The sequence below is a fragment of the Eleginops maclovinus genome, chromosome 17 (assembly GCF_036324505.1).
Source record: "Eleginops maclovinus isolate JMC-PN-2008 ecotype Puerto Natales chromosome 17, JC_Emac_rtc_rv5, whole genome shotgun sequence".
NCBI classification, from domain to species: Eukaryota; Metazoa; Chordata; class Actinopteri; order Perciformes; family Eleginopidae; genus Eleginops; species Eleginops maclovinus.
Window position 1 is genome coordinate 3,319,132 of NC_086365.1, and position 225,038 is coordinate 3,544,169.

Sequence of the window (225,038 nt, forward strand, 5' to 3'; positions counted from 1 at the left end):
GCTGATAAGGACCGGTTTTTGCATTGTAGTGAAGTTATTAAGAATAATGTTGCCCTAGTTTGTCTATCAGAGAGCACAGAACTATCTTGGTCAAAATTCTCAACCAAATTAAAAAGTTTGTTGGTATGTAATGTCATAATATATCATTTTAAGCTCATAACACATTTAGTCAACAGTCCACAAAGACACACAACTGTCAATAAGGCCAACAAACCCTTCCAAGCAGGAATCCATACATTCAAATAGGTGTGGTATGACCTTTGAATTTTTAACCTTGATGCATTCAAGCTCGCAGAGTTGTGTTAAGACTTGATTTCCAGCAGAGGTGACATCCTTAAAGCTTTTCTCACATTACCTTTTCACCCTCCTCCCTGCCTCCCTCTCTCAGCAATGCATGTCATTGGCAGTGCCGCTGAAGGAGGTAATAAATCAGGAATTATAACACTTCACTTTGCACACAGCACACTTTATACCTACAACCATAATACACAGATTATGTAAGGCTGTGGAGTGGAGGCTGTATGAATGGGGGGAGGGAGCTTGTGAACCCTCTTGACTAAGAAAAGAAGACACCAGCAAGAAAGGGAGGAGAAAGGAAGTTGTATGATAAATGTCCAAACAAAAAAGGATTCGATGTATTCCCTTAGGTTTAAATTCACCCTCCAAACACAGAGCTACGAGAGGTTGCAATTATTAATGCCATTAATCACAAGTGTGCTTTGCATGCTTTGACATGCCAACATGTCCTTTAGCAGGACTTGCAGACATACTGGCAGACATGAAACCCTTGCATACACAAACACAGGTTCACACACAGAAGCTCAGAGCCTAAAGGAAGGGTGCAGGAGAGTTGAATAGCTTGGGTCTGGGTTGAGACAAGCCCACAGACTTCTGGTACCTTGAGGGAAAGCACATGTAAATAGTCACCGTTTGAATACTTTCAAATCTAAATTCTTGGCATCATGGACATAGAAGATGAATAACAAATGTGCACGCCATGTATTTGAATGTGGCTAAAGAGAAAGAACAAAGGAGTCCACAGAACCGTCAAATGTCCCACAATAAAATTAGTGTTGCAGTCTTGCACATCAGAAATTTCTTTTCTTTAACTGAAAACACAAAATGTTTCAAGACATCTATAGTCACCACTCCACCTCTTCAAAGTTTTCAGAGAACTGAACTGATTTCCACCCATGTCATTTACCATATGTAAATCAATCATCATATTACCGTGTGTGATTGACACTCAGTTTTGTCAAGTAACCCTTGCTGACATTAACATTCAGTTTTGCTTGAATCACTCTGGACAGCACAACCTTTATAACACTTACTGCAGGATATATATTTCCAACCTGTTACAGCTTGTTTGTTGCTAGGACAAAAAAACATGCCAAAACAACTGCTTCTAAATGCACTGGACGACTACTTCAGGTTTTCTGACTCGCTGTGAACAGGATCCGACCTGCCCCAGTTCAGCTCATGACAAGCTATTGATCAGCGACCACCATGCAGTTTTCTGGTTTATTTTGTATTCATTTTTCATCCCTTTCTCAGTGACCTGTCTGTAACCGCTGCTTTTCTTCCCTTACTGTTGCTGAATAGAGATAAAGCAGACTTGACCTCAGAGATTAACTTCTAAGACAGGAAAGCTTGATAATTTAGAAGGCTTTGTGTGATTAGAATAAAACAATACTGCTGCTTTAATTTTTCTCTGATCCCCCACTCTGTTTTTACACTTTTTCTGCAATTGTGTTTTCAGGTGTCTGTGAAGATGTGCACAGTATTTAATGTGCCAAATGTGCATGGCTATGTGTGTGCGTGTGTGTTCAGAGGATAAGGGACAGACTGTTGGACAAAAACTGTTATATTAAACCATCTAATCTTATCCCATTCCATCACACACACACAGTGTCACACGCACACACATACACACAACATAGAGGAGCACAATGCACATCTGTGAGCTCATCTGTGCAGAGGTTGACTTTGTCTGCTCAATGCGAATGGATTACAGCTTTCCCTTATAATCCGCAGTGGTGATGAAGAAGAGTCTTAAAGATCTCCGCTCCTGGTTTACTACACACAGCTGAAATGAGGTCAGTTGACTAGCATGTAGTGCCCCCCGGAGCTTGTTGTTACCTCTGCCAAGGAGGTTATGTTTTTGGTCTGGTTTGTTTTTGTTTGTCAGCAGGATTATGAAAAAACAATTGGTCCAATCTTCCAGAAAATTGGAGAAAGAGGGTTGCATTAACCAAGGAAGAATCCACTAATTTTAAGAGTGGATCTGAATCACCGGATGCATAATTTAGGCTTTTCAATTACTATATCTTGATGAGTTAGAAGAGTGGACAAAATAAAAGATAAAACCATATAATACCATGCCATCCAAAACAACATTAACACACACTGAGGCCTGCCTGGCGTAGCTTAAGAACCATGTGACCCCATTTCCATCTCTCCTTTAAGAAAATAAATAAATCATACGTCTTATGGTCTCATAACCCTCTGTTGTAAATTACCTAGGTATAGGCCATATGGGATGGATGGAGGATGTGGGACATGCCAGTGAAGGCAGAATGTCTGCACCTGCAAAGACTAGCAGCCCTGCAGTCCTGGTGTCAGAGAACTCATCATTTATCAGTTTGAAAGGATGTGTCAAGAGTGCCCTTCCAGCGGCTGAAATATCCCACTTTTAAAACACATTCAGCAAATGGTGCTACATTATAACTAGGCGTACTGTCTGAACAAGAGCAAAGGCGGAGAGGCAGAAGACGAAACAGCTGGCACGATTGAGCGGAAACGGAGAAGTGGATGTGTCATTTCCCTAAAAGGTCAGAGTGAAAAACCAATTCAAGATTTGATGCGTGCACAAAGCGCATAGAAAGCAAAATAACACTAATATCATAATCATAAGAAATGATCATGATTATTAATAGGAAATTTAGGCTCTTTACACATTCCAATCATCTTTCAACACGTAACTCATTTGCACACTTTCACAAAAACATTCCACCCGTTTTATGTCATTCTGATATTGTCTAATGATGAAATGATGTATCTATTGAAGCTACTGAAACTCATTTTGGCATGATGCCGGAAAAGGTAGTCATTGCCAGTAATTGCCAATAATTGTTAATGATTACAGTGAAGAGATTCCTTTGGGCTTGTTATGAAAGTTTTGACAATGTTAATATTTCCTTAAATAAGGAATGGTGCAACATAGGAGTCAGTCCGGGTGAATTTAAACTAAATGCATGCCAAATAATGCCATACATAATCACTGGAGATGAGTATGATGTTACTGAAGGTAATCCACACACTAGAAAACAGGCCATGATTAACTAAGTAGTTCCTCTGTACCCAATCTAAATTACAGTGTCAATTCAATGGAGGTGATGCCCATGAAGTGATTGAAGCCACTAAGAAGTAAAGGGACATGACCCTAAAAACATAGTTTAGCATTAAACAAATAGTGTTCATTTAAAGATGTTTCTGTTGCATGTGCAAGAGCATTTACCACAACTCAACCATTAAAACAATATGTGCTGTGGGTGTCAATTACATGTGTTCCTGTTAATGCTGTGAAAAGTAATTACATTCCAGAAACAATGTTAACCCGAGTCTGTGTGTGTGTGTGTGTGTGTGTGTGTGTGTGTGTGTGTGTGTGTGTGTGTGTGTGTGTGTGTGTGTGTGTGTGTGTGTGTGTGTGTGTGTGTGTGTGTGTGTGTGTGTGTCATACTCGGTCTTTGCAGTCCTAGGGCACAAAGACGCATCTGAGAGAAGGAAGGAAGAGAGGTCTAGTGGGACGAGGGCCATGATTAAATGCTTCTCAGACTCATAAATCCACATGGTCATCATTCTGGATGAAGCTGCAGACACAGTCACACTTTCTATCACTTACACACAAGCAAACGCAGATTACAAACCATAGGCAGTGAAACGTATCGCAGACCAAAAAATCCCCACTGCTACAGGATCCATTTGGCCTTGAATACAAACATCATGCTGCCCACAAAAGAAACTCACCATAACTTGTTTTCAGCCTCTGTGTCACAAGGAGCTAATTTACGGATTTCACTGTTGTGCAACAATTGAATAGTGATGCAAAACCGCTTTGGTCTACAGCTGCTGTGCGTTATGGGAGTGGACTAAGCCAGGTTTGAGAGAGAGCCACTTCATGGAAAGTTAAAACAGATGTGTCATCTACTGTGGGATTTGTACCCATGGGAAGCGTTTTGCTACAGAATAGGTTGCCAACCCTCCTTTTTTATAATGTAGTAAACAGCCAAGGCAAAATTAAGGTCAACATATAAGTATTGATGAAGTATATACACAGTATACTTAACAGTAACACATGCCGCAATCTGGTTGTAAGAGTAGCTGAATATTCAGAACACATATAGATTTTTAAAAAGGTTTAGAAAATACTGGGTACTTCAGTGAAGTCCTTTCATTCAAACAGCAGAGAGACGGCACTGCATTGTAAGTTTAAGGCACCTAATGAGGGTGCATACATGGATGGTTCAATGAATGTAATCATTCAAACAAAATCAAAAACATTTGATGCAACTGACAGTTTGATATCAATACTACAATTCACACTACTGAACTTACAAGAAGAACATCCTTGAACATCAGAATATGTGCGAGTCATTTCACAAACTGAGTTCAGGCAGGTTTACTCTCCATTACAGGCTTTTCCACCGCTCCTCCCTCACTCCCCACAGTTTGATTACCCTCAAACTTTCCTCCTCTCCCTTTAACTCCATTCCTGTAAGCCTATGGCATAAACACATCAGACAAGCTTTCTACCCTGCCGACAATCACAGTGGCAAGTGAGAGGATGCAAATTGTTATCCAGCGTTTCACCCCTCCTCTCCCTCCTCTCCCTTTCCTCCCTCTCCTCCTCCTCCTCTGCTTTCGTCTCTCCACAGTTGGTCATGGCTGTTTTTATATTCAGATTTTCTGCAAGCCTTACTTCATCACACTGCTTTATCCAGAGACATGGAGAAAAACCTCTTACATACACTGACTTACACGTTGACACACACACACACACACACACACACACACACACACACACACACACACACACACACACACACACACACACACACACACACACACACACACACACACACACACACACACACACACACACACACACACACACACACACACACACACACACACACACACACACACACACACACACACACACACACACACACACACACACACACACACACACACACACACACACAGGTATACAAATCTCTTTCAGGACTTATCTGCACAGCTACATTTCTGAAAGGGATGGCTATGTTGTGAGTCAAAGTCAGGGCAAGGATGTCTGATAGTGAGAAGGTGTACAGCAACAATTGTTTAGAACTAAAATTCTACCCATATCTGACACATTGCCTTCTAATGCTGACATAAAGGGAAGAGTAACCAACACAAAATCAGTCAATGACCATTTTGATATTTTTTCAAGCAAAAATTAATTGACCTGTTCCATCTTTTGAAATGTGCCCTTATGTTGTTACATATATAACAGAATATTATGTAAATAATGTTGCTGTTGCTCAGAATCTAGTATGACCACCAAACTCTGGATCATTCATACACGAAGAGCAGAACACCAGGAAATCTAAAAGTCATTGCAATCAGTGCGGAGTATGTCAACAAGTATTGGCAACTTTCTCTCACTGGAGATAGGAATGGGGTAAGTGAAAGGTCAAATGTCCATCACAGTATCAATACATCAGCTTCCTTTAGTGCCTCATGCTATTTTTCAAGGCAAGCACAGCAGTGAAGACAATTTCTGTCGAGGGGGCTCTCAGTTGACAAATCATGTTGCCATAGGAACACTGTTAGTTGTGTGGGTGGCAGGTAAGGATGCTGTGTGTCACTATAGCGGAAAGATTTAATAGGCCTTCCCTACACTGAGCAGCAATGCAAGCTTGGCAGTGAGTTTTCAGCATTCAGTTGATACGGTTCTCAGTCCAAACTATTTCCACAACAAGGGAGGTATTATGATATAAGTCAAAACATGTGTCAGAGTTGAGGGATCATATCATGTGTGAATAGTGCATCCTGGAGATTAATGAAGTTGAGCATTCATCAGTTTGGGGAGCGACGGAGACTTTTGCAGGGATGTCAAAACTTTCATATTGCGTTTTTCCTGGTAAGTTTCATCCCAGCAAAAAAAAACGTATTTCAATCAGTGATGAAAGTCATACGCTTAACCGGAATAACAAATGACTCACGGTGTTATCCAGGAGAGCAACCAACTTCTCCGCAGCAATTAGCGAGATTTGGGTCTGGCTAAGAGTCAATCACTGTGTTCAAAAGCCATTCCAAATCCCATCCAGAGAAAAAGAAAAATACTCAAGAAACACAAAATCCCAAACTCAAAAGGGAGTAGCACACAGAGAGAAGAATTACACGAAAACCCAGTGTAAGCCTTGTTAAATCTCTCTGTAACATCCCAACATTATGCTGCTAGACTATGATACTGTATATCCAGAGGGGAAAGGAGGGGGGAGACAGGAGAAGGTGGATTGATGTAGGGAGGGTATTACAGTAAAGCAAATCCTTCCCCCACTGCCTTCTGGCTAAAGCACGGCAGGGGTCCTCCCTGAGCCCGCTGTTTCACAATTACTGTGGCAACACTGCATACTGATGCCCCCTGACACCACTGACAGGAAGTGTGAGAGAGGGGACAAGAGACAGAGTGTGTGTCTGCGTGGCTGACAAGAGCGGTGGGACATATCATTAACTTTAATGTGTCTGGTTGGATCCCTCCTGCAGGGAAACAATATTATACTGTAAAAGTATAGTAATCTAACATAGAAAACAAACTCTCTGTATATTTACCAGTTAACACTACTCTGAGTCAATCCTACAGGGTGTTCAAAACACGTGTCAGTCATAGCAGCACTACCAAAAGGACGACAAACTATTTTACAGATAGAATACATAGTTGTGTATGGCTTTTCAGAATGTGTCGCGGATTTTTTTTTTCACAGCAAACCATACATGACAAAAAAAATCTGCTCCCAAAACCTTTTAACACTCGGACAGTTTTCCCGTTATAACTAAGGAGAGGTTGTGCTTTGAGTGTTCGAAAACACTGACCACTTTTAGCACTTAGCGCCATCAGCACTTATCCCCTTTTCAAGTTGAAGCAAGTTCAACTTTTCTCAAACACAGCGCTATCCAATGACACTCCAGAGTTCCTCAAAGGTTAAAGTAGCGAGTGTAGGGTCAAGAGCGCTCATATACCTGACAGCCATTAACATTAACCTGTACTTCTTCTCCTTTGTTGACATTGTGGAAGTCTTCATGCTGAAGATGTTGACTGGTGGATTTAGTGAAAGTAATAGTACAACAGATTAAAAAGGGTTTGTTTCTCAAATATACATTTGCTACTAAAAGAATGGAGATGTGAGAAGGACAAAAAAGGTTAGAGGAAGTATCTGTCCTGAACAGAGATACTGGGGCATGGTTTACAAGCCAAAAAGAGAGATCATATGTTGGTTGTAGGTTGCATGATTAGTATTGAAGGCTTTGAGGTATTGTCTGATATGGATGAATCAAATGTGTGTGAATGCATACTTAAGCATGCGTGCCCATGCTTCTCTGCGATGGACAGGATGAAAACGGAATTAGGGGCTTAATCCTCGCGTGGATTTAAGGCGTTGTTGCGGGAGCAAATGAGAAATAGAGGGGGGGAAATGCCCCAAGACTGTCTGCAATTTTTCTCATCATTTCATGCATCTGAAACAAAACTAATTTACTGCTTTTCATGCTTGGCTGCACACACAAACATAAAAGCCAATATGCCACAATGTGTCACCTGCCGCTACATCAAAGAGAGCTGTTTATACATCACAGCTCCATATGAATCATAGAAACCTGGGAGAAACGCTTTATATGGTCTTATCAAAAGGAGCACCATGGCTAACCCACTGATATGTTGCGGCCTTTCCGGTTCTTCCTGATTTCCATCTAAAAACATAATCATCCAATGTCTCCTTCTCACTGTCTATCCTGCCTCATAGGTCACTCCAATGTCACAACAGTCGGGATTGTTTTGCCAAACCCCACACAGACACAAACAGATAAAGTTATGTGCTTGGCAGCTTAGAGTGAGGCAGAAAGATATGGAACGAGAGAGCTGGAGGCAGAAATAGTCAGCGGGAGAGGAGGATTGAGAAAAAAGATGAAAAGGAGCATCAGAGAAGGCTTGAGGGAGAAAATAAAAGTGGTGCGACTGTGATATAGTTGCGTACATGTATTGGGCCCCATTATAAAGGCACGTGACAGCTTAATAGGACTCTAGCTGCCAAGATGAAAAAAGAAGTAAGGAGTTCTGAACAGCAGGATGTGTGTGTGCGCACACACACAAACATACACGCATATATTCTCTGTAGGCGTCACACATATGCTGAGTAAACTATTCAGAGGAGAACAAAGGTTCTCATTAAATTGGATACTGTGACGCGTATTGATTTCTCCCCATAGAATTCACAACGCCTATTGTTCGGAGATCCTCACTTCAGATCTCTGCTGTCCTTGCTGTAGCAAACATCAATATGTAGCTCTGTGGTGCATTACCAAAGGGTTAATTACATACTTGTAAGCAATTACTCTTTTAATGTGCATAGAATCGCTCCTCCCTAAAAAATGAAATTTTTATCAAAACCTTCAAGCCACTGTCCGTGATACCATCTTTCTACTGAAATGTCATCTGAAGTATAATAGACTTTGAATCTTACATTGCCTATCAAGGTCAAGTCCATACAGACAAGATAAACACAGTGGTTCTGTGCGGTAAGTTAAGGGCTAAGATACAACTGTAACTTAATTACTACAATTTAAAAATGTTATTCCAATTACACAATCAAATGTTAAATCTCATTTCTGACCCTCAACCAAAAACATGTTGACTTTCTGAGAAATAACCACCCACCCCTCAAAAATAACATTTTCAATTTTGTGTTAGCCCTGCAGCCATTGTTAAAAAAATCAGTCTGTAACGGTCCTAAAATATGGGAGACGATTATGGTGTGAAGAACAGTTGGTGACACGGAAATACAATTTGCAATCTTCTCTGTGGTGTTTGGTGGCATGGAAGAGGAGGGGGTCTAATTGGACACTAGCCTGCGTCTGATAGTGCTGTCACAGCCCGGAGGGGTTTTTAAGAGTGTGTGTGTGTGTGTGTGTGTGTGTGTGTGTGTGTGTGTGTGTGTGTGTGTGTGTGTGTGTGTGTGTGTGTGTGTGTGTGTGTGTGTGTGTGTGTGTGTGTGTGTGAAAAAGAGAGGAAGCGAGCAGCAGAAAGAGTGAGAAAGCAAGCAATAGAAAGAGAATGAGAACAAACAGAGAGCTCCATTCAGGTCCGATCCACAGACGCATCATTCAGTCTGACATGACGATACATCTCTGTGACCAGAGTATTCATATAGGGCCTCAGACACAGATGCATCATTCACACCCACACACAGACACATAAACACACTTTTGCTGAGTCCTGCCCAGCCATTTATATCACTATGGAGAACCACTCTGAGAATTCATTCACAGTTTAACTCCCTTGACTTGAAAACATTGCAAAGAATTGCTATGGAGCTGGTTGTTTTAAGTCCAACAGCTCCAAAATGTAATGAATGTGTTAACTGCCAAGGTTAGAGTGAGAGTTTATCCATTAGCAAGCCGTAATATTGACAGGGCCGTGCTCTCCCAGTCCAAACTTCAGCCTTGTAGCCGTAACATTGGCCAACAGACAGGGGGTAGTATGTCAATGTGAGGTGCTTACAGGCCGATAAAGGCTGCTGTTCCAATTCCTATAGGCATGCCTTGATTGACAGCACACGGGTAGAGAAGGCAGGGGATAATCGTAAGTGAGAGAGGGAGATTGAATAGTGCCAAGTGCCCTTACAGCTTTTAAGAGTTTTGAACTCAGATGGAATTTGGTGAAAGGACAAGGAGGCAAGATGAGATAGGATTATCAAACTGCTCAGGGACTAAATGTCTTTCCCTTGAGACCCTGAGCAGCAGAACACTCCTATGCACATCTTTCAAAAGGACTGACACGTAGACTGCAACATTAGGGAATGTGTTAAGAGATACACACTAACATTGAAAACAGACTCACGCACATCAGTCTAGCTGCCCTGCCAGCCAGAGTCACATCGACCCAGACAAGCAAGGACACTTCACACTGCAGGGAAAACAATTTGGCCTGCGAGTGACCTACTGTAGTTCACCTCACAATTGCAAGCCACACACAGTTAAACAGCAGCATATAACGTACACATCAAACAACAGTATCTAATGTTTTGCTGTCAAGTTTGTTTTCAGCTGTCTGTCAATTAACAGTGACTTGGGTGCCGATGTAGATTATCTGGACAAGAAAAGAAAGAAATCCAATAATATCAATGTTTTTCCCTACCACCCAGAACACATAAACATACGTATGATAATTCAATACATCTGCATTAAGATGATTTTATAATTCCCCAAGAAAAAACATGCATCTTTTGATTCACCTTCCAATAAACACAAAATCTAAATTGATGTCAAAGAACACCTTGTTTATGAAATCAATATCCACTATACTGGCCTGTGAAGCCACACTGCCCCTTATGGTTTTTCCAGGACATAGCCTCATCCCTTCAGGCATGCTCTGTTGAGTGTGCACTAAACGCAAATATGAAATTGGCATAATAATAAAACAAAAACAACACAAAAACTCTAAATATATTATCCCAGTATTGGCAGTATATCTGGGAAACAACAATAAAAAAAAGGTGTACATTAAGCATAGATTTAAACCAAAGAGTGTTATGAGGGGCAACACTGAATTGATGCATTGAGTGTGGAGTGCAGGTGGGTAGGGGGAGGAATAAACCGGCAGAGGGGCTCCGAGTACACAGTGTGACTGCTTTACTGGGAATCTGCATTTTGCATAGGCTCGAGCAGCTGTTTTCTGTGCATGAGATGCAAGAGAGGGTGGGAGGAAGGGGGGAAGAGAGAGACAAAGTAGACAAAGTAGGTTCCCGACTCCAAAAACGGCATTTGATGTCGCCTACATCCCACTCTACTGGTTGGAACTACAGTGTGTGCTGAAGAGCCTGCACCGCGACTTCCCTTGCTTAAATGTGTGGAAATCATCTCAAACTTCAACAAACCTTCCCATTCAAGTATGAATGACCCTGATTCCAGTAAATGACAGATACGCTGTGCCAAAGGGGATGATCAATCTTCAATGCAAAAATACAATGTAGGCAAAAATCTAATTGCTGAAAATAAATAAGAAACTGATTCCAGAACAAATGCATTGTATTAAGACAGTGTAGACTGTCGCACTCTTAAACATTCAACACTAAAGAAGAATGACTCATCATTGCTCATCACCAGTCCATTGGCTTACTCTATGTGGTATGACTAAACAACAGGGAATAGAGCAGAAAATTCAAATCAAGAAAAAGGTGATACATGTGACTGCCGTCAATCCAAATACATCTAAATTGCTTAAGAAATGCAATGTCACAAAGTTTTGTTAGCAATAATTTGACTTAGACTTGAAATGGCAGTGATGAAAAGTAGACCGTCTCACACACAAAGTTTCACATCCACATCCATTCAGATAGTTGATCAACAATCTGTAAAAACTAGTTAACATTAAATGACAAACATTATTTGCCAGCAACGGATGCTACAGTAAAATCATAGGTAATAGGCCTACAATCCATTGATTTAAGAAAAAATTGCATTGAACTCAGTAGCTTGCCTCACTACATACAAAAGAGAGCAAGTCCCTGTAGATATAACTATAAAATGTTTTCTGATAACTTGAGGGTTCCTCAAGTCAAGATTTCCCCGAAGCACTCCGTCTGAGCCACATTGGTCAAGTTCAGCAGCTTTGACAATAGATGGAAGCCACACGGGGTGAATGTGCCTGCTTAGGTTAATTTTGCGTCACACAAAGATGCGTTTTCAATTAACAAAATACAGAACACAAAGGGTACTATATAATTAAAATGATGTATGAGCAGCCATTGAGAGTTCTAAACATAGCTATTCACTGGCTGCAATGAGATGTCCAACAATCGGATATACGTGAAAAAAATGACTGTCCAGTTTGGAAACCACACTATCAACAACCCATTTAGAAAACGCTACTGGTAACAGGCTTCCATGCTTGAATAGTTTAAGGCTACCAACAAAAAAAAACATCCCAGCGTGGATCCCTAAAGATTCAGGATATCATCCAATACGGCATGGAACTTTTCAAAATGCTCTGTATTCAGTCGAATTCAAAAATGCTTTACCTGTTATTTTACCATGGCACGCAATTCGCTAATCTTATAGACTATAGTGTAATGTTCATCATGTCCATGATTGAGAACCGAGGTGTCACTAAAATCGCAGTCCACGAGTCCACACGCCACTATTCAAGTCCTACGCACTGGGTTCTTCCCCTAAGCCACTGCGTAAATCTGACACGGAATCCCCGACAAATATTTCAGTTTTAACCTTCAGAGTTAACGCTGCAAGAAGAACGAGCAAAATTTGGGCATGCTGCTCTCTCTGGCTTACAGTGGATGAAGGGCATGAAGAAACGCAAAAACGGAGGGAATCCAGTCGATAAAGGATCACAAGTTACGAGACATAGTAGGTCGTTAAAATGTTCAGCAATTTTCCCCGGGGCTAGTAGTACGATCCGAATAGACAGGTTCCGTATGAAACCCACCCGATCCGCGGAGTGCGCAGAGCGGGCATGGCGCAGCCAGAACAGGTGCAGCACGCCTCCCGTCACCTGGCTGGTGCAGTGGCAACCTCACACCCAAAACCTGGCAATAATGGAAATAAAGCAGCAAAAACAGTCCTGGCAGTAAAAACTAAAGCCGTGACAAGCCTCTCTTTCCTTACCTGTAATCAATGCAGATATCACTTCACAGCCGCAGCGACACTGCGGATAAGAGGCACGTCCAGAGCAATCCCCAACTCCTCTTACTCCCCCAAAAAATAAGAAATGCTTAAAATAACGTTATATCCTGATCAAACGTCTTGTCCACTTTAAAATCCCCGGTAGAGGTGTAGTTAGAGGGCGATTCACGCACAGGAAAAAATAAATTGCAGCAGACTTCCAGGAGCATCTCCGATCAGCAGGACCTTACTACGCCGCTCTGAGCGCTCTGAGACCCGGGAGCTCCACCTCCCATTCCCCGGCGAGGATAGACTTTGTATGCCGTTGGAAAAGCCGCTGCGCCGTATGGGATACTGCAGGAGGCTGTTCTTGTGTGTGTGTTTGTGCGTGCATGTGTGTGCGTGTAGAGAACGCGTGTGTATCGATGTGACTCAGTGCCGTGCTCCTGCTCAACTGATGTGCTGAGGGTGCTGCAGCAGAGTGCGAATGGGAAGGACCGAGTGCGGGAGGGACGGAGAGAGAGAGAGGTGCTGCCTCGGAGTTTGCAGCCTCGCAGCGGATCTTCAGGCTCGGGAGGGACCGAGTACTAGATGGCGCTTTGCCCGTTGCAAAAGGCGACTGTTTTCAACATGGTTCCTGCAATGTCGGCAGTGACAGGGGGGCTGTGTTTGGGTTACATTTTTAAGTCCTTGGCAACTACACTAAAGAGGCTTAGTGCGCATTAATGAGCACGATACAAAACAGCAAACCATTTATTACCATCATGTTTATGATCTAATTTCCTAGGCAATGACAGCTAAACTGAGACAATTCCACTGTGCAGTTTCATGTATATTTTTGGTGTTATCACCTTTAAACAACTGCAAAGGCCACTTTTAAGAAGTTGATTTTCAGGTTTACCAGCTCCACACTTTGGTGGATATATTATTCACCCGAATAAACACGAATATGACAGATATGAGCTTAAATAAAGCTTATGCTTTGTTAAAAGAGAGGTTTATGTAATGCATTCATCCCGTTGAAAATGGGATTTGGCAATGCCAAAGGGGAATTTACACAAATACGCTACAATGCCGGGGTGAAATGATCAGATCATCGGATTTGAATATCTAATCGCAGGATCATTTAAAGATGGAGATTAGGCAACACTGAACATAACTACGACACTTGCATAGTTGTAGGGGATTAGAAACTGCATTTTTGTTCTTTGATGATCTTTTAACATGCTCCAGGAGTGCATCCTCCACCCCATACATGTGAAGCAATTAACATTCTAAGAGTCCTAATTATGTAATCGTGTCTTCAATGATATAAGCAGCGTGGGGGTACGGGAATAATACCTTTTTTCATAAAATAGTCTACCAGGCCTACTTCTACTCTTCACATAAAGACAATTTAAAATAAATCCATCACCATTTACTTGACCTTATCCATCTCAAAACATAGGCTAACTTTCCAACTTTCTTATAATAAGCAATTGAATCAGTCACTGACAGGATGAAGGGTTTGGGGTTTTTGCAACTTGCTCAATAAAAACAAGTGACGAGAGGAAATAAATGCCTGCGATTGCGACCCCTGAGGGGGGGGGGGGGGGGGGGGGGGTGTATCCGTGCCTGCTGCAGCATCCTCTCTCCCTCCCTTCGTTCCCCTTCCCGTCTCTTTATCCCTCCTTGGTCTCGTTTCCAGAGGGGTTCTTTGCTTTGAAACACTGCATCAGAGCCCCACCTACAGGCCACTGGAACTTTAGCCTACAGCCAAACACTGACACATACAAAACCATAAAAAGTGCTATATTGGCCGTTCATGGCCACAACTCATTGTTATTTTTTTTTAAAGAATTTAAACAAAGGGTTTAATACGCACAACGACAACTGTAAAACCCCTGAAATTATACACGTGATACACAAAAAAATATCCGAGAAACGTCAAGCCACAAGTGTTTCAATTAGCTGCTTCACCATAAAGCATGCATGCTAGTAAAGATAGGCGTAAAAGAAAGCATTACAAACCTTATGGAGACTTTTAACGTCAACATTAAACAGTAAATAGTCCAGCAAAACAGAGGGGAAGAAGCACCACAAGTCAAAAGTGTAACGTTATGCTAGCATTTTAAATTCGAGAAAAGAACAGCAAAATAGCTAACACTGGAATTAATATTAGTGTATGCCAACTATCCGTGAGCAAAAACTGCCTAAACTAAGTGAATGAGAAACCAAAAACTTAGTAACATTTAAAAAAAACCTTACTTACCCCGGATGTTTTCCCAAACTGTCTTTCAAAAAAGTAAACTCCGGCGTTTAAATGCATTTTAAGTGCAGTATGTAAACTCGAATAAGGCGTTAAACTTTAACCTTTGAAGTAAAAAACGTTGAAGTTCAAGCAACTCTATGACTAAACAAAAAGAAATGCAGCACTAATTACCGCCAGCAGCTGGAGTCACATGAAGCTGATCTTGCGCACCGGTGTTTTCTTGCTTCAGTTAGAAGCCCACCACGTGAGCTAGGCTACTGCAAAATAAACGTTATAGCATTATTGCAACGGTACATATGGTCACACAAAAAACAGCATTCCATACAAACAGGCATACTAAAATGTAAAAACGAGCATGCAGACCTATTGCTAGTGTTAACGTGCTTTGCCTTTTATGTTTCTTAACTTATCTAACCTTTTTTTTCCACAACTTGGGCAATGCAGTATCACAAGCGGTTGATGTGATTGTCCTGAAGCTTCATTACAGTTGTGAAGGCCTGGCTTAAGCATTACACCAAAGGAAGATATTAAGTCTTGAATATATTTACACAGATTTTCATTTCATTTCATTGAAGTTTAGGGAGCTGGACTGGAATTTAAAATCAAGTTATGTGAGTTTTTTTTAGAATCGAATAATGGACCAATATGTGTTTTGGAAAACAAAGAAACACAAACAAAGTTAAATGTCAAAAGTCAGTAAGACTGACCCCTTGTAAATCAATTCACAATAAATTAACAATAGTGTGTTTGTCTTTGGTTGCCATTTGCCCAAATCACGATCTGACAGGCCATTGATTTCAGTATGTGTCAGATCTCTGTTCATTTATTATACTTTAGTCCTTGTGACAGACACAGGGGAGGTCTCTTGGAGTCGTTTGAAGGGTGAAAATGCATAGATATCAACAGACCCATTGGCTTCATTTAATTATCCAACCCAAGCGCAGCATTAAATCAACAGTCTGTAGATCTCAATATCAGATAGCTTTCAAAGCACAGCAAATCAATAGTGCTGCAATCTACAGTGACAATAGTAATTCTATGGAGGGTCACGATCACATGACCTTATGAAATTAATGTTAAGGTGACAGGTCCATGTATAGGTCGAACATGCTTGGACCAAATGATTATAGGTCTGAATAAATATGTTTTATCATAGCAGGTCCATCGTATCTATGTGCAGCATGGGCATTAATTAATTCAAGGACGAACCGGTTTGTCTTGAGAGCTTGAACACACAAGAATTGTTTTTAATTTAATACACTTGGTTAAAATATATCGACTAGATAAGCAGAACATTTACATGCATGTCAGGCTAGCCATTAAAGATAACTATTTTAATGTCCATTGTTCTCTCTGACATTTTATGCAGCAGATGTAATTCCTAAGTTGTATTGGAATTATAAATGTTAACATGACCATTTTTAGATCATTTTCAAGACTTCTACTAGACGTTATCTTAGAAGATGAGATAAGATGTTGATTCATTATCGAGTAAACCTCAACAGGCAAAACAATGTGACCACAATATCCATTAGTAGCTGTTTTGGTGCTTTTATTGGTATCTCAAGCTCTTCGCCAGCGGATGAGGTTACCATTTGTGGAATTGTACATGTTTTTTTTAAACATTGTAAACATTGTCTCCAAGTTATCCTAAAAGTTTAAATAAAAAGTGAATTCATGTAGTTATTCCTGATGTTTGGGAAATATTTTGTGGTCAAAATTAAAGCCTTGTTTAAGACTTATTGTTCATTAAGCATAGACACTACATATTTTTGGTTACTCATTTCAGATAGAGTCAGCACACTATTTTTGAACATGTTTCACTATAACAACTTAGTTGTCTATTTTAATTGTAATTCTCCATTATCAGTCATTTTTGGACACCTGCAGCCAATCAGAAGTGAGGATTTATCCAGACCATGTTTCAAGGTTTCAAGGTTTCAAGGTTTTATTTGTCATATGCACAGCAGATACAGCGTATATGTTGGCAATGAAAATCTTATGTCGCGTGCTCCTCCAACAACTCAACATACATGGTGCAAATAAGATAAATAAAATAGTGCAAAAGAGAGAAGAATATTTACAATAACAACAATAAAGATTTGAGGATGTGAAATATATACATATGTGGAATACATTGAGAGTATTTAAATACTCTGTTGAATGAGGAGGTATGGACAGATGCATATATTATGTATAGCAGATGTATATGGCAGATATGTATAATATATAGATATGTGTACTATAAACAGATATGTATGGCAGATATGTATAATATATATATATATATATATATATATAATATATATATATGTATGTGTGTAAAAAGATGTGAGTAGACATTCACAGAGGTCAGGAGTTCAGTAGTCTTATAGCCTGTGGTATAAAACTGTCTCTGAGTCTGGTGGTCTTGGTCCGGATGCTGCGGTACCGTCTGCCAGACGGCAGCAGACAGAACAGATTGTTGCTGGGGTGATGGGGGTCCTTTAATATCCTACCGGCCTTCTTCCTACACCGCTGGGTGTAGAGGTCCTCCATGGATGGCAGCTCCGTCCTGGTGATGTGCTGAGCAGTTTTCACCACCCTCTGTAGAGTCTTACGGTTGAGGGCGGTGCAACTGCCATACCAGGCGGTGATGCAGCCAGTCAGGATACTCTCGATGGTGCACCTGTAGAAGTTGCAGAGTATCCTGGAGTCCTGTTATAATTGGTTTAAGCCCATTACAGTTTTTTGGCTTCCTATTCATTTTCCTGAATTATAAGTATTGTGTCAAATTGAATCAGAACCTGCCCTATTGTTTAGTTGTTAAAGTTAACATTTTCAAATTGTTACATTGAGAGTTGATATAATATGGTTCTGCTTTGTGAAAGCTTGCATCTGCAAGGGCAGAGGAGGAGCAGAGGATGTTCTTTATTAAAATTCACTGACCAATCTGACTTTCCCATTTGTCTTGCAAATGAGGTGATGACTTATGGAGGCACCATGAATAGCTTTGATGAAGCCTCTTTCTTAATGCAGTCAAGTGGGTTGGAGGGAGGTGCGCGTGTTTGTGTCTGTGTGAATCCTGTTGCCAGCTGGCACAGTGTTATTTCAGCAGCTCTCCTCATCTTGCAGGCAACTGTGTGTGTGTGTGTGTGTGTGTGTGTGTGTGTGTGTGTGTGTGTGTGTGTGTGTGTGTGTGTGTGTGTGTGTGTGTGTGTGTGTGTGTGTGTGTGTGTGTGTGTGTCCATGCGTGCATGTGTGTGGCGTCACATAAGCCTGCATTGCGTCCCTGTGTCCTTTTGAATTAACTCAGTGAACCCCTTTAAACACAGCTGTATATGGTTTAGCCTAAGCCTGTGGGGATGCAGAGATCACCCCGCAGTGGTAGACAGTTCCCGGGGGTCTTCCCCTTTCCCCTGCGAGCCCCAACAAACACACTGTATTAGCCACATAATGACATTCATCACGCATCTGTCACTGTATATCCCTCAATGCGAAAGGCTGGTAAATCACAAAGCGTGTATATATCCGCTTTATGTTCAATTTACAGGTCATTTCTATCCTAGGGATGATAATATTTATGAGGTGCCATTGGTGATGCTGAATATAGTGTGTCCATCTTCATAAAAGTATATGCCCCTTCCCTTCACTCTCTCAATGGCTTAATTCCTCCTGGTTTAAATCACGCTGAAACACTGGATATGTCAGCCTCATCCATGATATCTCATTTTCGCAGAGAATCTATTAGCGTGTCGCTCAACTAATGAAGTTTTATGTGCTGTATGGACGCAATGAATGACACTCTGATAACCCATTGATTTGGATTGTAAATAGGTTTTCAATTTTCTGTCTGTTTTGTGAGCTACTGGAAAGTAAATTATATTGAAGCTGACATTTCTGTATATCTTGTGTGTGTGTGCAGGGGCGGGTGCGTGGGGGTGGATGGACGGGTGGGTTGAATATGTCACTCAGTCATATAATTAGGTAGTTTGCATATTGATGACTTACTGCTTTTTGTGTAAATGTGTGTTTCAGATTTTATTCCATCATCTCGTATGTGTTTATTCATCCATGTATCATCTCCATCAGCCTCCCCGTCAGGCTAGCAGCTGTCTGTCTGTCTGTCTGTCTACATAGCTGTGTGCATATGTGTGTGTGTGTGTGTGTGTGTGTGTGTGTGTGTGTGTGTGTGTGTGTGTGTGTGTGTGTGTGTGTGTGTATACCAACACACTGCAGGGCCAGGTGAGTCAATGTTTTGCCAGCCATTTCTCCAGAGATCCAGGCTCATGTCCATGGAGACCAGACCAAGCCACCCCCACCGTGCCTCTTTCTGTCCCCCCTAGAATTGAACTCTTGGGATGGGCACTGCAGATGGTCAGGGGGTTGGTAACTGGGGACACATATTATACATGCAAAGAGCCAAGGCAAGGCAACCAAACACAAAGTGATACAATGGAGTCAAGCTTAAAGAAAGCACACAGTTCCTCTTTCAACATCCGCTATCCCTTTACATTGAATGCCAAAGTTAAGTGCCAATACAGGTGAAGTGAAAATTAAGTATGTGGAGGTCAGGCTGCGGGATGGCTCTGAAGTTGTTCTTGCTTTTAAGCAGTACAAATGATTAAGAATATGCGGGGCAATAGTACAGCAATAAAATTGTCGCTTTGAGCTTGTAATCTCATTTGGTGGTCTTGTAATTGAAAATAAGAGGACAACAGAACAGTGAAAAATGGTGTTCAATATGTGAAGTCATTACTATAGTGGGCTGAACTACCAGTAGGAGAGCTTCCTCTCACTAGTTGCCTCCACTGTAAAACCAACAGGCCCAACATGTCCAAACAGCTGCTAATGAGGGTATCTTACAATGGTAATGGAAAAACTGAAAAACGACAGGTTATATTCAGCCACAGCGGCGCCTAGCAGCCTTCTGTTTGCCAGGTGTGTTATGGCTCCAAGTCCTTATGCCGTCAACAAAATGATAATAGTGTCTTCATCTCTTCCACATGGCAAGGTAGACTGATTACGAGCAATCCAGACTGTCTAGTGTGAGGATGCACTTTTATTTCACTCATCAGCCCTCCTCCTTTTTGTCAAACCCACGCAAAACGCTGAGGTTCTGAGAATCTATTCTTGTAGTCTCCTAATATAATGTATGGACAGTAGCTTTCACCAACCTGACCAGAAGCTGTCAGCACAATATCGACTGGCACCGCTCCTCACACTGTTCCTCTTTTTACTTCCCCTTTTGAGCAGCATCCACTGGCCAAATGTATGCGTGTATTTATATCTGTAGTAGTTTTGTTTTGTAGGTCCATATCTGCATTCCTCCTGTCTTGGGATATTTACCCATCCTGATGTTTTTGGCTTACCTGAATGAATATTTCTAAGGATGTTTTGCGCCTGTAATGCGTTTATTTTGGGTTTGACCGACAGTAAACCGGTCTTCAAAAAGATACGGTCGGCATAAACACTTGAAATCAGTCTGACATGTGTCTGAATACATCATATTAAATATTCAAACACAGGAAACTTTCTAAAGGGCAGGACAACACAAGTGTATACCAGACACGTGCATGCAAAATTGAATGACTAATCATCAATTGCTGTATCCTCCATTCCATTTTTCTCCGCTTATCATGTTGTTTGTGACAGATATCAAGCATAACTCCACTGATTATAGTTAAAAAATGCTTGCATTCTCCTATGTTCATGGTGTCCGTGATGATAAATCAGCATCACCAGTAAAAAGATGAGGGAGGAGGAATAGGAAACGAAAATACTTCATTACCCATAAATGTTATTTTCCCTGTTAATTGATTGAACACAGAGGTAACGCATTTACATTTTAAATTGATCATTGTCTTCCAAGTCTGACGGAAGAGCTGTAAATTGCGTAATTATGTATGCATGAGTAAATGTCATAAACAGGCAGTGTCACCGCAGAGAAGCCGCTGTATGTGTTGGAGTGACAGACTATATCATATTCAATTTGCATGGGGTTTTCAACAGAGGGACTGATACACTTTGTTAACAAACAACAACTGTGGACACTGAGGCGTGATGACAACACACTACTGCTTTGCAATGTTCTGCACCAAAGCTATGAATAAATGAATGAAGGAAAAACAAAACATCATGCTGCTATAATCTGTCGGCACTGAGTAGGAATAACACAAACAAACTATGCAGACAAAACGCATCTCTAATTTCCAAAAGCTAGGTGAGATTACAAACACAATGCACCAGAACAACACAGCTCGGCCTGTTTGTCAAACAATATGCAGGAGAGCATCTTTATTAAAACATGTCAATGGATACCCAAGATGCAGCATTTGTTGTTTGCATCAGCGGTCCCAGTCACTGAAGGGATCCCTGTCATTGCATTCCTTATGAATCTACCCTGCCTTTAAAATCCTTCATTGCATCTTTTGTACTGTTGTTGTAATACTTTATAATCCCACTCTGCATTGCTTGTGTCATTTCCACAATAAAATAAATAAATAAATAACTGCCCAAATTAGAATTATGTATGTGTAAAAGCTTCCGTGTCTATATTAAGGTCAAGAGAAAAAATCATTTTGATCATTCCACGATGACATGCAGCATGTTTGTAAGCCTTTGGTGAATAGAGTAGAAGCAAATGAGTGTGTTATGACATGGAGGCTGAGCTTTCTAAAGCTATTTCACTTCCAGGTAGAGATTATGTGCCGCAGTGAAAGGTGAAACTGATATTTCAGTCTACAGTTGTGTCACAAATAAAGGGTTAGAAAATAGTTTAATCACAGCTCTCACTGCAGAATGATTTCTAAACGGTTATGCCAAACACATTCAAAGCACAGTCATGGCTATCTGATGATACGGGTACCACTTTGAGTGAAAACACATATTTAATACACCTACACTGACAGGAGACATGCTTGGAAACTCAAGGACAGGCATAGCAATTCTTGCTATCCATATGAAATGTAGAAATGAAATAAGTCACACATACATAATATCCATCACAAAGCAGGGTTTTGGTCAGGGGAAAATGCAAAATATAAATTGTTAAAAAAAAGTGGGTTACCTCTTGCAGTTTCTTCTCAAATGTCTATCCTCCACTGTATCCTGTGATGAAAGAGCAACCACCGACCCACCCCCAACAAGTGCAAAACGAGAACAAAAACAAGTGACCGCACCGAAAACACTCACACAAGCATTAGCTGGAGCTGATTCCTAATGGCAGACAAATAAAAGTCATGCATGTTAATAACTATCCGCCATTATGTGAGGGGTAATTGATGGATAAGTGTTGTTTTAAGGTTAAAAGGCACTCACTGAAAGCGGGTAAGCATATCTTCTAGCTAGATGAATAAGTGCCATGGCAGATGTTTTTAAAGGCACAATTTTAACACAAATTGAAGCCAGCTAAATTTAAAACATGGATTGAAATCTGCGGGAGCTTCCAAAGTGATTGACAGATCTTATAATTCAGGGACTTATACTACACAAGAGCTATATTCAATTATTAATCGTTGCTGATGCTGTTAGAAAGTTGTTTACATCAGGAAGTTTTGTGAACACAGCAGTAGATTTTGGAAGTCATTTCAAATCATTTAGGAAAGCAAATGCACTGTGTGACAACTGTGTTTTCTATCAATTCCGTTTATTAATTTGCAATAGCAGACTTTCGAGAGGGAATGAAATGTCATCTCAGTTCATATTGTCAAGCAACAGGAGATATTTGGCAAGTAAAAACATGTTGAAACTGAACCTGAATAGGAACATATTCACTGACAAACTCTAAAATATGAGGTTGTGCAAATAGCAAGACGGTATCTGTGATCATTCACTTAAAAACCCTAGCCTGTGAACATAATACAGGCAGTGATTGCATTTCTTAACAGAAAATAATTAAGAAAACAAATTAGCAGTATATAAATGCAATTTCTAAGCAGGGATGATGTGATTACTCTTTACTATATTTGGGCTTTAGGGAAGAACACAATTCCACATTTAGTTTTTTTGAAATATTGAAGGGTAACAATAACGCTGATCTATGATAAACACCTTGTGAATTGCATTTGTTTTGAGAGATACAAATTGATCTATAAGTCTATTAATCACAGGCCTAACATGTACCTGAGATAAGGTAGGGTGCGATTGAAATACTGGAACTTTTCCAGTAGCTCAACACTCCACAGTAAACACCAGTCTCCCATCTTTTTTTAAAGAACGTGCACACTCTCTTCCACTTAAACAACCGCATGCACACAAACACACAAAAGAAGAAGTGGATGAAGGAGAAGACTTCAGCAAGCTGACAAGCAGAAGATTAATCCATCTTTCCCAGCCAGTCACTCCCACTCCCTCCCTCCTCCCGTTTCTCTTTCCAGCCTCATTGTTTTCAATAAAGTGTCAAGACTGGCCATTGTATAATCACATTTGTGACTTGGGATCTGGGATTCAGATGCAATCAATGTCTATTAGAATCACAGGGTTATTGATTGAAAGCGGATAGATGGTGTGAGCGATCTCTCTCCTTTCCATCCTCACTCTATTCCTCACACATCGTGTACACATATTTATATAGTGCCAAGGCTCGGACCCTGTCCATTCCTGTCTACAGGCTGCTGGCATTTCACTGTTAGAACACATGATAAGGGAATACATGTTGAAAGGAAATAATATACATAAAGAAAGCCCTTAAGTTTCAAAAACAGTTAACCCCCAAATCCCTTTTTGAGTTACTGCTACTTCTTAAAGTCAGATCAGTGTCTATGCATGCATCTAATATAATTTTGTTGATTTATGTATTAGGTATATCAATTCACCCTAAATTCAATAAACTGCTGTGAGGGATTATTCTAACATGATCTGAGTATCTGACCATTTTAACATGTTACGTCTAACAACATGCAAAATGAGCATTTCATAAACTGTGTAGTTGTGTGTTAGCATGAAATTAAAACCCTAAATGGGATTTGAATTAAAACAAAAAGTGTATTAAGTATGGAGCAGGTGCTTTGTTTGTTCTTACATCATATCTTACATCAGGTATAATTAATGTGTGTTTGTGTGTGTGTGTGTGTGTGTGTGTGTGTGTGTGTGTGTGTGTGTGTGTGTGTGTGTGTGTGTGTGTGTGTGTGTGTTGACATACAGCAGTGTTTATCAGCCTTGGTCTGTGCAGCATTTCCACAAGGTGACATATAGGAGACAGTTCCCACACTGAGGGTAACTGCTGTTCATCACTGCTTCTCGAAACGTCACCCAGGCTCACAAGGGCTATATATCAGGATGTATGTGTGTATATGTGTATGTATACAAGAAGGGCAAATAGAGTAGTAATATTCAGAAGTGCAGATGATGTCTACAGGATGGTACTTTGATGTCACACCTTGTCAAGACTGTCAGGACAAATGTAGTTGAAAGAGCAATTATAATGTCAATATCACTTCTTTTTGAGAGAGAGAAACTGTCAGGTTTTGTCAATAAAAGTCCAAACTGTTTGTGTGTGTAGCAACTCACACACTGTGATTCTTCATCTTATTGTGGGGAATATGTTTTTCCCCTTGTTCCCATCTACAAAGGTCAGCGAGCAGGTTAACCTCCAACGCAGCAGGGAAAGATTGAGTGTATTTGCTCAAAGATGCTTCAGCATCACACATTGGCCCGAAGTAGAGCTCTTTCTCGTGTGAGCTGTATTGACACTCGTTTGATCAGATGGGGACGCTGTTCAAAAAGATGCCAATTGGACTCAAACGTTGTCAGTGAGGTGCATTGGATGGGATTCAGTTTATTGTCAGATATCTGTGATAACTGGAAAATACCTGACAAATGAATAGAACAAAAATCACCTGCATTGTACTCAATGTCACCCAAGGACTATATTGAGCTTTAGACAAGTAAGAAAAGTAGGGGTAATTTGTCTGGCTCTTGAAAGGGGCTCTTCTGGGGTGAAGAATTTGGTTTAAAGGTTAGAATTAAGTTAGGAAAAGGGTTGGAGTTGTGGTATATAGTTAGGATGGATAAGGTTCACATTTGAGGCTATAGGGACTGTATTATGTCACTGAGTATAGAAGTATCTCACAAGTATAGAAGTGCAATAGAAGTGTGTGTGCCTGTGAGGGTGTGTGTGAACTTGTGAGTGCGTGTTAAAAAGCCTTAAGTCCCAGGACAACTCATTAAGTGTGTAGCCCTTTCATAGAAGCATAAGGAGAGCAGGACACTGTGCTGCAGTCTGCAATCAGCATGCCAGTCACACACAGGGAGCCATATGTGTGTGTGAGGGGGGGGACATACACATCACAATCACAGTTCCAGGAACCATGGAGGGTTTTTTTGCCTCTCACGCATTTTCTAAGCCGCCCAAAAGTACACGCAAATATGTACACACACATGCACGCACGCACGCAGCGCGCAACTAAATGCACAAATGTTACAAAGGCTGACATGGATTTATGTTTCCCACTGCTGAAGAAAACAAGCCTCTGGAAAAGGGGAAAATTCAACCAAAGATTGGGAACACCCATTGTTCACAATGAGGCACACACAAACATGGACAAAAACACACACACTCCCCTTTAACTGGAAATAGTTTATTGACTGTGCAGTGTTTAAAGCAGACTTGTGTGTAAGAGGTTGTTGATTTAGGCACTCCATGCTACTGTGTCTCCTGAATGGAATAATCGAGTATGGGACTTTTATTGACATATGCACACATGTAAAGAAAAAGCACACACGCTCACATTGATTCATGTTGATGGACGAGGAAATCTGTGCAGTAGGTTTGCTGTGATCATGGATAAGAATCCGTCGGATTTAAGTTATTTGAATGGAAATGAAGCACAGGATTATGTTTGGTTACTGTCTTGGGGTGAAATGTGTGTGTGTGTGTGTGTGTGTGTGTGTGTGTGTGTGTGTGTGTGTGTGTGTGTGTGTGTGTGTGTGTGTGTGTGTGTGTGAATTTGTTGAAGTGATTTGTGACATGACTAGGGACAACGACATTTTAATGAGCGTTTGTTTGATTTGGGAATTGGAAACTGGAAGGCCTTTTCTTTATGCTGATTTGCTCTGCTTAGTAATAAAGTAAATACTGTGTGTTTGTGTGTGTGTGTGTGTGTGTGTGTGTGTGTGTGTGTGTGTGTGTGTGTGTGTGTGTGTGTGTGTGTGTGTGTGTGTGTGTGTGTGGTTTCCTTTCTGTTATACATTTGTTTTTCTCTGGTTTCATCCTCCTGTTATTTTCCATTGTCTAACCTTTGTTCGAAATTCAATATTTCTAAACACAGAGGAGAAAAGGAGATCTTAACAAAGCTGGAGAGAGGGTAAATGAAGGAGAAATGACATGAATCTTTTCTGCGACTCTCTTTCTCTGCCAATCTCCTGCTCGATGAATGCGAGTGGGGGAAAAAAACGCAAACAAAAGGAAAATAGTCTATGCACCTCCATCTTTCCTCAGCCTCTTGACAACTCCACAGCAATCGATAATCAATCCCTAATCTCTCTCATCTCTCTTACCTCCTCTTTTCTTTCAAACCTTTCCATGTCACTAGCTAAGGTATTGAATCTGCTGCGTGGGCACGCACAGAACCATGCAGACCGACACAAATTAGGTTTTTACGCATGGTCACATGCACACAGGTGAAAAGAAAAACAGCTCCCGCACAATGAAATACTGAAAACTCATTTGCAAAAAAACATTTTCATCTAACAAACATTTTATTCCTCCAGATGATGACTAACTACACAGAATGTGATACTTCTCTCATGCACACTGGGTGCAGGTTTGGTTTCAGAAGGGGCTACTTCTTGGCTGCAGCCACTTCCTGAAGTCTTACTGGTACCATGAGGTTACCAGGCAACAACAGGAGGCTACATGAAGTTACTGCACCTGGCAGAGAGATACCGGACCCACAAAAGCACAAAAGTATACTTCTGTTTTATATGGGTTAAACACAGGAAATATAACCTGTTGAAGGCAGGGTTTTTAACCTTTAGACAGAGACAGGCTAGCTGTTTCCCCTTGCTTACAGTCTTTGTGGTAAGCTAACTGCTACTTTCTGCAGCTTCACATTTACTGTGCAGACATTAGGAGTCATCTAAAATGACCCAACTTTTTTAACTGATCATTAACAATCAGGTAAGTCTGTCTTACGTCTTTAACCACTTATTATCAAGTACAATTAAAATGTGACATAAGACTACAAGTTCATTTCCCCCGGAATGCTGTTCTTTGCATCCGAAGATTTGATCTTAGTGTGTTTTAAGGAAGATAACAAAGTGAGACACTGTCACCACTCAATCTAAAGAAAGAACCTCCCAGTAATTACGTCTGTATTGGACAATTCAAAACATGTTACATTTGGCATCAAATTATGTGTTGTAGTAGAAAGTAAGGGTATGCAGGTTTGCCACTTTAAACACGTTAGAGTTTTGAAAAACAGGGTAAACATCCAAATTCCTTGAGGAAATGTTAGGATATGCTCACCCAATCTATCTTTGGCTTGTGTCTGCAGCCACAGAGGTCTGGTCAGGTAGAATCATACTCCTCAGTGACTCTCCCTATGAGAAACTGCAGCCAATAAAAGAACTTCAGGGTCTGCTACTCGAAGGTATAAAATATGCCTCCTTTACCTTTATGTACTTCCATAGTTGGATATTGCTTTAGGAAATGTTAATCTTCCCGACATGAACAAGATAAAAGAGAGAACACATATCTGACAGATTAGTGGTTAAAGGTAGAGTGAAATGAAAGAACGAAATTGGAGACAAGAGACCAGGGATTGAGGTTGCTAGAGAGGGAGCAACATTTAATCCACCTGCTTTTTGAACCATATGGAGCCCTGCTGGCCTGAGATCAAACATACCCTCTCTTTTGTACCTGCTGCCCTAAAATATTCAATAAATACAAAGATACATGAGAAAGAGAAAAAGATTAAAAAATGCCTCTCACGTCAGTCTACATACAAAGTGTTGACAGAACATTGAACAAGACCAGTGACTCTGGCAGTGGAAGCCACCTGCTGTTTGGCATGGCATGTGTGTGTGTGTGTGTGTGTGTGTGTGTGTGTGTGTGTGTGTGTGTGTGTGTGTGTGTGTGTGTGTGTGTGTGTGTGTGTGTATCCCCTGCTGTGGTTATTGGGGATGAAGAGCTGCCCTATTCAACACCTGACCAGATGCTAGCCAGAGCAAAGTCACACTCAATTGCTTATGAAAAAAAGATGAATAGGGAGATAACACTATTTAAACCCAGCTACTTTTATTCTTTCTCTCATGTTGTTGGGCCTATTAAGCTGTGTGTTTGTTGGGGTGTATTCACCTGTATGTCAGCGTGAATACAAATACCATTGTAGCAGATGGCAGACTGCAAACAGATTTTGTTTAAAGGACATTGCTACATTATAATGTCTGTAAATGTTATTTTCCAGCATGAAGTGTCCATCTAAAAGCCTATTTTCCACACTGCCACAAATAAAATCCTGGTAGGTAAATACTTCTGAGCAAAACTTCTTCTGTCAATTCTCTATTCTAGCACCCAGATTATTTATTTACCTCACATTTAGAGTTTTCCGGGCCTGTATTTGAAGAAGGTTTATAGAGTCCAGACATGTCTATCTTGTTCACTTTTTGTGATAAGTATATCATAATTAAGTTTGGAGCTCCCATCTTTCTGGTGTGCAGTATTTTTCTTTGGACAGAATAAATTCACTTAGTTTTAAGGCTTTTATTAGGCCATTTACAGGGATGTGTTGTGGTAAAAGAATGTGGTTCTCTTTATAATCTTGTTGTGTAGTTGGTAAAATACACTTCATTTAATGGTCAGTGACAAATATCCTGATCTGTAAACAATGGCACCATCCCTCCTGCTACAAAGACTGACATTGCTGCATCTGGCTTTGTATCTGCTGCTTAGGGAAATGACATAAATGTAAATCAGAAAAATAGAACAACATCCAGAATGTTTTTATTCACTTTCAGCCCTGAGGTTGTTCAATTTCTTTCTTGTAAAAGGTGTCTAATATTTCCAGCTCACATCTATAAAGCGGGGTTTATTAAACAACAGAGTTTGCATTTGTTTAGTTAAAAAATGTGCTCTGTGTGCTCTGTGCTCTGTGGGAAGCAGTGCAGGGGGCAGGAGTGATCGCAATCTCTGTGGGATCGAGCTGTAATGGTTGGATATCATGCGGCAGAAAAAAGAAAGTAAAATAAAAAACTGTTCCACACAGACCTCCAAGGCAATGAGTAAAAGATCAAAAAGACAACTTGAGATTGAAAATACTTCAGCAGCTGCTCCTCTGTCTCACTATTAAAGACAGAGACAGTGAGCAGCACACTGACAGCTTTTCAATTCCGCCTCCACAAGTGGTATAAAGTACGGGGAGGGGCGGCAGGAGTCGCCACAAACTCTATTTGGTTCTTTTTGGCTTTGTTCCACGGTCCCACACTTATTTTGAATTCCAAATACAGGCACTTAAAACTCAGATCTTTTATTCATCGGTCTGATTGTGAAACACGTAGGTGGTGTGAAGTGCTTACGGTCACTTCCCAAACGGCATTTAGTGATTACTAAGCTGAGAGACAAAGTGGCTGCTCTCAGTCTGGCAGCATAGTTATTCAATAAGTCCAACTCTCTCACTCACACACACCAAATCTGACTTGGATATTCAAAAGTAATGAATCTTGCAAAATCAACATGCACAAATCCTGAGCCCTGTTTACTCATTTGTTGCATCCACACATATTTACATGCATAAAATATGCTACTAATGAAACCATGTTCATTTAAAATGTTGCATTGGGATGCTTTCCTCTCACACCTACACACATAGATCCTCATTCTCATCTCTTTATCTTAAATGCTCACACACACTCACACACACACAGCTGTATAAAGTGCACACACACACACAGCTGTATACAGTGACATAGTGGGGGAGCTGTGCCAGTATAGCAATGTTTGAAACATAATAGACCTTTTCATCATCTTAACTGAATCCATCCGCACACACACACACACACACACACACACACACACACACACACACACACACACACAAGTCGTGATTCTCAGTATTACATTACAGGTCATAAAAATGTGATGTGTAGTATTCATTCAGTTTGTTTTCATGGACACTTCCCTGCTATATTAGCCTTTGAACTAAATACAACCTGTTTTGGAGGTACACTTTTCATCTTGACTGTGCAACGAAATGTAGAACGATCCATAAAGTGTATGTCTTTACACAGGAAAGAGATGCTAATATATAAATCTTTAACTAGGAAAACATCAGTGGATCAAAGGAAACAACAAGAGAAACAGATGGAGCAGCTCGCTAACAGGAGAGACAATAGTGCGTCGATATAAATGATTAAGTTAATGCCTTGTTTAAAATAGTATATCTTCTTTACCTCGCTTTCAAGCGGCCTTTTCTAACCATCTATGGATATAATGTTTAATTGCTTGTGATTTTAATTTGGAGGTAGAAAGTACTGTAGTAGAGGTTTTTTTTATTGGTTTTTTTAATATGTATTTTGGTGTACCTGTACAATGACAATAAAGGAGTTCAATTAAATCTGAAGTATAATTTCAATCATTATAATTAGGAAGATTGCCTTTATAGTACACAGTGACTTTTCTTATTCAAATAAATACTAAGATTTGAAGAAAATAGTGTCACCTTGGGCAGTGTGCTGTTTCAAGGAAAGTGTGCTACTTTAAAGAAATGAAAAACTCCAAGCAGGAATTAATTCTCTGAACATATTACAATGACAGAATAACATTAACTGATGAATGCTTTTCATTAAAATGCCACACCACAATAATTCTCCCTCAGAGCAGAAGATGTTTATTAGCCTATAGCACATGTCATTAGTATAAGGTTCTGGTATCTTAAACAGACAAATTCATTTGCTGATGCCTCAACAAGCAGCTGTAACCGTGGCGATGCTACAGAGAGACCTGCTGCACCTCTCGGTGGGAGGAGAAGCTGTTTCGCCTGTGGCCTCCACAATCACCTCACAAGTGCTGTGCTATCCGCAGTATGGACTGTAGTAATGAAACCTTTTGCCTGAGGCTCAGAGCGACTATTGGTAAGAAACAATTGGAGTTGTAAAATGGTGGTCACCTGTGTGTTTGGTGTGTGTGTGTGTGTGTGTGTGTGTGTGTGTGTGTGTGTGTGTGTGTGTTCCAAATAACAATTCCATTTTGACCATGATATTCAGTCAAAGTGCTGAGCTAACAGCCATCACCCCTCACCCATGTTTATGAAGCTGCTTCTATTACCTTCACTGCTACTTAAACACAATGGACTCACCACATGGATAAGATATTACCCAGCATCCCCTCAGGCTGCCCAAACACACACACACACTGATACAAAAATGGACACATACTCACCTCCAGGGTTAAACTCCTACAAATACTGATAAGCCAATGTCATCCACACACACAAAGCGTTAACGCAGCACCATGTCTGCTCCATCAAAATCGATAATGGCCCCGGGGCCAGTGTCGCGGCCATGTCTAAGAGCAACAGCACAACACCGGCAGTAATAATAACCATGTTAATGAGCTGCGGAGAAAGGTCAAGGCTAAACAAAAGAATTCCTCCTTATAAATATTTAAGTGTGATTAACATTGGCAGTCCTAATTAAGCCATCAGTCTTCACCCTGTGAAAAGGCCTTTGATTAGTCAACACTCAGGAAGCCTCACTCCACTGAAGAGACGCTCAGCACGGCCTGATGGGAAAGCTAAGAGAGGATGGGGGGGTGGGTATGAGAGAGGGTGGTGTTTATGTTTTGTTTTGAAATAATAGATAATAATAATAATAGCAGACTAAATGTTGAATCTTGGGGAAAACCCAAATTATGAAATAGATCTGAATGGTTTCCTTGACAAGACTCTTCTTGGTTAAAGAGCAGACACATGTTTTCATCTAAATATCAACAGGAAATAAGATGTTAGTTGTTGCTATTTCATCATGGGGGATATTGTTTTAGGCATTCAAGTTGCATTCAAGCATACAGTAAAGTATCTGACCAAATATTGAATTATCGCAATCATTCTTAAGTAGAAAAGTAAGGAAATAGCAGGGCTTAATATGCTCATTTTCAGCTTCATATAATATGTAGTGCCTCTACTGGGACATGTCTCCATGCTTTAATGTTCAAAAAGCTCTTTATTTTTCTCATACTGCCTGTGCTATGTAGGGGTGTTACATAGCGCAAAATAGGGCCTCTTTACTACAGACCATTCACTGAACCCTGAAGCTACATTCAAGCATTGATAAAATATATGACAAAATGTAGAACGTTGGCAATCATTCTTATGGAAATGAGTAGGACAATATTGAAAAATCTGAAAAAAATCCTTATATAGAAATAAATATGCAATGTACTTCCCATCCAAAGCTTAAAAGTGGAAGTCACATAAACCGTTGTTATCTCAATACTTAAAGACAGGGGTTAGATTTAGATTGGGGAGATGAAGGGACCCTATGACCTATTCATGTGTGATGCATCTTCGAAAAATGTCACACCTCAAACTGTCTGCCAAATTGCTTTGCACAGTACGTCAGACACTGCATTTTCTATCCACCTTAACAGATGTTGGTCTGTGGACATCACAGGGCTCGGCGGTTGGCCCTGTCATCTCACAGCGGGAAGGTTCACAGATCAAACCTCAGCCCCAGACTCCTCTGTGTGGAGCATCTTTACATAGAGCTTTCAATTTCCTCTAAAAGTTCAAAGCCATGCAGGTTCTGGCCCTATCTGCAGTTTCTTCTGGATAGAAAGTAGACTTTTATGGGAGCTGAGAAAAAAGCCCTTTTGAAAGGTATACACGTATGTACACACTCAAACACACATGCCTTTCAATACAGCGGCAAAGTTCAACGCCAGATAACAGGACTCCACGTCATGCAGATGCATAGTGTTGAAAATGTGCAGTGGGTTCTAAACACCCTCTGGGTTACACAATGCTTATGATGACTCCATGATGTCACCCGTCCCAATATGACCCAATCACAGGACATCAAATGGAGATAATCGTGTTTGAGTGTTTCTGTGTTGTGATTGCCTCGAGGCACCTTACACAACTGTTCAGGGGACAATGAGGTCTGAAACACAGTATGTATATGTATGTGTGTGTGTGTGTGTGTGTGTGTGTGTGTGTGTGTGTGTGTGTGTGTGTGTGTGTGTGTGTGTGTGTGTGTGTGTGTGTGTGTGTGTGTGTGTGTCTGTGTTTTAATGTGCAATAACTTCTGTTTGCCCTCCAGCACTTTGTTTGCAATATGAGTCTGCATGTGCAATAGCAATAGTCATATTATAAATAATAAATCACATTGTGTGTTTCTGTATTTGTGTTTTGTCTGTATTTGTATGTGAACAGGCCTGAGTGTGTGTTGAGCAACTGCATGTGTTTATAGGACAATAAAAAGGCTACTATAAAGTACATTTTAGTGTGTGTATGTGTGTGTAGGTCTTAGATGGATACAATGTGAGTACACTGTATATGAGTGGGCTCCGGTCACCCAAGTGTATTAGGATTGTGGACGAAATCAAGAACAGAATTGCTCGGGGCACCAGCTGCACAACACACAGCAGCCAAGCCTCAGGACAAGTTGTAAGTGTAAAGTAATTTAAATCCTCTTCTGAAGGATGAGAAAAACATTTTTTACAGCTGTGGGGATTAGTCTAAACGGGCTTCCGCAGGTCACGGATGGATAGGCTTATGCAGCGCCATATAACAGGTTTAGTAACCAATGGCTTGTGGCATAGTCATATGTCTCTGTATGCCTCATATCTAACCTTCAAAGTTATTCTGTCCGGACATGCTGATTGCAGTCTATAGGCTGAAGATACATAGAAACCTAGATATGAAAGTACATTTCTTGCTTTTAGAAATAGGGATTTAATTTACAAGAAGCCCCCGGATTACACCATAAACAAAAAGCATGGTCATTTGGTCACTACCATATTGGTGCAATACCACACATATCATAGGACAGATACTCTTGGAAACAACGAAGAAACTAGAAGTATTTGTTATTGCCGTTCTGTATTAAGGGACTGTCAAGTGTATCTGAAATGTAAAAAAGTCAGTCAACATTTTCCAAAAGCATAACAGGAAACTCCAAATTACTGGCTCTAGTTACTTTTAGTAAAAATAAAAATGAGAACTCCCTCTGTGCGGTAAGAGTATGAAATGTCAAACAGAAACAAAGTTATTTCTCATTACCAAACTTCTATCTTATCTTTGCTCTGCAAGACACTTTTTCAGTCGCAGTCGCAGCCAGGAAAAGAGCAAGAGAAAGGTTTGTTATTGTCACTCGAAAGAGCACAGACATCCTTTAAACCTTTAATTCGTTACTTTTCTCACATTGAAACTACAGAAAAGTCAGTAGATCTTTATCTGTGCCTTTAGGGAGTTCTCTCCTCACGTCCGCATCAACATGAATTATGTTAAATGGACTGTATGCACAGCAAACAACAAGCTGAAACCAGGCCTTCAAAATTTTGATGAAATTGATTGTATTCATGTGCGGGTTTTTTTCTTCTCAGTCATAGGACTTAAACTCCATTACCATTCCAGCACAATATCACTTTTTCCATCAACGCATGGTGATAATATGTACAAGGAACGTTTACATTAACATTGGGAAAGGGTTGTGTGTGTGTGTGTGTGTGTGTGTGTTCACGGTCTACAAGGTCATCCTCCTTGCCTAGCAGTCCTACTGTCTCCTCAGCGCAGCAGCTCAGGTCCTCATTACCGCTCACTTTACCTCTGGATGGAAACAGAGTAATAAAAAGCTCTTACTCTGTCTACCTTCTCTCTCTCTCACACACACACACACACACACACACACACACACACACACACACACACACACACACACACACACACACACACACACACACACACACACACACACACACACACACACACACACACACACACACACACACACACACACACACACACACACACACACACACACACACACACACACACACACACACGTGATATAGATCCATGCTTTCATTACACCTAGCCTGACAGAATTCTCCTTCTTTTCTTTGCTCTTATTCTATCACTTATTTAACCGACATTTCTGACATAGTTCACTTGTTGTCCTTATTTCAGAACTTTCAACAATTAAAAAACCTGTTGCAGGGTCAAATAACCCATGGCAATAATGAGAAGAACTTAAACTTCATCTTATTTGAAATATTGATTGTGTAATCGTTTTGATGTTACAGTGAGTTGTGTGTCAGACTATCACTCGGCTGGAAGCAATGACTTCCTAAAGTCTTATCATCACTGTGAGGTTACCATGGGAAAAGTTACAGTGTTGGCAAATAAATAGAACAACTTGAAAAGAGCTGTTTTACTGTAGGTGTATTCTCTGAACAGAGTCAGAATACCTTTTCCCAGTGTTTATGCTAAGCTAGCTAAGCTAACCAGCTTCTGACTGTTTGTATGTGAATATAAAAGCAGTATTGATGTAATATCGTATCTTTTATATCTCTTCGTAGGAAAGAAAATCAATTGCTTCAAGAGTTCCTCTTTCTATTCCAAAGCATAACTTTCCCTACAGTTGGCTTTGGCGGTATAACCACTGAAGTTTGCCTCAGACCAATGAGACTTCCTCTGCCACCAAGACCGAAACTTCAGGCTGCCAAGAAGAGGCAGGTAGCACTTTCTACCACTGAGCCAATAATTCACTCTAGCTGGACAAAACAGCCTTTTATGGCGCCAAGTCGACTCAGGGAGGGGAATAGAAGAGGTGCAGACTTAAACAAAAAAGTACAAATAAATAAGCGCAGGAGAGAACAGCGGAGGGGAGTGTGAGTGAAAGAGAACTCTATAAATCGTAGCCGGGTGCAGGGCTGCAGGGAGGGCGAGCCGTCTGATGAATAGAGCCATCAGCCTAAGCAGAGGCTACAGAGCAGCCTGCCATCTGCCTGCCCATTACTAGAATGGAGTGTATGACGCTCAACCTCATCTGCAGGCCCCACTGGCATCACTGCCAACCCAGAACATTTCTCTATGTGTGTCTTAACTGAAGTCCAAAGTAGACTATGTGTCCTTGCCTGGGCATAACCACATTCCCGTAGAGTCTGCTGTTGTGTTTTAAATGTGTGGGCGAGCACATTTGTCAAAAGCTTGTATCTATTTTGAAGCATATTGTGTGAAAGTGTGTGTGTGTATGTGTGTGTGTGGATGCACGAGAGGCGAGGGTGGCCCTCGGAGAAGAGTTACAGCAGCATGGCAGACGCTTCACACCTCATTGGCAAGCAAGGAGAGCCAATCACCGCCAACAGATCCGCCCCGCAGGCTGCCGGTCTATTCCTCACTCAGTATTCCTTGATGAGTTAGAGAGTGAGAGAAAGAAAGAAGTAGAAAAAAGTAGGAGAGTGAGACAGAACAAAAGAACAAAACGAGAGTTAATGCAGACGCAAGAATGGGGTTGTGGAGAGACACTAAAAGGCACAAAGAAGCGCACAGATGGATAAGAGCTGGAGACGGAGTGTGGGGAAAACTTTCAAGGCAAAGCTATTTTTCTTCTCCAGAGAAGGTCATTAAATCGAATGTGATTAGTCATCATGGCGGAGGATGTCTTTTGTGTTGCAGAGTTGAGTGCTTCTGGTATATGTTTTCTTCTTTAGAGAGCAGAGGAAATATAGGGACAGAAATACCATAATAGATTTGAAATTATATTGTAGCTTAACTTAATGTCATAATAAAGTTGGATGCAGGAACTTGCTCTGCTTGAGTGAAAAGTTCCTCTGTTAAACTGACACAGATGGCAGGGAATACTTGAAGGAAGAGTGAAAGCTATACTGACAGATGCTTTCACATAACAGTTGATTTTCTCTTGGGACAGCGTGGGACATTGTGAATTTATTTTACATTTCCTTCCTAAACTCAGCATGTCTGCGACTTCTCTGTTTGTTTGTTTTTTTAAATTGTGTTTTACTTTCAAATGATTGACTTACAAAAAGACAGACTTCTCCATCTGTGACAGCATTGCTTCCCTATTGAATATCTTCCTCAAGTAAAACCAATCTAAAACAATGATCACAATAATTAGCATTTTTCCAGAATAATACTAAAGAGGGATGATAGCCTTTAGAGGGTAAATGAATCATAAGTCATAATAGTGCAGTGCATCGCTTACAAGAGAAGAAAACAACCAGAGAAGTTTGGCCCAAACATTTTGGACAACATGATGAAAGATGTCCTGAGGTAGCAGCCTCCCAGAGAGTGAATATAAAGACTAAATAGAAACGCACAAAACATCCTTAGGTTTATGAAAGTTATTTCCGTCTCCATCTCCCTGCAGACAGCGGTTTTCTGGACCGCTCCGACAGTTTGGACACCGCCTGTTGCCACTGTGCAGCATAACTGGAGTATTGAGCAGCAGCTCACTGCTCAAGGACATCCAAGGAACTCTTGTGGACATTGTAATGACAAGAAAATAAGATGTATTGTCTGTTCCACTCTGTTAATATGAACGTTGATTTCTTTATTCATCCCCAAAACTTCACATCAAAATCTCATTACTCCTGCCTCCTGATAAATGGGAGATTTTCTCAGTGCCTTTAGGATGCATTTATATAAACTCCGGCTAATATATCAGTACATTAATTTTTAATTGCATTATGCCCTTTGCTAACACGGTTTTTCTTTTTCAGGAAAAGCATCAAGCTAATGAAGCAAAATATTCTAATTCCAAGAAGAGAGTTTTTGTATAAAAGAATGTGGTGGAGGCATTTAAATGGAAAAGGTGAGTCCTGTGTTTAGATCTCATGATTGTCTAATAATCCTTAAATGATATCAGAGAGCATATAATCTCATTAAAGACAGAATACACCGTTAAATCACTTATCTGGGACCCGAGGGTTCTGGATCAGATAGAGAGGAGTCGTTGAGCTTGTGTCACAGTCACGGAGAGAAAACCACAGTAGTGAAGGGGCTCTATGGAGAAACACCTGCCAGGAACCCCGAAAGCTTTACCCCCAACCTTTAGAAAGGCCCTTTAACACACACACACACACACACACACACACACACACACACACACACACACACACACACACACACACACACACACACACACACACACACACACACACACACACACACACACACACACACACACACACACACACACACACACACACACACACACACACACACACACACACACACACACACACACACACACACACACACACACACACACACACACACACACACACACTTTATAATAGAAGTCAACCCCTCACCCCTGAGAGAATCCAAAAGTCAAAAAGCAAAAGGACAGCTGACTGAAAGACAGAGGGGGATTAGTCACAACAAATCACATGCTTGCGCACACACACACACACACACACACACACACACACACACTCATTCTGTCCATCACACACACTTTTTTCTTCCGATGCAGAATTAAGATAACGTCTGTAATCACCTCGCTCCACACCAAAGCCAGACGGTGTCCCCTCCAATGCAACACACACACACACACACACACACACACACACACACACACACACACACACACACACACACACACACACACACACACACACACACACACACACACACACACACACACACACACACACACACACACACACACACACACACACACACACACACTGTAGGTGGCTGCCAGTGTTGGGTGTAACGCGTTACAAAAGTAACAGAGTTACAGTAATGTATTACTTTTAGCTGTAACGCAGTAATATAATGCAGTTCTCCTGAAATTTGGGTAATATAAAAGCCGTTAGAATTCTCAGTAACGCAGTAACAACACATGTTAACCTGAAATGATGTGGTGTTTTGTTTCTAAGAATTCACAAACATCGCGAGACATTCCGACACCGGAGAAATAACTGTGCCGGTAGAATAGTTACTCAGTACGCCTGTTTACTGTTGGTTAAGAGGGCTGCAGAAACAGATTCGCTATGGAGAACTGCAGACTCACAATGCAGAGCTGCAGGCTCACAATGCAGAGCTGCAGGCTCACAATGCAGAGCTGCAGGTTCACAATGCAGAGCTGCAGGCTCACAATGCAGAGCTGCAGGTTCACGATGCAGAGCTGCAGGTTCACAATGCAGAGCTGCAGGCTCACAATGCAGAGCTGCAGGCTCATAATGCAGAGCTGCAGGTTCACAATGCAGAGCTGCAGGCTCACAATGCAGAGCTGCAGGTTCACAATGCAGAGCTGCAGACTCGGAGAAAAGCAAAGAAAAAGACAGGAGTGCACGCAGGCCGAAGCAACAGAAGGTAACTTTCTCTGGGTCTGCTGCTTCAAACCCCGAGAAGTTCAGAGACTCGTGGCGGAGTGTTGAAGAAATGTAGTCTCTGTCCTCTGTGGAATCGCCGGCTTTTAGAAAGCTTGTCAGCCAAATCCCCGTTAACACACCAATGACAAGGTGAGCTAACGTTGCCATAGAGACTCGTTCATATACAGCAGGCTACAGGGCCGTGCAGAGGCTCCACTAACATGTTATTAATAACACACAGAGACGTCATGTTACCGGTATCACATATTATTCAGCCCACGTTTAATTTCAGCATACTGTTATTTTTGGTGAAGTAACTCAAAGTAATGCTAAAGTAGTGTAACGCATTATATATCAGAGACAGTAATAATGTAATATAACTCATTACTTTAAAAAGACAGTATTAAGTAATATGTGCTGTATTACATTTTGGAAGTAACTTGCCCATCACTGGTGGCTGCACTGCTACCCCCATCCGTACATACATACAATCTAAACACGTAAATATACGTGTTCTGTGAATCTAGTTCAACCCAACCCAGAGCCTTGCAGAGTGCAGACAGCGTAGAACTCCCGTCTCCTCCATGCAGCATTAGCTTGGGAAAGTGAGCCAAGAAGACACGCACTTTAGTAATAAAGAAGACAGAGAAAGAATAAGTAGAAGGAACAAGGGACACGGAGGGGATAAGGACGAAGGAGAGATCCCTGCGTTTTCTCTGAAAAGCTGCAGCACACCAAGGATTCCTACTAAATAGCGACATGAAAAAAGAAAGAGAGAAAGATAGATCACGAACAGAACATCTGGGACGAATATTTTCCCCACGCTGCTGTCCCCCTCTCCTGGGCTCATTCACAAAATGTCGTCGTTCAACACGAGGGCCGCGCATCCATCAAAGATGTACAATGCTTGCTGTAATTAGCATAAAACACACACACACACACACACACACACACACACACACACACACACACGAGAGCCAGCTGAATATTTATGGAAAAAAGTTCAACAACAGTTCCTGCATAGTTTCGTCTTTTATTTCTTCTGATCAGACATCGTCACAAGTGTTGGTGTGGATGAACGCTCAACACGAGGATCGTTACATTATTAACATTACACGAAGAAGAAACAGAAGTGCAGAAGTGTTGAGGGAAGTGCATTAGGAGCAGGAAAATATGGACAACAATATAGACATGTATTAGTTAAAAGAGTTTTATTTTCCTATCAGTGCTGAAGTGGGATAGGATTGATCTAAGTGGTGTGTAACAGAGGTGGTTTGCAGTCTTGTGATTGTTCCGGTTCATTTTTACGGTCCTTCCAGCGGGAATAGCACAGTCCCTGCTGTTTCTACTAAATGGTAGACAGTGTCACTGCCTCCATACCTACTCACAGGAGATAAACAGAAGGTAAGAGAAGGAGAGGAAACGTGTCTATACTCTATCATGGTGCTGTGTTCGGAGCCTGTAGTCTGGTCCTGTTCGGTTCTCCACTGGGTTTCTGAGGGTGCGTGTCTTGGTGCTGACTCATACCTCACTTCCTCCACTCCGGTTTGGTCTGTTTGACAGTCGGTCGATAATCAGTAATCCCACACTATAAACTCTTCACTGCTTTCTTTGTCTCACTCTTGCTTAGCCTCCTGTTCTTAACTTGTTCTGCAGAGGAAAACAGAAGGAAAAGTGCATTAGAGAGACATAAAAAAAACCATCTTAATAGACAAACAAACAGAAGAGAAGGATATTATGTCCCAATGGAGACACAAGACCGAGAGAGGGGGGCCTGAGAGGGCAGTAAAAGCATGGAGGATTGAGTGAGATGGAGAAGTGGAGAAAAGACCCGAGGGCAGTGGATTCCATGTTAGCGATAAGTGCAGCCACAAATTCCCAGCACTCCCTGTCAATAACCATTTGAACTGGCCTGTTGCAGCTGATGCCACTGAAAACTGCCTAAGAGGAAAAACTGTGGAAGAAAGAAAAGAAGGAAACAACGGACATGAGGCAGAGAGTAACCTAGACAGGAAGTGAGAAAGAGAAATATCTGCTTCCTCACAGAGTAGTGGCAATGAGCAGGAGATATTTTGTGCACTAATGATGATATGATCTGAACGACCGTTTTGCACAATAAAGGACTGTTATGGTTGTTTACAAAAGACACGTGTTATTATGAATTGTTCACATTTGAATTATTTTCCAGGTACGTTTAACCTCTTTAAAACCTCTTTGGGTGTGTTTTTCTTATTGCAATATCAACATGTTGAAGAGACTTACTGACATCAAAAAATGTAAAAGGACAAATTAAATAACTAGAACATACTTCATCGAGAGTGATTTTGATTGATTAAGATTGAAAATAAAGAATGCGTTGGAGCTGTTATATAAGCTAGGTCTTTTTTCCTTGTGATCCTTTTGCAAACAAAGCACCCTCTGAAACCCCAAACAGGGCTCTGGCGTTGCCCTCAGAGAATCAAAAGGAGATGGAAGGGTCAGTCTAAAAAATGAAGCGCACAAGGAAAAGATAGGAAGCAGGAGGCAGTCATGCGGTGAGAATATGGAATGAGGAGGCAAGCAGTGGATGGAGAGATCGTCGTCCATGATAAACTCTTATTCACAGAGCGAGAGAGAAAGAGAGACTTTATCTGTCCTTCGACTGCCTCTTCCTCACAGTATGCTATCTGGACCTGTTAAGTGATGAATGCATTAGAAATGTGACTGGGGATGATGGGTTGGAGGGTTGGATGGAGGCATTGAAGGAGGAACAGCGACAGGGCAAAGAGGGCACTGAAAGAGAGTGGAAGTGGGTCTAAATGTTATCACTGACTGGAGATAAGAGCGCTAATTATCAGTGGCCAAGGCTGGGGGGTGACGAAGCCAGTCTGTTGGATGACTTCAGCTCAGGGTTCAATATTGTAACACTAACATTTAGGGGGATTTGGGTTTTTATCCCCAACAAGATGCAATCTTTGACATCTGTATCTTTACCCATGGGGAAGCAGTTTTTAGTGGAATTTAAGATTTGAAGAAGAAGGACGAAGAAGGTGAAAGAGATGTTGTTGAAAAAGTGGATGACTTGTGTTATCAAGAGTAATTGACAAGAAAGGAGAGGAGATGAGAGACGGTTTTTGGAGGGCTTGTTTGTGACCTCCAGAGGTCAAAGTCATGTCCTTTGACATTTGTTCTCAGGGCAGCTTCCTGCTGGGCTCTGATAAAGCTGTGTAAACATCCTAATCACCAAGCTGCATCAGCTAATATCAATTCCGATTTCATCCCTTCCCCCTGTTTTGTAACTCTGCATATTATTCCTTCAAATCCTTATCACAGAACTGTTATTTTTTAGCACCTAATGACTTTAAAAGCAAGTCTTACACAGATAAGCGCAGACGACCAGGAGTGTGCTGTGATTGCCTCTGGGTGATAAACACAAGCGTATTAACATGTCGTCTCAGGCTTACTTCCAAATGTAAAAGATCATAACAGCATCCGGACTGTGAACGCACCCTTGCCGAATCTTGACGAGGCTACAGGTAGTCTGTTTTATACGCACACGCGCACACATCCACAAAATGAATAAAACGTTGTGTCATTTACATGATGTATAGCTTAAAAATATGCTTGCATCTTACTTTCAGATCTAATACTAATACCCACGAGAGTGAGCGATGGACACAAAACTCAGTTTTCCTCATTTCCTGCAAAACAATGCAATTGTAGAAAAAATCTAATAGAAAAGCTCTATGAATGTAAATTGAACCTTTTGGGGGCAAAGTGATGTTACATATTGCAAAGTGAGGGAGGGGGAATCAAGTTAATATCAACCTGAGTGACATTACTATTACCATACAGTGTGTGACTGCGGGAAATGGAGAGCGGAAAAACATTTGCACTTGGCAATGAACGGAGAGAGGACAATGGTATCCAACTAGTAGAAGCTACTCCCTTGGTCTTATTACATTAAAACACACACAGAGACAGTCAGGGGAACGCCTGTGTCAGCAGGTATTATGGAAATACACCAAAAGGTTTTAACTGGCTATTTAGAGGGCGCTTTATTTAGGCGCCAGTAGCCCAGTGGAAATGACATTCTCCTGTCTAAAAGCCAGGAGCCAGTACACGTAAATGGATGCCAGTGTGTGTGTGTGTAATACATTAATTAATTTAGACATTTAAAAAGGGAATGGCTGCTCAACTGTAGCTACCTTACACATCTATGGGTCCAATGACGTTCGCTGTAACTAACACGCACACAGGGATACTTTGTAATACACACATCGATTCAACTGAAAGCTACACCAGAGGATCAGGAGGCGCTACGACTTACATATCATCTCTCCATGAGGGTGCATGCACATACTTGCCATTCTTGTCAGACAGAAAGAAACATGTTAATTTGGAGGGTTTATAATTATAAAGATTTACGTATTTTCCTCACGTGCAAAATACAGTTGCACAGAAAGACATGCTCATTCATTTAACAAGCGAGCAACACACACACAACAAAACATGCATATGCAGAAGATGCTAGCGTAGTGTGTCAAATTATGTTTACGTGAGATAAGTGACAATAAATGAGATTAGTTCAGTAAATACGCACCTGTTTAGTGTTGTTGACACACTGTAGATAAAGGGTTGCTATGTTGGAGCAGTTCAGGGTTTTCCCGACGTTCTCCTTGTAGCATGCCAGGATCTGGCCCTGCAGTTCTGCACAGACGGGGTACGTCTCATAGCGCCTGCGGGGGTGAGAAGGGGAGAGAAATAGTGTGAAAACAGGGAAAATATGTTGTTAAAATTGAGGGCAGGGTGCTGCAAAAGAAAAAGAAAGTGTGGAGGGGTAGAATAAAAGCGTAAAAAAAAGGCTGAGATACATGTGTGAGCTAGAGTCTAAAGTGGACAGAAAATGAACAGAAATGTGTAAGGAAATCAGAAGGATTGACAGAATAAGTATGAGCAATAGAAATCAAAAACAAGAGAAGAGGATTGCAGACATATTATGGGTTTAGAGGATGGTCATTTATCTCAAGAGAGTCCATGCCTTAAAAAGGAGGCTCATCAGCGCTGCATGAAACACAAACTAACCAGGCAAATCAATGTGTAGTGCAGAGAAAACAACAAAGAGCATTAGTTTATTCTAAACATGCAACAACACTTGGTTGTCACAAAGTTCTGATGATAATGAGGATGATGATGAGGTCAAAATTACCGGAAAGCTAAGTATACACTCCTTTAAATTAGTCTCTGTTCTTACGTCTTGCCGCTACAAATGCTTTAAAAAGGCCTCACGGACAAGAGTATTGATCCCCTACAGGCTAGTAGTAAATCCATCCATTGATTCAGAAAGGCGGCCTGAAAGAGTGAACCATTTACAGACTGCATTGCTGTCACCTCGGAGTGGTCTAAATGGCAAATTCAATCTTTCAGCATCCACAAGGAGGTTGTTGTTGTAGATTGTGAATGCTAATATGTCTGCTAACAGGCCACACATCACTAGCTGAGCACGCCCAGGTCTGTCCTTGAGGTCTGTTACAGCTTCAGTGCTGCCGTCTTAGCTGGTATGATCCAGCAGCTGGCCCTTCTAATGGCAAATGCGCGCTAAACTTCAGTGCATTTAAATGGTACTCTTATGCTAGATCTATGCAATAGTTGGATCCTTTAGCCAATCTAAGTAGAGGGATGTACCACCAGCGCTGGTGCCCCAATGTTAACGGCTTTTGTCTGTCTCTTCCAACACCCCATAAAAATCCATAATGACGACACATGTGCATGCTAGGCCTATTATGCTAATGGCGGTGTCATCGTTTTGTTCACACCAGTGCTCAGGACACTCCATCTGCCTCACTAAACGGCGCGCATGGGTGTGAAAGAGAAAGAGAATTTGCACGTCAGCAACTCCTGGGATCTCAAAGGAATATTGGGGGTGAAGCCGAGCCCCTGTAGTCAGAATCAGATGTTTGATTTGCCCCCTGGAGTGAGAAATTACCCTCCCGTTGGATACAAAGCAGGAGATTGGTAGCATGGGTCATTACCCAGGCTGCAATGCAGCAGGAAGCGGGTGCCATGCGTGCATGTGTACATATGTGCATCAGCACATGGTCATATTTGTGAAGGGGGCCGGAAAAATCTATAGTCCTTGTGAATGCAGGTTAGTAGCAAATTGTGGCAACATCAGAGGTGCGCTCCATATTTTCAACTGTAGCGTGATGAATCAATACACCTCATCATTCCCAATCAAAAACAATGCTCAGAGGCAACACACATGTATCTGGTAAGGAACACTCCTGAAGATAAAAATGGTTAGTTTGGACAAACGCTTATTGGCTTTTTGCTTAGATGAGGGGATCAATATCAGTCTCATTTCTAAATCTGAAGCTACATCCGGGGAAAGCTAGCTTAGCTTAGCCTCAGACTGGGACCATTAACCATGTTTGGTACCACTACAATAAGACTACCCGTATAAAGGGTTTAAGAATAGTTGGTAATTAATTTATTAATTAGGATGTGAACACTTTATAAATCATTAATAAGCTTTTAAAAGACAAGAGATGAACAGAGCAACTGTGAACGGGTGCTTGCCAAATAGTGAGCCCACATTTATCTGTACTGCTTAGCCTTAGAATGGCTACTTAGCTTAAGAGATGCCAAGAAACATCAAGATGGATGGGGGGAGAATCAACTCAGTGAACAACAGATACCAAGGATGTTGGCTGATGAAAAAAAAGTAAGCTAGGTATCAATATAAGGCTTAGTCATCTTGCCAAATAGTGAGCCTGTGTTGATGCATGAAAATGATGTTAGAACTGGTTTATTAATGGTTCTTAATGATTAACAAAGTGTTTACAACCTAATTAATAACCTAATTATAAACCTTTATGAATCCTTTATATGGGTAGTCTTATTGTAAAGTGATACCCAATGTTTTAATTAGTGAGCTTTAAAGTTGCTGGTAGACTCATTTTATCACCTATCGACAGAGCCATATACATTAAGGCTTTTCTGAATATTTTCAGGTTGTACAGTAGCTACTATGTGTACCGTAGAGACATTAGAGTGGTATCCGTCTTCTCATCTAATTATCGGTAAGAAAGTGAAAATCATATTTCCCCCAAAAGTTGTTGCGTTCCTCGTTATGTCTTATCACTTTAAGCGCAGACTGGAACATTACGCTGTTGGGTGTTTGGAAAAGGTTCTGCATTTGCTGATCCATTGGGGAGAAATTTAGTCATTTGCCAGAAGGCAAGACAAGGCCATTGCTCTGCTTCTGGGTATTGAACGATGACAGCAGTGCTAGCAGAAAGCGCTGCCATCCTATTCCTATGGATCCTGGCACTCATTTCTTACACCGCCTATGGGCATCTACAGGGACAAGCGGAGCCACATACACCCACTAATTACTTTCTTAAGCATTCGCGTTAATACCAGGTGCATCCTGCTGATACAAACCACAGTGTTTATCACCAGTAATGGCCTCAGAGAGAGAGAAGGGAGGACAGAGGAAGCGAGGGAGAGAAAGAGGGTGAGGGGGGTTGATAGAAAGAGCATTTCGTGATGAGGAAGTAGACAGTGGTACTTCTATTTTTGCTTGCTCTCTGCTTCTCTCTGTAGGGAGAGACTAGTTGAGTTTATCATGGAGACAATAACACTGTCACATACACTCTATGGCGGCACGCTGCATCCTCTATCATCTATCATTAAGATTAACATTAAGTTCCTGCAGCCAACCACAACCACAGAGCTGGTGGGGAATGACTGCAGCCCTCCCTCCCCCTTAGTTTTACATTAGGTGCCCTCATGTCATTAACTATAGTGTGATGGCTGTAGTGCTATGCAGCAGGCTGAGCAGATGCAAACACGATATGCATGTCATTTCATGAATACGCTAACAACCACAGCTACTACAAATAAAAAGGAGCCCTTTACCCATTGGTAATGAAATTGACCAATTTTTGTTTTTCAGTGATTAAGCCTTAGTTATCTAAATACAAATAAGCGTAAGACTCAGTTCTTCTTACATAAGATTATCATAGTGCACAAAATAACAACAGCAAGGTTATTATCATAGAGATTTATAATAGTCCCATTTAATTATGTCACTGTAAGTTTCTTCTGCAGTTAGACTTTCCCACAGTTTGAATCTACATCTTGTTAAGAAAATATCCATTTGCTGAGACAGACAACTGGCTGTCTCTCTGTGACCATTTGTTTCCTTTGTTTTAGTCTTGTAAATTAGCATGTTAGACTTTCCCACAGTTTGAATTAGCATCAGCTAAGAAAATATCCTTTTGCTGACACAGACAACTGGCTGTCTCTCATATGATGTCAGATCTTTATTGTATGGAGTCTGCCTGTGTCCCTTGATTTAGCCCCTCCTTTTCCCTCTTTCCCTTTCTTTGAGTGTCCTGTAATTTGATTGGCTGTTCCCCTTCTTTCTTCCCTTTAAGAATCTGGTCTAATGTTTGATCGGGGTCAGATCCTTGTATGACATTGGTTGTGCAGGTTATCTGGCCTCCAGCTGGAATTGATTCTGCTAAATGCTCTGCTCTTTATTAAATAACATAACTTTGATTTGAAGCTTGTAGATTTGTTCTTTTCTTACCAGAAGGTGATTAAGTGTGGACTTTCCACAACAGTTAACATTGGGATCCTAATGTTGAAGTCAGGGCAATAAACATTTCAACAGTAAAAAGCTGCAAACTGAATACACATTAGATCTTCTACTGCGAGAATCATGGTGTGTGCTTGATAAATAAACTGAAAAACATAAATCATCCAGTTCCCTTGTAACCTGAGCAGTAAGGCATTCATATACATCAAGACTTTATCACTCCCGAAGCAAAACCTATTTTTCTTTTTTTATAGCTATATTTAAATGATTTACAGGAAATGAAAAAGAAAGCCAGAGGCATTCTGACATTTTTTCCAGCCCTGGTTTGGTCCTAACTTAGGTTTTTGTGAACATGTTTTGATGTATTTGAGTCTGTAATTGGTAGAAGGACACAATGATCACAGAGAAAAGGCTGGAAAACAGAATTATATTGTGGGGTTTATTTCTTTCTTATTTCCTGACCTCTGAAATTAATGTCGTGACCCAACATAGGGATATAATCCCTGTTGGCGACACTCCCGCTGCGTATAGATTATTGTACAGCTTTATAGATGCAGCCATTGCCAATAAATTCCTCCACTCCTTTTCTCTCCCATTTTACCATCTCTATCTTCCCTTTATTCCCTCCCTTATCCCCACGAGGTTCATGGGATATTTAATAAAACGGCATGTAGCGGGAGACACTGAAACACAGAGACATCCAGCCAGATACAGCCGGTTATTATTTGCACTGTGTATATGTCAGTGTGTGTGCTGCACCCCCTGTACCCCAGAGACAGTAAATCTTATAGGGGTCTCGACACGTGCCATCAGTAGCAGTAAAGATTTCTATAACAACAACTTTGAACCCCACCCCCAACCCGCACCTATACACCAAGCAAATCCCTATTGCTGTGATCCACTGATAGGAATGAAATGGCGGAGTACGGTTGCTTCAGATATGTACTTTACAGGTACTCTGAGTCATAAATAACAACAGATAGGAAGGGAGAGAAAAAGACACAGGACAGGGGGGCAGATATGAGTAAGACTTGTCTTCACAGTGTTTATTTTATATTTATATTTAAGTTAGTGTGCTATTCCTTGCACACTTAATGTAAACAATATCCTACTTTTACATTTCCTTAGCTGTAATTTTGCCCTTAATTATCGGACAAATAGTCTACAGATGTGTACCTTTCACTGTCAATGTGTATATTTTACTTAATAGTTCTGTTTTTTTTTCCATTTTGAGATGCTATTATTTTTATTTTCACATTATGTGCAATTGCTTCTTTTAACACGCTTCTGGGATGAAAACATTTTCCAGATTGGCATCCATAGAGTAAATCTATTCTTATCATAAGTAAGAGAGGTGTGTTTGTGAGAAAGGCTGCAGAAAATCTTAGAAAAGCAGAGCTATGTAGGAGAAGCAGACGGAGAGCCTGTGCAAAACGCTCTCTAGGCACCCCGCTCACTTCCTTTGTGAAGTTCTCCTTAAGGAGGGAACAGGAAACGAGGTTGAGAGGAGGAGCAGGAATGATATGAGAGGGTGAATGTGTCCCATTTAACATGTAATAAGGCAGAACAGATTACCTGCTCACTCCCTCTCACTGTCTCCCTCCCTCCTCAAGGTGTCCCTATATCATTTAATACAATCCCTTCTTTCAAGCCCCCCTGCTGCACGACTCAGCACATTTCCATATTCCGATAGCTTTATGGCTACGGCTACATTCTTCAAAGAAGGTATTGACTGCAAGTTAGGGGACGCACTGAATTGAGATCGATGTTGGGACTTTCCACAATATGCATGTGTTATGCCAATAAACTGGGCAAGGAACAGTGTCAGTACATTTTTCACACTAACCTATATTGACCATGACTACCATCTGCTGTGACAATGTAGAGCTAGTGCGGTGAAATGGCATTCATAGATCTCCGTTAGCGGTAAACATGCTTCAATAGTTGAACAAAGTGTGAGGCACATCTGGATACATGTACGCTCATCTGTCATAATTTGAGGTGCATTATAAATCCGAACAAAGACACACAGATAGACACACAAGCATGCAGACAAACAGACAATGTCCATACCGTGGGTAGCAACTATCCCTGCAAAAATAATTATTTTAAGTCTCCAGAGAATTGTGTAAAACTTTTCAATCCAACTGCAAGTTTCAGTATGTGTCTTCATAACATACGGACATAGCAAGCATTGGATGGGCAATAATACAAATGCCAAAGCTACACTCAGCTAAATATCAATATGATAAATAAACAAGAAACTGCTGAAACAATACTACTTTTTGATATATTAACTGTAACTCCATAAAACCCTTTTCATTTAACGAATGAGCAGTTTGGTGGAATTCTTGAAACAAAAACTGCTCCTGACAAAACAAAATCTATAAATATATTATACCAACTCGTTTTTTTCCTGAGAAAGTCTCTAAAGCTGGAGACATTACGAAACCTGAAAACAGAATAAGTACACAAGATTATCCACTCCACCGGTGATTAAAACCTGACAGTCTTTGATACTCAGAGTTTGGTTTAGTAGTTAATAAATACGTAGATTCAACATTACTCTAAATGTTGTCCACGATGTATTGATCAATCACATTTATCTTTAACAATAAATACAAATATTTACCCACAGAGTTGTTTCAGTGGATTTTGGAAAGTTGCTGCTTTTTTCTTTAGGTTTCTTTTGCCAAGCAACCCTATCCAAAAGCCCTTTGGTGAAGCATTACACGACTTTACTAATGGACTTATTATTCTATTATGATTTAAAAGCACTTGCAAAAACAGGTAGTGTGCATTTCATGGTTTGATTTGGTCATATTTTAAAAATGTTGCCAGTATTTATCCCCCTCATGCTCTCACTCCTTCTTTCGCCCACACACACACACACACACACACACACACACACACACACACACACACACACACACACACACACACACACACACACACACACACACACACACACACACACACACACACACACACACACACACACACACACACACACACACACACACACACACACACACACACACACACACACACACACACACACACACACCAATAGCGCAGCTGCATAGACAGTATGGATTACCCTCGCCTGCCACCAGATTGAGTTCCCAATCACCACGTTCTCTATTTATCATCATTTGGGTCCACTTAGGGGTTAATAGGGTTAAGGGGTGGATGCCGGTTACCCCTTAAAAAGCCCTCATGTTCTCTCTAGTTAAGGCAGGCGTCAGTACCAAGGGGGGTAAATAAATACAAATGATCCAGTTAAGGAGAAAAATGACACACATTTCGCTCACGCTGCTTTTTAAAAGCAGACCTGAGTGACCCCCTGCAGGGAAATCCATCAGCATGGGTAAGAGATTGAATGAGGGAGAAAGGGAGAGAGAGGAAGGGAATGAAAGAGAGAGAATCAAGACGAGCGTCTGGGATAAAAGAATGCAAAAGTATGGGAGAGAGTGTATGCGGAAAGGGAGGGAGGCAAAACAAGACAATAACAAAGATAGGAGTGAGCGAGAGAGATTTAAATTAAGACAGAAAACACTGTTCGTAAGTGAGTAGTGAGGGAGACAGAGAAGGATGAGTGCGTGAGAGGAAAAATAAAGGGAGTGTGTATGTCTTTTCTGACCCCTCAGTGCGATGGGTGTCTGTGTGTGCGCCCACGCAGGGGCCTAGGATTGTGTGTGCTTTTTGCAGCCAGCACAGTGAAGCTCTTAAGGCCGATAGAAGAGCTTTTAAAGCAGTTATTGACTTCTGTCTCTTCAGCTGACCACCATCGTGTCCCTGCACCTGCGTTGCCTAGCTACAGAATTACGGTTCGCCCTCACCTGACAGAGGGGTCAACGTGCTGCTCAGTCAGCCTTCAGAGAAAAACATCTTTACCAAAACGACTGGAGTACTTTGCAAAAACGTTCCTTCTAAATGAATTCCTGTCATTTTTAATAATTAATCAAAAGTTCTGCTTGGAGCAATTAATGATCAATAAATCATTACTTCATTAAATTTGGGACATAATTTGTATTAGCTTAAACAAACAGGAGCACTGCCAAGAAAATGGAACTTTATTTACATATTAAGCCAGCAGGGTGGATTCTGTAGGAAGCCTTCTGGATTTCCCAAAGCGGATTTATCCTCTTCAGTAATGTGAAAGATAAAACAAATGCAACAGTCTTGCAATGCTTTGTTGCAGGAATATCTGTTGGACTGCATTAAGTTGCACAGGATTTCCAGGTTTTGTGTCCATGTCTTTTTCGCAAGAAGCAATGGTTTGTACGAAATTAAAATAAATGAGTGGAAAAAATTTCACTATAAGAAACTACAACTGAAGAAAAGTGGAGACGAGGTTTAATGTATCTTTGTCGATGGAAAACTGAAAGTCTTCTGGACTTATTCAGGTGAGCAAATCTGGACAGGAATAATTCGTAATCAAATCAAATACAGGAAATGTAAGATAAGTAGTCTAAATGAAAGCAATTTGGAGGGGTCTTTGAGCATAACGTAATAAATGTGAACAAAACATATTAGGCTGATGGCTCCAGTAGCATGCGAGATCAGACAGCCATACACAGGCATGCAGGCGGGGATAATAATAAACATGACCACGTTGATTTTATATTTATTATAACCAAACCAAAGTATAGGAATTCCTGTAAAAATAACATGTTTTAAATATGCAGCATTCACTATTAAGGTAGTGGCAACATTGTGAAATGTATTAATGCAGATCCAATCAGCTGTTTATTAATGCTTATGGTTATAAGGGTTTAAAGGAATAAGTGGGATCTACTTTCTCCCACACGCTATGGAAGAGAAACCAGACCGGTGTGGTCTATTGACCGTGAGCTGAAGGGAAACAACGAGCCATTTACATTCAACAAGTTTTGCACCACGCCTCCTCATTCCACCCTTGCGTGCATGATCGGTGAGATGAAGCGGCGACTGTGTGGTGCTGTTATTGTCAACTGGATTAAATTAAAAAAAGATTTATTCAAAAGAACTAAAAAATAAACAACAGACAAAGGGAGTGAGTGTGTAGCCTGGGGGATGAGAGGAGTGACAGTGAAGAGACAGACTAAAATGAGATTTTTATTCTCTATGGTCTACGTTTTAGGGGGGGAACTAAAAAACGCTCGGCTTGGACACGCACACATGCACACTCAGTCTCAAATAGAAAAGCATGAAAACACACTATTTTATGATCGTATCAAAAATGCCACCATCAAGGCTGAAAGCTAAGAGAAATCCAACTTTGTGTGACCTAAGATGGGAGATGGACATACACAAGCGCACACACACAGGGGCGCAATGCCATTCTGACCGCAGTGGGACTAGAACCAATGTCCCCATGATCCGCACTGTAGCTCACTAACCCACTGTGCCACAGCCTCCCATGTATTACTGTGTTATCTCAGTGAGATTTAAATAAAACCTTTTTTGCTACAACTTTTTTCCGCTAAATTTCCACCCTTTTTTTTGGGTCCCGAGTAATAAATTCCCATGTTGACTATTACGGAGCGTCAACCCAAAAAGCCTGCATAAAATCAGGAGGTGCAGTTATCTAGATACATACACTCGTCCACTCGGGAGACCTGATTTTCCTGATATGGATGTAACAAAGTCATAACAGATTGGCCTTATGGAATTCCAAACTGATCTGACTCGATATTTTAAATACAAACCACCCAGTAGCTCTAATTAAAACTTCCAAAAGTACATATACATAACCCCTGACAGGCAGCCCCCTCTGGTCCCACACATCATCTCCACTACACTAAACCGTAGCCTAATATCAGCCTTAACACTAATCAATCCCTGGAGTACTATCAGTCTCTTTACAGACGCACTGACGTGAGCTGAAGCAGGGAAATGAAGACATTCTAATAAGAAAGATGTCATCTCCCATACTGTAACATCCTCACATTAACATATCAAATGGTAATTCTATCAAGTATGGATAAGGCTTTTCTGTTTTTATCTCCTTCTTTTTCTTTTTATCTCTGGGGGACATTTTCAACTTTAAGGAAATCAAAAGCCTGTGTGAGACAGAAAATATTTTCTGTTATTATTCAACAGAGAACACAGATAGCATCTTATCTCTGTAGGGTCTCTGGCATCAGAGAGAGAGAGGGGAAGAGAGAGCTTTGAGAAAAGGCACATGCATTATGTTCACAACAGATGAGAGCATACAAACATACACCATCACACATGAACTCACACACGTAAACAAAGACGGGCCAAACACGCCCTGTTAAATCCAATTAACCCTCCGCTCTGATCCCCCTCAATGCATCCCTGCCCCTGTCTTGTAACACCAGACCTTCCCGCCATTTCATTAGCACACACACACATACATACACGCAAATACCCCCCCTCCCTTTACCTTTCCACAATTGTAATCCAGTCACAACCCTGCTAATGCACCTACTATAATGCAATCAGCCAATCACTGCCCTTCATGCAAAGGCCTGTGTCACATGACTACCCGCACGTTAGCTCAACGTACTCTGGCAGTTAGCACTGTCATTTTGCACTAATGTTATTCCAGTTATTTATTTTTTTTCTTTAATGTGATTTGGGAAGTCTCCGCTCCGGCTTCCATGAGTCTAGCGTTAAACCCCTGGTGGGCTAGGCTAATCAGTTTCCAGCATTTCGGAGGGAGACAATGATCCCAGTGTTAGCGCTGGCTAATGACAAGCTAACACAATTAGCCTTGCCTCCCTGGAGGAGAGCTCAGAGCCCGGGCCCATTCTTGCCCCACCTCCTGCCGTCTCTTCATCCACTTTTCCTACATTACTATGGAGCCTAATGGCCTCCTATTAAGGAGACAGATGGAACACGGAGGGAGAGGGCTTCTGCATCCTCTTAAGTTACACATATGTGTCGGACATGTGCTACACTCATGACTGCTTGGATGCCTACTACCTCCTCTGTTAATAACTTCAATGAAGTACCCTTTCCTTTTACTGCAAGGTGTGTCTATCCCATGTACTTCCAAGCATAGCAAGCACTATCAGAGTCAGGATCATACATTCCCTCATGGTGTTGTAATGCAATTTGAATCAAAATACATCATTACAATTCCTACATTGGGAGTGGTAAGTCGTTTTTTATTACAGTAAAGAGGTCACGCCTATTTTAAAGCCCAATGTAAGTGTATTTTTCTGCAGCACAAAGGTAATCTTATGCTTTGTGTCTTAATGTGGTATAGACTGTTTTCATAATACTGGCCCATTTCTAGTTGGAAATAAAGTTTACAGAGTAAGTCATATTCTTCTAACAGAAACATTAGAAGAGCATGAGAAGTGCCCTGTCAGCTATTATTAACATAAGATCAGGCTTATCAGTGGACCACATCATCAACATCAGCTAATGGGCCGTGCTAATTCAAGGTTTCAAGGTGTTATTGGTCATATGCACAGCATATACAACGTATAAGTTGGCAATGAAAATCTTATATCCCATGCTCCTCCAACAACTCAACATACATGGTGCAAATAAGATAAATAAATGTCTTGTAAATAAATGTGAGCCTGATTGAAAGACATACTGTAGATTAGTGGCTAGCATAATTCAATACTTTATTTACTATTCCACATGGACCTTCTAATCTTCAATGAATGCATCATTTTAGATAATACACATGAAACCTACCCAAGAAAAATAAGTAAATACTGTAAATACCTTCTACGCCATACAAAACAGGCTTTTTGGCAACAACAAAAAATGAGCAAAGGAAAAGAAAAATCAGAGTTTTATTGTTGGCTGTAAAGGAAAAGTAGTTGCAAGTTAAAGCCCTTGATCTAGTTTGGTAGACAGTGTTTAATCTTACCTGAACTTGGCATTCACTTGGTCGGCCGCTTTATGGTAGTTCTCTGTGGTGACCTTGTAGAACTGAGCACTCTGCAGAGAGACAGAAAGAAAGCCAGTGAGTGGGATAAATGCATAAAAGAGCGATTGCAATCTCCCATATAAAAAAGTCCATCCAATTTATTCCCATCTTCCCTGCTCTCAAGTTGAAGCTATTTAGGCAAAAGGAAACATTTCAGCCAAGTGATGCCTCGTGAAAGTTCAGGTCTGATATCACCCTGTCTACAGTGCAGACGAGCCTGCACAGCCCTGCCTCATCTACCATCACTCAAACTCCATCAATGCTTAATGGAGAGGGATATTAGGGGAACAGGTGTATTACTAGTTTGCTTTTTGTCCACAAAATAGAAGCTAACTTGGTCTACAGGTTGCGAGTGTGCAGTATATGCTTTAAAGGTATGAATCCTGAAGATTTTGTGTGTGTGTGTGTGTGTGTGTGTGTGTGTGTGTGTGTGTGTGTGTGTGTGTGTGTGTGTGTGTGTGTGTGTGTGTGTGTGTGTGTGTGTGTGTGTGCTTATCCTCTCACAAACGACTGCTGTAATAACAGGCAGCAATCCTGTAAGGTCAGAGGGTCGCTAGTCAACAGCATACAGACCACCAGTCATAGGTCTCCAGTGACCCATAGCAAATGAACTTGAAGCTCAGCCCCTCAACCTGAATCACCTCCTCAAACAATCGCCATATAACATAGCTCCTACACCATTTATACTACTCAGGAAGATCTGGTTTGTCAGCCCTCAGTGGCTGTTATGCACATTTATGATCAAATGGTGCGAGGTGGTAAAGTGTGATGGATGGCTTGACAGAAGGTCCTATGAGGTTCGATCCAGGCGAAAAAAACATGCAATGTCTACCAATGCCTTTCTGCCAGGTACTCAACTTTAATGAGAGTAATACCTTCATTTATACCTTCACTTCACACAAGCAGAACAGTGTTTTCTTTACACATTTGACAGTTAAGAGGTGTGATTCCATTACCTGTTGGGTTAATGTTGAGCTGCACGATCAATACTGTATGATTTAGTGCTGGGTTGATCGCAGAGCAGGTTGGTCTAGCTAGCTGGTTCTAGGGACAGATGTTAAGGGTTAATAAACTAAAATATGGTTCTATCCTATCTATGTATTACTAAAAGAGAAACATTATTCTTGAGCTATATGTGGCTTAGTAAAGGCCTGACAATAACCTTAGGCTTAGTATTTGCAAAGCACAGAGCCCAGCCAGCCAACCCATCAACATTACTGCAACCACTTCATCATCTTGCATAAATTACGGAAACATTAGAAATGTGACAAATGTAAACCTTTTGGTCCCAACTGCCCTGACTTAACCTTCCAGCCGGGAAGACATTCATCATAGTTCAGAAAAGATCAATAGGAATGAACTGCGCTGCTGAAAAGATCAATAGTTGTGTGTTGTAGAGCTAAAGGAAGATAGGACATGACAATGCTGACAAAAGGTCTGATACACATTTGAGTCCTTTTCATTGGGAATGACACTAAGGGTTTGCAATGGATTCAGGGACCTGTACTTTTTAGGCATGCTGTATAGTTACAGACCAAATCATTGATATTTCTTACATCAATATACAGACTGCTCTTCATAACAAAACACAAAAAAGGGGTTTTGACATAAGTAGATAATATCTACATATATACTTCATAAACATTTTTAGTCCACGTGCCAAATGTAACTGATTGGAAATGATTTATTTCTATGTAGGGTCCCATGTCCCGTGAGTACAGTCAATAAACGCTCCTTCATGTTTAAGATGCAGGTTCAGGGATTTATTTGAAGAAGGTTGATTGTATATGGTAACAAGAACATTTAAATATCCTGCAGGAAATGTATAGACCAAAATCATTACATAAATATAAAAGGGGTCTAAATACTAAACAGATCCACTAGACTATCCCTCAGGCAGACATTAGTTTGTATGTAACACCCAACAAAGAAGTATGCCCAAAGTTTAAGAGTTAACTTGTAAGCTCCTGTTGTATCTGTGCCCTCTTGGCCTTGAATCAAGTGGTTTTCACTATAGACAAAGAAACTGTCAAGAGCTGAGAAAAGGATTTAAAAGAGAAGCTTATTCACAGATAAAAAGACTAAATGGAGATTCTTTGGGTTCCTAAAGAGGCAAGAATAAGACTTCTCCTGGGTGCTGGGATTGAACCATTGTAAGGCAAACACAGTTGGAAGACACCCAAATTTGTGTCTCTGTTTGGAATACTAAGCATGAGGTAATGATACCCTAAACTGCACTAATCATTGCACACATAAGCCTCGAAAGACAAAAGGCAAAGTGCGAAAATGATAGCAGGACCTCCCAATACTCATACACACTCACGAACAGTACACAATCATCCTGACACCTACACGCACAAGGTGCTTACACACATACACATTGGTATAAGACAGTGACTTAAACACAACTCCCTCTCTGTGTGAGGATTTCCTGCAGTTGCCACAAATGATTTTGAGAATAGCCCTGACCTTTTTGTTAGCCCAGAGAGAAGAGACTTCCCTCAGTCTTGTTGGACACACTCCTACCTTGACCAAAATCCAAATATTCTTCAGGGTCTGCTGAACACAAGTCTCACAACGGGCTTTTTCGATTGCTATTCTTTGTCAATTGACTAACAGAATGTGATGCTAGCAGAACCTTGTCCTGTGGTTCCCCCTCTTAAACAGTGTAGTGTTTCTGTTTGTTTTCATCTATTTACTCTATTTGCTTTCCACTAGGTTTCTGGCTCATCTGGAGCCATACAAAATGCTAGTGGGGGGTGTCACAGACAAATTAAGTCATTACTGCTAATGCACTGCAGCGATATGGAGAAGATAGAAGATGCACCCCAATGCAGGCTCCAGAGCAATTTAGAGAAAAAGCCTCACATTGTTAATGAACACAACAAATAAGTCCCTGTACTGATGGCTTCTTTCTCTTATCTGCTGCTGAGCAGGAGGGCCCGAATGGGGAGAAGCCCCACCATGGTCAACATGTTAAGCAGTTCTGCAGAGCTGGAGAAAATAAGACTTCCACTGTGAGAACTTTCTCATAATGAGAGCAAATGGGCTGGTTAAGAACATCTCTAACTATATGTTAAGGTATCATTTTGGACATGATGTACATTTGATAGAGAATAAAAACACATTTCAGGTGTTCCCATTTCAAGGGGAGGACTAAATGTAAAAACATTGTCGTTTTACAATAGTTAATAAAGCCAGAAGCTTGCTTCAGTTGCTTCCTAAGGTCTTTATTGGTTGTCTGGCAGCATCACAGACTTTGGTAACTTTTTAGAAAAGCTAGCCTAGCAGTTTCTCTGTTTCCATTACTTGTGTTAAGCTAAGCTAACTGGCTGGGGCTTGGGCTTGATATTAAGCATAGATGTATATTTCCCCAAATGTTATTTATGAAGTTTATATGAAAAATGTAAAGTTTTTACTTCTTCAGTAAAATTATTTCAACCCTCAAATATTTTTGTAGCTGTGTGAACAGAAAAATAGAAAAAAAATTCTATTTGTTGTCCAATACAATACCATCCACATCTACTGTAAGGGGTTAGAGACTTACTGCACATCTCCATCACAAAGTCTGAAGAAAACACTGAGCACTATATGCTCACATTGCACAACATTATTATTTTTGCCTCAGTGTGAATGAGAATTTTAAAAATGTATTTACTGCTACAACACAGCAGCAAAACAAACAATAAACAACTGTTTTCATTGTTGGTTACATTTTAACAGACAACAAGCAACATGTACTTAATGTATGATCCCCAGTATCCTGAGAAAGAGACAGAGGGCAATAAACTGAGTGGGACAGAGAAATGACAGACATAGGAAAAGATGAAGATACCAAGACAGAGATAGAGAGATAGAAGCTATTACTGGTTTTTTTTAATGCTCCTTCCTCTGTATTTCTTCCTTTCACAGAGCTGTGGAACTTTGCTATGAGATGGCAATTGCTGCAGTGATTGTCTCCATGGGAGAGCAGGAAAATCCAATTTCATCGATATACAAGGCGAAAAGAGAGATAGTAAAAAAAAAAGAAGAAAAATCCTTACTGAAAAAAATGAAATTGAAGCATGGAGGGGGAAAAAAAACACACTCCAAGAAAAAAGAAAGGAAAATGGAGAGATATATAGAAAGACAGATGTGGCAGGGAGGGGGGACTGGAAAGAGACATGGTCGAGAGAGGAAAAAAACATGGGGGTGTTGATTGTTAAATATGAGATTGTTTTACAGCAGGGCAGGTATTGAGTGAAAATGTAATAAATATATAGATATTGTTTGCTGGGGCTATTTGGTGGCTGTTGCCCCAATGAGCGGCGGCAGCAGCAGAGGCAGCAGGCTGAGCTGCCTGGGAGCCTGGTGATGGCCTGTCACTGGAAGCCCCTCTGATGAATGGGCATGTAGGATTGGAACAGACATGTAATATATATCAGACTTATATTTTATATTTCTCTCTCCCTCTCTCCGATTCCTCTTTGTGCTGGTGTGCACGATGCTGTGGGAATCCTGAGGCAAAGGGAGGAGGGGACGGAGATAATATTAAGCTAGCAGTACCCTCCAAATTAAATCACTACAGCTTTGTTCACTGTCCAACAATACAGCTTCACCTGACATGCTCAACCATGTCAGGCAATATAGTTTTCTCATATATATCCTTGAAGAGTCTTTTTATGATTGTTCATAAGAGTTTATTATGCGGGCATACCCTTTTTCAACACCCTCACACATTTATGGTTGCTTCAGACTATTGTAAGACAGTTTCTTTTCACACACCATGACTATTTGAAATCAGCCCTGATGTGACGACAAAGGTTCATTTTGGTTTCACAGTTTAATTATTTAAGCACACTTGCTGTCTATTATCACATCCTTATCTGTTTGTAAGCTACATGTGGAAGATTGTCTTTCTTTGTTGAACTGTATGTATCTTCCTGTTAATTTGCTCTCTGTAGTGTCTATATGTATTTAACCCCTACATCTGGACGTTACTAACCAAGTGGAAGTAACAGGGATTACAGAGGTGCAGAACATGCCAAATATCCTGACTTTGGTACCCTGCTGAGATTGTGTTGGGTGAAGAGATCAGGGACCGATGCAATGCTGAGAGTACCAAATGGAGCACTGTGGCGGGAACATGAAAAAGGAGTGTTATTAACACAGTCCAAACAGACTGCACCCCCTATGGAGTCCCAAGCGGCTCACTGCACAGTAAGACAACATGCAATATGCCAACCATTGATCCTCACTTACAAGCAGAATCACACACCATCACACATTACGCACACATGGTCGCCACTTCTGTTCTGTTGTGTTTCCATTGGTCCATAAATCTAATATAATTTGTAAATGTTTTAAAAAAATGGTGGGAATTGTGAGCAAATTTTAAGGATGATTTGCTTTGGAAGTTTAATTAACTTAAAGGAATTAAAAAATAAAGCACTGCTCACACTCCTACATTGATTATTCACTGTCTAACAGGACTCACAGCTTTTGTTTCATATACTGTACATTCAGTGATGGTGATGGAGAGCTCTTTCAACTTTTCTTTTACTCTTTTGTTCTTTATCATTTCGGTGACATTTTATCTTTTTTATACCACTACTCTACTTCTTTGACTTTAGTCTTTGTCTTGTTCTTATCGTCATTCACTCACAAATGTCACTTTATCATAATTCTATGTGATACCTTCCTCGGGTACAATTCAAATTTTTCTTCAGCTGTGCCTGTCTTCGTTTTATCTCGTCTTTCCCTGTGTCGAATATCTACTTTGTCTTTTTCCTCTAGCTTCTGTCTTCGATACAGTGTCTCTTTACATGTCTCTCCATCCGTCTTTTTCTTTCTTTCTCAATCTTCTGGCCCTCTCTAAGGTGTGAAGGTGACTTGTTGACACTTTGATCTAAGGTATATCGACGAGTGGCCAATGAGAGTGATGGATGGTCAGTGCCTGAAGTCGATAATGCCTGTGTAAGTTGGGACTCATCGCTTCTACCATCAGCGCTCACATTTGCTCCTATACAGGGCAATTCAGCAGACGCAATAACACAACACTAGCTGAAGAGATAAAAGAGAAGCTCAGGTACAAGGATGGCTCTCCAGGGTTTTAGAGCAACAAGAGAGCATGCCTGCATGACATAATATTGCAACATATTTAGGTATTTTGCCATGCCGTTGACCTGCTAAGAAAAGTCGGTAAAGTTGTTTACTTTGCTAATAATCCATCACTTAATTCCCACCTTCCTAATGTCAACCAATGGCTCCGCTGCCCAACCAGAATTGCAAAGACCAATGCACTTCCAATTACTGACTGAAGTCCACAACCGCTCAATACCCACTGGCTTGGCTTACGTATTCATCCTCAGTGAAGGAAGGACAATTTGTGAGCTCTATTGACTCAAAGGGAGGACTGGATTCTTTTATTTAATGGTAACTAACAGATGCACACTAAAATATTGAAGAAGCATGGTTGATGCGAAAGCAAATTCATATTGTTGGGCTACTTGATGAAACAGCTTAGAAGATGTTAAGAAAAATAAAAGTATATTTCATTTCTACAACAATAATGTTATATTTAGCTTCCTTGAACTCCTGTAAGTTAGAAAGAAAAACAATATGCGAGTTCCTCCCTCTTTCTCAGTGGATATCTGGCTTCACACACGTTGTAAAATGTTCATTTTGTAACCACTACAGGGACCATTTGACTTTTTGCACTCTCCAAAGGGGATAAAACTCCTTCCCAGCATGACAGCCTCATTTTAAGCACGTTAAATTGGGCGTTGAATCCTTCCTAAGATACACTTATGATTTGAGCGCAGCATGAGGGCGTCCTTTTCTACACACTTTAACAGGGCATTTGACCCTTGTTGCCCGCCTTGCAGGCACTCTCCCTGGGACCAGCATGGAGCTGCGATTTGAAGTTGGCAAAGCTCGGCAGCTGACCCGTGTCCCCCTCCATAGGACGCGGGTTTGACAAGGACCATCAGGGTAGTGTCATTTTCAGGGACAGAAGGACACACACAGGGATGAATGAGATGTAACCCTTTATCCTTCAGGCGGAGGGTAGGAATTAAAAGAAATAAAGAGCGCCAGAGAGCAAAAGAACAGCAGAGAGACAATTACGCAGAGAGCAATGCAGACCACCACACTGGGAACGCGTGCAGAGTTAAAGTTGAAGGATGATAACAAAAACAGTAGGGCAGAGGGATGAAGAGAAGGAATATATGTGAGACTGTACTTAGGCTGAGCCCTGTGGTGACCGAGATCACTGTGTATGCTGGCTGAATTGTGTGCATTATTCGGTGTGCAATTGGTTATGTGTGCACTGCTATGTGTCAATTCGAGCATTAAACATTAATAGAAGTAGGTTATAAAACCCCAGACACATGAACCAGAGCTGCAGTCCATGATGCATGTTCTTAAATTAGTGATCATGTAATATTGCTTGGTGACTGCATAATGCGGTATTTCGTTTTTACTTTGTCTTCTGTTGTAAAATGGAAAGTTTGATTTTCGCTTTACCTTGACCTTGGGATATTCTTAAATGTTGCGGTTTGGTTTCATTATTTACGTTTTACATCATTATTGTAGTAACTGCATGTGTAGAGAAAAACTCTGCAATAAAATAATTTCCATTCAAGATTAAGTAAAAAATGTGCAGTTTATGTGGTTCTACATAAAGCATGTGCAATGCATTTGCAAGAGCCTGTCTGTGCTATCACTAGGTTTCTGTCTTTTAAAAAGGGGTTGGGATCGGCATTCCCAATCTTAGGATCACCACCCTGTAATAGGAGACTGATTTACCACTAAACAAATGTAAGGAAATAAACAAGTTTCTTTAGAATCCATCAACAGTGTTTCTCCAACTTTGGCTTTTTCAAATTGAGCCCAGTGAAGGGTTGTTCATGTTACACTGATTAATATTGACACCATGAAAACAAACCATAATTGTAAAATGATTCAAGTATCATCATATCTTTAAAAGCTGGGTTACACATTAATATAACCTGTGAACTTAAAAAGGCCTTTTCAGGTTGTTGTAAGGTGAAGTAAGTGTCTTACCCTCTCTTCCAGCCGGGCCACCTGCTCTCTGTAGAAAGCATCTTGCTTCTTTAGGTCTGCTTCTCTGGCCCCCAGCTGCTTGGCCTAAATACACAAAAATGAAAACACACACACACATAAATATAAATACATGGGTCCACATCCAGAATACATTACATATGTGCTCAGTGGAGCATTGACAATTTCATCAAACGGATCACTTAATGTACACATAAACAACTACACACAAGAGAGGCAAATAATGAGTTTATATTAAGCTGAGACGTGTTATAACACAACACAACACAGGCCTTCTGTTTACAGGCTGCCACGGACTAGACGAGAACAATGTGTGACTGATTTATATCATATAATGTCTGATGAAGTGTGGTCTGCACCTGCCAGCATGTTAATACAATCAGCGAGGTGTATGCCGGGTGTTTGCACCTGGGAATATGTGCACATTTTGCCTAACATGTGGAAAATACATCTGTGTGTGAGAGTGATGATGCCTTAGCTAATATTGTATGTGCTTCTTTGTCCTCTCCTGTTCAATCTTCAGCCATAGCACTATCAGGCCAAGAGGATAACATCAGTTATCAGCGCGAACGAGCAGCATAGTCTTGCGTATATACAGTGGGGAGAACAAGTATTTGATACACTGCCGATTTTGCAGGTGCTCCCACTTACAAAGCATGTAGAGGTCTGTAATTTTTATCATAGGTACTCTTCAACTGTGAGAGACGGAATCTAAAACAAAAATCCAGAAAATCACATTGTATGATTTTTAAATAATTAATTTGCATTTTATTGCATGACATAAGTATTTGATACATCAGAAAAACAGAACTTAATATTTGGTACAGAAGCCTTTGTTTGCAATTACAGAGATCAGACGTTTCCTGTAGTTCTTGACCAGGTTTGCACACACTGCAGCAGGGTTTTTGGCCCACTCCTCCATACAGATCTTCTCGAGATCCTTCAGGTTTCGGGACTGTCGCTGGGCAATATGGACTTTTAGCTCCCTCCAAAGATTTTCTATTGGGTTTAGGTCTGGAGACTGGCTAGGCCACTCCAGGACCTTGAGATGCTTCTTAAGGAGCCCTCGTTTTGGGTCGTTGTCATGCTGGAAGACCCAGCCACAACTCATCTTCAATGGTCTTACTGAGGGAAGGAGGTTGTTGGCCTAGATCTTGCGATACATAGCCCCATCCATCCTCTCCTCAATATGGTGCAGTCGTCCTGTCCCCTTTGCAGAAAAGCATCCCCAAAGAATGATGTTTCCACCTCCATGCTTCACAGTTGGGAAGGTGTTCTTGGGGTTGTACTCATCCTTCTTCTTCCTCCAAACACGGCGAGTGGAGTTTAGACCACAAAGCTCTATTGTGTCTCATCAGACCACATGACCTTCTCCCATTCCTCCTTTGGATCATCCAGATAGTCATTGGCAAACTTCAGACGGGCCAGGACATGCACTGGCTTGAGCAGGGGGAGCTTGCGTGCGCTGCAGGATTTTAATCCATGACGGCGTAGTGTGTCACTAATGGTTTTCTTTGAGACTGTGGTTCCAGCTCTCTTCAGGTCATTGACCAGGTCCTGCCGTATAGTTCTGGGCTGATCCCTCACCTTCCTCATGATCATTGATGCCCCACAAGGTGAGATCTTGCATGGAGCCCCAGACCGAGGGAGATTGACCGTCATCTTGAACTACTTCCATTTCTAATAAATGCACCAACAGTTGTTGCCTTCTCACCTCGCTGCTTGCCTATTGTCCTGTAGCCCATCCCAGCCTTGTGCAGGTCAACAATTTTATCCCTGATGTCCTTACACAGCTGTCTGGCTCTTGGCCATTGTGGAGAGGTTGGAGTCTGTTTGATTGAGTGTGTGGATAGGTCTCTTTTATACAGGTAACGAGTTCAAACAGGTGCAGTTAATACAGGTAATGAGTGGAGAACAGGAGGGCTTCTTAAAGAAACACTAACAGGTCTGTGAGAGCCGGAATTCTTACTGGTTGGTAGGTGATCAAATACTTATGTCATGCAATAAAATGCAAATTAATTATTTAAAAATCATACAATGGGATTTTCTGGATTTCTGGTTTTAGATTCCGTCTCTCACAGTTGAAGTGTACCTATGATAAAAATTACAGACTTCTACATGCTTTGTAAGTGGGAAAACCTGCAAAATCGGCAGTGTATCAAATACTTGTTCTCCCCACTGCATATACCCAGAACTACCAATCTCCACTGTCCTCTACTCTACTGTAACCTTCACTAAACGTAAGGCTGACTTTCTGGTTGATATACAGAACAGATAAGACCTGGATGTATCAGGTCCAAGAGGGGGAAAAGCAGAAGGCAGTGACTCTAAATACAAATTCAAATAAGTTTAACTTTATTTACAAACAGATATTTATTTGATTCATGGACTTGTTATTGGAACTTATTTAAGAGAAACCTTTGTGGTATTCTTAAAAGACTTATTTTATTGAAAAAGACAAGTTAACTCTGGGACCCAATCCAAATCATTTCGTCTCACTGCTCCCTGCTGTTAATAGGGCCAGAAAATTAAATAAAATTGCCATCTCATCTATAATTCTATAAAGCATCTGGAGTTAGAAAGCTGTAAAAAGGGAACATTAAAATATGGAGCAGCTGAAATACCAGGTGGGAAGAAAAACGTAATATGTCAGAGAAGCTGAAAGGGGAAAAAGAAACCCCTGACTCTATCATGCAGAAACAGCGTGAGAGAACTGTAGAGTATGGGAGAAAAAGGTAAATACCTCTAGACTTACCTTCAGCCCAATCTCCTGAAGAAAGGGAGGCATTGTATAAAAACAAGAGGAGGAGAAGAGACAGAGTGTAAAGAGGCACTGATTCATCCATGAACTTCTTCAAAGTGACATTTGGAAAGGTTTAGTATTCAGGGGTGACTGGCTGCCACACTGTTCTGCCTGAATACTCACACTTCATACTCTCTATCTCCGTTTGCACTGGTCTATACACAAACCACTGCATACACACACAAGACATGTATGGTTTACGACTACAAATGATTTTTGTATGCACACATGATCAGTTACATAAATTCAAACTATGGAAAGTAGCCATGCTTTAAAGCCTTTGCTTCCCACACTGAGGGATGTTGAAGGAGATGGAGAGTGCATGAAGAAAATACTATGTGTGGAAAAAAAATTGCATTACCCCATCCCATCTCTACTACACTGATAACCATCTGTGTTTGGCGACTCAGTGCACTGCAGGCGGAGCTGCGTGCTCTATGCATTGTGATGAGGAGTGTCACCGAGGGGCTGTTCTCAAATCAGATGAGTGGGGGAAGTTTCAAAGTCAAGGGGATGCTCTAAGCTAACCCACTATGTGCAAGACAGAAAACTACCCACACAGGCAAACACCTGCACACACACACAGTGACATCATGTCATCTACAGACCAAGATATGGAGGAAAAACACTCTACTGCAGCACTTTATCCCATTCCTGACAACACCATGACCAAGTGTCTGCTGTCTCTGCAGTCCTCAGCACAACCTAACTATTGTGGAGGCCAGAAAACTGTCTCCACTGTGTCCCCTTACATGTCTCAAGTGTTATTGTGTAGCCAGTGTGATGCAAAACCTAACGCTGCATGAAATCTAGTTGAACTTGAACCAATATAATAGTGCGGGGTGAATGTACCCTGAAGTACATCCCTAAAAGTATGCAGTAAGTACATTAAACTAGCACGATCATGACCTAAAAATATGCTATCAATTCAAAGCATGTTGAGGTGCCAAAAAGCTGTCTCACACAAACAGCTCAATTTAAGAGAAAGAGGAGAGGGATGATGGGGTGGAGGGAAACACAAAGAGGAGAGGACTGGCAGGGGGTTGTGTTCCATCACAAGTGTGTCAAAACGAAGCGTTACGCTGATAGGTGGTGACTTAAGACTTTAGCTTTGCAGAAAGAGACAAAAGATGCACACAGACGCCGGGACACAAACAACGGCTTAGACACTGATCTGAAACACACACACACACACACACACCAGCCGGAGCAGCTGTACCCGCAGAGAGCGGGTGGAGAGATAAATGTGTGCTGAAGGCGAGACTAAAGGGGTCATTAAAAGAGGAGAGGTTGTGACAGAAATGTGTGCCCAGGGATTTTCTTTTTTCGCTCACTTTTGTGCGTCTATGCGTAAGTCTATGCATACACGCAGCCGTGCATGTGTTCAATTTCCATGCAAGCAGGTTGGCCCTCCTTTTCGAGGACACATACAGGCCCAGACACACACACACTATGTCAGGATTACTTCCGACTGATTAACCCTATTCAGCAGACTTTAAAGATAATCTAATCGTACTAAAGGCCAGACAATAGGACAGACTTCACCACTGCCCATACACCTTTTGTTCCCCTAATGAAGAGGCGGTCACGGGTGGAGGGGGAGAACTAGGGTTAGTGTGGGGGGTGGTAGAAGAGAGAGGTAGAATGAAACACAAAAATTGAACAAAACTTGAGAGTGGAAAGAACAGAGAGATAAGACACACAGAGAAGGAGAGGACAATAAAAGGTGATTTATCAATGGAGGTGTCAAGAATGGAGACAGTGCTGTTAGATGGAGCCTGGGCCAAGTGCATCTCTTTAACTTTAGAAAAAGAAGATCAAGAGCGGAAAATGATAAAGCAGCTAAGAAGGATTAAAGCTAAGTGGAAGACACAGGAAAAAAAAACTCTGACAACTTCCTTAGCTTTGAAATCCAGGATGATTGCTCAAAAATGACGAACCCCGTTATGAGGAACACAGTTTCCTGATTTCGTGGGCAATTTCAAAATGTTGCATGTCCAGAGGATGATGTATTAATTTTAGTTAATTTACCAGATCTAATTCAGCTTTAGCCAGTCTAATTTTTCTGTGCAGCAACCCATGAAACAAAGAAATAAATGTCTGAAATAATACCCTCCTACACTGCGCTGACACTAAACTTCATTCACAGCTACTGGTAGCTAAGATTCATCAACAACAAACTTTTACACCCCCCTGTGCTACTTTGTATCCATCTCCCCCCAGGTCCCTTATTAAGTACAGTAGCACAATGTCTGAGGGTGACAGGCGGTGCAGAGTGAGACCGTGGTGGTCAGATTAAACGGATCGTTTAGGCAAGGTGAACGCCTCTGTGAATATCAATTAGCCCGGCGCTGAATAATTAAGGACAGCCATGTTTTTTAATTAGCTGACTGCCGCAGTTTGAGCTGGGAGTGTGGGCGGAGGAGAGGAGGAGCACTGGAGAGGAGGATGAAACAGGTTGATTTTGCTGCGTCAGGCCCCCTCCCTCACCGATTTGGCTCTGTACACTTTATTTTCCTTCACACCTTCTTCACTCTGTTCACTTTTTTCTTTAAGAGCATTTCAAGGGACTTCAATTTAAATAGCTTCTGCCTGCAGCATTCAGGCTTAAGGCAACTGCACATGCCAGTTTGTACTGTGTGGCGATATTCATGACTTCATACACTTATATAGATCAAAATGACATCATATTTGCATACTTTCCTGCTCAACTTTTTCTATAAGCACGGTATACTTTCGAGGCACAACAAAAAAAGACTGACCTAACATGAGAAACCGCAGCATAAGTAAATGTTTAAGTTTCATGTGTCAAAGCTCTCTAGCAGCAGTAGGAATTATGACCAGAGTAAATAAGAAAGGCTGGTGAAGTTGTACAGCAGAAAAGTCTAGGTCTGTGTATTTATTTGGGGAGTCCTGACCCCCAGTTTGAGAAACATCAAATGTATCTTGAAAATTAGATCATGACAACCCAACACCATACATTTAGTCAAGTTTATAAAAACAACAGTAATTTTCCCTTAACTACGAAAAAATAATCAATTTATGGCTATTAGCGATGCTGTACATATTTCATTTCACACTTCATTGATGAAGACCTCTGTGTTGTAACAATGATGGGGTTCAGCTACATGCTTATAAATCATGCTAGATGAAAATAATCTTGCAAGATGCCATGATCGATAGAGCACAAATCATATCTCATCACATTAACTAACAGCACCTCATCCATAATAACCTTGGGCTCTTTTGTCTCGCCCTGCCCTGCCATCCGCTCTGACTCGCCCCTGTCACGAGTAGCATCATAATCAATGCTCCCTCACACCATCCGAGTGAGTGCCGCAGCACGGCGGGTCAGAGCCGCTCAACATGGCCCATCCATCACAGACCTGCACGACAAGGCCCTGTGACAAACTAATACTGAAAAAGCGGGTCCTGTGTTTCCCGGCAGGCAGGGAGGGGGTCAAAGGGCAGCGCAATGTGACCGTGCACTGGTGTTAATTGGCACGTCAGAGGTGTAGGTGGTGTGTGGGAGGTTAGAGATGGATGCAAGGGAAGGGAGGGGAAGTTTGTGGTGTAGGGAAGATAAAAGGTAAGAGAGAAATGGGTCAATGTGTGGCTGGAATATGGATGATAGGACAGTTGGATAGGGAAGTGGTTATTTTTGACAGTTGTTTGGAGAACTGTCATATAAGGAAGATAGGAGAATATTTTAGGGGTTTGACAGAAAACACTTATATTTTGCAGCCATAAAAGAATATGTAGAAAGATACACACCCAGCAAGACAAAATTCCCTTACAGAAATCTTGGCACATCCTGGAACTGCCTCGAAAACTACTGCAACTCTATCTTTAAAAGCAATCACTGCAGATCAAATCTATGTGATGGAGTGTAAAATGATATCATCTAACACAGACCTTACTGGCAGTATTACTGTATGCATTACCCTTAGAGTCACTAATAAAACAAAAGTCCTGGTAGCAGTAGACGTAAAACTCCATTGGAGATCATTCACTTTGGCTGGGTAATTAGAATCATGGTGTTTTACTAAGCTGCAATAACACTTAAGTTCAAGGCTAGCTATTAGTCTCCACAGGGGGGCGGTGGGGTTTTGGGGGAAGTAATCGTGTCAGATATAATGTGGTGAGTTTATGGGCTTAACATTGGCTGATAACACTAAAGGACAAGAAGCCTGCAAACACTAAGAAACGTTTCACTTTTATTACCAAATACCCTGCTACAGAGTTCAAATGCTCTCTCAGTTAGGCTGCTGAGTTTGAGTTTTATCTAATGAAAATTGACATTGTGTCAGAAATAACTCTCCATTATTGTCTTCAGGTCATGATAAAAAAATGTTTAAATTATTATAATATTCTTATCTATCTTATCTTAAATAATAATAATATTCTTTTCTATATCTTATCTTAAAAATAATAATATTCTTATCTGTTATGGATGAATTTAAGACCACCAAAGAAAATACCTAAAATGGAGATCAAAAAGAGTAGAGCTGAGTTGGCTTTAGTTTGAGTGTTCATTGCAGAGAGCAAAAGAAAAGTGCAGGAGTTTGACTTGCAAGAAGCTGTCCGATTTCAAATCAGTTACTGGCATCTCACACGGCTGGAACTGCAAGACGGTGCGAAAGACACTTGACAGCATGGCCACCCTGTCACAACATAATATTGCACATTCCGGGCACCTATTCACAAGGATTTACTCCAGCGCAACCTGAAAATGGCAATAAAGCCAAAAGGAGCTGTGGTATCATTAATCATTGAGAACAAGCTGGCTGAATAAATTACCTTCTGACCACTATACTGTAAGAATGACTCTATATTCTGACTGTTTTGTCCTCATGGTAATGTGATGTGACCGGTGATGCTTGCTTATGCTGTAGAACTTTTGAAAGGAATTTTGTCAGCAAAGACAGCAGTCTGCACATGCTGTTTCCAGGTGTCTGTTGGCATACAATATGCAAGTGTAGCAAAGTGGCAGATTTAGTTACCCGTCAGTCCATGTTACTCATGATTATGAGTTTACATTTGTTTCCATGTGATTATAGCATGAATCAAACAAACAAAAACACTTTGTAAAGAGGTAATTGAACCGGCTTAAATTCCTGTTTTGCCAACCCAACACATACACATATCCATGTCTTTTAATACTCATTTTATATCTGGAAGCTTTGGTAATTTGACTTGATCTTGACAAACGAATGACTAAAGCATGGAGCATCCTGGTAGTAAGAGGACTTTGAAAGCCACAGGCTGCAGACAGAATTAAACTCCCGGGGGAATCTCTAAGAACAGTGAGTAATGACGCAACGACCTGATGGGTCAACGGGCTGACCTGCCAAGGACAAGGGCCGAGGGGCCAGGACAGGGACTGTGGGGCCAGGACAGGGACCAGAGGCCAAGAGGTGTAGGTGGGGAGCGTGGGCGTTCCAATGTTTGCATGTGTTGCCTAACTGCTGGCTGTTTAAGGGCACATTAAAATGAAGTGTCCTTGTTGAGTCTGAAGCTCATTGACTGTGAACGGGGGTCAACAGAGGGCCCGATCTGAACCAGCTGGCCCTAATGATGCTGACACAGCGGTGTCATCCCACTCACACATTAACAATTCTTTTACACTTCTCCCAAATGTGTATGAAAAATATAAAGAGTGTTTTAAAGTATTTATAAGCTTATCAAAGAAAACAAGGATCAAGTTTCCTTTAAGATGTTCTCAGGTTTGAAAAGCAAAGACTAACATGGGAGGAGGAAAGACTGTCCAGTGACAACGAATGGGACTAGTGAGCCCACAAAAAGTTCTAATCCTGGTAGAAACATGAAAAATCACTTTCCTTTCTGCTCTCTTGACACTTTAAGCCTCTCAGCCTTTGTTGGAGACACCACCTCCACCAATCCACTGCCAACTCCATTGCTGAGGGACGGCAACAACATCTGCTGGCTCAGAGATTGATTAATTGGCTGATCGGGCGCCCGCGGTGTAAACTGATTGATTGATCATCTTGTGGTCGGAGCTGCCTTTATCTAGAGCCCTGGGGAGCGAACCTCTGGAGGTCCCCAGTCATCCGTCATGTCCAACACACAGGGGAAGACGGAGGAGAGATGAAGAGCTGCGGGTTCATTACCAAGACATGGGGAGCATGTATGGAGGAAGTCTCAGCCAAGATGGGAACAGGGGCCATGCAGAGAGAACAATGGGAACATGGGGACAAAGGGGATGAGGATGAAAAGAAGGGAGAAGATATTTGGTGCTTGTAGACAGACAGACAGACAGACAGACAGACAGACAGACAGACAGACAGACAGACAGACAGACAGACAGACAGACAGACAGACAGACAGACAGACAGACAGACAGACAGACAGACAGACAGACAGACAGACAGACAGACACAACACAACACCCAATGAAGGTTTTAGTAGCTGGGGGTAGCTGAAATCGAGACCGAAACCCCGGGGCATCACCCCTCATCGCCCTATCAGGTGCCCCATTGACTGCCTCCTGTTTGGCCCCTATTATCAGACAGAGATCTAGTGCGACAACTGACTATTGAGCGGTCATTATGAGATGGAGCTGTCGAGCTGGCAACGCTCATTGGGCCCTCGTTACAAGACGAGGATCACCCACTATCATCTACTATTTTGGTGAAAGTAACTCAAAAGCAGTGTAACACATTACAGTTCAGAGACATTAATAAAGTAATGTCACTTATTACTTTAAAAAGACAGTAATAAGAGATATATAATGTATTACATTTTGGAAGTAACTTGCCCAACACTGTAGAGCACCCCCATAACAGCTGGGCATGACTGCTGATAAACCCGAGGTTGCAGTTTGAAAATGTAGTAATAGCCAAAGTCAAATGTCAGCAATGTGTAGATAGGTCCTCTTTATTAAGTTAGTTAAAGTTATTCTGCCAATAGAGTTCATTGTTGTCCAATTTGCAAAATCCAGCAAATCATGATTACAGAAACAACACGTTTCTCAATGAAACTATGGATTTCAGAATGAAAAAAGCAGAATACTACCATAACATATTAAACAATTATTTTGAGTTATTTGTTTTAAATTCCGACAATAGGCAACATAGAAGGACATGTAACTTTAAGCATCAGGTTACATGGACTACTTTAAAAATGAGGAGTATCTCTGTAGTTAAACTGTGGAGTTCTTTGCAATATGATTCAAAGGGATGTATGTGTGACATCTTAAGAGCTATCTTTAAGAACATGTATAAAGAGAGAATAATCAGACAGTATGAAGATGTCAGGTATACAGTTTTGTTGTGTTTGATTGTGTTTTTGGTTTAATGTTACTGTAAGTGTCTATTTTTGGGTAAAGGGCAGGTAAATAAGACTTTCTTCTCCCTGCTCCTTTCCATTTTGGGCTACAAAAAAATATTTCTTAATGTGTAGTTGTTTTGTTTTATTTAAATGTCCATGAGCAATGCAGAATAAAACTATGAATTTAGAGAGTGGTTTCGACCTTAGTGGTACTCGCTGCATCCTCTTTCACGATCCAGGGTCTTCTGGACAACCTCCACTCGATTATAATTCTTGACCACAAGCTTGTTTAACAGCGTGCAGTCACAGTAATAGGATACAGGGAGAAGGTGGCAGACGAAAACAAGTGTGAAGCATGCTGGTAAGCATTCATTCAACAGCAAAACCGATGGCAGAGAATTCCTTTACGTGACGGCAGAGGACACAGCGAATGACCTGAGAGTGGGGAGGGCCATATTGTCTTCGGACAACAGATGTCCCGAGGGAGTGAATGAGAGAGAGAGTAGTAGCAAGAGAGATGGTACAACCTAGAGCAGAGAGAAGGTGAGAGGAATACAGAAGGAAAGACATTAGGGGAACACGTGCAGGGAGAAAAAGGGAGAGCCTGAAGATGTGTTGCTGACATTGGACCTTGTGGACAACCCAAGCTGCATGTGCCTGACCCATCTGTGTGCATGTGCCTTCAGCATGTGGTTCCTTACCATCCGCCTGTAAGTTAAAAAACACCCTGGTGAATGTGAAAGTGACTGAATCCTTGAGTGATTATGGCTGTGGGCATATTGTACATATTTCACTGCACATGCTGAGTATCAATGCATATTCATTCAATTCAGCAGCAGGTGGTCTTCCCAGGCCTGAAGAAGCCGGGAGGGGGCTACAGTCCAGCTTCCACTTCTGTCCATCAAGCACATATCAGCAGATTCAAGGTCACCTACTTCACTAACCTCTCCAGCTGAATATATGCCTTTTCTCCTTCATTAACGCTCTTCTGACTACTGTTAACGTACGACGCCTTTGAATGGATGCATAGAAAAGATCCATTTATTTTCTCTTAAATCACAGATCTGTTTTTATATGACTTGCACGCTTCATTATACTTTCCACCCACACCTCATATCGGATTAAGAAAAAAACCCTACCTGCAGATACCGTGCTATGTTGTCGATATTCCTCTCCTCCTATTCTTTAAACTCACTCTTTTTTTTCTGTAGTTTGAAATGCTGTTTTGGATTGGTTTGTTTCCTAATTGGACTTTGTAGACTTGTTTTGAAAACTGGAATGTGAATCAATATCTCTTTCTCTCGTGTCTGCTCTCTATTTATTCCCCTATCTTTTATCCACTCTCCATTCTTTCGCTCCTTCTATATCTCATCCAGATTTTCTGCCTCTCAACTCCCCTCTCGTCTTTGCTCCTTCCATATGTTGAAGTTCTTTCCATCGTTCAATCAAAATCTCCACCTCAGGCACCATTAGCTGAGCCGAATGTTCACTACTATAGAACCTCATTAATACCACTCTCCTGTCAGAGCCAAGAGGGAAAACATAGAAAGACCAAGAAAAGAGAAAAGGACGAGCTCAAGAGGAAGTACCTGTCATATTACACATCCAACATATTTACTACATGGGGCGCACACATACAATACTTTCACCAAGTTAACTCTGGATGCCTGCGTTTCGAACCTCTGGCCAATATAGTCTCAGCTAGCACCGGTGTATAGGGAATATTGCAAAACATTGCAGGCTGCAAAGAGGTTGTGACTATTAAGTTCAAATGGATTCAAATTGGAGAACGAACCATACAAATGAACACCTTAGCAAGCAAGAGGCAGCACCCTGATAACTCTACAGCCCCACAGCTCTGATCCTAAAACCTTAAAAAACTCTCAAATTGCATTAAAACCTGTTAGAACTTGCCAAGGCATACTATTAATCCCACTAAATGATCATTAATGTTGAGAGATGAGTAAGTGTGATTAGTTTCTGTGTGCACAAGCCAAATGCATTCACTGCTCCAGTTAAGGTGGAACAGGAGCACTTAGAACAATAAGACAATTTTAGTCAGCTTTTTGTTGATAACAAATGAGGATGAATACATACATAATACATCTACCGCCCATTGAGTCTGAGATAGTGAATTGACTGTACAAGCGCTCTTGTCAGAGAGAAGCTTTCCTGACATCAGCATCCATCCATCAATGGAAACACGGCTGTATCCCGACCACGCTGCTGGACGCTCGATGTGCCAATTAGCGGACAGGGTAAGGGCCTGGTTCAGAGTGCCAGCCACGGGCCCTGCCAATTAGAGCCTGACCTCCTGTCTAAGCCTAATACTGGCACGGTGAGTGGGCACCACACCCTGGGCGGGGGTGAAGTAGGACACCAACCTGTAGAGGAAGGTTGAGTGGACAGGCTCCAAGATAAGAAAAAGGGATACTGGTATTTACAGAACACTGTCAGTATGAAATATCCACAGGGCATCAGTGCAGACAGAACATCTGCTCACTTAGGTTGATCTTAATGTACACTCATACACAAGAATCAAAACAAATCAAGGACAAAACATGCCTCTGTTTTGAACTCTTTGTAGAAAAGAGGAAGTACACCGTAAAGCTGATTGTCATGTGTATTCTTTCAGTGGCTGTAACTTACCATTGACAAGTGTTTATAGTTTGTAAGGTCCCAACTTAATATAATATATGACAGTGACTGTTGCATTTTCCCCTCTGCCCTATTTCTGTCAGATCTGTAATTGTAGCTCCCCCTCTGGGCCAGTCAATACAACTCTCATAATGCTGAAGAGCAGGAGTGCCATATTTTGTTTTACTATTAATTCTACAGTAAGTCCAAATCCAGGTACATATAAACAGATAAATAAACACAGAGTATATAATATTACACTCTTGACAGAAGGTTTATGATGTTGCATTCAGACTGTAAAACCAGTGCATAGGTACTGTATGACTTCTGAAGGGTTTGAAAGCAGTTATGGAGTATCTGAGGGGAATAGGAAATTAGACTGGTAAAAGGCAGCACATTTAACAGTTTATCCATAAGACATGATCTCTATTCGCTAAGAGTATTTCATGAAAGGGTGAACAGGGTTAGAAGAAAATAAAAATGGCCAATTCCACTCCAGATTCCAATATGCACAAGTGTGCAATTGCTCTTTTTCTATTCAATGTTTGCAGACCTTTGATTATTTCCATCCAAATAACACTAGGCATCAAAGTGTTGCCTACAAATACACCAGCTCCAAACTAGGTAAATGTTCTTCACAACCTGGAGAAACACCCTGATTCAGCGTCTTTGGTACCTTGAGATGAGGGTATAAAGGGTCTGTGATTCATGCCACATCATCCTTCTTCTTCCGTAACACATCCACTGAGCAAAAAACACCTGACAAATCGTTTCCAACGTCCTGCAAATCAAACGGACTCACAAATCTTTTAAATCCAGTTACATCAAGTCTGGCAGGGGTTATGCTAGCAATAGCACAGAGAACTGGAGTCTAAGATAGGATGCAATTTGTCCTTGGTGAGCTGAGCATATCCACAATATATGTAAATCACAGTGTACTACTACCTCTTGTTATCTCATTCAAAAGTAAAAGACGTGAGGACCTTTTCTCCCCCCAATCTTCTTTGTACTCTGTGATGTGGAGAAAAAAGCAATACGTTTAGAGTAAAATACATTTTTCATTTCCCTCTATTTTTTTATTTTTTTTTAAATACCACCAACAGGCACCAATTCAAAACCCAGCAAGTCTCCTTTAATACCTGGGAAATTAAATTGTCAGCCCATTATCAGCAGAGTCCAGTCGGCTGTATCTAAAATGCAACAGCAACATACGATTTATAAAAATCAAGGCAGGACATTTGCTGGAGACTGCAGTTTCTGAAGGGGTGGAGGGGAGAGGAGTACGAGGGCAAGCAGAGGGGGGGCTTGCTGCATTAAAAATGTTGAGCTTTACCCAAAGTCATTTTCAAGCCAGCCAAGCATCAAATGGAACACAGTTTAAGGAAAGCGTAGGTACTCATTTTCTCCAGGAGCTTTGACAGGATGGACATGGAGTGTGTGCAGGTAGCAAACAAACAGACTTGGTATGCTTTAGTATCTGTTGCTGTGAAGGCTGAGGTAGTAGAAAAACTCTGGAATATCAAATTAGCTACTTGTATATGCGTGTTACTGTGAGTGTATGAGTGAGAGAGAGATTCAATAACACAAAGAGAGTAACAAAAGCATGAGGAACTACAAGGCTGATAAACAATGCATTGCAAATCAGTATTCAGTTTTTATTCAGCCTCATCGCTGTATCAGCAAACAGTTCTTTCATCGTCACATTAAACAAACTCCTGTATTAATGTGTATAAATGCTGCTTAAGGTTTCGTCCATTTTTTGTAAACAGGTCGATAACAGGGCTCCAACTTCAATTATGATCTGCTGAGACACAAACAGGCTTGTCTTGTATCTAAACTCTGGGGATTCTGCAGACTGATGTCCTCTGCAATGTGTATATCAACGCAGGTATGTTGTTTTACAATATTTTTTGGGGTATGGGTGGGGAAGGAACTGCTAAATCCCAAAGGGTCGTTGATCTGCTCTATCCTTTTTGTATTGTGTGTTTTTTATGAGAAGCTGTATGTATGAATTCAATAACCTGTTTAAGGAAAACTGATCTCAGACTAATAATCCTGCTTGCACTGCCAACTATTGGTGACATCATGCTTTTCCCTAACCCTGTCCTGCTGTGATCTAACATTGCGCTTTAGTTTAACAGCTGCTTTGACCACTGTATATTTAAGAATTATGGCTACACATTTCCTGTCAGAAAGGCTAGGCTCTTCACATGTTTTCCCAGCTTAGTTGTTTTTATGAAATTAAGTTTACCTTGTATGCTGTTGCAGGTCATTTGAGATGAGAATTAATAATTTTTGTCAGCTTCATCTGAAATCTATGTACTGTACAACTATTTAGAATTCAAAACACTGAATATTTAGTACAAGTCAGTAGAATTTTTTAATATATCATGGTACCTTACCATTTAACGGGAACCTATGTGTGGTTGGGGAGCTCACGTTTTTAGCAGTCACAACCCAACACAATATCTTCACCAAAAAACGTATCCTTCAGTTGTATATGTTTTATACTTCATACTGTTGCCTTTTGTTTTCAATCAGTTAGTGCTTAAGATGTCACATTTAAGGAAAATGTAAATGTAAGATCTGAGAGTTTTAAACCATTTACCGAAACCATTGCCGCCAGGTAGACCCCACCTGGGCCAGTGTTCGGAGCTCAGAAAGATTGATGACTCTGGGTTTGATCGAAAAGTCTGCCTAGGGGTTAGAGCCTGTGTCTCGGTGAAATGCTATGGCCAGTGATTGATTGGCCATTGGGCCAGTTTGGCTCCACAGAGAGCAGAGTCGTCAAAAATCCAAAGAGGGGATGGTGGGAGTGTGTGATTTCATTAAAACACAGATGTGTTTACTGACAGATGGCTGTAGACTGTGAATAAGAGAGTAATATGCCATGTGCTAGCTAGTATATCTCTCTGTCAAAACTCATCATTTGTCAGTCCATAAAGACAAGACTATATAGATCATTCAGTCACTGCTCTTTTTTGCTTTGACTTCCGCAAGTATCCACTGCAAACAATCACAGATTCCCTCATTAGTGTTTCAAAGATATTAAGCTCTAATTGACTTGTTCTCTAATTAAGTGTTTATTTGTGTGTAATGAGTCTACTACTTGATGAGGCCATCTTGACCACATAAAACCAGCAATCAGAGTTCTTCCACAGCAGGCCGCCAGCTTAATAAATCACACTAATCCAGAAAGTATTCTGAATAACCACAGGATGAAAAGATACTGTCTGTATTTATGAGGTCATATTGGAGACAAAACACGCAGTGGTAAACGTGCAACATTTAACTTTTCAATGTGAAATGACCAGATTTACCTTTTTTCTACATATTTAGCCAGTGGGAAGCTTTCTCTCCTACACTGGACAGAAAGGCATAACCAGCATAAACAGTCAAATTAAGAATGACCTAGATCTCCAAAGGCTTATTTATAATGAAATACTGCAACAGTCCCTATGTCTGCTTTTTTGTTGTTATCCTCCCAAATGCCGATCAAGGAAAGCTAAGACGTGAAACACCATGCTACATTACTATAAGAAGAAAACTTAGATATACTGCTTTATTCCTACAGGATGCCATTAACCACTTGTTTGTGCCAGAGTTCCCTTTCCTTATTCTGCGGTTCTCCCTGAGTGGCAGAACATGTGTGAGTGTTAACACTGAACATGTTCCCCGCAGACAACAGAACCCCAGGAACCCAACAACAACAATGACAACACACACCCCTCCCTACACTGTTGTGAAGTTTCAATTACTGGTAGACTTGGTGGCTGGCACCCAGCCTGACAGGGAGTGACTAGTGTTGGAAAAGCCTGAAGGACAAGCACTCCCAGCAGGGGGGTACCAATCATCTAGAGCCCCAGCTACACCATAAACACACTATTTAACAATGTATTTTATGATTTGATGCCCAAAATGGTCTGCCACGGGAGATAATTCTTCTTATTCTAGCTACTAAACTTAATTTAGAGGTTGTTAAGTTGACAATTGATCAGAACCACCATACTATACCAGTTTAAAAGAAGATATTTAGAGTGCATTACAAGGAAAATAAGTTTTATTACTCAAATCTTTTTGTTTTACCTAAAAGAAAAAGCATATTACTTATTTTGGGCTTAAAATAACTAGGATTTATTTTTTATAACGCTTTTACTGAAGAAACTGTAATTAAATTCTTAAATCGAGAACAGCCCCGTCAAATTACTATTATTAACTTCTTAATATAGTCTGTAAATCAAGGGGGTTTTGCTTTCCATATCATTTTTAAAGCTTAAAATGGCAAGAATCAGTGGTATACAGTAAGAACCGGAATCTATAAGCGGAATCGAAATCAATAGAACCTAAACGCTACCCAACCCTGGTCGAACGCTGTGTCTCGGGGCAATTCTCCTGAATGGGTGTCAATCTAATTGGTGCAGCTATGGTTGCGGAGGTTATTGTCATTACAGGTAAGCGTGGGGAGGCATAACTGCTCACAGCACCGCTCTCAGTGCGTGTGAAGTAGAGGCTGGACTATATGGGGTCCTGCTGCTCACCGTGACCTGTATCTTAATGAGGAGGACAAATCAATAGTGCGCTGGACAGAGAACACAACAACTACAGCTGCCATAGACAAATGTTATTTCAGTGGCAATGACCATGAGACGAGGGTTCAGGACAATAGAAAACACAGATTAGAACACAAATTATTACTTAATGTTTAACCTTATAAATATATATTGCGTAAATACCAGATGTGTATGTGTAAGTGTCATAAAAACATTTAATGGTTCAACTTTGTTTGTTTCCTAGCAGGAAGGAATATTTTATACTAAGTACACTTGAGAGAAACACAGGTGCATGTTATGACATTTTCTCAAAATGATTATATCTATTGCTTTTTTATAATTATATCACTTTTTTGTGTAGTGAGATTTAGCCAACAGGCCAAATATTGTATTCGGACTGTCTGAATAATATATCATGTCCTTATCTTAATGTTAAACAGTCAGTATTCCTCAAGGACATAACAGTGTAGCCTCTAAGAAAATACATGAGGTGTTACCAGGTTTAGTGGAAAATGGACTTGATGGAAGTGAATCGCCTCTGAAAGCTCTATCAGCCACCAGATTATGTGCTTAGTACAGCAAATAACAAATCTCCCTGGAGCTGTTTCACAATCAACTTATTGACTTTGCACAGCAATCAGAACAAGTTTCACCTTCCAATCATTGATGCTTATATGCTTGTAAATGTCATTTCTTGGGTAGCCTACGCTGAGGCAATCTTTTACTTATGGAAAGGGATAGCACCTCATAGTCGACCTAAATCTTGCGTCTTATTTTTATTTTAAAAGAAAACACAAATAGTCCCACACTAACATCCAGAGGGACAAAAAGACAAGCTAGAGACGGGGACACATAAACATAAAAGACCTTAGAACATTTTTTATGTTTCTTTAAAGATGAGTTCACTGTAGGAAGCAGACAAATAGAGAGTAAAATGACAATGGGCGGGGGGGAGACGTCTTGGGCGAGAGACGCTGCCTTTTAAAATGGAAAAGTCAATTTCAAGTTGAAAAGAACAGTGGCTGTGGGGAAGCGTCTGACTTGACAATTACATGAGTGGTGGGAAAGGCACTGCGCCTCCACTGATAACCCGGCGGATTCTATTAAAACTCCAGCACTCCAAAAGAATGCTCAAACCGGAGAAATTATCACACAGGCACGCACATACAAAACCCTCTGACAACGCCTCTTTTGCTGCAATGTGTGTTATTTAAAGAAGCAGAGACAAGGTGGAGGAGTAATAGAAACTTTCAACTGGATTTACGCTGGAAATATAAGTTACAGACAAAGAATAAAACAAAGAGCCTCATACGGAATGCACAGCCACTGCAGTGCTGCTTGCTGTAGTATCAAAGGCAGCTAATGGCTCTAGGTATAGCCTTGGGGACACAAGCAAAAGCTTCATAGCAAGCATATTGGAGGAAAAGTTATCTTGAGTACAAGGAGTTAGCACTTCAGGAGCATACTGGCAATGACAAGCACAAGGACACTCCTCTGTGTCGGTGCTGCTAATATATTAGAGATACAAAGCAGTGTGTAACATTCCTGCCCGTCCTTTCCTCATTTGTCCCGTCTTTCTTCCTATGAATAACAACTGATATTAAATGACAGAATACCTTGAACTGAAACTGCTTTTTTCTATGGATGCTGAAGGGAATAACCTCACATCATGGGTCTCCCTCCCTCACCACCACCTCTTTCTCTATGACTTTTTCCCCCCTTTCGTTTAGATCGCCGTTCCAAATGAAGGATCCCTCATACACTTGTCCCGCGGCGTGGAATCACGTCAACGCTCCGCTCCTTCTCTCTCAACAAAATGATTCATTTTTCTATTACGGCGATGAGCGTGTGAAATGAGCTATATAATCAACAGCATAGGTTTGTAAACAGCAGCCACACTCGGGGTGGAAAATGCATTTTCTTTCTGGAAACAATACACCGCCAGTGTGTGTGTGGTAAAGATTGCTCATCTGACAATGTTTACATGGCCAATTTACAGGAAATAAAGACAAAGGCAGCCCAAAATGAAAGTATCTTTTATAATACAGCAGAGATATTGAGAAGGACAAAATATCCAACTGTGGATTCATCACAGAGAACCTACCTTTTTGCTTTCTTTAAAAGACCTTAAACTTTGCTTCTTGTTTGCATTATGATAATATGGCTTTAATTTCTTGAAAAAAACTAGTGAAGGACAGGTACGAGTGCCAACACAGTCAAGATGTTTCTATGAATATCTGCTCACAGCGATGATCACACACTCACAGGACTGACATTTCTCAATGTACCAGGGACAACCTGTCCATTACAGCAAGTACTATAGCTTCACCTCTGTGTGTCCGTGTTAAAATATTCATTGTCTACTTGACACTGTGGTGTATGCAACTAAATGTTTTGAAGTGTTTGACCAGATAAAATGAGTTTGATTCAAACATTGATGCATGTTTTTGTGATAGACTTACGAATAGCTGAGCACGAAGCCTCTCATCTTCAGTGGCGATCCTCTCTCTTATGACAGCATGCTGGATGCTCTCCTCGGCAACGGCCCGCTCCACAGACAGGATCCTGGACACTTCACTCTGTACCTGGGACTGGGCATCATCCTGAGCATGGGCTGCTGCACGGGCCTTCTCTGTCTCTGCCCTGTGGAGTATCATCATTTTATTAAAGCACTTTAAATGTTCAAAATGGAAATAATGTACAAACTGCACAAACGAATGTATCTGCAGACTGTACCATGGGTAATAATAATGCATTTCATAGTACAGGAGTACAGTATAAACATACTACTCACTATCGTTCCCCTAAAGGTATCTCTATAATGCATGACTTGCTACTCAAATGTTCAGTGTAAAAAATGATGCCGTCCACAGTACAGTCTTCTGCACTTCAGACATGTGTTGCCTGACAATATGGCTGTCCTCTTCTGGCACGTTACTTTTTTGCTTTTAAATAAAATGTCAAGCTTCTTTGAGACAAAAACTAACTTAAATAACATAGAACTTAACAACCTTAATGACAAATGTTAAGTGGTGAATGGCTTTATGGGTATTTATTTATGGCAATAATTGCAGCAGAAATGTTTTGGTAAACCTTTACAGCATCTTCGCTGTTAACAGCACACCCACGCTCGAATGCCTTTATGCTGCAGTCCTGCAGTGTCCCCCAAAATAATTAAAAGGTCACACAGGCAATTACGGTGCTAATGAAGCATAGATAAGAGCCGATATACTTGTATATTGATTTTCAACCTTAATGTCAGATTCTTCCAGACATTGGTCTGTGTTATCCCACCCTCTGCAAAGAGGGGGCAACAATGAGAAGAGTAAAATAACTTGATGTAGGTTTAGACATGTCAGACAGTTCATATCATTAAAAAACTGTTTGATTAACTTGGACTATAATGATAGACAGGGAAGTAACTGTTTTCCCTAACAATAATCATCGATACAGTAAGGCAGTGGTATAGACAGAGTCACTACGCTCTCTGCAGACACAGGACCACCATTTGAACCCTGTCACTGGGTTCCTATAGTTGCCTAGCAACACACTCCCTACTCAGCGACAGTGTGCTTGATTGGAGAAGAGGAGAAAACGTCCCCGAGACCCTGAAAGTCTTCCTCTGCAAAGAATCAAACAGTAGTGGCAGCGTAGAATAAACACAGAACAGACAGAGCAGGTGCTGAATGAATCGTGGCAGACTGAATGAAGATTGTGAGGATCTTAATAAACTTCTGCCTAAGAAACAAATCTAAAGACAGCCCTGCCAGACAGCCTTATGAGAAGAAAATCCTCCACCTTCAAATGAACCACGTCTGATCTTTATGATGACTGTATGATGCCACAGTAAAACCACAATGGTGGGTTTTAAAAGATGATTCATTTTTTTAAAGTTTTAAAAAGATGGGACATTTTTGTTTTATTCATGAACAATTAAGTTAAATGCAATCATAGCCTCATCAGGTTTGCTCAGGATGATCATTTAAGTGCATTATCCTGCTTGTCAAGTGTGTGGTAACCGTCCTAGACACAGCATGTGGCTTTTTCACCTCATGGCTCGATTTTTCTGCATATTACATGCACCCACTGATCTGTCAACATGAAGGGTTTTCATCTTTAATTATATTTCAATATTCTCATTCAGTTCTTCACTCACCTGTGAATATAACCAAACTCAACAAGGAGTGAGGAGTCGTGATGGACAGACTACTCCTACTGATCACCATGCCTTTGAGCAGATGACATCTAGGTCTATTAAAAATATGTCTGAAGTCTTAAAGCTACTGTTTGCCCTGCAACGCCACTAACTGTCAGAGAGCAAGACGAGACGGGGAGACAAAGAAAAAGACAGGAGAGGAGAGAGAGGAACGGAGCGAGAGTGAGTGGTGGCGACATGACATGTTTGGCCCTGAGGAAGTGAAGCAAAAAGGGAGTGAGGCAGAGATGGAGGGAGACGGAGAGAGACCAGCCATGTCCAGTCTCACAGTCCACTGGGCTGCAGACGTCAGCACACTCCATCCATCATCGGGTTTCAAACTCACGCACACACCGACACACAGGGAGCCTCCTAATGGCCTTTTACATTCACCATTTCCCCACAATCAACGCCTGCCTGCCTACACTGCTAATGCACCTAAGCTACATTTACTCTAGAAGCTTAAGCTGTTGCAACTATAAGAGAAAAATGACTGCATGCAGGGTTTTCAAGAAATGTACTGTGTTGGTGGCACCCAGGGGCCAGTGTTAGAAAAAGAACTTAAAAAGCACTGTGGGTAAAAAAAGAAAACCTTTATAGAAAAAGAATAAGAAAATGATTTTATCAAAGCAATTTTACATAAACTGTACCTAATAAAGCTTTGTTACAAAAACTGTGACTGAACTCATTAAATGATTGACTGTTCATGTTCTGAAAGTGCGATGTTTAAGGGACTACAAACATTTTGCTACGCACCAGTCAGATATCAGTAGTGCAAAATAACATTTTGTTACAGAAAACAAATATGATAGTGAATCAGAACTATATTGCGCAAAAGTACAAGAAAAAGGTATATTCACTGAAAAAAGGGTGAAGGCATTATGCAAAATTACAATAGAGAAAAATGACCCAACTGCCATGATTTTGTTGGACAAATAAAAAAAAACACTCTTTCTGTCTGGGGGAAAAAAATCTTTGTTTTTATTATTACATAAAAGTAAATCAAAATCTATCAAATGGGACTTAAAGCTTAAATATCGACAAGTGAAAGAAAGACGGCCAAGGAAATAGACAGCCTTGGAAAAAGAAAAAAAAAGTCCCTCGACTTTCTCACAAGTGCTAACCCAAGCAAAGACTGCTATCACTAGCTGGATGCTATCTGTCTGCTTCAGCCCTATTGCTTTCCAGTCATTATTGCCCTGTCCCTGGGATATTGGACGCATTTTTCATTCCACTGTAGAAGATTGGCACTGGGTAGGAAAGGGGGGCTTTGAGGTAGGGAAAGGAGAGTCAGACACAGAGAGGAAAAAGACAACAAAAACAAAGATCATGTTTTTGGAGGGTAAGTGGATGATGCTTGGCCTGGGCCTGGATAGAGAGAGAGCGAGGATATTTTTGGCCCTGTAACCTGTGCGTTTTGAAGGCTCAGTGAATCAAGGCTTACGAACAGAAAGATGGAAAGATAAAACCGGAGAGGTAGCATTAATTTGAAAAGGAGTTGAGTACAAGTGGGCCGGGCTGTGTCGGAAAAGTGACTCACTATTCAGGAGATGACCTTGAACAGAGATACTTGGGGACATTATTTTATAAACCTGAAAGAGATTAGATCTGTGGCCGGTTATATGAAACATTTATAGGTTGAGTAGCTGAGATACTGAGACTGCAACTTAAGGGCAATCTTTCCGTGTGTGTGTGTGTGTGTGTGTGTGTGTGCGTGCGTGCGTGCGTGCGTGCGTGCGTGCGTGCGTGCGTGCGTGCGTGCACACCTTCCAATAGCACATGCACTGAAAGAAAATTGTCCAAAGTAATGAGCAACTCTGCAACAACTGGTACAAATGGAGTAGGGTCACCTGTTACTCCACAGAGAATCCTTTCAAATATCATTACCTTTGCAGAAATACTGTATAATAACACTGATCACAAATTCATGCCTTCTTCCTTCCCCTCCTTTACCTCTCTACCTTCTGTCTGTCTCCTCAGCTCTTCCCTCATTAATGCGTCCCGTTGTCTACCTGTCACCCACACGAGATGCGTCTCAATAAGGTCTGCCTGTCAGGATGTATTCTGACCCACCAGCAAATCAGAGCAGACTCCAAGTGTCTTGAAACAAAGGCATTTAAAGGCCCAATGCAATATTGATGTTGGGAATAATGTAGCTGAATGCTGCCTATGAATATTTTATGGAGCTAAGCACTCTTTCTCACACACATGCGCTCACACACAAACACACAGCATCTGACTGTGGGTGCTCTGAAATGCTGGGACACAGTTTTAATTAAGTGTATGGGAACAAAGGACTGTGCAATGATAAGATTCATTTAGAAAAGCTCCAATTCTGCAGAAGGAACATAAAAGCCATTTTGTACTCCCCCTCTACTTCGCCCACAACCATGAAGAGATAACTCTAATGTTCTTAGTGCGACGATCAAGCACACTGTCCAAAGAGAAAACCATTGTCACCCTCACCTCTGCTGTTGTCACTTCAAATATCGTACCTAGTGCTAAAAGCTCGACCTATAGCCAATCAACACATTGAAAGAGGCAGAGCACAAATTCCATCTACTTGATGTTGAATACATTCATAGACCTAATGGTTATCTTTCAGTACAGCTACCTGAGTGTTGCAGGGCGCTTAAACACTGTGATTATAATAGAAATGACTTGAAGTTTGTATTGAACTACGTCCAACTGATTCCATCTGTTCTGTCTTAGACCAGCTCGAGGAATAGACAAAACAAAGATGGTATATTTGTTGGAGATTGGACGGAGTCAATAACCATAACTGTTCGACTGAATAGGTCAGCAGTAGGCTTCAGTACAAAACTGATATTTCTTAAAACAGTATATTTACAGTTTGGTTCACAAAAACATGACCTTATACACTGGGGAGGGAGCACTTCTACGTATGCAGGTAGTGAAACACTCATGATCACATCACACAAATGTACGGCACAAATATCCCGAGACAAGAAGGCAGCATACAAGAATGCACAATGTGTTAAAGTTTGTCACAGCTGAAGCCTGGGGGCCCGAGGGTTGCATGTGAGATTGTGTGCATGAGGGTTAATGTAAAACACATTGAGCATATATGGTATTGTGTGCGGTTGCAATGCTATTGTTGGCGGGTTGCTTGTTTCTAAGCATGGAACAAATGAACTGTTGCGGTAGTTGTTTCTAGGTGGTTGCTCTCAGGTTTTGCATGGTTGCTAAGGTGTTACCAAGTGAGCAAAAGTTTGTGCTACAATAATATATATTGTAAATGATTCATGTTTAATGTCTGGGCCCCTTTTCTTAAGCTTGGGTAGATAATTTGAAGTCCTATTTCACATATCATTGCGCCTTATGACTGTACGTATTTCTTAACCGTCCGTAAATGAAATGAAAGTGGTTTTGACTTTAGTTGGCGGTGCATTATTAAGCACTCTGAGTGGTTAATATTTTGCTGTCTATGGTTATGTGTGTAGGTGACGTTGTTTGAGGGGGTTGTCCTCAGACGCTGTTATACAGCTGGTTGACTGTTTGGGTTCATGAGGCCATTGTTATGGGGATTCCTTTGTAATTGTTCTATGTATTCTCTTGTTTTCTGCCCTTTAAACACTTTGTAAATTAAATAAAGATTGTCTTAAGCATCTGCATTATTATTATTATTATGATGATGATTATTATGACTAACCTGTATAGTCATTAGGATTATCATATTATTATCATTTTTACTTTTATTCTGGTTAAGATTGTAGGTAAAGATACTGAAGTATATCATTTTTTTTGCAGTAGTTACAGTTATCAATGCAAGTGCAGTCAGAGAATACTGCTGATTTGGACACATTTTAAGGTAGAATGATAACTCCCTAGGCACAAATCAGATTGGGTTTATGAACAAAAACTAATATAATGTGTGCTTGTCACTGTATGCATTTATGTTAAAATAAACAGAATGTAAAACTCTGTGGGCTATCTGTCTGCATCTGACCTGGGAGCTGAGAAATGTAACGGGCTGGCTGGTGAATGGTAAGGCAGAAGCTCTGGGAGAAGGTCAGCGTTCTCACTTAGAAGTCTGACACGCAATTATATCGCCAACACAAGCTGCTTGACTACATGCCGAAATAATGGGCAGAAGTTTCTGAACAACAACTAACCTTTAAGTGTTAGAACTGGACACTCATGCAGGGGATAGATTGAGAGAGAGAGGGACGTAGGAAGAAGACATGGATTGCAGGGAAAAAATAGATTGAGAAATGAAAAAGTCTGATTGAGTAACTATAGATATTTGGAGTAATACAGGAAATGTGGAGAACGAGAAGGGGGATAAAGACAGGGAAGGAAAAGGTGGAGGAAACCCAGGGAGGAAAAAGTGGATGGAGAGGTGAACCAGGAGCAGATGGTATGTTGAAGGAGAGACAGGATGATGTAAGAGTTTTCTCGCCACCCCAGCATCCCTCCTTCTCTCATTCTTTCTCTGAGTCGTTCTGCTCTGATGACTCACAGAGAAGCGGCAGAGGCAAATCTGCTCCCTGCAGCCGCTCCTTGCTACAAATGAGTTTAGGCTGCACCCAAATGAACTCCTCACAGAGCCTTTACTTCACTCTTACCAGAGCAAAACATGCAAAGCCAGATCTCCTGGAGTTCATTCGTAGCCCTAAAGCCAGACAGAAGAAAGACTGCCATAATATAAAAACACCACTATTGCTTGAAATCCCCTTGCTCTGTGTACTTACACAGCAATATTGCACGAGATAGCGTGGAAATAATAACATTTTAAACAAATGAAATGCGTTTGGTTGCCTAACAGAGTTCTAATGGCCTTACTCTGGCAGTAACTTCCAATTAACACTTTTTTTCTACTGTAAAACACCATGCATGAATAACTTATTTATTTTATTATGTTTTGTGTTGAACATGACCTTAACATTTTGGCCTCATGTATCTCATGTGTGTGCCTGTTGTTTCCCCAATGACCTGGGGGTTCACATATTCTTTTATTTCATTGTGTTCGAGCTGTGAAGCACTTTCACTGCAGGGTTCTGTATCATGTGAGGCACGGCGCAGTCTTGTTAACTGCACTTTAAAACACACTTAAAGGTCCCCTATTATGCAAAATGTACATTTTGCTGTCTTTTATACATTAATATGTGTCTCCGGTGTGTAAGGAGACTCACAAAGTGTCAGAAAATACAACCCTCTCTCTTTTGCTCCTTACCCACATCTCTATATATGGGGATGCAGGATGTCTGCAGGAGGGACTTAGAGTTGTTTATATAATACATATAATGTCTCTGTTCTAGTGGGAAACACTGAGAAGTGTTTCAGAAATAATGCTGGATGTGGTTTGGAACATAATATGACATTTAATCATGGTAGCGTTTAGCTGAGATAGATCAGGAGCTCCAAAGGGGCGTGGCCAGCTTCAGCTCATTTGCATGAAAGGGAAAGTCACAGAATCAGCACTTTTGAAAACGGGAATGAAACAGAGGGATAGTGGACATTCTAAAATGCATGATCTGTTTGGTATTTTGAGCAAAACACGTCAGAGACATGTTTTGATGACTGGAGATTTGGACCACGGCGCAAAGTCTTCTCCAGCACATGCCAAAGATTCTCAATCGGGTTCTGGTCTGGACTCTGTGGGGGCCAATCCATGTGTGAAAATGATGTCTCATGCTCCCTGAACCACTCTTTCACAATTTGAGCCCGATGGATCCTGGCATTGTCATCTTGGAACATGCCCGTGCCACCAGGGAATAAAAAATCCATTGATGGAATAACCTGGTCATTCAGTATATTCAGGTAGTCAGCTGACCTCATTCTTTGGGCACATAACGTTGCTGAACCTAGACCAGACCAACTGCAGCAACCCCAGATCATAGCACTGTGTAGGAGACCTTTAACTCTTACTTGAATTGTACAGCAACAGTCACCCAGTTTCCTTCCTGAGTCTTCCAACACAGTAAAAGCCATTATCACATTGCGTTCCACAACCAAAACTTCCCTGAAATGACTTCCTCTACTGTGGAGAGGTGAAATACCATTGAAATTTAATTATTGTTTGACAGCCCAGACGAGAAGAAAGGCACTCGGTTGCTCTCATCTATTTCAATTAAAATGGAGCACCAGTCACCTTTATCTGCAATGTCGACAAATGAAGAGAAAAGTTCAATTGCAGGTGGTAAAAGAAAGAAGTTGAAGACATGTTGAGTCCTAAAGTATGGTGGTGTGTTAGCTTGAGCAGAAATGTAATGTGAGTTTGCTGTGTCATCCTAAATTTCCAAATGACAAATGTAATTGTGACTCAGCTCATATTAACAGGGAATTGGATGAAGTGCCTAAGATCCTAAGCTTATGACCTCCACTGTGTTTTACTTTACTTAATATGAATACAACAAAGTACGCCCCCAACAGGTGTAGCAGTGTTTACACAGGAGGCATTTCAGGCGCGTTGTCAGGCTCATGTGTGTCTAACATAATGGATATACTTTTTATTTATAATGCAACTCCCAAATGCAAGCCAAGTCAAAGGCATGCATTTGATTTCAAATATACTGACAAAATGGGCAAGAGAAAAGAACAGTAGACCAGGCCACTTTAAAAACTGATATTAATATGCCTGCACACACAGTGCTGGCTAGCTGAGAATTGCTTATTGACCATTTCATGTTCAGTTAAGTCTTCTTTAGTGAAAAAGCAACCCATGACAAGCACAAACAAAATTTGAGGGTTTGAGAGCGTCAATAATTTCAATTAATTGCAAGGAGGGTGTAATTTTGAGGCACTTAACTGCTCTGAACAGACATCAATAAGTGAGCTGCAGGAAGCAGTCACATCACACAAACAAAATAGCCAGAATAAAAAAATCTATAGACAAATGATTTCTCAAAACCACATGTTAATTTCTCTCTTTTTGAATGGGAATCAAAAATGAAGCTACATGCTAGGCTAACTTTCCCTCCTGTTGGATATAGGAGGGTTTTTTAATACAGTACAGAATGTTTTAGTGGGAAATCACAGTAGTTCATTCACCAGGGTCAGCTGGGGAGCATCCAGGCCTATTAAAAAGGAGGCGCAACAACATTATCGGACATTATGGCATGTGCACCTGCTTCTTTAGAGTCAAAAAGAAAAGAGAAGAGTGGAGGGGAGGAATGTGCTCTTTACATGAACAGTGTGTTTCTTCATCAGGCAGGGCTAATGGATCACCCACTCAACACCCAGGAAATTACCTCAGGATAGCACCCTCCTCTCTCAGGCATGATTAATTGATCTGGAGAAAGGTAGAAGAAGCAGAGATAGAGAGAGAAAAAAAGTGCTGATGCGGTTCGGAAGTGGGGTGGATTGGAAAAAGTGGGGAATCAAAAAGGAATGGTGCTGACCTTTTTGACTATTAATGAAAGCGGGAAATTGTCACGTGAAAATATCTCTGCTTTCTAATGATATCCTGTTGACACTTGGTGCAATACCCCGACGCGATCTATCATGATCCAAAGAAGGAAGGTAGGGCAGAGAGAAAAGGAGAACGAGAGAAATGCACACCACACAGCAGTGGGTTTGACTTTTAGGAAACCCAGGAACGTTCTTTTCAACTCCAGAAGAAAAATAATGGCAATCAATTCACTTCTGGAATAAGCAAAATGCCTTGCAACAACATATGCTTTTGTTGAAGGTCATAAACAAGACCATTAACCATTCCACAGCAAAACAGTGTATGTGTTTGTGTGTCGGTGTGTGTTTGTGTCTAACCAGGCTTGCAGCTCTTGCTCTGCCTTGGCCCGATCCTCCTCCATGTCTTTGTGCAGCTCATCAGTGATGGTCTTCCTCAGGGCCACTTCATCAACTAGGGACACAAAGAGAAGGGGAAGAGAAAGTTAGAAAACGGAGGATTGTGGTGAAATAACTGTTATTTTCTAACAGCAATGTTGTGTTTGATGGAACACTGAGTCATACCATCTTAAAAGTAAAAAACAGATACACTGAGTACTTTTTGAACAAGCTGTTGACAATAACTGAATAAATCAATCAACAGTTATAATTATATTGTGCTAACTGCTGCTTTTCGGCCAATCAAAACAGGCAGGTTGGCCTTATGCTCATTGAAATTAAGTTTTACTATGTTCACAAAAAAATGGAATCAACGACAACATAATAACCTGTTTAATGCATGTTGAAAATGTTTTGTTAGTTTCTGAATTTTCATAAAATCAGAGTTTATATATAGTGTCCACTCTGTGCTTTCTGTGAGTAGAGCCAGGTGGGTTAGAAATCGCAACCACCATGCTGTATGACTGACAGACAGAAACATGTCTATAGTGCGTGCACACACACACACACACACACACACACACACACACACACACACACACACACACACACACACACACACACACACACACACACACACACACACACACACACACACACACACACACACACACACACACACACACACACACACACACACACACACACACACACACACACACACACACACCCCCACCCACCCACCCACCCACCCACACACCCACACACCCCCCCACACACACACACACACACACACACACACACACACACACACACACACACACACACACACACACACACACACACACACACACACACACACACACACACACACACACACACACACACACACACACACACACACACACACACACACACACACACACACACACACACCTATCTACATAATATTCATGTCAGGGACATCATACATGTATGATTTCCGGGTCTCCACCGGTCTATCTTGGCAGGTAATTAAGCATGAAAGTAAAGATGCCAGGCCAAGACGTGCTCTGAAGACAGAAGTGCCATGCGGTGTGCTGCGACACTGCAGTAATGGAGGGAGTGTCTGTGTGTGTCAAGATTACTCTCCCGCTGCATTAGTTAGATAGGATAATCCCTATTGTCAGAGTCTATTATTACCTGGTAACATGTGGGAACAACCGGCCAATGGACACGCTACATGAAAACCGAATGCCAACTTAATCAGATCAACAGTAAGACCTGAAATGTGCAATGACATTTCTTTCTTAGTTTTGTAGCAAATTGTTTAGTTAAAGTGCCCATTTTGTGATTGAACAAAAGGTGTGGGGTGCTTGGGGTTTATATGTTCGGGATTCCATGTGGTCTTAAGAAGTGGTGATGCTTTACATCCTTTACACATTCTTTGATTCTAGTATCAGAAATAGAAAGCTTACAAAGACGAACAAAGGTCAACAAATGATCAATTTAGCAACTTTAGTTTATTGTTAAGTTAAATACGTTTTTTTGGGGCAGACTTGAAATCAAGACCATCTAATTGTGCGTAGTTGTTTTCACTTAAATAGATAGAGCCATTTTCTACAATCCCCAAATCCAGAACAGCATCATTTTCTAATTAAATGTTTGAAATAGCACGTGGCCCAAAGCCTGTTCCCCAGTTGTGTTGGACATCTTTTTAAAAGGCTTTTCAGATACCTTGTGGACAGTAAGACAGAATCCCACACAACAAACCTCCTCTAAAGAAAGAAAAAAAACAATTAGGACTCCAATGCTTGGCTTCAAATTGATATTTTTTTGTAGCACTGGTGGTAGCAAAAAAAGGTTTCCTTTATGGGGTGGAATTGCCTTTATGGGTGTGTGCAAGTGCCACTGATGTATTCGGCTATCCATTTATAAATGAAGGAATTAACTACATAACATTTAAACTTAACTGGTAAACATTTAGGGGCAAACAGACATCTCTCAGTTGCTAATAAGTAAAGATCTAAAAAGATGTGTATTGTGTTTGTGCTACTGGTAAACTGGTAGAAACTAGTTACCAGGCGATGGCTACAGTTAATGCAACTGGTGTCATGGAGACATAGAGTAAAAGCTCAGCTCATTAGCAAGCATTTAATCCTCCACCTTGTGTTATTTTAGTTTCCTTTCGCCTCCTCCTGCAGCTCTGTCACACCCACACTGTTAACAATTTGCTCTTAGAATACAGTTCATTTAATCCTTGCTCTGAATTACAACCTCCATAGCCTTTTTCTTCTCTGCAGCAAACCGCACATAAGAAGAACTCACAGCATGACAACACTTTGGTACGGCCTAGAGAAAGAAAAAGCAGCAGGTAGAGAGAGGTTTAGGATGACAGGGCTTCAGAAGAAACACTCGTGCAAACAGAGGCGGTGATTGACAGTTGACAACTTTTTGCTGCATAGTGTCTCCTCAAAGACAGACACTGCTGTCACCTAACTGTCCAGAGTGTGGGAAAATAATATCCATCATCTCTGACAGCACTCAGAATCTCCATTGATCCATCTGCAGAGGAGAGTCTAATTACGACTCTGTTAAGAACTACGACAGAAGACAACCTGTAGGAACAGAATCCTGCCGAAGGTGTCCGTCAAATAACAAGTAATAATGCTGTTGACATCAGGTTGATATGCAAACATCCAATGATATGCTATGACTGTCTTCCGTCTACAGAAATAACACACTGGCCTTTAGACATGAAATATGTACCTCAGTAAGGCATTTTAGCAAGAAAACTGTCTCCTGGAGATGAGAGACTAAACAATGTACTGCATGAATATTGTATTGTTATGCAATATCAGTCTAGCTATCTACTCTGGTTATCATATTTTTGTGATAACTTCAACCAATGTGACAATATATTCAGAGCCAGGTATTTCCCTTTCAAACCTGAGAAAAAGTATCTTTCTTAGGTATTTTTCCAACTCAGAACAACCTGCTGAGAAAAGAAGTTAACGCTGCCTCTTGCCATGATGACACTTGTGAGAATAATGTCTTTATACCACAATGCATCAGCAACTACAGCAACAGCTCATAAGTTATTTGATAGAAACACCTCCATTACTCATGTTTCCATTCACAGATTTTAACCGTAGATGAATACACAGTACTGGCAACCAAACTAAACTCTTTAAATCAGAGGTCAAATCCTGCCGTTATGAAGTAACCATGGGGTAAGACTGGCATTTCTGTATCAACCGCCCTTTATAATATCTCACACTTACATTAAAGAAATATCCCTCTGAGCAGTACACTAAGAAAAGTAAAATTCTAAAAGTCCTCCAAGTTCAGACAAGCCTCAGCAATTCCTCATTTACCATCACATGCTCTCCAGCTCTGCTGAGAGAGGCTTCAGATAGCTAGCAGGCCCGCAGGGTCACCTGGAGAACAGGTTCTGATATGATAAACACCGTCTGGGGTCCTTGAGGGAGGCTGGTTTGGGTCAGAGACAATTCCAGATCGACAGAGCCAGTGTCACTGCTGAGTAGGACATGTAAATGTTAAAAAGATTAAAAACTCATCATCTTTTTAGACGTGTCCCCCTCGTTTCCGTTTCCTCCAATCACTAAACCCTGTGGAAACCCATAGAGGAGTAGGAGAGGTGGTGAAGCACAGGCTATTGGCAGTGGAGATAATAGACGAAGGCAAATTGCGTTTCTCATCAGAAGTTTCATTAACCCCAGGACCCGCGTGGAGGGCATAATCTGTAACATTACCACTTCCTCACGTTTCCAGCTCGCGCTTCGTGGAGTCACAGCACACCTTTCACAATGCTCGCATAGGAAAGAAAATAGAAAAGAAAAGCGCCAAGAGCAAGCTGCAGCCCTGCCAGGCAGGTGCCATTTCTGTTATATTTTCTTTTATCCAGATATTTCCTGTTAATTCAATCTCATGTGATGAAAAATGACCTAACTGATCACTTCACATTTAAAGAAGATCACAATAAAAGTGAGTTTCAAAAGGAGAGGGATATATTTCTAAACTCACATTCATGCACACAAGTCATCCACATTTCTCCTATTGTTTTTCTCTGCCTGTCCCTCTTTCCCCCAATTCTCTCTGCCGCACCTGGGAGACATTTAAGCAGGCTATTAGTCCAGCACAGTGTGTGGGCTCAGGCATATGAATATTTATACCACATTGGAGAAGGTGTAGGAGGTTCAACCTTGACTATGTAATCAGCACACATACTGAGTCAGGCCCATGATTTAGAGACAGTCGACCTGCTGAGAGCCTCACTCGATACTCAACTCTCGTGGACACACATAATCAATGTCTGCCTCATTAAGGTCGTACCCTTTCAGAATTGGGCTGAACTTTGCAACTTTTTAACGAGATTCACATTCCTCCTACTTTTTTTTTTTACTTCTTTAAAAAGAGCAAGCTTGATCAATCTTCCGAGTTGACTTTTTCCTTGTCCTTAATAATACTGAGGTTGTTACACATTACACCGCGGGGTGACCTTGCAAAGAAAGTAGAGGACTCAATGTCAACCGACATGATTGTTCAGGGATACGGTAAATATGATATTTAAAAGAGGGCCACTGCCTGACATCAAGCTATTAAAAACTGCAACAATGGTCACTCTGCAGAAACATAAAAAGCACAGCATTCACTCACAATCCTTAAAGCTGTTTCTATATGTGTATCCCATTCTCCAATCGTTTAGTAACTGGTGAAAAGAGGCAAAGAAAAAAAAGAAATGAGAACTTCTGTACTCAATCTTTTTGTGTGTACAGCATATTTGCAAATACCTGTTCATGTCCTGAAACAGACAAATGTACAACATACAGATAGATGAGAACTACACTTTACACGCTTCAGGTCACAAAAATTAAGTGAAATATCGTTCTATCTTTTAATCTGATTGGTGCAAACAATAGAAGAAAAATTGAATTCAACATGGAAAAATGTGCTGTGAAAATGCCCACAGAGCTAATGGAAAATCGACCAACAAAGAAGTGAATTTTTGGGATAATTTAAAGGAATAAATTCTTTTAATTATCCAAATTGTGTTACTAATAGTGACTAATAGTAATAATAATGCTCAAACTAAAAAAGCAAGGGTCTCACGCAAAGTTTGGTGTCATATCACAGAAACACTATGGCCAAATTAAAGTTTAACACGCACGCACATACGTCCACTTCCTCCCCTTAATGAGGCCTCGTGGTTTGTTGTGTGAAACTGCGGAGGTGTCGTTTTAATCACTGGAGTCAGTGTGGCGTGGCATAAGTTGGCCTTTTTTAATTACCTTTCTGATTGAGCACAGTCAAGGATGGGGAGGCCTGCCCACACCCTGCATACCGCCTTCTTAAGAACCGGCGCCCACGCCCCATTATGAACAGTGCAATGAACAGGTAACATTCAAACGTCCTCTGTTGGATATGTCAAGAGACAAGGAGCAAGCACCCACACTATTAAGACGGAAAACTATAACTCAAGAGAAGGAGAAGTCTACCCAAAATGATATCAGAAAAACTAAAAATATTACTACGTTTATGAACTTAACAGTACACCCCAAATATAAAGCTTTGGCAATACTGAATGTCAGTATGGGCATGCTAATAAAGCACTGAATGAAACATTATAGTGAGTTTGTTTGTGTTTGAGTCTCCAAATGTAAACAATGTAACTGAATTACAATCAACTATATCAATATATTAACAGCATCATTCTGATAGTGACAGGGGTGTCATTTGATACTTGTTTCAAATAATAAAAATATATGTAATTAAACTTGCTTTCTAATGAGACTTAACATTTTGGAAAAGTTTCAAAAAAACAGCTCTTATTTAAGTTTCTGTTCATTATAACAATTTTCTATTTCTTCTTTTGAAATTTGAGGCCGTGGAAATTGCCTTCTTTGACATCCGTTGTAAAAGATCTTGATTGTACCTGTTGTAATGAAGGTAAAACAGTTATAATAAAAATGAGAAGGAGAACGTTTCCATACAGATAAAATGACCACAACTGCTGAGTGTAGCCTCACTATTATGAGAGCTCTAACAAACTGCAGGAAGAAGTAGGGTCATTTCGACAGGTTGAGTTCCACAATGACTAGGCAGAATTGAGGGCCACTAATTACAGCATAAATGTATTAACGTTATAAAACAACTAATGAATTAATCATTTCATTAACACTTTGGGAATGGCAATTACTCATAACATGACCAAGGCTTTTATGAAATCCATTTTTTTTTAAAGGACAACAGAAATAGAAACTGCAATAAAAGTTAGAGACAAAAGCTTAAGGTGGCTCCAAGTAAACACCCACACAATAAACATCATTAACTGGACTTAAATCCTTAGAAAGCTTATTCCCTCATAACCTTCGCCTTCTAATTAACCATTATACTGAAAAAGCATTCAGGAGAAATTAGCCATTAACAAGAACAATTAATTTCTTTAGTTTTTGAACATTCACTCCTGTCTCTTGATAGAAAAAACAAGAGACTCTCGTCATCTCCCTGGTTAAAAATGACTGCACAAATCCAGTAAAAAAAATTAATAGAAAAGAGTGTTAATTCCCAAAAGCTTAAAACAATTCAGGAAGCATTTAGGTAATCCTCACAAAACAACTCCATCATCCATTCTTCTGTAATCTTGGTTATATTAATTTTTTTAAGCATAAAACTAATACATAAAACCACCAGAATATCAAGCAGTCTAAATCCAACACTGTTGGAGCTATACATTGATTTATATTATTTAATAGTTCAATACGGACTCCGAAATGTATATATGCTCACTTAATTCTTAATCATTTTTTGTTCTAACAGTTTGTTTTAAAACCGTTACTTACCTGTATATAATTTAAATGTATTTGTTATTCATTTTCAATCCTTGTGTGCATCTGTTCAGTTTTTCTTTCTCAATCTGTTGCTGCATAAACTCCTAAATTTCCCCATGGGGTTTAATAAAGGTACATCTTATCTTACCTTATCTTGAACATTATTTTTTCTGCTGTTTCTGCACATTATAGTTAATGTGTTATTATTTGGTTTACTTATTTTAGTAAATGTCATCCTTTAGGCTTTTACTTGGAAGGTATTTTTGGGCACTGGGTGATTGAGGCACCTGGTGATAAATATTGGAGAAAATAAATGCACAAAGATGACGTACTTGCCTCAACATTGGATAATTTCCCCTGCATAAGATTTGCACTTTCAGTTTTATTTCACCACTACAAACACTATGCAACTGAACAACATATGCCATGAAGCCTTAATCTCATGCATTTCCTTATTCAAAATGTTTTTGTGTAATATACGACAAACCATTTTTTTTAAGCATACTGGAAATAACTCACCAGGTGCTGCAGCAGGAGGTGGTGGTGGTGGTGGTGGGATTGAGATTACCTCAGGTACTACCACTAGCTCAGGGACAGGAGCAGGGGATACTGGCTCCACTGGGGGCTGAGGAGTAAGTGCAACTGGTTCACAAGGATCAGTAAACTCAGGCAGAGGAGGTGCAGCAAATGGCTCAGCTGTCTGCGACAAGATAGTGACAGGCTCAGAAACAGGAGGGGAAGAGAGGAGTTCCGGTTCGGGAACAGGGGGGAGCCATGGTGGGCTCCATCTTGACAGAGGGAAAAGGTGCTATGGGTTCAGCTACAGATGGAGGAGCAATGGGTTCAATTACTGGAGGACAAATAGCAATGGATTCACTTGTGGCAGGGGGAGAACGTTCGATTACAAGGTTAGGAGGAGCAGGTGGAGTGATCACTTCCACTTCAGATGGAGCAGAGCATGGAACAAGAATCTGGGGAGCAATGGGAGAAGCAGGAGGCAAAATTACTGGCTCAACAACAGCAGCAGCAGGAGCAGGAGGAGGAGGGGCCGCCACAGGCTCAAAAGCAGGAGCAGGAGAAGGAGGTGCCGCCACAGGCTCAAAAGCAGGAGCAGGGACAGATGAGGATGGGAGCACCATGTCAGTTATGGTGGGTGCTGCTACCTGTTCTGTAGGAGCCTGAGGAGGAGGAGGAGGTGGAGGTGCCGCTACAGGCTCAAAAGCAGGAGCAGCAACAGATGAAGATGGGAGCACCATGTCAATTATGGTGGGTGCTGCTACCTGTTCTGTAGGTGTTGTAGCAGGAGGTGGAGGTGCAGCAGGTTCAACACGTGGAGGGAGGGGAGGCAATGGGGTGATATGGTCAAAGATGGGAGGCACTGGCCGTATGAAAGGAGAACTTGTGATGCTAGGTGTCATAGAAGGGGGTGGAGAGGGAGCAGGCAGGTCTTTAGGTGGAGCTATAGGTTGAGCTTTAGGCAGAGCTTCAGGTTCCCTCATACGGTTGATGACATTCTCAGAAAGCTGCAGAGGAGAGTGAAAGAAGTTTCAGTGTAACAATGAGATGCATTTAAAGACAGTCCTGTATAATGATTATATATCATATAACTAAAAATGTATGCACTTACAGTAACTTAAAGTTAAACCCACACCGTGTCACGTTTACATGTTTTTGGTGTGCAAATTGAAAGAATTAACACAGCATATTGTATGATTTAAAAGGTGACGATAAGCCAATTTCTATAACTCCAGAAAGAGCCGGACCTAGCTGCTTCTCCTGCTTTCAATATTTATGCTAAATTAGATCTTCTTGTCAAACTCTCAGCAAGAAAGCAGTAAGGGTACTTCTCCAAAATGTTCCTTTAGTAAACTATACATTGTATTTAACGGGATAAGTCAGTCTTTTTGTTTTCATGTGTTGACTAGAACATAACACCATGAGTATAAACAGGATAATAACTCACAGAGCCATGACAACTGGAGTCTTAACTAATCGACTAAAGCCTCTCAATCTGTATTAAACATCAGCTGACCCAACTACAAGCTAGTAGTCACTGAATGCATGCACGACAACTCAAATAATAACATTATCTACAGCGAAATCTCTCAGATTCATTCATACATTGAGCAACTGACAGTAGACCACGAGGTTAGTTACGTCAACGTCAACATTACCAATATGACATTGAAGAGCTTTCTGTCTCAAAGACACTGCAGCGGCTATAAACTATGTATTGTTACGTTATATCCTCCTTACCCACTTTAAAATAACTTACCGTTTAGCACTCACAATGAATGGAAGTCAGGTTGTTTGCAATATCAACTTAGCATAGCTGCTACAGTACAATCCATAGAGCACTCGATAGTTACTTACACGATAGCTTAATAACTCAATTACATCATTGTATTACCAGGTATTGCCAGGTAAGTCAACACTAATCATGTAATGGTATGTAATGTAATGTAATGTATACTGTCACTTACCCGTATGCCCTTCACCACCGTTATATTCTCATTCTCGTCTGACTCAAATGACACACGGCGGGTACTGTTGTTCGCTCCCATTTTTTTCCAGATGTCAGTTATCTACATGTAATGCCTAAATGTGCAAGTTTACTTTTGTTATAGCTAAGTATAGCCTGCTAGGGCCCGCACGCCACTGTTTCGGCAAGTCTGCACTTCCGTAGCATGACGTGCTCGAAGAACGTGCGAGTTGATTGGACAGAAGCGTCCGCATCCTAACATCAGTGACTGTCATTGGTTATTGTTTTTAAGAGTGGGGGTGTAAGAGCTTTCTCTTGTCCATTGACAGCACTGCTTGTACTAACTCCTTCAATTTTCAGGTAACAGGTGACATTATCAATATAGCTCCTGTTTCGCCCAAAAAAATACAGGTATTATATTTTCTTAAAAAGTTGTGAGAAGGATTGTAAGTTTCAATTTCTGTCACAAGGACAGGTACAGGAGAACATTCCTGCCCACTGCAATAACACTTTACAATAATTCCCCCCTGGCTGGCAGACAACTCACTGCTCCATAGCCTCTCTGTTAACTGGACATAACATGCACACTTTACACTTACAGTACTCTTTACATTGTAGCCTACATGTATATTATATGTTCATTCAATATTCGTTTACATTGCGCTATTTACTATCTGTATCTGTTTTTTTTTATTATTTCTAATTTTTTGCTATGCTTCATTTATATTCATAAAATTTCCCAATTTGCGATAAATAAAGTATTTCTGATTATATATCCACTTATTACTAACGTAGGTTTCAATCTATAATATAAGACACAGCACCTACACTGCAATTTGCACTAAAACTACTTTTTTCATCAATTTATTTTTATTATAAAATGCGTTACAAACAACAATACTTCTAAGATGTAAGCATAGGGTTATGTACGTCTTCTGAATAGCATCCTCCTGATAATTAGACTTTTCATAGCTTAACTCGCCTTAAACTTCTTAAAATATAGCCTACTTGCATAATGGTGTTTAGTAATGTTGATTAAATGGAATCAAAATTAATTTTAACTTTTTACATAATGGCTAACACCAGGAAAATGTATCATTGTTTAAGCTATTTTAAGATGTCAGAAGACTTATAGTAAGAAATAATATCATGAATAATGAAGTTATGGCTTAAGAAATGAAGTAAGAAATTCAAGGAGGAAAGAAGATGGGATAGGATTGATATAACTATGCCATCAGATAGATTTTTATAAATCCAGAATGTAACCTGGCTTAGCAGAGGGTTCATTTTGTTGTCATCCTGGCATTATTCTCTACTTCATGTATACATTAATCAGTGGTCATTGTTTCTGATGTAATGAAAAACAGCATTTTGCATCACTTTGACGTTTCAAAATTGAAATGGAATCCAATAAAGTTTATCGACAATTTTCATATCCTGCTGTCTTTTCTGCCTTTCAGTTGATGCTTTTGCTGCACTGCTCCAACCAGTATGTTCCATTCAACATGCTGACATGATGTTTAAACTATGTTTGTAGGGGATATGTATCTGCTGCTCACCATTCTTCTATTTTCTTACTTTCTTAGATTTCTCTCAAACAGTCAACACTTTATTGATATTTCTCCCAGGGCGTGTCTTTGTTATATATACAGCAGAGTATTTAATCTTGGGAATTAATGTGTGAACAACAATAGTTGTTGATTTCATTTTCCATGACATGTGTCTGGGTATTGCTATTCATTTTCTAAATCTGCTTTCTGCTCCCAGTAGAGAGGATGGGGAAATATAAAATAAATCCTGCAGTCAGCACCACAGGTGTGGACAGTTCTTGGACCCATGAAGTAGAACTAATGTAATAAAACAAGGATTTACTTGCCAGCAAGGAGGCTTACATTCAGGCAGCCAGTCAAAACAGACAAACAAATCCAAAGGGGGCAAGGCAAGCAGGAAGATAATCAAACACAGAAGATAAATGAAACACGATAGAGGGGAGCGTGACGGAACTAAGCTGAAAATGCTTGAAAGCAATTTGTAGACGATATGACACAAAACAGTGAGGGGAATAATTTTGGAAAATGTGAGAAAGTTAGGCGATCAGAATAAGTGAAAACCTCAACCAGGATGACCAATGGAAAACAAGACATATTAAAGTAATGGAATGATACTAAATAAAGCACAGAAGTAAGGCGAGGAAGAGGGAGAAGCTGGGGCATCCATCAGAGAACCTGCTCAGTTTTCAATTATTATTAGTTATTTATGTAAATCTGACTTAAAAACAAACTAAAAAACAAACTAAAAATTCTACAGGCATTAGACAGAATCCAAACATTGCTATAGCATTATATTGTTGTCGGTTTTTCATTTTCTTTTACCATATCATATCCCAAAACTCATACAGCCCTAAGCCCTGCAACATAACATTGCAGCTGGATTTGATCTGTCTCAGGGCGGGAGGATATTATAAGGGATGACATTTCATGAGAATCATACTCTTAACTTGATAAGTCATACAAACACAAACAAACAGTAATCTAATATCATTTTTTATTATGCTCTTTTCTGCTGATATTTGTGTTTCACGTTTTCTGCATTGTTTATGTTTGTGATACCTTGCAGGCATAAATCAATGAAAATCTTTTTAAAGAATTTGTCAAATTGAAAAATGTCATATTCACATATGATTCACATTGAAATGCACAATATAAATCTTGAACAAATACATATTTATTAATATAAAACTCTTTACTAAAATGGCTGACTGGGCTGTATGTTGAACAAGACACATAGCAAGGTCATATGAGCTTTGGAAATTGGAAAAGAAAGCGAACAATAAAGAAAAAATGATAGAAAGCACGACAAATGACATGAAGTGGTTATTAAAAAACTGAGAAAACAAAGAAGGTAAACGTTTGGAAGGTAATAAGCAGGTATGCAGGGCAGGATTGTGCCCTGGAGCTATGAGTCAAAGTCAATTTAGACAGACTATATAGTTACGGTATATACTATATACATTTCATCACACAACACATTGAAAAACATGCAGATCCCGAGGTTTCATTGATTTTTCATTTTCTGTGCTCCCCCGACATAATAGGTATTCAAATGGTTTAACTGTTGTCATATTGTCATTGACAGATTTCCCCAAGGGGACAGCCCAATCTCTACAAGTCTATCATGAACGGATTACGTAATAAAAAATTAGAACATGCAGTAATACCCTGAGGGCACTCTCTCAAATGCCTCAGGCAATATTGAATAAAGTGCTTATGGGACAGAATCGTGGTTAATTTCTGGTGTGAAAGGTTGTTGTTTATGAGTTATCATTATAATAAACATGATTATTATTAAAACTGACTCCCAACTTTGATACTTAGCATGCTGCTTGGTGCTCAAGTAAATCTATTGGTTATATTTCTTTCGATGACTATCTGCAGGGGAGAGAGCACTTGGTTTTCCTGCATGTTCAGTTGTATTTTTCAGTCATCTTCCTGCCGCCTATAGATGTCTGATGATATGAATGTACGCTGAACAGAAATATCAATGCAATACTTTTGCTCCCATTTTTCATCAGCTGAAATCGATGATCTAAGATGTAGGTTAGATTGGTCAAAATAAAAGGCCACTATAAAATGTGTACATATTAAAGACATATTACTGTAGGAATATTTGCGAGCAATATTTGAGCGAAATAGCCCTTTTGTGATTTCAACTCGTGAAAAATATGAGCAAAAACAGAAGTGTTGCGTTTATCTTTTTTGTTCAGTGTAGTTTGTAGCATTACTCAACATGATAATGTTTCACACCTCACATGTCCTGCTTTTATTTATTCATACACAACAAGGTGAATCAACTGACTTAAGATATTATGTTTTGCTTTAAATAGTGTCAGGCCAAAAACAAATGCTTCTTTTGCAATTACTTCTCTAAAACCTGCTACCTCATAGCAACTCATAGATTATCCAAGAAACTAATACCAAATACCTAAAAATTGATTCATTTGTTTATTTATATTGTTTTATCTCTCCAACCTTTGTGTACTTTTGTTTATTTTTTGGCAATATTTCTTACTGTTTATTTACCTTGTGATGTGAATTCCATCAGATAAATCATTGCTTTATTTAATTCATCGCTGCCGTCTTTGCAAAATCAAGTGCTCTACCTAATGAATATTTCAGTTGAATTAGGGGCGACTGGAAACTAAATTGGACAAAACCTAAAGTATAAAATGAGTTTGAGGCCCTTTTATTGGTATTGCATCAAATAGGAGATATGAGGCATATGTTTTGTTTGATACAACTCAAGATTATGTGAAAAATCCAGAGGGCATATAATAGCTGCAGTTTTTCTGTTTCCCTAACCACATTTCCATGGAAACAAGTAAAGAAGTACCTACTCCCTAATCACCAAGGGATGACATTTATTATAAGTTTCCATGGGGTGTCATTGGAAAGAACACAAAACTTCTTATTCCCTGTTGATAATTATCAAAGCTATTACAACAAAGAAATACATCACAATAGATCCCCAAGACCAATGATATGAATAATTTAATGACCACCAGAACCAAGAATACACCTGCTTTAATGCATGCTTTTAGTTATTGACCTGCACTCCTAATTAATTCATACAGCTTCTGTTTCTTCAAGAACCTTTTTCACTAATTATGTATTTTAACTTTTAAGTTTTAAGTCTGTTTTTGGCATACCATCATCTGCTGTATTTGTTTTACTGAGCCTCTGATGAAGGACACAGAGTAATTGATATGCAGCATTTGCATTTAGAGCTATATATTAACACAGATCACAAAGGCATGTCCTACAAAGACCTTATTGCCCTTGTAGTTAATCCACACACAGGTCAGTCAGTCAAAGTAATCACTTACTGTGCAAACACACATCAAGCTGAAAGAAACAACCTTGGTGCTGCATTATTGGAGAAAAGAAGCCCTGTAGATTAGTTGGACTGATGGGACATGGGAGGGGTGATAAGAACTTGAAAATTAAACTTGGAACTGGAAAGCTACACACCTTCAGAAGAAAAATTGTGGCTCCCGAATGACACAGCAATTGTTTCCTTTTTTTGTGCAAGAGACACAAAGATCGCCCACAATGTTATCTCCTCAGTCCACCAGTGCATCAATCAGGGCTCAGGCTGCCAGGGATCGACCCCCTTTGGTCCCGAATCAATGCCCTCTCCCATTCTCATTGGTACAGCAGAGATTGTCAGAGATACAGAGCAAGAGACTCCTGCCAAATCCGGCACTATATGTTCTAAATAGGGGAAGCTATTAACTCTCTGACACACTGTCTATCTCCTTTCTTCTCTGCTCAGCCTTTCCCTTATCAGTCTCATGAGGACTGGATTGAAATTGTTAAAAATGAAACTGTTTTTCTATTGTGATATTTGTATTATAGGAAAAACTTAAAATATAAACATAAAACATAAATAATAATCTTATGCCACATCACCAAACATCAATTAGGATCAGTATCTGCACTGCAGTGCAGAGCATACTGGATGCGGGCCATTTATTCATCTACTGTAGGGAAATCCGTGTATGAGATCATATAAACATGCACCTTTTAATAATCTCAAATTATAATGTTATTAATAAATGGCTTTTGTTGTTTTAAGCAACACTTCTGCTATAAAGAATAGACCTAAAAAGATAGAACCATGACAGTAAAATGTTGAAATTGCTCAGAATGTAAATCGCTTTACCTATTTCCATTCAAATAAAGAAACAAAACACAGAATAATCAAACAGTTTATCGTGTAAATCTATAATAGTTATATTAAAATATAATAGTTAAACGAATACACGTTTTAATTATGTGACGGTAACCAATTCCGAAATCAGAGAAATGTGCAACACTGCTGGCAGACTTGCTTTCATGTTCATACTACAACTCCCAGAATTCCTTTCCTTAACTCGCGCTTGTGTCTTCCTGTTTGGGTGCCGCAGTTGGAAAAAATGGCAGCTGAGACAGGGAGATACAGGACAGCAGTTAGCAAAAACAAAGACCCTTCTGGTCTTCTTATCTCTGTCATAAGGTAAGGTTTGTCTCATTGTTTATATTTACTATCCGGCGCTGGTAAGACGTATGACAAGTCTTGAAGTGCGCTCGCATTTGCTCTGACACCGGTTGACAGCTAGCTTGTACGCTAAAGCTACGTTAGCAATACCCTGCCTCTATTTTTCATTATTTGCATAAAACGAAAGCACATACCCTTTGCATTTTTTCTTGAACGATTTTGGTTATATGTCCATTCATATCAACAGCAGTTTAATTTATTCCTGAAGCAGAATAAAATGTTAAAATCGAACACAGTGTGTGTCTCTACCACAATTTCAAGCTCACCAAATATTTGTGTCACAAAATAAACGGTTTTCATAAAAACCTCGTTGAACTGGAGGAATAATATTGTGCATTGGTACATTTTTTATTCCGGTTGGCTTAATGAAGTGCCCCATGCTTGGATTTCGGGGGATGTTTCTTAGCCACAGTTGCTATGATTTCGTAGGAGAACATAGGCTTCCGAACTAGTGATTCTCATTTATGAACTTTGGGATATATTAAAAAGATGTATTGCGTGAAAAGCACACACTGCAAAGAAATGACCATCACTGTGACTCCTGCAGCTAACAGGTTTAACAGTTGTAATGCACTTAGTTGCTCTCGTTTGGAAAGAGGAACTTGTACAGGAAATTGATTTTAAAAAAGAGTAAGAGTTTTCTCAGTGGAAGCCAGGATTATCCATGTAGCCTGCAGTCCTCCATTGGGTTCTCAGTATGTAACACCATATTATTATTATTGACCAAAGTTAAAGACATAACTTTTTTTCTAGTATGATCAAATGAGGAGTTTGTTTTCCAAATATGTGAAAACACGCTATAATTGACAATATCAATACTAATGCCGCTGTTAGAGCCCTTTGTTCCGACATGAATGTTTCTGTAAATGTTGCCATGCAGCCTTTACTCGAGGTGTATGTTGGAATGTGTCGATTTTCTTTTCCCACCACTTGTAATAGTTATTTCCTGAAGGTTTGTGTTCTCCACTCCAGCATTGATTGACTCTTTATTCACACGCATGCTGTGGATGTGGGAATGGATTTAACTTTCTAACGTTCCCTCTTCTCCTACGCAGGACTCTGTCCAGCAGTGATGATGTGCAGGACAGGGAGACGGAGAAGGGTCGTCTCGAAGAGGCCTTTGAGACATGTGACAGAGATTTGGATGAGCAGATTGTTCAGCATTATGCCGAACTTACCACCGCCATCAGGACCTACCAGAGCATCACCGAGCGCATCACCAGCTCCCGCAACAAGATCAAACAGGTAGAGATGTGACACTGGAGGGTGTGGGAAACAAATTGCTATATTTCATGCTTACTTTTTTAAATGACCGTGGCAGAATTGAGGGATTTTAGATTAGTGCTGTGCAATTAAGAACAGAATCTGTTTATTTATTTTTCTTTGTCCAACATAAAAATGGTTTCTCTATCTCAGTTTTTATGCTTTTTGTCATTCTCCAAAACTGACAGACTGACTTAATTACCACACATCCTGTTCACCTAGAGAAAACTGCCTATGCAAAAATCCTACACTCAAGCCGGAATCCTTCTCCTATAGACATACAGTGCTCAGCGTAAATGAGTACACCCCCTTTCAAAAGTAACATTTTAAACAATATCTCAATGAACACAAAAACAATTTCCAAAATGTTGACAAGACTAAGTTTTATATAACATCTGTTTAACTTATAACATGAAAGTAAGGTTAATAATGTAACCTAGATTACACATTTTTCAGTTTTACTCAAATAAGGGCGATGAAAAAATGAGTACACCCCACTGAAAGTCTCTGGAGCAAAGCTACATTTTAGACTACACATGTGTAATTCAACAATAATCAACCACAGGTGAGTCAAATTATTCCTTACACAGGTGTCCAGCAGACAGCTGACTATAAAAGGGTGTTACTTAAAGAAAACCCCTTCCCATTTCATGTTGTTAGCAATGGCACCACATGGAAGAGAAATGTCACAAGACCTGAGAAAGAAAATATTTTTTTTACACCGCAAACGTGAAGGCTACAAGAAGATCAGCAAAGCTTTACTTATCAGTCAGAACACTGTAGCAAAAGTGGTACAAAACTTTAAAAAGATGAAACTGCAACAGTCTCACAGAGACGTCCAGGTTGTCCAATGAAGTTAACACCTCGACAGGAGCGTCTTCTGATGAGAACGGTGGAAGAAAATAGGCATGCAAGTTCCCTGCAGTTATCTAAGGAAGTAGAAAGCCAAACTGGGGTGACTATTTCCCGTGACACAATACAGCGTACACTGCAGAGGAATGGCATGCATGGGTGCCGTTCACGGAGGAAGCCTCTCCTAAATCCCAGGCACAAAAAAGCCCTCCTAGAATTTGCCAGGGCCCATGCTGACAAAGATGAAGACTACTGGGACTCTATACTCTGGAGTGATGAGACCAAGATAAATGTTTTTGGAACTGATGGCTTCAAAACTGTATGGAGAAAATGTGTAATCTAGGTTATATTATTAACCTTACTTTCATGTTATAAGTTAAACAGATGTTATATAAAACGTAGTGTTGTCAACATTTTGGAAATTGTTTTTGTGTTCATTGAGATATTGTTTAAAATGTTACTTTTCAAAGGGGGTGTACTCATTTACGCTGAGCACTGTAAATGTCTCTACGACACTTAACATTGAAAATGTTGTCAACATCTCCATAAGTCAGCCAATACAGACCTTGCGAAAAAGACAACCAGTGTCCTAGTGCCTCTTATGCAAGGTATTCGAAGTGTAACCAGGTTCTGTCTTTAAATGATGACATGTTGAAACCAGAACTCCGAAAACGAAGCATCAAAATTGAATGTTGGCAGCACAAATCTTTATTATTGACATCTTTTAACACCGTTACAATGTGTGTTCATGTCATTTTCCTGCCTTCCGCTTTAAATTCTGCATTCTCTAAGCATAACTCTAAAATCAGATAAGCTAATCAGTCAGAAGTGCAAACACCTGTGTAGGAGTGCAGGGCTTTAAATGGAACTGCAAATTGTCTCAAGGCACTTGAACTAAAGCACAAAAACATCAAAAACTATTGATGTCTCCCAGACTCACAAATAAAAGTGTTAAAAAGGGGTATGAGCTATACTTTTTGTATTTATCTGCATTTCCTTGATTGATAATGATGATTATTTTTTAGTTGTATTTAACTAGAAAATAGTAGTGCTATACAGTGAATGTCCCCTTTTATTACTCTTACAAAGTTCTCGAAATTTAGATTCTTTGATGAAATTGAGCCTGGAAAAAACACTTGTAAATCTGTCATGGCTCTTATCTTTCTTTACAGCTTCATGCCATTGACTCTTTTCACATTAACTGCTGGCAAACTCTGAGCTCATGAGTCAACATTTCTCCTTTTTTTTAGGATCTTTATTTGATTGGCGTCATCTACACGCAAAATGATCTTGTGTATTGGTATTGCTGCACCTTAGATATATTGTGCCTTACTCTTTTGATTTCAACTCACTCTTCAGGTGAAGGAGAACCTCCTGTCCTGTAAGATGCTGCTACACTGCAAAAGAGACGAGCTGAGGAAGCTGTGGATAGAGGGCATCGAGCACAAGCACGTCCTGCAGCTGCTGGATGAAATCGAAAGCATCAAGCAGGTGCCTCAACGGCTGGAGGCCTACATGGCAAGCAAGCACTACCTTCACGCCACAGATATGCTGGTGAGTAGACTGATAACGGCCCGAGATGTGTCTGCACCACAGCTTTTTTGTGTGTGTGTAAGCATATGTGTGAGGTTTGTCGTTTAGATGGAGAGGCTGACAGACGGAAAGAGGGAAAAAGGAAAAGGCTTGCTAGATTTGGTTTTGTGTCGTTTGATGGTGAAGAAAGTGAGAAGATTGTTCTCTTTTTTTTTAAGTTGAGAGAATTTACATAATGTAAATGTGTATGAGGCAATACAGAGGCGGTACCGTGCTTCTGAGACACATGGTGTGCACAGAACACTTCTATAAACAGCAGCCTCTGAAGTGTTAATGCAAAGATTGATTTCTTGGCACCTGTCATCCCTCTAAAGAATCATTTTCTAGCCGTGAACAGTCCAGTGGGTGCAACTCTTTTACTTCAAGAGAACATCATCTAAGTGTGGTGAGGGCGCTGCAGGTGTGTATGTTTGCGCGTACTCCTGTTCTTTTGATGTGTGTTTTGCAGTACGCTCGGCAGGGGAGCTGGAGGATGGTATTGAGGACTAAACGACCAGGCTCTCTGATCCCTCGTCTCCTTTCTTTTACCTCCACCTCCTCTCTCCCTTTCTCTGTCACACCCACACATATTCCTCAAGACTTTGGTAATAATTAGGTTGCTAGAACGGGGTAACCTGAGGATGTAAAAAGAGGGATGATAGTATGCCCAAAGGACCATGAAATATTCTCTTTGTGGAGGTGGAAAGAATTGGAACTTGATCCAATCTGTGCTCAGTCACTATTTTTGAAAGGTGTGGAAAATTCTAAATCAGTTACAAACAAGAGGAGTTAGTTATGATTATAAAGTGACTGACCAGCATCCTTTGAATGTATATTTTGTTAGTTTCTGCACTTGAAATGAACCTTGTGAGCTAAAACAAACAGCTTGCAATGAAGCAGTCTATTCATGCTGGATACTCAGGGGTCAAATACAGTACGTTCATTATTAATTATTTATGAATTAATGTGTTTGAGTAAAGTGTGTGTATTGTTTACTGAAAGAAGCCATGTTTTTTCCTTATAAAGTTATTTCAAAATACTTTCTTTCTCCAAACAAGTAAAAAAGCTTGTTTCTCGTTCATATCAACAGTAAATGTTTATGGAGTCTGTCTAAAAAGTTGGGATTGAGAAAAATAACTCAGATGATGAATTCAGACATGTTTATTTGACTACTTAAAGACATTTTTGCAGTGTTCTCTACATTATCTTCCCTGACACATGTATACTGCCTAGAAAACTCCCTCTACGTCTCTCCACTGTAACATCATATTGCCTGTGTCATTCCTCTGAGAGTCCCTCAAGTGTTCATTCCCATCATGCTGTCACTCATTATTGCACTCAACTGTCAGATTAGCATCTCCCTGGTTTTCCCATGCACCTTCTGTTTGCTCTCCCTTCCTTACTCCTATCTCCGTCTTCTTTCTTTGCCAGAAAGTTAACCTTGTGTTTCCTACAGACTCAGTGTACTGAATGTCTTTGCTGTGTAGTGTGGTAAGTGTAGACTAGCTAGGGATCATTCCTAGCTTCCATCTCTCCTTCAATGTTTCTCACTCTCCATTGTGTGTGTGTGTGTGTGTGTGTGTGTGTGTGTGTGTGTGTGTGTGTGTGTGTGTGTGTGTGTGTGTGTGTGTGTGTGTGTGTGTGTGTGTGTGTGTGTGTGTGTGTGATCTCGAAGGGCTGACAATTAGAATTCAGACTATGCTCTGTCTACCATTGAATGGCAGTCTTAGACCCCATGGGTTTGGTTAAAAACGATACTGGCTTTAGTTCCAGGAAATGTCCTCTCCTCTCCTATATCTCCTCTCATTCCCTTGTTCCTGTAGTGTCACAAAACCCAGGTGCACACAACGGCTGACAGAACCCCCCCCCCCCCCCCCCCCCCCCCCCCCCCCCTTGGTGCTCAGGGCTTACTGATAAGCTGTCATACTTCTCTTCACTTGTGTCCTTCTCTCCATCTCTCTTGCTACCCAGCAAATCCACTGGAGGCTTCATATCGTTCATTAAGCTGACAGGCCCAGCCCCCTAATGATGTTAACTAGCCTTCCTCTGTCATCCCAGCCCAATGTTAATGAGATATCCCCCCCTACACCCAGACACATAAGTGTTAAATGATTTTCAGCCATTACAATCACACACATATAATCATACACACATCTGGGAGGTGCGAACACACACACAAACGGGACTCACAAAGCCTTGCATGCACGCAGAGTTATTCTATTAAACCAAAGCGGGCTGATCATGCAGCGCATTAGCTCATCTTGTCACTAATGTGCCTCTCATTTGCATCAACACACACTTGACCCATGCACCCTGCCCAGTCCCCCCCCACACCAGCAGCTACCCATTCCCTTCTGGCTCGCCCTGGCCATGCAAATATTTTTCAAAGCACTATCATCTGGCCATTAGTGCTCTTGAGATAGACAGAGTAATGCACATTCATACACAAATACAGCCTGGCAGTTTTTATTTAATGGCATGAAGATGTATTAATTGAAAGCATGCCACTGATGCTGCTGCTGTTAATACAAAACACTGAGGAAAGAGAGAAGCAGGGAGGGTAACTGGGGGAATTTTGAAAAATAAAGAGCGTGAGAAGACTTTTGAAATCATTTTTTAGAGGAAAATACATTTTTCATATGTTGTAATGTACATTTGAATCATGTACCCCCTGCTGAAATCAGAACATGAGCTCCATCTAAGTTTGTTTTCTGTGCATGTCTGTGATAGTTTGTGGAAAATGAGCATCAACACTGGGATGTTGACGGCTGATCTTCATTGGTAACCATTAGGTTCCTAATAATTTGCAGTTTAAGGTGTAGCTTCAAATGGAATCGTTCAAAGCTGGTCTGACAGGCCAATTTTACCGTCATTACACAATATAAGATTTGGACGTTTTTATACTATAACCACAGGTTGGTGAGTGGATTAATGAATTGTTTTGTCATATAGGGATCCTCTCCTCGGGGTGTGTCTTGTACAAACTTGTCCTGCAAAGGTGAGTTATGTGCAATGTAAAAGAACAATGAATGTGCAGCCTTCCCAACTCCAGGCTACAATGTTTGCTGTGTGATGATTGGCCATGAACCTTTTATGAAAATTGGCCATAGATTAGATGGCCTCTTAGATTTCCACCCTCTTGCGTTTCCCTACCTTTCTCTCTGTTCTGATGTCTTTCTGTGGCTTTCTAATGTGGGCTTTCCAGTGAAGGCAAATGCCAAAGGAGAATCTTCATCATACACAAAGAAAAGTCCAGCTGAGGACAACCTGTGATTGCCTGGTATGTTGTTGTATGCAGGTGTCAGCTGTGGATTCCTTGGAAGGCCCCCTGCTGCAGGTGGAGGGGCTTGGAGATCTGCGACTCGAGCTCCACAGCAAGAAGCTCAACATCCACCTCGTACTCATCGATGAGCTGCACCGCCACCTCTACATCAAGTCCACCAGTCGTCTGGGACACAAGAACAAGGACAAAAATGCTGCACGTCTTCCAGGGTAAGGGGCTTATTTTTAGGTAGAGAACAATTAATTAGTTTTCCTTTATTAACATCCCTCTATGATCTGTTCCTATTCTAAATGTCCACAAACGACCAACCTTTAACTTTTTATTCATCTTTTACTCAAAGTTTTCACTAATTTAGAGGTTTGAGTAAGACATACCGTATTTTCCGGACTACAAGGCGCACCTGAATATTAGCCGCACCAGTCTAAAAGCCGCAGGTGTTTTAATGTTTAATTACCATATGTAAGAGAATATGCACAAAGTGGATTGTCAGGAAAGAGATGGCTGTTTAGGAACACATCCCTTTTATTAACATTTTGAAAAACAAGTTAACGGTACATATTTGCACAACTTTTTACGTATATGTACAAGTACCGGTAATTACAAGTACGAAACATGTACTGTGCTCTTCAAACGAGTAACAAATGTACTGTAAAAGACAGTCATTCATCGCCATCTTTGCCTTCTTCCTGCGCACTAAAACCACCAAAGTCTTCTTCCTCAGTGTCGGAAACGAACAGGCTTAGGGTGGCTTCGTCATCCACTCTCCCAGTCTCTCCTTCGTTGTCGCTTTCAAAACCAAAGAACTCCTCGTTGTCAGTGTCGGAATCAAACACCCTCTGAAGGGCCGTGGCGGTGTCCTCCTTTTCATCACGCAGCAGTCCAGCCCTTCGAAATCCGTTGGTGATCGTCGATGTTTTGACACTTCTCCACGCTGTCAGGATCCACTGGCAGACTTGGGCAAAACTTGCTTTTCGCATGCAATCAGTTTTGGTGAATGATTTATCGCCGCTCGTCATCCACGCCTCCCACTGAACGCGTAGTGCTACTTTGAACGCACGATTCACACTGATGTCGAGTGGCTGCAGTTGCTTCGTTGTGCCTCCAGGAATCACAGCTGGAATCGAGTTTGTGCTCTTAATGGCTGCTTTCACAGAATCTGTGATATGGGCCCTCATGCTGTCCAAAACGAGCAATGCTTTTTTTTGGCGAAAGAATCCTCCAGGTCGCTTCCCATAGCACTCTTGCAGCCACTCCTTCATTACGCTTTCCATCATCCACCTTTCTTGTTGACTTTAACAGAGATGCCGCTCAGGATCTCTTCTCTTGGCATAGTCATCCGCTTAGAAATCACCATTGGCGGAAGTTTTAACCCGGAGGCTGTGCAGCCCAGAACACAAGTGAAATTCGTTCTCTCATGGCCAGTGGTTCTCACCGTGATGGATGATTCACCTTGCTTGTTAACAGTCCTAGTGAGAGGCAGGTCAAACGTCAAAGGCACTTCATCCATATTTATGATCTCTGTCCGATCTGATGGAATATTCGTTTATCTTTCTTAGTGTGAATTTGCGGAAGTTTGTTATTTTTTCCGCGTAGTCGGGAGCGAGTTGCTTACACACAGTCGTCCGCGCCCTGATGGACAGTCCTGTTCGTTTCATAAATCTGTGACACCAGGATGGTCCACCTCTGAAATTTTCTATCTTCATTTCGGTGGCGACTGTTTTGGCTTTCAGTCGGATCTGCACAGTTGAAACACCTCGCCCGTTTGCTCTCTGTGTGTTCACCCAGTCTTCAATAAAGTCTTCAAGGTTGGGCCATCTGCTTTTATTACCTCTGAAAGCTTTTTTCGTCTTTTTGGACTGAGCCAGTTCTTCACGCTGGCGTCTCCAACGTCTCACCATTGATTCGTTTATACCAAGGGTAAGTGCAGCAGCTCTATTTCCCTCGTTGAGAGCCAAATCGACTGCCTTTAATTTAAAAGCTGCATCATATGCATTTCTTTTGTTTGCCATAATGAGGGTTTGTGGATGAAAGCTTCCTTTGCTCCTGTAATACTCGTCTTGCTCTTGTTAATCTAGTCTCTTTTTCACGCTAATTCGTACGGCACTACTTTGCCTGGCGGACGGACATGTGACCAACATACCACTCTTTTCCCCCGTGACTGTGTGTCTGATCACATGCCCTTCCGCCAGACAAAGTAGTGCCGTACAACAGCGGAACAAACCAAAACAAAACCTCTTACGATATCACAAAAATCATGAAAAATCCATAGAAAAGCCGCACCGGACTATGAGCCGCAGGGTTCAAAGCTTGTGCAAAAAGTAGCGGCTTATAGTCCGGAAATTACGGTAGTTAGTGAGATGAAGTCATAGTCTGTTGTAAAAATAAATATTTGTGTTGATTTGTCCCAAAAAGCCTATCTTGTTGGTCTATTATGTAGTCATAGGTAATGTAGCCTTCTAAGTCCTTCCTTCCTTTGAAAAGTTTTGACTGTACAGATGTGTATTCATTATAAGTTGTTTCATTCCCTGGACAACTTTCCAATTATTTACTTTATGTAAACCAAGCCAATTACTGAGAAAACAATTAGACCCTGTATAACTTGTAGCTCAGCTTTTTATGTTTATGCTACAGTATGTGCTGTGAAGTTTGAAAGAAACAGAAGCAAAGCACATCATTTATTGTAAGGAAGCATACATTACTGATTAACACATGGGGAATTGGGGGGTATGAACATGGAGTCGTGATCGATGATACTGTAATTCATCTTATATGTATGAAAATGCCCATTCTATTGTTAGGTTTCCAGGAAAGATACATTTTTCAACCTAGGAGAAACATTTGCCAGTTACTAGCAATAGAAAAATAAGCTGACAGAATGAACATAGAGTTTCCGTGTGACACCAGAGATGCTTTTAAATGATGAAGTAGGATTTGCAGCCTCTAGGAGAATAACTTAAGCTATGCCTCCGTGACCCAAGGGCCAGTCTCTTGGTTCCTTGATGCGGGCGTATAAGCTATTAGGGATAATGCAGCACAATGGCTTCACACACGCTGTTGATGCCGCCGTGTTCCGTGGATGGCATTCAGAGCTTAAATGTTGTTTGTGCTTTTACATGTGTGTCTGTGTGTGGGGTGCAGTAATTATGTTGGCTGTGGGTTGCTGAGGCACAGTGATTTATTACTGAGGGTCAGCCGGTGACAGGTCCTGGCCTTCCTGTATTGGGTCGCCTCTAACAACAAGCCAGCCTCCATACACCCCACTCACTTAGCAGACACACTGTGTTTATACCGCCCAACTTAAGAGAGCCGGATTGCTTCCACCTCAGGCTTAAGGCATGATAAATGGTTCATTGGAAAGCAGCACCAATCCTACCCAGATGCAAGGGTTTGTTTGTTTAAAAATTAGATTGTTTTTGTGAGAGGTGGCCAGGTTAGTGGGGGCATTTCTGCACATACTGAACTTTTGTATGCATGAATTAAGCTATAACTCAAGATTTTGGTTAGGGCTGTCACTTTTTTTAGAATCGATTGTACAATCGATTGGACCGACCAACACACGTTTCGAAAACGAAAAGAGGGAATCGATTTTTACCAAATAACTTATTTTTTAATGAATTAAAGAAATAAAAAATATTTTATTTCATCATGATTATTATTAACATAACTCACAAACAAGCAGAAAAGAAAAGAATTTTGAAAGTGCAGTAGGCATTGCGAGGGCTAAAAAGTAAATTCCCACCAATTCTACACACCGGAAACAGCCTGATAGTGTCGGCTGCCGCGGCTTAGTGTTTTGCCAAAAAATGGAGGGCAACGGCGATCAACCTGCACGACATGGGAGATGAGTGATAACCCCTAATCACATGAGGAGTTCGATATGGAAGCACTTCGGATTTTGGGCACAAGGCAAAACTATGGAGAAGGACAAAGTGGTATGCAAACTGTGTGATCGTGAGTTCCCATATCACAGCAGCACTACAACTATGAGGGGGCATAAAACACAGCCAGAAGCCTGCAGTAATGTTTTTCGTCACTGATGTTATGGCAGTCCATACTGCTTATCGTTTTTCGAGAATGCTCCTGTTTGTTATACATGAACTTCACGCAATAAATAATCAGAAATGCTGACCTGTACGTCTCTTGCGCCCTCTTTACGTTCGTCCTAATGGCAGTGTGTTGGCCTTTATTTTGAAAATTGAAACGTAGACGTGGATAATCGATTCTACAATCGATTCAATGAAAATTTAAGCCTAAAAAATCGATTGTGATTTTTTCAAAAAGTGACAGCCCTAATTTTGGTCTGTCTATTTGTCTCATAAACCTGCACTATATATTATTGTATTTGTATATTATTTAGGAATGTTAATTATTCTAACCCGACTGATTTTTTGGTTTTTGTCTTCACAGCTCCGCGGCTAAAGATTCTTCTCCAATGCCTGTGTTGGATGTGAGCAGCATGTCCACCCCACGGAAGCTTCTGGATACATCACAGTTCAGCACACCTGGATCAGGCAGTGGTACGATCCTTAGATACCTCTAGAGATGGTAGTATGAGGGATTAATGGGTGTCAGCGTGGCAAGAGGAAGGCGTAACGATTTTGTGAAGGAAAAAAGAAGCAAAAAGACTTGGTTTTAAGAGGGTGTTTTATGAAAAAAACATTTGTAATGTGGTTTGCTTTCCATTAAAGTTGCATACATTAAGGGAACACTATAGAGATAAACACATCAACAAAGCAGTGTTGTTGGTCTCTTTGGAAACAAAGCGTGTGGATTTCAGTTTGCAATTTGACTTCCTCTGTGCTGATATCCTTAGTGATAATGAAGTCATTAGCTTACATCCATTTGCATGTCATTACGGGTGTGTATTGCCGCTCACACACATACCATTATTGAATGCACACAGAAACTGCTGATCCAAACTATTGTGCAGTGCAATAAACACACCACTGACTTGCACATACACACTTCTCTCCTTGCAGTGTATGCCTTAATATCCTCAACTATGATCATCATATACAATTCCCACGCTAACATTATCATCGTCTTGTCCCCCCTATCTGTACCATTAGTCACCCAGCATCTCTGTCTTCACAGCAGGGGAGAGGCATTCATTACGCACAAACTGGTAACCAGCGCTTTAACAGGGACTCATAATGCCGACTATAACTGTATTCAGGAATGTATGAATCCTCTCATGGTTGTAGGGGCGTAGAGTCAGCACTGCATTCCTTGCAGGCAGAGAACAGAGGAACGCAAACAAGAAGATAATGAAAAAAGTTAATCCGGCAATAACTTGCTGTTCCCTTGGTATTTCTGAGTTTTTATATTAAGCCTGGCACTTTTTTCTTGGCGTTCTGACTTAGCAACTCACGGTTTCGTTTAAGCTCGGTGGATGCCATGCAAGCATACACCATCCTGTGCATACCACTCAATGCCTAATTGTGGCTTTTTCTTCAATTATCCCTTGGGATGAAAAAATGTTTACCCTAATATACGATATGCTCTTGAAAATAATGCTTCACGGAAAGACACAATGTGGCCAACATTTATATCCATAGGTGGTTTAACTCTCTGTCTCTTTTGCAGTTAGCCCTTACTTCTTCACTGAAAGCTTGTCACCTAAAACTGTCACTTAATTCACGTTTTTTACCCACGTGTTTTGGAACACACAAATGCATGAATTACCACTAACACATTATAAGCATCCATTCAATTCAAACCCAACGTAAAAGCTAAACCACAGTTTTCCCATCATTATGCAAAGAGACCACTGGCAATTAGCTACCTCCGGGCAGTAAGTGCCCGTACACCGTCATGCTAACAACTGCGGTCACGACACAGCAGCCGGCTTCCATCAATGGCCTAGCTTGCCATTTTGTCTAATAGCATTAGAGCACCTCATTTGTAGCTTGTAATTGTCATAATTATGACACAAGCTACAGTTGGAATGGGGGAAAAGAGGAAATACACCCAAAGTCCATTAACTTGCCATAAACATTAACCGTCTTAACGCGCCTGATGGGGAATAGGGACGCCACATCTAATGGAAATTAGAGCATCACTCGATGCTGCCACTCTCAATTTAGCTGCTAATGTGTAAAGTCAGATGGAAAGAATATGAATGAGGGGAGGATAACAGGTGCAGGTGTGCACACTTAATATTTATTAATACATTTGAAGCCTTCCCTGTATTTGTTTTAAATGTCAAGGTTCTGTCTTGGTTACTAGGCTTTAAAATGATATGTAGATTTGAGATCTTGGTTTGTCTGTGACATGGCATCTCCCAAAGTCTTTCATGTCTTTCATGTCTCAAAGTTGCTACAAAACCCCTAACATACAGATGGAAACAACTGGTTTATTAACGTGCAAGAACAAGCATCATTTTGTGACCTTTCTGATCCCATTTTTGTAATTGTATTTTCACAGGTCTGTTATCTAAATAATTGTATGTCTTCGTCTGTAAATTGTAGGCAGTTGTCTGAAGTGCTAACTGTAGACTGTATATCGTAATTACTGTAACTGTGTATGTATTTACTTTCTTTAGTGCGTGAGCTGCAACAGGATGTGCGGGAGTTGAACCAAGCAGACCTCCCTGAGGTGGATCCAGAGGAAAACAGTGCTGAGTTCATGGGCATCCTCATCAAGGTACGTAGATGAAAACCTCTAAACAACACCGACACTGTGAGAACTATTTTACATCAGCCCTTGTGTTTGGTTGCATCTTTGGTATTTGTAGTCTTTCTTGATTTCCAGTGTTTGTATCCTGCTTTTTCTTCAGGCACTTGCCAAGTTGAAGAAAATCCCTGAGACCATTAAAGCCATAATGGAGCGACTGGAACCTGAGCTGAAACAGATCGTCAAGAGGTCCACCACTCAGATAGCAGACCATGCCTACCAGAGAGGAGAAAACCTGGCCCAGGAGAGCAAGCCAAGGTACAGTGATGAAAAAGGGAGGATAAGAAAACACACATTGAAGAAAGAAGGCCACTGGGGAAGTTGAGAATTCTTGAGGTTAATAATAAGTAGTGAATGAAAAGGTAATGACTGGTACCTTTAGTAGATAGCTATGAAGAGGGAATGAAAAGCATTCCAAAGCATTGTACACAAAATGAAAGCCATCTTTCAAAATGATAATGTTCTCCTGTTGCGTTAAAGCAGTTTACCAGTTTCACAGTATACCATGGGATAAGGATTAACAGCTAAACCCACTTGTATGCTTATCTGCAGTATAGAAAACTGACAGAAGTGTGTAGGAGTCTGGCTGAGCTTTCACGCATTTACAGTATACTAATTGTTCATAGGACATGTTTTGAAAAGCTCACAGCTGATGTTATTTGTCATTATTAATTTAACCTTCTACCGTGCTGCTGACATGTAAATGGACAGGTTTTACGATTTATATTTCTGATTGTAGACACATTTTCACTCACCAATGTTTCGTTTAAGATACAGTCCTGAAACATAACAGAAAAATAGTTTCAAAATGGTCGAGTTCGAATCTTGTGGTCCAAGCAATGAACCGTAAAATTGCGATATTTTTGAGACCGTTGGAATCTTATCTGCCTGACAGAAGATAAGAAGAAACATCAGCAATGTTTCCATAAAATGATCAGTGTGAAGCAATATGCTGCTGCTGTTGAAACAACAGACCTTAGTAAAGCTGTCTCTTGTAATCCCCTCCGTACTGTAGCTGTGCAGGAGTTTTATTCAAGCAGCTGGCTTACCTATTCTTGTGTAATTATAGTATTCCCATTCGATTTGATTCCCCAGTGTCATTAAGTACAAGGTGGCTACTCTCTCCAGTGGTTGGTAAAGAGTATTGTTACTACTAATACAGCTGTAAGTAGTTTATATGCCATTGATAAGTCAGCTGTGATTTTACATTTTTAACCCACAAAAAGTATTTGAGGTTTGTTTACAGCGGGCAGTGAAGGCAGCAGTTTTGAATGCAGTCCCTCGGTGTTCATAGTCAGACAGTCAACCAGGTATGAAACACAGTAAAGGCTATGAGTGGAAGAACACCCGCCTCAGACCATGTAAACAGACACTCTGCTGCTTTAAACCCAGACGAGTCATGGTTAAACACACCCGTACACACACAAACAACTTCCCACCTGCCGTAGCGGACTGCTCCATTTTAAGAGCAGTCACATCAGCTCCTGCAGACATACACACGCAGCGAGCAGACTTGGGAAACACAGGTCTCAGTCCACTGATCCCGAACCATTTAAGAGGAACGTCTTGTTTTCTGTCAGGGAGGTTCTCTCCGGCCTCGTCTGCTTTCCCTCTTCGGTTGCCTGCTGAATATCATCTGACCTCAATGTAACAGGCCACGGTGTAGCTCATTGCCAGCTCTACTCCTTACAGATTGTTTTAAAATTGCCTGCGTGTGTGTGAGCGCCGTATTTCGTGTCAGAGCGTTTGCATCTGGGCGAACACTTAAAGGTTTGTGTGTGTGTGTTTGTACTTGGATGCATCCACACCTATTGCTGCCTATGTTCACTTCAATTTAAAGTCGAGGCTTGTTGCTATGGAAACTCCAACCAGTGTACCGCTGGAACAATGGTCTTGCATATTGCACACTATATTTTATAGCATTGCGGACTAGCAGGCAACACTTAAGCACTTTAGAGCAAATACAGCCGTGTGGGGCTTAACTCTGGGAGGTTTATGTTCTCATTCGTGTCCTCTGTGATGAGCTACGTTTAAGTGCAATTTTATTTCCAACTAAGATTTTTACTTTTAATAAGATACGCCACACAGGTTCCTCCATGCGCCAAAGCTATTAGCATGCACCACTGATCTGAGAGTCGTCCAGTTTAATTTCCATCAAAATCAGACTTGTCTCCGTTTTTTCATTTTGTTTTACAAAAACAGAGACCTTTTGCTTTTTTGAAGAGATTCTGAATCCCTTAGGAGAGCTGATTCAAAAATGAAGAAATGCTTGAATGGCCAAAGAACATTAAGATAAGGGCAGAGTATTTTAAATCCAATTTAAAAACAAGAAAAGGATGTTGATCATGAGATTGATTGCTTGTCTCTCTGCCCTATGTTCAGTAGAGTGGGCATCGGAGAGGTTTGAGCGACATTTGGGCGAATGTGTTGGTGTATGACAGAAGGATGACATGGCACCTTGAATACTTCAAAAATGGCTCCCAATTTTTTGTTTTTCCCACAATGTGTTTATCTGATTTTTTTTTACACAATACAAAAACAAGAGAAATAAAAACAAACATGCTATAATACAAGATAATCAGTTGGAAACATTATGAAAAAACACAATGACATATCCCTGGGAACTGCACTGGCACTGCATCTATTCATCTGCTTGAACATTAGATAAATTACATAATCAGTGAAGGGCCTCCACACCGTCTCAAAACATGCCGTCTAGACTTTAATAATTAGGATATCTTCTATAAAGGAAGGCCTGACAGCATCCGTCGCAACCAATGAGTGAGCAGGCCAATTCTTAATTTTTTCATCTGTGGCTGACATCCCTTCCTTATGATAATCTAACGTAGACTCCATCATTGTTTTTCCAAACTGAAACACACACAGATGTGGTGTTGGTCGGTTACTAAGGGGAGTGCAGGTCCACGTGTGTGCTCCCTGCTGTCTCTCCCGACTGTTCATCAGCCATGTGAGAGTCAGCTTCGATCCTGAGGGGAAATGAGAACAGGCCTCAAAGAACACACGATATGGATTAGGATGGCCTCCACTGGGAGATAATGAGGAGGTCTGGGCTATCTACACTTTACTTGTGTGTGTGGGATCTGTTGGAGTGTGGCTTAGAAATTGAACAAAGAACAAGCGGTGACAAGGTCAGAGCCATCCATTTTGCCCATGTCTACCTCCATGTATGCAAACATGACCATGAATAGTTTGTTCCTTTCTCAAGTTGGTGTCACTGTGTATCCATTTTTTCTTGTCAGTCCTTAATGTTTATGTATGAAAGAGGGGGAGGGTGAGCGAATTCCTCGACTGGTTGGCATCCCGCAGCTCCTCTCTTTCTTCGTCTCATCAACATCTTCCATTGGCTGAGTTATAGCTCGTAGTGATTGGTGCCTGCTTTCCTCTCCATTAATAACATTTATTCGCTGCTTCTGCCAGTGTAGTGACAGGCAGCCAACCAAAAATGCCCCTCAGTGAAACATCCATCTTGCCGTTACATTACCCCGACGCCTTCCCTGGAAACCATGGCCACTTCACAAAACTTTTAGCATGTGGTTTTTTTTTTTTGCACAGCATTTTAAATGGCTGGTTATTTGTTTCAACATGGTATTTATGAGGTAAAGACTCAGGTGTGTTGAGTTAACTTCATAAAAGATGGCTGACACAGCGTTTCTGGTCTGGAACATTTGTTGTAATGAATATTTGACCCAGAGCAGGGAGCTTTCACCCTATGTGTCCTGCCAGCTTGAGTACAAGATTCGGAACATTATAATTTTTTCAAGCAGTGTAACATATACAATATATTTCATAGTGTAAGATTAGAAATGCATCTTTGTGAAAGTTTGACACAGATGGTTTGGTTTTGGAGTGGTTTAGCTACACAGAAGGAACACATTTTCATATATCTAGGTCTATCTGGGACTTTAAATTAGAACTATTTTAGTCGCCTAGAATACAAATAAAATTGTTTCATATGCCACTCATTAAATCAAACCCAATTTAAAGGCCAGAGGATAGTACTAATCGACCGGTGTTGCACAAAGAGTGGGATTATATTTGTATTAAGTGTTATAACTCCTAAACTAAAGTGGGCACTCACTGGCATCGGTGCACCGTGTACTCATTCAGACTAAACTCATGTTACCTGTGTTCCCTCTTTACTTTGAAAGCTTTGTCCTTGTGCAGGAAGCAGGTATAGCACAGTGGGCATGGAAGCATTAGTGTAGATGAGGCAAGTGTGAGTTTTCAATCCAGAGTGCAGCACTCAGATCAAGTGGGAGGTCCTTTTGGTTTTGGCTGTGCTCTCTTCTCCAGCCAGAGACATTTAGAGCTAATGAGAGTAGCTGTTCATCTGAGTTCTGGTTGGGCAGTTTTTCCCATAACCTCGCCAGGTGCCGGGTTATTACTGCAGAAGAAATAACTGTGAGCATCAGCTGAATATGAAAAACAGGGAGCTAATACTTGTTATTTCCTTCAATGCAGACATACCTTGCCTTTGGTTTGCTCACATCAAGAGATACTTTGGATTCATACATAGCAATCTTAAATTACATTTGATTTACCAATTTGGTGGGGGTTTGTATAGTGAAACAGGGATCATTTCAACATGCAACTTAGCACATCTGAAGGCAGTGAAGAGTTATAACTAAATGTAAGTGGAGCAATTATCTCCTCCCATTGTTAGAACTGTAATTTGGATTCAACTGGAGGCTTCATATATATTTCTGAACTGTTTTAACGGATACTATACATCTGGAAGTACGGCAACCATGCAGGAGCACAGAAACCAGTCTCTAACTATGGAGACTTTTTAATCCAAGACCATGTGATGATCGAAAGTAAAAAGTGTCACATGTTTTTTCTTTTTGCATTACCACTTACTAATTGTCTTCATCTCTGCCCTTTCCCGCTCTCCTCCTCATGCTTTTACTCCCCCCCCCTCTCCTGCTCTCTTTCCCACTTGTTTCTCTCTGGCTCCCTCTACAGGCTGCTGCTGGAGCTGCTGGAGCTCCTGTTTGATAAGTTCAAGGCAGTGGCCCAGGCTCACAGCGTGGTGCTGACCCACCTGCAGCAGATCGCGGTGCAGTGCCCGGGCGGGGCCCACGAAGCGGGCATCAAACTCTACGAGCAGGCCGACGTCTCTGCCAAGATCCAGACCGTGCTGCAGGTCAGAATAGAAGACATTTACCATTGGTATATGTACTTAGAATATTTTGAGTTTTAAGATACTACATGTTAAATAAAAGTATGCTTTTAACAGCAGCAGCAGCTTTGCATAATATCTGTTAATGAAATGTTGTATAATAAGGGAAATTGGGTAACACAAAAATAAGTTTGCCATGTCTTTCAGTCAAGAAGATTGTAATGCATCTCTTTCAGGAAAGAAAAAAGAGAATATATACTGTAAGGCTATAAAGTAGGCTATACATCAATCCTACTTTGATGTATAGTATGGCATCATTGTTCCCTTTATGTGTTCATATAACATTTCTCAGAACAGGGCTATGTTGTAGCACTGAACATGGGTGTTTGTTTGGCCTCTTCTTGCAGACATACAAACAGGGTTTTACATTCATCCACTGCCATGGTGATTTGTTCATCTTTGATTCATTTTCCACCCGGCATTTGTCCTAAAACATCGATTTAATTCACCTTCTCTCACAGTAAATTAATCAGTGTAGGCACTGGCAGTGATGTGATACATGGCATTCAATCTGACAGTAAGAAGAAGCAACAGCAATAGACAGGGAAAGCTTGATTGCTTGGATTCATTTTAGGCTCTTTAATTGGCGTGTATTTATGCCGGGTTCTTGCTCCCTGCTCCCGTTTGATTGTCTGAGGGGATGAGCAGCTGTTGGGCTGACCTATTGTGAATCTCATAGGAGAATCTGTGGCAGTAGTTGCTCTCGAAGCGATCATTGTATGTGCCTGTGTCTCATGTGTGTTTATACCCAGACAAACAGCCTTTTCCCCAATGCTCCTTCACTGGGAGTTGTGTAATTTTTAATTTATCACATTTTTTCTGTGCTATTCTCATGTGTATACCCACATTTGATCAAGCGGAGGAGATGCTTCTTCCTTAAGAGATTGTTTAAATAAACAAGATGGATACAACTTGTAATCTATTTAAGGTGCTGATTATAAATGCTTTAAATGTCACGATAGTAATTGAGGGCAAGATCACAAATCAAATGTGTTTTTTTAGTCCTTCTTTCCATGCACAGACCAGTGTGTTTACTGATCAAAAACAAATGACAGAATGCTGTTGCCTACAGTAGTTAAATTAAACGGCCATCTATTTCTAACTCGTGCACCACACCTCGTCTGCTTTAAATAACTTGAGGTTTTTCCAGCTGGCATGCATGAATTATAAAAACTGAAGTGTTGAGGTGTATGCATGTAGGTTTCTGAAGGTGTGAACATGCAAAGGCATGTACTTTAATAGCTCTGCAGTACCAGATCTATAGAAGGCATTAAGCCATTCCCCAGCATGCGATCGCTGCCAACACCCAGTTGCCAGGGGCTTCACTCTCCCCCGTCTCTGCGATGTGAGATAATGTAATCTCTTGATTAGAATACTCATTACGTGAAATGAGGTTTTCTTATTCACTCACTCGTGTTATTATTTCCTGACCGATTGTATCAATATGAAAGCCTCTCGTCCCTCCCATCCTCCCTCTTGCTGTTTCTCTCATCTCTTGCTTGTTCTTTCGCCTTTCTCTTCCACTCTCCATTTCCCTTGCTCCTTCCTTCCTTCCTTCCTTCAGCATCGATGCTCCTGCCTTTGTATTGCAGACTCACACTTTCCCAATACCTTGTGCATACCCCCTCTTGCTCCTTGTAATTTCCTTCCTCATCTCATTATCTTACCTTCTTGCACACACCCTTTCACCCCCTTCATTTTGCCCACTCTGTTCTAGAGAGTTACATATCGTCAATGAGATAAATTAAATTCCTACGGCTCCCTTGGTGGCTCTGTTTAATTGTATAGGATACAGACTCAGTTCTTATCTCAAATATTAAGACCCTCAAAGGGCGAAGAAACTACCCAACATTTATCAAAATTGGCTTACGATCTTTATAAGTCCCTCACCATGTCTTTAGTTCTTCAACAGCTACTGTAAGAGTGCTTTAATAATGCATGCACAATATGCAATTTAAAAGTGATACAGAGAATTAAAAAAGAAGTATCGTTTCTCCCTTTATAGTTGAATCGCTGCCTGTCTTGCACCTCTAACTCGTTGCATATCCATCTTTGACATGTACAGAAACCTCTTGGTGTTTTTTCCCACTGAGAGGTGGCGATACCAGGTTGACCTTTCCACATGACATACCAGCAGACAGATGCAAGAGCCGACAGAAACACAGGGTGCACTCGGTTACAAGGCCTTGGCAGAGAAGCGCATCAATGTGTGACTCAGGCCCAGTAGGCTTAGAATGGGGAAGAAGTAAACAAACTTATGAAAGTCAAGAATCATGTAACGGTTCTAATCCTAATTCAGAAATGCTGAGTTAGCTTCAGTGTGGAATTATTGATTCAAGCATGAAGGACTGACTGACAATCACTGCTATTGATCCTGTAAGCAGTGTTTTAAGGCTACTTCACCGTTTTTCAAACTGCTTTCTGTATAATGTGTGTGTATCTATTGATTATTCACACTCGTTTTGAATTTACATTTCTTAGTCTTCACCACTGCATGCCTTTGCAACTCTCTACCTATCCATGATTGGATTTTTCCCTTTCCATCATCGTGTTCTTCAAAGCTGTCTGTTATATCAAAGAAATCCCAGTGACTGGATTTGATCCATAACTGATTAATATGCCTCTCTTTCCTCTTCGAAAAACACAGTATAGTAGCACCTTACAGTCTGACAGCATAGCAAGTTTAATTTGATGTAAATGTTTGTCAAAACAACAATTGGTGCCAAGCCAAGAATATCCACAAGTATCATTTGAATCTTGAACAAGGCAGAAGTCATAATATGTTTTCAGGTAATTGGATAACATAGTTCATGAAAGATCACAGTTCATAAACCACTCCATGAATTTGTTATTAAGACCACCCAGTGGGAGTGTTATTTAATGTATATTAGTGTCTATATGAGTGTGTGTGACTACTGACATCCGTCACCCTTTGACCTTGCCGACCGCTCGGCTTGAGGCGTGAGTTTGTTAATTAGCTCGGCATTTGCGCATTCTGTAAGGACTTGTGGCCGGGTGAGTGCTTGCCATGTCCACTGTCTGCTGCGAGCGTGTGACCAGAGTGCAAATCACACTTTTAATGAGTGGCTTCCTCTCTGCAGACAAGATACTTTGTGTCTGATTTCAAGAATATGGACAGTGACTATCTGCCATGATTTCTAGATCATAGAAACTTCACCTGAGAAATCAAACATTACCTTTTGATTCTGTAGCCAGGGATAAGAAAGTGAGCAACAGGGGCCAAGATTATTTGATTTGGCTCCAAATGAAGAGTACAAAACCAAACTTTGATCAGATTGACATTGAGGAATACAATTGACAGCTCTAACCAGGAAAGACATTTCCTCCTTTGGTACTGGGATATATATCCTGCCTTTGGGATATCTTTTACACATAGCTTTTATCCATTTTAGCAGTAACGCCTAATATTATTTCCTTTACATAGGTATTTCTCCTCCTCCTGTGTTTTTGATTCAGGAAAAAGTCTATGGCTTAGTTTCAACCACATAATTGAGTCATTTCATTGCCATAGATTAATCACAGCAAAAGAGGGGTATTATGGGCGCACTAAAAGGTATATAAATATACGAGTGTCTTAAATATGCACTGTCTTCCATCGACTCATCAACAGAATGAAAACGAGGCGAATTGAACTGCCAGAGAGCAGCCAGAAGACAATGATCTCTTTTAATTAGATATGAAGCAGAGACATCGCTACGTTGTTCTCGCCCAACATTTTAATCAATGTGTCACATTTATTCTGCCCTCCGAAGCGCTGTCCTATTTACATATCGCTGGAGCGCACTGAAGTCTATCATCCCTTCTCTCTCAGCCCAACCCCCCATCCAACATATACTAACTACATCGCTAAGAAACGGGAGACTTCATCAACGGCTCATGTTTCTTCAATCACTCTCTTGACTTGTTGGTACACTTTATGCTGTGAAAGGGTGCAAACAAAATGTCCTGTTCAGTAAAACGTTATCATCTTGGGATGGATTTTAACTCTGCATGTTTATTTGTTTGACATGTTTTGCCAGATAATTCCCTTCTCTGTTACCAGCAGTAATGTCACATATTCTCACACAAAAGTGCTGTTTTGATAGCAAACTCAAAAACTCAAGTGATCATATGACACTTAAACCCATGCCTAATTACTTTATAACTGCAATTAAAATAAAGACGTAGAAAGAGGCTATTCACTACAGTCTATTTCTGGATCATCACAGAGAAATTGACTTTGACTTATATTTTAAACCAATTAAAGGTGAAAAGTAATATTGTCAGGGCTGTACACATTTATATATCATTCCATGCAGTTCAGATTAGTTATACAGTAGTTATTGATCTTTCATCATATTCACTGCTATTTTAACTATAGGAAAAACAATAAGAGCCCTTATTTTAAATGAGTGTATTCATAGAAACACTGTTCAAAGTCTTCTTTTATTTATATTCCCTTTTGTTTTAAGCAATAAATACACCTAGAATTGTTTTCACATCAAACACGCATGGTAGGGACACAGCAAGGACACTGAGAGAAATGAAATGGGTTTCAGCGAACACTCAGGCACATCTTCCTTTCCTGCGTCAACAAGATATCCTTCAAAAGATTGACTAGATGCGCTACTCTCCAGGTGGGAACCCCCACTGGTTAGCCGTAGTGGTGTACTTTGGGAGTAGTTGTGGCTGGAGCTCTGTCAGAACTTGTGAAGGTTATTGAAGTTTCTGGAACACAATCAATACAGGGGGGGGGGGGGTGTATAAAGAACACTTTCTTTGGTGGCCAAGGACACTTTGGGCTCTCACTTCAAGCTAGCAGCGAGGGATATCAGTCAATATGTTTTGTGACCAGACACCAGCCAGGGGATTTAATGGGAAAACAGCCGATTTCAATAAAGCCTTGAGAATGGAACAAAGTGTTGAGTTGTTCTCTCGGCTGCTTTTGAGACGACTTAATAAGAAGGAAAACACAAAATAAAGCAATATTTATTTCTTCAATTTGCCCGCTCAGTTCATCGAGTGGCAAGTGCTCACCTGTTCAGCTTTGAGTGGTGGCCTCTTAATTGGACCAATTTGCTGGGTGTTAAGGCCCTAATGGACATAATGGAGATACACTTTACTGTGGGTGACATCAGTTTGGAAGAAATGAGTGGGAGTGCTAGAAATGAATGATAAAGGCACACTTGAAATTAAGCTTTTCTTATTAAGAACTTAGCTCACCCAGATGGAATGATTTAAGTTTTGGAAGAAACCCAAGTCACTCAAGAGCCAAAGATGCTTGTTGTTTGATAGCATTACATAAAAAAGTTATGGTGGAAATACTTTAGAAAGAGATGAGTTTATGCTGTGCTCTTTACACACATGCAACAACACTCAAATTGTTGTGAACTTTTTAGCTTGGTCTAAGTATCTGGTGTGAAGAGCCGAAGTCTCACATCTGTACATAGCACCTTTTTTTATATGCACTATTCCCATGAATATTGGTTTAGAGGGGGTTCATTTCCTCCTCCATTTTCTCTAACAACTCTGTAAACTCTTAATGGAAGTTACAGTAGAAGTTCACTTAACTAATGTGGCACAGAGATACTGTTTTTGCTCCCAAGATGCATCTACACTGAAGAAGTTGCTTGGACGATGGTTTGATGTCTAAACGGCAGATTTAGATAGACATGATGTTACTTTGTTTCTTTTTGGTGCCACTATTTGTATTCCTCTAATAGCAGAGCCAGGTATCTCAAATATGGTCAAGGCTTCAGGCTTTCACCAAACTAGATATAGCTGCTGTTTGGATCTGTTCTCTGGGGACCATCTCTAATTAATGCTCTTGCTGCAGTCACTGAAAGAATGTTGTGGTACCTTTCCCTTTTTCTTTTGTGTCCTTATTGTAGCCTGAACAGAGTTTTGCTGATATCTTGAACTTAGGTTAATTTCTTATTTTGGTCATATTCATATCTTTGCAACCTCATTATCTTGTTACTCTTGACTTTTTTTGTAATCCAATTCCTTTTACTATTTTCTGAATATACAGAAATATGATTTATTTTCTGGAAGAGTTAAAGGATAACCAGCCCAATGAGATAGTATTTTTTGCAGCATGATTCCCTGCTATGTTTGGAACATTTAATGCTGGGCAACTAATCTAGGTTCTCCTTGTTTGCATCGAGTGTTGTGTGTGATTACTTGTAACTTGTGTAGATATTAGTTTGCTATTATTAGGTCCCTTGAGATGTAATTGATTAGAGCTGTTGACAGGAAGTGGTGATCACCCTCCAGAGTCATAGTCAAGGATAATTGACTTCAAGAAAAAAGCGACTTTAATTGAAGAAGTTGCTGTAATTATAAAACTTCCACATTAGACACTTACCTGAGAAACCTTCTTGACAACCAAGGTCTTTTTTTTACTGAAAAGGCTCTGTTATTCTTGGTAATTAGTTTGCATACTGCGCAATGAGATTGAGATATATTTAATCCTTGTCATCCAATCTACTTGTAATGAGAAACACACACATAATCAGTAGTTAGGCTTTGCAACAAAGTATCCTGTAAGAGCCAAGGTAGCTCTTGTTATTGAGGCAGCTTTGTTGATTCCAGGTGAACAACTTCTGCCCTTGTCAATATTAGTTATAGAAACCAACCCTCTTTTTCAACTTCAGTTAGTGTGTTAATTTGAACAGCTCTTTATTTGACTTGTGTCCTCTCTTTGTCTTCCTTATTTCCCTGCTTTTACATTTTCTCTTTAGCATTCTGTTCAGTGTCCCTTCTCCTATAATCCTTTGCTCTTTCCATTCTTCACAACTCCACCTTTATCTCTCCTTCCGTGTTATGTTCTGCCTCCCATCCTTCTCTTCCGCTATCTTTCTCTCTGTCCTAGCAGTCCAGTTAATTGCCTCGAAAGTTCAGTCTGTCTCTGGGCTAATGCAATTTAAGTAGGGTCGGAGCCCCTTCATCAGCCCAGCGCTGGCATTTCATTAAGTCTACTTGGGCGTTAGCTTGCAAGCAAGTGGGGGTTTCGCTCCATCAGCTCATCATTAGTAATTAATACACTGATAGGATTAGCTGCAGCATGAGTCTAGTGACAAGTGGAGGCCCTGGTGTTGCCAGTGTGAGAGGGCGTGTGTGATATGGCCTCCAGCGCTGTGTGTGCTGTGGGAAGTAGTTGGAGGGTAATTAAATGTTTGGTGGAAGATTGTGCATGTGTTTTACTTGCTTATTTACATTTGTGACCAGTTGTTATAACGCCAGACTCCCTTAACTTGATATCACAAGTGAAAAATTGCCTCTGAATGCACAATTTGATTGAACTTTTAAAGCAAAAACATTCCACCTGCTTTTGCATTACTTTTACGCATGTATGTTCATGTGTGTGCACTTTAATTAACATCATCCTACCATGTGAAGGCTTTCCCTTGCATGGCGGCGAGGGAGCTCTCTGCGGCGTTAATTACATCATTACGGTCGGGATGGATCTCCATCTGCTCGGCCATTACTCCTGTCCCATTCTGGGCTGACCCACACGGCGCCTCAGAATTAGACACACACAGGCTAAATGGCCCTGCTAAATTATGAAGCTATTAGATATGGAAAGCTATTTTAGAGCATATGTATTCACACAGAGAGAGGAAGGAAGAAGGGAGAAGAGAGAGAAAGGGGAGGATGAGCTGAGGTAGACGGAGCAACAGAGAGAAAATAGAAACGTGAGAAATGAGAGATGAAGCACTAAGAGATTTTGAAAAATGAGATCCAATGAAGGCAACAGAGGGAATGTGCAGATAGAATGATAGAGTAGAGGAAGTTAACTTTCTCTGCCTGGCCATGATTTCAATGTGCTTGTCCTCAGCTATTGTTAGAAATTGATAAGATTTTTATGAAGCATAGGACGTTGATGGATTCCACCATGGATCATGCAGACAGGTCAGGGAAATGGTAGACAAGAATTTTTACTCCCATCATCAAAAGGCCTTTTTTTATCTCAAAGTTTGGTGTGTCTTTTGTTTTTTTAGAAAAGGCTTTGTGAAAGCATTTACTGCGCTACTAAGGCAATAAATAAAAACACCTGTTGCGAGAGATTTCCATACCAAACCTGCTACTGTAGGTGTATTTATCTCTTTTTTCACTGCAGTTTTACACTACATTTGATGGGAAAATCAAACAATAATTCAGGAAAATGTTTTTGGAACAAAATTTTATGGCAACTGAATGCTTGTGTGAGTAATGTTTCACAAAAACTGAAGAGAAATTGTAAACAGTGCAAAGGAGACAGATTAAAAAAGTAAAATGATACTGTATAGCAAATCAGGTAAAATGTTTTACTAAGGTAATAATATTCCCAGTATTTAAAACGAAGCATTTACCCATACTGTAGAAGTGGACATGCTGTACAAAGGCGTTTGCTTTATAAAAGTTATCATGAATACTTAATAAGTGGACATAGCAGGCAGGTTGAGCTTACAGGATATGAATGTTAATGGGAGCTTTTAAGCAAAAATGTGTAATATGAACGTGATGAATAAGGGACCACCATTAAAAAAGCTTCAGTGAATGACTTGAAACGGTTTTTGACAGTTGAGATGAATGCATTGTAGTTTGTTGTGATTTGTTTTAGAAATATCCCATCGTTTTTCAGTGTTTCTGTTATTTGTCTCTTCTATTACACCTTAAATTAGACGTCTTAGGTTATGCTTTAACTTTAAAGCAAACTGTCACCAACATAAAGGTGCTAAATATTTATATGCAGCAAGGCAATTTCAACGCGCGTACATACTTTTGACCTTTAATCTAAAATATTAATTTCTTTTAGCTTCAAATTGTTGGCAGTAAAAAAACAGCTATAGGAAATGTTGTGTCTGTCTGACACAATTGCACTTAGTAAGCACTTAGTCTGAACATGGGAAGATTGAAGCCTCCTATTTGACCTTGCTATAGAACAATCTCCTATTAAAACCGAAGGGCTTCTTATTTTTCTGTTGGGTAGCTTTTGACCCGGCGCTCTGTTTGTTGTTCAGGTTCTGCTGATGGAGTATCTGGACGTGAAGAACAGCCGCAGTGCCACAGAGCCGTCAGCTCAGCTCTCCTATGCCAGCACTGGCAGTGAGTTCGCTGCCTTTTTCTCCAAGAAGAAACCACAGCGGGCCAAGCAGTCGCTCTTCAAGTAAGGATCACATCCTTTGCTCTCTGCCTTGTGCTTCACCAAATTTACAAAAATGAAAAGAATAAATAACCCTCCATGTAAGAGAAGTCAAATTGAAATATCTCAAAATAAAATATATGGAATGTTACTCAAATAAAAGAGTCTGACTTGACTTTAGTCTGTCTCAAAGGCCACTAGATTCCTATTCCGTGTTGTACTGCTGTGCCGCGTTTCCACTTGTTGAACTCTTTGTGTGTTCTGTAGGTTTGAATCCTCTTCCCATGCCATCAGCATGAGTGCCTACTTGAGAGAGCAGAGGAGAGAACTCTACAGCAAGAGTGGAGAATTACAAGGTGAGGAAGGTGGGGGGGAATGAAGGACAAACTGCGAAATGGAAGGTATAGAGAGTTGTGGGGTAGGGGGGGCAAAACACTCCCAAACAGCTGGATTGGAGAAGTGAAAATGAGTGGGAAGACTGTGAGATGATGGAACAGAATGTGTGAAAAGTATTGACAGAAGACTGAAAAAAAGGAATGAGCAATCTGACAGAGAGGGGAATAAATTGAGTTTGATTTGTGTGTGTTGAATAAAGCAGGAGAGAAAAGAGCAGCTGGAACACAGAGGGAAGGGTGAGGTCAGGTTCGGGGATAATGAAAAACGGGAGGTAAGGAACGAGGTTAAAGGCGCCAAAAAAAAAGACGTGAGTAGAAAAAATAGAGACCTCTAAGCCAACTGAACAGACAGAAATAATGGGTAAAGGCAGGTTGATACAGAGATTGTAAAAAGATGGCGAACAGGTGGTGTCTTTTGGCCTTGACGAGGGAGACGAAGGATCCAGCCAGAGAGTGACGGAGGGATTTGGGGTACAGTGGGGAGAGCAGTATAACAAACGGTGAAGATAGCACCGGTGTGTTGCAGGTCGAGAAGTCCACTCAGGAAAAGAAAGGCGGACAACAGAATTGTGGAGAGGAAGAGGGCGATAGCGATAGAGATTGACGAGAGGCACAGAGCAGGGTGACTTTGCAGATTCCGCCTACAGGGAGAGGCCTTGAAAACCTCTCACTAAACACACACACACACACACACACACACACACACACACACACACACACACACACACACACACACACACACACACACACACACACAAAAAATAGCAGAGTGAGTGAGCTGCAGACCCTGGAGAGCCTAAGCAGTTCTAACGCTCATACTTCTTCTGCTCCTCTTCCTCTGCTCTCTGTTTCTCTTCCTATGACCTTGAGGTTTCAATCAGCAGTGCTGTTTGTCTGCTACCATTCCTGTTTTCACACTGAGCTCCTCGTTGACATTGTTTGGATAAATAGCAAAGGTAGGAAATGGAGCGAGGAAAATAACTGCAAAGTGCTTTTAATCCTTTTGCTTTTAAAGTACGACTCCATAACAACAAAATCATCCTTCGACAAAATATGCATAACTCAATATGACTATTTAGGGGTAAATAATGCAGTTTTAATTAAGATTCTCTTGGTATTTGACTAAAAAATAAGCAAAGAAATGACTTGACTATCAATTCTAAAAGGCATTTCATGCAGTTCCTTTTTTAGCTTTGACATAAAAAGGCGCTCGTACAGTAGCTGGTCTGTAAATGTATGCAAAATGTACTGCCTCGGCTCCCGCCGGCACAAAAGGAACAGCTTTGATTAACTGTGGATAAAGGAAAACCCCAAATGGTCTTCAAATAACAGCTCACTTTTTTTTCTTCCTCCATCTGTCGGCGCCCCAGAAAGAAAGGGGGGGAAAAACTTTTTTTTTTGACTGGCTGAATGCCTCCGAGCGTTTATAAGAAGATGAGATTTCTCTGGGCTTTCATTTCACCTGTCACAATGCGTAGCACCGGCCACAAGCCCAGGCTGGGCCCTGAATAGCTGCAAAGAGATTGGAGGAGTAAGAAATCATTTAGAAAGTGAAATAAGTCGACTGTGATGGAGGGAGGGGGGATGGAGGGAAGGAGGGAGGGAGAGGAAGGTTAAAAGTCATTGTTTTCATCAGGGTCCAGCGAAGAAGCCATTAAGAGATTTCTGAAGGAAGAAATTAGAAAAATATGTATTGAGACAGAGTGGAAAGGGACTTTTTCTCTCTCTTCAAATTAAACTTACTGTAGGGAGGGAGGGGGAGGAAAAGAGTTAGGAAGGGGAGATTGAGTTGATGAGTTCTTCTGGCTGTGGGATTACTCAACACTTAAAGCTTAGTCATGTGTGTCTCTTAGTCTCTCCACTTGGAGTTTCGTAAACTCTTTTTTCCTCAACGGTCTGCTTCAAGTCAATAAAGTTAATAACTCAAATTTAAACCAACACAGCCTCAGAAATAACACTTGGATTGCTCGTTTCCAGCTATGCACCGCTTCAAAGAGAATAGAAATGGCCGTGCCCTGAAAAGAGCAAAAGTCAGAAATACAGACGCTACTATGCTCTTTGTGCCCCGTCTTTCGCAGTTTCCCAGCTCTTTAGGATAAGAATCAAAGCAGCAGCAGTTGTACAGAATGTGTGATGATCATGTAGCCTATACAGAGTCACATATCTCTAATAGGCTTGAAATTAATCTGTAATATCTGTAATTTATGTCCCCCGAGTGTTATAAGGATTCTCCATATATCATTACACACATGCTGACAGCTATACAGGGACATAGCCACATGCCTCATATACACATGCAAACACACAGGGACTTAATTGCTTGCCTCCTTCATTGGAGCACGCCTCGTACGCTTCAATTAATCCAATGTTTCATCCAAAGACGTTATTACAGCTCCATATGCAGCCACATCTGGAATGTGTGTTGGTAACGTATGCAGTGAGACCGCCAGCTAGAGCATAGTGTTCATATTTACAGCAGCACCTCAGCTGTCTGACGATTTGAATGTGTATGTAGGGTTTGTGGGAGTGTTTGTGTCCTTGGCAAACCACTACTTTAGAATCACAGAACCCCATCCAGATTCAATCACAGTCCCTATGAATAAATTATGAAAATAACAATTCTTCCAGCTCTAGATGTGTTACCATGCCCCCCCCGTTCCTCCGCATGTTTCCCAACCACAAGACTTTACATCTCCTGATTTTTTTTATCACCTCTCTATCGTGTGTGTATGCCTCTGAGTACCCCAGTGGTCACCTAGGTGGTGGAGTGTGAAAATATCTCAACAACCACTGCAGTGTTGCACCAAGCCGAGTCAGTAATGCATTTACAGCCTTTTTTTGATATTATTTCTCTTTGTGTTGCATCCTTTCATTGTGTTTTGTGCGATATTGCCTTGCCCCGGGGGCACGTTTGAAGTGACACCCCCACCATGTGACAAAGCCTGCCTATCTCCATACGCTTGCCCCGGATATGCACGTAAACAAACACACACTCTTCAGTCTTTCCCCTTTTTCCTTCAGGCACATTTTCCCATTCCCAACTCTGACCTCCATCCACTTCCAAGATGTATTCATAATCAACTCAGTCGCAAATCAATTTCCCACATTCCCTGTTTTTGTTTTGATATTCAAATGGACTTGTTTACACTGCGTCCAGCAAACAAAAGAACTCCCTGGCTGAGGCCCCTACGCTAAAGCAATCTACTTTCAAACAAATGCTCTCTGCCCACACCTCTGTACCTTAAGAGAGAAAAAAAAGCTGTGTTAGGGGTTTCTTGTTTATGTATAAAAGAATCATGTTCCCCTGAGAGAGGGAGGAACAGCGAGGGGAGGAGGAGGAAGAGAGCCGCTGCTGGGAGCAACCAGAAGTGGTGTTCCTTGTCAAGCGGATTTGTACACCTTAATGGGGAGGAGAGGGAGAAAAGGTGCAAATGGAAAAATATCTAGTGGGAGACACGGCTGGAGGTGATGGTGGGTGGGATATCAGGGGTGGGGCTAGCACATGTTAATAGCCACGTGTTCATAGAAGTGTGCTTATGTGCGTGAAACCTGAAGTAGCACAAACGGCGTGTTCCTGCCAATGTGTGATGACACAAACTGGAAATGTGATTACTGGGGTTGTGGTATTATGTTTAGGGGAAAGACCATTTCAGAAAAGCTTGGACATTACAGAATGGTGACGGGGTCATTAGATGAAGCTTTGTCGAGACACATGCCTGCAGAAAATAACATACCCGCACTTTCCATTAGATAGCTCCTCGAGAAAAAACTGATTTTTATTTCTAACCACATTCAACGCCCACTTTCTGCTCCTCACTCTTTTTTTATTGTATAATCACTGACTTGCCCCTTTAATAATTACTTTTCCAATCACTCATCCCCTGCATTTGTTGTCGGACTTCAAGGATAATGACTGTGATCAATACTTGACTTCCGCTGACCTTGCAATTATAATTTATCATATTCATAAACGAGCCTGAGATGGAAGTGGTGAAAACGTCGATACTTATTAAAGGATTATGACGCTGGAATGTCGAAGACTCCAGCTAAGCCGTATTCTATGCCTTCCATTTTTATTTCTATTTTTCTTCTCCTTGCTTTCTTGCTCTGTCAATATGTTTAAAGCTCATGTTTCTTTTTCTCGTGCGGCTGTATGCTTAGGTCTCCTAACATGGAAGACCTAATAAAGGACTCAGATCATAAGCAAATTAAATCAAGTCAAAGTAAGTTGGATGTTCATAAGGACTAACCATAAGTAAATGTCAGTCAAATGATTGAATTAAATGTAACATTAAGATATTAGGTTCTATTAAAATGTAAGAATCAAGATTAAAGTAACTAGAGACACTTTTTATCAAGGGGCCGTAGTTTCTGTGTGAGCAAAAAATATTTGACTGAACTACAGAGCTGGATTTCTTTTAAACTGATTACATTTATAAACTTCTAATCCTCAGGCCCTTCTAAACTCTATATTACATCATGTGCTGTAAAAGGAAGATGATTTACTATTTTCATAACCCTTATGTCCCCTTAAAACTTTTTCGCAACAGATTGAATTTAATAGTCATACATTATGTAAAGCAGGTAATATTATATTCACATATAATTCAAAACTTGTTGTAAGTTTCTCAGAAACTTCTGAAAAATGATCCTGCTCTCAAATGTGTAAGAATTACGGGACATTTGCAAGAACACTCATAAACTTTACCATAATACTTTTTTTGATTCACATGTATAACCTATATAAAGCCCCGGAAAAAATCACTTAGGCATATCATTTTCTCTTGTTTGATTATTTATAACAAAACAATGTCTTTGACTTAAATGAGTATTTTTCTACTGACAATTTTTCTCTGGTGAAATTCACAAACACTGGAATGGTTGCCATACATGTAAAGATAAAGATTTAAGAAACATTTGGAGTGGTCTCTTAATTTTTTCCGGAGCTGTATATACAACAATATATATTAGGTTCACCCTTCCTGTTTTTACATATTTCCTTTCCATTATTCGTGGTGGAACATTACTTTAGAAGATAAGTGATGTAGAAAAAAGGCAACATGTCACATCCATGACTGATGAGGGCTTTCATTGTGTGTGTGTGTGTGTGTGTGTGTGTGTGTGTGTGTGTGTGTGTGTGTGTGTGTGTGTGTGTGTGTGTGTGTGTGTGTGTGTGTGTGTGTGTGTGTGTGTGTGTGTGTGTGTGTGTGTGTGTGTGTGTGTGTGTGTGTGTGTGTGTGTGTGTGTGTGTGTGTGTGTGTGTGTGTGTGTGTGTGTGTGTGTGTGTGTGTGTGTGTGTGTGTGCTACATAAAGTATGCATGCCAGGTCATGTCATAAGTGACATGTGCAACATGCTGTAATTGAATGACATGTTGTAGCCGAGTCTTTACTCCTGTACACCGCAGGAATGCCACTAGCAAATGACATGTTTCCCCTCTTGCACAGGTGCCAGACCTCCATAAATCACTTTGTTCCAGCAGCGACATAACTGGGTTTGTAGATAAAAATGCAAGGTACCTCTGTTACCTGACAGGCTATTACTGTGAAAAGCCTTTATTTGTGTTCAGCATGAAAGCAAATATGGAGCAGCTCTGCATATTGTGGGGAAAAAAAACCAGGCACACACACACACCGCTGCAGATGTCTTTGCTTTCACTAGCTATTTGTACGTTAGCTTGGGCTCATCATGTTCAATTTGCTCCAACATAGATTTCAGCAAGGTTGATTGATTGGATAAAACATTAGAGATATGATTCCCCTCCCCTCTTCTCTTAAGATACACCCCCCCCCCCCCCCCCCCCACACACACACACACACACACACACACAAATAAATGCAGTGTTGGATTCTCGTCTGCTGTGGGTCCAGTGATTGAATTACAGCTCTGGTGCTGAAATTAGAGTGGAACATGGAGACAGTGTAGAAAATGCGCTGTGGCTTGTAATAATGATATCAGGATTTTACTGTACTGTACCTCTCCAGGACCTCAGTTAGAAAGATAGAAGCCTGATATTTGAGAAGACATTGTTATTTAAAGACGGACATTACAGGTGCCAGCATTTGACTCACTGTTACTATGTCAAACATTTGTGAACCTAGGGAAAGCGCTTTACAGAATCAATGCCAGGATATTGCACTTTGCATGCTGGTTTTCAGTTCATTTAGCAATCATGGCTCTTTACTTTTGGACACAACGTGAATCACAGATAATTATCCAAACAAAAGCCAGCAGCACCTGCTGGAAGAACTTGGTACGAACCCAGGAGCAAAACTGGATGTCATCCAAAATCACTCTTCCATTAACAAGTGCACTTCCACATTAGACTCTGCATGCATGTCTCCTTCACTCTATCCATCCATAATAACATTTAAACTAAACTAGCTGACAAAGTGGAAGAATTACTCATGCTATACTAGAAGGTTAAACTAAGGTTTGTATTTTTAAAATAATATTTAAATTATGTCTTTTCTTTCAACTTATTTTCAGTTTATTGAAGCTGTTTTAGTTTGGTGTGTGACCTTGGCTGTGACTTTTATAAAGAGTTTAATCTTGATAGATAAAACAGTTTGATGTCCTTGTCTAAACGTGTGCACATAAATATCACTGTGGAAAAACCGACAAAGGATTATTATCAGTGTTTTTTTGTTGTGTAATAAAAGGGCATACAAAAAATAAAAAAATCCAAGAAATTTGAATCTCATTACCAAACATCAGATCTGGACAATGCAAATTACAGTAAAGCAGTGTAATGTCTCTAAAACCGTCTGAGATAAAACATCAACATGGCCAAGGTCAGTGTTTGGACACGGCAGCTTTTGACCCTGTCGAGCTGGAAGAATAGAAAAGGCGTGGAGATGCAGAGGACAACAGGAGGAGAATAGAACACGGTTGTAATAGTTTACACAGTGCAGACATTTAATCAGAGGGAAACAGCTTGGTGTGTTTTCACAACCTGAGGCTAATTTGAATCAGCATTGGTCTTGTCATTATTGGCGGCTTTGACTGTCACCTCTGTGTTTACTTTTAATCTCAGTCCTGCTGATTGGAGAAGATGGAGGGATGAATAAATGAAAAAGGGAGGGGTTGAGGAAAGAATGGTGGTACATGGGGCTGTAGAGACCTTGGCACCTGCATTTTAGCAGCTTCACTGGCAGCCTGACCGATAAACACTCACCTCTCGCTTACCCAGCATGCAACAGGTTTTTCTGGTAAGGTGAGGGTTTTCAATGTGCTGTCTGATTCTCTGCTGGGTCAAATCAGAGATGTGATGAAACTTCGTTTTATGGCCGATTACTTCTCCTGGTCTTTATCCACACTCGCATACATTCACATGTATTTGTATATCAACATGATCTATGAGCTCAATCACTCATAGATCATTCTTTGTTATTGTTGACAGATTCAAGAGACCACGGCAGTAAAGAGTGTTTTATCACCCTTGATGGTCCAGAGGTGGAACTGTTTCTGTAACAGCTGCTGTTTAAGGAAAACCTTATGTTTTTAGAGAATGTTTTATCGCCTATGACTTATGTCTTTTAATCATGTTACTGGTGTTTTGTAACGGTTGTATCAGCACTGTCTGCAGTCCGTTTTTTTACACATTATTCCTGGTGGTGCTGTTGACCTGGGTATGAAAAACACCAGACTTTTTACGCCATGCTAATTGCATAGAAATGTATTGTATGTTTATTGGTCCGCTTCTTCGTTCAGGGACTGTAAAACCTCAGATGGTTATACCGATATTTTTCTACATATACCAATGTTCCCTATAACACAATTTCAACAGAATTTGATGTTCTTCTGACTTCTCTAATTAGCATACATTTTTTCCATGTTAGCGGTGCATTAGCTTTGCAATGGCTCTTTAGTCTTGCTTCTGTGAAAAGGAGAATATTGATCAAATCACCACATTTTGGAAGACTGCACATAGTTTGTTCCCATTGCCACTATTTGTTAACAGATTGAAACAAAATGTCATTTCTGAAGTTTAAATGTCAAATGACATACATTTCCAGCTATCCAAAGCTCCCCCTCTCCCTCATAATGTCAGTTAAATTAGAATACGTCTTCATAATGTCTTAAGAGAGACATTCCACCAAAATGAATATTCACTCTGCTACTGTAGTGCATTGTTGTCATACCACCACTGGCAGATGTGCATTCATTAAACTCTAGACCATGGAGACTCATTGCGTGCCACATAGAGGCTTTCAATTATTAATCCAGCTCAATTTACACCTGAATTTATTTATACTATTATTTATTTATACCGTTTATTCTCATCAAAGGCCTGGTTTGGTCTCCTGGTTGGTGGAGCAGCAATATCATCCTATCAAATTAATTTTAATAATAGAAGGCTCTCATTAAGACTCAAACAGACATGAAGACAGTCTGAGTGGAATAGGATGCCTGGAATTGACCAGAGAGTCATACATTATTGACAAGGAAATCGCTTTTATTAGATCAGCAGGTTACAACTGTGAATATTCAGCCGGCTGCCAGTCTAATACTTTCACAAGCATATACAAATTTAAATGTATCTGAGTTCAACACGGAGAACATTACCTGAATTGATCACACCAAAAACTAATTTTCATAGCATAACAGCTACAGACAAATGAGGCTATTGAGTTTGAAAATTGGATTATTCTCCATGTTGCTTTCCATTCGCTCAATTTAGCATGGAATGTGCAGTGCTGGCTAACGGCACAGATTAAGGGCCTCAATCAAATGACAGGCACAGACATTTAATGGGCTAACAATTACTGCACATACTGCAGAGAAATGTCCGTGCAGAATCCTACCTGTCAAATATCAATTAAGGATATTTTTTCATCTACCATATTTTTATAACAAAACAGCCACATAACAATTTAAAAGAAAACAATGAAGAGAATATTTATATAGACATGATTGTATATCAACATGAAAGTTAATTATTAATACAATTATATGGAAGGATGATAATTGCAAGAGAATGAAGATATACAGCCCTGGAAAAAAAATAAGAGACCAGTGCAGCGTTATCATTTTCTCTTTTTTTAATCATTTATGGGTATTTTTTTATGGTATTCTATAATCTACTGCCAATTTTTCTTTGTGTTGGAATTCAACAAACACTGGAATCGCTGCCATACATGTAGAGATACAGATTTAAGAGTGGTCTCATCCGGAGCTGTATATCATTGTATAAAGACTTTTGAGAAAATGATTCATAGTGAAAAAAGTTATACAATCAAGAAAAAATGTCAAGAAACGTTTAAAATATTTGTACAAATCACCTAAACATCATTGAATTATCCTCAATTGCGACATATTTGGTAGAACATGTACCTCACATAGGGTATTATGAGTTTAACTTCAGTCCTTTTTTTCATATAGGCACAGACATTTAGACGGCGGATGGAAAACCGATTTCAAACCACTTGTAAATTAGGGATTATGACTGCTCCTCAGCCCTGCCTGTCTGGATTTCCCCATCTCGCTATCTCTGGCACACTCGCAGATGCATACAGAAGCACTCTGTTCCCGGGAGACGCTAGAGTGTGTTAAAGAAGGCATCACACGTCTGTTCTCTCCCTGCCTAAATCTGGGCAGGGCTGGAATTCATCACAGGATCAAACCCTTTTCTCATCAAACCCAGGAAAGTGTAGCTAATGCAATTTCACTAAGTCAGTGCCCGACTTGATTACATGTGGGCTGGGGAGCGCATGCTAAGGCACCATAGGGGGTTGGATGAGTGTCACTGTGTGAGTGTGTGTAGTTTAGGTTGATCCATTGGTTTTAGTCAGTCCAACAGTCAAAAATATGTGTGTTTGTTTGAAGCTATTGTCGATTGTGTAAACATATCTGTACCTGTTTGTACCCCTTAAATCCATGGATAGAAGTAGTGTGTCATGTCTGCTTTGGTGTATGTGTTGCTGATGGAGCAGTGGTCCTCGAGGGGGAATTCAGGCAGATTTGGCCACATTAGAATGTGTCGCTACTTCCTTTCCAGCTTTCAGTTGCCGTCCCACTGAGCACCACACCGCCACACACCACTCCCACTAATCCTGGATCAGACCACACACCGAGGGACTGAAATGCACAGACACCCATCCAGAGAACACGAAGGAATACTCAAGCACACACACACACACACAAACTCTGACAAACATAATGACACTTTCACATTTTTGTTTGGCAGCAGTTCGGTGGCACCCTGACCTGCAACCGGAGCCACCCTGTCACGTCTAGACAACTCTGAAGAACCGCATGCATATTAATGCTGTCCTATTTAATATTCATCGGTGATATGCCCTGTTGGCAGCTGGTCGCAGACCCCACGGATCAATGGGGTCTCTTCCTCGCTCCTTTGTCTGACACGGATGCAGATGTTTAGAGCATGAAATTAAATTGGTCACTGTCATCGGGAATACATGCATGGAAGTCAATTCGGTGTGTGTTTGTGTATTTTGACATGGCTCTTGGAGCAGACAGGTAACGCTAACTTCCCCAGAGTCTTTGACATGTTGATGTTATTCATGAGAACTTGAGTGTTTGCAAGTTGATGACAAGGAAACAAAAGTTTATCCCGCTCTTTCCACATTGATAACCAGAGAGAGAGAGAGAAAGATGGAGAACATGGGAGAGAGGGTGGATGAGCAGGAGAGTGCGTAGGCGGCAGCTTTGTTTAGGAGCCTGTAATTGAGTCTTCATTGAATTGGCACCAAAGGAAGGATGAATGGGTGGAGAGATGGAAAAAGAGAGTATGAGTGAATTGGACCTCATCCCTGTCTCCATTTAGCAATGTGGGTTTACCATGCAGGTGAATTTCATGGAGACAGATCAGAATCAGAAACGCTTGATTTGAAAGTTTTGGATGGATTGAAAGCTTTCTCTTGTCATTTTAATGAAAATACGAAACCCTGTTCTCTCCCAATTATAAATGTATGATGGAGGCCGGTCCAGGGAACAATGGCTTGATATGCATTTGAATGCATGTCTATGAAGGCGGGGCAGGTAATGCAGAACAGGCTTGCGCACTATGGCGTAGTGTCTTTGTGTTATATCACACGCGCTTTACAAGGTTGTATTGGACATGGAAATGAAACAGCAGAGCAAGGAAAGTGAAATCTCACCACTTCAGAACACACATGCACACACACCCTTACCCACTCCTGAAACCCTATCAAAGCGAATCAGTGTGTTTGATTTCTGTCCAGATTTTCAGCTCTGTACACCTGACTCTACATCACACCTCATTGAAACAGACCACAGTTTCTACCTTTTTGATGGCATTATTCTTAGTAACAGGCTATTTCCTAAAGGTTTCCCATACAAGAGCTCATGCAATATATCAGAATCCCTTGGTTTGGAAGCAAGAAAGTCACCGATTGCATTGCCTGTTTTTTTTCCAAATTCGGTCACTGCTGTATGACTTAACCATAAACCTGATACTGAGAATCCTGATAAATGACTTTTTCTTTACTGGCAGAAATTTAAAGGCAGAAATTCTACCCACTAACCTTTTCCTTTCCACAACTTTTCTTGTGAACACTATAAGCATATATACGTGACGTGCACATCCAGTCATGCGTAGTATTATTAAAAACCTTTATACAGGCAGATACAGACACACACACACACACACACACACACACACACACACACACACACACACACACACACACACACACACACACACACACGGACAAAGACAGACAATCATTTTCCTTTGCAGTTAGCTGTATTGACAATGAGCCGCAATTTCTCCCCCATCAATTATATTGATTACTTCAGGATGAGTGAAGGTAATGAGCTTCGGTGTTCTCTCTCTCCCCTTTGATCTCCCCTCTTCCCCTGTCTGCTGCCCCTTTCCCTCTAACTCCCCCCCTTCCCCCTCTCTGAGCATGTTACATGGCAATGATTTTCTGATTAACCCTGTTAGCTGTAGGGTTCACCCACACAGTGATGCAGGGGCATGGAGGAGTGTGAGCATGTGGGAGGCATTACGATTTGTGATAGAGAGCTGCACCGATAGACTCATTTATTAGGACTTAAGTTCTACTCCTGTACTGATTCGATATTTAAATATTTTGAAATATTTCTGAGTAATATAAGAATTTGAAAACAGATGGATTTTGAGAGTACATCATTTTTAGTTCAGAGTTCAGGGTCATCTGCAGAGTAGGACTCTTGGCATTAGTTGGGATTTTGTGTCTTGCAAAAGGACAGAATTGTGATTGATTGAAGCACATGTTCAACCATCTAAATCTTCTGTCATCCTACACATGATTGGCACACACAAGTTCAAGCACCCCCTGCTGCGATAGCGCTCTGCCTGATTTGTCCCGGTAAATGAAGTAACGTCTTTTTTCTGTGTTCTAGGTGGTGCTGATGACAACCTGATTGAAGGGGGAGAAATGAAGTTTGTGTGTAAACCGGGAGCGAGGAACATCACTGTCATCTTCCAGCCTCTCCTCAGGTAAGAGTGATACACTTGAGATCCAAACAAAACATTATTTGAAATTGGTTACAAGATTTGTTCATCAGGCGTGTGATCAGCAACACACAACAGATAAAAAGGCTACAGTCACTCATCTGCAATAAGACCCCGCCTAGTGCTGATATAGCGTACGAGTATGATGACTGTGGTCTAACAGGAGGTAAATGAAGCAACAAGCAAATTATAATTTCAAACATGCCATTACTGTTAATTTTACAGTTGCAAAACCAATAGAGTGCTGCTAGTGCAAGGCCAACAAATCAGTCATGGCAATTTGACTAAACAAGATGTCAATTTATTTTAACTTGAGTGTTATACTGGTATATTTTTTAGATGAAAGCCGCTATGGTCCTGCATAACATCAGGACATTTTTATGTACAACTCTTCTTAGGCGACTTAATCATATCAGGTTCAAATGAAGTAAAAACATGACCCAAACAGCTGTATTTACTGGAACAATTTGGGCAGGATTCCATTAATGTGAAAGGATACATGTGACACATGTGCCCCTACAGTCATACTGTTCTGTCAGAGAGAGATGGTCAAGCCACTCAAGACGTATGACGGCCGGGACATGACTCAATACCAGTAAATTGTAATTATATTACACGGCCTCTTAGTGACCATCTATCGATTCCAACCTTTTTAATGTTTAGTCGGATATTATAAAACAAACATGATGTAATATACTGTACATTCAGGTCTAAATGTTTTGTTGATACCAGGAATTGAGATCGACTACCACCCTGGCTTTTATTTCCAACTAAATTTAAGTATTGTGAAGGGTTGTCTTTGTGGTGATGTTCTGTACATCTGGTAGTTTTCTATACGGCGCTGTGGTCCCAGGCGAGTAGTGTAAATCTAATAGTGAAGCACTTTAATTGAATTGGCTTCCATGCAGTGATACATTAGCTTCTAGGATCCATTAAACAGAGATGCTTCCTTCTTCCACACTATGGCATACATTTCTTACAATTTGAACATCACGTTGCATGGGTTTAATGCAGGATAAGTGTTGTTTTTGGAGGTTGGCATTTGACAGATGTTTTGCAAAAGTTTCTTGAGTGCTATATTATTGCTTACTGTGTAGTTGATTTATCATACGATAACTAACTTGCTTTACTGTTGGTTCTAAAAAGTCTCCCCTTATAGTCAGTGATTACATTGGCCCAATACAGACGGATGTTTTTTTTAGAATTTGGATGTATTCCCTGACCCTGATATGTTGGGTTTCTCAAAAGAAATAAGAGAAAATCCTCCTGTTAATTTAGTTAAACTTGATTGCACTTCATCTATCAAATCCCCAGTAACCTAAGCTGTATTGTCAGTTGTCATGTTACCTTTCATGTTGGTGATTGATGTTCATTGACAGCCAAAAAGGACTGTCTATTTCTTTGTATGTCTCTATGGTTTGCCTGGGTGTTTATGTCCCTTTCCCGATGCTTTGGCCCCTGAGATGAGTCCCTCTCTTAAACACTTGAATTGTCTCTCTGACACACATGCTCAACCCCCGTTTACTGTGGGTCTGGCCAAGCTTTTGTCTGAACAAATGACCAAAAATAAAACGGTGAGTAGCTTTCTGCCCACCTCGCCTATGTTATCTGTAATGGCTCATATCAATCACACCAAACTGCCTTGCACACAGGGCCCTCTCTTCCTTCTCTCCCTCCCTCTGACTTGCCCTCTCCAGACTTGTAGTGCCAATGGAGCGCTGTTTTCTTGCAGATGGTTTTCTAATGGCGGAGCCCTGGCATTCCACTGATGGATCACCACCCCTCCTGCAGCCAGCCATGCAATTCATGGCAGCTTTAATGACAGAAGCAGTCGGGGGTTTGCGGCAGTGGAAATCAGTGGCATGTGTGGCAATGTGTGGGCATAGGAGAAAACTGGTCTCAGTGTTTGATTGCAAATAGTTATTGCTAGAGATTTTTTGATGTTTTTGACTTACGGAAAAACTACTGTGTTAATGTTTATGAAATTTGGTGGAAGGGTGAAGCACGGCAATAAGGAAGAACCCAATAAATCTTGAAGCTGATCGGACTGAACAAGGTGTGAATACAAGACATTTTTCCTTTCGCTAACACTGTGAGAAATGTGTGCTGCATTCATGTGATGTAGGAGTAAACCTAGACATTTGTAAATGCCATCTTTTTATAGTATATTTAAATGCAATTGCCCAAGTCATGCCACTTTTGAGTGAAACATTACTGTGTAATGTTGAATCTCAGATGCTGCACAGCCAACCTGGTCCAGAGAGGTTTAACCTCAGGGAATCCGATCAAACCTGTTAACAACCTGTTTAATAGCCTATCAGATCCCTTAAATAGCTTATATTATAATTCCCACATCATTTATAGCCATATCCTTTATATTTGGAATCCATTTAAATATTAAAGTAAGGCTAAGCTCCTTATTTCATTCTACAGTGTGATTATGTTTTATCTTTTGCCTTGCTGAATATCACATTCAGTTGCAGCATTAACCCAATTTCCTAGTGGGTATTACCACTTCATCTCATGTCATATTAAGTACCCCCACATGGTTCAGAGGATGCTCCATGCGATTGGCTTGTAATTTAGAAGGACACACGACTCAGTTAAAAATGACAAAATGAACCTGATGATACCAGTTTTCTAGAAGTGACAAGATATGTTTTTTTTTATTGTCAGCAAAACAGCATGTGGATTTACCCATTGGGCTAAACCAAGGTTGTGGTTTGCTGTCCACCGTGCTTTCCGACAGAATGTCCAGAAGCAGGCAGAGAGTGAACAGTAAACATAATTACATATCTACATTTGTGATCCAGAATATTCTGGAGGGATTATATATCACCCCTGGTGTGCGAAGAACCCCAGGAAAAGCTGGAGCCTGAGGCAGGGGAGTGGGGCATCTGTCTTACCTTAGCATGCTACCCCTAACCTACTCTGGCTAAATGCCAACAATTGGACAGGCTTTAATGAGACGAGGACTAGTGTGGAGTGGACTCTTCTAAAGTACAAATTGAAGTCCAACCTGTCTATGGTTATGTTGCAGCAGTAAATATGTCTTTCTGAAGCAATTTCTAACAAAAAATACATGGCTTTCCCCACAATGTAGTTCATGTTTTGAGGTAGACACCGTTGTTGTGTCTGTAACAAACTTTATATCAATCGCCAAGTAGCGTAAACCTGCATGCTGAGTGTTTCTGTGTGTTTGACATTTTTTCTGTATTTTCACACCAATAACTTAGTTTTGACAAGCATATAGAACGCTAAAATCTTGCGAGAATGCTGTGTGTACATTTTACTTGGCGTTCCTGGTTACATTTAAACAGAGAAAAAGACTATGGCATCCCATATTTACAAAACATAATCCCCCCTGTGATTTCCGCCATGTCGGTTCTAAGCTGAGCCGTGTTGGGGCTTGTACTGAGTGAATGAATACGATTGTTGCTGGCTCACAAGTAAAGCAATACAACCTGAAGTGTAATAGCGTGGAATGTATGTCTTTAAAGACGCTCTCACAAACATGAGGCAGACATGGGGTAGTGTTTGTGCATGTAGCAGCCAATTAGTTTGACTTGTGGGGTCTCCTGCTGACATTTGGGTGGTATTTACAGCCCTCGCTCCGGACAAGGTTGGCATTTTGCAAAGTTTCAGCAGGACCCTAATCCCTCTCTGATCACCAGCCACAGGATGACCAGGCATGGCCAGGCAGGTAGACGTTGGCCATATGTGTGTCTGTGTGGCAGTGTGTGTGTTTGTGTGTGCAGGTGAAAAGTTTCAGTTCAGTTTTACTTTGCGAGTCCTATGTAGGTCAACACGGGGTAGGAGGTTCAATGAAATATTTGTAACAAAAGAAAGGGTCAGCTTACTGACAAAAAACCTATTTTGGTATAAGAGCACTAGTCGTATAAAGAGAAATATGTGAGTGGAGTTGGGATTACATAGAACAAAACGTATATACAGCTACGGAAACAAATTAAGAGACTCTACAGTACATGTACAGTATGGCAGCCATTTCAGTGTTTGTTGAGTTTCAGTAGTTTATAGAATACAAACAACAACAAAAAATCATTTAAAGGTGCCATAGAATGGAAAACTGTATTTACCTCGGCATAGTTGAATAAGAAGAGTTCGGTACATTGAACTGACACCAACCTCAAACACCATTGTTTCCTCCTTCACGTGCAAATCATGGATATGCACATCACAGCGGTAAAACGGCCGAATTACAACAATCCCTGTTTGTTACGTCACACACAGTAGTCCAGCCCGAACATTTGCATACACCAGCTGCTGGAAACACTAACACTTACCACTCCGTAACATTGCTCTCCAATCTCCGACCAACTGGCTGTTTTTTTTTTTGAACATGTATTTATTGATTTTCAGATGTTTGTAGAAATCGACAATCCACAATGGTACATTATAGCAAAAAGTTAAACATCAACATTAATAATGTAAATCCCCCCTCCCCCTCCCTAAGGGAAAATAAACAGAACTAACAAAGGAAGATAGATTAAAATGAATTCAATAATAATAATAATTTAAATAAAATAAAAAATGCAACGCTCATACAGGCTTACAACATTACATCAAAGACATAAAATAGGTGCTGGACACAATATGGTTGTGTGTAGACATCAAAGTTATTATACATTCAGTATTCACTATGGATATACCACTCTCAAGTCTCCAAAACTTCCCCAAGATCACAATTCTCCAGGAATGTAAGAAAGGGAGTCCAAACCTCATAGAATTTGGCTGATTTCTTTTTCACTGTGTATGTTAATTTTTCAAGGACAAGGCATGCAGACAACTCTTTAAGCCAGCGGCCAACAGAAGGGCTCTTTACATCCTTCCAACAGAGAGAGATCAAACGTCTTGCTTGTAATAGACATAAATCTGTCATTTTCTTCTCTTTGCTGTTTAACAAACAGTCCTCTGGGTACAGATTCAGAATACAAAGTTTAGGGCAATTGGGGATTGGATTTAAGGTCATTTTAGAAATCATTCTTATGATTTCATTCCACAACTTTTGTATCTCAGGACAACTCCACTGGCAGTGAAATAAAGTGCCTTTTTCTAAATTGCATTTGACACAGATATCGGGAATATTTGGATTCATCTTATTCAGTCTAACTGGAGTAATGCAAACCCTCATAATCCAGTTGTACTGAATCAGTTTGAGATGAGTATTTATTGTTAGGAGATGAGCACTTGAACATACCTCACCCCATTCCCCCTCAGAGATATCTTCTTGCAAGTCTCCTATCCATTGAGCTCTCTTATGTTCAGTGGAGTCTTTATGTTTTTTCACCAGTATGTTATAAAGTAAGGATATTTGACCCCTGCCAATACAGTTATTCACCGACACATGTTCTAATGTGGATAAAGGAGGTTGTACATCAGAATGTGTCTGCGTATAAATGAAGCTTCGTAGCTGTAAATATTAATTATTGTTTCTGAAGTATGTCATATTTATTTTGAAGTTCTTCAAATGACAAAAGTTTGTTATCACTGTATAGATTCATGATTTTATAAATGCCCTTTGTTGCCCATAATTTAAAGCCCAGGTCACTTTTGCCGGGAGAAAAGCTGTCGTTTCCCCATATTGGTGAAAAACATGAAAGAAAAGCTGTTTCACCTAGAAATAATTGTACTTCATGCCAGATACTAATTGTGTTTCTCACAAATGGGTTATCAGTGAGCTTTTTTAATTTTCTGACAGGCGCAGAGTATAAATAAGTGTCAAGCCGCAAGCCCTTTGTACAAGTACTTTCAAATTGTACCCATGGTAACATAGGCTCAGCTGAGAACCAGAACATTGCTGCCCTAACCTGGGCAGCCCAAAAATACCATTGTAAATTGGGTAATTGTAACCCTCCTCTCTCATATGGCAAATAGAGAAGTGAGAATCGCAGCCTTGACCGTCTATTGTTCCAAATAAACTTTGTAAATAGTTGCTTCATTTTTAAAAAGAGCTGTGGTGGTGGGGGTAGAGGGACAGATTGAAAAAGATATAGAAATTTAGGGAGTACAATCATCTTGATCACATTTATACGTCCCAAAAGAGAGATTGGCATAGATGACCAACTATTCATAGATTCAGTTATCGAAGTCATCATAGGTTCATAGTTACAGGAAACTAAGTCCACTGTGGTTGGGGTAACACTAATACCAAGATATTTGAATCCATTCACCGCATTATTAAAAGGATGGTTTATAACAGGATTTAATCTCTCCTGCTTATTCAAAAACATGATAGAAGATTTTGTTTTGTTTACTTTAAAGCCTGAGAACTTTCCAAAAGTGTCGATTAAATTGGTTTGATTGCGAATTGAATTCTTTAGGTCTGTTAGAAACAGAAGGGTATCATCGGCATACATTGAGATGCGATGTTCTAAGTCCACTACTTTGATACCTGATATTGAGGGGTGTGATCTCACCGCTATAGCGAAAGGTTCCATGGCCACGACAAAGAGCATTGGTGAAAGAGGGCACCCATGACGGGTACCTCTGGAGAGCTTGAAAGGAGGTGATACTATATAGTTGGTTGCGACTTCTGCCATATGGTCAGTATACAGTATTTCAATCCATTTTCGGAAGTAGTTGCCAAACCCATATCGAGAAAGCACATCAAGTAAGTAGCTCCACTCCACCCTGTCAAAAGCCTTCTCAGCATCCAGAGATAGAATGGCTGTGTCAGGAGTTCCCTCCCTCACATGTATTAAATTCAACACTCTTCTTACGTTATGGAAGGCCTGGCAATTTTTCACAAAACCGTTCTGATCTGGATTGATCACAGTTGGAAGCACCAGCTCTAATCTTCTAGCCATGACTTTAGCGATAATTTTAGTATCTGTATTAAGCAGAGAAATAGGCCGAAATGATGTACAATTGGTGGGAGATTTATTAGGTTTCAAAATAAGTGTTATTAGTGCACTCCTCAGGGATTCTAGGAGACAACCTTTTTGAAAGGCCTCTTCATACATGGCCAAAAGAGGTCCCAGTAGTTTATCTTTGAATATCTTGTAAATATCAACTGGGAGTCCATCAGGACCCGCGGCTTTACCTCCCCTCATATTGATAATGGCATTGGAGATTTCTGAAAGAGTTGATTTTTCGTCCAAATGTGCTTTAGAATCATCGGCTATAGTAGGAATACAAAGTTTATCCAGGAAATCATTCTGTTTTCCTAAGTTTTCAGGAGTTTCAGATGTATACAGTGTTTTGTAAAAAGAGGCAAAGGTTTTATGATCTCCTGGGGGTCTGCTGATATTGTCCCACTTTGGGTTTGGATCGCATTAATTGCCCTATCTGCATCCAATTTCTTAATACGCCAAGCCAACAATCTCCCAGATTTTTCACCTTGTTCATAGTAACTCTGTTTCAGACGGATTAGACTGTTTTCTGCTTTTGTTATAGACATTTTTTCATACTGGGCTTTAAGAGACATCAATTCTTGTTTTATCTTTTGTTCAACTGTTGTTCAAATTCATCGGTTTCCTCCTCCGATAAAGGCTCAAACATGTACGGTCGGATGCCAATAGCCTCCATGGTTCATCTCTCACAGTTTCGCAAACTTCACTTATTTCTGTGGGCTCTGAGGCAGCGATGGATTGCTCCTTGTAAACCAGCCAATCAGAGCAGAGCTCGTCACCATTATTTAAAAGCGCCCAAATAAGGCAATTCAGCTTGTTTCAGGACCAAATCATAGGGTTATAAATGGGTCTGTAAAACCGCATCTGGAAAATGTTTGGATCAACAAAAGGTATATACCTTCTTTGTAGATACCAAATACCAGATAGATGCATTCTATGGCACCTTTAACTCAAAGCCATACCTATATATATTAAAACAAGAGAGAATTAAAATGTTGAAGTGGTATCTTAATTTTTTACGGGGCTGTATACAATATACAGCACTATATACATAAATGAAAGGAGGATTTTGTGTACAGTTGACATGTTTATTCGACAGTACTGCAAATAAAAAGGAATAACATACAATATGAGAAAATTGAATAAGATGGAAGGGTTTTATGCATATTTAGGATTTGATGTGCGAGTGATGAGTGTATACTGCGGTTTTATTATGCATATTTAAGTAAACACTAAAAAAGTAAAAGCTGAGTTGCTGTATTGCCATTTTAATAGTTAAATATTAAGTTAGAGAGATTTTTAGAATGTAATTTTAGTGATGCACAGTCAAGAACTTGCGTGCTTGCTGAAGGGCTTTATGTAATAGTATCACACTCATGCTCAGCTAATTTCCTTCTCATTTAATTTAGCCTTTAATCTCGCTCCTTCTTAATTGCTATTTCTGACTCTGAATAGATTTTGGACTTAAACCTGACCTGTAGGGATGAGTCATTCGAGAGTTTGAATCATCTTTCAAAATGATTTACTGTGTCTCGTCAGAATTGAACTCAAAGCCCCTTTTGATGTGCTGTTTTTGCTCTCTGTATATTGGTGTACAACAACATAAAGGAAGCCTAGAGTCATCCCGCTGGTCTTCAGATAATGTCAGACTGGAGGACTTCACTAAAGGCTTCACTGCTGTTTAGCGGCCGACCGAGTCCAGATCTCATCTTATGCACTCACAGAATTAGCTTATTAAAACATGCTCATGGTGATTTAGAGATACTTGAACTCATACACGGTCTCCTCAAAGTTGATTCTGCTTTAAGTGTCCACAGTGGAGAGGTAAGAGTCAGAGGTTTGGGGAGTGACAGAGCGTGCTCGGGGGGGGAGCAGAGAGGGAAGGACAATGGAACAAGCGATGAAAGGAACGAGGAGCTGCTAGAAAGCTAGATGACAGGAAATGGACAGAAGGGCTCTGCCTCCCACCGCTGTAGCCTGTGGTGGAAACGAAACACACCATGAATCCGCACTAATTTCACACTCTCATTACCTCCCCTCCTGAGCAGCGCACACACACAAGGCAACAAAAACCTAGAGGTGAAATGAAGAATCTTTAAATAACTTAAAGTTTTTGCACAGCATTTTAGAACACAGTATTACTTGAAGAGTTTTGTGTAGACTTAAGAAACACATACAATATCAACGGACAGTTATTAAACATTCCTTGCTAATTCAGTCACTAAATAGGTTTTTCTGTTCATAGACAGGATGCACCATGGCATTGAATTCATTTTGTTTTATATAAAGTGTGAAGCTAATATCTGATCCACAGCTTGGTCCAAATGCTTTCTCTTAAATAGTTATTGCCACAGATCATAAGCTAAATTAATTACAAATTCCTAATGGAGACATGAAAGCCAGAGAAGCATGCTTGTTTATACGAGTCATTTGAATGTATCTCTGTTTTTTATTGTTGACTCATGATGAACAAACAGGAAAGCAAGAATGTTCATTACTTTCTCTCTCAAGGAGGGGCTGCAGTAGTTGTCCATTCGCTCCCTGCTACTAAAATAAAAATGGCAGCCATTACTCAGGTATTTATGATCCACGCAGGTTCTGTAATTACACAGTCTTTTATGATGTTGATCCACAAGTTAATTGGGCAGCATGAATGGCCTAATTCCACTGTTACAGCAAATAAAATAAGGCACAGGATAAAAAAACAACAGGATTAGTTTGATTGTAAGTAAATGCTGGTGTTTCAAACAAATAACCACTGTGGTAAAACTGCAAATGGTGAAAATAATTTGTGGTCGAACCTTAACCTTCATTTAGTCAGGCAGCGGCTCCACAATTACCGGTGAAGACTACAGTTTTCCTTCAACAATAACATCAGTACACCCTCAAAGCGGAGTCTGTGTTGGGCTATTAAAATGCAGCATGGACGTCTAGTCTTAAGTCTTCCTCACACATACATGCACGTACTGCTTTGCTCTGCCATCCCTTGCTCTCTCTTCTAATCTTTTCTCCCTCATTCAGGAGGATTTTTCTCAGTAAATAGCAGCCTCCCTATCCCTCCCTTTCTAACCCACACCCATTTAAAACAGGGAGCATAGTTGGGAATCAGTGGCAGAGAGGATTTTCCACTGGAAAGGTCAGAGAGAGAGAGAGAGAAAGTAGAAGAAAGAAACCAACAACAGAGAGAAAAGAGCAGATGGAAGGGAATGAAAGAAAAACACAAAGGAAAAGATCAGAAAAAAAGAAACAGACAGGTGGGATGAGAATAAAGAGAGATAAGTCAGAGGAGGAAGAGAAAAATGCAGAGGAATAGAAAGGCTCTTAGTTTGGGTGGATGCTGGGTGGCATGTTGGTCTGCTTCGAATTCAACTTGTTTACGTGCACATACACACGCCTTGTACAGCTGCAATATGCTGAACATTGAGGAGAAAATGAAAAGAGACGATGGCAGGGACTACGAAACAGTAGGTATCGGAAAATTGATCAGAGAGTTTGAGTAAAGACATTTCGCTACATTCAAGTGTGTGTGTGTGTGTGTGTGTGTGTGTGTGTGTGTGTGTGTGTGTGTGTGTGTGTGTGTGTGTGTGTGTGTGTGTGTGTGTGTGTGTGTGTGTGTGTGTGTGTGTGTGTGTGTGTGTGTGTGTGTGTGTGTGTGTGTGTGTGTGTGTGTGTGTGTGTGTGTGTGTGGCTATCTTTTCAGAAACCACCATTCAAAAGTTTAAGTCACCTGTTATTATTATGTATTTCTCCTTGGCTTCTCTAATGGCTTTTATAACAATGTATTATTTACATACAACCTTTCTCCCCCCAATACCCAAATTACATTTTTTGTTTTCAGTCCATAAAAGTACAAGGGTCCCTTTTATCATTGTTAAACCACAATCATGCAAGTAAACACAAATATATTTCTTTTTTAGGGCCCTCTTCAGTCTACTCAGTAGTCAGATTGAATGTGTGCAAACTGATTTTTCAGCAGCTATTTCCCGCTCTTTGTCCAATAGATTGATATTAGATTTGTATTGTGAATATTTAATAAGTAGTATTTTTAACGCCTGTTCCAGCTTGTTACAGGTATAATTGTGCATCTGAAACTACACCTGTTCCCACTTCAATCTGCACTCGTTTTTGATGCTAAGTTGTCAATTTTTTAACAAGTAGCAGTTTCTTCCTATTTTATTCAGCTGTGGCTCAGAGGTGTCCATTTCTGCCTTTTTAATCATCAATCTGGTTGTACAGGGTTGTGTTTACAAAAAGTTGTTTCTCTGCAAACCCTCCATACAAATACTTTTTTTGGTAAAGACCGCTATCTAACGTCTTTATAGCAATAAAGACCACTCAATAATCCTCTCAGACATCTCACTGTAACCTACCTTTTGTGGCAATCTACTGAAGAGTGGGGTACTTTCTGTGACCCATTTGCCTCCTGAACAAAGATATTGTTCAGTATAGTTTGCTGGATTCTTATGGGGTATTGACTCATGACATAAATACTATAAATATAATGTTTAAACTGTCATCTTTGCATTGAATCATGGATCATATTGAGTTTGGCTCCATATTTAGTTGTCTAAGCTCACTCCTAGTAAATAATGCATTAACTTCAACTTAACTTATCAAAATAAAATGCCAACGAAGAGAAAGTAACATAGAAGCAGAGAAGCGGACTACATGGAAAGAAAAAGTGTGTGTAGAGAAATGGAAATCCGCTGGATGTTTGCAGAACACAATGCCAGTTTGCTATGAATCCGTCAGGTGCTCCTGCCTGTCACCAGCTGCAGCTCTGTCGTATCTTTATGCCTTTATTTCTCTGATGCCCTCCCTACAGGACAAAACACACACACACACCATGTTGTAAATAATACTGCCGTTTTTATCGCTTTCCAAAAGTGCAACTTCAGCCGCTTTCTAGTGAGGTGCAGAGTTTTCAATCTCTGCCCGTCTCACAAGCACACGCATGCACAGAGACACATACACACCACCGGAGTGACACACACCCTCACACACGCACACCAGATATTGTGCAGGAGATTAGATCCATCATTACGGGGGTCTTTTCTCTGGCTATAGAAGGTGGATAAACTCTTTGATTGTGTTTATCCATCCCATAATGGAATCAGACTCGGTCTCCAGGGCAACCTGTCCAACAGACTCATGTGAAGCAGACAGTCTTCGGTTGGAGCTTAAGGGGGTCTGGTTTGTCTGAACGCTCAGCAGTAGACTTCTTATGAAGTCGGCTTTGAAGGTCCCCGAGGTTTTGGCACTGTGTGGGGGAAAATAGTGGAGACTGGGAATTGTTGCACGGTCAGATAAGAGGCAGAAATTGTGCCGGGACACAAAGGCAAACGTTTATACGGGCCCTAAATTCACACGAACCACACACTCGGTTAGTTGTTTGTGCGGCTTGTCCAGATGACCAGGTCATAATCACACAGATGTTTCACATTCATGCCGTCCCTCTCCATGAGGTCCCCCGCAGTGCCTGATTGTCTCTGATTGGCTGCTTTAGAAAGAGACTGTATTCTCAGGAGATTTGTAGTAGTGTGTGTGTGTGTGTGTTTTGTGCTACCGACAGTAACTTCTAATCTAATTTTTTTGGTGTACTATAATTTAATTAAGCATAATATTGTTTTTCAGACCTGTTGCTATGAAAGGATGGAAGTGGGAGGACAGAATGCCCTGAATGCTTATTGAATAAATGCCAGAGGGAGCTGCTGCCAAGAAGAGAATTACTGAACCACAATGAAGAGATGTTTGCACCATGTGTTGCTTTCAGCCACGTCCCTCACTCTTCTGTTTGGGTTGCGTTCATGGATAGAAAGAAAAACTAAAACTAAAAACTCAAATCCTGAAATACTAATTAAAAAATAACCTTATCTCGTGTGTTTTCTTTAGTTTCTGTCCTTCTGAGAGTAATGTCAAGGTGAAGACAGGGTGACGGAGATGGGCTATTTACAGATTTTCTCTCCTGCCCCACACACATCCTTCGGTTTTCTCCTTTGAATTCAGCCTCAGTCGTCTGTCTTTCCTCTTTCCATCCTTCCATCCCTTGACAACATGAGCTGCCACTCTGTGTTACTGTCACATGAGCGAGCGCCGGCCCCCACATCGCAGCAGCCTTTGATTGGCCAGGCCTTTCCAGGTCGGTGAGCCGCTGCCTGATAATAACCTTGTTTGATTGCTGGAGCAGAGATGTAATTGATTGATCTGCTCACCCTTTCTGGGGCTTCTGAAGTGTGTGTGTGTGTGTGTGTGTGTGTGTGTGTGTGTGTGTGTGTGTGTGTGTGTGTGTGTGTGTGTGTGTGTGTGTGTGTGTGTGTGTGTGTGTGTGTGTGTGTGTGTGTGTGTGTGTGTGTGTGTGTGTGTGTGTGTGTGTGTGTGTGTGTGTGTGTGTGTGTGTGTGTGTGTGTGTGTGTGTGTGTTGTGTGTGTGTGTGTGTGTGTGTGTGTGTGTGACAGTTGGGTTGGTTGATTGCAGAGGGGAGACTCTAGATAAGCACACATGTACACACACGCCTCACCTCAGACATACTACACAGATGCAAACACACACACACACACACACACATTTCTGTTATTTTATAATACGCAGTGGGTACCAGAGGTGGGCAGATTAGGGGAAGTGTTGAGGGAGTTTGTTTTTTAAACTCTTCCCAGCACATCTGCCCTGTGTACCTCTCTAAACAAACCCCACCAACCAATCAACAAGCCATTAAACCTCATTAAAACACCCCAACTCCCTCTGAAAGGCTTGTTTGTGATCTCCTAATTGGTGGTTACATAAGTTGGTCCATCTTTCGGGATAGTTAATTATTCTCAAAGATAGATGGTCTCTGCTCAATGCAGACTCTAATCCAATAGTGGCTAAACAGACTCTAGGCATTTCTAGGAGACAGTGTTTTACACTAAATAATTGGGCTAGGAGAATATTTGTCCTTTTTGTGTGCATGTTCGGGTAAAATCAAGGTTCTACAAGCTAATAGTGTTTGTCTGTTCCTATCCCCCTCTCTTATTAAATTGCATGGGTTAATTTATAGTTAGTGCTTCCACATAATGGGCATATTTGACTTGTTTTGTACACTGCTTGTAAATGGAAGCTAAATAAACCAGTTATTTGCTGGTCGTGTCTTCGATTTGTACATATCGGGTAATTTGGTCTTTGCTTGTCCTCATGGAGTTTTAAATGATCTTCTTGGGGAAAATAATACATTTATTTTCCCAGAACAGTCTGGCGCTGTATTCATGTCTTACAGATAAGGTTTTGAATTCTGGATATATTAGTAACCAAATATCTTTCCGCCGTGCCCAAAATTATTCACCACAAACTCAAACCGCCAGATCAAGACAAACTCTGATAAGTTAACAACATACGGTTTGAAAAGAGATGGATATTCTCAGATTTCGTCCTTCCTTTCCTATCAGTGATGGTTTTATCCTCCACCAGTCATACTGGCGTCATGGTGCGCCCATTGAGTGTGCAACCAGTGGAAAAGTCAAACTGGCAGTGTCTGATAGTCTGTATATCTCCTCTCCTCTGTCTCCTCTCCTCTTGAATTATTCAGAGGTAAAGGTTATGGATGTAAATATACAGTATATCTGTGAGATAATTGTCCTTTCCCTTCCAAGCCTGTGAATGTTTCCTCAGAAGAAGGAAAATCGATGTAGATGTCGATCACTTCAATTCACTTGAAGATTCATCCAAACCAGCAGGAATACACGTGTTACTTCCCCATTGCTCCATCTGCTCTCCTGTTTTTCAGTGAAATAAGTGAAGCGAGGGAAGTGGACTGTTAGAAACACTTTTGCAATAAGGTGTACTGTCGAGCATTCCTCCAGGGTTGATGAGTGCAGCACGTTCACCAAAGCCCCCCTGTGTCAGTGAGTGGTCTTTTCACTAAAACTGTTTGGCTAAATTCATTACATCCACCCGAAATAGAGCTCACTCCCACAACAATGGCGACCAGAAGGGGATTTCAACCAGAAAAGACATAACATGCACTATCAGGGGAATGAACAACAGAAAGGAGGTGGGTAGAAAAAGGAAAAGGCGAAAATCCATTATGTTTGATGTTACTGTCTCACCCTGGCAGCAAATGCTGGTGGAAAAACCCTGTGAAATGACATTAGGGGCGTCTTGTAATGTGATTTCAGCTATGTGTGAATATGAGATTTCTAATGGATTTGAGCACATGAGAGCAGTCTTTATCTGTAGTATTTATTCCCCCCTGGTTTCAAATGCAATTTGCTAAGTACGACGTTTCACTCAGCTCTAGCTTACTAGCTTTCTGGCTGGAAGGGATGTGGGGGAGGATTTTGTTATTTCTCTTTTTGTGGAGGGGCACTACATAAAGATATCATGATAAATATTCGAGGCACAGCATTTGTGACAAATTGATGTATTACATGAGAGAGCCATGAGCAGGGGTATGCAGAGAGGAATAGTTTCAGTAAGGGTGTGCATGAGTTTATTCTTCCATTGATATGCTAGACATTTACCACTTCACTTTAAGCATCTATTCATGTATTTTTTTGCACAGTAGTCTACACATTAAGCATTGAGGGCACTGAGTAGTGTGACTTCATGTTTTGCCTCTGAAAGATTGATTAACTTAAAGGGAAAGTTCACCCCAAAATCTAAAATACAGCTTTCCACTTTACCTGTAGTGCTTCTTCATAGATTCAGCTCTCTTTTGTTCAGAGCCCAAGGGTGACAATTTTGTGCACTGAAAAGACAGTACTTGTGATGAATGATCAGACCCGTTTGTAACTCCAGTGCTCTTAGAGAGTGCCATTTTCATAGCACACCACCAGTATCTCATATTGGTTACATTATTTTTTTTAAATGATTTGATTTTCCTGACACCTTAATATCTGTGTCTGACTGATTGGGGTCACGACATCCCTGATTAGCATGCCCATTTACGTGTTTCTGTTAGCATTTCCACAAATTGTCCCAAATCAGCCAATATGGTGCACCCGAGCTCTCTGCAGGCTTAATGAGCTAGATTAAGACGGAAGTGATTTAACCCCTGCCTGCGACACACACGCACAGCGCACACATATGTACTCATCCCCACCAAACAAGCATTAGCACAGACACTCAGACACACACACTGTAACCACCGCACCTCCACCCTGTATTTCAGAATATAGGAGATGGAGCTAGGCCATTATGCAAATGTCAGGTGTCAAGTGTAAATGAGATTGGAGATAAGGGAAACAGAAGTATTGAATATCACACCGGCTCCCTAGGCAACAGCGCCGGGGTAATGAGAGCATTCCAGGACGTTGGCTGGCAAAAGCCTTCGTTAAACTGAGAGATAGTAGAGCGAAAAAGAACAAGAACATATTAAGAGGAAGTCCATTGGGTCTTGTTGATTTAAGAAGGACTAGATAACACCTCCACCTGCATTATTGACACCTGGATTATGAATAAGTAAGATGAGGGAATTCATGACTTTCTCTGGAGGTTGTTGTTTTTGACGCGATCGCCTTTGAAAGTTAATATCTGTTGAAGAGTACAGAGGATAGATGCAGCTAGAGAGAACGCAGTTACAGTTGTAGGTTCATTTTGAAACCTCATATATTGGTTTAATTGGATGTTACTAATAACACCTGATATCCTGCCCGCACGGAGAGCTTGATTTATGAATATTTTCTTTTAAATCTGAAGTCGTAACTCCACCCATCTCATCCTTTATAACAGTTTGATGGCCCTCGACAGTTACTCGGAGGACTTCACTTTGGGGTCGAGGACCTCATGTTTAACATCCATTGTCTGATTGAAAAATATGATAAATGAATTGACAATATCTAATACTTGTTTTTTTACTGTACCAAACAGTAGAATGATTCATAATAATGTTGATTTTATGATAACCTGAAATAGAATATATAATAATAAGTAAAGATTATAAATTTTATGTTTGGTTTACAGTGATATTACTATTCATATATATATATATATATATATATATATATATATATATATATATATATAATATAAGTAACATTTTCTTTCATCAAATCATCAACAATTTATTTATAATTTAATTTCTCTTTTATAGACACACACCAATGCGCAGGTTTCAGCAATATATCATTTGAAGTTCTTAAGAGGTCCATAAAACTAACACTTTCATTCCCATTACCTTGGAATATGCTCACATTTTTATTGCAGGTCATCTAATCATCTTCCACAGAACTCTGGCCCAGCTGTTGAGCACCCTCTCAATTTATTTCTCACTTTTTATCTCAGTCGCGCAATTCTGTCTATAGCTGTAGGCTGTGTACTGATTATTATGACTCCTCGTGCCTAATCCTCTTTTCTTGTCTCTGTCTCTCCTTGTACATTTACTGCTGGCCTCGGTCTCCCTGAAGGAAAAACAGGAAGATAAAATAGTCCTGAAATTTTCTGACACCTTAGATTAAAAAGATTAGTTTAATAACGGCTGTAGCTCTGAAGTAATCATAAAAATGTCATTTAAATGTTAAACGGAAACAAAGCCCTCCGCATTCACATACATTTTTAAAGCAACTGACACACGAAGACAGTCCTCTGGTTTAAACATTCAGCAAATATAAAACCAGGCTTTATTAAAAAGAACATCTTATTGTATCCATCTGCATCTTTTGATACATTAGTATTCATCGTGTGGGCGAAAATACTGACAGCAACTAGCAATATGTTGAAGCCAGATAAAAGTTTCTCTTTCTCTCTCTAGAAAGACTTCAGACTGCAGGCAACCCAATGTGTAACAGGGGAACTGATCAAGATAAAGGCTTACATGCAGAATGACACTGACATGCTCTTTTGTAGAGCCATGTGTGGGAAGTAAGCCTTTAACCATCCCTGGTGTCATATTACAACCACTACAGTAGATCCCTAGATCCCTCCGTGGTTGTGTGCGGTAGCAACAAATGCTAATCACTTCTAAGAAATTGAATTATTTTAATATTTGAAAGTAACAGTATGAGTCAGTATTTTTGAGGGAAACACTTGGACATACTGCGGTGTATATAAACATCCCCAACACTTTAAGTTTGATACAGAACAGATGGAAATGTACACTGAAAAAACTGAAACATTGACTTTAATTGTGTTTATAATGTCAATATATTTCACATGACTGCATTAGGGTAGTTGTAAGCAATAATATTAAATAAAACATTTGGTTCAACTTAATATTATTGCTTCCAACCTACCTAATACAGTTATGTGAAATTTGTTGACATATTACATTTAACGGTCTCATATTATGAACAATATATTGCAGGGCACTATCTATACAAAACATGTCTGTGAAGTGTTTTGCTCAAAACAACAAACAGATCACCCATTGTAGCATGCCTCATCCCCCTCTATTTCAGCCCTGATCCTGAAGTGCTGATTCTGTGACTGTCGCTTTAAATCTGAGCTGAGCTGACCTGGCCACGCCCCTTTGGAGCATCATGGTCTCTCCTCTGAAGAGAGAAGTTTCTAACAGAGAAACTCAGCTAAAAGCTGCCGTGATTAAACCCCATATTATGTTCCAAAGCACATCCAGCATTATTTCTGAACACTTCTCAGTGTTTCCCACTAGAACAGAGACATTATATGTATTATATAAACAACAACTCTGAGTCCCTGCAGACATCCTGCTGAACACACACACAGAGGTGCTGCGGAGGGGATTCAGCTCGCGACTGTATATGGGGGACCATAGGTTGGGAAGTGTCACGTGGGCGGGACGTTGCCAGGAGTTCAACTTAAAGCCAGCCCACATTTCTGTTATGACGTCATATCAGCTGCAAATCTGGATCAGTTTGTTTGTCAAAACGTTTTTAGAGATGTGGGTAAGGAGGAAAAGAGAGAGAATTGTATTTTCTGACACTTAGCGAGTATCCTTACACACCAGGGACACATATTTATGTATAAAAGACAGCAAAGTCAACGTTTCAGTTTGTTCAGTGATACTGTTTAGTAATCTGTAAACCTGCACCATCGTAGACTCAGACCAACCAGGTTAATCACGTGAAGCATCACAATCTTATAATGCATGGACATTGTTAGCTCTTGGAATGCCGGTCCTATCAGATCTTGTAGATCCAGTTCTTCTATCATATCACTGTGATGCTCCCACAATGAAATACAGTCCAATTTCTGTGAAATTCATATCAGACAACAGCCTACAATCTGTCCTCAGTATCACTTAATTGTGTAATTATTGTTTGCTTTAATAAATAATAAAGACCATTATGTACTGACATTTCAATGCCCATTTATACAACAATTGTAGTTAATTGTTTTATTAATGAATTCAACATCCCACATTGTTCCAATATGAACCGCTAATCACTCAGTTGTTCTGAGAAATGAATCCATCAGGGAATTTGTTTGGATCCGACGGTCTCCTCTCCTCCCCTGACCTTCCTTTGATCGTCCTGATACTAGCAATATTATATGGACAGATTCTCTATTTACCCATATGGCCGTGTACATGAAAACGCATCGCCGCCACACACCTGTCACTTTTCAAAGTGAAACACACAAAGGTAAAGGTCAGATCCTGCTCAAGGTTGTCTCTCTCCCCTGAGAGCCTTTTCAAGTGGACCCACATGTTCACACAGAGACCGAGAGATGACACAACAACAAGTAGGCTGGGACAGGCTATGAAAGGATCAATGAATAATTTAACCCCAAACACCATATTTTCCCCACCAGTAATGTATACAGAAAGGCCTGCATGTGATAGTATGTCTGTCTGTGTGTGCGCAGTGTACCGTGTGTGTCCCCTTTCATTTTGTGTATGCCCCCAAATGCTGAGAGGTGGCTATTTCACCAGTGTAATGTGATGTGTGGGAGTATTATCAGAGCTGCTGGAGGTATGACAGACACACCGCCCTAGAGCTGACTTCCTGGAATTGCATTTTGTTGGCCGTCTCCAATATAAGACCTGTCACCTCGCTCCCTCCAGGCCATGCAAACGGCATTTCTGTAAGATGTCACTATCAAGGGTGTACGCTTGTGAATTTTCTTGTATTTCTGTCTGTCTGCTTGTGTCTGTCCGCGATGGGTAGTAGGCATGGCTTTCATGGCGATCAAGAGTTTACACAATTTCAAGCACTCAACCCTCCCACTCCGTCTCTGTATCTTAAATCCTCTTGCTTCCTTCCACCTTCACTTTGTCCGCACCCTTTCCGTCCTTTTTCAAAAACTCTCCTCTACCCCCATCCTCACCTCCCATACCCCTCTCCCTGTCAACACAGTCATAGCTTGGGGAGCTCTTCAGTGTATTACAGACCTCTCACTACTAGTTCCCTTTTTAAATTCAATCAAGCTTGAATGGAGCCCCCAGAACCATTTCAATTTACTACCTGGACGCCACAGGATGGAAAGTCCTATGCGAACATTAAAGGTCTAAATGGAATGGAAGGCTAAGAAAGAGAGAGAAGGAGAAGAGGGATGGAGGGAAAGGTATGGCAAGGGGGGAGAGGTGTATTGAAACGGTGCCACTGAGAGATAACCGCAATAGAGTGGTAAAAATTGAGAGAGGCAGGGGAAAAAGGGGAAGAGAAAAAGATGCGGAGTGGGGAGAGTCTGAAGTGTTACAGTGGATAACAGACCAGAGATGACGGCAGGGGGAAGAAGAAGGGGTGAAATGAAGGGTGAAAGATAGAGAGGAGGAGATAAGGGCAAACAGTAAGGAGAAGAGGTGATAAATATAAAGTGTTTTTTTAATCAGAGGGGAATGTGATGTGAAACGGCTCACCTAGCAGCCTGTTTTGAGCAATGCATCAATCTTTAGACGTCTATGATACTATGCAGCGCAACCATACTGTGCCGGTATGTATAGCCTGGTAGGTATGAAGAAAATAGGGTACTTAACACACTCATACCAGATTGGGAGTGTAAGATGAAGCTAGTTTCTGAAATTGTTTTTTATAAGTCAGCAGAATGGTCTTTCACATGTGGCAATTGCATCTTTGAAAAAACCATTACCATTTCCTCTTAACAATCCTTTTGACCTCGTCTTGCCTGCTTTCTTTTGGGCAACTTTCCATTCACTCCCCCCTTTGGGCTAAAATAAACTCCTCATGTCCGTCTTCGCTGCCAGCGCTTTGTGTGCAGGTTAAGTGTTTTTCGCGGTTATTCCAGGCGTTATTGAAAAGTGCCTTCGCACTCAACTCTCCCAGGGATAGTTGCCATTTCAGTCTTGCTGATTCATTCACTAACCATGAGTGTCCTTCAGTAGCTCAAAAAGACTGTCTCATCAGTATCAACTCTGATTAGAAAGGAGCATAATGTGTGTGGGTGTGTCGGTGTTGACGAAGATTACAAAAAATGGACCAGTCACTCATTTAATCATGTTGAATCCCTTGCTTTATCGGTCCTACTTTAGTTTAATACTTCAAAAAGTTGTGTGATGACATTCCAAAGGCAGATCAAATCAACCAGGGCTCCACTGAAACCTTTTCTATGAGCTTTGCACTGGCAACTGCTTTTTTTCTTGTTTCCTTTCTCCCTGGCTCTGAGTTAAGGCAGCTAAATCATAGTGTAGACGCTACCTTTAATTAGGTCCAAAGCCTCTCCTTCTTTATCCTTTGACCTGAAGTCTTTCAGCTTTTGCTGAAACTGAGAAACGACTGCCAGTGAGAAATGCCACGTTAACACCTCAGCTATAAACTGTAAGTTTCTCACAGAGGGGCACCTTGATACACTTCTCTATGCCCAGCCTTAGAGAGAAGATATACATTAAGGTTCTTCAGGGAGTTTTCAGATGGTGTTTTTCATTATAGTGCCAAAACCAGAGTTCAATCTTTACACCATCTGAATCATGGGCATTTGGTTATGGTTTCCAAAGATAAACCTCTCATTAAAGCAAAAATCTTCCAAAGCAAAAGCACCCAAATTCTGTGCGGATAAGAATAATAGCCACTTTTTATTTTAAGTGTTGGTTCTTTTATTCTTCTCTATCAGGTGTGTGTTTATATCCTGGCTTACTTTAATAAAGCAGTCCCCTTCCCCCCGTTTCTGTAAATGTCACCTGTGGGAGGCCACTTAATGCCCTGCTTATTAATAAGACTTATTTTGTAAGGAGGAGATGAACACTTAAATACTTAAGCATTGAGCCGACCACAATCAGACCAGCTACAGTCCTCTCTGCACCTGCCTATCTGACAAGAGAATAGTGTGTGTGTTTGTGTGTCTGTACCAAGCAGTTAGTGACAGTCATTAAGGAAGTAAGCGTTTGAAGGGGGCACGCGCACACACGCACACACACACACACACACACACACACACACACACACACAGTGCTGTCACCTGCCTCTCTGTATTGTTTGAAATTTTTCGATGCGCACAAAAGCTGTAATTCAGTCCCGGTAACCTCCCATTGTGACACTGAGGCATCTTTGCCACTCTGCGGTCTTAATAGCTCAACGTAGCATGATAGAGAGTCAAAACTCCCACAGCCTCTCTCCATTTTCAGGGTCGTAAAATAAGAAAAGAAAAGGAAATTGCAACAGTTAGCTGCCATTATCAGTCAATGTGCCACTGGGGAGTTTTACACCAAACTTTATTTTTTAATGGCAATAACAAACCTATATACGACTGCTTGATGGTGATGTTGTAACATGTTGCAGTTATTTAGCATTTCCTTTTGTACTATAATGAACAACAAACAGCAGAGTGATCTAAAACACAAATCAAATGTCATCAAACGTGTGACAAATTAGCACTTTATTATGATCAGCATGTAATTGTCTACATTGTTGGATGCTGCTATTCTTTTGTATCATAATAACTGATCTTCTCCACCCATTACACACTCATTAATAAAGCTGCGAGTCCGTTTTTACTCCTCAAATCTTAGTGTTTACCATTCAGTCGACAGCGTATACAGCCTATTATATACAATTCACACTCCAGTGACAAACCTTCAGAAATAAAAAGATCTGGTCCACTGAAACTTTGAAAGCTGTTGTGAATGAGAATGAACCAGCAGTGGACAGGTTTGCACCCCCGCTGCTATGATTTCTCTGCCTTAGGCAACGCGCCAGGGAAGGTTTGTGTCTTTGAAAGCAAGTTTTAATGGAGTGGGAGATTTTTTTGCATTATCTTTCAATGCACACTACTGTGACTCTAATAATTAAAACATGTGCAGGCGATGACTTAGGAGTAGAACATAATTTACCTGCATGCTATTCCACTGAGTCAGATAAGTAAACTGAAATTCACTCTAATAATAATACAAAGCTTTAGCATTACAAAGACAATGACGTATTCTCACTACTTCAATGTATGTTACTTCTGGAAGTTGACCAAATGTTTCTAAATCATCAGTAAAAATCTATAATGGAATCCATGAATAAAAGGCCAAAGAAGTGATGGTTACAGGCTTTATTATGTGGCAGTTAAGGATCAAATAATAGAGGGAGCATCTGTCTTTGCACATCTGTACCATATTAAATGAATATACCTTGTCTTTATTACTCTTAGAGAGAAGACTAATGAGAGAGATATTATTGGGTAGAATAAGAAAGAGATAAAGAGATGGAAGGTGGAGAGCACACTGTAGGAAGATGGAGGAGTAGGCCACTAGCGGCGGCGAGGTGGTGATTTGTCTTTGAGGCTCTGTGGTGTTGGTGTCGGCAGCGTCAGCTAAACAAGGCCATCTCATTTCCTGTTGTCTGCAGGAAGCAGCTGTCTGCTGCCGCTACTGCTGCTGCTGCTACTCAGAGCCCCTGGTCATCAATCTCCCCCGTTTTAATTGGTCTGCACCATACTGCGACTGGCCAGCACACACGCACGCACGCATGCACACTGACAGAAATAGGTTCAGAGACATAAATGTGCATGCAAGCAATACATGTGAGGAAGCACACACAAAATTAACATCTGTTGCAAATACACACCTGCGTACCTCTATGCCACTAATGAACCCCACACGCAGATTAGATGCAGACTGCTTGTTAGGTTACTCGAGGGCTACAATCTCCTTGATATCAGCGTCCAGACCCAATTCTGCCCATTACTGTCTTGGTAGAGGTATAGTAAAAAAGGTGGTTGTACTGTGTAAGAAATGGACGGGGCTGAGAATTTAATACTTCTGGTTCTTTAACAAATAATGTACATATTATTTGTGTTGTATTACATCAATCTTAACAAGTTAAACTCTATCAGAACAGAGGAGACCCAAACTGTTCAGTTTGATGTTGACATCCCTGTTTTACTTTTCAACAACACAATGGGTGATTTACCTACAATATGGGGTTATCAGATTTACAGCTCTAAGCCTTACATCCATATAAAACTTGTATGTAATTTGATAGTGATAGTCTCTTTCAACAGCAGACATTTTGATTTCGACACAGTAGCACAAGCATGTTTGCTAAAATTAGTGATGGTAAGCCATGACAGTTATTGAGACAGTGAGCCTGCACAAAAAAAAAAAAAAATGGAAACCATGAAAAGGATCAGCTTCATGAAATTCTCTTCAGTTCAGTTTGCACCTGTTATCCGTTTCCGGGCAGAAACAATGGTGGCTCAGTATGAGTAGAGACTTGGGTTGGGAACTTGAAGGACACCAGTTCAAGTCCCTGAGGTGCCCCCGATCAAAGCACTGTCCTCTACACTGCTTCCTGGCGCCATACTTAATGACTGCCCACTGCTCCTTATACCAATACTCCTAATAAATGCACAATCCGTATGGAGGCAGTAGGGTGGGGTGGCAGGAGCTCAGTCTGTAGGGACTTGGCAAAAATTCCAAAAGCCAATACTGCTGATGCGTTTATCAACCCAGGTGTTTCTTAAGAGGATTCACATAGTTCACCAATCATTTTAGAAATAGTTTTCTTATATTTCAAGACAGATCCTCTAGATAAAGCTTTTGGACCAATTTCTGGGTCACAGGTTTCCCCCAGGGGAGCAGTCATATACAGTCTGTATGTCTTCCCATTGTCATCCATGTAGGGTAACAGGAGGATAGACCTGTGTTTTATATCCCATTAGCCCCACTCTCCCCAGGAAAGGTCCTGATTATGAAACCCATTTATACCTGCTGCAGTAAGCATGTACACACACACACACACACACACACACACACACACACACACACACACACACACACACACACACACACACACACATCATTTACATAATGCAGATTTATACCTTCCCATGGCACTCCTCTCTTCTTCTCTTTTGTTCTCTTAAACAAACTCACGGTTATACTCCCCCCCCAACTCTTGCACACACATAAACACTCTCTCACAAATGTGCAGACACACCGATGAAAGCCTTTAGCGTATGAGGCAGAATCAGGGGCGAGAGCGGGATGTGAACAGCAGGGAGTCTGGCAGAGGCGTGGGCGGTGTGTGGGAAGACCATATGCATTTTACCAGGCACTGATGGAAACACACACTGGTACACTTAATCACAGTATTTCTACATTAAAATAACAAAGTAGTCACCTATCTCTTTTTTGCTGTTCTTCTTTTTCTTACACACACACACACACACACACACACACACACACATACAGCAAATCCTTCGGCACAAGCCAACTGGAATCTTAATTCTTCCTCAAAACCATTTGTGATAAAACAAAAAAAAAAAGACTTCAGTCAACTGGTCATGCAGCCTGAGAAAGCTGACACAGTGCCATCCAGTGGTCGTGATGGGAAATGTCAGGAGGGTTTTACATTTAAATTAAAAGTGTACATAAGCAATTCACCTCCAGGATTAAATTATGTTCTGGATCAATCCTGCATTTAAACAAATGCCTTTTTTGTTTTCGTCATCAATCATTCTTTTATTTTTCTTTCATGTGGTGCAATAACGATCTGCTTTGATACCTCTTGAGTAGGTCTTAATATTCATTAATTGGAGACCACTGTAGAAATAATAACTAGTGTGTATTTGAGTGTGTAATATTCTAGGAGAATCAATATTGAATTTGCAGTTGGATAACAATTAAAAGCTGCTGCTCTAGCTTGTATTGTCTGATCCGTTAGAATGAAAGCTAATGTTGGTTGTGCCATAAAACCCATTAAGTGTCCCCATCCATTAAAATCCTTTTATGTCTTTGAAATCTTCCTGAAGTGTCGGTGTAGTGTCGCGGGTAAGAAGAATTGCATGTAGATAAGTGCTTTCAAGTGTCACTGCATGTGGCGTATTGATGTATTGACGTGTGACTGTACATTTTTATGTCAATCCATGACTGTCTGTGTGTTCAAGCGTGACAAAGACGGACTGATTTAGTATGTGCCCCGGACACAGGTACGCACACGCATGCCTGTGCTCCCTCTTCCTCCTGCTCTCTCAGTAGGCAGGGGTTTAGTGTGTCCTGTCCTTGGTGTGTGACAGGTCTTTACAGAACAAGCCTTTCTCCGTAGGCAGAGAAATCAGAATTCACCATAGCTGATAGCTCCGTGCCTGGGGGGAATTCGAGGAGATTTAAAAATGCTGAGTCTCTAATCGATCTTAGCACACTCTTATTCCGCTGTCTTTCTTAAATCTTTGTCTTTATCCCATTTCTCTTTCAGCATCATTACACCGCTGCTGCAGATAGAGATGGATGATAGGATTCCAACCCTTTCCATTTAAAGAAGCATTTGTTACCTCAGGTTTAGTTTCCAGTGGGGAACAAATTCAGAGCCGCTACTATAACACATCTTTGTACCTGTCTGTTCTCATTTGTTTTGGGTATCTTAAAAAAACATTTGCTTTCTCTGAATAATCAGGGAGCCATTAAGATGCCATGGGTTCACTCATTAGCCAAATCCCTGTTGGAATAAATACATTGTGCCATTCAGGAATGGTATATCTTTACGTACATACACATGTGGAAGGGGAATCTACAATTACCCAGCTTCAGACCCTAGGCTCTGACATCTGTTTCCTAATGACAGATAATTACATGCTGTCAAGTGCAATCATTGACAGTTGCTGTTGAGAAACTGCGACTGGTGCTGGTGGTGCACCCTGAGGGGGGCACAGGGATGCTACAGCAAACTCACTCTGAATTTGAATTTAAATCTAGGTGGGTATGTGTTTTTCTAGTGTGCCTTTGTGTCTTTTTGAGTCTTTGTGATGAGTTTTTGGCACCTGTGAAACCAGTAGAGAGGGGATGGACACGTAAGAAGAAGATGTACCGTTATTGATCGTCCGAAGGGGAAATTCAGTTCTCCCTTCTGTTTTGTTATATACACGCGTAAATTCACACACAATTCACACAGTTACAGTCCAGTTACACATGCACATACATCGAGAATATCTAGAGAGGAGAGGCAGCCAGTCTAGCCGACGCCAGAGAGCAGTTGGAGGTTTGGTGCCTGGCCCAGGAGGTGATCTGGCTCCTCTCCAGTACCAGTCCACACTCAGCATTTGTTGTTCGCGAACCGGCAACCCCTCAGTCCAAAGTCCAAGTCCACACTAGACCACTCCCGCTTGTAAGGTTAAAGTCAATCTGTTGTCTTCTAGATGGTCAAGAAAAACTAGCCTCATCAGAAGAAATCCCTTGATGCTTATCTAACAAGTTAATGGATCGTCCATTTTTATAAGGATATTTTCAAGAGGAAAACATATTCAAACTGGTTCCTAATTGAACACCTAAAATGATTTAAAGGAAATGTGTTAATGGGGGATTATATTCAATAATATGCCTATAATGTGATCAAAGAATGAATCATTTGGTCCATAGAAAGTAAGAAAACAGATAAAAACTCCAATCACAAAGCCCAGAGTGTTTGCTTTGATCAGATTCAAACCCTTCCAATACTGTTTTTGTCACATAACATAAAAAAGGACTAACTAAATATTATCACTGGGTTTGGGCCTATTGTGGTTGAAATGATCATATCCATTTCCCTTCATGCTATTAACGCCTACAATCTGAACATTTGCTGCATGCCATTCTGTCTGTAAATGTGAGCCATGGCATATTTAGGCCAGTTGGAAATGGTGTGCGAGTCAGAGTAGCTAAGCAGGTTATTTAAGGTTATAAAGATTTCACACTGTGGCGACTCCACACTGTGTAGTTGCTGCTGTGTCTCTGCAGCGCTTCCACCACTTCTCCTTTGCGACTTGGCCGACACCTCTGCTGCGTACTGCTGCCATATGTTTGACTGGTGTGTTTTGTTATCACCTGACAATGACACTGACATTGTTAATCGGGTCCAATTATACCATCTGAAGCGGACAGCATTACCAAGTGTGTGTGGTTGTGAAAGACTTTAAAACATCCCTTGAATTTTTTGACTGAAGGCCATGTGTGGACTTGACTACCATTAAATTGGCTTTTATGTGGAATTGTATGCCTATGAAGTGAGTAAAGCCTTTACAAGCACACATATTTTAGTCACAATAACAAACCTTGAGGGATGTTACCTGCCTGCCTAAAAAATTCCATTTCTGGAATGTGCTTTTTGACTATTTTATAGAGACCTCAGGCTTGTTTTGAAAAAGTGACTTTTTCCACCACTAATCCAGAGGGAAGTCCAGCCAGAAAAGTGTTTGTGCAGTAGCTCTTAAAAACTGGTGAAAAATGTAACAAATCTATCTCTGTTGGATTCTACAGAGATCAAATGAGGCATTCCTGGTGAGAGGTCAAACTTTCTCACCATGTTTTTGCAATGGAGGTTTAAAGATTCTTTAAATGTAATTGTTGAGCTTTTGGTGGTGTGGGGTTTATTTGGAGACAAGTTGATGGCTTTTGAATGGGTATACAGTATATGTGCGTGAGTGTGTTTTAACTTGGTGTCATTAGTTATCACCCGCATCATTTTTACCAGAAGCTGTTAGTCTTTATGGTTGTAATGATAATGAACTGGGATAAAATGTTCATTCAGGATCCATTTTGAAATCTTTTAGTGCTGCTGTGCTTTGCCCCGTGTTATTTACCCATTTGCATTTTAACCAGCCGTACGACTCTATATTCTAAATGGTTTCTCTGAATCCGCTCTCAAAAAATTCTCTTGTAATGCCTGTTGTCTTGCTCACTAAAAGTACTCTCCCAAAATGTAAATGTGCTGGCGTGTGCTTTTGGGGTTTGCTTTTTGCTGCGTTACCTTGGCTAAACACCCGTGGGCTCGGTATCCCCGTGAAGGGCCCTGCGGCTCGGCTCCAGATGGCCGTCTGGATAGACAAAGGCGTTTTACTGCCTTGTCCCTGCTACATTACTCACACGTTATCACCCCTGCCTACAAAAATCCATCTGTGCTCAAACGCCAACTTAAAGATCCATCATCTTGACACTTGTATTGAAACAATGACAATAATGACAGCACGAGATGGATCTCAGAACAACAGGATGCACGCTTAAACTGGCAGCGTTTGTCCTAAGATCAATTTTTTGGGAAGGAAGTTGTCAGGAGAAATTGTATTTGTTGTTTATGTGAAGGAGGAGTGTTTAAGTTTGCTACATATTTATATGGGCATGCTGTATATCTGGCCCAAATTGTTTTTTGCAAGCTTGACGCTTTTAATGACGCCACAGAAGACTTTCTTCTACTTAACTTTCTGTTGTGGTAGACTTTCTGTGGGAATCAATGAAGGATTTAGAATAGGTTTAAGTTTCTCGCTCACTCCTTCTCCTTCTTCCTCTCCCTGACACACAGAGAAGGAAGCACGCACACACACTCTCCACTCACAGTCCTGCTTCAGTTGTTGCTGACTAATTGGGTACAGATGCTGAGTATTTTGATCTTTAGCTTGTGCTCAGTGTGCGTTTGTCTTTATGTGTTTTTACGTGGGCAATATACTCATGGATGTGTGTACATGCAAGCTTAACGTTAGCTAATCAATCACCCACCTCCACTGATGTTTAGTTTCTGCATAGTGTCCCTGGTTGTCTGCAATGCCAGTCTCATGGTTGTGACAGCACATTAGCACACACCGTTTCCAACCAATGGAGTCTTTCTGCTGATTTTACAAGGCTTTATCCAACACTATGACCTTCTAGAGGCATTTTTGTAGCTTAACTACTTGATTATGTTTCTATCCCAAGTTTTTCAAAATGTTCTCACCTAAACAGTTTGGATTTTCTTTGTACCGTCTTCCTCTTCTATACGTTGAGGTCATATATATTACAGGTATTGTAGGTCAAATCATTGTTTTGTGAGGTGTTTGATTTATCTGTGCATTTATATGTACTGAGCGCTTGAGAAGGCACCCGCTCTTGCATGGTTTGCCCTGTGGTGAGTGTGAGGCGAGGCTAGTGACCAATGATTCTCTGACAAACGAGGGTGTGTATGTGCCTCCACCGCCCCATACATTACTGTCTGACCCTATCCGACCAACCAGACACAGACTTTCTCTGGGAATTCAGAGAGCAGCTGACTGAATCTCTGATCGTTTTATATAATTAACGCCGTAAATAGCTTTGGTACTTTCAGTTATCTAACCATAGAGTTTACTTTTCACTTTCACTACTGTTACACACACACATCTGAGCATAACTGAAGTCTTGCGCTAATGGTTCCGAGCAAGTCCACTGGAGCACTTTTACGTTAACTACCCTGCTCAATGCACCTTGAGAGTCGTACCAAGCTATACAAAATAATTTCCTGCGGCAGATCTTACCCTTCCAGTTGCTGTTAGACCCGTTGATGCAAGGTGACTGTGTTGCTGGTCACACACCTGTGTCTCATTGCTCCTGTGATAACGTTTAGGTGGAGTATTAATGTCCGCTCACAGGTGCGATATGATGTTGTTCTGTGCTCAAGGCGTCCTAAATGTTTGCCTGTCTTCACTGTTCAGGTTCATTCAGGAGATAGAGATGAACATGGGGCCAGGCCAGGCCAAGCAGTGCCAGCTCCGAGCCTTCCTCACTTACTACATCAATGATCTCTTCCTCAACCAGGTGAGTGGAATGACAAATGCATGCTTTGTGTACGCTGTCTGAAAGAGTAGCAGGACAGTATTTATAGCAATGCTTTAGAACCTTGGAACTTTTCAAGGAAAATGTTTAATAATAGAAAACGTACCCAAAGGTAATACTAACTAACAGAGCAGTACTCCCTTTATTAAAAAAAACATGTTATGCCTGTTTTTGAAAGTGTAAGTCTGTTCTGTTACTTAATAGCTGCATGTTGGATATTAAGTACAATCAACTGAGACAATTTTGGTGCTTTCGAAAGTAGATTACCTAAACGTTGTACTGTACCCCTTCAGGACTTTATGAAATTAATAGAATTAGATAATAGCGCGTCCATTATACTTCATAATCCTCTGAATTTTACCTTTAACAGAATAACTGTTTTTACCCAGCTAGATATTATTTCTAAAGCTTTTGATTCCACATACGTCATCAGCCAGATTATTCCAGAAGTACTTCCTGTGAGCCGGTAAAAAAATCTGCATAACATAAAACACAAATGCATCAAGCACTGTTTATATTATTTTAATGTAATTTTGTCAAATAAATGTAAACATATGCTTTATGCCCCGTCATACTTTATAAAGACATTTCAAACATAAAGTGGTGTAAACAATGTGCAGGGTTCATTAGCAAAAAAAAAAGATATGTCTGTTTTTCTTTATTTTTCATAAATCACATGGCTTTATTGCGCACTCAAGGAAAAATCAATCAAACTATTCTAAGTGTATTTACTTTTGATTAAGTTTGGAATAGCTTTTATCTGCTTTTGCAAACAAACTCTTTATATGATTTAACAGACAGCCATCTGGAGCTGAGCAATGTTTTGCATTAAATATTAGAAACAGCTTTGATATAAAGTGTCTTTTGTTTACAATGATGGGAACATTGTCTTGTCTTCCATAAAGTCAAATTTAAACTAAACAAAGAAAAAAATAATCAATACGCTGTTTGTTTCAAAAGAACAAGTTGAGTTTTTCATTCCAGATAACATGAGCCATATAATAAGCGAGTAAGTTAGTGAATCTGTGTCACTGAACCATTAGGTGCGCACAGAGATCAACAAGGAAATTGAGTCAGTGAGCAAGGCAGCTGACCCCCTGAAGATCCTGGCCAGTGCTGATACCATGAAGGTCCTGGGCGTCCAGAGACCGCTGCTACAGGTGAGCAACATCCAGCAAAACCATTCTAAACACCAAGTATATACAAGGGTGGGGGCGATAAATAAATATCTGTACTGTTCACAAATGTGTGAACAGTTTTAATCAAAGTGCTACTGGATGTGCCTTTGACTTTGTGTGACACAGGTTCACACACATGTCAATCACACTGTACTGCAGGTGTGTAGCAGTGTAGCATATCCTTATGTGCGCAGTTAGAGAGGCTTAAAAAACACACACCACCCTGTGTGTTTGGCACCGTTTCCCCTTTATACCCCTGTTCACTGGAGTAGGGCTCTCCTGAATACGCTCACCTTGCAGTTCTCTGTGATCTCAAACGGATCAGGGGCAGGCAGCCTCACACACACACACACACACACACACACACACACACACTTCCACCCTCTCTGTTTTACTCTCAGATCATTGTGCCCACCCTGCCACCTATCTCACAGGATCATAATTGCAGCTGAAATAGTGCTTGATCCTCGAGTTTGAAGCTGTTTCTACCAGCTGGCTCCATCACTACACACACACACACACACACACACACACACACACACACACACACACACACACAAGCATGTTGGCACAAACACTTGTCTATCATTTTTGATTTTCCAGAATGATTTTCCTCAGAAAGCAAGAATGTGATCAGGAGATCTGACCTACCCATTAAGGAGGGATTTTTGTGCTAAAATGTACTCATGACCACACGCACACACACACACACACACTCACACACTTGTGCTGCATGACCACAGCAGACAAGGAATACAGCTTTGCTTGTTTCTTTCACAATGATACCAACTGTGTCTGCATTCACACAATCATTTGTACCACACAATTGCGTTGAGTCAGTTAATAAAAATAACATAAAGACATATTTCCCTCCCTGTTCGTACAGGTATTTTACGAAATAAGTTTGGTTTTGTGTGCAAATGTTTACAGATACCCACCACTTAGACTTCTGCCATCCTAAGACAACAGAAGAGAATTACATATAATTTGTGCTGCACATAATTAGATTGAAGAGATTTCTCAAAAGAAACTGTTTGAATAAAAATAGTTAAACTAAGCCATAAAGTTCCAACTCAACCAAAACATTTAATGATACTGACTGCCGCACTGACAGAACCAGATTTTAACCACAGGCTCATCTGGCTTATTTTGGCAGCCTTTCTTATTCACTGCAGAATAATGGCAGGTTGAAGATTACAGCAGTGCCAATGTCAAGATCCAGACAGTTGGCAAGCGCTTCTAATGTCTTAGCTGTCAGATATCCTGAGGTTTGGGGGGGTCTCTTTGTCTACAATATTGTAAAAATGTATGTCTTTCATGCACACATATTTTTGGGGTATATGTCTGTGTGATGCGTCTGTGTGTGTCCCAGAGAGGTGGTTTGTCTGTGCTGTGGGGGTTTGTGTGGCAGACGTTGGATATAGGTGTGTGTGTGTGTGTGTGTGTGTGTGTGTGTGTGTGTGTGTGTGTGTGTGTGTGTGTGTGTGTGTGTGTGTGTGTGTGTGTGTGTGTGTGTGTGTGTGTGTGTGTGTGTGTGTGTGTGTGTGTGTGTGTGTGTGTGTGTGTGTGTGTGTGTGTGTGTGTGTGTGTGTGTGTGTGTGTGTGTGTTTCTGTCAAAGCCTTCCTGTCTGTGTGCCTGGTTCAGGGAGGGAACAGCGGTGGCAGATCATTACAGAGAGAGAGACCGTAGGCGTTTTGAGTTCAGCAGGGTTTGTTTACGGCTCGGGCCCCTCCTTAACGAGCGATGCAGCATCTTGCTAATTATGCTGCTGTGGCTAATGAGCCTTTCTGCTGATAGTGGGGAGTGCAATAAAACACTCCTTTTGTTTGGGCTTTTTGCCTTTTTAATTGGGCTGAATAAAAGAGCCTTGTGCTCTTCTTCTGCTGCCATTCACATTCCAGGGTCAGGGTGGCATTTTATGTGTGTGTTCGGTACTTTTTCATGTGTGCATTTGCATCCGTGTGAGTCTGTTTTGCTACCTGTGTGTTGTTGAGTTTCGGGTCTCCAATTTAAAAGCCATCCTACTGTTTTCTTTCATGGCCTTCATCTGAAGTGTCACTCTTATGACAATCTGCTCTCTTCCTCAGTGTGAGCTTGGTATTCATTTATTGTCACGAGAGCATTTCATAAAGGCGTTTGACTCCTTTTTATCCTAAAAGTATGAACTCAAGTAGGTGCTTTTAACTGGGTTTGCACAAAGTACTTTCTGTCACAAGCTTCTAACTGGCCAGGTGGTGAATCTACCAACTCAATGACTGCAATAGTTAATTAAAGATTATAGTGACAGCATATTATGGTGGCTAGAGTTTCCAGTAATGAAGTGTGTGTGTGTGTGTGGTGTGTGTGCGTGTGCGTGTGTGTGTGTCTTTTTGTCCACATATCTATGCAGGAGTGTGAGCATGTTCGCGTGCACACACCCATTGTATGTGCTCCCTTTAAGTGCCATGGTGCTTTCTGTGCCAGGTGTTATCAGAGGGAGACACACACCGCTGGCATCAGAGCCAGAGAGGGAGAGAGCTCAATATTGCTACACCACATTAAACACACTCTCATACACCTTGGCTCGAGCCACATACGGAAACCATAGGGGAGCACATTTTATAGACGCATCTGCTCCCTGCGACCACTGAAGCACACATTGGTGTCTGCAGTGGTTCCATTTAGAGAAAGACATTAGCCTTTAGCATGTGTGGTGTTTATGTTCTGGAAAAGAGCTGAGGAGTTTTTACAGATATGTTATGGCGCACATTTATATATGCCAGTGCACATAGATATTTCTTTAAGATTTATGGAGACACACTCAGTAGGCTATGACTGTGTCGCTTCTTTTACGTACATACAGCACCAAGAAAAAAAAAGAGACTATTGCAGCATAATCAGTTTCTCTGGTTTTCTTATTTATAGGTATGTCTTTAAAACCTTTTTTTAATTGTTTTATTGTTTTCTCTAAACTATTGACAATTTTTCTCAGTGTTGAAATTCAACAGACACTTGAATGGCTGCCATACATGTAGAGATTAGGATTTAAGAAAAATGTGGAGTGGTCTCAACTTTTTCCGGAGCTCAATATCTACATGAATTTCATATTATTTTCTGACCCTCTGCTGTATGATATGAGAGGGTTTATCTCAGAGAATATTTATAGGTGTATTTCCATAGCATTAACTTTTGAACTGGACCTATATTATTACATACATTTATGTTATATGAATTATTTGACTCTTTGTCTGTGATATCTCCCCAGTAGCAACCATGTCTTTGCAGTCAAGGTGAATACCACACCTTAGGTTTGCTTACACAGCCTATAATACACATGCAATCTGGGCTAAAGTTAAGAAGTAATATCGATATGGGCAATCATTTGCCTATCACTATAGACCAGCAGTGTTGAATACTGCATGTATGTATCATGTGCATAATTACATAATAATGATCTGATTATGAGTCTGACACTAGCCATATATTGTCCACTTGGAGCGTGAGATAAGGCCTACTGGGACAGTATATAGTTCAGAGGGTAAGGTTAACGTCCGTTCATGTGTCTGTGTGATAGCGAAGCCTGGGCTGATAAGTCTCTTAATGGGCAGCAACCAAGCCCTGAATCCAAGTCTTCTTTATATTTAGTGTTTTTTTTATCTGGCTTTATTTCTTTTTTGCTTGATGTCTTTGTCGCTCTCTACCTTTCATCTAACGTGACTGTGGTTATTCCCGTGATATTATTGTTTTCCTTTCTGGACTCCAAATGTATCGTATGTATGTGCGCTGCAGTGCGATGCTATCTGTCCAGCTCCGTTGTTGCCTCTGATTGATTCATTTAATTAGAGTTTATATCGAGGGAATACGAAAGAAGGGGGGAAAGAGAGAGATGGGGAATATAATAGAAGAAAAAAGTAGGATATGGAGGGTATGGTCACTCTGCTGGATAGCTCTGGAGATTGGCTCCATTAATCTTGGTAGAAACCCCCCTATGTCCCCTTTACACGCTCACTTTGTGACACACTAACATACAAGCATACACACAATGCAATGAGACAAAGCTACCAGAACAACAAACAGGCGACCACATTTCTCTGTCCGGAAGACAGCTGCGAGCCCACTCGTACCGTGTGCTGTGCATGTGAAGGAGTCCATGGAGTGCGGATTGTTTGTGTGCTGCTTGTTTACTTCATCAGCCAAGACCACACCAGAGCCATAATTACATATCACATCGGTCCTCTCATTCCAGCTAAGAGTCATTCAGCTTCGTCCCGGGTGTGTCCAAACAATAGCTGCTAACTAGTGTGTGTGTGTGTGTGTGTGTGTGTGTGTGTGTGTGTGTGTGTGTGTGTGTGCGTGTGTGTGCGTGTGCGTGTGCGTGTGCGTGCCCATTCATTATTCATACGTGCATGTGTTTGCCTGTTTTGTAGGCAGACACAACTTGTACTGGAGCCACATAAAGACTGATTTCATTCACTCTTTCATCTGCCGGACTGTCACTGTATTGCAGATGCGTTCAGCTGCCAATGGCCCGCTAATGAGTTGACCTTATAAATTTCACATTCACATGTAGCTTTGTAAGAGAGGAGGATGGAAACAGGCACACACACACATACACATGTTACTTGTGCATGCCACACTCGCACATCGGGCTCGAGAAACTGTAATGACACTGACCTTTTTATCTGTGATGATGTGTGTAGGCAATGTTTATTTGCAGGGGGCTGATCGCTCCGTTGATTGGCTCCCTGTCGCCACACACAAACAGCCCACCATCACAAACCTAATGCATGTGTGTGTGTGGGGGGTGGTTCTTTATTAAGGAGACCATGCCCCCATCAACAGACACAGCAATCACAACACAATACACCTGTTAGCCGCATCAGCCGTGCCCTTTGATTGGGACACAAGTGGGAGTAGGAGGAAAGTGGGTATTAGGGTGGTTTGTATACACACATGCACTTCCCCCACACCGATAGACACACTACACAAACATTTCCAAAAGCCATTTCCTTGTTTATCTGTAAAATGAAAATCTAAGAGAAACTGCACAACAGCCGTTTTAATTCATCCAGAATAGACCTTTTCACAGTTAGAATAAATAATTGAATTGCATTTCCATTTGGTCCAAATGTTTTCTCGAGCCCTCTACTACATTTTCTGTCATTAAATGGATCCAGTTGACACATTCACAGCTGCTAAGAATTATTAAGGAATGATGCACCTCAATCAAAAGTAGCACTTCTACTCGCATCAGTTTTCTCAGCACAAGGAATAAGTCCTTCCAATCTTCTTTTCCTCCACTATCGAGGGAGACAAACCTGTCGTCACTAAGGCAATGTCGTTGTAACTGCACAGTGGTCGCAACTTGTCTCTTGTGCTTTCCTGGGATTGTTTTATTCCCAACCTGGTTTTACTTGAACTGTGATGAGGTGCAGTATCTCAAACTTGTCAAATCCCCTCTCATGTTCTTAAAAAGGTCAAGAAGAGGATGAGTTTATTGACTTTATATTGCTTCCTCTCATCAATCCCCAATATTTTTATATCCCTTTTTATTTAGATGAATTGATGGTACTATGATTAGATCCAAACTGGACGGTTGGCTGAGCATTCATGGTTTTCATAAGTAATATTGTGAACACAGTGCCTCTTGTAGTGCACCAAAACACTAGTGGAACTTCTTTCCACAGATGGGAAATACCATCTTAAAATGCTGATTTGGTTATTCAGAATGTACAACTTTTCAGGACATGTGTTGGTCTTTATGTCACCTAGTGCTAGAAACCTGTTTGACTGCCCTTTCTAAAGGTGTCCTATTATACTATATTTGGACAATATATTGTGGCCACTATATCTATACTAAACATGTCTGTGAAGTGTTTTGCTCAAAATACCAAACAGATCACCCATTGTAGCATGCCTCATACCCCTCTATTTCAGCCCTGTTCCTGAAGTGCTGATTCTGTGACTGTCGCTTTAAATTTGAGCCGACCTGTAGCTGGCCACGCCCATTTGGAGCATCATGCAGCTCTCCTCTGTGAAGAGAGTTTTCTACTGGGAGAAACTGATACATGTCGCACATTGTTTCTGATACAGCACATAGCTTGACATGTTCTTTCTTCAGTGTTTACTGCCAGATGAACGCCATTATATGTATTATATATACAACAACTCTTAAGTCCCTCCTGCAGACATCCTGCTGAACACACAGACACACAGAGGTGCTGCAGAGGGGATTCAGTTCGCGACTGCATATTTCGGAGGATAGGTGTGGACGTGTCACGTTGGCGGGACGTTGCCACGAATTCAATGTAAAGCCAGCCCACATTTTCCTTATTACGTCATAAGGAAAGCTCGTTTGTACCCCCGTTTTTAGAGATGTGGGTAAGGAGGAACAGAGAGAGGGTTGTATTTTCTGACACCAGGGACACGTATTCATGTATAAAAGACAGCAAAAAGTGCATTTTGCCTTTTAAGTGAATTACTTTGCGATTTTATATTGAGTAATTTATAAACCTCTGTCATTTCCCAGTAGATTTAGAGTAGTGGTTTATTTCTTTTTAATATATAGTACATTTATAATGAAATACTACACTGTATGTAACATAGTACAATGTGTCATGGTATGGCTTTTTTTACCTACAGTAATGTTGAAGAAGTTACTTTCGTTCTTCTAAGTGGACTAAAATCAAGATGTGTTTTGTCTCCCCTCGAGACCTTTTTTTCCTCCTATGCCTCCTTTCTCACCGCTTAAGGTGTAACAATCCCTGCCACCCACCTTCACCTGGTTATCTCACACCAAACACATTCTTGACTCCTGAGGCTTGCGCCCCGCTGCTCTGGGCCCCCAACCTGCCTCTGCCATAGAAATGTTCCCTCCTCAGCTGTGCTTTCTTTATGCTGTTCAAATATTTGTATCAATATGATAGAGGTGTATTTAGGATGTTTAATATTTGGCTGTGTGTGTAGTGAAAGAGAAAGCATTTAAAGGAAAACAGGCTCACCCTCTGCAGCCTATGGTAGTACAGGTTCAAACTATGCAGTGATAGTCCCTCTGTATGTAACAAGACATAATCTTGCCTTTGGAGTGAGTGAGTGAATGAGAGAGAAGTTGAAATGTCAGCTCTACCACAAACATGCCCTTTGGTTTGAAAGAAGGGAGGAAGGATGGCTTTGGCTGTGGGCACCTGATAAAAGTTACAGCTTGAATTTTTAGAAGTAAATGCTCTGAATTTGCAAATGACAGTCTTTGTGACGCTGTGGCTTTACATAGTGTAGCGTGTCAATGAACATGTGTGTGTGCATGGGCGCTAAAAGAATGGCTCCGTATGGGCCTAATGGGGCACAAAGAGGAACATGCCCCCGCGCAGAACGCATTAAACTTATAATACCTCTTCACTCTCACACAAACCTGTGGTGCCCTTACTCAGTTCTTGTCATTAATAATTCAGAGTAATTGATAAAAAATGAAAACCAATATTTAAAAACAAACCAGGACAATCTTGTAGTACTACCGGTTGTAAAAGCACCAAGAGGATCATAAAATGTACTTTTGGATTAATATATGGATTCCTTGGATTAGTGTATGCAGAAGCTCCACACTCCACCCTGCATCTGTGTGTTTGTGTGGGTGTGCATAGAGTGTGTGTAATATGGAAGCCCATCTGTAATCAGCCAAGTGTGACATTGCTCCTCATCTCTCAATTAGAGCACAAACTCCGCATTAAGCTTTTGCATTAGATGTGATGATGGCGGATGTTAAAGAGAAGATCTGTTCGTATAGTAACTCCATTTTGTCCATCCAGAAGCATGTCTTAAACCATAACTCAGTCAAAGATCTATGTGTATATCATGATTTTTGTCCAAGATAGATGATCTAATGATAGGTGGTTACAGCAACATCTAGTATTCAAGTAGCATATTTCAGATTGTACACCAAAATGATGAATATGATGGAATTATTATGCAAATACACATTCAGATTAAAGAATATAGCAAACTACATTTATTATCTACATTAAAAGGGGCTGTAACGTTTCATTATTTAGAGGGGACAGCTCTTGATTAGTGACTCAGGTCATACACTACGGGAAGAACAGTGTGTGAATATCGTAAGCTAGTCTGCCTACAAAGGTCCAGTAATCTTTTAAGTGTGGATATATTGCAGTCATACATTTACATTTATGGAAAAGTCCAAACTTGAAAGTTGTAAATAAAAGACAAACATTAAAGTGAGTTTTGCAAATGTATCCAGATTTTTTGGATAGCAGCGCTAAGCTAACTGATGAAATCCCATGAGGATTTGCCCTGTTTTTTTTGTATGACATTATACACACTTCAGTGAGAAAACACACTGCCTAGTTGTCAGAGGTTAAACAGACTTGAAAACAAACCGACGCCCATGCATACACACACACACTCATACAAAGAAGCATGTGTCATGGTTGAGCGGGCATCAGCGCCATCCGCTGTGCGTCAGGGGAGTGTTTCTGGACTTTGACGTTGATGAATGATCTGTCAAGACAATGTCCCCCTCATGCCCTACTCCCCCTTTACACAGGAGAGGGACAGTCTGTGTGTGTGAAAGGGGGGGGGGGCAGAGGTTATCGTTGCGTGGGTGTGCAGTTGTGTACATGTGCTGCTGCGTACGTATTATTTTGGCAACCCTCTGTCAGTCATGTGAATGGCATGGCGTAGGCATTACACGATTCAGCGGTTTGGGGTCAGGGTGTATGTGAAATGGCAAAAGAGCGTGGGGTTAAACACTCTGAACCCTGGGCAACCTTGAGGGGAACCCCCCCCTCTGTTTTGATGGGGAAAATCCATGATCCCTATCCGAATCAAACCTGAGCGCGTGGGTCCCCCTCCTCTTCCACAGCTTAAAAAACACATCTTTAAAACCATATACAACCAACTATTCACGGAAATTGCACCCTGTTTGATAAAGTGATAAAACGCTCTCCCTGTTTCGAGCTTTCTTTAAACCTTGAGATGACACTTTGCATGTAGGAAACAGATATCAGCAACACAGATGAGTTAAGAAATGACATCCCTGGAGTGTTACTTCATCAAAGTCCCTGCATTTTGCTTTTACACTCACTCCATCAAAGGAAATAACTACTTTTAGCAGTGGCTCAGTGTGGTTTCTGTAGTGATGACCGTGCATTAACAGCTTTTTCCTGCTGAGGCGCCACTCTGAGTGCTAGGACTGTCTTGTTGCTGCCATTAAACCGCCATGGCCTTCATTTCACTGTAAATGACAGCAGTTTACCCCAGCAAATTTTCAGATCCATTTGCAAGACATGAGCCTAATTTTCCTTGATGACCATGCTTTTACATAGTAATGATGTAAGAGAGTGGAGGCAAAGTGCAACCACCTCAGCTCAGTTTCAGGGGTAATGTAATGCTGTGGAGGAGAATCACCAGAGAAATGTGGGTGTTTCTCACATGAAGGCTCAGCATGTTGAACTTTAAGCTTGAAAAATGGGAAAGAGAGGAAAAGAGCAAGATAGACATAGAAGGAGAAGTGGACGTTGTCTCTTCTGTAACGGTCAAGTAAGATGGAGGAGAAGTAGCAGCACATACTCTCTCTCTCTCTCAGCCCTCCCTTTCTCAATCTGTCCCTTGATTACTTTTTAATGATTTCTGCTGCCTAAGACAAATGGCTGTGTTAAATGAGCAGAATTATACAAGGGAGCTGAGCGCAAGAGCATTTGTTAGAGCAGGAGTAATGGATCGGGCGTCCATTGTTTACTCTTCTCCATTCACCAGCTTGGCCTGCTATTTAGCTCCTTGTCCTCAAAGTGGACACAGCACCAGTGAAGGACCACAGTTATCATTCAGACAACACATGAGCTTTCTGACAATAGCATAGTGTTATTATCTCTAGACTTCTAAATCTTTTCCCCCTATTCTTACAGATATTTACCAATTCTACCTTTAATGTTGCATTTTGTACACTTTTTCCAACGTTTTTAAATTGTTCTCATATTTTTTAATGTGTAAACTTCCAACTGCCTTATGCCGCAGCAGTATTGTTGAATTATTGTCTAAGAGGTCATGATTTGAGGATCAGTTGTTTTCCACATGCCCTTATTGTCATCTTTGCCATTACTTTGTCAATGCAATACTTCATTTTTTTTTTTAATTGCTATTAACTGCTGTTGAAACAGGTCAGTTTAAACAAAAGGATTGTTGCTGTTTATGTACAAAATCAATCCAGTTAAATGTATCTAAGTAATCCAATCCTTGTGGTTTAAATGGTTCATAAAAATGTAGCACTGTAATACACTCTATTTATTCTAAAGTCATTCATGCTGAATATTTTCCCTGAGCCACCCACTGAATCCCTCTCAGCCTCAGCAGCGCTGACCCGACAACCTGACCTTGGCGAAGTAGAAAAGTGAAAAAACTGAATTTCCCTTCAGGGATCAAAACAAGGAGCATATCATTATCCCAGCATTATTACTATAGTGACGGAAACAGACATGTCAATGTTGTCATTTCCTATGATTTCTTTATGGTTTACAGTACCACCAGCTTACACTAAGATGTGCTGGTAGCTGCTTCCAGTGCAACACTGAGATCGCCCTCCTGCAGGGTCTGTGTATCTCTCCCCACCCCCGCGGCCTGACAGGGAGTCAGGCATGTACAGTAAAGGATGCTCCCTTGGCAGAGACAAGGCCTTGGTGAGCACTCCATGGGCATGGGCACTGCTATGGATCATTACGTCCCTCAGTGGTGTGTGTGTGTGTGTGTGTGTGTGTGTGTGTGTGTGTGTGTGTGTGTGTGTGTGTGTGTGTGTGTGTGTGTGTGTGTGTGTGTGTGTGTGTGTGTGTGTGTGTGTGTGTGTGTGTGTGTGTGTGTGTGTGTGTGTGTGTGTGTGTGTGTGTGTGTGTGTGTGTGTGTGTGTGTGTGTGCGCGCGCGCGCTTTCTTGTGACAGAATGAGCAAGAGGGAAACTGAAACAGAATATGAGCTATTAATATTAATATTGTTGTATCCTATCAGGGGTCTCCTTTCGGATGATCAATTACAGTCACTACTGCCATCTACAGTATTTCAGACATGGTGGCACTGGCCTTGGATATAAAAAGTTTATACAAATAAATTACAAAAACACTACGTAATATATTTGTGCTTGGATCCAGGATTTTGAACTGCTGTTGCTAACCTTCCTTTCACTGCAGCTGTTTCCCTCCACCACAGACCATTTGCATTTCATTCATGTTTGACAAAGCTATTAATTTTTCCATTTCACACCTAAACAATCAACTCCATATTAAGTTTACATAGGAAAAGTGGTGAGATGAATATTAAAAATCTATGAACGCTGAATACAAATGGCACATTAAGATCCCCTCTCTGTGTTTCTTTGTGTTGCATTGCTCTGCTTCACACACAGATCTGCTTTTTGGAGTCATGGCGAGTTCCAGTGCGGTGAGGCTATCACCAGACAAATAACAAGTTATCACTATTATTGGAGATGTAGGATGGATTGGTTAAGTGCTAGGAGCAGGCATACTGGAACCTACGGAGTTGTAATCTCATTTAACAGCTTTGAATTGCTCAAAGGTGTGTCCTTTGAAAAGTTTGCTCTCGGTGTGTATGTGCGAGTGTTTCTGGGGATATGAAGCCTCTCTGCTGTTCCCGGGCCAGCTATTAGTCACGCAGGAGTGGCTAATCTGTAATGGCTGCTGTCACAGCCCTGCCGTGGCTCCTGGTGATGGGTGCACTGTGACAAATGCACACACGTTCACTTTCAGCCTGAGAACACACACAACACAGAAGTGTATACACACATAGGTGCACTCACACTGATTCACTTACACACAAAGAATCATCCATTCCAGCAATACGGTGTTTCAACTTCTGACAAGCTCTCCAGCAGCAGTCATCGGTCCAGCCGCAGGTGACAGACAGACAAGTGGAGTTGGAGGCATCCTGTTATTTTAGCAGACTGGATCCGACTGACCACTGCTCTACAGTGCTCTTTTATTTTGTCTTTTCCTTTGTCTGTGTGTCTGTACTGAAAGTTGAAATGAAACCAGCCTACCAAAGTCTCAATGCTCTCCTCCTGTTTTCGCCTCCAGAGCACGGTGGTAGTGGAGAAGTCCATCCAGGATCTAATGAGCCTGATGCAAGACCTGAGTGCCTACTCCAACCAGTTCCTGGAGATGGTCTGTGACAAACTAAAGGAATACAAGGAAATCTGCAACACAGCATACAGGTAAAAGCAAAGGGTAGCTCGACTACTATAATAAGCTGCAGAAATCCTTTTTACTGGGGGATAGCACACACTCTGAAATATTATTCTATTGTTTGAATTCTTTAGTTGTCTTTAACAGCACAACAAATATGGAGCATTATTTGATTACATTTAAAAGCTATAGTCTTTGTGGATTGTAATTCAAGACATTTGATGACTGCAGTTTTTTATATACCTTCATGTAACATTTCTATGAAGGACAAACAGCATTAATGTTAATTTTAGGAATTAGGAATCAGCTATGAATTGCTTCTTATTGCGTTATACACACACACTCGTTGGTACACACATTGGTGATGGGAAAGGCCATCCATCTGTGCTCCCCTGAGACCGTGTAACACCTGGCCAGGTAAAGGGGGAGGCTAAAGAATATGGAGGGATAAGAGAGGGAGTGTTGAGCGGTCCAGGGGATGCAGGAAAAGGACTGACAGACTGCCGGGCGTCCATCTGGACTCTGTCACAGGTCAGCCTCGCTCTCACCGGGGCCTCCAGTGATAAAGACAAGCCCAGCCGAGGCTGCCAAAGTCCATGTGTGTATTTCTGTTTGTATATGTGTGTGTGCATTTGTGTTGATATTGACATTTACACACAAGTCTGAGTGTGGATGTGTGTGTGAGGTGTAGATGAAAAACCCTAGAGTGCTTGTGTCTCCTGTACAAGGTGTTAGTATGATAATGACTGTAGAATCAAGCAGCTTCTCTCCAGCCTAGACATATGCACACAAAGCTAACACAGGCAGGCTGCCCGATTTCACTTAGTGCCAAATCACAACTCCAGTAATAATACTATATATATTAGTACAGATGCTCATGTTCAACTACTTGACCATTAATGATACTAACCTGTGTATGACGATTAGTTTTGTGTTGTTAACTAATTTTAGCAATAATTTTGGAAAACTAAATGCCTAACTACCACTCTATCTTCATAATTTAACCTTGGTTATATTACATGTTAATAGCACCTTTCATTTTAATAATGATCAAAGGTATGTACCTCGTACTCTAACATTTATACATCCAAGTATTCTTGCTCCGAAATGTATTGCATCTTATCTTGTCTAAAAAGAGACAAAAGCTGTGATTTATATCATGTCTACATTTCTTCATGTCTGCTCTTCCTCAGGGGTGTAGTCCAATGTGAAGAGAAGCTCACCATCAGTGCGTCCTGGTCTAAAGACGAGGACATCAGTCGCCTGCTCCAGTCCCTCCCTAACTGGGCAAACATGGCCCAACCCAGACAGACGCGACAGAAGAGAGAGGATGAAGAGGACTTTACTCGGTACACTCACACATACACACAGAAATCACATGTACTACTTCATATAAACGTGCAAATGTCCATGTGTGTGCACCTTTACAATTCCGTCTTGAGAAACCTGTACTCAAACAAGTGCACACAGTAGCACACATAAACTAGACGTACACCACCACACTTGAGCAATCACACAACCAATCCCTCCCTCCCTCCCTCCCTCCTTTATACACATATTATCGAACGCTCCGTTGTTGACTGAGATGCACCCATAAAATAAGTCATGATTGCTCTTTTAAACACCCTCTATCTGAGGGAAGTAAGGAAACGAGGGGAAGATCAAAATAAGAAAATATATGGAGAGCAGACAGTGGCGGAAGGTGGGGGGTGGGGGGCAGTCTTATCGAAATTGCCTTTGAATGTGCGCACTCTTCAGGGAACACTGGAGCTCATCGGAGCGGAATAGTAAAGTAAATAAATAAATTGGTTATGTGGCCAAAGAAAGTCAATCTGTTGTGTGTGCACTCCCTCCTTCTCTCTCTCAAACACACATACACACACACACACCCACACACACAGTATGAGATAGCAAGGAAGAGACCATAAGGCGGTTTGATTTAAGATGTTTTCATCACTATGAAAGGGGAATTAGCTTCTGCACGACTGGCAAACCACTGCGTTAATAAAGCCTCATAATGAGATATGATTGCTTATATGTGAGTGAAATAATACGTCTGTGTGTCCAGGGCTTTTTAACCCCATTTGTTGTTCAAAGGATCTTGATCTTTTGGGCATCCTGGTGACTCTGGAGGCCTGTCCACATGCCGTGTGTTTACAGTACTCTGATGATGAGATTTAGTTATCCAGCTCCCCCGGTCTCTCTCCCCATCCTTCTGGTCATTACAGTCAATTATCCCGCCAAAACCACCAGAACTTGTAAATAAAGTGAAAAGGGGCTTTTGATCTCTATGTCTTTGTTTTTCCACCCTGTAAATCTCTGCCATCTGTTATTCTTCCTCTTCTAAATGTGCTCCATCACCTGTTGTTTTTCTCTCCCACCGACTGTTTACTAGGAGCTGCTTCTTCTGTTAGGCCAGAGCTACACAATTCTCTCCGCCCTGTCCTCTTTCTATGTATTTTCTTCAAACTTTAGTGCATCACTGGACAATTCATGTTCCCAGTTCATTCCCACCTGATGGGACTATTATAAAACCTTCACCCTTTTCAAACAAACACACACTGTATTAAGACACTTTATAAAAACATTACATGTTGGAATACATTTGCACACCCATTCCATTCAGCAATGCCTCATGTTTTATTTTATGAAAAATGGCTTCTATTATAGCATTCATGTAAGCCACTCACCCCCACTGCAGACAGCAATATTCAGTCCAAACAGGAAACCAGTAACTGGTAATTTTCTAACAATTTTACACACTAGACTGATTATAGGGCTTTTTTTCATTCTCATGCCTCTTTGTTATCAGACATATATTTTGCCCTGCACTTTTTTGATTGCAGTCATTTTTGCAATAAATGTAAGATTGCTGTTTGAGTAAAGGTTACTTCTTTCTTAACATACACTCTCAATCTATGTATCCTTCAGGGCGGCTTTTGCCAAAGAGTCTGAGGTGCTGACTGGGAACCTGGGAGATAAACTAATCCCCCAGAACGAGATCCTGCGGGACGTCAGTGACCTGAAGGCTCTGGCCAACCTTCACGAGAGCATGGAGTGGCTTGCTGGTCGCCTCAAGAACTTTTTCACCAACCTGCCTCATACCTCCAGTAAGTAAGGAAAGCATAATTTGGGATGTGGAAGCAGTTGGAGGGGAAAGCTATTCCAAAAATGTTCTGAAATGGGAGCGAATGTGGGATTGTAGTTTCGTAAAGTTACACAAATCGACGGAAGCAGTTGGCCTAATTTTGACATTGGAAAGGTTCAAGGGGAGGAGTTTTCTGAAGAAGTTTGGCAATCCAACAAGCAGTTCTGATGAAGTATCTTTCTCATATTGTAATTGCCACAGTGTTGCAGCGTGGTATTATAGCAAATTAGGATGTCACAATACATTAGCTATTGTAGATTATCGTTGCCCAATTAGTTAACATGGTAACAAATAATAATAATAATAAATCCCATGTCCTAAAAAAGGCAGTCCCTTTATTACTATGTGTTTAAACTATGTTAAGAAGTTTAAGGGTCATTATTCCCTCCTTAATATGTTATTTATGTGGCTACACAAACATAGTATTCATATTTATTGTCAAAAACTATATTTCTTTTAAAACACACTTGAACACCTCATGATAATGTTTTCCTCAACTTATTCAGAAACATGATATTTCTCACAATACAACTCTAAAAGTGTTAGACTTAGCAAAACTTTGTAAAATGTGCGACTACACCCGCCTCACTGACGCCCACTCAGACATCTGTTGCTGTTTACCCAGCAAACTGACAAACTGACAATGTCTTTGATAAATGAATTCCGCTTGTCGGATGGTTGCATTCCAGCAAAAATTTGATTATCCGTCCTGTCATTTTTCTTTTCTCTGTTTCTTATTTTTCCTCTTTGGCACAGACAGAGAGGCTTTCATAGCTGCCAAAAATGTTGCTATTCAGGAAAATACTATACGAGTGTATGTTTGTGTTGTCACGTCACATCCAGTTGATTTCGGGAATATGATGGTGAAACCTCAATCCTGGACGCACCTGGGGAAGCCATACATCCTTTACTGACTGTTTTATCACGATTGAGAGCAATATAACACCAGAGACATTTCTTTCCAGGAGATGTTGCTACACGTCTCTCTGGTCATTAAGCAGTTATTGATCAGAATACACTGCAGATTAAAAATATTGTCTGGATGCTTTAAGGAGGGTCACAGTCAGGGGTACACTACGTCTTCTCATCCTGAGCTGCAATGCTTTAGGAGCAACACGTCTTACCTGTGCCTCATTAAGTTCTTGTTTGAGTGCATTATCACACACTCATTACATTCTCCACTGGAGTTATCAAAGAGCACTTTATGTAAACACACAACACACACACACACACACACACACACCATCTCACTCTCATTATCCTTGGCTCTGCGAATGTGTGTGGACAAATGCCTCCTCTAATCAGGACTCTCAAAGCATTTTATAACTTCCCTGCTCAGTTTTCACTTGTGCATCATTAATCAGTGATCAAAATAAGGTGTGTGTGTGTGTGTGTGTGTGTGTGTGTGTGTGTGTGTGTGTGTGTGTGTGTGTGTGTGTGTGTGTGTGTGTGTGTGTGTGTGTGTGTGTGTGTGTGTGTGTGTGTGTGTGTGTGTGTGTGTGTGTGTGTGTGTGACATATAATTTCCATATAGGTGTTGGTAATCACTAATCATTATCACTGACAGTTTTATGCTCATTATAATTTCAATAACTAGTTCAATCTCTTGATGAAGCAAATAGCATCTTATGATATTGATATTAAAGTCAATATTTTGTATCAAGATCATACGATGGCAGTTGAAGCAGTTTTTAATCCCATTAATTAGCATAAAGTAGGATCGAGTTGGTTGAAGTCCTTAAACTTGTAATTGCAGTCTCTTATTTTCTAATGAAAACTAGAGTAAACACGTCCTCTGGTGTCAGACTCATTTTTTACCATAATGTTTATTAAATGTGTTGTTTATGTCTTTCTAATAACCCCATTCAATATTTAACATCTGCATGTCATCTAGCTGAATTTCTAGATTTGCACGGGTCATATATTACCAATGTTGACCTGACGATGCTCTAGAAGATACGTTTTTTTTCAAAAATGGCACCAATGTCAGAGTTGTGTTTATTTTGCACAATCACATCTGCATTTAGATATTTGACATTTATTTGAGCTTTTATATGTTGGAAATATGTATACATCACCGTAGTTTTAACGCATTTAAACCTTCAGCAATCACCAGATTTAATTATAAAAAATATATATATTGTAAAGGTTTTTTTTAGTGTCTGTATAAAGCTCTTTCCTTCACCTCTGTAGTGTTACACTGGCCCTCTGGAGAATCTTAGCTGTTTTCACTGCAGTATCTCGGTCGTCGGGCAGAACTCTGGTAAAGGCTGCACCTCTCCTTCAGGGATACAGGCAGGGCTGCAGGCCTTATCAGCGAGGGTCACAACTCTCCAGCTTCTGATTGCTCATTGAACTTGTGCTATTTTGCTCCTCCATATCGTAACTTTTCTTTCAGTCGTGAAATAATTAAATGAGAATTTTTAGATATTCCTATTTGGCCTTGACTTTGTCGCTATCTCTTTTTAAATACTTCCGTTCCCTCTCACTCTGACGCTAGCTCTCTTCGTTTATTCCTAGATAAGAATTCAATAAAAGTACGGGAAGGGACGTGACATAATTATCATTAATTCTGGCGAGTGGCACTAATGGGAAGGATAGGGCAGTCACTTATCATGCTGGGACAGCCTCCGTATTGTTCATTATTTAGTGTTTGCCGAGCTGATGACGGACTACGCGTGTGTGTTCGGGTGTTAGTGTGTGAGTGTGCCCATGTGCGTGTGTACATAAGCATGCACTGTGTAAGATGGGACAAGGGTACGGCAGGGAAAAAGGACCCTGCGTTATCTCATCCTCCACCCCCCCGCCTCACGTCTATGCCTCTCCAAATTGGATTTTATATTACAGAAGCAGTCAGGTATGAACAACTCATTTTCTTCTCCCTCTTTCTTTCGGTCTTCTTTCTGACTTTCTTACTTCATCCTTGTTTTTATTTCCTTCTTTCTGTGTTAGTGTTTCTTACTTTCTCCATTTCTTTCTCCTTTCTTTTCCCTTCTTCTTTCCTTCTCTTGTTGTCTCTTTTCCACAAGTCGTACAAGGCTCTGGTAGATTCTTTCCATGGCTGGGTAATCTCTTCAGCGGACGTTTGGTTTGGTCACCTTCCTGTGTTATTGATTCCTTTTGGATCTGTAGTTAAACTCACTATGGAGCTCTGAAGTATAAAAACTCAATTTGAGTATCCGGGCATTTGCAGTTAAATGTGTCTGAACAGTATTTAAACTTGTGTGTGTGTGCTGGTAGTGAGATGTGTGTGTATATAGACAGAGCACTGATGGTGATTTGCCGTGAAGGTGGCTGCAGAAAGGGTCTTATCACCCATCTGGTTCAGACTGGACTTCTAATCCACTCTGACAATATTTACCCAACAACACACACACACACACACACACACACATGCCTGAGGAGCCATGACAGCCCATTTTCTTTTTTGACTTCTGTTTATGAATTTCTGACATTTTTAATACCAGGTTCAGTCATCCTTGTTGGATCTTTGCAAACACTAGATCATGAACAGTCTGAGTGGACAACCTTTTTTTCCTAAAGCTGACTTTTTGCTGTCCACAACCACTTGATGTGTGCAAATGTGTGTGTTCATGTCTAAGGCCTGTCCAATATGTGATAGAAACAGGCCTCTAAACTATTCTGCAGGGGTTTTGGAAAACATCCATGTGCTCTTCTTGTGGGAAAAGGTTCCTTCTCTTCTCTTCAGCGTTTGCTCTGCTGCATGCTGAGGGCTTATGGAAATACAGTTTTTTAACCTTGACTATGGTGAGTGTAGGTTTTTCCCTTTAGCAATGATTGTTTTTCCTGACTCCATTTAACAAGGCAAGTTGACTAAGAACACATTCTTATTCACTGCACAGGCCTGAGGGAAGAGCTGCAGTGGGAGGTGGTGGTGTTGTTTCTTCAGTATGAGTCTTTTGTTTCATCCATGCTGGTTTTATAACTATTTCTGTCCAAAATATCGAGCATGGTTTGATTATCCTGCATTATTAGACACCATTAAGCAATTTGGGGCCTTAAGATATTAAAACCAATCAATCTGTCAATCCCATTCTCAGTGTTCTTATTTTACCTCTCTGGAAAGAAGTTCAGTTCCCTCAGTACAGATGTTCACCCTCTACCAGAGGCATCAAAATAATTAATAACTCCCCTTCTCTTACTCTGTCCTTTAGGAATCATTCATCACCCCTGCAGGGTACTGTCCTTTGCTTATCTTTTTCCATTTTCTCATGATTCCCTTTTTCTGTTAGGAGGTAAGACAGGCTATTCTTTTAAAGCAAACCTGATCATGATTTGACAAGTCTTTGGTAACTGTAGTCTTCAATGCATTACATGTTGTTTTGTTGTAACTTAATGTGTTATTTATCCTCTTAATGGCACACACATCAAAGTGTGAACTGTCCTTTTGCCTATGCATCTGCATGCTGAATGTGTGTAAGAATGTGACTTCCATCACTGATGTTCTCCCTTAATGTCTGCCACCCTCATCTTCTGCAGATGGCAAGCAACAGACGTTTCTCTTAGATGGGATTCGAAAATAATTGGATAAGCACAGCACACACACACACACACACACACACACACACACACACACATGCATACCTACACACAAGCGCCTAAAAGGATATGTGACACACACAAACATATCCTCGCACTTGATCAGCAGGAAAGAAAAAAAGAGAGAGCAAGAAAGTTGTCAGTCAGGACCAATGAGTCGTCTCCTTTTGCCAGTCTGTCCCTGACTCTAATGGTGCCCCCCATGCTGCGACGCCTCCCTCGCATCATCAAAGCAGCACAGGCTGGGGTCTGCTTCGGTGTGTCTGTGTGCGTGTTTTTGGGCATGTGTGTGTGTGTCTCCCAAACACCCCCTGGAGAGGCCTCCAGCAGTGTGTGCCACAGCGAGCCCTTTTTTTGGCTTTCTGCTGCCAAAGTGAGTGAGTGTAATGCACATGAGAGGAAACAGAAGCCTTCCAGTCACTTTCACATACTCTACTATGTGCACATACACACAATTTCGGAGGGAAAACACTCCCACAGGCAGGAAAATGCTCTCGCTTTCTCACACACAACACAAGGGAAGGGAAGAGACACACAGCACAGTGGACTGTATCAGTTATACATGTGCCTTTTGTCTGGTGCTAGTTCTACCAAACACTTTTTGGTTCTGTCATTTCTATTTCTGCCAACAAACAACAACAAAGTCTAGATCCCTTTATGAGAGGTTCAGGTCACTCAGCTGCATAGGTACTATTGTTGTAATTGTGGCTTTTAATTTGATTTGCCTTATTGTGTTTCATAGCTGCATTCTGTATCTATTAATGATCTGATAAGATGATCAGGGGGAATAAACAGCATCCGCTAAATACAATCTAATGAAGTCTATTAATGTCATTATGCCACGCTCCCTGGAGAAATCACTGTGGATTGTTTCTGTTAAGACCAATCATGTTTGTTGTTCCTGTGGCTCATTTAGCCAGATTATTATAATTGCCAACCTATAGATCTAATCCCTGGCACTCAGTTTTATGTTGCTGGAGCAGACAGTCACTAGTGTAGAAATCATATAAAATATATTTATTGTATACGTTTTTGGCTTTTCGCAACACACCCAGGCTTACAACCAAACACAGAGAGTATGTGTGTTTTAGATGAGTAAGTCATAGCTTCGCACTGACACTGGTTTCATGTGTCTGATTAACAGAATTTAAGACTGATTATAAGCCTACAACGTTAGACTCCATACCCCCTTATTATGTCAGAACTCATGGTGTTGGTTCCAGCTTTGTTAACAATGAAACAGATTTGAAAGAATGCCTCATCATTTGTCAATTACGTGATGTACATTTTTAGAGCAAGACTGAGAAAGACATAATTGATCTGCTGATTTCCCTCTTTGGGGGTATTACTGTTACAAAAATCTTCTTCTTAGTAATGTTTCCTGACCACAGGCAATTGCTATTGATTGCAAACATTTGAACGTTTATCTGAAGTCTGACTGTGTATCTGTTAGACATAAGCAAAGATAGATGTTTCTAGGTCTTATAAACTGCCTGTTACTGCTGTGTCTAGTCACACACACACACACACACACACACACACACACACACACACACACACACACACACACACACACACACACACACACACACACACACACACACACACACACACACACTCTCGCAGACCATCAGGAGCTTTACTCAAGAAGACAGTTAATTAGCTAGTAAGTTCCTACAGCCAGTATGTACATATAGCACATGCACACCTTTGATAAGAAATACAATCTCCAGCCTTTATCTATGCAAGTTAAACACACAGGCCATAAGAGCAGCTGTCAGAGTGATGTCACTTCCCTTCCCTGTGTGTGTTTGCTTTGCTGATTGGATAGTCATGGCTTATACCTCACTGCTGTTTGTATAAGTCAATGGGCTCTCCTGTTATCAGGGGTTAATTTAAAATAACTGTAATGCAGACAGCAGCACACTTTCTCCAGCAAGTACAACATGAGCAAAGATGACCTCACAAAAGCATTCACCATGTAAAGGTTTTATTGAACAGTGTAGAAATGCCCCAACACAGAACACTTTTAAACTTAACCTCTTATCATTCCAATTGAAATAGCACTATTGCATGGTATTAGCCTAAAGTGAGCATGTTTGTAAAGAGGAGAGACCCTGTTACTAATAGAAAGTATTTTCATTAGATTTTTGATTGGATACTTTCTACTTCATCTTTAGCTTTACACCTGAGACAGCCACAGCCTTTGTAAGTATATTGGCCATAATGGTACCACTTTACAAAAAGAATACCCTTATAAAGGATTCATAAAGGGTTTATAATTAGGTTATTAATTAGGTTGTAAACACTTTATTAATCATTAAGAACCATTAATAAACCAGTTCTAACATCGTTTTCATGCATCAACACAGGCTCACTATTTAGCAAGATGACTAAGCCTTATATTGATACCTAGCTTACTTCTTCTTCATCAGCCAACATCCTCGGTATCTGTTGTTCACTGAGTTGATTCTCCCCCCATCCATCTTGATGTTTTATTTATCCCTTGTCTTATCAAAGCTTATTAATGATTTATAAAGTGTTCACAACCTAACTAATGAATTAATTACAAACTATTTGTAAACCCTTTTTAAGGGTAGTCTTATTGTAAAGTGGTACCGCCGTATTTAGGAACTTAAGTTTGTTATATTGGGGGGATATGCAAAATGATTCCCCTTTGAAATAAACATCTGTATTTTGTACATATCCTCCAAGTTGCATGAAAATTACGTCAGTCGCTTTTTCATATCCCTGCTGACAAACAAATCCATCTGAAACCCCGGTTTATAATTCCAGCAATTTTTCAGTGGAATACCTTTAATCTCACTCCCTACCTGTTTTTGGGAATGTCAGTCAAAAGTCATAGATAAGGAAGACAAATGATCAGGTAATGTTTGCCTCAGTTTAGACTTGCTGCCACTGTGCGTGCGTGAAGGCATGTGTGACCTTCAGAAGGGCAGGAAGAGTAACGGGGGAGCTGGCTTTGACTGCGGCACATCGATCGTAGACCCCTGCATTCTTCTGCTCAACAGTCACTCTTCGTACACACAAGCACACACACACACACTCGCCTCATTGACCAAATAGACCTACATATGACTGACGGGGCCAATTTCTCTCCCTTTCCTCCCCTTGCTAATTTATAGCCATTGATCTACACCAGGCTGAATTTATATACACTCATCATGCCTCTGTGATCTCTGGCTCGCTTGCTTTCTTTTCACACACACACGCACACACACACACACACACACACACACACACACACACACACACACACACACACACACACACACACACACACACACACACACACACACACACAGGCCTTTTGTTTGGTTTACAATGCAGTGCACTGACACATTCTTCTGCTGTCTCAGCACAAGTGGTGAGAAGAAAGTTGCTTAAGGCCTGCTGAAGGGAGGTGAAGATTAGCAAATGTTGGTTTTTTGTGTGTGTGCGGTGTGAGTTGTGTCATTTTCAGTATCAGATTCTGTCAATATGATATGACAGGCTCAGTACTACCTTAGAGTACAGTACAGTGTGTGGGCACAGAGGTCAGGGTCAAGTATAGCATAATCTCTTCAGCAGCATCTGGACGTTAAACATTTCTGATATTTCCTTTGGTTAAAGCATGTATTCTTCTCACTACCACCCAAACTTGGTGAAACTGTGTTTGTTAATTGGGTTTTTTCTGTTTGTTTTGTCCATCCAGGTGCGTCTCCATGCTCAGCAGACAGTCAGGTGGTTGGAGAGAGCGAGAGGAGCAGAGAGCAGATTCTGCAGACCCTCAGTGATCTGTCCCGGGGCTTCCAGGACATCGCAGACCGCTGTCTCCTGGTGTTGCACCTGGAGGTCAGGTATGAAAGAGAGCCTCATCCACAATTGACATAAATTACAGGAATGAAAACACACATAAGGGTTTTATATTTTTAGTTATATTATCATGCTCATGTTTTGAAGACAAACTATGACGCAATCATGTCCAAACAACCCTTTTGAAACAGCTGACAACATGTTGTTTACACACAATGAGAATTTTTAGAGTGCATGTTTTTCCCACATTACTATTTAAAGCATAAGAACACACCAAAGAGGGAACACACCAACTAATTAAATTGGACCATCCAAAGAGCACAAGAATGAACCATGGGCTTTTGAGTGCCATACTAATTAATTACATTGCCACAGTGCACCTTGATTAGTATTTCTGTTTGAATGATGTGTTTGGACATGTACTATGGTTTTTCCTCAATTAACACGCTTCAAATTGTGTGTTGTACCTTACTCTCCTCTTCATCCCAAACAATGTGAAATCAGTCAGTGCACTTATATCTCTCATTCGTGTTGTTTCCCAGCTGAACCAAACACAGTATGACTTTAAATCCTTTACCATGCAGTTACCGTGATCAAACTGCACAAGCTTAGTGGATATGTCCTTAAATCAAAAGGACGAAAACGATCAGTGGCTTACAGGAATGTACGTGTTTGTGTGAATGTGAGCATCCAAGTTAATTTACCACATCATATACTTTCTCCCACCCACAAACACTAAGAGTCCATCATTTCTCTCTTCTTTTCTCCATCCCTCCACATACCACTATTTCCCAATAGACCATAGTATAGCTTATGCAATATTGTTTATGATTCCAGTAGAAAACCCTCCCTGAGGCTGATGTCTAGCTATATGCTACACTCCATTGACTCTCCCTATCTGGTGAATTTCCCCTGATAGCGGTAGCAGCTAAATGAAGCCATGAGGAAGAGAGCATGAGGGGAGGGAGGAGGAGATGGGGGAGAGATGAGTGTGGAAGTTAAAGTGATGGTGGGGGTTAAAGAAGGGGAGATACAGTAAGTGGGAGAAAGGATTGAACGAAAGAAGGAAGTGATATGGAGGCATTCAAAGTGTGGTGTAGTAGTTGGCCTAGCGTTAGGGGGAAGAGACATTCAACCATATCATTTTATTCCTTCCTGCCATGGGCTCTGTGATGATGGAATTATAAGAGCGTTGATTTCTTAAGTCTAGTCAGAAATGAGCCTTCTATTGACCAAAAGGACTCAAATGTAGATGTCTAACTCTAGAAGTGTAGTACATTGAATCTATTACAGTCCTTTATGTAAAAGATATTAACATGAGCTTAACTGGTAAAGATTTTTTTTCAAAAACACATTTTTTAAGTATTTAAATGATTGCCTGTTATATAATTAAATTAGGTTTGTTTTTGACAGTTTGTTATGAATCTATTCATAAAAGACCATTACTAACTGACCAAGAGAACACATCTGTGTTTGTACAGCATCTGTATTCAACTTAAAAAGAAAAAACAAGATATTAATGTATTACAAAATGTTTAAAATGAAGTATTTTACGTATACAGATTAGAGGGAGGGACCCGTTGTATGAGTAGACTCACAGAAATCCTAAAAAAAAAGGCTTTGGCTGTAAGTGTACTGGTGTTGAAGTACTCATACCTCAAAACATTTTATATTCTGTATTTAGACTTGTTTTCCACAGATTACTAACTAATCTGATGTTTTGGCTTTACAGTATACAGCTGTGAATAAGTGTTATTTTAATAATCTGGTGTATGATATGAGCTACTTTTTGTTTAAATTAAAGATGTTCGAATAGTATAAGTGGGGTTTAAATGTTAGGGAATATTTTGCCTAGGTGTTTAACCTTTGACCTAGTTCATCATTTTCTCCTTCCTCTTTCTCTATTCCCACGGCATAGTTCTTTGACCTTCTGGTGAGCACAAGCTGACATGAGATATTTATTGTTCAGGGACGTCTAGAAGCCCTTCTTATCTGGAACGTAGGTTCCCTGGCGTAAATTCTTTTCTCATGTACGACAGCTTTAGTTAGGTATAGGATCAGTATTTATTTAGCCTGGTGACTGAAGAATGTTGATTTCCATTCCGAACTGGTTAAAACCTCGTATTGTAGTGGAGATCTTTAGGATTGGTCGGGCAACCGCTGTCAATTCTCCGGCCGTTAACTTCATAATAAACCTTCAGTGTTTGCCATCAAAGTTCCAGCTGTCCCGTGTCGCTCTTGAGTTTCATCTCCATTGCTTCAGAAGTTTCTATCACATTAAGAAGTGAGAACACTTGAAGTTTACATTCTAACATTGTTTAACTCTAAAGATAGAGAATAATACACTTCATGCATTTGCTGTTTTATGAGCCTTTTCTATACTTTTCCCTTTAATACCGATATTTGCACCGAGCACATCCCATACTTGTTCCAATATATCAACAGTGCTTTGAGAGAGTTTGTGGGGCACTTGGACATTATAGCAAAATGCAAAGAGAACAAAGTCAAACATCTAATTCCCCTTTCCCTCGTTTCTGCCCATCAATCTCACTCTCCTCCCACGTCTCAATCCAGGGTGCACTGTTTCCATTACCTGATCCCCCTGACAAAGCAAGGCAATTATGCCATCGTGGCTAATGTGGAGAGCATGGACTATGACCCACTGGTGGTGAAACTGAACAAGGACATCTCAGCCGTGGAGGAGGCCATGGGGGCCGCCCTCCAGCAGCACAAGTTCCAGTACATCTTTGAAGGTCAGCACAGACCTTGGGTGAAGTATAAATGCTATATAGGCTGCTTTGATTAGTAAACATGGGAGTCAATGTTTTGGCTGCCTTTTCTTTGTCACATGCAGGCTCATTACAATATAACATTCCCCATCCATTTCTCACAACCCAAACACGAGAGTCCAATTTTAAAACTTACCCTTTCTGTCTCCCATTTGTTCTCCCTTTTCTGTGTTGACCATCATTTGTTTCCTTTCTCGTCCTTTTTCTCTCCCTAGGTCTGGGCCATCTGATCTCCTGTATCCTAATCAACGGGGCTCAGTACTTTAAGAGGATCAGCGAGTCTGGTATCAAGAAGATGTGCCGGAACATCTTTGTCCTCCAACAGAACCTCACCAACATCACCATGTCCAGGGAGGCAGACCTTGACTTTGCCAGGTATAAACACACATCTTGACAGGGTCAGCCACAGATCAGCTTGCACAGAACGGGAATACTTGTCCAATAGAAACCCTTTACGTGCACTCAGATTCCGCCAGTATACCTTTATAAAGAGTTTTAACCTTGGCACTGGAGTAGCTGGCTGAAAAGTACTTTGTGTCACTACATTTTCATACCAATTCCTAACATGTGCTTGCTGTTTTCCCTTGTCTTGCTGTTGTCATGGTGATAAAGCCTCTGATATCACAGGACTGACCCTTGAAACCCAAGATATTACTATTTTGCAAATAAGAATAACAAATGTTAATGTAACGGAATCTGTATTACAATCCCCAGGGAACCATGATAAAATAATATAATAACTTATAATATTAAACCGTTGTGACGAAAAGAGAGCTGAGCCAGAAGGCAAAGCTCTCTGTCTACCGGGCCATCTCCGTTCCTACCCTCACCTATGGTCATGAAGGATGGGTCATGACCGAAAGAACGAGATCGCGGATACAAGCGGCCAAAATGGGATTTCTCCGCAGGGTGGCTGGCATCTCCCTTAGGGATAAGGTGAGAAGTTCAGTCATCCGGGAGGGACTCGGAGTAGAACCGCTGCTCCTTCGCGTTGAAAGGAGCCAGTTGAGGTGGTTCGGGCACCTAGTGAGGATGCCACCTGGGCGCCTCCCTAGGGAGGTGTTCCAGGCACGTCCAGCTGGGAAGAGACCGAGGGGTAGACCTAGGACCAGGTGGAGGGATTATATCTCTTCGCTGGCCTCAGAGCGCCTTGGAATCCCCCAGTCAGAGCTGGTTGATGTGGCCAGGGAAAGGAAAGTTTGGGGCTCTCTGCTGGAGCTGTTACCTCCGTGACCCTGACGGAAAAGCGGGAGAAGATGGGTGGATGGATGGATGAATAACTTATAATATGAATTTATCATATAATATAAAGGGCATACCCTGAATAATGAAGGCATCACATTAGAAATAGACAATATGTCCTGGCTGTCAATGACTTCAAACATTATTGTTCCAACCTGACTACACACCTACACACACACACACACACACACATCCTCGAGTTTACACAGCACCTTTGTCATTGCACCAGGCAGACAGATGGTCAGACAGCTTGTCAAGCCCACTCTGGTCTATGTGTTTGCATGGTTGTGCTGTTTATTCCTCATACAGTTATATTTTGTCGTTCCACCTGCTGTTGCTCAGTGCCGTCCAGCCCTGACGGACATGGGGGAAATAGTTGCTCAGATATCTTTGTGGAAAAGAAGAGGGGCTGGATTAGAAAGAAAGAAGACATCAAAAGAAGGGTGATTCATGGAATTCATATGATTATTTTTCACCCTCTTTTGGAAGCATGTGTCCTTGACGGGAGAGAGTGTATGAGAGGAAGGCTGATGAAAAAGATGGAGAAAGAAGGCAGGGCTCAGTTGTAGGAAAATTGAAAAACGAAGTGAAAGGAAGTAATAGAAAAGACATCTTTCTCAGAGAAAGTCCATAGATGGAGTTGGAGAAGCCCGCATGGAAAGAAGACAGAGTGCTGCAGATTAAAGGAAAGAGAAGGAGGAAGATGAAATATGGATAAAGAATGAGAGAAGAAAGACAACTTTCCAGCCTGATTTTTTTTAAGTTATCACTTTGTTTTCAGCTGTCAATTTGTACCAGTCTCTTTCTATTTTTGTCTTGGATTTTATTTTTTAAAATATTTTGTAGAAGAAGCAAAACAAGAGGAAACTTTCTTTGTTGGAAAAATAAGCTCAGTCTCTAATCATTGATGTTATCTAACAGTTTTAACCATGCCTGCTTGGTTGTGTTGGAGGGTTAATTAGCTTCCTTTCACAGTTTTTAGAATCTTGATTAGTGAATACCATGTTTGAGGTGATATATGCGGTCTGTGTTGGACATTGTTATTGTTTTGTAATATTTTGGTATTGCGCGCCAAGTCTGCCTCCAGGAACAGAAAGAAAGTAAACTGAAATGACCTGAAGTGTTCTGGATGTGGAGGACCATTGATTAGCATGTTATTTCTACCCTCTGTCAACTTTGATTATGGAGAAATGCCAGTGATGGCTTTTCTGTCTTTCTGGCTCTTTCTCCCGCTCTCTGATTACGAGGCGTGGGTGGTGTGGAGGTGTTGATTGGGAATTGCAGAGTGCATTGTTTACACATTCATGGCTTTTTGGATTGGCCGGCCTTCGGCTCCAAGACACCCCAACACACACACACACACACACACACACACACACACACACACACACACACACACACACACACACACACACACACACACACACACACACACACACACACACACACACACACACACACACACACTTGATATTTCTCCCCTTCTCTTATCTACGAACACTCTCAGCCAAGCCAATCAGCATTTTGAAATCACCATATTTATGTTCAGGAGATGAATATTCATAAAGCGTGCTCCGTGGCTCACACCTGTCAGTAGAAGTGACCACTCAGCCTGTTGGATGAAATAGATAAAATGATGCATTTGTTGCTTCCCAAAAAGTTAGAATGTTAGGCTTAACCTTTAAAACAACATAGAGTATGATATACAGTTATTTATGATATTGTTTAATGTCAACCGTCTACAGTGTATGCTTTGCACAGCGCTGATGGATGTGCTCAGTCTACTTGATGAGTTAACTGGTACTAATAAATGAGGTTCAGATTATTATGACTGAGACTTTTGAATTTAGATTTGTAAGAAATGTTTAAAAAATCAATATAAGCAACCACCATCCCATTACGCAACTGGATACTCTATATCTCATAGCTATTTAAATACACAGCGGGTAAAATAAGTATTGAACACGTCACCATTTTTCTCAGTAAATATATTTTAAAGGTGCTATCCACATGACATTTTCATCAGATGTGGGTAACAACCCATGCAATCCACACATGCAAAGAAATCAAACCATAGATGTCCATAGATTAAGTTATGTGTATTAAAATGGAATGACACAGGGAAAATGTATTGAACACGCTTACTGAAATGTATTTATTACTTCATACAAAAGCCTTTGTTGGTAATGACAGCTTCAAGACGCCCCCTGTATGGAGGAACTAGTCGCATACATTGCTCAGGTGTGATTTCGGCCCATTCTTCCACACAAACAGTCTTCAACTCTTGACGGTTCCGTGGGCCTCTTCTGTGAACTCGGATCTTTAGTTCTTTCCATAGATTTTCTATTTGATTCAAGTCAGGTGATTGGCTGGGCCATTCTAGCAGCTTTATTTTCTTTCTCTGAAACCAATTGAGAGTTTCCTTGGCTGTGTGTTTGGGGTTATTGTCTTTCTGAAATGTCCACCCTCGTTTCATCTTCACCACCCTGGTAGATGGCAGCAGATTATAAAGAATGTCTCTGTACATTTTTCCATTCATCCTTCCTTCAAGTATATGAAGTATATGAGCTCCAAGCTTCACTGTTGGTATGGTGTTTCTGGGGTGATGTGCAGTGCCATTTGACCTCCAAACATGCTGTGTATTATGGCATCCAAGGAGTTCAATTTTGGACTCATCTGATCCGGCTATATTCTCCCAGTATTTCACAGGCTTGTCTAAATGTTGAGCAGCAAACTTTAAACGAGCTTCAACGTACTTGTTCTTCAGCAATGGAGTCTTGCGTGGTGAGCGTGCATACAGGCCGTGGCGGTTGAGTGCATTACTTATTACTTATTGTTTTCTTTGAAACAATTGTACCTTCCAGGTCTTTCTGAAGGTCTCCACAAGTGGTCCTTGACTCTTGGACAACTCTTTCGATAATTATTTTCACTCCTCTGTCAGAAATCTTGCGAGGAGCACCTGGTTGTGACTGGTTTATGGTGAGTTGATGTGCTTTCCACTTCCGGATTATGGCTCCAACAGTGCTCACTGGAACATTCAGGAGTTTAGAAATCTTTCTGTAATGCCATCAGTATGTTTTGCAACAAGGTTGCGAAGGTCTTGAGAGAGCTCTTTGCTTTTACCCATCATGAGATCTTTCTTGTGTGACACCTTGGTAATGAGAGACCTTTTTATAGGCCATCAGTTGGGACTGAACCAGCTGATATTAATTTGCACTGACAAGGGGCGGGACTTCTTTCTAATTACTGATAGATTTCAGCGGGTGTCTTGGCTTTCCATACCTTTTTGCACCTCCCTTTCTTCATGTGTTCAATACTTTTTGCCTTTGTCATTCCATTTTAATACACATAACTTAATCTATGGACATCTATGGTTTGATTTCTTTGCATGAGTGGATTGAGGGGTTGTTACCGACATCTGATGAAAATTTCATGTCAACAGCACCTTTTAGAAATATATTTACTGAGAAAAATTGTGACGTGTTCAATACTTATTTTGCCCGCTGTATACTCCCGGTACGAGACCATTTTTTTTGGCCAACCAAATCAGCCTTGAAAAAGCAGACTGAGGAAGAAGGACTAAAACTAGAATATTCATCAATGTGTTTTTACCACCTCTGAAGAAACTCACGCAAAATGAGGAAAGGAAGTGATCACAGCAGGAAATTTGCTTTGAGAAAGACTGCAGATGCTTGCCTGTGTACCCATGTACTTTTATGTTCCCCATGAGTGTGTATGTGACTCTGCTTTTGCTTTTCCTCTGCGCCTGCATGCCTGTATGGGAAAGGGAAAGACCGGGACAAGGGCACAGTAATAACCATTGATCTGAGTTAAAACTAAGAAAGACCTGGAAACCAGCACTGCAGAATTCTTGAACACACACACACTCTCTCCTCGATTGCTGAGAAGCATGGGGAAACAGTGCCACCTTGTGCATGAAAGCATGTTAATATACAATTCACCTCTGTGGAAACCTACTGTATGGCAATTGCTGTGGTTTCTGTTGTTGGCACAGTGTGGACTCTCTTGTGTGTGTTTGTGTGTGTGTGAGTGTTTATAGTAAAGGTCCTATAGCGCTCTCTTGTCTCTCAGTCAGAAATTTGGCAGTGATTTGGTGTGTGGGTCAAGGTCACACACACACCTAAACACTAACACACAACACACAAGTGGACACACACAGACCATCTGCTCAGAAACAGTTCAAGGCCTCAGTCCGATTCTGCAGAACTGCGCGTCGCTGCAATGTCACATCTGTGTGTGTGTGTGTGTGTGTGTGTGTGTGTGTGTGTGTGTGTGTGTGTGTGTGTGTGTGTGTGTGTGTGTGTGTGTGTGTGTGTGTGTGTGTGTGTGTGTGTGTGTGTGTGTGTGTGTGTGTGTGTGTACACGTGTGCTTGTGTTTATTGGCATAGCCCTCAACCTTGTCTCTCCATTGATCTCCTCTCATTGTGAGCAGCCTTCTCTCTATCTCACTCTCCTTTGATGATTTCTATTTTCTTGACAGAAGCAGAGAGGAGATAGAGGCAATGTTGTAGGTGAGTCTTTTGTAAAAGCTAGAAGTTACAAAGAAAATAAATACGACAAACTTTCTAAAGTCTTAGTGTTGCCTGGCAACAGTCCACTTCAGCTTTTACAGAATGTTTGTTTAGCTTGGCAAAAGATTTAGAAACCTAAAATAGAGATCAAAAATAATTAACTGTCATTGACATTTGAAATCCATGCTCATATTGTTTGCCTGGATGTTTTTTTTCTAGCATTGCTTGGTTAGCAAGTGACCTTAAACAATTCAAAATGTCTGTCATAGTCCCATAGCAAATTTAATGTAAATATATGTGTTTGTCAAAATGGATGCTATGTCTGCCGCAAAATTTAGAGTATGTTTTCCAGGTTTTCTTTGACATGACATCCTCATAACACACACTCACGGACACAAACACACACGGTGGAGCTCTGCTCTGCCCAGTGACCCGTGTAGGCAGGCTGCAGGGCTGTCATAACAGCCTAGCTAACTCACGAGTGCCTTAGCCATAGCTAGGCTAAACACCAGGCTGTCAGGCTCACTGCAGTGATGCCCCAGAGTTCACCCACCTGTCTGCTGCTGGAAATTATAGCAATGTTCGGCCGTACATGTGTGAATTGTACACCTTGTGTACTATGAATTGTCCCTGAAGTGTACCGCCCCAGCCTGTGTGTGTCTCAATGATCCGGTGTGTGCGCACCAGCAAACAAACTGCCTTTGGTTTGGTGTGTGTGGAGGTGACAGGCTGGTGTGTCTACAGAGAAGGTGGTAATAAGTACAGTTGACGGCCGTGTCAGGAAGGTAGTGGGTGTCAACAGATGAAACTGTTTGTATTTAGGCCTGGCTTTGGTACACTGTCACTCCGCTCAGCTTCTATCTCCCTTCTTGTCACCTTGTGTCTCTCCCTTTATCTCTCTCTTCCTTTCTCAGTCCCTTTTATTCATTTTCCTTTCCCATCTTCAACCACCACCTCTGCTGAATTGTTTTTCTCACTGCTACCTTTTTCTCCCAGCCCCTCCCTTTGCTTCCTCTGTGTGCATGCGCAGGAGGCCCGACGATGATGGTCTTTGCTGATGAAGCCTGTCTATCCGTGCTTTGTGTGTGTATGTGTTCATGTATGTGCATCTTGCAGCATAATGACTCTGGTGTTGCTGATATAGCCAGAATGTATGTATGTGTGTGTGTGTGTGTGTGTGTGTGTGTGTGTGTGTGTGTGTGTGTGTGTGTGTGTGTGTGTGTGTGTGTGTGTGTGTGTGTGTGTGTGTGTCTGTGTGTGTGTGTGTGTGTGTGTGTGTGTGTTGTGCGTTGCAAAGCATGATGGAACTGGTCTTTGCTGATGAAGCTTTAGTCTCTGTCTCTGCAGACCTTTTCTCATTACAGGATGAGAGACAAATGCACTGCTTTGGAGGGAGAAAGACAGAAGGAGGCGAGGAAAATTGAAAAAAAGCACAAGGATTCATAGATTGAGACTAAATCCACACTAACCAGGTTCATTTTGAAATATAGTTTGTATGTCATAATGACTACAATAGCATTTTTACAACATATTGAAAAGTTACCTCTTCTTTTAATGCCAAAGAGGCTGAACATGTATCTTAACTTCCCTTTCAGCCCCAGTGACTGTTATATCACCAACAAGTATGGTTCCATCTGATATAGGTTATAAAGCACCTTCAAAATGACACAAGTGCATTACAATAACAGGAGAACAAACACAGAGAAAAATGTACTTAAATGTCATTAAACATAAATGAAAAGCCATTTTGTTGTTTTTTAAGTGATTTAAGTAACAAGAGTTTGAAGCTCTGATAAACTCAGGCAGGTCATGATGGAGAGGTCTCCCATCCTCTCCCCATCCCTCCCCCACTAACTAACGTGTTGTTCCAAACGCGCTGACAGAGGCAGCCTCTAATGGCCTTAATATTGTACATGTCGGGAATGAGGGAGAATAAATTGTGCTGATTCTTGTCTTTCTCTTGCTTTTCCTCTCTTTTCTCTCTCTGTCTCTGTCTTTTCCTCCTGCTCTCCCTTTGTTTTCTTATTCATAACTGTCTGGCCTATGCTGCATCATAAATTAACTTAATATTATGTGTATACAACGAAAGGGAGGAGGGTGGCTTATTAAAATTTAATAGAAAAGCGCACCGCGGAAGCATGTTGACACACACACACACACACACTGATTACTATAGCAGTGCTCTTATAGATGGGACTTCTAGTGGAAGCAGGTGGAAATTGGTCAAATCAGTGAAAATGGAAGACACAGGGGGAGACAAAACAACAATTCACTTTGGTTTTGTTAGGAAAAGAATGCCGGTTTAATTAACCAGCTGCATTTTTAACTGATAAAAAGACGTGTATGTTTGTGTGTAAGCGTGTGTGTCACTGGGGGTTCCTTCTTGATGGTGGGGTGCCGAGAGATTTAATCTTATTAACAGCCCTTACCCTGTTTGGCAAATGGCTTTCCAACTGCTCGGGTAATGAACTGTTTGAAAGTGTTTTCAGCACACACTAACATACATCACTCAGGCACAGAGACGCACACAAACACACCTTACTCTTCTGAGCCAGCCCCCTCCCCTTTATACTGAACAGAGGCCAGATTGCCAGCTGTCTTTAGGATTTACACATACACACTCACACTCACACACACACACACACACACACACACACACACACACACACACACACACACACACACACACACACACACACACACACACACACACACACACACACACACACACACACACACACACAAACAGCTAGCTGACAGCCTAGTCTTGTTATTAGATGCTACAGAAAAAACAGCTCTGGATTTATTATCCCATTATCAGTTATAAATGAGCATCAGTAGATCGGCTTTTAACAAATCCTGTGTGGGATTCTTCCAAAATGCATCACTGCCAGGTAAATTATAGTTGCTATTATTCTGTAGTTAAGTCCTGTTTTATAGCACTGATGAGGTGGGCTATTTTTACTTTGACTTGGCGGCTGCTTTTACAGATTGATTCCAAAGCTTTCAAGCCACTTTTTCTATTTGATAAGTTCATACAACAACTGGAGGAAAATGTGAAGATAGAATGTGGTGTTTGTGAAAGTGATACAAGTCATAGTCAACAAAACCTTGGAGATGATTGGTGCTGGAAACATTTTGTATTTAGGTTTTACATTTATTGACATTATAATTTGAACACAATACCCAATAATAAGGGCGGAAACACACTTTTCAGTAACCGGCAAACAACAGAACAACAAACTGTTTACACAAATCCTTCACTCACATATACTTAAAATCAGTTTCAGGTAGTCAGGTGCTCCTATTTATTGCTCTGTTCAAAATCATCACTTTCTTTCCCCTGCTAAGCTACTTCCAATTGAGAGCTGAGGAGGTATTTTTGAACGAGGGTATCCTTCTCTTCAAAGCTTCTTCCCTAAACAAAAGAAATGTGTGTTTTCTTTTCGGTTTGTTTTCTTCCCATTAGATTATATAAAGAGACAATTTGCCTCTAGCGTGCAGTTAATCGGCGGGTCTAGGGAAAGAAATGGTAATGCTTTCGAGCTGGTGTTATTTTTGAGTGAATTGTGCCGACACTTAAACACGTACTGTGCAGCAGCAAAGCAGAGACACTGCACCAGCATTTAGATGTTTGCAGAAAATACATCATGAGATAAAACCACATGTGGGAGCCATCCTACTCTTTTGCCTTTCTTCTATCCTGCCCCCCGGTAAAGGAGTAAACCAATGTGACCCTCATCAATATTGACAAGCGTATTCATGAAATGAGCTCAAGGATGGAAAAATGAACAAGACCTTGGAGAGAAATAGAGAGCCGGATTGAGAATAAGACAGAATGCAAATGCTTCGATGACCAAGGGCATTACTTGTCAGAGGAAGGCCAAAAAACAGACATTATTCACCTCTATTCTCATCTCTTCAGCCATCACTCTTTTTTCCTCTCCTTGTATCTCTCCTTCTCTATCTCACTCATTGTACCCCTCCATTACTTTTTCCAGGTCTTTTGGTATGGTTGAGTCTCTAAAATGACAGCACATAAAACACCTTAGAACAGAAGCTCCCAGAGTGCTCATTAAGGCCTTGTTGGCATCGAAAATGATCACCTCAAGAAGGTAATGGGTCTTGGATGGGGGATGGAGCTAAACAGATGAGATAAAAATATATTTTCTTACTAAAGTGTCTTTTTACTGCGCCATATCAAAAATCACTAAAGATTCAAATCCATTTACTTCCTCTGGCACAACGGAGAGATTAACCCTCTCTCTCCAGATGCTTTGATGGACTAAAAATATAAATCGCTCTTTCTCCGCTGTCTTATAAAGAGAGGTTTGAAAACAGGTGGACTCAACACCTCCAAGGCCTTTTATCAGCCCTAGATTATCAGAGTAATCTCTCTCCACTGAACAGCAAAGCAGCAGGAGACACTGCTCAGTAGCCAGTATCCGACCTTGGCCAAAGTGGCTAGTTAATGCTCGGAAAAGAAAAGTTATTTTGCCTGAAAGTGTTTCATGAGCGTTTTCAGCGACACAAGCAGACACAAGCTCATTAGAATGCATATATAGCCGCTCTTGTTACACTGGGAGCCATAACAGCATGTCTACCCAGGAGGAGCAGCATGAGCAGCATGTAAGCAGCAGCCGCTTCAGTCCTCCCTCTGTGTCTACGCAGGATGTGTTCAGGCGCAGTGTTGAGTCTAGGTCACACAAGTGTTGTAGTTATGACGCACAAAAGAAAGGAGGGAGAGGTGCTGTACCAGTTGTTTTAAATGTTTGGCTTAGCCGCTTTAAATTGTATTTACTTTACATCACGCTTTACATCGTAATGCTTCTGTGCTTTAGAAATAAGATTATTCTCTTACTGCTGCAGGCCTCCATTGGTTCCCATTCATTTCCATACAATACGGACATCCATTAACGGAAATACCAGGCAACAACAATGTCATATTGACAAAAATGAGACTTGATCTCCACTGTGATGAATTACCCAACTGAAGCAAATTTTAAGAGCCACCTTATTGATTTTCGTATCGTACGAAAATGAATGGAAACAAATAGCTTCTTACAATAGCTCCACAACAGAATAGAATGAATAGACCTTGAGGTCAGATTGTTTTGTAACTGAGTTACAAAAATGTTATTTTCCTTTCAAGCATGCATGACACAACGTGGTTTGTTTGTTTGTGGCACCTCTTTTCTTCTTGTGCTGACTGTATACACAACCTAATGGAAGATAGCATTGAGTGTATCTTCACAGAATGAGATTCCTCCTTTAGCCAGGGGCAGACAGTGATGAAATATATTCTAGTGTGTGCCTACGTTTCTGTGTGTGTGTTGGAGAGCATAGTTTTCTGGATGACACAAACACACTCTCTTTCCCTCTCGTCAATATTTGACCTGCTCTGCCCCCGAGCAAATAATAATTGTCCTTCCTGCATCCTAATACACTCCTGCGCATTACCTTACCTCCAGTTTCTCTCCACGTAGTGTTTTTCTTTGTTGATCCCAAGCTACCGTCAAACTGCAATCCATATCGTATATAGCCTTCTAGTTTATTCCGCTGCTAATGGATTTCAACAAGTGTAACATCCAATACATTCACAAGGGGTCTGCCTCTAGATATTCAATTATAAATACTGACAGACTAAATTTAACAAATGCACAGTCTCCCCTCCATTCTGTTTGACCTTTACATGTGATTCTTGAGTCAGCAGTTGAAAATGTGACTCTTTCCTATCAGTGTGTACTTCATGGTCTTTTTCAAATGGCCCGTTGCGGATCAGTTCCTGGTTAAAGACATATTAATTCTACACACGCCTCTTTCCTCTTTGGCTCTGTCAACAGTGTTTCATTAAAACGGTCTCAGTAGTTTGTTGCCGGTGAATGTTTTCCCTCTAACTTCAGCTCCCGTTGGTGCGGTCCTTGAAGTTCATTCTAAGAAAATTGAGCTTGACAGCAACAGCAGTTAGTTTGGCTTTTGTGTTTCCCCTTTGTTGTTGCTGCTCCTTTTGATTCGGAAAAGGAATAATGCAAAGAGGAATACAAAGTGGTATTAGCTTTTTTTTCCCTTTCTTTCCCCATTATTTTCTATCATTCTCTCTACTTTGCTGCTCTCTCAACTCATTTTCTCTATTCATAACCCCCCTGACATGTTCTCCCTCCCTCTTGTTTCCTCTTATCTCTCCATCCAGGCAGTACTATGAGATGCTGTACAACACTGCAGACGAGCTGCTGAATCTGGTGGTGGATCAGGGTGTGCGCTACACGGAGCTGGAGTACATCAATGCCCTGTCCTTGCTCCATCGCAGCCAGACGGGTGTAGGAGACCTGAGCACCCAGAACATCCGTCTGCAGAGGCTGAAGGAGATCATCTGTGAGCAGGCCGCCATCAAACAGGCAACCAAGGACAAGAAGATCACTACGGTGTAAAGATAAAACAGAACCGGGGTCCACTGGGGGGTTGATGACCGGGAAACACATTTTATTTCAGCTCCTTCAGATCTGTCTGGCAGGAATATGTGCTGCAGATAATTGGGTCATGCAAGAGTAAGGAATTAAAGGGCAAACACTTGCAGTAGAGGGGGATCTTTAAGAATTACGTTAGAAAACATTGAAATAAAGCCTTGCTTGAGATATAAATCATAATGTGAGTGAAATCTTTTGACCGATAATATGTCGTCTCCATTTCATCCGTGATAAAATGTACTATAGTTAGAGGGTTGACACAGATACAGCTTCAACTCTGGGCTTGTAGAATATATATAAATGTATCTCAGTGTATGCAGCGCTGGCTTACTCTAATTGGGAAGTGAGGTGACAGCCAACCCAACTGCAACGTTTGCAAGTTTAGTTTGTTATGTATCTATGTCATAAGGTATCCTTTATCAATTCACACTTTTAAAAAGGAAACATAGAAATTCATCAGTTGCGCTGCGACTCTTAATGGTCCCCCGCTGACCGTGACTCGAGCTCCAGATAAAAGGCGATTGTCTTGGACTATCACCCGAACTTGGGCCCCATCTCATCTCATTTTCCTATTAGATCTAAACTGCTGCTCTCAATTACACCTCTATCACTCCTCTCCTGGCAGCCCCATGGGCCCACTGATTCTGTCTACAATAACAGATGCCAGATTAGACCGTCTGTATGAGGCCACATCTTCCGCCTGCTGCCAATTTTCGGTTTGTCCCCCAAGATTTCCCTAGCTGAGAATTGTATCATATCTATGGCTGTTGAAAATCTCTTTTATTTGTCTTTTTTTTCTCATAGTTTGTGCACTAAACTTATGTGGAAAGTTTTGAGTTTCATCCTTCCATAAACCAGGGATAAGGTTTATTTCAATTATTATTTTTCAAGTCTAAGATATCACAGTGGAAGGAATTTTATGAGGACATGTTTAGGAATACATTTCCTCAGTCGTACTAGCTCTATAGCCGAGATGATACAGTTCTGAATCTTCATTTCACTACTCACCCCACTTGTCTGCAAGTCTTCTAAAGTGAACCAAATGTATAAACTCAAGAGGCGATCACAAATCATTCCCCTTCCTGCAACCCCCCGTGTTTTTAGTTCATTAACTTTGGTGAGAAGTTCTTAACGAGAGCGGGAGCTGGGTATGGGAGCCTTGTCAATACGGCAGGCCCGCCGCTGGTCTCCCCGAAGCCCACAAAGCAATCCATCATAATGACACACAGGTTGGGATCGATGGGAAAACAACACGGGGCTGCTGAGGGGTTTGCCTACCACTCTGAAATGTACACTTGGTGTTAATTCTGAAATCTGCTCATTCAGCTGTTAGCTTCTTTTGTAAGGTTATACATGAGAAACTTTAATACAATGTTAACCAACTGTGTCATGTCACACATGGATACTATTATACTAGATTCCCACTGCACACGTATATCGTCTAAAGGTCCAGAAGGCTTATGTATTGGGCATACTTCATATATAAGTGTGAACCACTCCTGCTGTCATTGCTTTTTATTCATAAATGAAATGTACTTTTTTTTTTATTTAGAAGCAAAACTGAGCTTATATGCCTTTCTATCTCAATTTTTATTTGCAATGGACCTTTATTTTGCACAGTCATTTCTATGTTTCAAAAAAGAATGTATGGAAATCTCTACATTGAAATGTGTAAGTCTTGAAAAAGTTTAAACATCATTTTTCGACTGTTTTTATTGACATCTTAGAAATGCTCTCATATTTGTCTAGTCTAAATTAAGCACACATGATTTGTTTATATATACTCTAATAAACTGAAAAAATTAATCCTTCAAATTCAATCATGTTTTTTGTGTGTTGCACAGTGTTTTTCCTTAGCCGAATAATGCTCATATTTTCCACTGCGGGAAGCACAGCTGACAGAGTTAATGAGAACAGTAACACCTCTCTTGTCATGACAGCCCAGTCCATCACTGTTTTGGTGCATCGGAGACTTTACTGATACCACCTTATGTCATGCAGTATTAGTGAGACCAGCGCTGGAGGATGTGTTATCCCTGACAGCTGTGATGTGTTGTCGGACATGGTTTGAAGCATGAAGTGCAGCATATTGGAATCAGGAAAACAAACAGACAACACACCACCTGAAGGCCACCTGAAGCCCTGAGTTGTTGGCGTAAATCCATATCTGTCGGTACAGTCTAGTGTGATGTTTGCACCGCCTCTATGTTATCAATAGTTCTACAGTAACTGTCATGGACTCCCGAAGGCGAAATCCAAATTTAAGAATCAGTATGAGCCTGCAGCTGATATTTATTATACGAAATTGGAAATCTTAATTTTTTTGTTTCTAATAATTGCGTTTGGTTTTATTTAACGTTGTGGGCCTTACACCATTTGAAGGTTTTGTGAATTGTGTTCCTTTTGGGAATGCATGTCAAGTAAATACTGCGAAGGTTGGCTCTGTGTTATATGTTTTTTTAACTTACAAGGCTGGTAACACATTGCAGCTATCCCAGGAGGATTTTGAGATGTAAGGTTGTTTTCCATTGGCGTAAAGTAACTACTAAATTACATTTTTGAGGGATTTGTACTTTTGCTACTTTGTACTACTCCACTACAACTCAGTGTTAAATGGTGTACTTTTACTCCACTACATTTATTTAATATGTTTTTATTTACTTGGCAGATGTAGATTAATGATGTGAAATATAATCAACAAAGACTTTAGATATAGTACATTTCACATTCTAACCTGCACTACACAAAGGACTTGTAATTGGCTGCAGCTTTAGCAGCTGTGATAACACTTTAATGCATCAATAATTATAATCAAAACATATAATACATATGATTCTGAAATGTACTTTTACCTTTGGTACTTAAGTATATTCTGATGCTAATGCTTTTGTACTTTCACTTAACCCTTAGATGCATAAGTGGGTCAAAAATGACCCGGTGAGGTTGTTTTCTTGAAATATCTTCGTAATGAAAAATTGTTATCATTTCATATTCCAGGTATTCCTCAAAAAACATGTTTTTGATATAATTACATTTACATTTTTAACTTACCTTTTATATATTTTAAGAAATTGTAATTTTTGTATTACTACCCCAAGCTTCCATAAGTGGGTCAAAAATGACCCGCATGCATTTTCTATGGAATCCAATGGGAACCTTTGATTCTTATCAACTGTGGCTGTCAGGAATACATTAACTGTGGACCACACAGACTATATCAGAAGTGTCACCCTCAGGAAGATTATTTTACACAGCAACAGCTGATACGTGTAAGTATTATCTTCATATAATATTGTGTGTGTGTCTTTCAGGACTGTTGTTATTATTATGTATCAACAAATTAGCCTACTTTATAACTAGCTAACACTAGCTAGCTAACTAAGATAGCTAACATTACTATATGTATTGTGTGTGCGTGTGTGTGTGTGTGTGTGTGAGTGTATTCATTTATATAGCTACATATTGATCTATTGAAAACATTACTCTTATGTTTCCTCATCCAAGGTGTCATGGCTGCTAGATACACAGCTGAAATGGTCCTACAGATGCTGGATGATGGAGAGGCAGTAACGGGGTTGGACTCTGAGTCTGAAATTTCTGATGATGAGGACCCAGACTATTGTCCAGGTGGCAGTGGCAGTCGTCCACCTGGAAATCCAACTGAACAGGATCAATCTGACTCAGAAGATTCCTCTTCTGTGTCTTCTGAAGAAGAAAGTGTCCAAATCATGTCCAACAGAATGAGTCGGAAGGGCTCTTACTGGAGCGAGTTACCTCCCACCCAGGGCAGAACACAGAGCCACAATATACTCAGAAGTCGGTCAGGGCCTGCACAAGGGCTTAGCACCACTGTCTCACCAAAAGATGCATGGGAGCTCTTTATCACTGATGATATAATACAAGAGGTGATCAAGTGCACAAACTTGGAAGGACGGAGAGTAGCAACAGCTAGAGGAAAAGAATGGAAAAATGTCACCAAAGATGAATTCATGGCCTTCATTGGATTGACCCTGCTTGCAGGAAGTGAGAAGAACTGGGATGTATCAGTCCGTGAGCTGTTTGGGAGTCCTCTACATAATCCCATGTACAAGGCCACTATGGCTGTTGGAAGATTTGAAGACATTCGCCGTACCTTGCGCTTCGATGATAAGAGGACCAGCACCCAGAATTCAAGAGCGGAATCACCAATGCACGACGGCTCTTCCTCAAAGAGCTGTCAAAGGAGCTTGTCCCACCACACATGAGGAGTCGACTGGAAGGCTGCCCCCAACTGCAAACCCCGATTATTGAAACAATGGAAAGGTGTGGGGTGACAAAACCACAACCCAGCCACAGGAAAGAAGCAGACAGGGCCAACCAAAGAGAAAGAGGTGTCAGATCTGCCCAAGTAACAAAGATCGCAAAGTCAACAATAGGTGTGGGAAATGCAATGTACCTGTGTGCAATGATCACAGCCAGAAACAGGTAGTTTGTCTGAACTGCATTACAGTGATGAGACAAGAAGGCAAAACAGGGAAAAGAGATAGGAACTGTCAATGACTGGACAGTTACACACACACACACACAGACACACAGACACACAGACACACACACACACACACACACACACACACACACACACACACACACACACACACACACACACACACACACACACACACACACACACACACACACACACACACACACACACACACACAAACACAGACAATGGATGTTCACATTTTTCTATTGCTGTTCTGGGTAATTTTCTTTTTCAAAAATGTTAAAAAGTGAAAAATAAAGATATTTCAAACATGAAATCATTCTTGTGTGGTCCTAAATATAATACTAAATATTATACAAGTGATTATTCTTAACCAAATTGACAAAAATGGCATAAAAACACATTGATTCTAATATGGGTCATTTTTGACC

The 225,038-nt window shown here is 40.8% G+C and overlaps 3 protein-coding genes across 6 annotated transcripts in view; 1 reads left to right on the top strand and 2 right to left on the bottom strand.

Moving 5' to 3' along the window:
• Positions 1 to 13,184, bottom strand: part of plxna4 (plexin A4) — a 209,367-nt gene extending 196,183 nt beyond the window's left edge. The window contains exon 1 of the mRNA XM_063905926.1: positions 12,940 to 13,184. The gene's annotated coding sequence lies outside the window, so the exon portion shown is untranslated. The remainder of the gene's footprint in view (positions 1 to 12,939) is intronic.
• A 27,284-nt stretch (positions 13,185 to 40,468) lies between these two features.
• chchd3a (coiled-coil-helix-coiled-coil-helix domain containing 3a) lies at positions 40,469 to 102,769 on the bottom strand. 4 transcript variants are annotated; one of them, XM_063905014.1, is made up of 10 exons: positions 102,541 to 102,769; positions 101,338 to 101,580; positions 100,577 to 100,682; positions 93,210 to 93,303; positions 83,746 to 83,926; positions 66,759 to 66,773; positions 63,986 to 64,069; positions 55,880 to 55,950; positions 44,032 to 44,167; positions 40,469 to 41,099 (listed from the first exon to the last, which is right to left on the bottom strand). In XM_063905014.1, the coding sequence occupies exons 1-10, from the start codon at positions 102,619 to 102,621 to the stop codon at positions 41,076 to 41,078; spliced, it is 1,035 nt and encodes a 344-aa protein (XP_063761084.1). In that variant the 5' UTR covers positions 102,622 to 102,769; the 3' UTR covers positions 40,469 to 41,075. The 4 variants fall into 4 exon arrangements, with proteins under 4 accessions (XP_063761084.1, XP_063761083.1, XP_063761081.1 ...); XM_063905013.1 differs by having other exon boundaries at positions 101,221 to 101,580; XM_063905011.1 differs by having other exon boundaries at positions 100,577 to 100,757; positions 101,221 to 101,580.
• Positions 102,770 to 108,490: 5,721 nt separating this feature from the next.
• On the top strand, positions 108,491 to 221,936 carry exoc4 (exocyst complex component 4). The gene is made up of 20 exons (XM_063905911.1): positions 108,491 to 108,593; positions 109,691 to 109,880; positions 112,110 to 112,304; positions 115,621 to 115,814; positions 120,013 to 120,122; positions 122,150 to 122,250; positions 122,384 to 122,538; positions 127,267 to 127,447; positions 136,489 to 136,634; positions 136,878 to 136,966; positions 149,377 to 149,473; positions 180,097 to 180,199; positions 181,261 to 181,377; positions 193,464 to 193,600; positions 194,765 to 194,920; positions 196,503 to 196,681; positions 204,994 to 205,138; positions 207,669 to 207,847; positions 208,099 to 208,258; positions 219,848 to 221,936. The coding sequence occupies exons 1-20, from the start codon at positions 108,514 to 108,516 to the stop codon at positions 220,083 to 220,085; spliced, it is 2,952 nt and encodes a 983-aa protein (XP_063761981.1). The 5' UTR covers positions 108,491 to 108,513; the 3' UTR covers positions 220,086 to 221,936.
• The last annotated feature ends 3,102 nt before the right edge of the window (positions 221,937 to 225,038 follow it).

What these genes read in the sequence shown, in the direction of transcription:
- exoc4 (XM_063905911.1), top strand. Translation starts at nt 108,514, where the DNA reads ATGGCAGCTGAGACAGGGAGATACAGGACAGCAGTTAGCAAAAACAAA. An exon ending in CTTCTTATCTCTGTCATAAG is followed by an intron (nt 108,594 to 109,690) that starts GTAAGGTTTGTC and finishes TCTCCTACGCAG; the next exon opens with GACTCTGTCCAGCAGTGATG. An exon ending in CAAGAGTGGAGAATTACAAG is followed by an intron (nt 136,967 to 149,376) that starts GTGAGGAAGGTG and finishes TCTGTGTTCTAG; the next exon opens with GTGGTGCTGATGACAACCTG.
- chchd3a (XM_063905011.1), bottom strand. Translation starts at nt 102,621, where the DNA reads ATGGGAGCGAACAACAGTACCCGCCGTGTGTCATTTGAGTCAGACGAG. An exon ending in CTCAGGCTCCTACAGAACAG is followed by an intron (nt 100,758 to 101,220) that starts GTAGCAGCACCC and finishes ATCTTGTCGCAG; the next exon opens with ACAGCTGAGCCATTTGCTGC. An exon ending in GTGTCAACAACACTAAACAG is followed by an intron (nt 41,100 to 44,031) that starts GTGCGTATTTAC and finishes TTTCCTCTGCAG; the next exon opens with AACAAGTTAAGAACAGGAGG.